The sequence below is a fragment of the Carassius carassius genome, chromosome 3 (assembly GCF_963082965.1).
Source record: "Carassius carassius chromosome 3, fCarCar2.1, whole genome shotgun sequence".
In the NCBI taxonomy this organism is placed as follows: domain Eukaryota; kingdom Metazoa; phylum Chordata; class Actinopteri; order Cypriniformes; family Cyprinidae; genus Carassius; species Carassius carassius.
Genome location: NC_081757.1, coordinates 1,470,154 through 1,758,511, shown reverse-complemented (window position 1 = coordinate 1,758,511; position 288,358 = coordinate 1,470,154). Strand labels below are relative to the sequence as shown.

Below are 288,358 nucleotides of genomic sequence, written 5' to 3'. Positions count from 1 at the left end.
CTTCGGCTGACCAATCAGCAGAAAGGGGTGTTTTATTTAATATTGAATATTTAAGCTGTTTATTTACTTTTCTACCCTTGAATGAAAATTTAAGCTGAATTCAGTTTTTTTTACGCCCCCCCCCCCTTCAAAATTCTTGCAAAGAATAAAGCTTCTTGCTCTATAAGTACAGATGTTGCTGCTAAATAAAAATATAATAAAATAAATATAATAAATGAAATGTAAGAAAAATGTTGAGTCCCAAATATTGATGTTAAATGATGATTAAACAGATGTGAATCTGAACCCTCACCTGATACAGTCAGTGTAACAGCAGCACTGATGTGTGATTTCTGTGAGTCTGATCTCTCTCCTCTACAGCTGTATTCAGCACTATCAGACACAGATGTGATGCTGTAGAGTCTCTCAGTGATGCGTCTGATGACTGAACCATCTTTAAACCATCTGTATGTCCACTGAAAGTGTCCTGCTCCCTGGATGTCACATGTGAGATTGACTGTCTCTCCGCTGAACACACGCTCAGCTGGAGTCACCTTCACTACAGCTTTTGGTCTCTCTGTATTAATACACATATGAGTAGGTATTGATTGATAGGATCACAATTTCATGGTAACTGTTATGAATTTAAAAACTTTGTGGAGGGGAAAAAACACTGCATTCATTAAAAGATGCAGTTTTGTGTACATCAGGATTATAGTTTAAAATTGTTTTTTGTTTGTTTTAAAAGTTAAGAAAAAGACAAATTAAAATTGAAATATATTTAAAACTTTTTTTTCGCTCTATATCATTCAGGGACTGCATTTCCGTATGGCAGTTTCCATACCCTAGCCCAGTCAGGTGTACAGTGAAAAAATATCCAAACTTCATATCTCTATTATATTTCATATCTCTATTATATATATTTTTTTTAATTAAGAGGGTGTTAAAAAAACTGTTAAGAAAAACATCCTGCCTACATTCAGATTGCTGCGCCACGCACAGCCTGGAGACAGATCGTTCCCGGTTAGTTAACTGTAACCTTGTTCCCTGAGAAAGCGGAACGAGATGCTGCGCTGCTCAGCGCATTGGGAAACATCTTATTCATGACCAGCTGTGAATAATGTGTGTAACACGTCGATAGAATTGACCCGGTGGTAATATAACCTCGGTTGATGATGTCATCGGGGCGCGCGCCTGCCCACAACACTAGACTATAAATAGATACGCCACAGGTGCATCAACAGGAATTTTTGTCTGAAGAGCAGTCCTGGGTTCGGTTAATACGGATATTCAGTATAGCAATGCGGCGCAGCATCTCGTTCCACTTTCTCAGGGAACAAGGTTAGAGTTAAATAACCGGGAACATTCCCTTTCGAAAGCTTCAGTCGATGCTGCGCTGCTCAGCGCATTGGGAACGAGAATACCCACGCCGCCGTGCTTGAAAAATTTCTGGACCCCTAAGGTTGTGCAGGTGTGCTGTTAAACCACAAGAAGGCCTCAGACTTTAGCTTGTGATGTTGACTCAAGGACATGAGAGACCAGAGTAGCATGGACATCCAAACTATAAAATCTTTTGAATGTGTGCGGAGAGGACCAACCTGCCGCATCACAAACCTGTTGTAAGGGGGCACCCCTTATTGCCATAAGAAAAACCATTGTAGAGTCAGAAGTCTTATCAGACGCGGATTCTAAAGTTTCAAAGGGGTGTTTCAACCAGACCCTCGAGAACTCTGTCTGGTGGAGGAAGCCCTAGCACTAAGAATGGTATTAATAACATCCGGCGAAAGCCCTGTGTTCCTCAGTTGGTACCCTTCAGGGGCCAAACATGAAGATTTCACAGGTCGGGCCTGGGATGGAATTTCGTGCCCCCTGCCTGAGACAGAAGGTCCCTCCTCTCTGGAATCGCCTGGGGCTAGGTGACTCAGTGAGAAGTAGAGGGAACATTGCGCTGTCTGATGGGAGGTGAAGAGGTCTACCTCTGCTTCGTAAAATATTTCCAAATCTGTTTCATTACCTCTGGATGGAGTTTCCATTCCCCCATCAGTAGTGTATGTTCAAATGCCCTGGAATGTAACCTGGTGTTGTCCACCCGTACTAGGACATGACAGCCCCTCAAATGATGGAGGAGCCAGAAATATGGCCAATCAGCTCGAGGCAATTGATGTGCCAATCGAGCTGATGACCCCCCCATTCCCCTTGAGCTGGGTGGCCATCCAAGACCGCTCCCCAGCCCATCAGAGAGGCATCTGTCATTAGCAGTCTGCGACGACACGGTGCCCCTCGATGTAGAATTTGCGAAACGACAGTCTTGACGGTTAACATATTTCACTTGAACACTTTGACTGTACGGTTTAAGCCTCAAAGACCCAAGATTGGGCGCACTCCCCTTCCCTTTTTGGGAACCAGGAAGTATCGGCTGTAATAGCCCGACTCTCTCCTTGGACGAGGAACATGTTCTATGGCCTCTTTGCCCAGAAGAGTCTGTAGCTCTCGAGACAGTAGCTGCATCAGCTCCGGTTTCATGGAAGTGGAGACCACGCCGTTGAAATTTGAAGGGTGACGAATAAACTGGATCCTGTATCCTATCCATACTGTGCTCAATACCAACGCAGAAATGCCCTCCAGAAGTTCCACACTGCCAGACTCTCTGAGAGTGGTACCGATTTAAACACTTCCTTTTAAGGGGATGTTAGATGTTCCGTGTCCTGAACAACGGCAGGAAACACTGGAACATCTAACATCTTGCTGGAAAACCACCGCCCCCCGAAGCACAAGAAGTGGCGGGGATGGAGGGGTTTTGTGAGGGTAACGGAAAGGGGCGAACGCTCCCTTGTGCGCCTAGAGCCACTAGCTCGGTGCCCTGAATCGTCGGAGCGGCAGGGGAAGAACGTACTAGCTGCTCTAGAGACCTCCGTAGAGGTAGTGAGCCTCTTAGCACCGCTAGTTTCCAGGCGGTAACTGAGAGAAGCGCTCGCTGGAGATCGTTGCGCCCTGAAACACCGGCAGAGTTGGCAGAATGATCTCCTGAGGGCACTGAGGAGAGACGGGCACCGTGTAATATGGTGTCAATGGCCCCTCCTCTTGAGACAAATCCATGTTTCGATGAAGCTCAGCGACTGCTTCCTTGTGTGCCTAGAGCCACTAGCTCAGTGCCCTGAAGTGGCGGACCGGCAGGGAACAACTGTACTAGCTGCTCTATAGACCTCCTTAGAGGTAGCAAGCCTCTTAACACTACTAGTTTCCAGGCGGTAACTGAGGGAATTGCTTGCCGGAGATTGCTGTGCCCTGAAACACCGACAGGGTTGGCAGAACGATCTCCTGAAGACACTGAGAAGAGACGGGCACCATGTTATGCGGTGCCGATGGCCCCTCCCCTTGAGTGCGGCGAGGGAGGAAATGACGAATGCCTCTTAAATGCCCGTCAAATTAAGCCACAGATGCTTCCCCGTGCTGACTAAGGCTGACATAGAACAGCCGAAGGCACGGGCCGTTTGCCTATTCGCACAGGGAGACAATCTGTGGCTCGACGAAGCTCAGTGCACCTAGAGTCACTAGTTCGGTGCCCTGAAGTGGCGGACCGGCAGGGGAAGAACATACTAGCTGCTCTAGAGACCTCCGTAGAGGTAGCGAGTCTCTTAGCACTGCTAGTTTCCAGGCGGTAACTGAGAGAAGCGCTCGCTGGAGATTGCTGCGCCCTGAAACACTGGCAGGGTTGGCAGAACGGTCTCCTGAGGGCACTGAGGAGAGACGGGCACCATGTAACACGGTGCCAATGGCCCCTCCACATGAGACAAATTCACGCCTCGACGAAGCTCAGCAACCGCTTCCTTGTGTGCCCAGAGCCACTAGCTCAGTGCCCTGAAGCGGCGGACCGGCAGGGAATGACTGTACTAGCTGCTTAATAGACCTCCGTAGAGTTAGCGAGCCTCTTAGCACTACTAGTTTCCAGGCGGTAACTGAGAAAATCACTTGCCGGAGATTGCTGCGCCCTGAAACACAGACAGGGTTGGCAGAACAATCTCCTGTTTTTATCTAATACTTGCTGGAAACCACCTCCCCCCGAATCACACAAAGTGGCGGGATGGAGGAGTTTTGGGAGGGTAATGGGGCGGGGCGAAAAGCTCTCGAGTGTGCCCCATCCCGTGACGGACTACCCCCACCAGCAAGGGCACCAGAGCGTCAGGACTTCCACTTCTTATCAAGGACAGTCCTGATGTCTGGCCTGGGAGGTTGCTGAGCACGACGAACCTGTACCCAATCCCTACGAGGGGGAGCACGGTTTGCCACGCTCTGCTTCTTAACCTCCCTGGCTTTTGAAGGACCGGGGCGAGGCTGGGTGGCTGACGGCCCCTGCCTTTAAGTGCGGCGAGGAAGGAACTGAACAAACGCTTCTTCATGTTTCTTCACCTCCCTAAACCTGTAGACAACAGTATAAACCAAATCGCCAAACAGGCCCGATAGAGAAATAGGAGAGTCTAAAAGAAACGAACGTTCCCTCTCCTTAATGCCCGTCAAATTAAGCCACAGATGCCTCTCTGTGCTGACTAAAGCTGACATCGATTGGCCAATGGCACGAGCTGTCTGCTTGGTCGCACAGAGGGACAAATCTGTGGCCCGACGAAGCTCAGCGAAGTCCTTCAACAGGTCAGCCTGGTACGCCTGTAACACTGCCATAGTGTGCAGTGCAGCACCAGCCTGACCTGCAGCTTGGTAAGCTTTACCGACTAGCGATGATGTTATTTTACAGGACTTAGTGGGGAGAATAGGTTTCGTAACCGAGGATGCAGACTCGGTGAGAGATAGCTTGCAAGCGTCTCTTCAACCCGCGGCATCTCCAAATACCCCCGTATTTGTCACGCAAAACCAAACAAACAAAACAGTAAACGTATATCCAGCTCATTCATAGGACGAGAGCATGGAGGAACACAACACTTACCATTTCGTTGACTCATCCTACGAAGATTTGTAGCCGATGAGAAGAATCTTTCTGACCCACAAATGCACAGAATGATCTGAAGACAAAAGACCTGTTGATGCACCTGTGGCATATCTATTTATAGCCCCTTGTTGCGGACGCGAGCCCCGATGACGTCATCAACCGAGGCTATATTACCACTGGGTCAATTCTATCGACGTGTTACACACATTATTCACAGCTGGTCATGAATAAGACGTTTCCCAATGCGCTGAGCAGCGCAGCATTGACTGAAGCTTTCTAAAGGGAACACCCCTTTTTCACAATGCAAGGGTAAATAAATAAATGATGTTTGAAAAATACAGCGTTTTCTTTACTCAAACACCGTCTGTAAAGGCTAATGTTTTTTGTGTGATTGAAGAGCAGCGATGAACTAGGCTATTTGCCGTCTAGTTGCAGCCAATATATACTTTTGTATGTTTTAAAAATCCTGTGCATATAGCACTTCATTATTTATATCATGAGGTTTTGGCCAAGTGTATTAAACAACAAGAAAAGTGTCCATATAACTAAAATAAAGGTTAAATAACCTAAAAAACTTGATGAAAGCATGTAACCCTCTGCAATTGCTGCCTCAGAAACAGCCATTCTATTGACAAACAAAACACACATCTCCATCATTTGTTGGTCCAAAACCTTGTTAACTCCATTTGAGCTTGATTTTTATATAATGTTAAGTAGATAATGTTAAGTGAAAGTGTCTGATACAATATCACTGATGATGCAGTGTTTAATTGAAAATGTGGTCCTTTCTATTTCCTCCCCACCCCCAAACTTCATATCCTATGGTTTTGTGAAACCCTGCCACTGATATCATTGTTTTGTCAAGGCTACCGAGTCTGCTGCTAACAAAGTTTAAATTAACAGAAAGTGTTGATTGTGGCATTAGAATTAAGATCTGCTCATGTTGCACCATATTTCAAGTTAGGCGTTTTTAAAGTTTTGCGCACTATTACCAATGACACATGATTTTACTGAGTTTAGGAATGCAATGGCCAATCAGAGGCGCTCAGATGAGTCGTCACTGAAACTCATGTTGAGTGCGCACACGTTTGCTTACTGAAATCCAGACTCTTGGGATTTCTCTTATCATAAACAGCAAAACACAGATGTACGTACAATGTAAGTAAGAGATTAATTTCGCAGTGTAGACCGCTTCAGTGATTATAACAATATATATATTTTTAAGTTAGTGATAATGTAACTTAGACTACTGTATAGAATTTATTTGCCGTCTGAATAACCGTGGAAAGGTAACTACATTTTGAATTATCAATTTATGTTGTTTTAATTAAATTGTAATCACATTAAATGCAAATTCAGTCCCATTAAACATATTTTATTATACAATATAAATGTAGTGAGTCAGTATCGATAAACACAGTGGCACAGTGGTTAACCAGAAAAATTTAAAATGGCACGTCATGCCGAAAAGATTGTCAACCCCTGATCTAGGGGCTAATCTATTGGACTGTGGATGTAAAATGTGGCTTTACTGAGCTCAACGGCTCTGCCCCGAGCAGTTATAAACAATATGCTATTGGCTATTTTCCTAATTAATTTCAAAAGGGCACATGGCTGCTCTATATGTCCCGTCTTGTCTTCCTGTTTCAGTTGAAATTACATCACCACATAGAATAATGCTGCATGTTTCAAGGCACTTCAGGGGACCTTTAAGAGTGTGATCAGGACAGGCAGGGTCAAACACATGAGGAAACAGTGAAATCCAAGGCACAGGCAAAAGAATAATCCACAGAACAGTCAATGGTCAGGGCAGACAAGGGTAAACAACAGATAAACTGTCCAAGATCAAACAATAAAAATAAAAAACACCAAGGCAAGGCATAGGAAAAAAAGGAAACATAGGCAGGAACACAGACACTAGAAAACATTACAGGCTATCAGTCATCAGCGTTGAGAGTGAGTGTTTGTGCATTGAAGTGCTGTATGTAAGATTTTGACTCTACTAAGGCATAATAACACCATAATACGTTTGCAGATACTTAAGTAACATGTTAAGTTAACATACTTGTTTATCCTACAGTCAGTTATTCTCTTCTGAAAATGTGTGTTCTAGCCCAGAATGTCGTCTTTCTTTTGGTTTGTGACACTGGCGGTGGGTTGAAAAAAAAAAAAAACCGCAACAATCACTGTGTGAACAAAAGCCAGAACTAATGCCGTGTCATAGTGATTACGCACATTATCGCGCGACTCTTTTACCAGGCGTCTTGAAGGAAGATCAATGTTCGCGATGAAAAAATATGTGCAAACTGTAATGAAGCAGAGTTCAGTTCCTCACTTTCCGCGCTGACGCTGAGATAGTTCGCCAGCTTCAGTGAAAGTTAACATACCTAGCGTTTTCGACTTGTACATTACACGTCACGCCCTGATGTCACGTGTCATTACAGGATCTTTACGGGTTGTGTGTGAAAGCACTCAGATCTTCCGGGTAATCACTGGCAGTGTGAAAGTGCAAAATCTAGCGACCCGGGAACAATTGCCGGAACACTTTACCCGTGTATTTGCCAGAATCGCAGTGTGAAAGGGGCTTAACTGTATTACAGCACCCCGGGTTGCCATTTAGCGGAAAACACAGCATATTTCATTCATCGTCAAGTAAAAAAAAAACATATTCTGCTTTATATAATAGCCTACTTTAAGATACAGAATATATTGAGCTGCATTCAGGAATAAGAAAGTGTTCCAGTTTCTTGACTGGATTTGTATTCATACAGTACAGTACATGCAGTAGAAAGTTTAGAAGCATAATGATATTTAACTCACCCATCACATAGAGATAAACAGATGTATTCGTTGATCTTGATGGTTCTCCATCTCTCTGTCCTCTACACCAGTACTGACCCTGATCAGACTCATTCACTCCTCTGATAGTGAGAGTGTCTCTGTTTACAGTGTAACGATCAGATGTGTTTAACATTACACTGTATTTGCCTTTATTCCACTCATATCTCAAGTTATTTGTCCACTCTGTCCAGTTACTGTGATTAGACTTTATCCCACACGTCAGATTGACTGTCTCTCCAGTGAACACAGGACTGTCTGGCATCATGGTTAGAACAGTTCTGTGTAAATCTGTTAATTAAGACAAACTGACATGACTTTCAGCAAATCAAGAATACAATTTAATCTAATCATGTGATTTCCTGTATTTTTTTAACACTGATGTTAAAGAGGAGAGATGCAGTGAGGAGAGTGATGGTCTATACAGATTTAATGTCGTTCAAAATTAGATCATAATAATGTCAGTTAGTTTAACAACTTATACGATCAGTTCATATTTAGCTACACAATTTGAACTTATCTTTACTTAAATATATTGTTAATTAAACCGAACTGAAATTAGTATAATTATTCAAATGAGGGAGAGAGAAAAAAAACATATTGCAAATGCAAACTTTTGAATGCATCCATTTTCCCTCAAATGGCACAAAAACTATTTTCTCTGCCACACACTCAGTCATAAGACACAATTGGTCTACTAAAAAAGTGCATTGAGAGTACAGTACATAAACATGTTCTCCTGAAAATTACTTGGAAACACTGTTTAGGAGGACAATGATATTCATCTTACCTATCACAGTGAGATTAACAGCGGAACTGAAATGTGATGAGTTTGGTCTCTGACCTCTCTGTCCTCTACACCAGTACTGATCCTGATCAGATTCATTCGCTCCTCTGATAGTGAGAGTGTCTCTGTTTACAGTGTAACGATCAGACGTCTGTAACATTACACTGTATTTGCTGCCTTTATACCACTCATATCTCCACTCATATGTCCAGTAATTTCTCCATTCATATCTCCAGTCATATATCTGGTAATTTCTCTGTCTCCAGTCACTATAAGTCTCAATCACACATGTCAGATTGAGTGTCTCTTCAGTGAATACTGTATTGTCTGGAGTCACAGTCAGTGTAGGTATGGGTGAATCTAAAGAACAATGTAGACATTCAGAGTACAATTGTTGATTAAAATATAATGGTGTTTTGTTTATATTGCTTACCAATGAACAAGTCAGTCTGAGTAATGTAATACTGTATTCTACATGCAAACCGCATCCAATATTGCATTCTCTCTAAGCACTTCTTTTGGAAAATTACTTTGTGACTGTGTGAGAACGAATTTAATCTGGATGTACTACACTGGCCATGCTGTCATTGCCATGTGATCTACAGAGTCAGCTGCATCACTTCTCCCTGTGGCATCATGGGAGTGTGAAGTGTCCAATGGATGCGCACTTCAGAATATTGCCAGAATTAGTAGGTCATCTGGGAACTTTTCTCCTACAGTTTTGTGAATATTGTGAATTCAGGATACTCTTTTCACTTACTGCTTTTCACCTGCTACTGTATAACCCTATGTTACAGAGAAACAAGTGTTCAACCATCTCTAGAATCTTATCTTTGAACTTCTGCTACCCATGATTGCCAATGAAAGCCAGTAAGGGTCACTATACCGGATGCTGCGTGCATGTAAAGCTGAAACTTATCAGCCGCAAAACATGCCTTGAAAGCAGAGTACATCACACATATTCTTTTCATACTTTGTTTGTCACTGCATGTGAAACAGATACAAGCCTGGACAGATAGCTGGCAACGTAGATTATTCTCCATTTGTTTTTCTCCTCTAGTCATGTTTGCTCTTGCGAGTCTCCTGAGATCACGTGTCACTGTGAAATCGCTCCTACATTCGCCGTGTGTGGTCTCGCTGTCAGGTCAAACCATCTAGTGTGTGTGTTCAGAGGATTTTAATGCTAAAAACCTAACTATCTTCATGTCTGTGGTCTCTCATGCTTTTAAAATCATTTTAGATTTGAAAATCATCTAGTGTGCAGCCAGCCTAAGGTCTAGGGTGGGGAACGTTGATTCTGGAGGGCCAGTGTCCCTCAAAATTTAGCCCCAACATTAATCAACCACACGTGAACAAGCTAATCAAGGTCTTCAGGATACGGGTAGAATTACATTTACATTTAGTAATACAGCAGACGCTTTTATCCAAAGCGACTTACAAATGAGAACAATGGATGCAATTAAAATCAACAAAAGAGCAATGATATACAAGTGCTATAATAAGTCTCAGTTAGCTTAAACGCAGTACATGTAGCAAGGGCTTTTAAATAATGTAATAAATAAAAAGAAAACGGATAGAACAGAAAAAGAATAGAGCAAGCTAGTGTCAGAGATCTTTTTTTGCTTTTGTTAATTGTATAATAAATGAATAGAAAACAGATAGAATACAAAAAGATTAGAAAGCTAGTGTATCTTCAGGGTTGGAGCTAAACTCCAAGATCAACATTTCCCATTCCTGGTGTATGTATTTAGAAAGTATGCGGTTTTAGAGGCAGTCAGTGACACGGTTGAGCATCATTATTTAGTGACATCGCTAAAATACACAACATAATTTAGCCACATATCAAACTTCCTGTAACAACTTCCTCTTGATATCAGTTGGAAGCACTGTATAGAAGGATAATGATATTATACCTGTCACAGTGAGATAAACTGAGCTTGATTGTGATGAGTTTGGTCTCTGATCTCTCTGTCCTCTACACCAGTACTGATCCTGATCAGATGTAATTACTCCTCTGATAGTGAGAGTGTCTCTGTTTACAGTGTAACGATCAGACGTCTGTAACATTACACTGTCTGTGTCTTTATACCACTCATATCTCCAGTTACTGTGAGACTCAATCACACACTTCAGATTGACTGTCTCTCCAGTGAATACAGGACTGTCTGGAGTCACAGTCAGTGAAGATCTGGGGGAATCTGTGAAGAAAGAAGACCGAGCTCTTTCAGTGAACTAGTCAGAAGTTCACTTCAGGTTAAATGTGATTCAACATCAGATCATGAGACTTTCTGTGAACATGTAGCCTATTATTTTCTGTTCTCTTTAACTTAACGATTTTCGATTTATAGAGTGATTGCATGAAGAAATATAAATTTTTAATATTACAGACTACATATAATTTATTCGTTTACATCCCAACTTTACATTAATGCTGTGTTTTCGTGGATATTTGGTACTTTTTTTAACCTATTCACTGCACAATTACTCAACTTACGCCATCAACTTTTTAAAAAATTAAAAAACACTTTAATGATGATCTAAATTTAAATTTATATTGTTTTTGGACATGGCTTTGTGTGTTAAGGATAGAATACAGCCATCTGGATGAATTACAGTTAAGAGAAAGTGCAATGACCACATACATACAGTAGAGGTCCATAAGGACTCATTTTATTTTCAATTTTTCTTGATGCTTCAACTTCTTACAACTTTATGATATATATTTTGTGAATATATATTTATACATTCTAAAATAAATAAATAAAAAAAATATTTTTGGGGTGGTGTTGTGTGGGATTTGTCATGTGTGGTGTGTGTGTGTGTGTGTGGTGTATGTTATGTCATGTCTACCTACCTGTGTGTGTGTCTGTCTATTTCTGTGTGTGTGTGTGTGTGTGTGTGTGAGCATTCTTGTTCCATGTTGCATTTGTGTTCTAGTACCACTCCTTTATTTATATATGAAAATTTTAAGATTTATTACAAATTTGTTAATTTTATATGCCAATTTCTATAAAAATGCTCTCTGTTGCAGTGTGTGTGTGTGTGTGTGTGTATGAGAGTTTGTTTCACTTTGAATTTATGCTCTAGGACCAGGCCTTTATTTAAATGTACTTTTTTTAGATTTAAACTGGATTTACTACTTTATTTGACAAAAGTGCAAAATAATAATAATAATAATAATAATAATAATAATGAGTATCAAGGATGCAAAATTGTCACACCTTTAGAACAACCAAATCAAGCAAGGATATTGTGTGTGTGTGTGTTTGGACAGAATATTTAGGAAAAGTCACAGAATCTCATTCCACTGAGATGAAAGGAACACTTAAAAACTAAGAAAATTCTAATGGAGTCAGCTGGACCCCAAGGAGACTTCGAGGGTTAAAGCAACTCAATGTGACTTAAAAATGCATGCATCTTATCACATACTGTGCCTTTCAGCTATACACCATTTATGCCCCAGAGCAGCCAATGATAATTTTCTCTGTGAACTTCAGGAGGTTTCAGTGTGATTGTCTCATCTGAATAAATTATGCTTTTCGTCATGGTAACTTTCAAACGATGAATACAAAAACTCACCCTTCACTGAGAGAGAAACAGCAGAGCTTGATTGTGATAAGTTTGGTCTCTCATCTCTCTGTCCTCTACACCAGTACTGACCCTGATCAGATGTAATTACTCCTCTGATAGTGAGAGTGTCTCTGTTTACAGTGTAACGATCAGACGTCTGTAACATTACACTGTCTGTGTCTTTATACCACTCATATCTCCAGTTACTGTGAGACTCAATCACACACTTCAGATTGACTGTCTCTCCAGTGAATACAGGACTGTCTGGAGTCACAGTCAGTGTAGATCTGGGTAAACCTGTGAAGAAAACAAGAAAAAAGAATATCATTACTGTCTAAAAACATCAATGAAAACCTCTCCATAGAGAGTTCTTTCAAACTAGATATAGCTGCCAGTCATTTCATTATTTAAAATAACAATTATTTTACAGGTTTCAGGTGACAAAGTGTTTATAAAGGGCCTTTAAACTGAATTGCATCAGTCCTCTTAGATGAACAAATTTGGCTGATACAGAAGAGTGTAGTAAAAGAGTTTTGAGGCAAAAATATTATTTTGATGATCATTAAACAGATGTGAATCTGAACACTCACCTGATACAGTCAGTGTAACAGCAGCACTGATGTGTGATTTCTTTGCTTCACAGCTGTATTGACCACTATCAGACACATTAAATGTGATGTTGTAGACTCTCTCAGTGCTGTTCGGGATGATTGAACCATCTTTAAACCAGCTGTATGTCCACTGCGTGTCATTTCCTGCTCCCTGTATTTCACATGTGAGAGTGACTGTCTCTCCACTGAACACACGTTCATCTGGAGTCACTTTCACTACAGCTTTTGCTTCCACTGAGTTAATACAAATACAAACAAATATTGATAGATTAAAAGTCAAGCAAAAAAAGACAAGACAAAACAGAATGGTCTTGAAATGCAAGAACATCTGCTGCATGAAGTATACATCAAAAAGACTGATGAATTTTATTGTTGGGTAATGGATAGCTGATATTTAATTATACAGAATACAACAAACGTTTTCTCAACAAAAATGATCTGTTATTGGACAAATAAATAAATTATTGTCTGCCCTAATCATGAGTACAGGCTTTATGACGTCAATAACAGTCAAGGTTGCCAGAGACAGCAAGATTGTGGTTTGTATGACTATTCATATGCTTCCTTCTTATGCTTAAAACTTATGATTATTTTAACGAAAGGAAAAAAATAAATAAAATACAGCATTATTTACCTTGACTGCCTCCATAGGGGGTGAATAATGGCATCAGTACTAAACATTGAAAGAAAAACATATAAATAAATAAAAATAACAAAATACAATAAAACTGCACAGTTGTTCATATCAATGCTTATAATAATCTGTGTTGACATCGCACAAGATTTTTGTCAACACAGAAGACATTTAATCACTGGATAGTTTTTGTTCCTTTAAAGTGTGGTTTATGTCAGCTGAAGGTGCGGAACGCTTTTAAGAGAAGATAAGGCAACATTATTTCAACATTATTAAGTCACACCCAGAGGTAATTCAGGGAAAAAAAATCTCTGAATGCTTCTGTGAAACTTCGGTCTCCCGACCTATCATCATGTCAATTCTCAGGTGATTTTGATGGTAATATCACATTTTTTTAAATTGATATTGATTACATCTATCGCAATACATATCGTTATCATTTTATCGCCCAGTCCTAGACGAGGGGAAGATCGAGGCAGTCACTTCCTGGCCATTACCTTCCACCATAAAGGAAATCCAGCGCTTGATGGGCTTCGCCAATTTCTACCGCCGGTTCATTAAAAATACAGTACCATCACCAGTCCCATCACCAACCTCCTACGTAACAAACCCAAGTCTCTGTCCTGCACCCCAGCTGCCACTGAAGCCTTCGCCACCCTCAAGCAAGCCTTCACAAGCACTCCCCTCTTAGTTCACCCAGACCCGGAGCTCCCTTTCTTGTGTTGAAGTGGATGCCTCAACCACTGGAGTGGGAGTAGTCCTATCTCAGCGGCAGGGGTCCCCCCTTCGACTCTATCCATGTGCCTTCTCTCGGAAGCACAGCCTGGCGGAGAAAAATTACGACATTGGAAACTGCTGCAGATTAAACTGGCCTCGGAAGAATGGCCATACTGGCTAGAGGGAGGGGCTTATTCATTCACTGTTCTGACTGATCACAAAAACCTACAATACCTCAGAGAAGCAAAATGCCTATAGAGCCGGTCCCCAAAACTTCAAGGCTGACGCCCTATCCCGAATCTTTGCATCCGAGGAAAACACGGATAAGCCAGAAACCATCATACACACTCAACTCATTTCCAGTCCGATCCAGTGGACCTCCCCGTCAGTCGCCACTGAAGCCCTTCCTGCTGCTCCGCCGGGCTGCCCCCTGGGACGTCAGTATGTCCCCCGGACACAACACACTCCTCTCATTCACACCACCCATATATCATTAAGCAATGGCCACCCCAGGCCCAGGGCTGATGCAACTCTCTCGCTGCTTAAAGACCACTTCTGGTGGCCCAACATGGCAAGAGGCATCAGGAGGTTCATCAAAGGTTGCCCCGAAAGTGCCATTTCGAAGAGTCCCCATCATCTTCCAGCTGGCAAGGTACATCCATTACCCATTCCTAACTGTCCCTGGTCACACCTAGGTGTAGACTTTATAACGGACCTCCCTCCCTATGATGGTAACACCTGTATCCCGGTAAAAGTCGATAGATTCTCTAAATTCTGCCGCCTCATTCCCCTCAAGGGTCTACCCACCACCCTAGAAACAGCAGAGCTGCTATTCAATTGGGTCTTTCATCAATTTGGCAAAACGTACACCCAGAATTCCCTCCGCCAGCCATCCACGGGCCTTACCCTGTTCTGTACTTGGTTACCAGCCCCCTCTCTTCCCCTGGTCAGGAAACCCTTCTGACATTCCATTTGGTCGATTACTAGCTCCAGGAGAGCGAGAGAGTCTGGGACAAGGCTCACCATCACCTTCAACGGGCAGTGCACAGGCAGAAGATGACAGACGACCTTTGCCTAGCACCTACTCCCACCTACCAACCTGGGCAATAGGTCTGGCTGTCCACCCGAGACCTCAGGCTGTGCCTGCCCTTTAGGAAACTTTGTCCCAGATTTGTCGGCCAATTCTCCATCCAAGAACAGATCAATCCCGTCACCTACAAACTCCAACTCCCTTCACAATACAGAATAGTATAGATAGAATAATAGATCACCGGCACCTGTTCACAATTCATTCACCAATTCACCACCACATTTTAGCACACACCTCAGTCTGCACTATGTCCGATCTCGTGGTTACACAGCGGATTGTGTCACCCCCATTCTCTGTAAGAAGATTACTTTCATCAATCTATCTCTCCAATACCCATATCCAGCGCATCAGTGGATTCACTCAACTGCATCTCTCCTACTGCAATGCTCATTACCAGTTTTAATATTTTGTGGTTGTTGTTGTTGCTATAAAAACAGACCTAAGCCATCAATAGCCTTTAAAATGAATGAAATGCATTATATAAAAGACAATGAGGTAATAATGATTGATTAATAATAACACTGTTAAAATACATAATATAGGCTAATACAAAATAAACAATTTATGTACATAACATCAAAATGTTTACTTTTTTTTTTTTTTTTTTTTTAAATATAACAGATTTTTTTATATTAATGCTTAGAGTATTAAAACATCATTATTGCAATTTTTTTTTACATTTGAATTTTTAATTTAGTGCAATATTTTGTCACTGAAACATTTTATTGTCATTTTCACTAGCAACTGCAATTGGATTAATATTGTATATTTAAGTTCTTTGATATCCCACTGGTCACTATTGTGACCATCAGCATATTTACTCATTCTATGACCACATTCAACAAAACTAAATATATGTGAATGCATATATTAATACTAGACACCCTAAAGATCATGTGTACCAAAAATCTTTGTCATATATTTATGTTAAGACACTTTACTAGCCTTTAGTTTTGGAGCTTTGATGCAGCCATCATCTTCTCAAGGTACAAACAGGAAGTAAACTGCTCTGGTCATGTGACAATTTGCACTAATCACGTGAAACTGCACATATTTAATTGAGACCCATTGTTTTTTCCATATTTGCAGGAAGTACACTAAAACAGCAGTCTGTAAGGTTTTTAGAGCTTTATAAATGAAATCCTTTTTTACGGTCTACGGTTTTACTATTGTGACCGGTGGGATTAATTAATGACCCTGAAGGCATGCTCAGTGGCCCATTTCAGAAAGGAATTTAAAGCACAAGTCCTGCAAAAATGCTTTTAAATTTCTAGTAAAAAATACATAAAATAATAATAATAATAATATTAATAATAATAATAATATGGATATCTATATAAGAAAATTATATCAAATATTTAGTTTTGTTTGTGGGGGGGGGGGGGGGGTATACACTGAACAAAATTATATTATTATTGCCCACATTTTTCATGAGCTGAACTCAAAGATCTAAGACTTTTTCTATGTACTGTACACAAAAGGCCCATTTCTCTCAAATATTGTACACAAATCTGTCTAAATCTGTAATAGTGAGCACTTCTCCTTTTCCAAGATAATCCATTCACCTCACAGGTGTGGCATATCAAGATGCTGATTAGATAGCATGATTATTGCACAGGTGCGCCTTAGGCTGGCCACAATATATATATTATATGTGTCCCAGGCTGTTGCCCCATTTCATTCAGGCATGCACATACACACTTTATGTAGTCTGTACTTTCGTATGTTCAAATTTTACTTTCTTCTTTCCATTTTTAGTATTATGTTAGATTGTTTAATTTTGTATAGTCTTTTGCACAGTACAATGTGAGTTTTGTAGTTAATGTTGTCTTGTGTAGCACCATGGTCCTTCAGAAACGCTGTTTCGTTTCACTGTGTACAAACTGTATAGAGCTGAAATGATAATAAAGCCTCTCCGACTTGCAGTCTTTGAACTCAGAGTTCAAGTTTTAACTTAGAGTTGATTGAACCTCCTAATTGAAACAGGCACCAGGTCTGTTTGATTAAAGGTCCCGTTCTTCGTGATCCCATGTTTTAAACTTTAGTTAGTGTGTAATGTTGTTGTTAGAGTATAAATAATATCTGTAAAATTCTAAACCTCCGCCCACATGAATACACAAATAGGGGGCGTGGTCTTGTTGCGCTCCGACGGAGAAGTGGAAGAGTTGTGTTTGTGTTTGTCGCCTCGTCGTCGAAACGCTGTTATTATAATCTCGGAGTCCAATCATCTTTGTTTGGCCTTCCCAGGGACGCTGTACTTAGAGATCAATGATTACAATTTATGTTTAACTTGGTTCCCGAAAATTATAATGCACATGTAAAACTATGTGAAGCACATTTTGCTGAGGACAGCTTCCTCAATCTCAATCAGTTTAATGCCGGATTCACACAAAGATTATTCTTGAAAGATGGAGCAGTTCCCTCTTTGTCTGGAGAAGGCGTTGTTTATGGACCACAACCGGTAAGTGTATTTTATTATTTAAGTTGGTGCGTTTAACAGTTTCTGTAACTTATTACACAAAGGGCAACGCTGTTTAGCTTTGTTAACTAGATGTTAGGGCTGTGCAAAAAAATTTAATGCAATTTTCATGCGCATCTCGTCAGTAAAAACGCTCCTGTGATTATAAGTACATCTCCAGCACGTGCATTCAAATCAGGATTGCCAGGTTTTCAAAACAAATCCTGCCCACTTGCTTCTCAAAACTAGTCAAATCACGTTTGCAGGATGGCCGTGTGCGCTCAGCTGCTGTCGAATCACAACACAGGAACCGCTGGCACAATCAGAACTTGTTACGTATTTCTGAAGGAGGGGCTTTACAGAACAAGGAAGACATTAGCCCGATAGGTGAATTGTGTGAAAAATACTGTGTTGTTTTTTTTTTTACGCGAAACATGAACACATGTTATATTGCACACTGTAAACACAATCAAAGCTTCAAAAAAAAAACCACGAAAAATGTGACCTTTAAGGTTAGAACTAAACTCTGCAGGAAAGTGGATCTTGTGAGCCAGATTTGAGGATCCCTAGCCTATATGAAACAACAGGTTCAGAAAAGGTTTCTTTTGGATTGATCCGTTCCTGTTCAGTTGAGTGACTAAAGCATGGCCAGTCAATGTTTGTATTCTCCTAGATTATTTTATTATTATTTTCTTTTATGTAAAGCACTTTGAATTAAATTGTGTATGAAATGTGTTATGTGTTATGCATTACAGGGCTGCCTACACAAAACCTGCATGGACCCAAAGGTCAAGTATTTTTTTGAGGAGTACATAAAGCCCATTTCTGAGAAGTACATAAAAAGTAAACTAAAACTATTATTTGCTATATTAGCATACTTAGTTTAAAATAAGTATACTAATAGCACACTTGAATAAACTTCTTTTTCGTAAGGGTAGGCCCGTAAAGGGCCAGTACAGGCTTGTGTGCAGGGACATCACTAACTTCAAATTATAGTAAATATAGCAGAAAAATATCTGTTCATGATGTTAGAACTTGATTCATTTGTCCTACCATAAAGCAGTGAAACAGTTAGCGGAAGTAAAGACTAGTCACACACAATCAGGAAGCCTGTATGTCGAAGTCTGTCAGGGGGCGGTAAAGACAAATGAAGAAAGAACAGGGTCTGGGCCCAAATGCAGGTTAGAGAACTCCTTTTAATAAACAAAAAGCCAACAAGGCAAAAACAAAACAGAAATAGATCCAACAAGGACGAGACCGGGACACAATCAGGCAACAAAAGGTGCTGGCATCCACCCTACAAACATGAAATCACTCTAGCAATGCAAGAAACAAACGAAATGCAAAACATTGTCTGTGACAATGGGCAACAGGTGTGTGTCTGTGTGTGAGAGTGGGTGGGTTAACAGGTGTGAAGAGTTTGTGACCAGGTGTGTGGAGTAGAGGTAAATGAATCCGGGACAATGGGAAATGGCGCCCTCTGGTGGTGAGAGGGAGGAACACCGGGTCCGGACTCATGACAGTGTCATGCATGCATTTCAAGTGGCCGAAAAAGTCATCTGAATGAAATACTCCGTAAGTCCACCATCAGCGATATTACTTTTATTGAAATCACTGTATACATGCTTGTTTAGTAAAGGGCATAGGATGCCAGTGACTGCTAAATTGTCTTTAGTAATTATTATTTGTGCACATAATCAAAATTGTGTAAGAAAATACTAAGATTAAAACAAAAAGCAAGCAAGCAAACAAACAAACAAAGTATAAATTATACTGGGTGGGAGTTTGTAACCTGTTATGTCCCTACCAATATCAAAATCAATTATACTCCTTTGTGTTTAGCACGTCAAAGTCCAGCATTGCATATTCAAGATTTAAAGAGGATCTGACCTTTTTATATATATATATATTATATATATATATATATATATATATATATATATCTTTTTTTTATTTGTAAGTTGCTCCCTTTTTACTACTGTTAAAGAGGTAGTTCACCCAAAAATTAAAATTGTCATAATTTATTCAAGATTTTCCAAATTCAGTCCTTGATTCAAATTTCTCATAAGCTTAATTGATTTGGTCTAAATAGAGAATAATTAATTATTATTTTAATTTGAAAACACATATAAAATACCTACCCAAATAAAAGCAGTGACTAAAAGTTGACAAAAATGCAATGGCTTTTCGGCGACTAAAACTATGAAAGACTCAAATGACTAAAATCTGACTAAAACTATTAAGCATTTTCTTCTCAAGCCTAAAACTAAATCAAAAATGCCTGGCAAAATTAACACTGCATTCATCATTCATTGCTGGTGGAATGATCCTCCTTATCCTATACCTGGACAGATACATCCTTGTCAGTGCTGAAGAAACTGAACTCACCTTTTCCATGAGCACAGCATTCAATGAATCACTTTGTTGTATTTCCTGAATTTTTAAGTCACTTTGGATGAAAGTGTCTGCTAAATTACTAAAGGTAACTTAGAATCAAATACTCACAGAGGACGAGGAACAGTACACTGGACCCCATACTGTCACAATGTGTAGCACTGTTAGTGCTAACAACCATTCACACATGTACTTTTAACTATGTGTTTCAAAAGTGTAGTTAGTAGCTGTCAACCCTCCCGTTTTTACCGAGGTTCTCACATATTTGAGCTCTTTTACCGTTGTCTTCCCGTTTTAGTATTTTCCTGTAAAATATCTCGTTAGCCCTTCCATCGGACCTATCAGTCTCTGTAACGTTACTGTTGTTCTGTTGCTACCCCCTTGCCCTTGCAGCGGCAACAGATGTTTTCAAAGCATCGTTTTGCTGACTTGAAAGCAACCTTAGCATGGTTTTGGGCTTTTTAAGATAGCGTGGTTGTTGGGAGAGTAGATTTCACGCCAATCTGCCAATCTAAAGTCACGTTAGACCTAGCTTCACAAATCACTTAACGTTAGTTAATGCAGCAGTCTTGTAGTATGAATTGAATGATGTCAGCAGAGGGATAGCAACAGAAAGATGAATGTTTACATTTTCCCGTATTTTGGATGAGTAACCCGGGAAATTGCCCTTATGTTAAAGGTTGACTTAAGCTATATAAAGTAAAAATTCAGATGTTATGGTCTCCGTGGTCGCGCCTCCAAGCAGGAAAGCGGTGGAAAGTTAATCCATTCTAACCCCCCCCCCCCCATGGCGATTATGTGTTGCGCTATTACACCCCACAATACAGCAACGGTTTACCATGGTTGAAATAGATTTTTAATTAATCAAATTAAGACACACGGCTGAGAGGGAGTACGTCTAAACACTGCGCAGTAGTCCGAGTAGTTTTAAAGGAGGCCATCAACGTGGCGGCCACACCAATAATGACGTCACGACGCCCAAGCCCTATTGGTCTTGTGCCCTTGTCTTGTCTAGTCCTTTGTAGTTTTGTGTTTTTGACTTGCTCCTTGTTTTAGATATCGGTTTACTTTTACTTTTTATCAGTTCTGTTTTATTTATTCCCTTGTCTTGGGAGTAATTTGTGGAGCCTTGTTTTCTCTCTTGCTGTCTCTGTCCTGACCTGTTCCTGTCCACTGGTTCCCTTGCCTGACATCTGGGGTGCTGCAGAGTTAATGGTCAACAAGTATCTGACCTCTGCTCTTTGGTGCCTCAGCCTGGTCCTAGTATTAGTAGTATTCTGCCAGTTGATGTTTGAGGCTGTTGCAGTGCCCTTCCCTAGCTGTATCTATTTAATTTGTTCCTGTTGTGATATCACTTGTCACCGCACAACTCTTTTGTATCTTTTGTCTGTTTTGTCAATAAACCCTTGTTACTCACACTGCAGTTGTGTCCTCCTTCTAGATTCATGACAACTGCCTGCTAAATGATTCAATGTTAATGTAAAATATGTTTCTGCTCTTCATCTCCGGTCACTGCTGGTTCTCATGCATTTCACTGCTTTAAGGCTGCAAGATGAATTTAACACTTTTATTTCTTTCTTCGAGATGTTTGACATCTTTGACAGTCTCCGCTATTTTCAGAAGATTTCTAAGTACTGTGACGCTGTTGCTGCCACATGACGTGGTTCTACACATTCGAGGTGTTATCACAGTTCTGCTTTTTTTATTTTCAGGATGACTTTAAAGAAAGCTGTAACTTACAGGATCAGGGTTTTGCACTCTTATACTGGGCACATTTTTATTTAAGTAAATTTAGTGCAACAAGATCACATTTATTTGAATTTATTTTATTAATTATTTTAATTAGCCTAATTATCAAGTGTCACAGCTGAAATGTGCATGCGCGACTTGACTCAAATATCACACTTCGTTTGCACTTGTGGTCTTGATGTGGGAATGGCTGTCATGTGCGTAGCTGTGATGTGCAGCAGAATTTTACCCGGCAGTCAAAGTGGCATTACGTCATGAAATCGTACACTGGAGAAAGAACGCAAGGGTTTAAGGAGCAATTTGGGACTGGGCCATGGGGCTATCAAGTCAAGTCAAGTCACCTTTATTTACATAGCGCTTTAAACAAAATACATTGCGTCAAAGAAACTGAACAACATTCATTAGGAAAACAGTGTCAATAATGCAAAATGATAGTTAAAGGCAGTTCATCATTGAATTCAGTGATGTCATCTCTGTTCAGTTTAAATAGTGTCTGTGCATTTATTTGCAATCAAGTCAACGATATCGCTGTAGATGAAGTGTCCCCAACTAAGCAAGCCAGAGGTGACGGCGAGGAACTGAAACTCCATTGGTGACAGCTATGACTATAGCAAACCCAAGGGCCCACCTTAATATCCTATCTTGGTGCCACAGTGTTTTCTGCCACAGGAACAACTAAACACAGTGATACAATGAAATCAGCCGGTTGTTATCTCAGAATAAACCCTGACAGGGTGATCAAGTTTTTACCACAAGTAAACGAGTACCTTTTGCAGAGAAATAGTGCAGACACTAGACAAGGAACCCAGTTAGCAATTTGATCTCACAGTGCTTTCACCATGAGGTCCAATAACACTCAGTGCGAGGTCCCAGTGAGCTAGAAGTATAACCTCACATTGTAGCGTGGACTACCCACTGTGTGCTCATACTATGGTCAATATCATGTTAATCTCATTCTGTTAGTTTTGTGTGAGTTCACTGTGATCTAATATTGGTCAGCTATATCTCAAACATTATGTAGAATTTAATATTTTATTTTCTTCAACATACATAAAAGAATAAAATAAAAATAAATAAATAAAAAACAGTTGCCTTGTTCTTTTCAGCCTGGTGTTAGCATTTGAAACTAATATTTCTATTTGATGGAGTTGTTTTGGTGAGCCAACACTGAATTGGTTTTTTGGTTTAGTACCTGTATTTTATTTATTTAGCTGAATAAAATGTATCTATTTCCCCCAGTGTTTAATGTCAAAGTGACACTTCTGCAGGCCCTTCTCTTAGATGATGTGGTTTGCAAGCAGATGTAGGTTGAAGTGGAAGTCACATCATTTTGTGGGTTGTTTTAAAAAGTAGCCATAGTATTTCCATCTGTCTGTGTTCAGGAAGGACTGAATGAAGCACCACTTCTCCATGGGCGTCAGTTTGGTTTGAAATGTGGTGGGGACAGAGACACATTCAGAAGTGCATTTTCAGAAGTGCTGGGTACAATGATGCATTTTTTTTCTCTTTCGCGCAGGTCATGTTTTGAAAGACGTCCTGTATCTTATTAATGTAAATGTCCGACTCGTTTTATGAAGAAGAAAGCCGTACAAAGCAATAGACATATGATATATGACCCACTAATCTGCTTCATATCATCATATAAGTACCGTGTTGACAATATGACATGGCCATGACATGGTTTAATGTACCTAAACAATGATTACCAAATTTCTCTTTCATGTTGCTTTGTTATAACCACTGAAAACGGGGAAAAAAATCTAGACCAAAATCGGGCCTCGCTCTACATTATCCCGCTTATTACATGGCTACCCACCAAATTTAAAAAATTTAAAAAAGAGTTTATTGATTTAAACACGATTGTATTGCTTCCGCTAAAGAAAATAGTTCCGTCTCTACGATTAGAATCCTGCCGTGTCCATAGCAACGCTCTGTTTTTCATGGCAACGGTATTATTATCAAGAAATAACAGACTTCATTCTACAGTGGAATTCAACCAAGCCATGTAATAATTTTATTTAATTCCCAGTACAATTTACCATATCTACACACAACACAACTTAAGCACTACAAATTTTATCAAGATTGAAAAAGCAAAAATACGTGTAGCACAGATCCATCCAATCTACATCAGGCATTTTGACTAAAACTTGTTCCATTCCTCATCATCATCATCATCACAACTATTCCAGAATTCAGCAATAGATTCAAGCAATAATTAAACAAGATACTGACTACTCAACAATCATCTCCCCCAACACTTGCTGTATGAACGCAAACCGTAACTAGCTAATTAAGTTGGTGGCTAAGGAAGTCTAACGTAACATTAATAGCAAGAGAAGAATTAAAACAGCCGATCCCTTGTGTGCAAATGCACAAGACCTAGCCATAATACCAGCAAATCTTAATAAACATAAGTTATCGCGTCTTACCTTTGTGTCAATGGTCTGCAGACCCATGCTGTGTGTACAACAACATCCATTTGTTCTACAGGTTATCACTTTGATATGTTATAGTCCATGGCACTAGGATGCAACCTTGTGATATTGTATGAAGGCTAAATGACTTGCTCGTCTATGATACATTCACCAGAAATTCTGGCCAATCCCAGCAAAGACTAGGTAGCCTCGTCTTACTTTTGTTTTTTTATATATGGGTACAATTCAGTCATGTGTTCTGCCCACCTGCCCACAAAGTACAAACAGTGTCTGATCTGCCTACAAACACTTCCGCTATTAGTAGTTTACATCATGTTGAGATATGCTGTGTTCAAGGATAACACAGAAATACAATTCATACTCTTTGTTGTTTTTGTGTATATGTTGTATGTCATTTTATCAAGGACTGTTTCTCTAATTTTGCCTGTTATTTTTGTTAGCTTCTAATCTTTTTAATTTGGACTAACAAGCTCTCTGAACCACAACCTGTAAGTATGATTGATACGTTATGTGTATATTTTCAATTGAGTGCTCAAAATATCAAGTCTTACTGAAATAGTTCTGATGATTCGCTGTGAACCCAATATTTCCTAAGAATGTGTCAATTTTGTAGACTGATGTTGTCCTAATTTAATAATAAATAATGTAGTGTATCACACAGACTACATAATCATTGTGAAATGGTTGTTTATTTTGCTGCACCGGTAATTACTTTAGCTCGACTGTAGTGCTCTGAGCATTAGAGACAGGTATGGGGGGCCATGGAGGATTTTGCCTTCTCGCCCCACAAAGGAACCTGATGATCGATTCTGGCTAACCTTTTGACAAACAGGTTCCACTTCAAGTCATAAGCATGTTTCATATATGGTGCTCTTACCGAAGTTCCCAGAGGTCTGGATGTGGGTGCAACAGAGTGCCCTGTCTCGGAGTCAGTAGATCTTTCCACAGAGGTATCTGCCACTGAGGGGCTGTCACAAGAAGCATCAGTTTTGGGAACCAAGTCTGAGTGGGCCTATATTGGTTGCCTGTTTGTTTTAGAGTGGATTTAAAAATGTTGCTCCTTGTTTATAAATCTCTGAATGGTTTGTCCCACCCTTATCTCAGTGAGTTACTCACCGAGTATCAACCCACTAGATCCCTTCGGTCTTCCAAACAGGATCTATTGTTTACCCCTAAGTCGAGCCTTAAGTGCATTGGAGATCGTGCTTTCTATATTGATGCCCCCAGGCTTTAGAACGCCTTGCCACTGTCCATTAGACAAGCCTCCTCTCTTAATATTTTTTTAAGTCCAGGCTAAAGACATTTTTATCTTCAAAAGCGTATGGCTGATGGGATATTTGTATGATTTGTATAATTTTTTTTTAGTTTGTTTGTTGTGTGTTTTTCTGTTTTATATGACATAATGGAAAGCACATTGGTCGACAGAAGTTGTAATTGTCCCTAGTATAATAATTGTGCTATATAAATAAATTGTCATTGTCATCAGTAAGGCACCATGAGCAGGACCTGATTCTCGACCTCTGCTCATTGGGGGAAATGCATACTTGCGAAGGCCCCACGGCCAGCTGTGTGCCAGTGTGCCGAGTGTTCCCTCGGTCAGGGAGTACAACTGGCAGTGAGAGGTTTCTGGAGAGGCAAACAGGGCTACCTGAGTGGCTCTGAAACGACTCCAAATCAGCTGGAGCCTCTGGGGACGGAGTCAGCTCGTGTCAGCTTGTCGGCTGCTGAGCTTGTGCAGATCAGGGATGTGAATGGCATGAAGTGACCTCAGACGCTTCTGACTCCAGAGGAGGAGGTGGGGGGCGAGTTGCAACACGTGACGGGAGCGTAGATCACCTTGTTGGTTGATGAATGCAACGTTCACAGTGTTATCCATGTGGACCAGCACGTGCTTGACTCATAAGCGCCTCTTGTGCAACACAAGGCCAGGCGCACTGCCAACAACTAGACAACTGGTGTACTAGTTCAGTTCCAGTTCCAAACCCCTGAAACTGCAAGCCCATTGAACATGGCCCCCTAGCTGGTGGTGGAGGTGTAAGGGAAACAGGTCAATTTAGCTCAAAGTGAATCATTTAAGATTTTAAAGGGAATTTGAACAGAATCACTGTTTCACGGCTGATCACTGAGACGCCCTGCGATTTACAGAACGAGCTGTTTAACATCAAATCTGCACTGGATATTAATATCCAAACTATAGTGAAAACACTATTAATTAGCACAGTAACAAGATCGGCAGTTTAAGACATTAACTTGTAAGCACAAAACACAAGATACTCTTTTCAATATGAACAAGGCTTTATTAGATAAATCTAAGACATAAACTAATCTAACACATAAGCGCACACACTCACACATTCACACATTCACACAAGTTGCAGGAAGATAGAAAGTAAGGAAAGGATGAGTTTAAGAGAATGAAAATGTGGAATCCCAAGTTTACAGCAATACGTGAAATTGCATAGACATGAACAGCAGTGTGTAAAGGGGTTCCCTTTGTTGTCGTTGAAAGGGGGTTTCCCGAGGTTGCTGATTGGCTGGAAGTTCAGTAGTCGCTGAAGTGATGTCTTGGGACGCCCGTGGTTGGGCGTTGAGTTAAAACTTAACTCAGAACATGAAACTCTCAACGGAAAAGAAAAGAAACTAAAGTAAAAGAATAGAAGTAAAGTTTTACGAGTCTAGGTTGTTTCTTCTCATCGTGGCTAAGTAGCAGCAGGCGTGCAGGCCGAAAGCACGCTGGAACCGTGCTCAAAGAACGCTAACAGTGATGACTAAAAGCATGGCTAAAAAGCAAACGCTAAAAGCTAAAATTTGAAGTTTGTGTCCTGAGCATATAAACTGGCCTTTTGGCCACACCTCAAATGTTGTCTTGACCAATAAGATATTGTCTTTGCTCAGGGTATCATAAATCATATGTTATCTGATCAAGCATGTGGTCCGAATTTTCCCGCTCTTGCAGGGTATAATTTTGGACATGATTCCTATAACTACAATGTTATACATTTGACAAATAACTGATGGTCAGAAACATTTCAAGCAAGCAGATTGAAAAACATACATACTTAAAGTGGTCTCATCTAAACCAGCCCCAGCAGTGTGACTGCTGCTGCATCTGCCATATCCCCCAGGAGCCTCTGAAACATATTTTTAGTTTCAGTTGAACATATTCAGGCATTTAAACACCGACTGAACACGTTCTTGAATGAGGCATGCTTGACTGAATCCAACTCCATATTGAGAAAACAGATCCTGTGCGCCATGGACAGTTTACTAATTTCCCAAAGGCCCAACCAGCTGAGGTGCTTTTTCAGTCCCTGTGTGAACACAACTGATCCTGAGACTGAGCTAGTACGAGTCAGTCAGTTGAGAATGCGAATGCCCTGTTCTCTCAGGGGAACAAGGGCTGTCTCCGCAACTTCCATGAAGACACAGGGTGATAGGGACAGCTCGGAGGGCAGGATCTCGTACTGATATGCTCTACCTTCTAACACGAACTGCAGCAATGGTCTGTGGGGCAGAATGATCGACACATGAAAGTACACGTCCTTCATGTCGATCACTGCAAACCTATCTCGGAATTGATGCACCCAAAGATGCCTTCCAAGATCGGACATAAGCCAACACCTCTCTTTGGAACAACAAAGAAGGGGCTGTAAAACCCCATCTTCAATATCAATTGGAGATTGATATATTGAAATCCAAAATCAATATTATTTTCTAATACTCTTTAATATAACTCTCAAAGGATTTTTAAGATGCATTAATTAGGACATCCGGAACTGGGAAAAACTTCCATTAACACACAATATACTTGCTACATCTTTAGAGGAATGTTATTCCAAGGTCACAATAGCCACCAGATCCAATCTGTATACAGATCAGATGGTCACTGCAGTCACCCGGATCCATGAATGTCAGAGGAGACCAGGACAACTAGATGAGACACAGAGACATATCCACAGTAAAATCCTTGTCTCCTGGATGTCCACTGGCCACTTGAGACTGGCTGCAAAAGGGAGTCAGTAGATTGGTCTCTCTAAGTGACAGTGGTGGAGCCAGAGGGGTGTCCAGGGTGCCACCCTAATAATTACTATACTACTATTTAATTTTCTTTGTTTAATCGTACTGAAAGAAGAATTTATCAATGAATGTTTTTTACGATACCAGTGCCATTTTGATACTTTTAAAATGGTACAGTGCCTAAACGTTGCCTGAACCAATACTTAAAAAAAAACATTACAGAACATAATAAAATATTTAAAATAAATCCATAGTTTTCACACACTTGTTGCATGCATTTATAAAACATTTTTTAAAGCCAAATGATTCCTTTCTGAAGTGAAAGCAGGTTGAATCGTTTATGTTGACTTCAGGCTGTGGGGCAGTCTTTCTGTGTACATTTAGATCCTTCAAATGAAATGAATACATCATTAGTATCATAGTAAGAAAAATCATGACTCTATAGTACTGTTTTTTCAGAAATCATGACCCGGTTAACACTGGACAGAAGCAACAGCTCAGCAAAGTAAACTAGAATACTATCTGTCTCTAAACAGAGAATATAAATTGACAGACCCTAAACTAAGAAACGTCCTGAGCATGTCCAGACTCATGACCATAACCTCACTATAGAGACAGACAGACACAGACAGACCTGGACACAGAAGAAGACAGATTGTGTCCACACTGCACACAACATCAAGTGGAAACACAACTGCACTTTTTAACAACATGCCCAAAGTATACACAGATTAGAGGAACATTCTTCCCCCAATTCACAAACCAGCACAAAGACTTCAAGCAGATACAACAAAAGGACAAACTGCTGTACATTCTGAAGAAACCTCAACAAGGTCAAACCTGCTGCAAGGTGCGTCAAGTCCTGCCATGATAAAAGAACAAGCAGCAGAACAGAAGAAGCACAAGAAAACACTGTACAGCACACACAGACTGACATGACAGGATCCAGTCCTTCTGTCTCTTTATTAGCATTATTAGTAGTACTTTAGTTTTACTGTACACAGATATATAGACTGTATATGCTGTACACATCTATACTTATGTATATTTGTATTAAATGTTCATTTAAATGTGTCTATGCTTTGGCAAATATTTTTTTTTTTAACCATGTCAATAAAGCGCCTTGAATCTTAGCTCCATCACACGGTTTTTATTCACTGCTCTATGATAATTTCCAAAGAGAAAACGCCGGTCTGTGATTGGTGTCTCCATTTACCAACCCACAGAATGATTTCATTGGCCACATCAAAGCCAATCAGAGGCATTAAAATGTTAATCCCGCCCACCATCTCATGTGTTACATCAATCTTCGCCCATCCGGTAGCTTTTGTGTTTGACTTCTCAATCTAAAATTATTATTTTTTTCCTGAACGAGATGAGTGAAATATTGTGACCAATTTTTGGTAACCTAAATAAAATACAAAAAGTATAAGCTAATTATTCGATTTTATTTCCGCGTTTAATTTACATAAGAAAAAAACAATTATATCTCAAATATTCATTGCTTATTTCTCAAAACGTTGGATAAATACATTACGTTTGAACAATTATGACCACCAACGCTAAACACTACATTTATTAAAACAATCCTCCTTTCCCTCTTCCAGACATGTCCACACTCTCCTCTCAACTCACACACACGAAAATAATCTCATTTGAGTAAATCAAAGGAGAGGGGGTTGGGAGTTATCTTCGCTAAAGGACCTAGGTGAAACCACGAGCATGGGGTGGGTCTACTCCTAGTTCAGAGTTCTGACGTCACACAGCACACGAAACAGCAAATGGCAGCCCCTACGAATAATATTGCCTACGAATGCAATGTTTATGCAAGTGGTACACGTTGAAAAAACGATTTTAGCACAATGTAACGTTGTAATTAAATTAATAATCAAGCTACAATTCCTTGCGCTCAGGAAGTTTGGCGTGACTTGCCTGGAACGGTACAAAAAGTCGTTAGTCGTGGTTAAAAATCGTGACTTACGAGCTCAAAAACCTGCCTGGAACGCAGAATTAATAACATTTTAATATTATTATTAGGGGTTCAAGCACGAAGTGCTGAAACCCTATTGTAATTGTACTGATTTTTATTATAAAATTTTTTCTTCTCCCCTAAAACGCGTTGTGCAGCCCAAACCGTAATGCTGTGTTCACACCAAACGCGAATAGAGCGTCTGGCGCGAATGATTTCAATGTTAAGTCAATGCAAAGGCGTGTTTACGCGCGTCTGGGGGTCTCGCGGCGCGAATGAGGCGTTTAGCGCGGCGCGGAAGACGCGAATTCGCCTCATTCGCGCGTCTAGTTCGTGCGAATGACGCGAATTGACGCGAGAATTGAGCGTTTCGCGCGATAATAATAATAATAATTCATTACATTTATATAGCGCTTTTCTAGGCACTCAAAGCGCTTTACATAGACAGGGGTATCTCCTCATCCACCACTACACTACACCAACCACTACGATACACGCGTTAGGCGCGAATGTATGGGATTTAAATCCTGCCATTATTCAAAACTGAAAATACAGGTCTGAAAGGTTGAAACTAAGTGTTCGAAAACTTAAAATTTTACAAAAAAAAGTTTTGCAAGATCGAAAAATAAGATTTGCAAGCTTGCAAAATGTAAAAAAAATAAAAATATCTCTGCAAACATTATGTTGTTTTTGAGATTTCCTCCTTCAGAACTGCAACATTTTTTTTACGATGTTGCGCAAATAATTTTTCAGAGTTTCAAATTTGTCAGTGTTCTCCCACTGTATTAGATTGTTTTCTGAAAACAGGTTTGCGAATGTGTGAATTTTTTTTTTGAAACTCTGAAAACAGAGCTTTGCAGGCTTGCTCTTCAAACGTAATTTTGTTTTTGAGTTTTGCCTCTTCAGAAGTGCAACACTCTTTTTTATGGTGTTGTGCAATCATTTTTTTCAGAGTTTCGAATTTGTCACTGTTCTCCCAGTGTATATTTTGCTTTCAAGATTTGAAACCTTGTAAATAGTGATCTGAAAACTTGTGTGCGAATAGGTGAAAAAAAGTTTTGAAACTCTTTGAAACATTTGCACTCCTAATGCAGACTATTTTTTCAGAGCTGAGTTTACAACACCCACTTTGCGGAGATACGCACACACAGTTGCGAGCTTGCGTCTCACGTGATTTGTGGCAGTGTTGTCACGCAGCTCTGCTCTGAAACTCCGAAACTCAGACTGAGTGAAAATGAAGCTTCGCAACCTCGCAAATAAAAAAAAGCCTGGAGGGAGGGCCTGCTGCTCTTGGCCAATGCTTTGCTGTCTTCTGACGTACAGTCCAATCACAATTCGTATTTACTGGAGAGTTGGGATTGACCGACTGCTCCGCCAATGACAAAAGCGCACAGGATACGCAAACAGAGGATGCACAGATTTCTGTCCACAAGGCGGTCCGTCAGCTCTATCCTCTCTCAATCCGTCACAAACAGCGTATGAGGACAATGGAAGCAATAAAAAACAACAAATATACAAGTGCTATAACAAGTCTCAGTTAGCTTACACGTAACAAAGGCTTTTAAATGATATAATAAAGAAATACTGATAACAGATAGAATAGAAAAAGAATAGAGCAAGCTAGAGTTAGAGGTCTTTTTTGCCTTTGTTAATTGTATAATAAAAGAAAACCGATAGAATACAAAATAATAGAAAGCTTAATATTATTCTTTTTTTAAGAATAGTGAGTGTTAAAGTTAGAAGGTCAAATACATTTGGAAGAGATGTGTTTTAAGCCGATTCTTGAAGATAAGGATTGGGTACAGACAATCCAGTAAAGATTTATATATATATATATATATATATATATATATATATATATATATATATATGAAGATATATATATATATATACAGTGTTGGGAAGGTTACTTTGGAAATGTAATAGGTTACAGATTACAAGTTACCCTATTTAAAATGTAATAGTAGTGTAACTTTTTTAATTACTTTAATAAAGTAATGTAACTAATTACTTTTGAGTACATTTTGATTACTTTTATAAATTTCTAATGAATGTTAATTTGCAACTGTTAATCATCTTCAACCATTTTACACCATGCAGGTTTAACCTTAAAGTAGAGCTCAATACTGTCAGACTTTCACCATCCTTCATCACTTAAATTAAGATGATCACATTTGAACACATCCACCACACAATCAGACTTTACTTAGAGATTGATCTGAAGTTCAAAGCAGATTTAAAATCAAAAGAAATAGTTTATAGATACTGTTTTTGAAACCAAATCTTTGCATAACTACAGGCATCTAACTGCATCTAACAATGGTTTGGGGAAAAATAGTTAATAAAAAAATAAAAGCATATACATCAACTCAAATACGGTTATCTAATAAGCATGTGTCCTATTCTGTGTACTAAACTCCTGAAACATTGGTGTCTTTTTGAAACACTGCTGTCTCTTTGTATATGATATGATGATAGTTTCTCAAAATAAGTAAAAAATGCTCATGAAGTGACTGTTCTAGAGATTAATTTCCATGAGGGGCGGACTGGGGAAAAAAATAGGCTGGGAAATCTCACACTCATACACCCACAACCCATTCTGAAACATGGACAACCCTATTTTTTTTTTTGGACCTGACATGAAAAAGATTTGAATCCTTAGGTTGGGGACATGCAACGTAATTAAGAGTTCTCTCCTGAACTGCACCTTCACTTCCATTATCCATCCATCTCTCTCATGACTTTAATAGGCCTACTGAAGATTTTTATTTGACTTAACCATGTTTTGTAAGTGCAATTTTGTTTTTTTGGCAAATGAATTACCACTTGTACTTATTTTTACTACAAATTCCATAGTTAAACCACGGTTAGTGCCATACCATAGGCTATATTAATTTTCCTAAGGGTTGTGTTTTTGTCTGCACTAGCTGCCCCTAAACCTATGATAAAATATGATGATTTGTCTGCTAACTTACTACTGTAACATTACAATAGATAATAATGACGTGGTTTATACAGTATTTTGAGTGTTTGCGAGCAATGTGCTGCTGCTGCTTGACCAAGTAAACAAAGACAAAACTACATTAGCATATTTACAGATGAAACTGACCTGCACCTGAAACCCTGAACAGAAGAGTCGCTTCTCTGCTCCAGCTGTGCGCTTACACAGTTCACTCCGGTCTCTCTCTCTCGCATTGATTACTCGGAGTCTGATCCAAACCGTTCGGCGGAGGCGCGGAGAGCGCGCGAGCCCAACCATTGCCAGTCACGACTAACCGATTCATGATTTATTAGAGATTTAATTATCGAATGGCGGATTCGGAAATAATCGCTTTAGTATATTCGGCCTGCAATTATACAATAACAATATTAAAGTAGAAGGCCAAATCGTCTGCCAGGCCACCGGGAATAGTCCCGGTTCTCCCGATGTCCAGTCAGCGCCTGACTTCCACAGACACGCAGAACGTGCAGGATTTATATTCAGTCTTTTTGCGGCTTAATATTCACAGTCATCAGTCCATATCGGGTTTTGATTCAAGTGTACTGACCTACTTTTGATTTATTCGTCCAAAATGTGGCATATTGCGTCCGCGTTATAGGCTGAATTCCATTTTTATGACTGGATTCTACGAATGTCTTTCCCACGTCTCGGAGATTATGGGCCATATGTCTTAGTGCAATTTGGGAAAGAAATAAGCTGTATGTGGATGTGTGTAATTATTCAAATGTAATCCTCTTTGTAATCGTTACAATTTTCATAAGTAACTGTAATTTAATTACTCATTTTTTCTTAGTAACTGTAACTAATTACTGTTACATTTATTTTGTAATTAAATTACGTAACGCCGTTACATGTAACTAGTTACTCCCCAACACTGTATATATATATATATATATATATATATATATATATATATATATATATATATATATATATATATATGAAAATCAAATATATGAAAATACAGATGTTTAGATTGTAATTCAGGTTTATTTTTACAAAATATAGATTTTAAAACGTCTCAATACATATAGCCTATAGTGATTGCAGAAAAAAGTTAACCATGCATTCATAAATTTGTAATAGGCAATTATTTATAATTTTACTGAAATATTTTAATAAAAGTAAAAAATACACTGTACACCTTTCTGAATATTTCAATATAATATCTAAATATTCTTTTGGATGCACTATTGAAGTCACTTTAATTGTAATATTCGGTCTCTACATGAAGAGAGAGTCAGGCCGGTGACACACTGGCTGCGTGGCGTCTCTGCTGCGTACCAGAAGCGTCCCAGAAGCGTCCCAGAAGCGTGGCGGATTCTGTGTCTTTACACACCAGAAGCGTGCCTGGCGTGGCGCTGGCGCGCTGCTGCTGTGGAGAGAGACAGTTGACAGACCAGGCTCTTGTCTTCATGACAACAATATCAACTTTTTTTTACACACCTACGCCTACTGTTAAAGGACACCGTCAAAAGTATTGACGGCTAAATAAATTATGTTTGACAGGTGCAATATTTGAAAATCGATATTTATTTATTTATTTTTTTAAATTACATTTATATCTGTCAACCATTATATGTCATTATATTTATGTCAACCTATAGACTTTCAAATATCAAAATATCAAGAATTCATATGTATTTGTGTACAAAATGACATAAAAACACATTTTCCTATTATATTTTGCCTGGAAACGCTTCCAACACGCGCCCGTGTCGCGGTAAAAATAGGCGTCGGTTCTATTTCTAGCATGCACACGTTTTCCGCGCGTCTCACGCAGGCAGTCTGCAAGCTCTAACCTGTTAACATGGGAGCCGAATTAAAAACCGACACGCCACGCGGCTGATACGCTTGCGCCACGCATCCAGTGTGTCGCCGGCCTCAGTGGTCCACTGCGTGAGGAAAGTGAGTCGTGAGGAAAGTGAGGTGAGTGTGTATACTGATGCACCGCCGGTCTATCAGTGGTAAACTCAGTGGCTACTGGCAATTGTATGGTGAATTTCAGCGACAAGTGGGTAAACCTTTATTTTAGAACTGGACCGCGACGGGACCGCCTTGTGGACAGAAATCTGTGCATCCTCTGTTTGCGTATCCTGTGCGCTTTTGTCATTGGCGGAGCAGTCGGTCAATCCCACCTTTCCAGTAAATACGACTTGTGATTGGACTGTACGTCAGCAGACAGCAAAGCATTGGCCAAGAGCAGCAGGCCCTCCCTCCAGGCTTTTTTTTATTTGCGAGGTTGCGAAGCTTCATTTTCGCTCAGTCTGAGTTTCAGAGTTTCAGAGCAGAGCTGCGTGACAACACTGCCACAAATCACGTGAGACGCAAGCTCGCAACTGTGTGTGCGTATCTCCGCAAAGTGGGTGTTGTAAACTCAGCTCTGAAAAAATAGTCTGCAATAGGAGTGCAAATGTAATGTAATGTAATAAGTTTCGCCTTTCGAACCTCAGTTTTCAGAGTTTCAAAACTTTTTTTCACCTATTCGCACACCAGTTTTCAGATCACTATATACAAGGTTTCAAATCTTGAAAGCAAAATATACACTGGGAGAACAGTGACAAATTCGAAACTCCGAAAAAATGATTGCACAACACCATAAAAAAGTGTTGCACTTCTGAAGAGGGAAAACTCAAAAACAAAATTACGTTTGAGGAGATGTAATTTTTTTTTACCACTTTGCAAGCCTGCAAAGCTCTGTTTGCAGAGTTTCAAAAAAAAAATTTCACACATTCGCACACCAGTTTTCAGAAAACAATCTAATACAGTGGGAGAACACTGACAAATTTGAAACTCTGAAAATTAATTTGCGCAACATCGTAAAAAAATGTTGCAGTTCTGAAGAAGGAAATCTCAAAAACAACATAATGTTTGCAGTGCTATTTTTATTTTTTTTACATTTTGCAAGCTTGCAAATCTTATTTTTCGATCTTGCAAAACCTTTTTTTGTAAGATTTTGAGTTTTCGAACACTTAGATTCAACCTTTTAGACCTGTATTTTCAGTTTTGAATCATGGCAGGATTTAAATCCCATACGAATGGTTCTTTTGTGCATTTAAGCGTTTGACGCGAATTCGCGTCTGCCGCCCGAGCTGAAAAATTTGAACTTTGGCGTCAATTCGCGCTGCGTTAACCAATCAGGAGCTTGCTAGGAGTCACTCAATCAATAGTATGTTCCTGCAGCCTCCGGTTGTGCAGGAATACCCTTCTCCACTCATTCAACACAGTGTTGCCAACTTAGCGACTTTGTCGCTAGATTTAGCGATTTTCCAGACCCTCAATGCGACTTTTTTCCAAAAAAGCGACTAGCGACAAATCTAGCGACTTTTTTTGACAGACCTTATTTAGTCTCTGAGACTCTCCGGTAGTGCCACACGAGCATGATCTCTCTCTCTCTCTCCCAGGGCAGGCACACGCCTCTCTCTCTCTGCATCTGCTCTATTCAGCAAGCAGAGAGGAGCAGCACTTTCAGTTAAAAAAAGATATTCTGTTGCTTCTAACTCTATTTTACATGCAAGTATAGCCGAAATCACAGTACAACCATTGTCTTAATCTTATGTGTATGTGATTTCATTAGACAATGTTGTGAATAGGATTTTAGTGCAGAGATTAACATCTGGAGCTGGTTATGCAGTCTTAATGGACCGCGTTTCAGTCATTATAATATTAATTCCGTTGTTGGACAACAGAAACATTACAATATAATAATAAAAAACGTTTTATTGAGAATTTTGGCTGCATTAAAATGCAGTACATGAGCACAGAAAGGTCAAGATAATATGACGAACTTATGTCATTAATATGCTAATTAGCATATGACGTCACCTAGCGGCATTTAGCGACTTTTCAGGCAGGGTTTAGCTACTTTCCATTGAAAGAAGTTGGCAACACTGATTCAACAAGGAGGAACGACTGATGTTGTCAGTGAGCAGTCAACCAGAGCTATATTACAAAAGTTCATTTTTCTATAGAGACAGGAATAAAAAGGACCTATATATATATATATATATAAAACATATTAATAGATTAATTGAATAAAGGCCAAAGATAAGAAACGTTTCGTTTGACCCCAAACAAATTATATTTTATCTTGAACCACTAAAGAGACATCAGAGCCAGCGGTAAATGTCAGAGGGTCTAGCCGAGGTGAGGCTGCTCTCGGCGGATACTTGAGCTGTGAGCTCCCGCTGATCACATGGAGCTCATCTCCGAAATCGGCGAAACACATTTTTTAAAATAGACACTGTCTTTCTAAATAAATCGCATATTTGAGTTTAAAACAACTACATTCTCGCCTGAAATACTTTTTAAAACTACATTTCATGACACGATAACAGTAATATTTTGAAAATTATCCGAATAAAAGGGCGGTTGAAAATGCTGAGTGAACTCAGCTGGCAGAAGCCCCCCCATTACGCAAATTCGCGTCTGTTGTGAAGTTAATTTCATGCGAGAATGAAGTGAATGATCTCAAAATGTTTAAGCGGCAAACTAGAAGTGGTAGACGCGAATTTGATGCTCTATTCGCGTTTGGTGTGGAACCTTGAAACTTTGCCAGATGGTAGTGCAAAATTCGAGGAGAGGTTCAGAGAGTATGACCTCGATTGGCCCATAGGTGGTGCTACAGCGCAAAAACAAAATTTTCAGACATTTTTGTCCATAGATCGTAAACAGCTTGATGTAGACTCAAAAACTATACATCGTTGTTATCCTTGGGTTAGTACGAACAAAATTGCTCTGTGCCTTTTTTTTACTCTACGACGCACCGTTTTTCCGTAAAATTGACCTAACTCTCAAACCTACTTTTGCGAACTAGTCCTAAGATTTTCAACCAATCGGAACCAAACTACTGCAGAAATATTCCCTGGACACTCAATATCAATAATTATCAAAAAAAAGTTTAAATTTCGATTCTTACGCGAAACAGTATGCCCAAAAGCATCTATGCTAACGTTAGCCAAATGTTATTTTAACTATTACTCTTGAACGGAATGAGATATCTTCACCAAACTTGATACACATATGTATGAGCTCAATCTTTGGTCAAATGAAAAAAATTGCGCATCTCTGCCACTTGGGGGCGCACTAAGATAGAAAAAATACATAAATTGCTATAACTAGGCAACCGTTGGCTCGATCGACTTGAAAATTGCTATGCAGTGTCTTTGTCAGAAGGGGCACAAGTACCTATGAGGAAATTTGCATATCTCAAAAAACATGGCCGCCATTGGCCAAACAATTTTAAGCACCTATTTGAAAGGGTTAACAGAAGTTGATCGGAACGAAACTTGCTGTGTACGTTCGACTCATGAACCTTAAGGTCTGTACGAATTTTGAAAGAAATCAGCCACTAGTAAGCGCTAACGAGTTTTATGGCTCTGTAATCACGTGGTGTTTCACATATCAACACAATATGCATATCATTTGATAGATCTCCTCATAATGCACAACTTTGTCTCAAGAACCATTGCTGTCAAAAAATCGTTCAATTGTTATTCACAAATATGTTAAAAAGCTACTTTTGCGAACTAGTCCTAGGTTTTTTGCCCGATCGGAACCAAACCACTGCAGTAATATTCTGTGGACTCTCTAGATCAATAATTATCAAAAAAGTTTTTTTTCTACTTTGGTAAGCTTTAAAGGGGTAATTTAGAAATGGGGTGTGGCCAAACATACCACAAAGCCTATAAAATCAAAACAAAAAGTCTTAATATTCTGAAACTTGGAATAAACATGTGACCTATGCAAAATTTTATGTAGATCGGTCCATAGGTGGCGCTATAACAGTTGAAAAAGCCTCAAAAACACACGTTTTCAATAGAAAATGATCACAATTTGTAGAACATGTTCATACATTCACACAAACAATAGATCTTAATATCATATGATAGATCTCCTCTTTGTGAACCACTTTGCCTCGGGAGCGAAGATGTCAATCAAATCGTTCATTAATTATTCAAGAATATGTTAAAAATCTACTTTTGCAAACTAGTCCTAGGTTTTTAGCCCGATTGGAATCAAACCACTGCAGTAATATTCTCTGGACTCTCCAGATCAATAATTATCAAGAAAAAATATAAATTTATCTTTCAGTTATCTTTGACAGGGTAATTTAGAAAAGGGGTGTGGCCAAAATACCCAAAAGCCTATAAAATCTAGACGAAAACTGAAAACTTCACAAAACTTGGTGAACACATGTGACAGGTTACTCTGAACAAGCACGCAAAGTTTCATGGAGATCGGACCATAGGTGGCGCTATAACAGTAGAAAAGGTCTCAAAAACACAATTTATATGGTAAATGGCCTCAAATTCTTTGAAAATGCTCATATATTCACACAAACACTAGATCTTCATATCATATGATAGATCTCCTCATTCTGAACAACTTTGCCTCTGGGACCAATGTTGTTAATAAAATTGTTAATTAAATATTCAAGATAATTTTAAAAAGTTACTTTTGCAAACTATTACAAAGGTTTTAGCTGAAAATCAATAAAACCACTGAAGTACAATTCTCTAGACTCTGAAGGTCAATAATTATCAAAAAATTGTTGAACAATCGCATTTGGACAACTATAAACCAGTCATTTTATTATATGTTCTTTACATAGAGTACACAAAGGCCTATTAATACAAACAGAAAGCCTACAAATTATCAAAACTGTGTAAAATAATGCATAATTTCATTCTTAACAAGCATGCAAAATTTAGGAGAGAAAGGTCAACAGTTATAAAGGTTTAACACAGTGATGTATGAGAAATTGTCATTTATAACCACTAGATGGAAGCGGAAAACCACTAATGGGCTCATTCAGTTAACTTAAACAGTAATGTTGAAAAGTTTTATGAATTCATGCCAAAACAATAAAAAACCACTGTTACAATATTTTAAATCTCATTGAGTCAACGTTTTCTATTTTGTTCATACAGACACATCAGTTTTTACAATTTTGCCACATTATGATTACAGTGAAACCTGAAAATGACATCTAAACTCTTAAAAACTAGTTTAATCATTTAATTTCAGTGTGTGTGTCTGTCTTTTGGATGTGTTTAAATGTCATCCATACATCCTGGTTGGCCGAGACCACCCCAGAGGCCCTAAACTGCTTGAACCTCGGTAAATGCTGCTTGCAGCTTTAATTATTATTAGGGCCCGAGCACCGAGGTGCGAGGACCCTCTTGTATCTGCTTTGTTTATTATTATTATTATTATTATTATTATTCTCCCAAATGAATCGCATTTTTGAGGGCTTAAACATGCTCAAAAAGTCATGAAACTTTGCACATGCGTCAAACCTGGTGAAAATTTTCGTCTAAAATAGGATTCAGAAGAGGGTGTGGCAAAATGGCTCGACAGCACCACCTATACTAAGAAAATCAACAGCCTTCCAGCTATGTTTCACGTACATGCATGAAAATTGGCACACATATGTAACACACCAATACCTACAAAAAAGACTCTTGGAGCAAAATTCTAAACCCAACAGGAAGTCGGTTATTTTTAATATTATGAGCAAATTTTGTGTAATTTTGGTCTTTCCATGTGTTGTATTTTAACGAACTCCTCCTAGAGATTTCTTCAAATTAACACCAAATTTGGTATGCCTAATCTAAAGCAGGGTGTCCGCGGATCCTTAAAAAGTCTTAAATTCCATAATGTAAAAATAAGGCCTTAATTAACATTAAAATGTCTTAAATCCGTGTTTCAAAGGTCTTAAAAATACAATCGACACCATAAAGATTTTATTTTCATTTTAAAATCATTTTAAAGTCTCTTTTTCACGCAGAAAAAAATAGGCGGAACCATCTAATAAATTACAAGTTCGCGGGGAAATTTGATATGTGCGTGACTGGATATTAATGTTAGCAAATGGTGAAAAATTCTTGCTTTAACCATGGGGAAGTGCAAATATAATGAAAACTGGTTACATAACCCTAAATTTGCGTCGTGGTTAAGACCAGTTTGTGGCAATGCTTTCGAGGTCCGGTGTATATTGTGCAAGAAAGTTTTAAAACTCGGAACAATGGGGATCAAAGCTTTGGAGACCCACATGCAGTGTGAAAAACACAAAGCAGCTGCAGAAACCTGTCGAAAAACACCAGGTATTTCTCAGTTCTGTTCCGTTGCGCCCACCTCAGTACCACAGAGCACAGCTCCATGCCTTACTACGGCATCTGCATCCGCTTCAAGCACCGCGGTTTCTACACCACAAGACATCCGAACAACGTTTGGCTCCACCGCAACGCTCAGAGCTGAGGTACTCTGGTGTCTGCGTACTATAACAAAGCACCAGTCCTATAACGCTAACGATGCTGTCGGGGACATTTTTAGAACCATGTTTCCCGACTCAGAAATCGCTCGTACATTTGCGTGCGGTAAAGACAAAACTGCATACATTGCCAGATTTGGACTGGCTCCTTACATAACCAGACTCCTCGTTGCAGATGTGAACAAGGAAATGTTTGTATTAATGTTTGACGAGAGCCTTAATGAAACGTCCAAAAATAAGCAATTGGACTTGCATGTCCGATATTGGGGACAAGATCACGTCCAGTCAAGATACCTAGGTTCACAATTCATGGGACATGGGACAGCTCAGGATTTGCTTCACCATTTCAAAGTAAGTACCAACCCATCACTAATCATTTTTATGCATTCTAGCTAGCAGTAATTATTCTTTTTTGATATGTAGTGTATATGTATATATTAGACACATTAATATTTGTAATGTTTTTGAAAGAAGTTTCTTAGGCTCATCGAGGCTGCATTTATTTGATCAAAAATACAAAAAAATAAATAATAATAATTTATTAAATATGTATAGCCCAATTAATATTATTCCTGTAATGCTAAAACTGAATTTTCAGCATCATTAGTCCAGTCTTCAGGATCACATGATCCTTCAGAAATCATTTTAATTTGCTGATTTATTATTAATGTTGGAAAACTTTTGTGCTGCAATATATTTTATAACCTGTGATACTTTCAGGATTCGGATTAATACAAAGTTATAAAGGAAGAATGTTTATTTAAAATAAAGCTTTTGACTGACACCATCAGAAAAGGAATGCATAACTTTTAATATTTTGATCAAACAAATGCAGCCTTGGAATATTGGCATACCAATATGCCAAACTTTGATTTCACTATTTTATTTATCTTGTGTTCGTAGGAATGTGCACAGCAGCTAGACTTGCAAAAGCTTCTATCTGTTTCTATGGATGGTCCAAATGTAAATTGGAAGTTTTTAGAACTGCTGCAACAAGAGCATTGTGAGCAGTTTGGTGGCACACAGCTAATTGTGGTGGGGAGCTGTGGCCTCCACACCCTACATAACGCCTGCAAACATGGTTTCTCCATTTGGAAGCTAGAGAAGGTTCTGAGGGCCTTGCACATACTCTTCCACAATGCGCCAGCTAGGAGGGAGGATTTCACTGCTCTGACCAAATGCACAAAATTTCCACTTCCGTTCTGTGGACACAGGTGGCTCGAAAATCTACCAGTCGTGGAGAGAGCTTTGGAATTCTGGCCATCAGTGACCATGTACATGGATGCAGTCAGGAAAAAGAAGCTACCAAATCCGGGAACAGCATCGTATGACACTCTTGAAGTTGCTGAAAAAGACTCTCTTATTCTGGCGAAGCTACATTTCTACATGGCTATCACAAGGACCTTCAGTCCTTTTCTTACCTTCTATCAAACGGATGTACCAGTGATTCCGTTCCTTGCCAAAGACTTGGCTGAGCTGATGAAGGTAATTCTATTACTGCACTCTCCTTTGATAATGCTAATAATTAATCTGATCATTTTAATTGTAATATTATGGAAGTTTGCATAGCTTAGCGGACCATGGTATTAAGCAAACAAAAAGAACAATACTTGTTACAATAGTATATTACAATAGTCGTTTTATGTTGAATTTCAATTAATTAAATTGAAATAAATTAAATGAAATATTTGGGTAACATTCTTTGTGTGTCTTTTGGCAGAGTATGCTGAGGCGTTTTGTCAAGAAAGAGGTACTCAAGGATATCAGATCACTGCAGCTGGTCAGGCTGGATGTCAGTGACAAACAGAGCTGGGTCAACCTTAAGGAAGTAAACATGGGATTGGGTGCAGAATCACTCCTTAAGGTATTCTTCCACCTATAAAATTGTAATTTTGATGGATTCAGCTGAAAGCTTGATTTTTATAATAGGTAATAATAGGTTATAATAGGCTGTTTACATCCTCCCACCAGGAACTACAGAAACAGAAAAAGATAGGTGAACTCACAGCCCTGGAGTTTAGGAAAGACTGTGTCAAGGTGGTGTGTACCATCACCCAGAAAGTACAGGAAAAGAGCCCATTAAAGTATCCTGTAGTGAGGCAGGTGGCCTGTTTGGACCCCAGCATGATGATGTCTGACCCTGACTGGTGCAAGAGCAATATGACAAAACTGGTGCAGAGGTTTTTGCAAGCCCAACAGTTGTCAGGAGGTGTCTCTGCTGGTAGGAAAGATTAGTTTAGTTCTATCAGAGTGTATTAAATCAAGTTATGAAATATGCTTTTAAATGTAAAAAAGACTTGTGTAAATATTATGTATTAATTTATATGCATACATTTTTATAATTAAATTAATATTATTTTGTTGTTTTCTTCAGGTGATGTTATAATCCAGCAATTCAACGATTTTTTATCTGTTGAAAATGAGAGCTTATTCTCATACAAACCAACAGAAACCAGGCTAGACATATTCCTGCATGGAGTTCTTGGGCAGTGCGATGAGTTATGGAGCTTTTGCAAGAAACTGCTTCTCCTGTCCCATGGGCAGGCAACAGTGGAGAGAGGATTCTCCATTAATAAAGAAGTGGAGACCTGCAATATGCAGGAGGAGACAATGGTCAGTCATCGACTAATATGTGATTACAGAATGCACCTTGATCAGCAGAAAAAAATCCAAATCACTGATGTCCAGGCACAGAAGCGCAAAGCTTTGGAAGACTACATCGAGGACCTGAAAAAAAAGAAGAGAATTCTGGTCCAGGTATCTTCGAGCCTGCAGAAGGATGCTGACCAGCTTGCAGAAGAAGCTGAGGGAAAAGCTGGCACCTTGATGGCACAGCTCATTACAAAATCCAACACACTGTGGAAGCGATATAAAGAAAAAACAAATGAATTACAGCAAATTGAGACAGAGTTGGATACAAAGGGCAAAGAACTGAGATCTATACAGTAAAAACCCAATGTTCAGATTATTGGCATGCAGTGTACATGCCTCATGTTACTGCTGTGCAGTTTGTTTGAAATCTTTGTAGGCTGTCGATGTTCTGCCTAATGTTTAGTCAGTCTTTGCACTATGTTTTGCAATTTATTGTTCTTTCACGCCTTCAATATGTCAATAAACAATGTGTGTTAAGGATTAACTGGTCGTAATTGGTGGTATTGTTTCCTGTTTGCAAATTTGTTGATATGAAATTGGTCTTAAATTGGTCTGCATGGTATTAAAAAGGTCTTAAAAAGTCTTAAATCTAACTTTCAGAAACCTGCAGATACCCTGTAAAGGCCTTTGCGACGTTAAATTGCGAAGATCTTGAGTTTTCATTGAAGGGCATGTCCGTGGCGGCCTGGCGAATTTTGATGATTCGCCATGAAAAATAAAGTTGCTATAACTCAGACATACAATGTCCAATCTGCCCCAATTCTTCACATGTTTGATGAGACTCTGAACCTGAACAGATTGACATGCCCATATTCAGTTATAGTCATAGCGCCACCTATTGGCAACAGGAAGTGACATATTTTACACTGCGACTAACTACTGCTAGAAATTTTATGACATCAATGTCTTTTTTGTGGTCAGTCTAATCTAAAGGCCTGTGCGATGTTAAGTTGTGAAGATCTTGAGTTTTCGTTAAGGGGCGTGTCCATGGCGCAGTGACAAAATTCAAAGTCTCGCCATGGGAATAAAAGATGTTATAACTGAACAGATCAGTTCAGTTATAGATAAGACTTCTGCCCTTAACAGATCTACATGCCCATATTCAATTATAGTCATAGCGCCACCTGCTGGCAACAGGAAGTGACATATTTTACGCTGAGACAAACTACTACTAGAGATTTTTTGACATTAATGTATTTTTGTGGTCAGTCTAATCTAAAGGCCTGTGTAATGTTAAATTGTGGCAATCTTGAGTTTTTGTTAAAGAGCGTGTCCATGGCAAAAATGACAAAATTTGATGTCTCGCCACAGCAAGAGAAGTTGTTGTAACTCAGGCATAAAATGTTTGATCTTCCCCAAACTTCACATGTTCGATAAGAGTGCAGCCCTTAACACCTCTGAAGGCCAATATTCCATTATAATGATAGCGCCACCTGCTGGCAACAGGAAGATTGGCACAGATATAGAATAAACATTGATATATTCTACTTATATTTATGAGTTTAAACGCATATTTCTCACCGTTCACATATTTACTAAATCCACTCGCTGCCGGTGAGCCCGGGTGCGAGGGCCCGTTCATCGCTGCTTGCAGCTTTAATTATTATGATTTTAACATTTATTATTAAATATTTAATGGAATAACAATTAAAAAGTGAAGCACCTTCTTTACATCGAGCACTTTCTTCAGTGCAGCGAGAGATACACCGCTGCTCTCCCTGACGATGAGCTCGATGACGTCTGTGCTCCTGCATGAGCAGCTCGTGCTATTTTTTTCTCCTCTTATATTTGGAGTAAAATAAAACAACATTATCTGTAGTCAAAGGTCATGACCACTATTATAATGTATTTTATTATTTTTTTATTATATATTTTGGCCTTTACAGTCTAAGTACAGCTGTGGGGCGAATGAACAAATATGTTGACAGTCAAAGTGAGTTCTGCAGATGTTTCTGTCAGTGGTGTGGTTTGTAGATGTACCTTGTGCGGCCGGATAAGTGATTTGGCCTGCCGATTGGTCCTTGTTGAGTGGGGCTTTGATACTCCAATAAGGGGGAAGCGGCCTTAATATTTAAGGACCCTTATTTTGACGGGTTTACAGGTCCTCGTAGGTCTGGGTTTCCCACTTCCTGGCATTTTGTTTCGGTTCTCGGTTCCCTTAAGCGGGGCTGGTGGCGACGGCATTGTAACCGGTTTCTGGCGGAGTTGCTTTCAGTAAAGACGCGCTGGCAGATGCGGGTAAAAGCTGGCCAGTAAACAGAGCTGCAGCACTGGTTGTGAGTAACCATACAATGCTGCGTTCGATCGTGATTCTACCTAAACTGTGAAAGGAGAATGGATCATCACTGTCTCTAATCCATAGTGGAGAACGCTGCACGCGACGCCGCTGCTGTTTTGCTTCCCTGCAACGTTTTCTCAGTTCAATTTGTTTCAGTGTGTGCTGCTGGATTAATGCCTTGTGATTACCTGGCAGATATGGTGGAAGGCTAGTTTTCTAACATTGCGTCTGCCCGGCTGCCTACCAGGGTTATTTAGTTTTGTTAAGTAACTTTATTTATTTTTTTGTTTTGCCAGGTTGTTTTCTGTGTTTATGTAAAATTTTGGTTTTGTCTAACAGTGGGTTTACGTTGTGGTAAACTCTGTTTGTGAGATTACTTGTACACACTTCCCCTGTTTATTACCATAATATAAGTTTGTGTTTTGTTTCTTTTTCATCCCCGGTTCTGTTATTTTTGGGCCACTAGTCGCTGATTGGACTGGACTATTAAAGCTGCCATATCGGGTGTCTTTACTCTAATTTCTTTTCATTATTTTGCGTATGTTATTTTGATTGTTACTACGAGTCCTTCTTTTTTTCTCTCTCTCTCCAGGAGCCACTGAGGATTTGGGGTGGAACGGGGAAGGCTAGCTGCTTCATTCGAGTGGTGTGCTACACCGTGTGCTACCCCGTGTGCTGTGTGTGCTGACAAAACGTTCTTAGGGTGTGGGTGTGCTGGTTTGATTTGCGGTGACTTGATGTGGGTTTGGACACCCTTTTGGATTGCAGCCGGCCTGCCCTGTTCCCGCCAAGATGGGCTCGGAGGAGGTATCTGTTGCGTGTAAGAGTCTTGAGAGTGAGTTTTTATTGGTGGTGATCATTTTATAATAAAGTGTTTTTGTATTGTCCCTCACGTCTCCTGTCATCTGCCTGTCCAAATAGTAACACTTACCTGTGTGTCTTTCTTGGGAGTTATTTCCCTGGTGCCCCCCAGGGTGGCGTAGTTGGATTAAAAGTAGAGATTAACTAACTTGACCAAGCGCCACATTTTGGCGTAGTCGGCAGGGTTACGGGTCAGGCAGAGATTTGAGACGAGGGGGTAATTTGGTGTTTAATGTGATATTGGTGTTTTTTTTTCAGAAGCAAAGCAGCAGCATGCGTCCCGACCCTTTGGGCAAGCGGTATTTCTTTATCGGTGGCCCCTTTCCCATCTTTGGGGTGAGTGTAGCTATGACCAGTATGGAGGATGAGATGCAGGGGTTGCAAGAAATAGTGGCGCAGGTGAGAGCAGATAATGACCGTTTGCATCGTGAAAGGGAGCAAGGGCTAGGTGAGTTATCTGGTCCTGGCACCGTTCCCGGGGTTGCCTCTGCAGTAGGGCCTGACCCTCCTCTGCCAGTAGAAACTAATTTTGTTGTGCCGGAGCGGTTTGTTTGTGTGCCCAGGGACAGACGATGCCCGAAATTTAGTGGCAAATCCGGCACCGGTGTTGACGAGTGGGTGGAGCAGGCTGAGGCATGCATGCAGATTCGGTATTTGTTTAAAACAGATAAAGCGTTTTTTCTCTTTGACCATCTGGAAGGTGAAGCACGGGAGGAGATTAGGCATCGTCCCAGTGAAGAACGGGGAGACCCGGATAGGGTTATTACGATGTTGCGGGAGTTGTATGGTTGCTCTCAATCCTATGTAGCACTTCAAGAAGTTTTTTTTTCCAGGGGGCAGAAAGACGGGGAATCTCTGTTAGAGTTCTCCCTGGGCTTGATGCCTCTCCTGGAGAGGGTTAAACAACAATCACCCAATGCCATCCCTAACGCTGACGTGGTGTTGCGCGATCAGTTTGTAGAGTACGTAGCCGATAGCGCCCTCCGCCGGGAACTGAAGCAGTTCGTTCGCCGCCAGCCCGACTCCAGCCTTTTGGTAGTGCGTGGGGAAGCTATTAGGTGGGGAGCGGGAGGGAATGCCAGGAGGTGCAAGGGGTAGGAGCCATTCTGTTCCAATGGCCTACGGTATCCAGTATGGAGTACAAGGGCATTCGCAGTCGGAGTTGAGTGAGCTGGGGGAGATATTAAAATCACAGCAGAAACAGCTAGATCAACTCACTCAGAGTGTTGCGGGCATGCGGTTTCCCCCGAGTGTTCGTCAACATTCCCGGACCACGGCGTTGCTCTGTCGTCGGTGTCAACAACCAGGCCATTTTGCCCGTGATTGTGATAGAGAACGTGTTCCCCCTCCTTCTTTAGTGCGGCGAGAGTCACCTCCTAGGACGAGGGCTGGTCACACTTTTTCCCGACGTGGCGTCGTGTCCGCACCTTGTCGTTTGTATAGGGGGGGTGCGGGTGCCCTGTTTGATCGATACTGGCTCCATGGTGTCTACAATTACGGAAAGTTGTTTTCTAGAACAGTTTGCACCATGTGATTATCATCCTTAAAGCTTCCGGTTTCGGAGAGGACGTTGGCGCACGTCTGGCTGCCACTTCTCCTGCCGTATTTTTAGTTGTTTATTATTTTAATTAATTTTAAACTCTTCTGAATAATTTTAAACTCTTCTGAGTCTTAACCTGCTGCTGGATTTCCATATATTTACCTTTACTGAGCCAGCGTTTTAAAGTGTTTCCCCCTGGTCTATCTGCTGCTGCTCACATCTGGTTGCCGTGATTCACCTGCACTGTCTCTGCCTGTTGCTGCTGTCTCCGTGTGAGATCAAACGAGTCACTGGAGTTGCGTCAAGTTCTCCGTGTGCAATGGCTGTGTAACAACTCTTGGATGTTATCATGCGACTTCATATGATCACCTGGATTATTTGCGATCTGATTTTATCAGGAACCAGCGTAAAGCAGTGGACCGTACTTCTGGACTTCACCATGCTGAGGTACTCTCTCTCTGATCTTTTGTCCCTGGGACACCATTACCGTCCAGATATCAGCGTCATACAAACTTTGCGTTCCATGCAGCTCCTCCGCCGGCCTAGTTATAATCATAGAGGGTCTCGTCAGAGTCGCTCTACTGCCGGTGCTGGAGTCACTGCACTTTGGTCTAACCGCAGGCGCTCGCTGCGTCGTACTTCGGGTTCCCGTGGAATCGGCCATAGTAACCTACGCTATCCAGAGGTTCTCTCTCAAAAACCTGCGGCGAATGTGTGCTGTAGCACTATGCGACTCGCTCACTTCAACACGAGGTCAATAAACAATAAAACGGCACTTATCACTGACACTATCCTTGACAGGAAAATTGATATTCTCTGTCTCAGTGAAACTTGGCATAAAGACAATGACTATCTTAATTTGAACATGTGTGCCCCATCTGGATATAAATATATTGACGTGCCTCGAGCTTCGGGTAAGGGTGGTGGCTTGGCTGCAATATTTGTATCTAATATATCAATTGATGTTATTGATGCTCCTACTGTTTCATCATTTGAATGTCTGGTTTTTAAAGTCAATGGTGCTTCACCTGTTCTTGTGCTGCTAATTTATCGTCCACCAAAACCTAATCCTTTATTTTTTTCTGAGTTTACTGAGTTGCTGACACTTCTTAGTCCACTCTGTCCGTCTATGGTCTTGACTGGCGATGTCAATTTCCATATTGATAATCCAAACTGTGTCAAAACTGCTACCTTTTTGGACATTTTGGATGGTTTTGACTTTAAACAGCATGTTACTTTTCCGACCCATAGGCTGGGCCATATATTGGATGTGGTATGTTCTGCTGGTGTTGGTATCCAATCTCTGGATAGTATCGACATGAGTATAAGTGATCATAGACTTATTACTTTTGACATAAATGTTATGTCTTCACGATCTATTTCTGAGCGCACTATCAAATTCCGTAACATCAAGCACATGGACTTCACTCTTTTTTCGACTTTTGTCTCTGGGCTTCCCACTACTAACTCCGTGGAGCACTATAATTCCATGCTTTCCTCACTTTTGGATGAGTTCGCACCTGTGCGAGAACGGCTTGTTACTTTTAGGAAACCCTGTCCATGGTTTACCCAGGATTTACGTTTAATGAAAGCTGCCGGAAGACAATTAGAACGGCAGTACAAAAAATCTGGCCTGACGGTGCACAGGCTTCTTTACACTGAACAACAGTCTGCTTACCATTCTGCTTTGAATACTGCACGTAAGAGCTACTATTCAAGCATTATTGGTAACGCTGCAACAAATACTAAATCGCTGTTTAAGACTGTTGACAATCTTCTCAAACCGACTAAGGCCGTTGTTCATTCCTCTGTTGAACAGTGCAATAAGTTTCTTCATTATTTCACTGGTAAGGTTGAGGATATATATAGCACTTTAAATACCATCACTCCTCTTGAGCTAGTTAATATCCAGCCTTCAAACTTCCCAACTACTACCTTTTCAAACTTTGAAATGGTCGGAGATGATTTTATTATAAGTACAGTGAAGTCCATGAACTCTACAACCAGTATTTTAGATCCGGTTCCCTGCTCGGTCATCATGAACTGCCTTGCATCAATCTGCCCTTTTATGACTTCAATTGTGAACTTGTCATTGACCTCTGGAATTGTTCCTCCAGAACTAAAAATAGCTGCCATTACACCAGTCCCTAAGAAGAATGGTTGTGATGTATCTGATTTATCCAATTACAGGCCGATTTCTAACCTCCCATTCTTGGCTAAAGTTCTTGAGCGTGTTGTGGCTGTTCAGTTAAATAATCACCTAGCTCTTAACAGTCTCTTTGAACCTTTTCAATCTGGGTTCAGAAGAGGGCATAGTACTGAAACCGCTTTAATTAGGGTCATAAATGATCTTCTTATCACAGCGGATTCAGGTGCATACAGTATTTTGGTCTTGTTAGACCTCAGTGCTGCTTTTGACACTATATGTCACTCTCTTCTGCTTGACAGGCTGGAAAATTGGTTGGGTCTTTCTGGAGCTGTCCTCAATTGGTTTCGGTCTTATTTAACTAAACGTGCCCAGTTTGTTGGCTTGGGTAACTATAAATCAGATACCGTGCCTGTTCGACAGGGAGTTCCTCAGGGTTCAGTACTGGGTCCAATATTATTTAATATTTATATGCTTCCACTTGGGCAGATCATTAGGAAACATGGTCTTGGGTATCACTGCTATGCGGATGATACGCAGATTTACATCACCACTAGTCCTGATGTCCATTGCTCATTAATAGCTTTACGTGGTTGTTTAGCAGAGATCAGTAACTGGATGCATAACAACTTCCTGAAGCTGAATGGCTCCAAAACTGAACTGATGCGGATTGGTACAGTGGCAGCCACACGTAAGGCCGAGCAGATCAGTTTGATTGTTGATTCCTGCACGGTAATCCCCACTTCACAGGTGCGAAATCTTGGTGTCATTTTTGATTCACAATTATCATTTGAAGCACACATAAAACACATCTCTAAAACTGCATTTTTCCACCTGAGAAACATAGCTCGACTTAGACCTTTTCTCTCTTTTGCAGACACAGAAAGGCTTATACATGCCTTCATAAAAACTAGGTTAGATTATTGTAATGCCTTGTTCTCTGGCCTTCCAGCTAAATCGTTGAGCAAGCTTCAGTATATACAAAATTCTGCCGCTCGTGTGCTCACTTGTACTTCTCCTCGTGAACACATTACACCGGTTCTTTCACAATTACACTGGCTTCCCGTAAATGCGAGAATTGATTTTAAAATTCTTACTTTAACATACAAGGCACTTCATGGGACTGCACCTGAGTATCTTTGTGAACTCATCAGCCCTTATATTCCATCACGCTCTCTTCGCTCTACTAACTCTCTTTCACTTAACCAGCCATCATGCAAGCTAAAGACCATGGGGGAAAGAGCCTTTTCATATAAAGCCCCTAAGCTATGGAATGTACTTCCTCTGCACGTCAGAAATGCACCAACGTTGGATGATTTTAAAAAGTTGATTAAGTCACATTTATTCAAGACTGTCTTTCTATAATGAATTGTTGTATTGCTTTTGGTGTTTTGTTTTACTTTATTTATTACTTTATTACTGTAGCGCTTTGGGTCTAAGAAAAGCGCATTACAAATAAAATGTATTATTATTATTATTATTATGTGGCCAGGATCATCTCAGGGCATGTCAGTGGTTGCAGCTCCAAGCGGCCAATGGGTCGTTGATACCGTATGTGGGTTATCTTGAGTTGGACGTGGAGCTGTGTGGTCAGGTAATTCCAGGGTGTGGCGTGCTGGTTGTCAGAGATCCTCCTGGTGGCACCGGGGCCCAAGTCCCTGGTATTTTGGGGATGAATGTGTTGAGCCGGTGCTATCAGGAACTCTTCGGGCAGCACGGCCCGGCCCTTTTTGATGCCCCGTTAGTGTCCGAGGCCTCCAGGCCGGTGTTTCAAGCATTGCAAGATGGCCAGATAGGCAAGGTCCATTTGCGGGATCGTAGGGCATGTCGTATTCCGGGCGGCACCATGAAAGTCGTGGCCGCCACTTGTTCCGGACACTTTGCTGGGGACTCGGTGCTTTTTGAACCTCCAGAAATAGGTTTGCCTGCGGGTCTTTTGGCGTCATCTGCAATAATGCGGGTAACCCGAGGCACTGTGTATGTACCAGTCGTCAATGTAGGTAAAACCGATATAATGCTTTTTCGTAACTCCGTTTTGGGCACTTTGCACCGGGTATTTATTGTGAGCCTGCCCCAGGGTGTCTCGGAAGTTAAATCTGTTTCGGTGTCAGTGAATCCTCAGATTCCCACAGTTCTTCCTTCAGTGCAGGAACAAATCAAGCATTTTGATTTGTCTGTGTTGACAGTGACTGAACAAGAACAGGTGAGGTCTCTGCTGTTAAGGTTTCATACGGTTTTCTCTGCGTACGACGGCGAGTTGGGATGTACCCAACTCCTCTCTCATGACATCCTCTTGACCGATTCGGTTCAGAATCAGAATGAGCTTTATTGCCAGGTATGTTCACACATACGAGGAATTTGTTTTCGTGACAGAGCTCCGCAGTGCAACATAACAGCGACAGAACAAAAAACACAATAAGGAATAAAAAATACAAAAAAATACAAATAGGTGGGTAAGTATTGACAATATACAAATTGACAATGTATGGCAGGTATATTAAAAAGAGCATTTATGTATGTACATGTATATTATGTGGAAAAATTGTAACTGTACGCTAAGTATGTGTGTTTGGATAAATAAGAGTATGTGTATATAAATATAAATATAAGTAGTATAGTGTGTTCCATGTATGTACATGTATATTATGTGCAAAAGATTTACGTGTACGCTAAGTATGTGTGTTGGATAAAAAGTGTAGTGTATATAAATATAAATAGTGTAGTGTGTCCCACAGTTATTATCAGCTGTTCATTAGATGGATTGCCTGAGGGAAGAAACTGTTCCTGTGTCTGGTCGTTCTGGTGCTCAGTGCTCTGTAGCGTCGACCAGATGGCAACAGTTCAAAGAGGGAGTGTGCTGAATGTGAGGGGTCCAGAGTGATTTTAACAGCCCTTTTGCTCACTCTGGATAAGTACAGTTCTTGAATAGATGGGAGGGTTGTACCGATAATTCGCTCAGCAGTTCGGACTACCCTCTGTAGTCTTCTGAGGTCCGATTTAGAAGCTGAGCTGAACCAGACAGTTACTGAAGTGCAGAGGATGGATTCGATGATGGTGGAGTAGAACTGTTTTAGCAGATCCTGTGGCAGGTTAAACTTCCTCAGCTGGCGAAGGAAGTACAACCTCTGCTGGGCCTTTTTCACAATGGAGTCAATGTGAATGTCCCACTTCAGGTCCTGAGAGATAGTGGTGCCCAGAAACCTGAATGACTCCACTGCAGTCACAGTGCTGTTCATGATGGTGAGTGGGGGGAGTGCAGGGGGGTTTCTCCTGAAGTCCACGATCATCTCCACTGTTTTGAGCGTGTTAAGCTCCAGGTTGTTGAGACTGCACCAGACAGCCAGCTCTTTAACCTCCTGTCTGTAAGCAGACTCGTCACCGTCCTGAATGAGGCCGATGAGTGTGGTGTCATCTGCAAACTTCAGGAGCTTGACAGAGGGGTCCTTAGATGTGCAGTCATTAGTGTACAGGGAGAAGAGCAGTGGGGAGAGAACACAGCCCTGGGGAGCTCCGGTGCTGATTGTACGGGTGCTGGATGTGTATTTTCCCAGCCTCACTAGCTGCTGCCTGTCTGTCAGGAAGCTGTTGATCCACTGACAGACAGAGGTGGGCACGGAGAGCTGAGTTAGTTTGGGCAGGAGGAGGTTTGGGATGATCGTGTTGAAGGCAGAGCTGAAGTCCACAAACAGGATCCTCACATAGGTCCCCGGTCTGTCTAGGTGTTGCAGAACATAATGCAGTCTGATGTTTACTGCATCGTCCACAGACCTGTTCGCTCTGTAGGCAAACTGAAGAGGATCCAGCAAGGGTCCAGTGATGTCCTTCAGGTGGGCCAGCACCAGTTTTTCAAATGACTTCATGACTACAGACGTTAGAGCCACAGGCCTGTAGTCATTTAGTCCTGTAATTTTGGATTTCTTTGGGATGGGGATGATGGTGGAGCGTTTGAAGCATGAAGGGACTTCGCACAGCTCCAGCGATCTGTTGAAGATCTTTGTGAAGATGGGGGCCAGCTGGTCAGCACAGGATTTCAGACAGGCTGGTGTAACACAATCTGGGCCTGGTGCTTTTTTCCTTTTCTGCTTCCTGAAGACCTGGCGCACCGCATCCTCGCTGATCTGTATTGCAGGTGTGGGGGAGAGGGGGGATGCAGGAGGTGTGAATGGTGAGAGCGCTTGATTGGAGAGGTGTTCAGGGTGGGTTGCAGGAGTTGTGAGTGGTGTGAACAGTTGTTTGGAGAGGCATTCAGGGTTGGTTGCAGGAGTTGTGAATGGTGAGAGCGGTTGATTGGAGAGGTGATCAGGATGGGTTGCAGGAGCTGTTAATGGTGTGAACGGTTGTGTGGAGAGGCATTCAGGGTTGGTTGCAGGAGCTGTGAATGGTGTGAACGTTTGTTTGGAGAGGCATTCAGGGTTGGTTGCAGGAGTTGTTAATGGTGTGAATGGTTGTGTGGAGAGGTGTTCAGGGCAGGTGATGGGTGTTCTTTCAAACCTGCAGTAAAACTCGTTCAGATCGTCTGCCAGTCCACAGTGCTGGGGGGTGGTGTCTTGTAATTGGTGATCTTCTTTAGGCTTTTCCACACTGATGCGGAGTCGTTTGAAGTGAACTGAGTCCTTATTTTTTCAGAATAATTCCTCTTTGCCACTTTGATCTCCTTTTCCAGTGTGTATTTAGCCTGTTTATACAAGACATTGTCCCCCTTCACGTAAGCATCTTCTTTGGCCTGACGGAGCTGTCTGAGTTTTGCAGTGAACCACGGTTTGTCATTGTTGTAATTTAGTTGAGTCTTGGTAGGAATACACATATCCTCACAGAAACTGATATATGATCTTACGGTCTCTGTGAGTTCATCCAGATCGGTGGCAGCAGCTTCAAAAACACTCCAATCAGTGAGGTCAAAACAAGATTGTAAATCCTGCTCTGCTTCATTAGTCCATCTTTTTACAGTCCTTAATACAGGTTTAGCTGATTTTAGTTTCTGCCTGTAGGTCGGTATAAGATGAACCAGAAGGTGATCAGAACGTCCCAAAGCTGCTCGTGGAACAGAGTGAAATGCATCCTTTATTGTTGTGTAACAGTGATCCAATATATTACTGTCTCTTGTGGGACAAGTAACATGCTGTCTGTATTTTGGCAGTTCACGGGAGAGATTGGCTTTATTAAAGTCCCCAAGAATGATTAAAACAGAGTCCGGGTGTTGTTGTTCTGTTTCTGTGATCTGCTCAGCGAGTTTCTGTAAAGCTGAGCTCACGTGCGCTTGAGGAGGGATGTAAGCACTAACCAGAATGAACGAATGAAACTCCCGCGGCGAATAGAACGGCTTGCAGTTAATGAAGAGCGTTTCGAGATTTGAGCAGCACGTCTTCTTTAACACAGTTACATCTGTACACCACCGTTCATTGATGTAAAAGCATGTCCCGCCGCCGCGCGATTTCCCCGTTGATTCTGCGTCGCGATCCGCTCTAAACAGCTGAAAGTCCGGCAGATGGAGCGCGCTGTCCGGTATGGTGTCATTCAGCCAAGTTTCCGTGAAACACAGAGCAGCAGAGTGGGAGAAATCTTTATTTGTCCGAGAGAGCAGAAGCAGTTCGTCCGTTTTGTTGGGTAGAGAGCGGAGATTTGCCAGATGGATGCTAGGCAACGGCGTTCGAAATCCGCGTTTTCTGAGTCTCACGAGCGCTCCCGCTCGCTTTCCCCGTCTGCGCGTCCTCTTGAAGCGTGTGATTAGCGCAGCCGCTCCGCCGACAAGAATGTCCAGCAAAACATCAGAATAGTCGAAAACCGGTGAAATATCGGGAGATGTGTGTTGCCGAATATCCAGCAATTCGTCCCTGGTGAAACTGATTGCAGGAATATAACTAAAGACAGGACAAACTAACAAAAACACAAAAACAACTGCAGAGCACGTCACGGAGGCAGCCATCCTGTATCGGCGCCACTCAGAGTCTATTCCAGTCCGACAACGGTACCGGCGGATACCTCCGTCAGAGTACGATGTGGTAAAAACGCATATAAACCAGTTGTTGGATACAAGCATTATTAGAGAGAGTTGCAGTCCTTACGCCTCCTCCATTGTGTTGGCCAAAAAGAAGGATGGTACGTTACGTATGTGCGTAGACTATCGCCAGCTGAACGCAAAAACCCGAAAAGATGCTTTTCCTCTGCCGCGAATAGAGGAAACCTTGGACTCACGGACGGGGGCCCGGTGGTTTTTCACCATGGACCTCACCAGTGGGTATAACCAGGTTCCGGTCACGGAGGGTGATAAACACAAGACCGCCTTTTGCACCCCTTTCGGTCTTTTCAAATGGAACCGTATGCCATTCGGGCTCTGCAACGCCCCGAGCACCTTCCAGAGGTTGATGGAAAGGTTGTTTGGGGACCAGCAGTGTCAGTCCCTTCTTTTGTACTTGAAAGTGAAAAAAAAAAGTGAAAGTGAAGTGACATTCAGCCAAGTATGGTGACCCATACTCAGAATTTGTGCTCTGCATTTAACCCATCCGAAATGCACACACACAGAGCAGTGAACACACACACACACTGTGAGCACACACCCGGAGCAGTGGGCAGCCATTTATGCTGCGGCGCCCGGGGAGCAGTTGGGGGTTCGATGCCTTGCTCAAGGACACCTAAGTCGTGGTATTGAAGGTGGAGAGAGAACTGTACATGCACTCCCCCCACCCACAATTCCTGCCGGCCCGGGGCTCGAACTCACAACATTGTTGTCATTCACAACATTGTTGTCATTGTTATCATTCACATTGGATGATATAGTGGTGTTTTCATCCTCGGTGGAACAACATCTAGAGCGGTTAGAGTTGGTTTTGAGTCGGTTAGAGCGAGACGGGTTGAAGGCTAAATTATCTAAATGTACATTTTTTCAACAGGAGGTAAGTTACCTGGGACACGTAATTTCGGCCAAAGGAGTATCGACCGATCCAAGCAAGATAGAGGCAGTGAAGCAATGGCCATGCCCTAAAGGGGTGTCCGAGCTCCGTTCGTTCCTGGGTTTCGCCAGTTATTATAGGCGGTTTGTAGAAGGTTTCGCCAAGTTGGCGGCTCCTCTGCACCGGCTGGTAGCGGAGTTTGCTGGTCGTAAGCCCAGGGCCCGAGCGGATTTAAGTTTTGGTGCGGCATGGATAGAGCAGGGTCAGGTGAGCTTCAAAGAATTGAAGAGTAGGTTCACCTCTGCTCCGGTATTGGCCTATGCTGACTTCTCCCTTCCCTTTCTCTTGGAAGTAGATGCTAGCCATGGAGGTTTGGGAGCGGTGCTGTCCCAGGAACAGGGAGGGAAGGTGCGGCCCATAGCTTATGCTAGCCGCAGTCTTAGGCCCACGGAGAGAAATATGTCAAATTACAGATCCATGAAGTTGGAGTTTTTGGCACTTAAGTGGGCCATGACTGAGAAGTTCAGAGAATACCTGCTGGGGCAGAGGTGTGTCGTATTCACCGATAACAACCCCCTCAGCCACCTTACTACCGCCAAGCTCGGAGCCACGGAGCAGCGGTGGGCTGCGCAATTAGCGGCCTTTGATTTCGAACTAAGGTATCCTTCTCTGGAAGGAGCAACCGGAACGCGGATGCCCTCTCCCGGCAGGGTCCCTCCATTCAGAGTGAATTGGAGGGGTTACTTCCCGGTACCGCTCTCCCAGCCATCGTAAGGCAGGCGGAGAAGACCGAGGTGGGTTCTCAAGCAGCCGTTACGGCTCTCCCCGGTCTTGCCGTGGACATGCAGTCATTGCAGGAGGAGGACCCCGTTATAAGTGAGGTAGTGAGGTTTTGGAGGCGTGGGGTTCCTCCGAGTGCTGAGGAGCGTCAACAGCTGCCTAAAGCTGTGGTGAACCTGTTGCGCCAGTGGAGTCGGTTGTGTGAGCAGGACGGAGTACTGCATCGCCGAATTTTCCGCTCGGATGGGGGAGAAGAGTCCCTGCAGGTGGTGTTACCAGCGCTATTGCATCACAAAGTGCTTATGCTGTTACATCAGGAGCATGGGCACCAGGGGATGGAACGCACCACTGAGTTGGTGCGGCAGCGATGCTATTGGCCGGGCCTGGCAGCTGATGTAGCACTATGGTGTCAAGAGTGTGAACGGTGCCAGGCCGCTAAAGACACCCAACCCCATCCTAATAGCTTCATGGGCCATCTTTTGGCTTTTAGACCTAATGAAATAGTGGCCATAGACTTCACCGTGTTAGAGCAGTCTCGGTCAGGGCTGGAGAACATGTTGGTTATGACCGATGTCTTCACGGAGTACACTTTGGCTGTCCCTACACGAGATCAACGGGCGGAAACAGTGGCCCAAGTCCTGGTGGCGGAATGGTTTTATAGATTTGGTGTCCCCAGTCGAATACACTCCGACCAGGGCCGAAAGTTTGAGTCCTCCCTAGTACAGCAGCTTTGCGTATTGTATGATGTGGAAAAGTCTCGTACTACCCCTTATCACCCGGCGGGGAATGGGCAGTGTGAGCTCTTTAATAGGACCTTGCACAATCTTCTCCGTGCTCTGCCTTTGTCCAGGAAAACCGACTGGGCTTTATGCATCCCGCAAGTGCGGTTCTGTTACAACACTACCCCTCATCAGTCGACGGGTGAATCCCCATACCTTTTAATGTTTGGGCAAGAACCAAGGCTCCCCGTGGACTTCCTCTTGGGTAGAGTACAGGAGGTTAGGGTGGGTAGCGTGCACGAGTGGATGAGGGAGCATCAGGTTAGGCTTCAGGTGGCTTTTGAGGGGGCACGGGGAAGACCGTCCGTGAGGCACCACTGGGGGAGGGCCAGTTAGTATACCTACGTGAGTATGGCGCTAGAGGTCGTCATAAGATTCAGGACCTGTGGAGCCCGGTGGTGTATCAGGTCATGAGGGCACCTACAAAGGGTGGGGCGGTATATACTATTGCACCAGTGGGAGACTTGGGTAAGGTTAAATGCGTTCATCGCTCAGCCTTGAAGGCTCGGATCCGGAGGGATGGTCCGGTCCCAGTTTCCCTAGATCCCCCAGTGGTGGAGGAAGAGGAGCTTCCCCTAGAGGTGTCCTCTGAAGATGCTGATCTGGTGATGTTGGTGTCAGAGACTCCTCGGGTAAGTCAGGGCCTGGTGCCTCAGGTTCTGGTGTCTCTGGTGCCCTCTACATCACAGGGTAGACCAGTAGATGCGGAGGAAGGGGCACCGGTATGGGGGGGCTCTGGGGCTCCTAATTTGGCGTTCGGGGTAATACCAGCGCCTGATAGGCTGTCGGAGAGTCTTCCGTGCACAGAGAACATCCCATTGCGGAGAACTGGTCATACTACTGCAGGTCACCACTCAAATCCGCACCGGTTACCCCGTGCCATCGAGGAGGGGGGCTTGGGTGTTGCTGCAATACCAGCTCCTACGTCTAACAGGATCTCTATTCTGTTTAGGCCGTGGGACATGGGCCAAGAATAGGGTATTAGTATGCCACGACAGAGGAGAGGGTCTTGGGGTCATCGTCGGGGCGCCGAAAAAAAAAAAAATGGGGGTAGAATGTGGCCGGATAAGTGATTTGGCCTGCTGATTGGTCCTTGTTGAGTGGGGCTTTGATACTCCAATAAGGGGGACACGGCCTTAATATTTAAGGACCCTTATTTTGACGGATTTACAGGTCCTCGTAGGTCTGGGTTTCCCACTTCCTGGCATTTTGTTTCGGTTCTCGGTTCCCTTAAGCGGGGCTGGTGGCGACGGCATTGTAACCGGTTTCTGGCGGAGTTGCTTTCAGTAAAGACACTCTGGCAGATGCGGGTAAACGCTGGCCAGTAAACAGAGCTGCAGCACTGGTTGTGAGTAACCATACAATGCTGCGTTCGATAGTGATTCTACCTAAACTGTGAATGGAGAATGGATCATCACTGTCTCTAATCCATAGTGGAGAACGCTGCACGCGACGCCGCTGCTGTTTTGCTTCCCTGCAACGTTTTCTCAGTTCAATTTGTTTCAGTGTGTGCTGCTGGATTAACGCCAGGTGATTACCTGGCAGATATGGTGGAAGGCTAGTTTTCTAACATTGCGTCTGCCCGGCTGCCTACCAGGGTTATTTAGTTTTGTTATGTAACTTTATTTATTTTTTTGTTTTGCCAGGTTGTTTTCTGTGTTTATGTAAAATTTTGGTTTTGTCTAACAGTGGGTTTACGTTGTGGTAAACTCTGTTTGTGAGATTACTTGTAGACACTTCCCCTGTTTATTACCATAATATAAGTTTGTGTTTTGTTTCTTTTTCATCCCCGGTTCTGTTATTTTTGGGCCACTAGTCGCTGATTGGACTGGAGTATTAAAGCTGCCATATCGGGTGTCTTTACTTTAATTTCTTTTCATTATTTTGCGTATGTTATTTTGATTGTTACTATGAGTCCTTCTTTTTTTCTCTCTCTCCAGGAGCCACTGAGGATTTGGCGCGGAACGGGGAAGGCTAGCTGCTTCACTCGAGTGGTGTGCTACACCGTGTGCTACACCGTGTGCTACCCCGTGTGCTGTGTGTGCTGACAAGGTTCTTAGGGTGTGGGTGTGCTGGTTTGATTTGCGGTGACTTGAGGTGGGTTTGGACACCCTTTTGGATTGCAGCCGGCCTGCCCTGTTCCCGCCAAGCTGGGCTCAGAGGAGGTATCTGTTGCGTGTAAGAGTCTTGAGAGCGAGTTTTTATTGGTGGTGATCATTTTATAATAAAGTGTTTTTGTATTGTCCCTCACGTCTCCTGTCATCTGCCTGTCCAAATGGTAACACTTACCTGTGTGTCCTTCTTGGGAGTTATTTCCCTGGTGCCCCCCAGGGTGGCGTAGTCGGATTAAAAGTAGAGATTAACTAACTTGACCAAGCGCCACACTTGTAATGGAAGTCACAACATTTTGTTGGTTGTTTCTACTTGATATAGTGGGCCTCATTTTAGGAAGGTAGGCTAGTAAAACAACAACAACAACAACAACAAAAAACATGAAGACACATTGTTATTTGTTTATTGGTAACTTTAGAAACTGCGTGTAGAGAGAAAATGACAGAAGTGTTAAGAGGCCTAATAAAGGTTGAGCTGATGATTGTGGTTTGACGTCAGCTCTATTTCTACTCTATTAGTTTTAATCAGAATGGGGAAGATAGTTATTCTTATTCTGCATCTTTAGTTTAAAATAGCAGCCGGTGAAGCAACATTTCTAGTGAGAGGCTTCAGCCAGTTCTTGTTCTGCACCTGAGACGATCACCTTTTGTCTGTGAGGACTTTTGGTGGTCCTGCTCCAGTCTGAACAGTTGTGGCAAGCATCAAATTGCTGCCTTAGATGCTTTAAAGTTAAAAAAGTTTTTGTCTTGACCTGTAATACCTGCTCTCTAAACTGTATATTAAACTGAATATGACTGAAAGACTGAATGACTGCATCGTCAAACATCATGTTCTCAATAAAGAATCCAGCTGAAGATGTGTCACTTTTGTGTAATTTATACATGTGTTGATGTTTATATTATGTCTCTGATTGTGTGACCATTCCAAAATAAATGTGAAATATCTTACAATCAATCTCTTTTTCTTCCTGTTTTGTGTTTCTGTGTAGAGTTGTGTCTCCTCCCTCATCTCTTTTTGAACTGTGAAATGCAGGAAGTGTCTGATTTAGAGACGCATCTCTGTTAAAACAGTCTGTTAATGTGTCAGTATGGGCTCCAGTGCACTGCCTCTCATGATCTGTGAGTATTTCACTATATTCTACTCTATCTTCAGTTTTTCTGTTATTAACAGTGTTCAGATGAAGATAAATTAATGATTGTGTGTAGGAGGCTCTATGAATTCTTTATTGTTCAGATTAATGTGATGATGTGTTGCATGTGGATCAGATACAGAGTTTCAGAGAACATGTATTTATCTGAGCTGCTTGTGAAAGATGGAGGCTCTGTGGACATGTGCTCTTGCTGTTTATGAAGTTCACACTAATTATTTTCAGCAGTTCAGTTGAATCAGATGTATTTGTGTTAATATGAGTTTGGTGTGTATGGTATTTTATCTTAAAATAGTTTCTCTGTTAGAGATTCAGAAAGATTCCAGAACTAAATGTACAACACTAAAGTACTCTGACGATTTTGCACAACCTATTTCCAGTACCATTTAAAGCATTGCATTCACACAGACAGTGTGTTCTAGTAAGCAGAGCTGGGTAGTAGCGGATTACATGTAATCTGGATTACGTAATCAGATTCCAAAACTCAAGTACTTGTAATTAGAGTAAACTACTTTTTAAAATACTCGTAATCAGACTACAGTTACTTTTTTATGGATTACATGATTACATATTATTTACACAATGGTAATAAGTCATTCACAATTCATTGATTCTCCTAAATTTTTTTTTTACGTTTATATTTTTTCCTAATAAACCTGTTGCTTAAATATATTCATGATTCTTCTATTTTTTTCCGGCGGAGAGGGGGAGGGGAGTCAGAATCACGCTCAGAATAAATCAGCAAGAAGATAATGGAAAATGGAGGGGAACGCAGCCTTTAATCACTGGATGTTCAGACATCATTTAATTTTTAAAGAAAGACGAGGGAAAAATTTCACTATTCAGTGTAAACTCTGCCTACCATAGATTCATTTGCTGACAATGGATTTTTTTGACCTATCAAAGTTATTGCTGGGAATTTCATGTCCTTTAATATATTTTTGTAATGTTGATTTTTCTTCATTGTTACTAACGTTACCTTATGCACCTCAAGTGTTTTGAGATCGAATATTTGACCTGGAAATGGTCTCTATATATTAGCCAGGGCTCGACATTAATGCTTGTCCGGGACAAGTGGATTTAGTGAAAGGGCAAATGAAAGAGAATTGTACTTGCCAGAACGGACAAGTAACCTGATCAAAATTTTTATAACAAACAATAACTAGGGCAATACCGAAACTTTGAAGAGAATGATTTAGATTGTATTACTTTCGGTGCAAACGGTGACTAATAACAGATAGCCTAATGTATTGAGCATCAAGGTCGCGTCAGAGGCTCGTGCAGTCTTTCCGACTCGCGGAGAAAACAAAACTATAAGAACAGCACACACAAAGAAACACTGCGGTTGAAAAAAATATAAATATTCTGTATAAAATGTGCAACATCACACGACCAGGAGTTATGTTTTTCCGACTTTCAGCTTGATTGCAAATGTGATATTGATTTTATACATCTTCAGTTAAATAAACAAGTAATATTAACTGACTTACATTTAAGACACATTATGGGTCGTTTTTGTTCCATTTAAAACAAAAAATATTTCTGAGCAAAGCCAAGGCAGAACAGTCGGACATCTGCGAACAAGAGTCTTTTGTTACTAAATGATTCATTTTTAAATGAGTCAATGATTCAGTGAGCCATTCATAAAAACGTTTACTTGCTTCATTTATTGAATGAATCAGCCGTTTGACCGAATTGGTTGAATCAGTGATTCACTCATTAAGGCAGTGACTTGTCACCACCTACTGGATTAATATCATATTTAAAAGTATCAGTGTATTTTTCCAACATTTCAAATTTTGTATGTCAAAAAAGTAAAACATTAATCTAAAAACATAATTTATTCATTTGGAAAGATGGAGTTTGTTGATACTGATTTCATTTAATAATAATAACAACCATGATGTCTTATTATTCTAATTTAATTTAAGGATAACATGTAAGAATTCAACGTAAATGTAGACATCTACATTTAACTTTTAAAAGTTAGAAAGTTTAATCATTTTAAGATAAAGTGTAACAGCAATCAATTTAAGGCAAATACAAAAAAAATACTGATTAAAGTAATACCTGATAGAGCACTGATTAGACTGCTTCTGAATAAATTACATTTGTGCAAAAAAAAAAAAAAAACTTTTTTTCCCCGGACAAGTAACTTTTTTACTCTGACAAGTGAATGATTGATTTACTTGTCCGAAGGACAAGCTCATGTAAAAGCTTAATGTCGAGTCCTATATTAGCAATGTTATTGCTATGAGTTTAATCCTCTTTAATATTCAATTTTTGTTATGATGGTATTGTTTGACTTTTCCTCATTGATACTTTGCACTTAAAATGGTTTGAGATGGATAGAAATGTCATCACTGTGTAAGTTTAGTATTTTTCAAAATTCATGATCGCAATGTAGAATCAGAATCAGAATCAGAATCAGAATGAGCTTTATTGCCAGGTATGTTCACACATACGAGGAATTTGTTTTCGTGACAGAGCTCCGAAGTGCAACATAACAGCGACAGAACAAAAAACACAATAAGGAATAAAAAATACAAAAAAATACAAATAGGTGGGTAAGGATTGACAATATACAAATTGACAATGTATGGCAGGTATATTAAAAAGAGCATTTATGTATGTACATGTATATTATGTGGAAAAATTGTAACTGTACGCTAAGTATGTGTGTTGGATAAATAAGTGTATGTGTATATAAATATAAATATAAGTAGTATAGTGTGTTCCATGTATGTACATGTATATTATGTGCAAAAGATTTACGTGTACGCTAAGTATGTGTGTTGGATAAAAAGTGTAGTGTATATAAATATAAATAGTGTAGTGTGTCCCACAGTTATTATCAGCTGTTCATAAGATGGATTGCCTGAGGGAAGAAACTGTTCCTGTGTCTGGTCGTTCTGGCGCTCAGTGCTCTGTAGCGTCGACCAGATGGCAACAGTTCAAAGAGGGAGTGTGCTGGATGTGAGGGGTCCAGAGGGATTTTAACAGCCCTTTTGCTCACTCTGGATAAGTACAGTTCTTGAATAGATGGGAGGGTTGTACCGATAATTCGCTCAGCAGTCCGGACTACCCTCTGTAGTCTTCTGAGGTCCGATTTAGAAGCTGAGCTGAACCAGACAGTTACTGAAGTGCAGAGGATGGATTCGATGATGGTGGAGTAGAACTGTTTCAGCAGCTCCTGTGGCAGGTTAAACTTCCTCAGCTGGCGAAGGAAGTACAACCTCTGCTGGGCCTTTTTCACAATGGAGTCAATGTGAATGTCCCACTTCAGGTCCTGAGAGATAGTGGTGCCCAGGAACCTGAATGACTCCACTGCAGTCACAGTGCTGTTCATGATGGTGAGTGGGGGGAGTGCAGGGGGGTTTCTCCTGAAGTCCACGATCATCTCCACTGTTTTGAGCGTGTTAAGCTCCAGGTTGTTGAGACTGCACCAGACAGCCAGCTCTTTAACCTCCTGTCTGTAAGCAGACTCGTCACCGTCCTGAATGAGGCCGATGAGTGTGGTGTCATCTGCAAACTTCAGGAGCTTGACATAGGGGTCCTTAGATGTGCAGTCATTAGTGTACAGGGAGAAGAGCAGTGGGGAGAGAACACAGCCCTGGGGAGCTCCGGTGCTGATTGTACGGGTGCTGGATGTGTATTTTCCCAGCCTCACTAGCTGCTGCCTGTCTGTCAGGAAGCTGTTGATCCACTGACAGACGGAGGTGGGCACGGAGAGCTGAGTTAGTTTGGGCAGGAGGAGGTTTGGGATGATCGTGTTGAAGGCAGAGCTGAAGTCCACAAACAGGATCCTCACATAGGTCCCCGGTCTGTCTAGGTGTTGCAGAACATAATGCAGTCCAATGTTTACTGCATCGTCCACAGACCTGTTTGCTCTGTAGGCAAACTGAAGAGGATCCAGCAAGGGTCCAGTGATGTCCTTCAGGTGGGCCAGCACCAGTTTTTCAAATGACTTCATGACTACAGACGTTAGAGCCACAGGCCTGTAGTCATTTAGTCCTGTAATTTTGGATTTCTTTGGGATGGGGATGATGGTGGAGCGTTTGAAGCATGAAGGGACTTCGCACAGCTCCAGCGATCTGTTGAAGATCTTTGTGAAGATGGGGGCCAGCTGGACAGCACAGGATTTCAGACAGGCTGGTGTAACACAATCTGGGCCTGGTGCTTTTTTCCTTTTCTGCTTCCTGAAGACCTGGCGCACCGCATCCTCGCTGATCTGTATTGCAGGTGTGGGGGAGAGGGGGGATGCAGGAGGTGTGAATGGTGAGAGCGCTTGATTGGAGAGGTGTTCAGGGTTGGTTGCAGGAGTTGTGAATGGTGAGAGCGGTTGATTGGAGAGGTGATCAGGGTTGGTTGCAGGAGTTGTGAATGGTGAGAGCGGTTGATTGGAGAGGTGATCAGGATGGGTTGCAGGAGCTGTGAATGGTGTGAACGTTTGTTTGGAGAGGCATTCAGGGTTGGTTGCAGGAGCTGTGAATGGTGTGAACGTTTGTTTTGAGAGGCATTCAGGGTTGGTTGCAGGAGTTGTTATTGGTGTGAGCGGTTGTGTGGAGAGGTGTTCAGGGCAGGTGATGGGTGTTCTTTCAAACCTGCAGTAAAACTCGTTCAGATCGTCTGCCAGTCGTTGATTTTCCACAGTGCTGGGGGGGTGGTGTCTTGTAATTGGTGATCTTCTTTAGGCTTTTCCACACTGATGCTGAGTCGTTCGAAGTGAACTGAGTCCTTATTTTGTCAGAAAAATTCCTCTTTGCCACTTTGATCTCCTTTTCCAGTGTGTATTTAGCCTGTTTATACAAGACATTGTCCCCCTTCCTGTAAGCATCTTCTTAGTTTTGCAGTGAACCACGGTTTGTCATTGTTGTAATTTAGTTGAGTCTTGGTAGGAATACACATATCCTCACAGAAACTGATATATGATGTTACGGTCTCTGTGAGTTCGTCCAGATCGGTGGCAGCAGCTTCAAAAACACTCCAATCAGTGAGGTCAAAACAAGATTGTAAATCCTGCTCTGCTTCATTAGTCCATCTTTTTACAGTCCTTAATACAGGTTTAGCTGATTTTATTTTCTGCCTGTAGGTCGGTATAAGATGAACCAGAAGGTGATCAGAATGTCCTAAAGCTGCTCGTGGAACAGAGTGAAATGCATCCTTTATTGTTGTGTAACAGTGATCCAATATATTACTGTCTCTTGTGGGACAGGTAACATGCTGTCTGTATTTTGGCAGTTCACGGGAGAGATTGGCTTTATTAAAGTCCCCAAGAATGATTAAAACAGAGTCTGGGTGTTGTTGTTCGGTCTCTGTGATCTGCTCAGCGAGTTTCTGTAAAGCTGAGCTCACGTGCGCTTGAGGAGGGATGTAAACACTAACCAGAATGAACGAATGAATCTCCCGCGGCGAATAGAACGGCTTGCAGTTAATGAAGAGCGTTTCGAGATTTGAGCAGCACGTCTTCTTTAACACAGTTACATCTGTACACCACCGTTCATTGATGTAAAAGCATGTCCCGCCGCCGCGCGATTTCCCCGTTGATTCTGCGTCGCGATCCGCTCTAAACAGCTGAAAGTCCGGCAGATGGAGCGCGCTGTCCGGTATGGCGTCATTCAGCCAAGTTTCCGTGAAACACAGAGCAGCAGAGTGGGAGAAATCTTTATTTGTCCGAGAGAGCAGAAGCAGTTCGTCCGTTTTGTTGGGTAGAGAGCGGAGATTTGCCAGATGGATGCTAGGCAACGGCGTTCGAAATCCGCGTTTTCTGAGTCTCACGAGCGCTCCCGCTCGCTTTCCCCGTCTGCGCGTCCTCTTGAAGCGTGTGATCAGGGCAGCCGCTCCGCCGACAAGAATGTCCAGCAAAACATCAGAATAGTCGAAAACCGGTGAAATATCGGGAGATGTGTGTTGCCGAATATCCAGCAATTCGTCCCTGGTGAAACTGATTGCAGGAATATAACTAAAGACAGGACAAACTAACAAAAACACAAAAACAACTGCAGAGCACGTCACGGAGACAGCCATCCTGTATCGGCGCCACTCAGAGTTTATGTTACTATGTAGCTATATTGTTTGATGTTTTTCATTGAAACAGTCTTATTTACTTCTAGTATTTTTCTTTTTTAGATTAAATATTTTACCTAGTAGTGATATTGCTGTAAATTTCATGTTTTCAGTATTGGTTTTCTAAATTTTCTTAATAATAAGTAAATATGCTTTAAAATCACAAGATGTGATTTTTTTTTTCAGTGTTTCTAGCAAACTCTAACAGCAAGGTAAATTAAAGAACGGAAAAAGGAATAATAATCTCCAACGACAACTAGCAGTGCTACAAGTGCCTACACTTCAGTGTCCGTACATTTATTGCTGTTCGTCATACTCGCGAAATAAGTTGACACAATGTTTACATTATGTTACATAGTGTTTTAAATCATGGTGGGTGAGGGCTTTTTCAAATGCATCTGGCCAATCAATTCAATTCAATTCAATTCAAGTTTATTTGTATAGCGCTTTTTACAAAGTAATCGTTACAAAGCAACTTTACAGAAAATTATGTTTCTACAATATAGAGTAATAGCTTATAAGTGGTGAGTGACCAGAGGTGGGTAGAGTACCCAAAAAAAAGTACTTCTAGAAATATTTACTCAAGTAAAAGTAAAAGTACTAGTCTTGAATAGTTACTTGAGTAAGAGTAAAAGAGTATCGGATAAAAAATCTACTCAAGTAGTTAGTTACTAGTTACTTTGGGTCATATATACTGAGCCTATTTTTATTTAGATATATAGATAAAATGAATGTAATATATGTGTGTGTGTATAAATGTATATATTTCATCAGCCTTTACTCCAATTTATGTAATTTGTTATAAAACTTTTTTTTTTTTTCACTAAAACCCTGTCTGTTTACTTAAGTAACAGATATAGGTGTCATGCCATAACATATTTTTAATACGACTGACTTTATATTAAATGTGAATTTAACATTGAAAGTTAATGTGATATAAATATTGCTACTAATCTTTCATTGTTCAGAAAGAGAGAAAATAACATTTACATTATTAAAGATAATTTTCACTGACAGTCTAGATTTCAATCACTCTCAGAAACTACCATTAAAATCACTGAACCTGTTAACACTGTGAAATCAATATCTTTATTATAGATTCGTACACACATCTGCACTTTGTTGTTTCTGACGAGAGAATTCGCCAGAAAGAGGTATTCAGTCAGTGAGCGAGGGAAGGAAGCACCGTCATTTTAGCGATGACTCATCTGAACGCCTCTGATTGGCCAATGCTTTAATACACTCAAAAGAATCATGTGTGATTGGTTATAATGCGCAGTGCTGTAAAAACACATCTATCTCTGTCTCAGCGCCAGCAAGCAATCACAGATCTGAATTTAGAAGCTGATGATGACTCGCTGAACGTACTCCCGCCGGTGTGATTGTATTAAAATTAATAAAATCTTAATCGGCTATTTTTTGTCTTTTGGAAGCTGCATTCAACTTGACTCCCCTCTGTTATAAGCCACACACGTACAACAAACTAATGTCACAGTGCTATCGTGTACTGTAATCGAATGTAGCCCAAATTATTACCTATTGAACAGTAGACAGCACACGCAGTTTTCATCTAATAAGGATCTCCATCGCAAGCAAATAATAGCCTTTGCAGATTTGCTTTCAATTCAGTGCAGTTCCATAGCCACGTTTTCAACGCTCTTTCTGTTCTTAAACGTTACAACTCCGAGTGAACCACAGACGCTCAGCGTGTGCGGCAGGGAGCTGAACGAATCATTCAAACTGATTCATGAACCAATTCACTCGTTTGCCAATTGGTTTGATCAAGCCTTTGAACAGAATTGACTCAAAAGAATGAATCATTCACGAATGGGCATCGCTCATTGCCCAGAGAAAAGTAGACGGCGCGTTTGGAATAAACTGAAGCATTTATAAAATTTATTGCATTAAGATAAAGTAACGAGAAGAGCGTCGCCCACAGTAACGAAGTAAAAGTACAGATTTTTACCCAAAAATTTACTCAAGTAAGAGTATAAAGTACCCATCTTTAAATATACTCCGAAAAGTATTAGTTACCCCAAAAAATTACTCAAGTAAATGTAACGAAGTAAATGTAACTTGTTACTACCTACCTCTGGTGGTGACTGTCAGTTTGTGCACGTATGACAGGATTTTTAGAAAAATTAATACAAGACGTAGTCAGCCAGACGATGAACATTATTAATATTATTAATAATTAATAATTATTATATGATGCAGTCACACTTGTAGCAATATTTGTTAGTTCTGTTTTTGATTCAGAAACTCTGTATCTGATCCACACGTAACATATCATCTCCTTAATCTGAACAATAAAGAATTAATAGAGCCTCCTACAAACTATCTTTAATTTATCTTCTGTTTTTTTATCAATGTCTACTTATGTCACGGTTAGTACCCGTTGTGCTGGTTAGACCCTGCACCAAAACTGGAGCCAATTTGGTTCTTGAAAAAGACAGTCCTGTACTAAAAACGCCCAAAAGTGGTAAGTTCCACAATTAGTTCTGGGAAAAGGTTCTGGCCCTATTAACATATGAACATATTCCACACTGTAAAAATGTTTTTTATTCATCTAATTAAAGTTAAGTTAATGATTCACATCTACAGTATATTTTATAATTTGAGCCAATGAAAAATAAATAACTTGGCCTAAACAAAAAATAAATAAATAAACACATCGTCAGTTAATCTATTACCAAGTTTCCTTCCAAGATGATTTTCACTCTACATGGGTTTAGGTGTGGACTTGCTTGATCAACGCTGAGGACTCTTACTGGAGTGTGTCTTGTCAGCTGCATCCTAACAGAGGAAAAACAGATCGATAAAGATATTATCAAATCAGATAATGCTGTTGTCAAATACTCTGTTCTACTTGGAGCTGTTCATGTCCTTGGAACGGGTACAGTCCATTTCTATGGCATCGCTATCGATGAATAAATTAATTTGCAGCAGTCAGATACAGTCACATGATACAAATAGAAGCTCTCAGAAAATTCTCAGATTACAGATGATAATTATGAGTTCTACAAGGACATGAATGCTTCTTCCAAGTTGGAATCTTGTAATTATGGCAAATAAAACATGGGATGAATGCACTTATACAAACCTGGTTTACTGTAAAAAGAGCTGGCTTTTGAAATACCATCTGGGTAATTTCAGGCTTGTCATTGACAACTTTTCTGTAAAGAGCAAACATTAAATTTACAGTTGTCATAAGTTGATTTAATTGTGCAGTGTGCCAGTCAATAAAGTGATTCTCCTCAGAACAGGTCTCAGTTAATCCACAGGACAGACAGCTGATCTGAGTTTTAGTGTGAAGGTGGAATAAGTGTATGTCTTTAGTGCATAAAGTGATTTAAATGTATTTACATGCCTGATTTGAATAAGAAAATTGTTCCGTTCTTGTATAACTTTTAATGTTTGAACAAAGAGACAGGGTTTCACAGACAGCGCTTAGCTTAAGTCAGGACCAGACCTTAGTTAAATCAGGATACTAACTTTCATAAAAATGCCTTAAGAACTTTACTGGTGTACATCTTGAGACAAGACAATGGCACTGACATATTTTAAGATTTACATTTACATAACATTTACATTTATTCATTTAGCAGACGCTTTTATCCAAAGCGACTTACAGATGTAGACAGTGGAAGCAATCAAAAACAACAAAAAGAGCAATGATATATAAGTGCTATAACAAGTCTCAGTTAGGTTAACACAGTACTGTTACATATCTGGACTCAGTTTGTGTGTTTTTGCCCCTGTGACCCAGTTTCTGTCTTCCGTGTTTGGATCGATTAGTTTCCAGGTGTGTCTCTTCATTTCCCCATGTGTTCCATGTCCCTGTTAATTTAGTCATGCCATCCACCTGTGTTTTCCCAATTATCCCTCGTACTTAAACCTTGTCCTTTGAGTTCTGTGTTGTCGGGTCTACTTACTTACTATTTAATAACCAGTGACTACCAACTTACGTGTGTCTACCTCTGTGCTCCATGTGTTGGATTTAATAAAAACCTTATTTCGTGTATCTTCGGCTCCGTGTTCCTTCCGGCAGCGTAAACGGTAACAGAAGACCCGACCTTAAAAAGTTTGAAAATTGCGTGTTTTCCCCTCCATTTTGTTTTCCGTTTTCTCCACAGTTTTTTCTTTCCGTAGTGTGTCCATGGATCCCCTCTATAGCCCCGAATTCCTGCTCCTCATGCTGGAGCAGGAAGAACTTTCTCTCGAGGACCATACCAAACGGTTTCTCTTGCTAGCTAATGCCACCAGCTACCCGGACCACGCGCTCTGCTCCTTTTATCACGCCAGCTTGAACTCCAAGTGCAGAGCGTTGTCGCCCGAAGATGGTCCTCGGGAGGATTTCGCCACATTTATAGAGTGGACTCTGGTGAGAAATGGGTCACCTCTCACTGTCAGCCCAATGGAGGATCTCGCCAGGTCCACTCTGGACCCAGAGCCCAGCCTACAATCTCCCCACGGTACGGGGCATAAGCCCGAGCCCACCGATGACAGAGAGCCAGAGGGCAACCCGTCAGACCAGGTGCGAGAGCCGGCGACACTGCCCACCACGAGGGAGCAAAATGTGGAGCGCCAATTGGGTCAAAATGAGGTGGAGGGTCGTACAGACTGTGATCCCCAGTCCCTGATCCCCAGTTAAGCCCAGGACGGGCTCCTGATCCCCAGTTAAGCCCAGGACGGGCTCCTGATCCTCCGTTAAGCCCAGGACGGGCTCCTGATCCCCCGTTAAGCCCAGGACGGGCTCCTGATCCTCTGTTAAGCCCAGGACGGGCTCCTGATCCTCCGTTAAGCCCAGGACGGGCTCCTGATCCCTCGTTAAGCCCAGGACGGGCTCCTGATCCTCCGTTAAGCCCAGGACGGGCTCCTGATTCTCCGTTAAGCCCAGGACGGGCTCCTGATCCTCCGTTAAGCCCAGGACGGGCTCCTGATCCCCCGTTAAGCCCAGGACGGGCTCCTGATCCTCCGTTAAGCCCAGGTTGGGCTCCTGATCCCCCGTTAAGCCCAGGACGGGCTCCTGATCCCCCGTTAAGCCCAGGATGGGCTCCTGATCCTCCGTTAAGCCCAGGACGGGCTCCTGATCCTCCGTTAAGCCCAGGACGGGCTCCTGATCCCCCGTTAAGCCCAGGACGGGCTCCTGATCCCCAGTTAAGCCCAGGAAGGGCTCCAGCCCCAGAGTTCACTCCAGTGCCTGCTCCTCCGAAATTCCCACTCTCCCACCCACTCCTGCCTCCTCCTCCGCTGTCGTCTGGCAGCCCCTCTGCTCGCCCTCAGCCTACCATCATTGTGGTGCGAGCTCAGCGGGACTGCCATCCTCCCGCGCCGCCTTGGTCGGCGTCTCCCTCACCTCCGCCTCCAGCCTCTGAGGCCTGGACTCCGGCTCGGCCCGTTGACCCATCGGCTCCACCATGGCTCCTAGCTTCTTCCTCTCCGCCGTGGCCCGGCAGTCCACATGCTCTGCCTGGCTCCCTCGTCCCTCCGGCTCCGCCTTGGTCTGGCGTCGTCCATCCTATGCCTCGGGACTCCACTCCTCCGGCTTCGCCTCATCCCTCCGTCCCTCCGGCTCCGTCAGGCTCCTTCATCCCCTCGGCTACTACTTACTAACCAGTGACTACCAACTTACGCGTGTCTACCTCTGTGCTCCATGTGTTGGATTTAATAAAAACCTTATTTCGTGTATCTTCGGCTCCGTGTTCCTTCCGGCAGCGTAAACGGCAACAAGTACACGTAGCATGGGATTTTAAATAATATAATAAATAAAAAGAAAACAGAATAAAAAAAAAAAAAGATTAGAGCAAGCTAGTTAGAGGTCTTTACACATACACACACACACACACACACACACACACACACACACACACACACACACACACACACAAACACACACACACACACACATATACAATTGCATAATAAATGAAAAGAGAATAGAATACAAAAAGATTAGAAAGGTAGTTAGATTTTTTTAAGAATATAGAATTGGAATAGTGAGTGTTAAAGTTAGAGGGTCAAATAAAGATGGAAGAGATGTGTTTTAAGCCGATTCTTGAAGATGGCTAAGGACTCAGCTGCTCGGATTGAGTTGGGGAGTTCATTCCACCAGATGGGAACATTTAATTTAAAAGTCCGTAAAAGTTCGTAAAAGTTTCATTACAAAAAAATGAAAGATGTTTCATTACAAGATATTTTACAAGATATCATTACGAGACAGCTTGAACATGCATTTTAGTCTGGGCCTTGTCTGTGAAACAGCGGATAATGTTTATATAGCTGTGCTCTCTTTTCACAGTTTTGAGGGTCATACTTACAAAGCATCTCTTTCATTTCTTCTTCCTTCCAAAACTAGACAGCCATTAAGAGGGCTCTGAACCTATAAAAGAGAAAGTATATTCATCTGTTTTTTTGTATTTGAACTGTCCTGAGCTGACGGTATAGTTGGTCCTCTTTTCTCCTCGATGGAGCATCTGCTTCAATATCTGGTTAAAACGCTAGACCAGCCCATCAGTTTAAGGGTGGTAGCCTGTGGTCCTTAGCTGTTTTACCTTCAGGAGGTTTTACATTCAAGTACTTAGCTTCAGTCCAGCCCGCCATAGCTCTATTAGCACCCTCCTCAATCGCTCTAAGTGTTCCTCCCACCTCTCTGAGTGAATGACGGCATCATCCAAGTAGGCGGCCGCGTATGTTTGGTGGGGCCATCATCCGCTGAAAGGTTGCTGGGGCCCCGTGCAGGCTGTAGCAAGTACACCCGGCTGCAGCCTGCAGATCGAGGCTGCACGTGCAACCCCGCCCCACACCTACTCTGATTGGTTCGATCGTCTTTCTTAGACTTACATGATAGGAAATGTGTGCGTAGTTGGTGTAGGACGGAGAATGCTGTTTAAAAAGCTAAAAACGCTGTACAGTTTTAACAAAGCCTTTACGATAATGCAGTTTTTTATTGTTAACTTGACTCACTATATCTGATTTACTGAATCAAGAGATGTTAGCTGCTGCAAGTTTACTTTTCTTGACCAGATTAATTCACAAATGAATAATTGGGATGTTCTAAAAGCACACTTAACGTGAAAGTGCGTGGCTTTATGCATTAAAACAGTGTTTTAAAAAGACCAAACTCAGTAAACAAATTATTAATAAAGCATTCTATTCACAAGCAGACAAGCAGATATAATACGAAAAAAAAAGCGTTCAATTTCCACCCATAACCTGCTTCTGTAAATAAAATGTGTTATTAAAAATGTTTACTGAGTTTGGTCTTTTAAAAACACTGTTTTAATGCATTAAGCCACATTAAACGTAGAATGTCCCGAATCATTCCAGCTGATTGAAAAGAATCGGCTCACTGGTAACAAAATGGATATCGGAGAAGAAACCAATTTAATATGAATAGATGATACTTTATAAAGTTTATCTCAATATTTGACAGTGGCTGTGAGACTGCACTAAAATAAGAGCATAATTATCATGAAATTGTGTTCGTTACTATAGCAACGGTTTACAGGTATGTCCTTTCAGAATCATCACTGGCCGATAGAAATAAAAATTTATCGATTTCTTCACTTTCAAATAACGAGGAGCAGCATATTTTCCTGAAATAAAGGGGATGTTTTGCAATGTAGTAAAGAAAATGTAAAGTTTCATAAAAATTTAATTGGCAGACACATTAGACTATTGCAGTGTCATTTATCAACTGCATGGCGGATAATTATATGTAACAATAATTGTCTTGTCATGCTATATAAATTAAAAAAGTAATGATACACTCCTTTCATTTTCCTTTCTCATACTCTGATGATATGAAATAATACAATTTTCTAAAATTATTTAATTCATAATTCATTCTTCTATCTGAAGACCTGATCATCTTAATCAACCCAATTAATTTACTATATTCGTATGTTAGCCTAAAGATCAGCTTAATTTAACAAAACAATAATTTCAGGGACATGGCGAGTTACAGCCTAATGTTTTTTTCTTCTTTTGTGCATTATGAAGGCTTTATAAAACTGTACAGCGTTTTTAGCTTTTTAAACAGCATTCTCCGTCCTACACCAACTATACACACATTTCCTATCATGTAAGTCTATGAAAGACGATTGAACCAATCAGAGTAGGTGCCTCGATCTGCAGGCTGCAGCCGGGTGCTTCTCGGCTGTAGGGGAGAACCCGGTACTGCCAGTGGCCACTCGGGGTCAAGAACGCGATTTTTGGCTTGGCCTCGGCCCTTGACCTTTGTCAACAGCACTTGCCAGTATCCCTTAGTGAGGTCTAGGTTGGAGATGAACCGGGCTCTCCCTAGGCGATCCACCCACGGCATCGGGTAGCCGTTAAACTCGGAGACCTCATTGAGGCGTCAGAAGTCGTTGCAAAAGCGGAGGGTGCAATCTGGCTTCAGGACATGACAATGGGACTGGACCACGGGCTGCGTGATAGTTCTATTACCCCTAACTTCAGCATGTCCTGTACCTCCTCCTTGATAGCGTGTCGCAGAGCCTCTGGGACATGGTAGGGCCTCTGCCTGATGATCGCTCTTGGTGGTGTGCTGACGTCATGCTGGAGCACACAACGGAGAATTGACCAATCAGGTGTTGCAACTGCCGACAGATGGGGGTTGACATCCACAACCACGGGTTCAGTGGTGGCCATAGTGGACAGTTGGGCCCTAGTCCCGACCCATCGCTTAAGGAGGCTGACATGGTATAGTTGGTCCTCTTTTCTCCTTCGATGGAGCATCTGCTTCAATATCTGGTTAAAACGCTAGACCAGCCCATCAGTTTGGGGGTGGTAGACTGTGGTCCTTAGCTGTTTTAACTTCAGGAGGCAACAAAGGTCAGCCATTAGCCGGGACAAGAACAAGGTGGCCTGATCTGAAAATATCTCTGTGGGGAAGTTGACTCGACTACAGAGGAGGAAGAGCTCCTGGGCAATGGCTTTTAACGTGGCCTTGCGAAGGGGGACAGCTTTCTGGGTAGCGAATGGCTTAGTCCACTATCACTAGGATGTGTTTGTGGCAACAGGCAGACTTCAGCAGTGGCCCAACCAAATCCATCCCGATATGTTCGAAGGGCAGCTCGATGATGGGCAGTGGAATCAGCGGGCTGGGGGGGAAATGTCCATGGTGACGACCATTGGCAGGTTGGACAGGCTTGAAAGAATAGCTTCACGTCAGCATCCAGGCCAGACCAGTGAGAATGGTCACGGATCCGTTGGGTGGAGTTTTTTGCCCCTAGGTGGCCCACCATTGGATGGGAATGTGCCAACTCCATCACGGTCTCTGTCTTCCACCTCTTTTCCTCCCCCCTTTGCTGTGCGACACAGTAAAGTAGGCCATTCTGAATGACAAAGTTAGGAGCTGAATGTGGCGGCGGCTGTGTCTCCTTTCCCTCGATCACCCTCAATTGTGACCAGCAATGTTTTAACAAATCATCCCCGTGTTGCTCCTTTGAAAATATTCTCCCTCCCGACACCTGCTGGAAGACATAATAAAAGAGATTAGAGTTTTGGGAGGGGGCCTCACTGTCTCTGGCACTGTCTGAGGTTAGCAAGACGGGCCGTCGCTGGGGACCCCGGGTCATCTTTCGTTTTTGCCGGTTCCCGGTGAGGGCTGGCAGGCTGAGTTGAGGCGTCGAGCAGTTGGCCGAAAAAAGGCCAGTCTCTTCCGAGCAGCACAGGGATGGGCAGATCCTTCACGATCCCCACCTTGATGGGCCACGTGCCTGGGGTGGCCGAGATGGTGAGAAGTGTCACCATGTACACAGGTGATGGTTAGGAGGGCCTTGGACTTCACACGCTGGGGTAACACTATGGGCTGCGCGAGGCTGACTATACTGCCTGAATCCAGCATGGCTTGGTATAACCGTCCATTAATTTTTTTCTTCACTCATGGCACTCCTGCTGGCGGTTAATTGTGGACAGTACAGCCTGCCATCCAGGCCGATTTGGCGAGCTGGGTGGTTCCGTGGGCATGTACTATGGCATGTGTCTCTCCTGGTTCACCCTCTGGGGAAAAGGCGGCACTGGCTCCCCAGCCTCGAGATGTGGGTCTGTCTCCGCCAATTTATTGGGCATCATGAGCTCACCAATGGTGTGAGGGTTCCGCATTCCTGCTGCCTGCTGCCTGCCGCCTGCCGAAGACTACAGGGAAGGGCCTGAAGCAGATGGTCAACCAACACCTGCTCGGCTACCTGAGCAGTGGTGGGTTCCCCGGCGATGAGCCAGTGTATTGCCAGGTGGGTGAATCTGGCCATTTGGGCCCAGGCTGGTAATCGGTAACCCTATATTTCCAGTCGTGCAACTACTGCGCTGCATAAATGGGTGACAGCCCCACACAGGCTAGGATCTCCTTCTGCAGCTTTTCGTAGGAACCGCTCAGAGTCTGTGTCATCGAAAAATAGGCATGTTGTGAGAATGGAAATGCTTCATATCTGTGTTTCTTCTGTTTTTAGTGCTGATGTCAATCATCCGCGCTGGACACACTCAAGGTACTGTGCTGTACTGGACTACATCTGATTTATTAAACTAATGTGAATTGTGTTGTAGTACTTTATTTGTCTACATGGATCATATGGGGATCCTACATTTGTCTCTTTGCTGATGATTTATGTCTATATTTAACTGTTATTCATCTTCTCTCAGAATCATTTGTCTGTGCACTGACAAAAAATAAAAAGTTTAAAATGTTACTTTGTTGTAAAAATGTAGACTGTAATTAATGACTGTGTAATTAAGGCTAATGTGCAGTTCAGGGTCATTTTAGATGCCAAATAATGGGTGGAAAAATAAATAAATAAATGAATTTCCCCTCTGTCACAGTCTCAAGATTACAAAACAAGTTTTGTTTTGTGTTGTTGTTGTTGTTTTTTTAAAGGGTACATAATTAAAACTTGATAGCCCCACCATCCAGTTAAAAGTAGAAAACTTTCACAATGTAAACAAAATAAAACAATAAAAAAATAAAACCAAGTCCACAAGGAAACCTTGACTAAATATCCATGACTTTGGTGAACAACGAAGTGAAGGAGTGATATTATAACACATCCACAATAGAGTAATATTGTGACGTAATTGCAAAAATTGTACTTTGGTACAATTAAAATAAAAACATGAATAAAAACTAACTTTGACAAAGATTGATTTTGTTATTCTTATTATAAAAAATATTTTTAATAATGTCTCAACAAAAAGCTAAATGACTCATTGAGTCGTCATGTAGTCATCTAGTGGCTATAGCTGAAATATCATGTTATTTTATTTTATGGCAGCAATCTACCACTAAACCAACACAGACTCATTGTCCATGTTATCTCCATGAATGAAAGTTAGAATATACATAAAAAGATAAATATAATAAAATAAATAAACCTATTCAAAAATGTATTATATTTATGCAAAATTTTATATATATATATATATATATATATATATATATATATAATATCAATAAATTAGAATGTCGTGGGAAAGTTCATTTATTTCAGTAATTCAACTCAAATTGTGAAACTTGTGTATTAAATAAATTTAGTCCCACCTACCGACCAGAACAAGAACTGTTCAATAATGTTTTAAAGGGTTAGTTAGCCAAAAATGAAAATTCTGTAATTAATGACTCACCCTAATATCGTTCCAAACCCGTAAGACCTCTGTTCATCTTCGGAACACAGTTTAAGATATTTTAGATGTAGTCCGAGAGCTCTCAGTCCCTCCATTGAAACTGTGTGCACGGTCTACTGTCCATGTCCAGAAAGGTAAGAAAAACATCATCAAAGTAGTCCATGTGACATCAGAGGGTCAGTTAGAATTTGTTGAAGCATAGAAAATACATTTTGGTACAAAAATAAAAAAAACATCCGGCTTTATTCAGCATTGTCTTTTCTTCCGGGTTTGTTGTGTCATAAATTACATCATTTTCATTTTTGGCTGAACTAACCCTAAATAACTTTCTCATTTCAAAATCCAATTGACAAAAAAAAGATATTAATAAAATAACTTTTATCATAACATGTCTATTTTTAATCATAATGGCATCACTATCAGCTACATTAATTCAGAAGTTCAGTTCAGAGTCTGTTTTCTTGTGTTAACAGATTCACCCAGATCTTCACTGACTGTGACTCCAGACAGTCCTGTATTCACTGGAGAGACAGTCAATCTGAAGTGTGTGATTGAGACTTACAGTGACTGGAGATATGTGTGGTATAAAGGCTGTCGATGCAGTGTAATGTTAAAGACGTCTGATCGTTACACTGTAAACGGAGACACTCTCACTATCAGAGGAGTAATTACATCTGATCAGGATCGGTACAGGTGCAGAGGACGGAGAGATGGAGAAACAAACTCATCACAATGGAGCTCTGTTTCTCTCTCTGTGAAGGGTGAGTTGAATATCATTATCCTCCTGAACTCTCTCTAGGTAACACTACAATAAAAGGTACATGAATAATAATGTACTAACACTTGAATTAATACTTACTTCAACATGAACTCATGATGAAGACACGAACAAATTATTAAACAATCAAGAGCATCTTAACTATGACTGAAATCATATGGTTTCATGAAGAACACAGTCTTAACTACATGTTAGTACATGTTTGATCGTTAATGCATCAACCTTTAGGGGTTAACTAAAAGGAATAGGAAATATTTTGTCTAAAATGTGAACAAATTAATATTGTCATAATTTAAATGACTGACATCTGCAGATTCATCATAAACATTACTGGACGACACAGGATTAGTTTGTCATTATTTTCACTGATCCTCCGTATCAAATGTAGAAAATACTAAATACACTAATGACTGATCTTAAACGATCATAATCTGTTTTGTGTTATTCTCTTTCTCTGTTGGACTATACATGTGTATTTGAGAGTAAGTTTATAATAAATCATGAGCTAAGTTTAGTAAGTAGTTAACAGTGAACTGATGATAGAATGTGAGTCATATTTGATGCGATCGACCGGGGGTTCGAACATTTTTTCTCCCTTTTCAAATTTCAAGTCACATCAGAAAAGTGTATTAATATATTACAATGCCAAGGTGCAGATGATTGCTACTATTTGCAATAAGTAATTAGCAGTAATCCTGCTTTTTTAACATGCTGAGTGTAAATAGCATCTCTCTCAAAAAAAAAATAAAAAAATAAAATAAAATAAAGTCACTTACTATAAATGCATGAGTTCATTCAGTTATACTGTTTTCTTTTTGAAAATTTAAATGATTGAAAAAACGATGCCATGATGCTAAACACCCTCACATAAGAAGAAAGCCATATTTTCTTTACGACCCTCAGATGAAGATTTGGAATTCATGGCTGCTTTCATTGAGGGGTGGGGGGCGGGATCATATGACCATATATTTGTTAAAGTGTACGTTTTAGGGTTGCAATTATTAAACATACCCTTGATTACTAAAGATACATCATTAAAACTGAAGAGAAAACAACATAATCCAGAAAAATGATATATAAGTTCAAACATCTGAGAGTATCATGAATAACAAGTGTGTATTGTTCATAGATTAACAAACATTTAAATAGATTTAGTTTGGCACCAAATATGATGCATAAACTGTAATGACAGAAGGTCGCACATTGGTCACACTTACATGTTTGTTAGTGTATTATTAATCAATTAAATTGAATACAATATTTAAAAAAATGCAACATTTAAAATGCAGTCAGAGTGAAAGAATGTTTCTAATATAATATTGTTTTTATAAGAATAGTTTTGTCAAAATATTATCAAATATGATGAAATATGAGTTAAAACGATAAACTATATTTTTGTAAAACATTTACATAATTATTTTCCCTGAAACAAATTCAATGATGCCCCTTTATTCATTCATTAAAAACACAAAATTGGTTGTGATCTGGATGAAACTGTTTGTGTTGTTCAAAACTTTTTTAATAAGATTAGGTTAACTTTTAATCTATTGAAAATTTATCTATTGAAACTTTCAATTAGCCTATATAGCACTCTGAACAACTGAACACACGGTAAATTACATTTACCTTTACATTTATTCATTAAGCAGATGCTTTTATCCAAAGCGACTTACAGATGAGGACAGTGGAAGCAATCAAAAATAACAAAAAGAGCAATGATATATAAGTGCTACAACAAGTCTCAGTTAGGTTAACACAGTACATGTAGCATGGGATTTTAAATAATATAAAGAAAACAGATAGAATAAAAAAGAATAGAGCAAGCTAGTGTTAGAGGTACACATACACACACAGACACATATACAATTGCATAATTATGGAAAAGAAAATAGAATACAAAAGATTAGAAAGGTAGTTAGATTTTTTAAGAATATAGAATTAGAATAGTGAGTGATAAAGTTCGAGGGTCAAATAAAGATGGAAGAGATGTGTTTTAAGCCGATTCTTGAAGATGGCTAAGGACTCAGCTGCTCGGATTGAGTTGGGGAGGTCATTCCATCAGGAGGGAACATTTAATTTAAAAGTCCGTAAAAGTGACTTTGTGCTTCTTTGGGATGGCACAATCAAGCGACGTTCACTTACAGAACACAAGCTTCTAGAGGCACATAAGTCTGAAGTAATAAATTTAGGTAAAAGGGTGCAGAGCCAGTGGTAGTTTTGTAGGCAAACATCAATGCCTTGAATTTTATGCGAGCAGCTATTGGAAGCCAGTGCAAATTGATAAACAGAGGTGTGACGTATTCTTTTTGGCTCATTAAAAATTAATCTTACTACCGCGTTCTCAATTAATTGTAAAGGTTTGATAGGACTGGCTGGAAGATCTGCAAAGAGGGCATTGCAATAGTCCATCCTGAACAGAACAAGAGCTTGAACAAGGAGTTGTGCAGCATGTTCCCAAAGAAAGGGCTTGATCTACTTGATGTTGAATAAAGCAAATCTGCAGGATCGGACAGTTTTAGCAATGTGGTCTGAGAAAGTCAGCTGATCATCAATCATAACTTCAAGGCTTCTAGCTGTTTTTGAAGGAGTTATGGTTGATCTGCCTAACTTGATGGTGAAATTGTGATGAAACGATGGGTTTGCTGGAATCACAAGCAGTTCTGTCTTGGCAAGGTTGAGTTGAAGGTGATGGTCCATCATCCAGGAAGAAATGTCTGTTAGACAAGCTGAGATGCGAATAGCTACCGTTGGATCATCAGGATGGAATGAGAGGTAGAGTTGAGTGTCATCAGCTTAGCAGTGGTATGAAAAGCCATGTTTCTGAATGACAGAACCTAATGATGCCATGTAGACAGAGAAGAGAAGTTGTAGACAGAGAAGAGAAGTGGTCCAAGAACTGAGCCCTGAGGCACCCCAGTAGTTAGATGTTGTGACTTGGACACCTCACCTCTCCAAGATACTTTGAAGGACCTATCTGATAGGTAAGACTCAAACCATTGAAGTGTGGTTTCTGAGATGCCTTTTGCAAGTAGGGTAGATAGGAGGATCTGGTGGTTAACCGTGTCAAAAGCAGCGGACAGATCAAGCAGGATAAGTACTGAAGATTTGGATTCTGCTCTTGCCAGTCTTAGAGCTTCAACAACTGAGAGCAAGGCCGTCTCAGTTGAATGTCCACTTCTGAAGCCAGATTGGTTGCTGTCAAGGAGGTTGTTGTGTGTGAGAAATGTAGAGACTTGTTTGAACACAGCTCGTTCAAGTGTTTTTGCAATGAAAGGAAGAAGGGAAACTAGTCTGTAGTTCTCTAAAAGAGATGGGTTGAGGTTGGGTTTCTTAAGTAGAAATTTCTTAATTTATTTATAAATTAAGTTTATGATACTTAAAAAAAAGAAGAATTTGCAATAATTTACTGTGAAACAGCTATTGCACTTAACTTTCATTAAGAAAATCATTGTGTGAACAGATACTAAATGTTAAGATGTTAATGTTTTTGTAATTTTATAAAGTTATTGTTTGTTTGTTTTGATCATGAGGAAGATCTGTTAGTGTTTAATGCAGGGATTGAATAGAGTTTCTGTTGAGTTTCGTCGTTACAGTTGTGCTGTGTGGAATAAAGTCTGTGTTTAGGTTGAGGACGGACTAAAACATAATGATGGTGAACTAAAATGGAAAATGTTCACAATATTAATGCAATGTAAATTATAATGTAAATATTAGTTTAAACTTAAAAGCTTTAAAGCAATTTAGAGTGTTAGAGTTTTTTATGGACAATACTTAATTCATTGATTAATTAATATTGGAGTAACCAATAAAGTGAACTCAAGACTGCATCACTGTACACTCACAGATAAACCGAAGCCGACTCTGACTGTAAAACCGCAGAGTTCAGTGTTCACTGGAGACACAGTTACTCTGAGCTGTGATGTGGGACAGTTAACTGGATGGACAATTCACTGGAGGAAAGACTCAGACCCTGAATCCACGACTGATGCAACTAAAACAATCAAGTCTGTGAGAGCCTCTGATGAAGGAGAATACAGGTGCAGAGCACGACGAGGAAACTACTACAGCGAGTTCAGTAATACAGTTAAGATTACAGTAACAAGTCAGTGCTATTTTACTTTCTATACTTTCTATATTTTAAAAAAAATGTAAAACAACTTGATGTGATTCGATAATTACTGACATACATTAATAATGTGTCGTCAGTTACTCTTAATGTCAAATAATAACAATAATAATAATAATTTATGCTTGTTTCACAGTGAGACCCAAACCTGTAGTTGGTGTTGATCCTGATAGACGTGTGTTCAGAGGAGAGACGGTCACTCTCACATGTGACATACAGCAGACAGGAGTCTGGCAGTACAGCTGGTATAAAGACAACAAACAAGATTATATCATAGGACGAGACCAGAACTATAAAATCCCATCTGTGGATCCGTCTCATCGTGGTGTGTACAGGTGTAGAGGAACTCAGATACAAGCACCAACACACACACAGATGAGTGACGGAGTTACACTGACAGTATCAGGTGAGACGGTTCATTTCTCATTACATCATCTCAAAACAAACAGATTGAGTCCATAACCAGGTAAATCTGATCTTAGTTTGACTCTCCTTTCATGATCACAGTCAGATATTGTAACAGATATTGGACCAGTCAGCTGTGAGCAAATAATAATAAAAAAAAAAAATAATAAAAAGATTCTTACTGATCCCAAACGTTTGAACAGCAGTCTATGTTTGTAGCTCAGATCTTTCCTCACACTCCTCTGTATGAGCCACATCTGTCTGTTTTTATAAGAGGACTGAATCAATTCACTTTCAGTTGTGATTCTGTTCAGATGCAGAACTGTGTCAGATGTTTCTTTACAGGACAGATGATGTGATCAGTGATCAGTGATTGTTTTAGAGCTGAATGCAGTTATTATTACACACAGATCATTTACTCGGCCTCATGTGCTTCCAATCCAGAAGACTTTGTTTAGTCTTGAAACACAAATTAAGAAACCTAAATAAAACCTGAGAGGTTTCTGTTCCTCCATTAAAAGTCCAGGAAAATAAAAATTTTTGAAGATCCAAAAAGCATGTGAAGATGTGAATAAAAGCCTAAATTAAAATCTGTTTATCATATAAAGTAATCATATCTTTTCTCAAGACTTGGATTAAACTGCTAGATTCATATGGATTTATTTTATAACATCTTTATGACATTTTGTCATATGATTGTCACTCTGCACTGCAAACCTCACGTCTTTTATGTTTTGTGTCATTTTGTTTTCTTCCCAGATTCCCCCAGATCTTCACTGACTGTGACTCCAGACAGTCCTGTATTCACTGGAGAGACAGTCAATCTGAAGTGTGTGATTGAGTCTCACAGTAACTGGAGATATGAGTGGTATAAAGACACAGACAGTATAATGTTACAGACGTCTGATCGTTACACTGTAAACAGAGACACTCTCACTATCAGAGGAGTAATTACATCTGATCAGGGTCAGTACTGGTGTAGAGGACAGATAAGATCAGTCTCATCTCAATCAAACTCTGTTTCTCTCTCAGTGAAGGGTGAGTTGAATATTACTGTCCTCATAAACTGAATGTCACACTATCTTTTGAGCATTTAATTCATTTAATCTCTCTTTTAACTTGTAGTAGCCTAAATCTCATGACAAAGAGACTAATGATAAAATTCAGAAACAAAATATAAGAGCTACTGGTAAAAAAAAAAACAAAAAAACAAAAAGCCAGTTATGGATGCTAGATCTGATATGACAATGTTTGTGTTTTTTTTTATTTACTTATTTTTTTTCACTGTCACCTTTCATAAGATTTAAATTGTAAAGAAAAACGTGAAAGACTGGGTGGATGCATCGGAGGTTGGAAGGTATCTTTAATTTAACCGTGACAGGACTGAGCACTTCGAGAATCCAAAATGGCCCGATGAATCTAGAAGCCAATTTGCAAGACGTGGACTGGAGGGGAAGGTTGAGGGTGGAAAGCCAGACCCTCTGACCGATGACATAACGAGGGCTCTTAATACGACGGCTGTCAGCCGCCTGTCGAGTACGAGAACGAGCCTTGCATAAGGCGGCCCTAACCCCTCTCCTGGTACGTTTGGCACGCTGAATAAATGCGCTGACGGAGGGGACATTGGACTCGGAATCCTGCGAGGAAAAGAGCTGAGGATGGGGCGGAATTATGGGCATATTCGGCCCAGGGGAACTGTTCGGACCAAGAGGTGGGATTGCGAAACGCGAGACTATGAAGGATGCGACCAATACTTTGGTTGGTACGCTCGGCCTGGCCATTGGTCTGAGGGTGAAAGCTGAAGGAAAGGCTGGCAGAGGCTCTGATAAGGCCACAAAATACTCTCCAACATAAGGATGAGAACTGAGGATCTCGGTCGGAGAGAATGTGTGACAGAAGACCATGGATCTTAAAAATCTTATCGATGGCGTTCTGGGCTGTCTCATATCATATGACCATATATTTGTTAAAGTGTATGTTTTAGGATTGCAATTATTAAACATACTCTTGATTACTACACTGTAAAAAAATATTACATGCTATATCTGCTTAAAAAAATTATGGTAACAATATTACACGTATTATATTTGAGTAGATTTTAAGGTTGTTTTTTTTAGTGAAATTTACCCAAATAAATGAAGTAAAAATTCCTAAATTATTTAGTCTATGGCACAATAAATCTAATATAATTAGGGAAATGTGCTCATTTATTTTAAGTTTATTCTCAAAAGTCTGTGATTTTAAATGAGATCTGTTTGTATTTTGTTATTTTATACATTTACAAGACTGTATACAGCCAATCAGCTCAAATAGGAAAATACTTGAGAAATACTGGAAAGTACTGCACTAGCACTAGCAAGGCTACTGCTCATTAAACAAGGTTTAATGCCTTAGAGTAGTATCCATAACTACAAGCTCTACTCTTCTGCACAGTGGTAACGATTGCACTGTGCAATGGAAACTTCGATGTTACAGAAACTCTTACAAATGTCAAATGTAACTGAACATTAAACATTAATAGATGCCTCCCTTCACTCAAAAACATAAAGTAGCATTTAATTTCAAAATTTACTCTCCATATCCAGCCATATGCAAAGCATGCTGGGAACTAACAATCACCTCTAAAATAAAACTGCAAAATTTAGCTAATTCACTTAAATTAAATAGGCAGCTTTCTTTCCTTAATTATTTTAGTTTAATCAGTTCCCCAATTCAAGCACCAAAACTGCTTAAGTCTCCTAAAACAAAATGAGGAAAATGCATCTCTTGGTTTTATTAGTAAAAAGTCCTCATTATTTTCTAAACAACACTGAATAACAATTTCTTTAATGAAATCCACACATATTTTTTAATTATCACCTTAATTTTTTTGATGAAAATTACAAGACCCATGATTCATTTTTTACAGTGTAAAGATACATCATTAAAACTGAAGAGAAAACAACATAATCCAGAACAATTAAATAGAAGTTCAAACATCTGAGAGTATCATCAACCGTGTGTATTGTTCATAGATTAACAAACATTTAAATAGATTTAGTTTAGCACCAAATATGATGCATAAACTGTAATGACAGAAGGTCACACATTGGTCACACTTGTTTGTTAGTGAATTATTAATCAATTAAATTGAATACAATATTTAAAAAAATGCAATATTTAAAAGATTTAAAATGTGGTCAGAGTGAAAGAATGTTTCTAATATGTTGTTTTTATAAGAATAGTTTTGTCAAAATATTATCAAATATGATGAAATATGAGTTAAAACTATAAACTATAGTTTTGTAAAACATTTACATAATTATTTTCCCTGAAACAAATTCAATGATACCCCTTTATTCATTCATTAAAAACACAAAATTGGTTGTGATCTGGATGAAACTGTTTGTGTTGTTCAAAACTTTTTTAGTAAGTTTAGGTTAACTTAAAAAAAAAAAAAACACGGAATATGATTCAGCTGTAGGATGGATTTCAGGGGGAAAATTTATCTATTGAAACTTTAAATTAGCCTATATAGCACACTGAGCAACTGAACACAATGTAAATTAAGTTTATGATACTTAAAAAAAAAGTAAAATCCAGAATTTGCAATAATTTACTGTGAAACAGCTATTGCACTTAACTTTCATTAAGAAAATCGTTGTGTGAACAGATAATAAATGTTAAGATGTTAATGTTTTTGTAATTTTAAAAAGTTATTGTTTGTTTGTTTTGATTATGAGGAAGATCAGGGGTGTATTCCAGAAAGCAGGGTTAACTTACCGTGAACTAAAACCTGAACTCTCGGTTGATTAACCCCAAACCTTGCTTACTCGAGGTATGTGGTTCCAAAAACTCGTCCGGGAGTAAGTTAATTCAACTCAGAGTATGTTCCTGGTTAAGACTCAAGACATTCTCAACAGTGCGACGAATCGACGAGTCACTATAGAAACGGACGCTAAGAAAAAGCGCGCCATGCTGTTTCTTTCTTCTTCTTTTGTTAATTAGTTGTTTACATGCTTAGAGCATATCGCCACCTTATTGATGGCTGTGCAATCATTTTTATTTTTTTCCATTTAATCTTTAATACTTGAGAATGTGAATTATATTGTTTGTTTTATGCTAATTATACATTAAGTCATATCAGATATGTATTTTGATTTAGAATTTAGACATTATAGAAAAATGCCACTCCATGTAGTGAGATATAACATATAATAAATAAAATATATAAATATATATAAGTTAAACATTACCTTGTCATAGTGTTTTATAATTTATACAACTTCTTAATACATAATTTACAGATAACGCTTATATATGCCAATAAAAGAAATAATCATTTTAGAATAATATATTACCTTATTAATTACTTATATTAGCGCTTCCTCATTAACATACACATATATATATATATATATATATATATATATATATATATATATATATAATAGGCTATATTACATATTCTAATATTATATAATGTTGTGCGGTATCTGTCACGCCCACTGAAGGCTCGCTGAAGTGAAGTGTTCAGAGAGTGAGTTGCTATGACAACTAACATAACCTGAAAGTTACCTCCGTTTTTGGAACCGAAAGTTGAGGTTATCCATTTACTTACTCTTAAACATACCCGGGTATGTCACATAACCCGCTTTCTGGAATACCCCCCTGTTAGTGTTTAATGCAGGGATTGAATAGAGTTTCTGTTGAGTTTCGTGGTTACAGTTGTGCTGTGTGGAATAAAGTCTGTGTTTAGGTTGAGGACGGACTAAAACATAATGATGGTGAACTAAAATGGAAAATGTTCACAATATTAATGCAATGTAAATATTAATGTAAATATTAGTTTAAACTTAAATGCTTTAAAGCAATTTACAGTACTAGAGTTTTTTTATGGACAATACTTAATTAATTGATTAATATCGGAGTAACCAATAAAGTGAACTCAAGACTGCATCACTGTACACTCACAGATAAACCGAAGCTGACTCTGACTGTAAAACCCCAGAGTTCAGTGTTCACTGGAGACACAGTTACTCTGAGCTGTGATGTGGGACAGTTTTGTATTTCTGTACAGCGAGTTCAGTAATACAGTTAAGATTACAGTAACAAGTCAGTGCTATTTTACTTTCTATACTATCTATCTTTTTTTAAAAAAATGTAAAACAACTAGATGTGATGCGATAATTACTGACATACATTAACAATGTGTCGCCAGTTACTCTTAATGTCAAATAATAATAATAATAATAATAATTTATGCTGCTCAGATCATCTGAAATGTTTTCAGGCGTGTGAAATGTGTTTTTTGCTCGTTTCACAGTGAGACCCAAACCTGTAGTTGGTGTTGATCCTGATAGACGTGTGTTCAGAGGAGAGACGGTCACTCTCACATGTGACATACAGCAGACAGGAGTCTGGCAGTACAGCTGGTATAAAGACTACAAACAAGATTATATCATAGGACGAGACCAGAACTATAAAATCCCATCTGTGGATCCGTCTCATCGTGGTGTGTACAGCTGTAGAGGAACTCAGACACAAGCACCAACACACACACAGATGAGTGACGGAGTTACACTGATAGTATCAGGTGAGACGGTTCATTTCTCATTACATCATCTCAAAACAAACAGATTGAGTCCATAACCAGGTAAATGTGATCTTTGTTTGACTCTCATTTATGCTCACAGTAACATTATGTTATTATGATCTAGTTAAGAGTTTGTTACAGATATTGGACCAGTCAGCTGTGAGCAAATAAAAAAATAAAATAAAATAATAATAAAAAGATTCTTACTGATCCCAAACGTTTGAACAGCAATCTATGTTTGTAGCTCAGATCTTTTCTCACACTCCTCTGTATGAGTCACATCTGTCTGTTTTTATAAGAGGACTGAATCAATTCACTTTTAGTCTTGATTCTGTTCAGATGCAGAACTGTGTCAGATGTTTCTTTACAGGACAGATGATGTGATCAGTGATCAGTGATTGTTTTAGAGCTGAATGCAGTTATTATTACACACAGATCATTTACTCGAACTCATGTGCTTCCAACCCAGAATACTTTGTTTAGTCTTTGAAACACAAATTAAGAAACCTAAATAAAACCTGAGAGGTTTCTGTTCCTCCATTAAAAGTCCAGGAAAATAAAAATTTTTGAAGATCCAAAAAGCATGTGAAGATGTGAATAAAAGCCTAAATTAAAATCTGTATATCATATAAAGTGATCATATCTTTTCTCAAGACTTGGATTAAACTGTTAGATTCATATGGATTTATTTTATAACATCTTTATGACATTTTGTCATATGATTGTCACTCTGCACTGCAAACCTCACGTCTTTTGTGTTTTGTGTCATTTTGTTTTCTTCCCAGATTCCCCCAGATCTTCACTGACTGTGACTCCAGACAGTCCTGTATTCACTGGAGAGACAGTCAATCTGAAGTGTGTGATTGGGTCTCAAAGTTACAGAAGATGGAGAATTGACCAAACACATAAACTGAAATATGAGTGGTATAAAGACGGTGTAATGTTACAGACGTCTGATGGTTACACTGTAAACAGAGACACTCTCACTATCAGAGGAGTAATTACATCTGATCAGGGTCAGTACTGGTGTAGAGGACAGATAAGATCAGTCTCATCTCAATCAAACTCTGTTTCTCTCTCAGTGAAGGGTGAGTTGAATATTACTGTCCTCATAAACTGAATGTCACACTATCTTTTGAGCATTTAATTCATTTAATCTCTCTTTTAACTTGTAGTAGCCTAAATCTCATGACAAAGAGACTAATGATAAAATTCAGAAAAGAAACATAAGAGCTACTGGTAAAAAAAAAAAAAAAAAAAAAAGCCAGTTATGGATGCTAGATCTGATATGACAATGTTTGTGTTTTTTTTTAATTTACTTATTTTTTTCACTGTCACCCTTCATAAGATTTAAATTGTACACAGAACAACTCAAGCACTGCTGCAGTAAAATATTTTTCACTGCCAGAACATTATACGTTGTCACAATGCTGAAGGAGAGAGAGGACTCAATTGCGATGACAGACAATGTCTTTAATTAACTCAAATCTTCATGGGGTGAAATAACTCAGGCTGTCGCGAAGCGACGTTTCAACCAGAAATGTCGCTTAATTAAACAAAGGAGGTTCGTCAGTCTGCTGGTGATTGAGGCTCCCGGGAGAGCAGAGAACAGGTCCGGGTGAGGCTCGGCCTGGCCATTGGTCTGAGGGTGAAAGCCGTAGGAAAGGCTGGAAGAGGCTCTGATAAGGCGACAAAATTCTCTCCAACATAAGGATGAGAACTGAGGATCTCGGTCAGAGACAATGTGGGACAGAAGACCATGGATCTTAAAAATCTTATCGATGGCGTTCTGGACTGTCTCCCTCGCGGAGGGGCGCTTTGGGAGAGGAATAAAGTGAGTGGCCTTAGAAAAGCGATCGACGACGGTGAGAATTACAGTGTTTCCCTCGGAGGAAACCATGCGACCATGGCCGAGATGGTAAAGGGAGAGGTCAAAGGTGGCCGGCATGCGGCGAATTGCTGGCCTTGGTCTGAGCGCAAACAGTACAAGAAGCGAATCGATTTTTTTTTTATAATAGGCTACTTTTTAAAAACCATTTATTCGAAATACTACCAAATAAAGCAAAAAAAAAAAAAAAAAAAGTCCGGCTCTTCAATCTTCCCCCGCCCATCGAGTGCTTGAAGTGCGTCAGAAACAGAGCGCGCGCGATCAGTTGTTGGTAATTTGTTGTGTAGCGTGCCCGACGCCGCATCCAATGTAGACAGGACTGCTTTTGTTAACACACAGCTCGTAGAAACGGGCCTGGCAGCTCGCGCCAGTTCTAGACACGGTGAAAGTTTCCTGATTGTGACGGAAGGCCGAATTTACATGACACATTATAAATGAGCATAGTCTGCGATAGATACAGTGCCAAAAAGAAGAGAAGAGGATAAAGACAGAGGTAAAGAGATGTAGTGAATGAACAATTTATTGCATAGGAGTAAGATACTATAATTTCATGGCAGTTATTTTTACCTTAAACTTAATGTTAGCAGTTGTTCTGAGTTCTGAGTCCCCAGACTGTGATTTGTACAATCATGTCAGTTTTAAGACGCATTTTTATCACTTTTTTATTAATGTTTTACTCTACAGTTGTGCAGTTTTGGGGGGATACAGTACAGGCCAAAAAGTTTGGAAACATTACTATTTTTTATGTTTTTGAAAGACGTTTCTTCTGCTCATCAAGCCTGCATTTATTTGATCAAAGATACAGAAAAAAATTTAATATTGTTATATTATTACAATTTAAAATAATTTGTTTTCAATTTATTATACTTTAAATTATCATTCATTTCTGTGATGCAAAGCTGAATTTTCAGCATCATTACACGCCAGGTAAAATCTTGCCTAGGGCAGCAAATTGGTCAGGGCCGGCCCTGGTGTGTTCACTGCTCTGTGTGTGTACACGTTGGATGGGTTAAATGCAGAGCACGAATTCTGAGTATGGGTAACCATACTTGGCTGAATGTCACTTCACTTTTTTTAAAAAGTGCCCAATGTGCCTGACGAAAGTTAAGTCTCTTAGCACTGCGAATGTACTCCAAATTCCTGTGATCGGTCCAGACTAAGAATGGCACAGATGCATCCTCTAACCAGTGTTGCCATTCTCCGAGGGCCAACCTGATGGCCAATAACTCAGAGAGGATGGCTCCCACACCCACCTCCGAGGCATCGACCTCGACGATGAATTGCCGGCTAGGGTCAGGCATGATTAAGATAGGAGCCGAGGTAAATAAAGACTTGAGGCGATCGAACGCATTCTGAGCAGATTCGGACCAAGAGAATCGCATCTTAGCTGATGTGAGGGCAGTGAGAGGCTTGACTTGATTAAAGTTTCGGATAAACTGGCGTTAAAAATTAGCGAACCCCAGGAAACTCAGAAGAGCGAGACGCGAGTTGGGCGGAGAACACTCCGTAACGGCACTAACCTTGGTGAGATCCATACTGATGCTATCAGTAGGAAATAATAGAACCAAGGAACATGATGGATTGGGCATGAAAAGTACACTTCTCCGCCTTAACAAATAACCGGTTCTCCAGGAGGCGCTGGAGGACCTGGCGAACGTGCTGAGTGTGAATCTGGAGGGAGGGAGGGAGGGAGGGAGGGAGGGAGGGAGGGGGAAAAATGTAAATATCGTCGAGATAGACAAAACAAAAATGTTTAGCTTGTCCTTGAGGACGTCATTTACTAACGCTTAAAAAACGGCAGGTGTGTTGAATAACCCTAAGGGAAGGACACGATATTCGAAGTGCCCTAGGGGGGTATTAAATGCTGTCTTGCACTCGTGCCCCTCCTTTATCCGAACTAGGTGGTAAGCATTACGAAGGTCTAGCTTAGTGAAGACTTTAGCCCCCTGCAGGAACTCAAAGGTGAGAGGCAAAGGATAACGGTTTTTGACTGATGTCATTCAACCCTCGATTATTAATACAAGGGCGTAAAGTACCATCCTTCTTCTTTACAAAAAAGAACCCAGCACCGGCAGGAGAGGAGGAGGGAACAATGAGACCAGTGTCTAAAGACTCAGAAACATTCCTCTTGAGCGCCTCGCATTCGGGCATAGACAAGGAGTACAAGCGACCCCGAGGGGGTGTGGTTCACGGACGGAGGTCGAAGCTGCAGTCGTAAGAGCAGTGAGGAGGGAGAAAAGTGGCCTCTGAGTTGGCGGTAGGAGGTGATGGGGGAGGCGGGGCGTCCAGCAGAGATCTCTCGAGATTCTGGTCATGGCGGCATAATTCAAAGTGCTTCTCGACGCAGATAGCCATGTTGATGAGGGGATCAAGGCAAGCCGGGGTCTCGCAGGCTAAGATCTCATCCTTGATGACCGCATTCAATCCCTCGAGAAAGCACACTACCAAGGCGGGTTCGTTCCACTCACAGGAGGTCGTCAAGGTACGGAATTTGATGGAAAAGTCAGCCGCAGGCCTCTTTCCTTGACAGAGAGATGAAAGGAGTTGACAAGCCTCAGCCCCATGAATGGAGCGGTCGAAGACTCGCAGCATCCCCTCTTTGAAGAGTGCATACCGGACTAGACAGTCAGTGTTGGAGTTCCAGACAGCAGTGCCCCACTCCCGTGCCCGACCAGTGAGAAGGGAGACCACAAAGGCGATGTGGGAGCGATCTTGTGAATATGTCGAAGGCTGGAGAGAGAAAACCAACTCGCATTGTGTTAAAAAGAACGACACTCAGATGGCTCACCCGCATAGCAAGGAGGGTTGTTAACTCTCGGCTCAGGAGCGTCAGAATTCCTGGGAGAGGGAGATTCAGCACGAAGGTGGTGCAGACGCTGGGATAGATCTGAGCCGTGAGGGTCTCCAGGTTAGCGAGGGTTCAATGCGCAAGACACGATACGACACGACATGGTATGGGAGAAGAGCCAGGATCAGAAGCGTATGTGAGCATAAGGAAATACTCTGGCAGAGAACAAAGGGGAGAGAAGGCTAGGAATAGACGGTCTAATCAGAAAAAGCAGGTGCAGGTGTAGAGAGAAGAGAGAGGGGAGCAGGGAGATTTAGAGACAGCTGTTAGTGATAATGAGATGAGTGGAAGAGTGTGTGAAGGAGACTAACCAGAAGAGGGAGAAAGAGACAGGAGGATACCCGGTTCATGACAATACGTGACCAGAAACAGACGTTATACCTCAGTGTAAGGTGTTTCAGAGTAGAGGGACAGTAATAGGGTCATTTATTAACAACACATAATCAAAAGTAAATCCAGACAATAAAGGTGAAGGCAAAAACAGAATAAAGCCACACAAAGGGTAAAGAAGGCAAGACTACACTGAAAACAACACAGACAAGTCATCCATAAAGGACACCAGACAAAGAACAAGGCAAAATACTAGAGTCTAAATAACAAGAGGCCGATTAATCATTATCGAAACAGAAAAAAAGTAACTGTGGTAACAAACAAAGCACATAGCAAACAGGAACTAGACACATGAAGTGAAGAGCGGCAAGGAACAAATTATACTTTAAAAATAAAAGTCCTTAAACACAAAACAGAGCAACTCAAGACAGCACATAACAGTCTGTCACAGAATGTTTAGACTGTCCAGGTGTTTCACAGCAGATCATCTTTAGTGAGTATTATACAGAGAACAATAAAGCTGTAAAAAAGTGGAACATTATCATTCTGGCAGTTACACTCAAAGTTTTTTTTAGTTATTTCATTTCTTAATCATGTGTTCTGCATTCATGTAAGCAAAATAAACCATGTGGCGGGGGGGCGTGGTTTAGCGAAGTCTGCAGCGGGAGAGAGAATCAGGAGACGAGCGGTAAGTGAGTGGTTTGGGCAGAAATTATCATCACCTGTTTCTTGTTCCAGTAATTGGCGTGGAGAGAGTATAAAACGCCAGGGGAGACGGAAGCAAGTGAGAGAGAGACGGACTGCTGACGCGAAGCCGGAATCGGAAACTGGAAGGAGTAAATCGAAAGTGCTGTGACAAAGTGTCAGAATAGAAGTCACCATTTGGTGTTTGCAAAGTTTGAGTTATTTTCTGTTTAATAAATACGTCAGCAGTCCAGCCGACCCCTTTGTCCTCTTCCTTGCCCACACGAACTTACTACACTGGTGCCGAAACCCGGGAAGGAAGACGGACCGCCGCCGCCATGCAAAGCCCGTCCTCCACGCCGCTTGCGGACGTCATCGCTTCCCTCGCGGTCATGCACCGCAAACAACACCAGGCCCTGCTGGACCTGAGGACCGATCAGGAGAGACGATTCCAGGCCATCGTTCAGGCACAGCAGGAGGACTGCGAGAGGTTCTGGAGCTGGATTGATCGGGAGGTTCGCGCCGAGGCCGCCGGGCCGCCCGCCGCCCCTTCCACCTGCCACTGCACAAGATGGGGGCCCAGGATGATCCGGAGGCCTTCCTGGAACTGTTCGAGAAATCGGCGGAGGCCTGCGTGTGGCCCCGCGAGCAGTGGCCGGTGCGCCTCATTCCCCTGCTCTCCGGCGAGGCCCTCTCTCTCCCCCCTCTCTCTCTCACCCTGTCCCTCTCCCTAGGTCCCGTCCACCCGGCCCTCCTCGTGTCCCATCCCGGGGGCGGAGAGGGTTTGACCAAGGGTACTTCGTGAGTCCCAGGGCCTCACAGGGCTTGTGCCTGCCGGAGGGAACAGTGCTTCCATTTCTCCGCTCTCTCCGTGCCAATTCTCCAATCCACTCCCTGCCACTGGGGCGGCGGGTAGGTCTGGGCTGGCCTGTTGGCGTTGCGGGGACCCGGAGCATTTCGTGGACAGGTGTCCAGTGATGGAGGTGGGGACGATGATCCGGGTCCCGGACGTCCCACAGGTCACCCCGGTCAGGCTGGCGAGTACCAAATACCTGTTAGTATCAAGGGGGCTACATATCTGGCCTTGGTGGATTCAGGATGCAACCAAACCTCGATCCATCAAAGCCTGATTCAACCGGGGGCATTGGATACAAGCCGTGGGGTAAAGGTGCGGTTCGTACACGGGGATGTGGTGAAGTATCGGGTCGTCCCAATTATGATTCAATTCCGGGGACAAAAGCATAGTGTGGAGGTGGCGGTTCGTCCCCACCTCCGGCATCCGATAATTTTGGGAACGAATTGGCCCGCGTTTACGGTTTTATTGGGGTCGTTATGTGCGGATGCCTCTTGGGAAAATAAGGCGCGGAAGGAGACCGCGCGGGTACAGGTGGGGGAAGCTGAGCCAGGACCGCTGGGTTCTGCTTCAGGGGACCCCGAACAAAATTGAGAGACTGATTCTCTCGGAGTGAGATGACTTTCCTCTGGAGCAGTCTCAGGATGAGACACTAAAACATGCGTTTCAACAGGTCCGCGCCATCGATGGCCAGTCTCTCCAACCTGCCCTCCCGCTCTCCTATCCGTATTTTGCCATTTTAAAAGACCGGTTGTATAGAGTGACCCAAGACGCTCGGACAAAAGTGAATACAACCCAGTTGTTAATTCCAAATCCTATGGCGGGCCATTTGGGACAGGCCGCAACACTAAATCGCCTCAAGACCCGTTTCTTTTGGCCGGGCATTCACGACAACGTGCGCAGGTGGTGCGCGTCTTGTCCAGAATGTCAGTTGGTGAACCCACCGGCCGCCCCAAAGGGGCCTTTGCGCCCTCTTCCTTTAATGCAGGTCCCCTTCGAAAGAATTGGAATGGACCTCATCGGGCCATTAGAGCGATCGGCACGAGGACATCGCTTTGCATTAGTCATAGTTGATTATGCAACATGATTTCCTGAAGCGGTGGCCCTCCGCAACATTTCCGCTAAAAGTGTTGCGGATGCCCTGTTTCGTCTTATCTCCCGGGTGGGGGTTCCAAAAGAAATCCTCACCGATCAAGGCACGCCGTTTATGTCACGTACACTACGCGAACTGTACGGGTTGTTGGGCATTAAGTCGATTCGAACTAGCGTCTATCACCCACAAACCGACGGCCTGGTCGAACGATTTAATCGCACTCTTAAATCCATGATCCGTAAGTTCGTTCACGAAGACGCCAAAAATTGGGATAGGTGGCTAGAGCCCATGTTATTCGCTGTGTGAGAGGTCCCACAAGCCTCCACGGGGTTTTCCCCCTTCGAGCTTCACCGGGGGGTGCTCAACGTACTGAGAGAAACTTGGGAGGAGGGACCCTCTCAGGGAAAAAACGAAATTCAATACGTGCTGGACTTGAGAACAAAACTCCACACATTGGGGCGGCTATCAATATACAAGCCCAGGACCGCCAGAGCCAGCTGTATAACAGGGGAACTAGGTTACGCAAATTTGCACCGGGAGAGAAAGTACTTGAATTACTCCCAACGTCAAGCTCTAAATTAATGGCTAAGTGGCAGGGACCGTTTAAGGTCGCACGACAAGTCGGAGATCTCGATTATGAGGTAATACGGTCTGATAGGAACGGGGCCCCTCAAATTTACCACCTCAACCTCCTTAAAAAATGGAATGAGGCAGAATCAGTGATGTTGTCAACGGTGATTGGGGGGGAGGATGATCTCGGTCCAGAGGCGAATATCAAACCACAATCCCTCGCCCTGGCTCCAGGTGGAGATCACCTCTTGCCGTCCCAACTCACTGATTTAACGAAATTACAGGCAGAGTTTGCCGACGTTTTCTCGCCCCTACCAGGCTGTACTAACCTGATTCAGCACCATATCGAGACCGAGCAGGGCGTGGTAGTTCGCAGCCGGCCGTATCGATTACCTGAGCACAAGAAAAAAGTAGTTCAGGCTGAATTAGGCGCTATGCTTGACATGGGGGTAATAGAAGAATCCAACAGTAACTGGGCGAGCCCGATAGTTTTAGTTCCGAAAACGGACGGCTCCGTCCGGTTCTGTGTGGATTATGGCAAGGTGAATGCTGTGTCGAAATTCGACGCGTATCCAGTGCCACGGGTTGACGAGTTGCTTGATCGGCTAGGCACGGCTCACTTTTATTTGACATTGGACTTAACAAAGGGCTATTGGCAGATCCCCTTGTCTCCCTTATCCAAAGAAAAAACAGCTTTCGCAACGCTGTTTGGTTTACACCAATTTGTTACCCTTCCGTTTGGCTTGTTCGGGGCACCTGCTACCTTTCAGCGCCTCATGGATAAGATTCTGCGGCCCCATGCTGCATATGCGGCTGCCTACCTGGATGATATCATTATATTCAGTAATGATTGGCAGCGGCATATGCAGCATCTGAGGGCTGTCCTGAGGTCGCTGAGGGGAGCAGGGCTCACGGCCAACCCAAAGAAGTGTGCGATTGGGCGTGTGGAGGTAAGGTATCTGGTGGCCAGATACGGTCCAGTGGACGGAGCCGTGTCAGCAGGCCTTTACCCAGGTCAAGGCGGCTCTATGTGGCGGGCCGTTGTTACACTCTCCTGATTTTTCTCTCCCTTTTCTGTTGCAGACAGACGCGTCGGACAGGGGGCTGGGGGCAGTCCTGTCCCAGGAGATGATGGGGAGGAACGGCCGGTGCTGTACATTAGCCGAAAGCTCTCAAAGAGAGAGGCTAAGTACAGCACCATAGAGAAAGAGTGCCTTGCCATCAGGTGGGCCGTCCTCACCCTCCGCTATTATCTCCTGGGACGGGAGTTCACCCTCTGTTCGGACCACGCTCCGCTGCAGTGGCTCCACCGCATGAAGGATACCAACGCACGGATCACTCGTTGGTATCTAGCTCTTCAGCCTTTTAAGTTCAAGGTGGTCCACAGGCCGGGTGGCTCCCCGGCCTGAGTCGGGCGGTGGGGGTATGTGGCAGGGGGGGCGTGGTTTAGCGAAGTCTGCAGCGGGAGAGAGAATCAGGAGACGAGCGGTAAGTGAGTGGTTTGGGCAGAAATTATCATCACCTGTTTCATGTTCCAGTAATTAGCGTGGAGAGAGTATAAAACGCCAGGGGAGACGGAAGCAAGTGAGAGAGAGACGGACTGCTGATGCGAAGCCGGAAGCGGAAACCGGAAGGAGTAAATCGAAAGTGCTGTGACAACGTGTCAGAATAGAAGTCACCATTTGGTGTTTGCAAAGTTTGAGTTATTTTCTGTTTAATAAATACGTCAGCAGTCCAGCCGACCCCTTTGTCCTCTTCCTTGCCCACACAAACTTACTACAAACCATTAAATAAAAATCGAAGAAACAGTGTAAACGATTAATAATTTATTTACTAGTGGAATAAATATTCATATTTAAACACAGTTATCTGTGTAATGAAATGAATGAATAAATAAATAAATAAATAAATAAATAAATACACACACTATAAGACCATCACTCCTCACATCTCTCATCATTAACATCAGTGTCACACCAATACAGGAACTCAGGTGATCAGATCATGTTTCTGACTGAAAGAGCTCTGTCTTCTTTCTTCCTAGATTACCCGAGATCTTTACTGACTGTGACTCCAGACAGTCCTGTATTCACTGGAGAGACAGTCACTCTGAAGTGTTTGATTGAGTCTCACAGTGACTGGAGATATGAATGGTATAAAGACACAGACAGAGTAATGTTACAGACGTCTGATCGTTACACTGTAAACAGAGACACTCTCACTATCAGAGGAGTAATTACATCTGATCAGGGTCAGTACTGGTGTAGAGGACAGAGAGATGAGAGACCAAACTCATCACAGGACAGTAACCGAATACATCTGTCTCTTAATGGTGAGTAAATACTGTGATAAATACTTGCCTGATGTTAAGAATGACAATATACTCATAAAACTTCGGGATCGGCAAGAAACAATTATGAAAGTCTTAAGGAGTGTAATGTTGTTCAATAATGTGTTTGTGTCTCCGTCTGTCAGGTTCAGGTCAGATTTCTGTCTTCAGCATCCTCAGTTTTCTTCTGGCAGCTTGTCCGTATCTGCTTTCGACAGTTGTGCTGCTGTTCAAATGTTACAGAGTGAGAGGTAACACTTCTGTCTGATCCGTCTCTCTCCATCTCAGTCATCTCTCCAATGATTCACATTCACTGACAGACAGCCCTTTACTCTTCGTCTTCATATGTTATAAATCAATATTTACAACAGATGCTGCTCATCCGTAAGCAGTAGCTGCAGTGAAAGCAAAACAGAAAGTGTCAACTGAATTGTGAAAGTGAATGCTGTGTGTGTGTGTGTGTGTGTGTGTGTGTGTGTGTGTGTGTAACAGTTTCATCTACTGAAGACCAAAGCCAGTATGCTGTAACAGAGGAACAAACTTCAACCTGATTTCATCCATTCTTCAAACCGAGTGCAGAGTCTCAGGATGCTGGAGTTTCAGACTGAAGGAAACTCACAAGACTAACAGACACACATTCACACTCTCACACATGCAGACTATTAGCGTTTCTAATTCTCCTGGGGCCTCATGTATACAACTTTACAAAGAGTTCATCCTAATTGTAATCATTTATCATAAGATTTCATATGATAAATAATTGTTATATTATATTATAATATAATTGTTTTATTTTTATATTATATTTAATATTTTTTATATTATGTTATCATATGATTTCATTCTAGATATCATCCTAAATGAGGGAACAAACAAAACTGTTAATAAAATCAATCCATTTTCCTGCAGTTGATCAGTTCTTCTACAGACCCACGGATGAGAAATGTTCAAACTAATGGCATTTCAGCCCAGAGATGTTTTATTCAGATTTAACCTGATTGTCAATAAAAGCTGAGACAGAGACATCAATTATATCTGATATACGAACATTTTACTGAATGTGAGGAACATATTCATTATGACACTTTAAGTGAACAGACCTCTTCACTTCAAAAGTTACCTTTTTTTTCTTTCTAGAAAAACAGTTTTTGTTTAGACAAAATATTAATAATAGCATTAGCATTATTATTAGTACTTCAGTTTCTCCGTATAAAGATATAGATTCTGTATGCTGTATACTTCTTTTATGTATATTTGTGTTAAATGTTCATTTAAATATTGCAATGCTTTGGAAATTTTTTTCTCTTTTTTTTTTTTTCTTTTTTTACCATGACAATAAAGCTTCTTGAATCTTGTCTCCATCACTCGTATTTTTATTCACTGCTCTATGATAATTTTGTAAGAGAAAACGGCGGTCTGTGATTACGTGTCTCCATTGACCGATTTCATTGGCCGTGGGGCCCCATTAGTGGGGCGTGAACCTGAGACCTGCAGTGACGGGTTGATTGACAGCTGCTGTCAGAGTCGCTAAAATGGAGAGTGACTGTAGTGACACAAGTAGCTTTGCAACAGAGCGTTCATTTGAAGTAGAGGACTTTTCTCCCCCACCTTCACCTGAAGTGGAGGATGTCGAGGTGTCTGTGGCCAGAGCCATATCAATTCGAGCCGCTGGCTCAAACTGCGGTCTTAGCTCCCGCACCGCGTCACTTTTCAGCGTGAGCTGTGTGGAGAAGCCCATTTCCACCTCCATTGCGTTGGAGAAGCAATCCCGCGTAAAATGCAGTTTGCACACTCCAGCTCTAGGCGGGAACTCGCAGTCTTCCAGGCCAAGTGCATGCAACCACTGGCGCCTAATTTTAGAGTCTGCCGGAAAACAGTAGAGAGTCCAGCAGTGCTCTCGCTGTCACAGTGTCTGGGTTGTGTTCCCTGGGTTTCCACTAGGTGTCCTCAGTTCCCATGGTGTTTATCATATTATCACTTCCTGTCTCCTTATTTGGTCACCTTCCTCCTTGTTTAGTTAATTGATTGTTCCCCACCTGTCTCCTGTTTCCCCATTATCCTTTTGTGTATTTATACCTGGTCTGCCTGAGTCTTAGTCACGGAGTCCTTGTTTAATGTGATGTTAATTCATGTCCGTCATCTAGTCGTGCCCTTGCCTTGTGTTCATGTTTTGTTTATGTTTTGGATTTGGAGATTCTGGTTTTGACCCTGCCTGGACTGTTTACCCCTTCGGATTACCCTTTAATAAAGGACTTACTCGCAATTGGTTCTATCTCCGTGCCTCATTGGATCTTGGCCGTGACAGTCGCAACCAGCAACACCACACATACGTACCATCCTGACCACTGTGCTAAATACAGATAAATCTACGCTTGAAATCTAAACTTGAAGCTTTTCTAACTGATGCAATACTATGCTACTCACTTTCAATACACGCAATTCCAACTCCTGACTCAGTCACTACAGTGATTTTGACGGAACAAGATGGTTTTATACTGCCAGGGGCGTGGTAGCTCGTACCAAGGGGGCGTGGTGAGCTGGAAACTGCTTAAGTCACCTGCCACCGCTTACGTCACTTGCCACCTCAACATCCAATAGGAAAAATCAACTGCAGTAGCCACCGTTCAACCTGAAGAGGGCAGCACTCAGATGTTTTTACACCATATATTGTAGAGTTAAAACACTTTATACTCAAATGTCAAAAAAGTTACTCGAATCAATGAACAGCACTTATAAAGCCCCATTCTTATAGATCATTAACTAAAAAAAGTTGGTTTAGGGTTTAGTTGCTCTTTAAGGAACCAAGCTACTGTGTAAAGACTATAAATGGACATTACAAGCATTACAATAAAGGTATTTTATACCTAAACAAATACTCAACCATTTCCTGCATCTTGCTGTGCTTACCTGCAGTACTTAAATGAGAACTTAAAGAAAACTGTTTTAGGCTATTCTAAGTTAATTTTGAGTGTAATAATAACAAACAAATAATTATAAAAAAATGAAAGTGAATAAAATATAAGCATGCATGATCTTTTATTTTCAAGGACTAAAGAAAAATATGACTGAATCTTAATAAAATTAATAAATTCTTATCATTTAGGCCTAATCAGCTAAAGATGTAAATTCTTTAAACAGACCAAACTTTGTCATTAAGGTTCGTTTATTTTCATGTCTACCACATACAATCAATGATCCTAAACCAAATTATTGATCATTTGCATAAGATAACATGTAACACGCTCCTACATGTGTAGTTAACGCATTCCTATGGCGACCGGTGGATGTGCAAGTAACCGATCGTGTTCATAATGCATTGTTTAAGTGTGGAGACACGTTGTAACATATATTTTTTTTTTCCTTAATGTGGGAGCTCTTTTACTTCAGTTGTGTCCTCTTAAATAGTCACAATTGGATTTTTTCAATGGCTGCTTTAGAAATGAATGCAGTGTATTATTAAAGTTAAAGCAGCAGAATTATTTACAAAGCGGGCATGCTTTGATGGTTAATTATATATATGAAAGCAGGAGATATTCAATATATTTTTTCAGGATTCTTTGATGAATAAAAAGTTCAAAATAACAGCATTATTTTTTAAATATGATTTTTTTTTGTACTTTGAATTGTAATATAGGCCTAGTTATGGTTTCCACTTAAAAAATGAAGCACAACTGTTTCCTATATTGATTTTAAAAAGAAAAAATAATTAACTGGATAGTACAGCAATAGTCCAAACTGAACTGGAAATATTGTATGTCTATTATAATTTAAACTGATGTAAACAGAGTAAGAGGAGCCTAGACTAAAAACATTTCTTATTATATTTCCCCATCTAGTGGACAAAATTAAGTATTATATCCTACATTGCTCAGATAAGGTAAATCAATGGATTTTTTTTTTTGGAAATAATAAGTTCGACAAATTAGAAAAGAAATACCAACGTGAGTCAGACAAGTCTGAAGGTCTGTGCTGAGTTTGGTGAAGCTCTAGGCGGAATCAATTACTCTCATGATAAAATTATAATGTTTAAATATATTATAATTATATTTAAATATAATGTTTAAATATATGTTGGCTTTCTCAAGCTAACATAATAAAGAAGCCTCAGAGAAACATCAACAAATTTAGTATGTAATACAATTGTATTTTGAAATTTTACGGCATGCAATCTCCAACCAAAGGGACTTTAATTGTCCCAAACCCTGCAAATTTCCGTCGGTACATTCACTGATTCTAGATTCTCTTTATTTGAACAGAGTATGCTACATGCTTACATTCATTCATTTAAACTTAATTTACATAGGCTAATATTCACATTTGATATTTATTCAAGTGTTACACACCTACTTGCCTTTTGATATAAAAAAAAGACGAGAGTGAGAAATGTTAAATACATATTATCATGGTATTGTTCAGCCTATATTCTTGATTTTTATTTCCACTTCACTTTTATTCATAGAGACATATATGCAATGTTCTTATTAATGGGACAACATTCAATATTCATTGGTACAATTATCAATCCTATAATTTAGAAATAATCTCTCAGAATACTCTTAAAAATCATTAAACGGGTCATTTCAAAGTTGCTGCAGAACGAATTATGTGCCCAACAACATATTCCTGCTTCAAATATAATGAATTATATGTAAAATGTTATTTGTTCTGCCTCTCATAATTAAAAGGTCATAATGAAGGAGGAGCGATGTAACCAAACCGTTTGCTGAAATTTCCACAAAATAAAAAACAGCTTGTGGTTTTTCTGTCAATAGGATGTGTGTGAAGGTTGTGTTTATATTAAATTTAAATATTAAATTTATGTATTTAGCAGACGCTTTTAAAGCGACTTACAGTGCATTCAGGCTATCAATTTTTTACATATCATGTGTTCCCGGGGAATCAAACCCCCAACCTTGCGCTTCCTTGCTTGCTAGCGCAGTGCTCTACCAGTTGAGCTACAGGAATATTACTTAAAACAACTTAGAATAGCCTACAACAGTTTTCTTTAAGTACTCATTTAAGTACTGCAGGTAAGCACAGCAGGATGCAGGACATGGTTGAGTATTCGTTTATAAAAGACCTTTATTTTAATGCTTGTAATGTGCATTTATAGTCTTTACATAGTAGCTTAGCCCCTTAAATGTTTAAAAAAACAGCTAATTTCAAGACGCTGACGTCACGTCTGGTCGTCACGTGGGTCTCCCGCAGCATAAGATGCTCAAAGCTAGTGGAGGAAATTATGATTCTTTCTACAGATTCGTTCATTTTCAGATCGTTCACCAAAATGATTCGTTCAGAATCGTTCACTGATTCATTCAGTGATCATTTCTTCGTATTACACAAAATATGCCAGCAGGTGGCAAAAAAAGAGTGTATTATGTGTTATGTCTTTAGTCAACAAACGTATTTACTTGTTACAAAAACTGATCTGACTTTATTAAAATGTGTGTATAATCGCATTCAATATATAAAGTCAAATTAAGTCGTTTAGATGAACAAAGCACAATGTTTTCTTTCCTAATTACAATTTTAATTGTTTGGTCAGACAGTTTGTATATTATATATTCACATTCATAAATCGGGGATTAAACGTATGTGCACAGTACCTGTAACTGTGCTTTGCATTTTCCGAGATTGACATGCTAAATGGCAGACTAACCCGGTTTACACTCATTCATTTCGTTCACGAACAAGATAAGCTATGTACCAGTTCATGTCATTCACGAACGACATGTATCCGTTCATTCAGCTCGTTCACGAATGACATGTGTATCAGTTCAGTCATTTCATTCACGAATGAGATGTACTAAATCTAGATCTAGTTCAGACTCATATGAAACTCGTTCATTGAAGGGCGTATTCGTTTACTACATTCAAAAAATCACATACTCTGTCACATCTCATACTCGAAGGCTATTGGCTCGAGGTTGAGTAATTCTTTGACAGGATGAAATGGTTGTTACCCGGTTCACCGAGCTGCGCATGCGCTGCTTATAGCATCGAGCTGCTGTGAAGGGAGGAACTTCAGTGAACGAGAAATACGAGTCAGTGGATTACGTGAACGAGAACGATTCGTTCTCCTAAAAGATTCGTTCAAAAAGAACGATTCGTTCACGAACGACACATTACTACTCAAAGCTCAAGACGTTCGGACAGACGTTCGGTTTGACGTTCGATTTTGGCACGGTTGGCGCGCCATACGATCTAGGCACGGTTTGCGCGCCATACTTGGTGATAATATCCGGGGAGTCAAGCGTGTTTCTGGGCTGATCTACGAGGAGACACGCGGTGTGTTGAAGGTGTTTCTGGAGAACGTTATTCGTGATGCTGTGAGCTACACTGAGCTCGTTAAAAGGAACACCGTCACCGCCATGATGTTGTGTGTGCTCGAAACGACAGGGACGCGCTCTGTAAGAGACTCCTGAACAAAACTAAACCACAACGACTCTTTTTAGAGACACCCACCATTTCACACGAAGAACAAGTTTACGAATAATAATGCTATTTAATAAACCTTACAAAAAATAATAATTTGAGATTGAAAAATCAAACGACCGCTACTCTATGGGGGATGATTGATGTACGCATGAGATGGTGGGCGGGATTCACATTTTAAGGCCTCTGATTGGCTTTGATGTGACCAATGAAATCATTCTGTGGGTTGGTAAATGGAGACACCAATCACAGACCGGCGTTTTCTCTTTCGAAATTATCATAGAGCAGTGAATAAAAACCGTGTGATGGAGCCAAGATTTATTGACATGGTAAAGATGAAAGTATATTTACATTGCAAAGGCATGTAAACATTTAAATGAAGATTTAAAACAAATATACATAAGAATAGAAGTATATAGTATATATAATCTGAAACAGTAAAACGGAAGTAATAATTATACAGATGGACTGGATCCTGTCATGTCAGTCTGTGTGTGCTGTACAGTGTTTTCTTGTGCTTATTCTGTTCTGCTGCTTGTTCTTTTATCATGGCAGGACTTGACGCACCTTGCAGCAGGTTTGACCTTGTTGAGGTTTCTTCAGAATGTACAGCAGTTTGTCCTTTTGTTGTATCTGCTTGAAGTCTTCGTGCTGGTTTGTGAATTGGGGGAAGAATGTTCCTCTAATCTGTGTATACTTTGGGCATTTTGTTAAAAAGCACAGTTGTGTTTCCACTTGATGTTGTGTGCAGTGTGGACACAATCTGTCTTCTTCTGTGTCCAGGTCTGTCTCTGTCTGAGGTTATGGTCACTAAGTCTGGACATGATCAGGACTTTTCTTAGTTTAGGGTCTGACAATGTATATTCTCTGTTTAGAGACAGATAGTATTCTAGTTTACTTTGAGCTATTGCTTGTGTCCAGTGTTTCAGATATTTCTGTTTCTGTGTTTTAATAATTTGATTTAGTCTCGCTGGGTTTTGGATTTTAAAGTCAGTTCTAAGAGCAGCTGTCTGAGGGGCTTTAATATTAATAAAGTGAAGCCATTATAAATGGTGATGTGTTAAACCTTTATTAAAAGAAGAGTCTGCGCCCAGACAGCAAGCAGTTTCGGCCCAGAACCAGCCCGCATGAAATCCATGCCAAATGTGGGCCAGATCTGGGCTGAAACTGCTTGCTGTCTGGGTGAGTAATTAATCTGTGAGTAACATTCTTCTGGAACTGAACGGTCCTATTAATCTTCAAGAGGCTCGCCTCAGCTGAGCAGTCAGCTAGGCTTATGGTTTATATCTGCTAATGAGAATAAGGAATGTGTATTAGATAATATAATTAGATATATATTATAATTACAATTATACATGCGTCTCATCTTAATAAACACTATATATATATATATATATATATATATATATATAAAATTTTTAAAATTATAATTAATCCAAGGCCTAAACTGAGTAAAAATATGCAATTAGGTGCAATGCTGATAAATATCCAGTACCGCCGCTCCCTATACGCAGAGTACGCAGTCTGCGTAGGAAGGGGCGTCATGCATTCATGATTTTTAAAGGGGGGCACCTTTGGGGCGGGGGGGGGGGGGGGGGGGGTTATAAGTCATTCTATGAAAGCACTGTATAACTGATATAGGCTTATTTTTTTTATTTTTTTTTCCTTTTTATTCAAAACAATTCCAAACATGCTTAATATATCAGGAAATATCTTGTTTCTCAAATATGTGTAGGTAAACGCGTTTTGCACCTTTATAGATTGTTATTTTATCAATATATGGAAATGTAGTTTAATCTATTAACTACACATAAAAACCTGACTTTTTACTTAAGTGCCATATCATGCCATAAAATATTTTTAATACGACTGAATTTGCATTTAATGTAAATTTTTATAAAAATATTGTAAGTTACTTATTTTAACACTTTCATTTTACAGAGAGTAAAGAACATTTACATTATCAAAAAACATTTTCATTCAGTCTAGCCAGAGTTCAGGCACTCTGAAAAACTCCCATTCAAATCACTGAAGCACTTTACATTATGAAACGAATATCTTACTTACATTCGTACGCACATCTGCACTTTTTGTTGTTTCTGATGAGAGAATTGCATTGCACACTGCATTTCAGTGATGACTCTTCTGGACGTCTCTGATTGGCCATTGCATCCATAAGCGCAACAGAATAGTTTCTGATTGGTTATCATGAAGCGTTGTACGAACGCGTCTGTCTCTGGCTCAGCGCCAGCCAGCGAACGCAGATTTGAATTTAGCAGCTGATGCTGTGCACTGAACGATCTAATCTCACCGCTGTGATTGTATCAAATATATAAAAAAATAATATTTGGCAATTTTTTTTTGTTGTTGTCGTTTGGAAGCTGCATTTAAAATCCACTTGGCTCAGAAATCTGAGGGGGCACGTGCCCGTCATTCTCCCATCCGCGCTCGCGACCGCTCGCCCCCATAGACAACTCATGTTTGCGGCTGAATGTTCATAATTGATAGATGGACATCAACAATCCGGCGCAGAGAAAAGAAAACTAAAGAATGTAAAAAAAAAAAAAAAAAAAAAAAACGGCATAAAGTTGGCTTGACGTTGGACGTTCGAGAGTCTCAAATTTAGGGACCGTCTCTAAAGTTACATGCGATATTTACGTTTCTGACGACAGTAGCATTTGAGGAGAATGACTTACAGTCATAAAAACAACTGTAATTGTTCATCTAGGTGTCAGCTATAATGCACAATTGAATTGAATGTTTGATATTTATTGAAATAAACTGTAAATCATATGTAAATTATGCTACTTTTTCACATCGCTCAAAGCATATTTGAAGCTCAAAAGCATTTGAGGAGAAAGACTTGCAGTCCTAAAACAATTGTAATGTGTTAATTGTAGCTGACACCTAAATGCACACCTTATACATTTTTAATATATATTAAAATTAATTATAAATCATTTAGGTAAAAACAAGTTGTATATGTTGCCAGTGTATCACTTTCATGCACATTCCTGTGAAAGTTTTTTTTTTTTTCAGGTTCCCTCATGGAAATTACCCATGGTTTTAACAATAACACCATCATCGTTCTTGTAGCCATGGTAACTGCAATTTAACCATGGTTTTGTTACTTCAAATAATAATTTACAAAGAAATATTAATATAGGCCTACTGTAATATTTTTTGTTGTTGTTGTTGTTGTTGTTGTTGCTATAAAACAAACATAAGCCATCAATAGCCTTTAAAATGACTTAAAATGCATTATATAAAAAAAACAACAACGAGGCAATAATGATTGGTTAATAATAACACTGTTATAATACATAATGTAGGCAAATACAAAATAAACAATTTATGTACATGTTATTACAAATGCCTGCAAAGGGAGCCAAATGACATATAATTGCTGCTGTTACACTTACAGGACAATCAAATCCTTGTTTAGGCTACTGACCAAACATTTTATTCAAATATTCACTTAATCTTTCATTTTTGGCCACCTTTTTGCTATATATAGATGACACAGCCTTTATAATTTCTTCAACAAAAAACATGCATATCACAACCCTTACAAAAATAAACCATGGTTTTATAATAGTAAAACTGCTTAATTTTCTTTTGCATGATTTCTGAATGCTTGAGACTATAAAATAAATTAGAGTCATAATAAAGTTATAGCCATAGGTAAATGTCGAGAGCTACAATTGTAATTTGTAAATAATACAATTTATTAATTTACTTTTTTATTTGATTAAAGTTCTATTTTCACCCCTATAGTAGGTGTTTTTTTCCATCATCATATTTGAGGAAGGGGGGCACAACAATACAATCCTGCTTAGGGCACCCATTTGGCCAGCAAATATCAGTTGTCACTCTGTCACTCAATGTCTTAGTAAGATGATATTTAATAGTTTATATTACAGCTCTTTAGTTTCAAAACATGTAATGCAATACAATACAATAATTAATGAGAAAATAAAATACAATTATGTTTGGATAAACAGGTAAAATCGCTTCATTCCAGTAAAAGTATAAAGCCCTTTTATTTGTTAAAAACAGTATAATATCATTTAGATGACAGAAGACATAGACAAGGTTATTATTATTATTTTGTCTAAACAAAAAAAATATTCTAAAAAAAGAAACCAAATGCATCATAAAAAAAAAACATGTGAAGAAGTAATTTGACATCACATAACTGTTGTTAGTTTTATTTGAAACAAAGTCTGCTCCGTCTTATCTCTGGAGGTCTGTTCACTTAAAGTGTCATAATGAACCTGTTCCTCACATTCAGTAAAATATTCATATATCAGATATTATTGATGTCTCTGTCACAGCTTTTATTGACAATCAGGTTAAAACTGAATAAATCATCTCTGGGCTGAAATGCCATTAGTTTGAACATTTCTCATCCGTGGGTCTGTAGAAGAACTGATCGACTGTAGTAAAATGGATTGATATTTATTTAACAGTTGTGTTTGTTCCCTGAATGTCTTTAAAGAACATCTTTCAACAGTTTCTAGTGGAACTGACGGACACATTAAAAACTCTTTCTGGAGTAGAGGACGAGCAGGTCTTTCTGTGTGGAGTTTGTGTTCTCCGTGTGTTGCTTTGGTTTCTACAGTACAGAGGCCTGATGTATAAACACAATTCTCCACAAACATATCATGATTCATAAAAATAAACCAGGTGTAAATATGTGTGCACCGTACAGACACTAGACCATGTATACACACTCTTTTACTGGAGTGAGTGAAATAATGAAGCAAACAGAATGATTTTAAAGTCTGTTTAACATTTGACACACATTTAGATTAAATATGACAGTTTCAATAAGGAAGATACACACTGACATTTAATGAAATTATAACTTTTTATATAATTTAAACACAAATATTTGCAGTGGATGTGCTGCTTTCGAGCAGTTTTCCTGTGGCTTGTGATTTAATGATTTAATCAGAGCGAGGATTGCTTAGCGCATGACAATTCTGCTTAAATTGTGTCCTAAATAACAAAGCTCATTTTCTGAGATAATAGTTTAGTGCGAATAATGATGACTGATGTGAACTTGATTGGTCTGATGGCTCTGGAATAGAGACGTAACGACAGACACAAGGATGCAATCGTTGATCAAACAGTCTGTTGTCTGGTTTGAACAGGTTTGATGACAGTAATCTAGAAGCTCTATTCACAGCTGTCACACACAGACAGCAGACTAATGAGAACCGCTTTCATGATCTTCCCAATACTGTGACAAACACCATATTTAAAAGATAGAATTAGAAGAAACTGTAAGATATGAACGTATTATTTTTAATGTTTTGTTATTGACTCAGTTGTAAAATATATTTTTACTTTATAGGCAAAATTGCATGAATTTGAATAGCAATGTGATGTCTCAAAATGCATTTATAGTATGTATCTCATATTTTCTGTGTTTTACCCTTTACTCTTTACAATGTTAAACATGGTGCCATGTGGATGGAATATGAATGGAAATGATATGCAGATTATGTTATCCATAATAAAACTAGGAGTAATAAGCTCCATATCTTGCTATTTCAGGAGGAGACAGGGTGGAGGTTCATGTACGTACAATCTTCTGCTGACTGGGTATTACAAAGATAATTTTCACAGGTTCTGGTGTACGCAAGATTGATAAATCTAAAAACTTTTGTACATTCACAAAATCCTGCTTTTGTGTGTACACACACATTTATGATGAAATCTACATAACGTTGTATACGCGAGGCCCCAGGGGAATCAGAAACACTAAATTGTCTGCATGTGTGAGAGTGTGAATGTGTGTCTGTTAGTCTTGTGAGTTTCCTTCAGTCTGAGACTCCAGCATCCTGAGACTCTGCACTCGGTTTGAAGAATGGATGAAATCAGGTTGAAGTTTGTTCCTCTGTTACAGCGTACTGGCTTTGGTCTTCAGTAGATGAAACTGTCACACACACACACACACACACACACACACATGTTTGTTTTTGTGAAAAGTGTGGACATCCCATAGGTGTAATGGTTTTTATACTGTATAAACTGTATATTCTATCGCCCTTCACCAACCCTACACCTAACCCTAACCCTCACAGGAAACTTTGTGCATTTTTACTTTCTCAAAAAAAAAAAACTCAATCTGTATGATTTATAAGCGTTTTGAAAAATGGGGACATGGGTTATGTCCTCATGAGTCACCCTCTCCTTGTAATACCTGTGCCATACCCATGTCATTATACAGAGTTGTGTCCTGATATGTCACAAAAACAAGAGCACACACACACACACACACACACACACACACACACACACACACACACACACACACACACACACACACACACACATACACACACACACACACAGCATTCACTTTCACAATTCAGTTAACACTTTCTGTTTTGCTTCCACTGCAGCTACTGCTTATGAATGAGCAGCATCTGTTGTAAATACTGATTTATAACATACAAATATGAAGAGTAAAGGGCTGTCTGTCAGTGAATGTGAATCATTGGTAAAAGTGACTGAGATGGAGAGAGACGGATCAGACAGAAGTGTTACCTCTCGCTCTGTAACATTTGAACAGCAGCACGACTGTCGACAGCAGATACGGACAAGCTGCCAGAAGAAAACTGAGGATTTTGAAGACAGAAATCTGACCTGAACCTGACAAACAGAGTCACAAACACATTGAGCAACACTAGGCTTTCAGAAACTTTCTTGGGTTATTATTAATTATCACAGTAATTACTCACCATTAAGAGACAGATGTATTCGGTTACTGTCCTGTGATGAGTTTGGTCTCTGATCTCTCTGTCCTCTACACCAGTACTGACCCTGATCAGATGTAATTACTCCTCTGATAGTGAGAGTGTCTCTGTTTACAGTGTAACGATCAGACGTCTGTAACATTACACTGTCTGTGTCTTTATACCACTCATATCTCCAGTTACTGTGAGACTCAATCACACACTTCAGATTGACTGTCTCTCCAGTGAATACAGGACTGTCTGGAGTCACAGTCAGTGTAGATCTGGGGGAATCTGTGAGGAAAGACAAAAACATATTGACTCAAGAAACATGACTTTACAGTGCAGAGTGACAATAATATGATAAAATGTCATAAAAGTTAAAAAAAAAACCATATGAATCTAGCAGTTTAATCCAAGTCTTGAGAAGAAATATGATCACTTTATATGATAAACAGATTGTGATTTAGACTTGTATTCACATCTTCATATGGTTTTTGGATCTTCTGAGTTAATTTCAAAATTTGAAATTCACTATAGCATCTATAAAGACAGCCTTCATGCTTTTAATGTGAAACTAGCCACAGCTAGACAGAATTTCTTCTCAGACCTTATAAACAGTAAATTAAACAACACTCGTACTCTTTTTGCCACTGTTGAGAGACTGACAAGCCCCCCCAAGTAAGATTCCCAGTGAAATGCTATCAGACAGCAAATGCAATGAGTTTGTCTCCTTCAATACCAGTAAAGCGATTGGCACATCCTCAAGAAATGCAGAGGTCAGACAGATTTGGCCACAATATCAAAAAGATACTATGTCTACTTTTGAAGCAATTGATATCAAAATTTTGGAAGAAATAGTGCATCACCTAAAACGTCAACCCTCTATCTTGACACACTTCCCAAATCTTTTTTCAAAAGTGTGCTTAACTGCTTAGGAGCAGATCCTTTAGAAGTGGTGAATGCCTCACTTCTTTTTGGGACATTTCCAAACTCCCTGAAAACTGCAGTTGTTTAAGCCCCTCCTGAAAAAGAGCAATCTTGATAACACCATTTTGAGCAATTATAGACCAATATCTAATCTTCCTTTTGTAGGCAATATTATAGAAAAGGTTGTTTTTAGTCAGCTGAACAAATACTTAAACTCAAATGGATACCTGGACAATTTGGTTTCTGACCGCATCACAGCACAGAGACAGCACTCATTAAGATAATAAATGATATTCGCTTAAATTCTGACTCTGAAAAATATCAGTGCTGGTATTGCTAGGCCTCAGTGCTGTGTGTGACACTGTCGATCATAACATACTACTAGAGAGACTGGAAAACTGGGTCGGGCTTTCTGGGATGGTACTCAAATGGTTCAGGTCATACTTAGAAGGGAGAGGCTATTATGTGAGTCTAGGAGAGCATAAGTCTCTGTGGACGTCCATGGCATGCGGAGTCCCACAAGGCTCAATTCTTGCACCACTCTTTTTTAGCCTGTGTATGCTCCCACTAAGTCAAATAATGAGAAATAAACAAATTGCAAAAAAATCAGAGCTATGCTGATAATACCCAGATTTACCTAGCCATATCTCCAATTGACTACAGCCACATTGACTCCCTCTGCCAATGTATTGGTGAAATGGTAGTTGTTTGTGCCAGAACTTTCTTCATTTAAACAATGAAAAAACTGAAGTCATTGCATTTGGAAAAAAAGTTTAAGTTTTCAAGGTGAATGCATACCTTGACTCTAGGGGTCAAATAACAAAAGATCAAGTCAGGAATCTTGGTGTGATTCTGGAGACAGACCTTAGTTTCAGTAGTCATGTCAAAGCAGTAACTAAATCAGCATACTATCATCTAAAAAACATTGCAAGAATTAGATGTTTTGTTTCCAGTCAAGACTTGGAGAAACTTGTTCAAGCCTTTATCAACAGCAGGGTGGACTATTGTAATGGGCTCCTCACCGGCCTTCCCAAATAGACAACTAGACAGCTGCAGCTCATCCAGTGTCCTTACACTGGCTTACAGTTACATTTAGGATTGATTTTACAGTACTTTTACTCGTATATAAATCACTCAATGACCTAGGACCGAAATATATTGCAGATATGTTCACTGAATATAAACCGAAAAGAGCATTCAGATCATTAGGATCGAGTTGGGCATTTTAACATGGGGAATCTATGGGATTGACTCCCTTCTGCAGCCAGCTTCATGCGGCTGGTCAGTAAATCATGGAGGATGACGAATAAATTGAATCCTGTATCCTATCCGTACTGTGCTCACTACCCACGCAGAAATGCCTGGCAGAAGTTGCTGTCATGCCATGCTGTCAGACTCTCTGAGAGTGGTAAAAATTTGAACACTTCCTTTTGAGGGGATGTTAGATGTTCCGTGTCCTGAATGATGGCAGGAAACACTAGAGCATCTAATATCTCGCTGGAAACCACGGCCCCCCGAAGCACAGGAGGTGGCAGGGATGGAGGGGTTTTGTGAGGGTAACAGGGCGGGGCGAAAAGCTCCTGTAGCGAACAAAAGAATCTTCCTGACGCACACATGCACAGAATGATCTGAAGACAAAAGACCTGTTGATGCACCTGTGGCTTATCTATTTATAGCCCTGTGTTGCGGGCGCGCTCCGATGACGTCATCAACTGAGGCCATATTACCTCCGGGTCAATTCTATCGACATGTTACACACATTATTCACAGCTGGTCATGGATCAGCTTTCAAAAGGGAACTATTGTATAGCTTGGACAATTGTGCCAGTTGTTTTGGCTAGTTTTATTTTGTGTTTGGTGTGTCTAGATTTATTTTGAAGATTGAAATACAGCCTGAAACAGCAGAGAATCCCATTCATTTTATTCAAATTGAATTTCTATTGATTTTTCTTTTATTTATTTTTTCATGAAGCATAAAAACAAGACATCAAGTTAATATGTTCCTTTTTGTAACAAAGCTTAAGTATTTCAAAGTATTCTAAAGTATTTAGATAGGGTTACTAAACCTGAGTAATCTAACAAAATACATACTGATTACTTTTTAAAGCTTGTATTTTATAATCTGTAGTAAAATACATTTTAAAAGTAACCTACCCAGCCCCGATCATTAATGACGACAAAACATCTCTTTTCTATGTAGCACACATCTATCTCATTTACTACTAAAACTAGATCACTTTTTATGTTTCACTGTCTACATGTTTGTACTGTAGTCTATTTGAAAAACATATTCTGCACATTTAGAGTCAATGTTGAGACTGAAGCTCTCACCTGATACTGTCAGTGTAACTCCGTCACTCATCTGTGTGTGTGTTGGTGCTTGTGTCTGAGTTCCTCTACACCTGTACACACCACGATGAGACGGATCCACAGATGGGATTTTATAGTTCTGGTCTCGTCCTATGATATAATCTTGTTTGTAGTCTTTATACCAGCTGTACTGCCAGACTCCTGTCTGCTGTATGTCACATGTGAGAGTGACCGTCTCTCCTCTGAACACACGTCTATCAGGATCAACACCAACTACAGGTTTGGGTCTCACTGTGAAACGAGCAAAAAACACATTTCACACGTCTGAAAATATTTCAGATGATCTGTGATACCACAATTATTATTATTTTGTTTGACATGTAGTTTAACTGACAACACATTGTTAACGTATGCCACTATTTATCATGTTTTATAACAAACACATTAAGTTGCCTTCCACAGAAAAAATAAGTGAGCACTGACCTGTTACTGTAATCGTAACTGTATTACTGAACTCGCTGTAGTAGTTTCCTCGTCGTGCTCTGCACCTGTATTCTCCTTCATCAGAGTCTCTCACAGACTTGATTGTTTTAGTTGCATCAGTCGTGGATTCAGGGTCTGAGTCTTTTCTCCAGTGAATTGTCCATCCAGTTAACTGTCCCACATCACAGCTCAGAGTAACTGTGTCTCCAGTGAACACTGAACTCCGGGGTTTTACAGTCAGTACGGTTTATCTGTGAGTGTACAGTAATGCAGTCTTGAGTTCACTTTATTGGTTTCTCTATGTCCATAATAATAAAAAAAAAAAGATTACTAACAGTGTAAGTTGCTTTAACCCATTTAAATTTAATTGTCGATGTGCATGAAAATGTCTGGACCCCTAAGGTTGGTGTGCTACCAAACCACAAGAAGGCCTTAGATATTAGCTTGTGATGTTGATTCAAGGACACGAGAGCCCAGAGTAGCATGAACATCCATACTATAAAATCTTATGAATGTGTGCGGAGAGGACCAACCTGCCGCATCACAAACCTTGCTAAAGCACTAGAGGAGGCGACCCCCCTTGTGGAGTGAGCTCTAAGACCTATAGGAGCTTGACCGCGCGCCTCATAAGCCAAATTAATAGCATCCCTGACCCAATGAGACATGGTCTGCCTGGTGGCAACTGCTCCTGTTACCACCACCATAACAGGCAAACAGTTGCTCCGACTTACGCCACTGGCTAGTGCGGTGGACATAAGTCTGAAGAGCACGGACTGGACACAGTCTATAAGATTTTTCCTGCTCCGGCATTGTGAACGACGGAGGGCAGAAGGCCTCTAGAATGACCGGATATACAGCCAAAAACGGAACCTTAGGCAGGTAATCTGAATGAGGATGGCCCCATGAAGAAAGCGAGAGAGCAGAGGGTGTCTCCCGAGTAGCCTTAAGAGTAAACCTTAAGAGTAACAGGGCATGTGCCTGTTGATAATTTCTCTTGCATGAAGTCCAGAAATCTATTGCCTAAAGCAATATGGCAGTTGACTGGATCTACATTGTGTACCACACACCACCTCTCAAAGACACAACATTTACTGGCATAACTCTGTCTGGTGAAGGAAGCCCTAGCACTAAGAATGGTATCAATAACATCCGGCGAAAGCCCTGTGCTCCTCAGTTGGTACCGATCAGGGGCCAAACATGAAGATTCCATAGGTTGGGCCTGGGATTAAATATCGTGTCCCCTGCCTGAGACAGAAGGTCCCTCCTCTCCGGAATCGCCCAAGGTGAGCCGTCGAGGAGAGATATTATTTCCGAGAACCACACTCTATTCGGCTAACGTGGTGCTATCAGCAAGAGGCAAGACCTTTGTTGGCGAACTCTGGCTAGGACTCCCTGGAGCAGAGAAACTGGAGGAAATGCATACAGGCGGATTTTGGGCCATGTGTGCGCGATCGCATTCAGACCCAGGGAGGCTGGGTGACTCAGAGAGAAGTAGAGGGGACATTGCGCTGATGGGATGCGAAGAGGTCCACCTCTGTTTTGTAAAATTTTCTCCAAATCTGTTTCACTAACTCTGGGTGGAGTTTCCATTCCGCTGTCGGTAGTGTCTGGACAGTAAATCTATTCCCACATTCAAACGCCCTGGAATGTAAACTGCCCTGAGTGACAGGAACTTGTCCTGGGTCCAAAGAAAAATCTGCCTCTCTATTTTGTTCAGATTGCGTGAGCGTAGACCCCCCCCCCACCCCCGGTGATTTATATAAGAGACTGTTGCTGTGTTGTCCGCCCATACTAGGACATGACATGAATGATGGAGGAAATATTTCAGAGCCAGAAATACGGCCATCAGCTCGAGGCAATTGATGTGCCAATTGAGTGATGAACCTCCCATTCCCCTTGAGCTGGGTGGCCATCCAAGTCCGCTCCCCAGCCCATCAGGGAGGCATCTGTCGTTAGCAGTCTGCAATGACACAGTGCCCCTAGAATGGGACCCAAGGCAAGGAACCGGGGTCTGAGCCACAGAGTTAACGTATGAAGCCTGTGGCGCGTTACTTTTATTTGCCTTCGAGGATTGGCTCTTGGATGAAATCCTCTGGCTTTTAGCCACAACTGAAACGGTCTCGTGTGCAACAGCCCCAAAGGAATCACCGTGGACGCTGAAGCCATGAAACCTAACATCTTTTGATACTGACGAACAGTGCGATCTTGCTCATGTTCTGCCGAATGGTCTCGATTCGAGCGGGAGACAGTTGTGCCCGCATCGTGATCGAGTCCCAAACGATCTCGAGATAAGTCGTTCTCTGGGCTGGACAAAGAACACTTTTCTCTGTGTTGAGTCTCAACCCCAGAGAAACTATATGAGGTAACACGGTGTCTCTGTGTTGTAGTGCCATCTCTTGTGATTGTGCTAGTATCAGCCAATCGTTGATGTAATTCAAAATGCGAATGCCCTGGAGTCGTAATGGAGCCAGTGCTGCATCCATGCACTTGTGTACGTGCGGGGTGATAAGGCTAGCCCCTGAAAGCGAACCTCAGGAATTTCCTGTGTTGTGGCAATATGCGTCCTTCAGATCGATCTTGATGAACCAATTGCGATGCTGGATTTGCGACACGACCGTCTTGACGGTTAACATCTTAAACATGAGTGCTTTGACTGTACGGTTTAAGCCTCGAAGATTAAAGATTGGACGCACTTCCCCACCCTTTTTGGGAACCAGGAAGTATCTGCTGTAATAGCCCGACTCTATCCTTGGAAGAGGAACATGTTCTATGACCTCTTTGCCCAGAAGAGTTTGAAGCTCTTATGACAGTACCTGCATCAGCTCCGGTATCACGAAAGTGGAGACCACGCCATTGAAACATGGAGGATGACGAATAAATTGAATCCTGTATCCTATCCGTACTGTGCTCACTACCCACGCAGAAATGCCTGGCAGAAGTTGCTGTCATGCCATGCTGTCAGACTCTCTGAGAGTGGTACCAATTTTAACACTTCCTTTTGAGGGGATGTTAGATGTTCTGTGTCCTGAATGATGGCAGGAAACACTAGAGCATCTAATATCTCGCTGGAAACCACTGCACCCCGAAGCACAGGAAGTGGCAGGGACGGAGGGGTTCTGTGAGGGTAACAGGGCGGGGCGAAAAGCTCCTGTAGCGAACAAAAGAATCTTCCTGACGCACACATGCACAGAATGATCTGAAGACAAAAGACCTGTTGATGCACCTGTGGCTTATCTATTTATAGCCCTGTGTTGCCGGTGCGCTCCGATGACGTCATCAACCGAGGCTATATTACCTCCGGGTCAATTCTATCGAAATGTTACACACATTATTCACAGCTGGTCACGGATAAGACCATTCCCAATGTGCTGAGCAGCGCAGCATCGACTGTAGCTTTCAAAAGGAAACTATTGTATAGCTTGGACAATTGTGCCAGTTGTTTTGGCTACTTTTATTATGTGTTTGGTGTATCTAGATTCATTTTGAAGATTGGAATACAGCCTGAAACAGCAGAGAATCCCATTCATTTTATTCAAATTGAATTTCTATTGATTTTTTTAATGAAGAATAAAAACAAGACATCAAGTTAATATGTTTCTTTTTGTTACAAAGCTTAAGTATTTCAAAGTATTCTGAAGTATTTAGATAGGGTTACTAAAATGAGTAATCTAACAAAATACATTACTGCTTACTTTTTAAAGCTTGTATTTTGTAATATGTAGTGAAATACATTTTAAAAGTAACCTACCCAGCCCCGATCATTAATGACGACAAAACATCTCTTTTTTATGCAGCACACATCTATCTCATTTACTACTTAAACTAGATCACTTTTTATGTTTCACTGTCTGCATGTTTGTAATACTGTAGTCTATTTGAAAAAAACTTATACGGCACATTTAGAGTCAATGTTGAGACTAAAGCTCTCACCTGATACTGTCAGTGTAACTCCGTCACTCATCTGTGTGTGTCTTGGTGCTTGTGTCTGAGTTCCTCTACAGCTGTACACACCACTATGAGATGGATCCACAGATGGGATTTTATAGTTCCGAGAAAACTGTTATAGAAAACCGATGCAGCCGGTTCTTGACTCGAGAACGAGAATCAGCTCATCGGTTCCATGACACCTAATTTATTTACTTTATATCTTCAAGACTTAAATCCTCGTATGCACATTATTGCTGTTACTATATTTGGGTGTGTTGTTGTAAAACTTAATTGTAAACTTTTCATGATTATGAGGTTTTTAACTGACCAAAGTTATGATTACTGACTTTATATATTTGAATGTTTGATAGATTTGACGAGCGTAAAAGAACCGATGAACCGGCTTTTTCAACCGGTTTATTGAATCAAACCGTCCGAAACAAGGGTTCGCGGAAAATAATCGAACTTCCCCTCACTACTACTTTCTGTGAACAAATGACCAATTGCAGCTGCAGCTGCAGCTTCAGTGTATTTCTAGTCTAGGGGCGGGACACTTCAGATTCTAGAGAGTGTTTGATTGGAACGAGAATCAGCTCATCGGTTCTCAAATCGGACGCGTACGCCAGAAATGGTTCTCAGTTCAGTGTACTGGTGGTCTGAAAACCGATGCAACTGGTTCTAGACTCGATAACGAGAACTGCTCCAGCAGTGGGCGTGTTCGTTCGTCATCTTGTTCTGGTCGGTGTTCATCTTCAGTTTGGTCTACACAGCAGTTCAGTCAGTGTACTATTTGAGTACATGAATTACTCCGGGATATTGCTTTATTCTGACTCAGAGGGAGTGTCAGTCATGTTAAAAAAGTAAACAGCTTAAGTCATTTGTGGATTAATGCTTATTGGAGACGCGAACCGTTTCAAACGTTTCCGTTCGATTTGGTGAACTGGTTCAACTGGTTCACTAAACAGAACTGGTAAAATTGAACGATTCGTTCGCGAATCGGACATCACTAGAATTTAGTATTTTCTGTATGGTGAATGGCACGTAGTGCACTATATAGGGGATAGGAAACTATTTAGACAGTGTGAATATGCTTTCCATTGAGGTAAAAGAAGTCTGGTTTCATGCTGTGTCACATGAACCTCCACAGAACACAGTCTGCTCTGGTCAGACTCTGATTCCACTCAGAGGATAACAAACATGACTGATATTTTCAGCAGATTTAAGAACATCTTATTTTTATTTGTCAAGTGTCTCCTGTAAAAAAAATCAAATGAAACGAGAGCTTTATGTGCTTTACAATTTTACATGAAGTCTTTATTTAATCGAAATGTTCACAAACAGTTTATCTTTGGCTCGTAATGCAAGTTCATGATCCGATTCGTGAACAGATGGTTCTTTTGAGTCAATCTTTTAAAAGAATCATTTCTTTTGTTTAACGAAACCAGTGTGGAAACCATAGACTGTATAAAAACATGGACGTATTGTCTGTGACGTCACCTAAAGACACCTGAAGAGTGTTTTTGAACCTCAAAGTGTGCAGAGCGGGCCGTCGCCATCTTGGCAGCGCGTCACCCCGTGACTCTCCCAGACAATCGGAAATGGGCAAAAAGGTGGGAGCTGGTTGCTTAAGCCACGCCCACTTCGCTCAACAGAGGTGACAGCAGCGGCAATCCACCTGTCACTCAAGTGACCACGCCCTTTATTATGCTGACCTTTAAGGCTTAATATAATTTAAACGGATGAGTTATAAAAAAAATCTTCCCCTCCAAGTTGTCATGAAGGGCAAAATTAGCTATATAGACCAAACTCGTTTTTTGCACCCGGCTGTAAACATGTTTTTTTTCTGCTGTAAAGTTTTTAACATGGGGAGTCTATGGGCTTGACTCCCTTTTGCAGCCAGCCTCAAGCAGCTGGTCGATGAATTGCAGTTTTAGTCACTTCCTTGTTGGCTTCATGAGACAGAGTGGGAGGTTGCTGCTCGGTGGAAACCAATGGTACACAAACTGCATTATTATATTGGATCTTTAAATACCTTTAAAGCCTTTAAATACCTGCTGTTCCATTAGTGGCACCTGCTGCAGAGAGTGACATGTGTGTCTCATTCACAAAGGTAAAATTCTGCTCGTACTTCAAATTTTATAAATTTGAATCAGCACAGAATCCCATTCATTATATTCAAACTTGAATTTCTATTGTTATTTTTTTTTTTTTTGAGGTGTAAAGCATAAAAAACAAGACATCAAGTTAAGATGTCTTTGTGTTACAAACCTTAAGTATTTCAAGGTATTCTAAAGTATTTATATTAAGTTACTAAAAATTAGTAATCTAACAAAACACTTTACTGATTACTTTTTAAAGCTTGTATTTTGTAATCTGTAGTGAAATACATTTTAAAAGTAACCTTCCCAGCCCTGATCATTAACGATGACAAAACGTCTCTTTTCTACGTAGCACCCATCTCATTTACTACTTAAACTAGATCACTTTTTATGTTTCTCTGTCTGCATGTTTGTAACACTGTAGTATATTTGAAAAACATATTCTGCACATTTAGAGTCAATGTTGAGACTGAAGCTCTCACCTGATACTGTCAGTGTAACTCCGTCACTCATCTGTGTGTGTGTTGGTGCTTGTGTCTGAGTTCCTCTACAGCTGTACACACCACGATGAGACGGATCCACAGATGGGATTTTATAGTTCTGGTCTCGTCCTATGATATAATCTTGTTTGTAGTCTTTATACCAGCTGTACTGCCAGACTCCTGTCTGCTGTATGTCACATGTGAGAGTGACCGTCTCTCCTCTGAACACACGTCTATCAGGATCAACACCAACTACAGGTTTGGGTCTCACTGTGAAACGAGCAAAAAACACACTTCACACATCTGAAAACATTTCAGATGATCTGTGATACCACAATTATTATTATTTTATTTGACATGTAGTTTAACTGACAACACATTGTTAATATATGACAGTATTTATCATGTTTTATGACAAACACATCAAGTTGTCTTCCATTAAAAAAACTATAGAAAAGTAAGAGAGTGCTGACCTGTTACTGTAATCTTAACTGTATTACTGAACTCGCTGTAGTAGTTTCCTCGTTGTGCTCTGCACCTGTATTCTCCTTCATCAGAGATTCTCACAGACTTGATGGTTTTAGTTGCATCCGTCGTGGATTCAGGGTCTGAGTCTTTTCTCCAGTGAATTGTCCATCCAGTTAACTGTCCCACATCACAGCTCAGAGTAACTGTGTCTCCAGTGAACACTGAACTCTGGGGTTTTACAGTCAGAGTCGGCTTCGGTTTATCTGTGAGTGTACAGTGATGCAGTCTTGAGTTCACTTTATTGGTCTCTATATTTATGTATGTCCTTTACATACCCATTTAAGTTTAAGTTCTTAAACTAATATTCACATTCATATTTACATCACAATTAATACTGTGAACATTTTCCATTTTAGATCAAACAAATTATATTTATTAATATAAAATTCAACTAAACACTGCTCAAATACTTTGTGTATCTGGAACTGAACTAATTTAGACTATATAAAAAAGTTTGTCAAGACAAACTTTAAGTTGGCTTAAGTTTTTACAGAAAGTAAAAAAAGAAAAGTTAAAAAAGTTAAGAAGTGTAAACTGTTTTTCTGTACGGTGAATGGCACATAATGCACTATATAGGGGGCAGGAAACGATTCAGTCAGTGTGAATATGCTTTCCATTGAGGTAAAAGAAGTCTGGTTTCACGCTGTGTCACATGAACCTCCGCAGCACACTCAGTCGGAGGAGAAAAACATGACTGATACTTTCAGCAGATTTAAGAACATGTTATTTTTATTTGTCAGGTGTCTCCTGCAACAAAGCACATGTTTCCGTGTGAGTTGTGTAGAGTATGGCCAGTTTTCCTCTGTCACCATTTATAAAGTCAGTAAGTGTATGATCGTGTTTTAAATCTGTGTTCAGATTGAGGTGTTTGGTTCAGCACAACACACAACTGTACGAGCCTCACTGTGTGTGTAGTTTATAGTGTGTGAACTGTGAACAGAATACAGTTTCTCCTTAGAATGAATACATTTGCTAAAATATGCAATGTATAATTATCAACCACAACCACAGAGACCTTTTTTTTGAGTTTGATCAAACTTTCAGTTTTCACAGAATTAACCTTTCATTGCATTTTATTGTAGTAAAGTGAGTTTATGAGGACAGTGATATTAAACTCACCCTTCAAAGTGACATAAACAGCAGATCTTGATTGTGATGATTTTGGTCTCTGATCTCTCTGTCCTCTACACCAGTACTGACCCTGATCAGATGTAATTACTCCTCTGATAGTGAGAGTGTCTCTGTTCACAGTGTAACCATCAGACGTCTGTAACATTACACTGTCTGTGTCTTTATACCACTCATATCTCCAGTCATGTGTTTGGTCAATTATCCATCTCCATCCCCAGTCACTGTAACTGTAACTGTGAGTCTCAATCACACACTTCAGATTAACTGTCTCTCCAGTGAATACAGGACTGTCTGGAGTCACAGTCAGTGTAGATCTGGGGGAATCTGTTGAGAAGGACAAAAACAGCACTTAGTGAACATAATTACATTTTGTGTATGTGTTAAAAAGTATGTAGTTAAATTATTTTGTCATCTTTCATCACACTCGTTGTGTTGTGTTTTGTGGTGTGATTATGTTTCTGATCGGAGTGTCTTCTGGAGGCTCTGGCTCCGTCTCGTCCTCAGACAAACACCTCTGACTCGTCACAGAAAGCAGAATGAAGCTCCTTCTGAAGGAGAGCTGAAGACCTCCAACTACAACCTCATATGAGGAGCAACTGACTCTCAATCAGCTTCAGCAGACTATCTGAAGACTTTCACATCATTATCTGTACGTCACTTCATTCTCTCTGACTTCAGGACAAAACTCATCTGCACTGAACTCTATCACTCAAGTCTGTTTCTATTCTCGTGATAGACATGAATATCAGCTGTAACCATAGCAACATTAAACTACAGTAAATATGAATTAAATAATATTGCGTAATGATACACTCATGTCATGATTTGGTTTGAAACACGATTCTGATCTCACAATATGATACTCACATGATACTTCAAAATACAATAAAAATGGCAAGTTTTGTTTTTAAATAATACAACAAGGCTTAAGATTAACAGTCAACATAAAATAATGTTCAGTGAAATGTTAAATTTGGTGTGACTTCAGGAATGGATTTGAACAGGTTTTTCTCTCTCATGCAGAGGACAATAAAGTCTCCAGAACAGAAACATTCATGAATCTGCTCATAAAAATAGTTTTATATTAGAAACATATGCTTTCACTTTAACTGCATACACTGTAAAAAATAATTCTGTGGCTTAGTAAACATTACAGAAATTTTTAACTTTATTAACTTAATAAAATCTCTGAATATCGTGTACTTGATTGTTTGAGTTAAACATACCAAAATAATTGAGTAAAAATCCAACAGTTCATTTTATCTAAAATTTACAGATATATTTAAGTTGTTTTCAATAAAATGATTTAGTATTTGACTAACCAATTATTTCTTTATAATATACTTAATATATTTGTGGAATTTCTATAAAAATATTTGAGAATGTTGAATTAAACTGATCTGTTTCAAGAAACAAAAATATTACTTAATTCAAATCAATATTATTAATATATTTAACACACTCTTAAAATTTGAGTAAGTTTACTCAATTAAAACAATGCACCCCTCCCCCACCCTCTGACGTGACGACGACTCGACGGTTGGTTGAGTCAGTGAGCGCGGGCAGTTTGAACTCTCCAGTCTCCAGACAACAGCTCTCTTCTCAGCGTCGCAGGTTTGGTGCATTTCCTCTGTGAAATTCAGGTTTGTGTATGTTTTATTTTATCTATAAAATCTTTACTGTGCTTTAAATCATATTTAATGCAGAACAACATACAGAGGCGTAATTCGACACCTAAACGAGAGTCGCGCCTGTCTTTTTGCATGATTGAAACGCTTTGCATAAACACATGACTTCATTCCTAATGATAATAAATATAATTATTATCATTTGGATGATAAAATGTCCTCAGAACTGTCACTGTTTTTTTTGGCAGGTTATGTCAGTCACTCGCAGTATCTATCGGCTGTGAGTGAAACGCAGGATAGCGGTATGAAGTTCAAAGTTCACCCGCAGAGGCGAGTCGGTCTCCGGCACGAGGACCAGCGCTGATCCGGTGGATATTGGGACATTAACAAATAAAATTGAGTAGAAATAATTGAACATTTAAACATCTAAAAACAATATTTATGAGTAATATTAACTGTTTTTATTAATGAGTAATATTAACTTTTTATTTTCTCTAAACCTTTGTAAAATAGTACTCCACACAACCACCAGTATACATGACATTGGCCTTTATTGTCAATGAGTACAGTAATACAGCACATTTTACACTGTATACAATATTGCCTACATTTAAACTCATTTAACAAACATTTTATAAGTAAAAATTAAATATTTAAAAATTCAGATAGCCTAATTCAAGTGTAATCAAAATCAACCCAATATCCACCGGATCAGCGCTGGTCCTCGTGCCGGAGACGGACTCGCCTCTGCGGGTGAACTTTGAACTTCATACCGCTATCCTGCGTTTCACTCACAGCCGATAGATACTGCGAGTGACTGACATAACCTGCCAATAAACAAACAGTGACAGTTCTGAGGACATTTTGTCATCCAAATGATAATAATGATATTTATTATCATTAGGAATGAAGTCATGTATTTATGCAAAGCTTTTCAATCATGCAAAAAGACAGGCGCGACTCTCGTTTAGGTGTCGAATTACGCCTCTGTATGTTGTTCTGCATTAAATATGATTTAAAGCACAGTAAAGATTTTATAGATAAAATAAAACATACACAAACCTGAATTTCACAGAGGAAATGCACCAAACCTGCGACGCTGAGAAGAGAGCTGTTGTCTGGAGACTGGAGAGTTCAAACTGCCCGCGCTCACTGACTCAACCAACCGTCGAGTCGTCGTCACGTCAGAGGGTGGGGGAGGGGTGCATTGTTTTAATTGAGTAAACTTACTCAAATTTTAAGAGTGTGTTAAATATATTAATAATATTGATTTGAATTAAGTAATATTTTTGTTTCTTGAAACAGATCAGTTTAATTCAACATTCTCAAATATTTTTATAGAAATTTCACAAATATATTAAGTATATTATAAAGAAATAATTGGTTAGTCAAATACTAAATCATTTTATTGAAAACAACTTAAATATATCTGTAAATTTTAGATAAAATGAACTGTTGGATTTTTATTCAATTATTTTGGTATATTTAACTCAAACAATCAAGTACACGATATTCAGAGATTTTATTAAGTTAATAAAGTTAAAAATTTCTGTAATATTTACTAAGCCACATAATTATTTTTTACAGTGTACCTGAATTTTTTAATATTTAATTTTTAATTATAAAATGTTTGTTAAATGAGTTTAAATGTAGGCAATATTGTATACAGTGTAAAATGTGCTGTATTGCTGTACTCATTGACAATAAAGGCCAATGTCATGTATACTGGTGGTTGTGTGGAGTACTATTTTACAAAGGTTTAGAGAAAATAAAAAGTTGATATTAGTCATTAATAAAAACAGTTAATATTACTCATAAATATTGTTTTTAAATGTTTAAATGTTCAATTATTTCTACTCAATTTTATTTGTTAATGTACCAGATGCAGTTACTCAGATTTACTTAATTTTTTTACTTGCATTTACTCAATTCATACAGTATATTTCATTGATTTCACAGCTTTAAAATGTACTCAATTTTTTTGAGTGTAAAAATGTTTCACCAATAAAATTGAGTAAATAATAGTTAAACTTTTTACAGTGTACACATAAAAGTTGAAGTAATGATATATTATTTTTACTTGATTAATAATAAATTAAATCTATTTAAACATTTGGTTAATCTGTAAAAGACACATGTTGTTGTTATCATGATTCTGTCATGATTATAGTCTTCTGTTTAAGGACTTTTATGTTTAAGTATTTTTCTGTTTCCCATTTTTTTCTGTGTTCACTTCCTGTTTCTCTTGTTGCCTTGCCTACCTCATCTGTTTCCATAGTAACCCTCCTCTGTTACCATGGCTACTCATTGCCTACACCTGTCTCTTCTAGTCTGTATGATCTCCAGTGTTTCTCTTCTTTATTGTCTGCTCTTATACGGATGAATCGTGAGCATTTGTTTCAGTTCCTGTATTAGCTTGTCTTGGTCATTGCTGGATTTACTTTTGTTATCTTGTTTAAAGAAGCTTTAAACTGCACTTGGATCCAACCATCGAAGACTTGCTGGACGTTTCTGATCTAACTGACCTGCCTGACTTTGCTCTCATTGATTTCTTCTGTCATGGAATCAAAAACCGTTACAATCCACACTGATCTGTGATGATCCTCGAGGATCTCGGAGTGAGTTTCGACATTATTACACTCTTTACTTGAGGCATATTATCCTTAATTCACTGTTAACTACTTACTAAATCCAGCTCATGATTTATTATAAACTTACTCTCAAATACACATGCATAGTCCAACAGAGAAAGAGAATAACACAAAACAGATTCTGATCGTTTGAGATGTGTCATTAGTGTATTTCATATTTTTAATATTTGATACAGAGGATCAGTGAAAATAATGACAAACTAACCCTGTATCTTCCAGTAATGTTTATGATGAATCTGCAGATGTCAATCATTTAAATTATGACAATATTAAATCGTTTTAAACAAAATATTTCCTATTCCTTTTAGTTAACCCCTAAAGGTTGATGCATTAACTATTAAACATGTACTAACATGTAGTTAAGACTGTGTTCTTCATGAATCCGTATGACTTCAGTCAAAGATGCTCTTGATTGATTAATAATTTGCTCATGTCTTCACTAATCATGAGTTCATGTTGAAGTAATTATTAATTCAAGTGATAGTACATTATTGTTCGTGTACATTTACTGTAGTGTTACCTAGAGAGAGTTCAGGAGGACAATGATATTCAACTCACCCATCACATAGAGATAAACAGAGCTCCATTGTGAGACTGATCCTCCATATGTCCGTCCTCTACACCAGTACCAATCCTGATCATATCTAGTAGCTCCTCTGATAGTGAGAGTGTCTCTGTTTACAGTGTGATGATCAAACGTCTGTGACACTTGAATGCATGTGTTTCCTTTATACCACTCATATCTCCAGTCACTGTAATAAGACTGAATAACACACGTCAGAGTGACTGTCTCTCCAGTGAATACTGTAGTGTCTGGAGTCACAGTCAGTCTAGGTATGGCAAAATCTGTGAACAGAAGAAAACAAACTCTGAACTGAAAATCTTACTTAGCTGATAGTAATGTCATTATGATTAAAAACAGATATGTTTAGATAAATGTTAAAATGAATGTAAAATGTTTTATTCATTTATTGTTTGTCATTTGTATTTTGAAATGAGAAAGTAATTTAAACACTATTGAACAGTTCCTGTTCTGGCCGGTAGATGGGACTGTTTTCAGTCAGAGGTTTCAATAAAGCATCTGCCGTATTGACCCGAAAAAGGCTTTTAGAAAACCAAATCTCTCTCTCTCTCTCTCTCTCTGAGTTTTTTTAGGGTAGGTTTTTATTGTCATATCGCGTGGGGTGCGAGTGTTCTAAAAGAGTGTATCTTTTAGAAGACACGTTTACATGTTTTTGAGCTCTCCCGCTAAAAAGCTCAATTTGTCTTTCCGGGTATCTCATGGAGAGGGTGTCACGGATGGTAAACCGTGATCTCGGGGTGTTTGCACTTTGTGGTGAAGTCTGTGTGTTTCGCGTCTGCACTGATTAGCTTGTGGGCGTCTCTGTTAATTGTCATCAGCAACAGCTGTCACTCATTACTCATCCCCTATATATTGGCTTGTCTCACGTCTTGTGTTTGTGAGATAGTGGTTGAATGTTGTATACCTTGTTTGTTAGCTTAAGTGTTGTCTGCGTTGGATGTCTGTGTTTCCCCAGGACCTCATTCACTCTACGCACTTCCTCTCAGCTACAAGCACTTACCTTCGGCTCTGTTCCCCGCAGTTCCTGTGCCATCCTCTCCTGCTGCCTACACACCGCTATCATCCGGATTCCTCACCTTCTCACCACCATCATCCGGATTCCTCACCTCCTCACCACCACCTCGGAGTATCATCTTCTCAGCCTCATTGTTCCCTTGTGTATGTTTGTTCATTTAATTCCATTAAAACTGTTAACTCACAATTGTTTCCAGCCTTTCCTTCACCCCACCGTCACAGAACGATCTCACCAACATGGAAGCAGCGAGCACCAACACCCTCACGGACTTCATGCACCACAGCGTTAAACGAATGGATCAGCAGCAGGAGAGCATCTCGAACACCGGACGCGCTGTCCAAGCGCTGGTGGCACAGGTGTCCGAGCTCACCCAGCAGATCCATCAGCTAACATCTCCCACTGCGCCCATCGCACCGCCTGCGCCGGGAGAATCCCCAAGACCACTTCCGCCCAGAGCCGCGACTTCTGGCGCCTGAAAACTATTCTGATGAGCCAGCATTTTGCAGAACTTTCTTAACCAAGTGTTCAATGCATTTCGCTCTACAGCCCCGCACCTTCGCCACCGAAGAATCTAAGGTGGCATTCACCCTAACATTATTATCGGGCAAGGCTGCCCTATGGGGGACGGCGTTGTGGGAAAACCAACATCTGTGTTGTGCCTCGTTCCACGGCCTCTCAGAGGAGATGAAGAGGGTATTCGACCGGGCCGCGGCCAGCAGGGAAGCTGCTCATCAACTCTCTGAACTCCGTCAAGGCTCATCGTCAGTAACTGACTATTCCATCGAGTTCCGCACCCTGACGGCCAAGTGCCAGTGGAATGAGGTCGCGCAGTGGGATTGATTCCTGCATGGCTTATCCGACCATGTTCAGAAGGAAATCTACCTCCTCGAGCTGCCCCCCACACTCAACGGACTCATGGATTTGGCTCTACGAGTAGACGCACGGATTAACCGCCTGGGTTGCCAACCCAGTCCTACACGCCCTACCATCTCTCCTGCCAGGAGGCGCTTGAGTCGAGAGAACGCGGTCGGTCCCATCGACGACCACAAGCCCATGCAGGTGTGTAGAGCTCGGCTGTCCCGGAGGGAGAGGGAACAGCGGAGGTCCCAAGGACTGTGTTTATACTGTGGAGGCTCAGCTTATAACATCTACTCATGCCCGGTAAAAGAGCCAGCCTGATAGTAAACTTGAGGCTACTATCGGGTGGGATCTCCGCTGGGAAGTCCTCATCTACATCATCGACTCTCCTTCCGGTGAAACTGCGGTGGAGGAATCAATATCACGAATGTCACGCCCTTCTGGACTCCGGAGCCGAAGGTAATTTCATTGATTCTTCACTTGCACATCACTTGAACATTCCTGTCCTTCCTGTGTCTCTCCCCATCCATGTCACCGCACTCAACGGCCAGGAACTGCCTCACGTCACTCACCATACAGATCCCATCACACTGCTCACGTCTGGAAACCATCACGAAACCATATCCTTTTTCCTCATGGACTCCCCGGTTGCTCCCATTGCGTTAGGTCACCCCTGGTTAACCAAACATAATCCACGAGTGGAATGGGGTTCTAACACTGTCACATTGTGGAGTGAAAGTTGTCATGAGTCTTGTCTGGTTTCTGCTTGTCCTGTTGTCCCTGTTTCTGTCTTTCAGAAGGAGAAGATGGTTTTACCAAACGTGCCCGTTGAGTAACTGGACCTGAAGGAAGTGTTCAGTAAGTCCCGTGCTGCTTCTCGTCCTCCGCATCGTCCCTACGACTGTGCTATAGACTAAGTGTCAGGTAAGTCTCCGCCGGGGGGCAAGTTATACTCTCTGTCTATTCCTGAAAGGGAGGCCATGGAGAAATACATTTCTGATTCCTTAGCCTCTGGGTTCATCCGTCCTTCCTCTTCTCCAGCGGGGGCGGGATTCTTTTTTGTGGGTAAGAAGGATGGTTCTCTGCGACCTTGCATTGATTACCGAGAGCTGAACAACATCACGATAAAGAACATCTATCCTTTACCACTCATGTCTTCAGCTTTCGAGAGGTTGCAGGGAGCATCCATATTCACAAAACTGGATTTACGTAATGCTTATCATTTGGTCCGCATCAGGAAGGGGGATGAATGGAAAACTGCTTTTAATACCCCTAGAGGGCACTTTGAATACTTGGTGATGCCGTTCGAGCTCTCCAACTCGCCCGGAGTTTTCCAAGCACTCGTTAATGACGTGTTGAGAGATATGGTAGATCAGTTTATATATGTTTACCTGGATGACATACTGGTTTTTTCTTCATCTCTCCAGGAACGCGTTCAACATGTCAGACGAGTGCTCCAGAGGTTACTTGAGAATGGGCTTTTTGTCAAAGCGGAGAAATGCGTATTCCATGCACAGTCTGTTCCTTTCCTAGGGTATATCGTCTCGTCCGAGGGAATACGTATGGACCCTGACAAAGTTAAGGCTGTGATAGATTGGCCATCTCCAGATTCCGGTTTCTGGGGTTCGCCAATTTCTATCGGCGTTTCATTTGTAATTTCAGCCAACTAGCTTCACCTCTGACAGCCTTGACCTTCCCCAGTACTCCAATCAGGTGCTAACCTCAATAACCGCTTAGTTTCGGCTCCCATTCTTGTGGCCCCTGATCCCACACGGCAGTTCATGGTGGAGGTCGATGCGTCAGAGGTGGGGGTAGGAGCAGGGTTGTCCCAACGTGCTGCTTCGGACGATAAGGTACATCCTTGCGCGTTTTTCTCTCATCGACTATCTCCTGCCGAACTTAATTATGAATTAGCATTAGAAGAATGGCGTCACTGGTTGGAAGGTTCAGGGGTTCCTTTTATTGTTTGGACCGATCATAAGAATTTAGAGTACATTAATTCCATTAAAACTGTTAACTCGCAATTGTTTCCAGCCTTTCCTTCACCCCACCGTCACAGAGGGCTCATATATGGTGTATGCTAATACGGAGACTTTATGGTGCTTTGAATGTGGGGATTTCGGGCACAAACAGTTCACTTTTCCGCACAAAGCACATAATCATGAAGAGGAAGGCAAAATGCTTCTGATAATATTGTAAATGATGCTGAGATTCCAAATTGTAGTGATGTTGTTAGCAAGGGAGATGTTTGTGTTGATTCAGAAAAAAATGATCCAGGAAAATGAGACAAATGATGGGCAAAGTGAAGAATTTGATGATTTGTCAGAAACGACTGTAAAAAGCTGTAAAGATGATGATTCATGTGCTGACTTTGATGTGGCTAATTGCGGGAGTGATTTGTATTTGATTGAGCAGATTAATGCATTCTTGGATTTGACAAAGGATAAAATAGTTGAAATTGGTACGTTTTTTCAAAAAAAAATTTAAATTTGTGCTATCTGCTATGAAAGCAAGACAAAAATGTAGCCTAGAAGTGTTATCTCAGCAGAAAATGTTTCGGTAAAAAAAAATACTTAACAGCAATTAGGCAATGAGCAAAACCGGTCAGGGCGAAATGCCGGACAGTGAAGTGTAGACTAAAATAAGTGCACAATGGGTCTCAGTCTTTCCTTCGGTTTTCTTCTCATACTACTGTTTTATTTCTTTTTTTTATTTCCCTGTCCTATCTTATTATGGATGTAGAGTGGGGTCTCTTAACGTAAATGGGATTAAGGATAGAAATAAATGGTTATTACTAAAAGAAAGTATTCATTCTCTATGACTTCAGGACAAAACTCATCTGCACTGAACTCTATCACTCAAGTCTGTTTCTATTCTCATGATAGTCATGAATATCAGCTGTAACCATAGCAACATTAAACTACAGTAAATATGAGTTAATAATATTGTGTAATGATACACTCATGTCATGATTTGGTTTGAAACACGATTCTGATCTCACAATATGATACTCACATGATATTTTAAAATACAATAAAAATGGCAAGTTTTGTTTTTATTTAATACATCAAGGCTTAAAATTAACAGTAAACACAAAATAATGTTCAGTGAAATGTTAAATTTGGTGTGACTTCAGGAATGGATTTGAACAGGTTTTTCTCTCTCATGCAGAGGACAATAAAGTCACCAGAACAGAAACATTCATGAATCTGCTCATAAAAATACAGTTTTATATTAGAAACATATGCTTTCACTTTGACTGCATACACATAAAAGTTTAAATACTGTGTTTTATTAAATGATATATTATATTTACTTGATTAAAGTATAAATTTAAGATTTAATAAATTTTAAGATTTAATAAATTAAATCTATTTAAACATTTGGTTAATCTAGAAACGACACGTTGTTGTTATCATGATGCTGTCATGATTATATTCTTCTGTTTAAGGACTTTTATGATGAAGTATTTTTCTGTTTCCCATTTTTTCTGTGTTAACTTCCTGTTTCTCTTGTTGCCTTGCCTACCTCATCTGTTTCCATAGTAACCCTCCTCTGTTACCATGGCTACTCATTGCCTACACCTGTCTCTTCAAGTCTGTATGATCTCCAGTGTTTCTCTTCTTTATTGTCTGCTCTTATACGGATGAATCGTGAGCATTTGTTTCAGTTCCTGTATTAATTTGTCTTGTTCATTGCTGGATTTACTTTTGTTATCTTGTTTAAAGAAGCTTTAAACTGCACTTGGATCCAACACTGTGTTTCACTGAAACAGAACAAATGACACTCATAGATCCAGCAGTCACATTAATTCAGCTTCAACAAGAAACTCATTCACTCGAGGACCATCGAAGACTTGCTGGACGTTTCTGATCTAACTGACCTGCCTGACTTTGCTCTCATTGATTTCTTCTGTCATGGAATCAACAGCCGTTACAATCCACACTGATCTGTGATGATCCTCGAGGATCTCGGAGTGAGTTTCTACATTATTACACTCTTTACTTGAGGCATATTATCCTTAATTCACTGTTAACTACTTACTAAATCCAGCTCATGATTTATTATAAACTTACTCTCAAATACACATGTATAGTCCAACAGAGAAAGAGAATAAAACAAAACAGTCATTAGTGTATTTCATAATTTCTACATTTGATACGGAGGATCAATGAAAATAATGACAAACTAACTCTGTGTCGTCCAGTAATGTTTATGATGAATCTGCAGATGTCAATCATTTAAATTATGAAAATATTACATTGTTTTAAACAAAATATTTCCTATTCCTTTTAGTTAACCCCTAAAGGTTGATGCATTAACTATTAAACATGTACTAACATGTAGTTAAGACTGTGTTCTTCATGAATCCGTATGACTTCAGTCAAAGATGCTCTTGATTGATTAATAATTTGCTCATGTCTTCACTAATCATGAGTTCATGTTGAAGTAAGTATTAATTCAAGTGATAGTACATTATTGTTCACGTACCTTTACTGTAGTGTTACATAGAGAGAGTTCAGGAGGACAATGATATTCAACTCACCCATCACATAGAGATAAACAGAGCTCCATTGTGAGACTGATCCTCCATATGTCCGTCCTCTACACCAGTACCAATCCTGATGATATCTAGTAGCTCCTCTGATAGTGAGAGTGTCTCTGTTTACAGTGTGATGATCAAACGTCTGTGACACTTGAATGCATGTGTTTCCTTTATACCACTCATATCTCCAGGCACTGTAATAAGACTGAATAACACACGTCAGAGTGACTGTCTCTCCAGTGAATACTGTAGTGTCTGGAGTCACAGTCAGTCTAGGTATGGCAAAATCTGTGAACAGAAGAAAACAAACTCTGAACTGAAAATCTTACTTAGCTGATAGTAATGTCATTATGATTAAAAACAGATATGTTTAGATAAAAGTTAAAATAAAAGTAAAATGTTTTATTCATTTATTGTTTTGTCATTTGTATTTTGAAATGAGAAAGTAATTTAAACACTATTGAACAGTTCCTGTTCTGGCCGGTAGATGGGACTGTTTTCAGTCAGAGGTTTCAATAAAGCATCTGCCGTATTGACCCGAAAATGGCTTTTAGAAAACCAAATCTCTCTCTCTCTCTCTGAGTTTTTTAGGGTAGGTTTTTATTGTCATATCGCGGGGGGTGCGAGTGTGAGGCAACATAACATCCACCCTGTCGAGGGAGCATCGCCTCACACCCTCTGTAATGGTTTCAGGTGTACACCAGAGGCGAACACGTCTATTGAGGATGTTCTCCTTGCTGTCGGAGCCAAAGTTGGTCATGAAAATATTAGTTCGGCTTCAAGAATGAATAAGTTAGTAGCCGTTTAAAAAAAAAAAAAGAAAATCAGGTGAAAACCTTTTTTGAAAGTGGAATATGGATCAATGAAACTTACAGTACGTGCCTAATACACCATTGTCGGCACCGGGAACTAAAATTGTCATCTCTAATGTACCGAACTTTAATGTTGGTAATGAGAGTATCATTAAAGAGCTGACTAGATTTGGCAAAAGTAAGAGTGGGGTCTCTTAATGTAAATGGGATTAAGGATAGAAATAAATGGTTATTACTAAAATAAAATATAAAAATAAAAGAGATTAATGTGATGTTTCCACAAGAAACACACAGAAATATAAATAATGAGGTAGATTGGGGGTTTTGTCCTGATGGTAAATTTGTTCTTAGTCATGGAACAAATTTAAGTGCAGGTGTGGCAATATTGTTTTCTGCTGATTTAAATGTAATAATTTTATCTATTAATGAATTAGAAAATGGGTGGCTTCTTTTAATTAAAGCTAAAATACAATATATAAGTTTTGTCTTTATTATAATTTGTGCACAAATTTAATTTTTATTGGTGTTTTGATATCAAATTAATTCAAGATGTACATTTGTTTTGGAATTGTTGGGTTGAGGCAAAAGATTATGATAATCTTCAGTGGTGGGAAAAACTCAGATTAAGCTCTTCTGTCAACAATTTGTGGCAAACACTTCCTGTAAAATTAAATATGAAATAGAAAAATTTAAGAATTTGTCAGAGGAGACAAGAGTTAAGTAATATGTTAAACAAAAGGGTTAAAAGTGCTCGTTAGTTCACATTTTGTATCCTTACAGGATATGGATGCTCCTACAAAAACATTTTTTTTTAACTTGAATAAGAAGTGTAATCATACTAATTATATGCATGCATTACATACACCTGATGGAAAATTTGACCTCAGATCCCTTGGAAATGAGGAGACTAGCTTTTGATTTCTATGTGGACTTATATGCAAAGAGTGCACTGGAAACGTTGTTGCAGATGAACTCTTTAATAACTTAGCTGTGGTGGATGAAGGAAATGCAAAGAACTTAGACTCTGATCTGACTTTTGAGAAAGTTACAAAAGCAGTGAATCAACTCTCATCTGGTCATGCACCAAGATATGATGGAATTCCAGCAGAATTTTACAAAACTTTTTGGGGGATAATTGGAAGAGAGTTTTTACAAGTTTTACAAGAAAGTTACAAAGTAAAGGTTCTACCAAAAAGTTGTCTACGAGCAGTGCTCTCTCTGATTCCGAAGAAGGGAGATCATTGTCTGCTAAAAAACTGGAGACCAGTTGCTGTTTTATGTTCTGATGTTTATCAAAGTTTTTAGCAAACAGACTTAAATGTGTTCTTGATGTGTTAATACAGAAAGACCAAACATAGTGTATACCCAAAAGGTCTATTTGTGATAATTTTGTTTTTAATGAGAGATATTACTATATTATATTATTATGGATTATGCAAGAATATATAATATTGATTTTGGTCTGCTTTATCTAGATCAGGAGCAAGCTTTTGATCGTGTGGACCATAATTACATTTTCAAGGTTCTTGAGTGTTATGGGTTTGGAGAACATTTTTTATCATGGATTAGAATATTATATACTGACGCTGTAAACATGGTTAAAATTGAAGGGGGTTTAGTGTACCAATTCTAATGAAAAGATGGTGCCCTATGTCTGGTCAGTTATATGCTTTGGCAATAGAGCAATAGAGCCTCTACTTTGTTTATTAAGAACTTAATTTACAGGTATTTTAGTAAGTGAGAAGCCAGAAGCTGAAGCTATAAAGCTCTCAGCCTATGCAGATGATATAACTGTTATGGTCAGAAATAAATGTTATATTCAAGTATTAAAGGAAACTTTAAAGATTTATGAAGGGGCTTCATCAGCCAAACTTATTTGGGGAAAAAACAGAGGCTTTATGGTCTGGCTCTGAAAGAAGCTCTTTACCTGAACTCCCGGAAAATGTAAAGTGGGGGAAGGCAGGTATTAAATTCTTTGGAGTACATCTTGGAAAAGAGTAATATAGGATGAACAATTGGGAAGGATTAGTAGAGGGAGTGCTTGTTAAGTTGTCTAAATGGAAATGGCTGCTACCCCAGTTATTCTATAGCGGAAGAGTCCTGATAGCTAATAATCTTATTGCTTCCACCCTTTGGCATAAGTTGATGGTTTTGGATCCTCCAAGAAACATAATTGAAGACATTCAAAAGAATCTTGTTACGTTTTTCTGGTCAGGACAACACTGGTTAAAAGCTGTCGTCCTCTATCTTCCAATTTATGAGGGAGGGCAAGGACTAATTTACATTTTTTTCTAGGATTGCTGTTTTCCGTTTGCAAGTGGCACAGCGTCTTTTGTATTATCAGCATCAGCAGTGGATGGATGTTGCATGTGCTCTGCTGCAGAAAAACATAAGAATGGGTCTGGATAAGCAATTATTTGTCATGTCCCTTGAAGGAGTTGTGTTCTGTCACTGTTTGGTCAGCAATGTTGAAAGCAGGAGTCTCCAAAATATGCCATCTTTGAAGGGGACTGAACTGGATACCTGCAGAGGTTTTGACACATATGGTGGGATTCAGGTCTGAACGCATAATTAAGAAGTTGTTACATGATCTTGAGGAGGTCTTCCCTGTTCCAATAAGGGATTTTATGGAAGTTTCTCATATGGAGAATTGTAATGATGGAGGTAAAGCTTGGTTTCCTGAATTGCATGTTTCCATAAAAAAAAGAAGACTGGCAAGAAGATGACAGAAAATTACGGTCTTTGGACACACCGGAACTGAATCTTTTTAGAATTTTGAACAAACACTTTACAGAGCATGTGTAAAAACCATTAACTATCAACATCTCAAAAATGTAAGAGATATTAAATGGACAAAAGTGTTTGAATCAGACTCTTCCCCAAAAGGTAGCTGGCGGTCCCTGTACAAAAGACCCATTGAAAGGAGGGTGGGTGATCTTCAGTGGAGAGTTGTACATGGGATTTTAGCTACAAACAGACACAAAGCACTCCGTAATGTTTCAGATAATGAGGGTTGTCCATTTTGAGAGGTGTCTGAAACTGTTTTTCATATTTTTATTGAATGTCCATGTTTGGATCAAATTTTGGGATTAATGGAAAGCTGGAGTGTACAGTTTAATCAAGATTCTTTTTTATTTTTGGTCCTAAATAAAAAAAAAATAAAAAAATAAAAACATCTCGGTTACGTACGTAACCCTCGTTCCGTGATGGAGGGAACGGAGATGTTATGTCAAACGACATATGGGGTCTCACTTGGGAGGCCAATCATCTCTGAGTTTAAGAGAAAATGCCAATGAAAATTGGGTAGTGGATTTAATGTACCTAAGCCACTCCCCGTGCCAAGGGTATAAAGGGCAACAGGTGCATCCACTCATTAGATTTTATGCTGAGGAGCCAAGAACGTGTCCCGGCAACAGCGAACGGTTCAAGGTTGTTGCATGGGGACATAACGTCTCTGTTCCCTTGCATTTTCATTAAATTCCCTGTAGGGGAATAAGGTGGCAGAATTTAGAGAACCTATCGACTATTACCAGGATACAGGTGTTAACATCAGAGGTAGGTAGGTCTGTGATAAAGTCTACTCCTAGGTATTACCAGGGACGGTTGGGAATGGGTAGTGGGTGTACTTTGCCAACTGGAAGATGATGCGGATTCTTGGAAATGGCACAATCAGTGCACCCTCGGACAAATCTCCTGACGTCTCCTGCCATGTTGGGCCACCAGAAGCGGTCTTTAAGCAACAAGAGAGCTAAGTCAGCCCCTGGGGTGGTGAGTACCTAAGGACGTCCTGGGGGACACCCCGGTGGAGCAGCAGGAGGGACTTCAGGGTCGACTGGTGGGGAGGTCCACTGGATAGGGCTGGAGAAGAGCTGAGTGAGTATGATGGTCTCAGGCTCATCCATACTTTCTTCGGAGGCATGGATTCAGGACAAGGCATCAGCTTTGATGTTTTGAGGACTGGGTCGATAAGAGATTGTGAAGTGGAACCTCATGAAGAAGAGTGCCCATCTAGCTTGGCGGGGATTTCGGCATTTTGCTTCTCTAAGGTATTGCAGGTTTTTGTGATAAGTTAGTACTGTGAATGGATGAGCCACTCACTAAAGCCAGTGTCGCCATTCCTTTAACGCAGGTTTGATTGCCAGCAGTTCTCAGTTTCCAATTTCGTAGTTCTTTTCCGCCAGGCAGAGCTTCTGGGTGAAAGGCGACGCATGGATGGAGTCGAGGAGGGGACCCATGCAGCTGAGAAAGAACTTCTCGCACTCAAGTGGTAGAGGCATCCACTTCAACCATGAAAGGGAGTTCCTGGTCTGTGTGAACTGACAGAGACTTGGGTTTGTCACGTAGGAGGTTGGTGATGGGACTGGTGATGGTACTGTAATTCTCGATGAACCGGCGGTAGAAATTGGCAACTGCATGCATAAAATCTTGGAAGATCGAAGGGGCATTGACTAGGCCGTACGGCATTACCCGATATTCATAGTGGCCAGAAAGGGTCACAAATGCTGTCTTCCACTCATCTCCCTTATGGATACGGATGAGATTATATGCATTATGCAAATCTAGTTTGGAGAATATGGTGGCTCCTCGAAGTTGTTCAAGGGCAGCTGGGATGAGAGGAAGAGGATAATGGAACTTGACTGTAATCTGGTTTAATGCTCAAAAATCTATACAATCTTCTGTCCTTCTTTGGTGGGAAGAAAGAGCTTAAAGCAGCAGGGGAAGTGGATGGGACGATGTAGCCCTGTCTGAAAGCTTCCTCCACATACTCCTCCATGGCCTTCTGTTTGTGTAAGGAGAGGGAATAGATCTTACCACGAGGCACTGGCTCACCCAGAATCACACAATCCCATGGATGGTTAGGAGGTAGTTGTGAGGCTTTGTGAGGGCAGAAAACATCGTGGAAGTCTCTGTAGCAGGAGGGGATATCTATGGAATGTTTTTCCATGGGGAAAAAAGGTGGAGGTGGTGTTAAGGGGTAAGATCTCTGGAGGTCGCTTCAGTGGAGCTGGATGGTTGGGGAATCATGATGGGAAACACTGGTCACCCCACCGGAGGATTTCACCTGATGACCAAGAGACGATTAGATTGTGCTGCACCAGCCAGGGATGACCCAGAATGATATCCACCATAGAGCCTTCAAGGACTAGGAAGTTGATGGACTCAGTATGCAACAGGCAGAGAGTCAGTTGGACTGGACTGCACACTAAAACGGACATACCGCCGATCTAATGGTCTTCCCATAATAGTGACTACTCGGTAGACGGTTTCAGTGGTGGCGGTTTGGTGGGTGGAGCTGGTGGCAGAGGTCCCCTTAGACTAAGTTCCCTGCTGACCCAGAGTCGAGGAGATTGGTAACTGGAAGAGTGATGTGGGCAGCAGTAAGTTGGGCACTAGTTGTGAGTGAGTTCATCTCAATTGGAGATGGTTTTATATAAATCACCACTGGGCATGGAGGACGAAGGGGACAGACCAGGATGTGATGCCCACTCGCACCACAGTAGAGGCATAGACTAGGTCATCCTTCTCTGCCGCTCAGCAGGTGTCAGACGGTTGCTATCTGTTTGCATGAGTTCTGGGTCAGTCTCAAGAGGGCTCTGGATTTCCTTTCGGCGGTAGCATGGAGTTTGACTGGCTGGTGAGCATTCCTGTGTTTTTTTGAGCATCTGGTGGCATGCTGGATAAATCTTTCTACAACAAACTAACACTATACAGACAAATGATTCTGGGAGAAGGTGAATGACAGCAAAATATAGACATAAATCATCAGCAAAGAGACAAATGTGGGATCCTCATATGATCCATGTAGACAAATAAAGTACTAGAACACGATTCACATTTGTGTAATGAATCAGATGTAGTGCAGTAAAGCACAGCACCTTGGGTGAACCCAGCGTAGATGAAGGACATCAGCACTATAAACAGAAGAAACACAGATATGAAGCATTTCCATTCATTCAACACAATGCAGATAACGAAACATGTCTAGAGTTTGAACTGAAAACATTTTTCTGTGTTTTGAAGTTCATTATGAGAACTGATGCTGGAAATTCTCCATCATTTAACATCAACACACACAATGACGTCACAGGACTCATTAACCGATATGAGAGTCTTTTCTCATGGATTCACTTCAACCACTGAGATTCACAACATAAAACACATGAGTATATTCTCATCAACCAATGTGACGTCAGACAGGAAAGCTCTGTCTGTCTAAGTGTTTTTGCTTGTTTTGAGTTTTCATTATAAATGATACCTGAGCAATTTTCAATTTGGTTTCTAACCGCATCACAGCTCAGAGACAACGCTCATGAAGATAATCAGTGATATTTAATTAAATAGTGATCCTGCGAAAATATCAGAGCCGGGAAACTCAATCTCAGAGCTGTGTCTGCAGAGCGATTCTACATGTATGATGGCCCGCAGCTGTTTAATTTGGAACCTGCCAGACATGAGAGAGCAAATGAGGAATTGCCAAGAACTGATGGCCGTCAAAGCCAATTAAATGAATGGTCCGAGGAGAATGAGTGGAGAGTTGGTGAAGTGTCCTGGTGAGTTGTTATCATTTAGAACTGCAGCAATGAGCACTGGAGCTAGTCTACGAGCAGCAGTGCACAATAACGAGCCTTTTTTTTTACTGTCACTGAATAGCACCAAGTGAAAAATCAACGGTTTCTTTAACTTATGTGGCAGTGATCATTACGTTAGTTCAGATAAGTATCGGTAACTTTTGTCATAGCGTCATAGTACTGCTAAACTTTGTCTTTGTCATCTAGAAATATAAGGCATCATGCTAGCTATATGGGCGTTTCTAAGCGTTTCTCTTCTTCTGGTGATAATGTTGTTGCAAAAGTATGCCGCGAATCTGTTGCTGTGTTTGGCAGGTGCTTGTGTGGGCGGTGCCATCCCATGGAAACTGCTTTGGAAAGCTTGTGCTGTAGGGAAGTGAGTCCATTTTGGTTGCATTTGCTCTATCTATCTATCTATCTATCTATCTATCTATCTATCTATCTATCTATCTATCTATCTATCTATCTATCTATCAGAGGTGGGTAGAGTGCCCAAAAACTGTACTCAAGTAAAAGTAAAAGTGCTTCTTGAAATATTTAGTCAAGTAAAAGTAAAAGTACTAGTCTTGAATAGTTACTTGAGTAAGAGTAAAAGAGTATCGGATAAAAAATCTACTCAAGTAGCTAGTTACTAGTTTCTTTGGGTCATATATACTGAGCCTATTTTTATTTAGATATATAGATAAAATGTTTGTAATGTATGTGTGTGTGTATAAATGTATATATTTCATCAGCCTTTACTCCAATTTATGTAATTTATTATAAAACCCTGTCTGTTTACTTAAGTAACAGATATAGGTGTCATGCCATAACATATTTTTAATACGACTGACTTTATATTAAATGTGAATTTAACATTGAAAGTTAATGTGATATAAATATTGCTACTAATCTTTCATTGTTCAGAAAGAGAGCAAATAACATTTACATTATCAAAGATCATTTTCACTGACAGTCTAGATTTCAATCACTCTCAGAAACTCCCATTAAAATCACTGAAACTGTTAACACTGTGAAATCAATATCTTAATTAAAGATTCGTACACACATCTGCACTTTGTTGTTTCTGACGAGAGAATTCGCCAGAAAGAGGTATTCCGTCAGCGAGCGAGTGAAGGAAGCACCAGCATTTTAGCGATGACTCATCGGAAGGCCTCTGATTGGCCAATGCTTTAATAAGCTCAAAAGAATCATGTGTGATTGGTTATAATGCGCAGTGCTTTAAAAACGCGTCTGTCTCTGGCTCAGCGCCAGCAAACAATCACAGATTAGTGATGGGAAGTTCGATTCTTTTCCGCGAACCGGTTCTTTCGGACGGTTCGATTCAATAAACCGGTTGAAAAACCGGTTCACCAGTTCTTTTATGCTCGACGTAATGACGTCATTGGCGATGACGTAATGGCGTCACGTTTATCAAACATTCAATTATATAAAGAATTAAAAATCATAACTGTAGTCAGTTAAAAACCTCATAATCATGAAAAGTTTAGCCACAATTAAGTTTTGCAACAACGCACCCAAATACAGTAACAGCAATAATGTGCATATGAGGATTTAAGTCTTGAAGATATAAAGTAAATAAATTAGGTGTCATCAGCGCAGAAACCACTATACATAAACCATTGCGATGTATTTGTTATTAAATGAACTTACGCTTCGCCAGATTGTACCTTCATTCAAGCCCTCGGTTTACCCGCGCTCATAACATTAGCACAGAATCAGTTCAGATTCAAATACCAAAAGAATCAGTTCGGTTCAGACGCGCTGCGAGTCAGTCGGCTTCACGCTGAATCACGCATGCGCAGTATCATCAGCTCCTCTGTTCTCAAAATGGACACGTCCGAAAGAAACGGTTTTGGTTCAGTGTACTGATGATCCGAAAACCGATGCAACCGGTTCTTGACTCGAGAACGAGAATAACTCTAACCGGCACGTGCTGCAGTTCAGTAGCCTATAATCAGCTGCTCTACTCGTGTTCATGTTCTGTTTACTACAAACTCAATTTGTGAATGTGTCATCATCATTAACTATAAATACAGTACACATATTTCATAAATCATCCCTTATTCCTATTAAACATAGAGTCTTTAGAGTTCTTAATTATTGTCCAACTTCCCTGAAACCCCCTCTGGCCTATACATAATCTACAATATACAGATTAGAAACATTCATCTTAAAAAAAATAAAATAATAATAATAAAAATGTATATAGATCTTTTATCACACTTTCATAAATACTTTTACACGCATGCGCAGTAGCATCAGTTCATCGGTTCTCAAATCGGACGCGTCCGACAGAAACGATTCTCAGTTCAGTGTACTGGTGATCCGAAAACCGATTTAACCGGCTCTTGACTCGAGAACGAGAACTGCTCCAGAAGTGGGCGTGTTCATTCGTCATCTGGCTCGGCTCGGTGTTCATCTTCAGTTCGGTCTACACAGCAGTTCAGTCAGTGTACTGTTTGATTAAATGTATTACTCCGGGATATTGGTTTATTCTGACTCAGAGGGAGTGTCAGTCACATTAAAAAAGTTAACATCTTAAGTAATTTGTGCCACACACGTACAACAAACTAATGTCACAGTGGTATCGTGTACTGTAATCGAATGTAGCCCAAGTTATTACCTGTTAAACAGTAGACAGCACACGCGGTGTTCATCTAATAAGGATCTCCATCGCTAGCAAATAATAGCCTTTGCAGATTTGCTTTCAATTCAGTGCAGTTCCAGCCACATTTTCAATGCTGCTGATGTTCTTAAATGTTACAACTCCGAGTGAACCACTTCAGACGCTCAGCGTGTGCGGCAGGGAACTGAACGACTCATTCAAACTGATTCATGAACCAATTCACTCGTTTGCCAATTGGTTTGATCACGCCTTTGAACAGAATTGACTCAAAAGAATGAATCATTCGCGAATGGGCATGGACATTTTGGATGACTAAATCAAAAGTAGGTCAGTACACTTGAATCAAAACATGACATCGACTAGTGTCTGTTAATATAAAGCCCCAAAAATGCAATATATGACTCCTGCACGTTCTGTGTGTCTGTGGAAATCAGGCGCGGACTGGACACCGGGAGAACCAGGACAATTCCCGGTGGCCTGACAGCCGATTTTGCCCCACTATTTAATATCATTATTGTATAATTGCCTGCCGAATGTACTAAAGCGATCATTTGCGAATCCGCCATTTGATAATTAAATCTCTAATAAATCATGAATTGTTAGTCATGACGCGCGCGCTCTCCGCGCCTCCGCCAAACGGTTTGGATAAGACTCAGAGTAATCAATGAGAGAGAGAGAGAGAGAGAGAGAGAGAGAGAGAGAGAGAGAGAGGATTGCTGGAGCAGAGAAGCTGAACTACTGTTCAGGGTTTCAGGTCAGTTTCATCTGTAAAGATGCCTTTTTGTCTTTGTTTTTTTATTTATTTAATCAAGCAGCAGCACGTTGCTCATCAGTCATCACTCAAAATACTATATAAAGGACATCTTTATTATCTGTTGTAATGTTACAGTAGTAATTTAGCTGAAAAAAAAAAATCCGATTTTTTTTTATAGGTTTAGGGGGAGCTACGACAGACAACAACACAACCCTTACGAAAATTAACATTTTAATATTTAACTATAAATCCAGAGAAAATGGTTACTATTGTTTAACTGTGATAACCAAAAATGTAAAATTATTTTACAAATGTATTTATTTAAAAATAAATACAAATCCATTTGCAAAAAAACAAAAACAAAACAAGGTTATTTTACTTTTATATAGGCTAATAAAAGCATGGTAATTTTTTGTAAGGGAAAAACATGACTCGTGTACAGTATTAGGATTTTTCTATAAAGATATTGTAGTATTGTAGGGTATTGTATTGTAAAGTATAGTTTTGTTCAATCTTGAGTATTAAAGTCATGAGAGAGATGGATAACAGGGCAAAATAAAGAGACTGAAGAGAAAAATGGAAGTGAAGGTGCAGTTCAGGAGAGAACTTTTAATTATTTTGCATGTCCCCAAATTAAAGATTTAAACCTTTTTTATGTCAGGTCCATACAAAAAATAGTTTTGTCCATGAATTTGTTTGTATGAGTTTGAATTTTCCAGTCTGAATTTTTTTCACAGTCCGCCCCTCCTGTAAATTAATGGCAAAGACATGGTTTCATTTACTACACATAGGCCTACTGAAGCTCGCAGTGTTTTCAACCTCTGCCATCTCAATATAGGAGTACACGAGCACATAATTTCTAGAACTGCTCTGTGTCACTTCATGTGCATTTTACTTATTTTGAGAAAACTATCATCATATACCGAGACAGCAGTTTAAAAAAAACACCAATGTTTCAGGAGTTTATTATACAGAATACGTCACATGCTTATTAGATAACTGTATTTAAGTTGATGTATATGCTTTTATTTATTATTCTATAATTTTCACAAATTTAGAAAAGTAATCATAAAGTACTCAAAAGTAATTAGTTACATTACTTTAATAAAGTAATTGAAAAAGTTACACTACTATTACATTTTAAACAGGGTAACTTGTAATCTGTAACCTATTACATTTCCAAAGTAACCTTCCTAACACGGTGTATTTATCTATTTATCTATAATCTGCGCTATTTCAATACTCTTGTCTACTACTCGTCTCTCTAGTCACTCTCAACACAGCCTTTAACCTTTTCTTTCAGAGCAGATTTACTGTCAAAACAACAGTGAGATAAAACAATATCAATAAAAAACAAACAAACAAACAAACAAACAAACAAACAATAGGGCAAATACAACAGAAAAAAATAAATAAATAAATAATAAATTTGGCCGATAATAGCATGTTATAAAGACATTTATTAGAGGTCCCGTTCTTCGTGATCCCATGTTTTAAACTTTAGTTAGTGTGTAATGTTGTTGTTAGAGTATAAATATATCTGTAAAATTCTAAAGCTCAAAGTTCATTGCCAAGCGAGATATTTTATTTAACAGAATTCGCCTACAACGAACGACCCATATGGACTACATCCCTCTAGTTCCTGCAGTAATGACGTCACCAAAACAGTTTTTTTGACTAACCTCCGCCCACATGAAAACATAAGAAAGGGGGCGTGGTCTTGGTGCGCTCCGACGGAGAAGAGGAAGAGTTGCATTTGTGTTTGTCGCAATGTCATCGAAACGCTATTATTTTCATCTCGGAGTCCAATCACCTTTGTTTGGGCTTTCCAGGGACCCTGTACTTGGAGATCAATGGTTACAATTTATGTTTAATTCAATTCAAGTTTATTTGTATAGCGCTTTTTACAATACAAATCGTTACAAAGCAACTTTACAGAAAATTATGTTTCTACAATGTTTAGTAGTAGCTTATAAGTGGTGACTGTCAGTTTGTGCACGTTTGACAGGATTTTTAGAAAAATTAGTACAAGACGTAGTCAGCCAGATGATGAAAATTATTAATATTATTAATTAATAATTATTATATGATGCAGTCACACTTGTAGCAATATTTGTTAGCTCTGTGTGTTGATTCAGGGTTAGCATCATCTGAGGTCCTCTGATGGTCAGCATCATCTCTTCTCAGGTGTTCTGGATCCAGACTGGAGCTTGTGTAAATCCTAGTTACCTCGGGATGTAAATCCCGTGGCAAAACATAGAAACAAAATAGAGACATCATTAGCATAGCTGCTGATCCAACAAAGTAAAAATAGTTTAACCCAAGCTAGTGATTTAGAATGCACATTTGATCAGATGCAACTACACTCACAATTTTAAGAGATACATTATTCGAATGCTTGGTGAAAGAGATGCGTTTTTAATCTAGATTTAAACAGAGAGAGTGTGTCTGAACCCCGAACATTATCAGGAAGGCTATTCCAGAGTTTGGGAGCCAAATGTGAGAAAGCTCTACCTCCTTTAGTGGACTTTTCTATCCTAGGAACTACCAAAAGTCCAGCGTTGTGTGACATTAGGGAGCATGATGGATTGTTACGTGGTAGAAGGCTAGTTAGGTACGCAGGAGCTAAACCATTTAGGGCCTTATGGGTAAGTAATGATCATTTATAACTGATACGGAACTTAATAGGTAGCCAGCAGAGACTGTAAAATTGGGGTAATATGATCATATTTTCCTGACCTCGTAAGGACTCTAGCTGCTGCATTTTGGACTACCTGTAGCTTGTTTATTGAAGAAGCAGGACAACCACCTAGAAGTGCATTACAATAGTCCAGTCTAGAGGTCATAAATGCATGAACTAGCTTTTCTGCATCAGAAACAGATAACATGTTTCTTAGCTTGGCAATGTTTCTAAGATGGAAGAATGCAGTTTTTGTAACATGGGAAATATGATTTTCAAAAGACAAATTGCTATCTAATATTACACCCAGATTTCTGACTGTAGAGGAAGTAACAGTACATCCGTCTAGTTGCAAATTGTAATCTACAAGATTCTGTGTAGTGTTTTTTGGTCCAATAATTAATATCTCTGTCTTATCCGAATTTAATTGGAGAAAATTATTTGTCATCCAATCTTTTAAATTTTTACCATACTCTGTTAGCTTAGATAATTGAAAAGTTTCATCTGATCTCGTTGAGATATATAGCTGAGTATCATCAGCATAACAGTGGAAGCTAATTCCGTATTTTCTAATAATATTACCAAGGGGCAACATGTATATTGAAAATAGAAGGGGACCTAGGACGGATCCTTGTGGCCCTCCATATAAAAACAACTCTTTCAGTAATTTAGTGGGTACAGGATCTAATTAACATGTTGTTGATTTAGATACAGTGATAAGTTTATTTAGTTCTTCCTGTCCTATGGTTGTAAAGCACTGCAGTTTATCTTTGGGTGCGATGGATGAAACTGAAGTGTTAGACGCTGTAGAATCTACATTCGCTATTGTATTTCTAATGTTATCTATTTTATCAGTGAAGAAATTCATAAAGTCATTACTATTTAACGTTGGTGGAATATTTGAATAAGGTGGCGTCTGGTAATTTGTTAATTTAGCCACTGTACTAAATAAAAACCTTGGATTGTTTTGGTTATTTTCAATGAGTTTGTGTATATGCTCTGCCCTAGCAGTTTTTAGAGCCTGTCTATAGCTGGACATACTGTTTTTCCATGCAATTCTAAAAACTTCCAAGTTCGTTTTTCTCCATTTGCGTTTAAGACTAAGCGTTAGTTTCTTGTGAGAGTGAGTATTACTGTTATACCATGGCACAGTACGTTTTTCTCTAACCTTTTTCAATTTGATAGGGGCAACAGCTTCTAATGTATTAGAGAAAATAGTGCCCATGTTGTCAGTCATTTCGTCTAATTCATGTGCATTTTTGGGTACAAATAGCAGTTGAGATAGATCAGGCAGGTTATTTGCGAATCTGTCTTTTGTGGCTGGAACAATAGTTTTGCCCATACAGTAACGCTGAGACATATAGTTAATATCAGTGATATGCAACATGCACGATACAAGGAAATGGTCTGTAATATCATCACTTTGAGGTACAATATCTATAGCAGAAAGATCGATTCCATGAGATATAATTAAATCTAGTGTATGATTAAAACGATGAGTGGGTCCGGTGACATTTTGCTTGACTCCAAAAGAGTTTATTAGGTCAGTAAATGCAAGTCCTAATGCATCATTTGTATTATCAATGTGAATATTAAAATCTCCAATTATTAGCGCCTTATCAACTGTAACCAGAAGGTCTGAGAGGAAATCTGCAAATTCTTTTAGGAATTCTGTATACGGCCCTGGTGGTCTATACACAGTAGCCAGAGCAAGATATATATTAGATTTATTTTGCATGTCTGACAGTGTAACATTGAGCAGAAGTATTTCAAAAGAGTTAAACCTGTATCCTTTTTCTGGGTAACATTGAGAATATCACTATATATTGTTGCAACACCTCCGCCACGACCAGTCTGACGGTGTTCATGCTTATAACAGTAGTTTGGTGAAGTAGACTCATTTAGACCAAAATAATCATTTGGTTTTAGCCAGGTTTCAGTCAAGCAGAGTATATCAAAACTAGTATCTGTGATCATTTCATTTACAATAACTGCTTTGGGTGTGAGTGATCTAATATTTATGAGCCCAAACATTAAAAATTGTTTTTGTTCATTTACTTTACATGTTTCTGGTTTAATCACGATAAGATTTTTTCTAGATCCTACATTATATTTATATTTTGACCTCACTATTCGGGGAACAGACACAGTCTTAATAGATTTTACAGCGCAAGTACTTTTATCATTTAAGCGGGTGGAACAAAACTCATCATAATAGTTATTTGAGAATTGTCTTACTAGTCACATGGAGCGAAGTGTCCTGGAGATGTTGTCAGAGAGCAGCTCCGCTCCCAGAAAAGATTCCAGTTATTAACAAATAGCAGTTTCTGTTCTTTACACCATGACAACAACCATTCATTTAGAGCAAAAAAGCCTACTGAACCTTTCGTGTCCTCGTCGATACGTGGGCAGTGGTCCTGACGCGATGATCGTCACCGCGGGCGTCGTGCTGCGAACCGTTTTTGTTTAACTTGGTTCCCGAAAATTATAATCCACATGTAAAACTATATGCAGGGTATTTTGCTGAGGACTGCTTCCTCAATCTCAATCAGTTTAATGCCGGATTCGCACAAAGATTATTCTTGAAAGATGGAGCAGTTCCCTCTTTGTCTGGAGAAGGTGTTGTTTATGGACCACAACCCGTAAGTGTATTTTATTATTTAAGTTGGTGCGTTTAACAGTTTCTGTAACTTATTACACAAAGGGCAACGCTATTTAGCTTTGTTAACTAGATGTTAGGGCTGTGCAAAAAATTTGAATGCGATTTTCATGCGCATCTCGTCAGTAAAAACGCTCCTGTGATTATAAGTACATCTCCAGCAGTTTTCAAAACAAATCCTGCCCACTTGCTTCTCAAAACTAGCCCAATCGCGTTTCCAGGAGGGCAGCGTGCACTCAGCTGCTGTCGAATCACAACACAGTAACCGCTGGCCCAATCAGAACTTGTCACGTATTTCTGAAGGAGGAACTTTATAGAACAAGGAAGTCATCAGCCCGTTTTTATGACAGTGAAAACAGCGGTATACAGATAGGTGAATTGTGTTGAAAATACTGTGTTTTTTTACACGCAGAACATGAACACATGTTATATTGCACACTGTAAACACAATCAAATCTTCAAAAAAGAACGAAAACGGGAACTTTAAAGTAATCAAATGTACAAATACGTCACTGCATAGAGTTCATCATATAAATTAAACAAATTAATTCATAAAGTTATGAACAATATTAAGTGAAGAGCAGTGATTAATTCTCTCTTTTCTTTAGTTGTTTGATTAACAGATGATAACAGAGAGCGTCAGGTTAATACAGTAAGATGCTGTCACAGAATGAACAGATCTAATATACTGACTTGCATTCAATTACTTTTTAAAATGTTTATGTTTATTTAAGACATAACTGACTGTGATTAGTGGAAACTCACCAAGACAGACATTTTGACATAAACAGTTGTGGGCAAACGTTGTGTCAGTGATGTTTTGGCAGATTTTGTGATTTGCAAAGTTTGCTGCTTAAGCTGTTGTTGGGTTCATTCACATTGTTTCTAAATTATTGTATAGAGTGATCTACATAATTTTAAATAATTGCTAAAAGCTTGACACACACACACACACACACACACACACAATTCATAGTTTTTGGATCCTGACACAAAATGAGCATCTAACTTTAATGGCCTAATAATATCAGCAGTACTCAGGACGTCCCAGAGTGTCCAGCGAGCATCAGGAGAGCATCTGCACACACAGTGAGGACAAGACTTTTGGACAACGGCCTGGTGTCAAGAAGGGCAGCAAAGAAGCCACATCTCCAAGAAAAACATCATCAAAAGACTGAAATTCTGCAGGAAGTAAGCATAAAAAGTAAAGCCCAAAGGGTCTTCTTTCCAAAGACACCCAAATTATGTGTGTAACACACTGAAGTAAGGAACTGTTACAATTTTAAGTTAGGTAGGGCACTTTCAGCTGTGAGTCCCATAATGGGGGGTCAGACTAACAGGTTAAAGACTCTGTGATGCTTAAAAATTCAGAAGCAATGTTGCAGGCATCGTCTTCCACGTGAATATAGAAATCATCGACAATAATCACTCTGTTCAGCTTAATAGTGGATGATAAAAAGTCAGCAGATTCACTCAAAAAAGAGGTCGATGGCCAAGGTGGTCGGTAAACCAACTTTAGTCATAGTTAGTAGTTCAAATGAAGTGTACATACCTGCGCTCATCGACTGGCAAATAAAATGTTTTTTAAAAACCACAGCAGGTCCTCCACCATGGCCCACTACTCTTGGTGAGCTGATAAATGAACAATCCACAGGACAGACCTCAATCAGATGACAATAATCCATACTCTGTTGCCATGTCTCCATCAGTAACATAACATCGAGATTTTTGGAAGTAAATAAATCACTGAGAAAGAATGACTTGTTAGAAATTGATTGGGCATTTAGCAAAGCCATCTTGAACAGTATAGAAACAACACTCGATGCAGAGGGAGAGGCTTGCGGCAGCAACTTCAGGTGCACGGCACAAACACCACGCCCAATGGGAAGGTTTCTCCAAGGCAGAGGGACCAGAGTCCTAGGAACATCAGCACTGTAAAATCCGATTAGTTCAGCTTACTCACAAAAAAAGCTTGCAAACTGATTGTACTTAAAAAACTAAAAAGAGTGGAATAGGTATTGCGTGTTGTATTAACAATTCCTTGTTTAGTATGGTAAACTTATTCTTGAGGTTAGGTTACTAAAATAAATGTTTGCGGTGTACTTGACTCACATTTCACTGCTGGTTATATATGCTCTATATAATTGTGTATGTGACGAATAAAAATCTTGAATCTTGACAATTTACTTTAGATGTACTCCTGACTTAGTATAGACTACTCAGAATTACTGTACTATTTCAAACAACTAAGTAATTCAATGTGAACTTTACTTTGTGTGTACTCTATGTGTGTTTTTATTTGCCAACTGTATTTGCTGTCTTGTATCAGTAGTAGCAACTACAATGGTTATTGTTACAATGGTCATTGATGAACACAAGCACAAAAAAAATGCTTTGATTAAAAGTTAGGTCAACTTCTATAAGAAACCTATTTATTACTTTTCTTCCTTTGAAACCAATTACTTTGATTTCATATTGCATTGCCACTTTAACATGAAGAAAATTATAATAACTTTAAAGAAGTTCCCAACCAAACAGAACACTAATCTCTATAATGGTGAAAAAAACTTTTAGCAAAATCACATCAATTTATGAATTCAGCTTGTGATAATATCTCAAATGTTTCAGTTGTATTGAAAATTCAATGTTCAAGATGAATTTTTGAAACAAGTGCTACAGGTGCAGACGGACATATGAACGGTCCTGAAAATGCACTCTAGGTACAAACGCCACCGCATTTGTTTGCTGATCATACACCCATGCAGTGGACACAACATTTGTGGAAAAATTTAACAACAATATAGCACAGAAAATAAATAAAACTAGTTGAGACAAACATCCAGCCACAGTGCCGAAGCCAAACACAAGTGCCATGTGACAGGAACTGATATGATATTGTATAAATTGCTGTCCCCAAGGTAAGAATGGATCACCATCAGTCAGGAATGGGCCCAGAAGCTAATATTCAGCATGAAAGATAATTTTTTATCTCTTACAGTTAGAAACTGAAGTGTAGATTTAATTTGGAGAATTATATGAAAAATAGATGATAGATGAAATAATAGATAGAAATAAAATAGATGAAATAAATCATAAACCCTAAAGACTCCAACTTTTCTCTTTATAACCTCTTGTTCAGGTTTTATTCTCCGTACTGTAACATTATTGAAAAACATATATATATATATATATATATATATATATATATATATATATATATATATTTTTTTTTTTCAGAACAAAAATGACTAAACTTTTTTTATTGTTATAATTGTGATTTCAGAATATGTTGACTTGAGAACTTGAGAAAATATATCTTTTAGTTAGTCAAATAGCAAATATCATACAGTACGGCTTATTAAATTTGTTTTTATTTTTACTTTTCTTATGAATTATTTTGCTACAAAATTTAATTTTGTTGTCTGGGATGTCTAGAGACTCCAAAGACCATGAATGTACACCCCAAACGAAGAAGGCATAAGGGTTAAACAATCCAAACAACAATGAAAATGTACATTAACTTCTGTTCTTCAGCCCACCCAACATAATACACCCTCAGGAAAGGTAAAAATGAAAATAAAAGAACCACCCAAAATAAACCATAAGTCCCCAGCTCCTTCACTTAACAACACCAATGTAGAGCAAGACAAAGAAATGGTACACAACCAAATGATAATTTATATAGATCTTTTCCAAGCACTCAAAGTGCTCTACATCGTGATGGGGTCTCTCTTCATCCACCACCAGTGTGCAGCATCCACCTGGATGATGTGACGGAAGCCACACTGCACCAGAAGACCCACCACACACCAGCTTACTGGTGGAGAGACAGACAGAGCTAATCAGTAGATATGGGGATTGTTAGGAGGCCATGATGCTCAGAAGACAATGGGCCAATTGGTCACACATCCTGGGATTTTTTATGACCACAGAGAGTCAGGACCTCAGTTTAAAGTCTCATCCGAAGGACATTGCTTTTTGACTGTATAGTGTCCCCATCACTACACTGGGAAGTTAGGACCCATACAGACCACAGGGTGAGCACCCCCTGCTGGCCTCACTAACACCTCTTCCAGCAGAACCCTAGTTATCCAGGAGTCTCCCATACAGCTACTGACTAGCTCAACACTGCTTAGCTTCAGTGGGTGGCCAGTCTTGGGCTGCAGGGAGATATGGCTGCAAACCACCAGTGATCCGCGGGTCAATGTATTAATAATAAGACACCCGCAACTCGGACTGCAAAAAAAGAAAAAAATTGTACCAGACCCACTTCCTGACCCGAATTTTTTAAAAGTAGTAAATGCTAATTATAGAGTCATTGGGCCATAGACATAGGAACTAGGCAAAAAAAGGACAAAAAAAGAAAAAAACAAACAAACAAAAATAGTTTTTGTCAGGAATTATTAAAAAATCGTCAATAAACTCATAATTTGTACTAAAATAGTCTAGTCTGGCTATGTCTATTTTGATGTTTTGGCAAGTTCAGCAGACAGTGAGGTTCGGGTTTGTTCCGATCAGAGCTCGTGAGCGGAGAGTGCATTTCTGAATATTCCGCTCCACTCACTCATTCCGTGGGGTCTCGCTCAACCCAGAATGGCCTGCTGGTTCGAAAATATGCATGGAGACATTTAATTGTTTAGTAATAAACTGGTGTTTTCTGTGTCGCTGCAAAGATGAAGTTAACGATGCGGACTCGCCATCAATGCCAGAGAAATGCACATTTCATATGGATTACATATACATCAGACAGTAGCCTATTTATTTTGTTTTAAATATTTTCGTTTAAAAGTAGAGATTTCAAGCTTTTTGTAATATATAGCCTATATTTCTCAAATCTGTGAGGCACAAGCTGAGTTTCGGCACCGCCAGTTCATATGCAATGCAAGTGATCGTGCCGGCGCCTCATTACATTGTCTGCTATATATATGCTTCTTATTTATTGAATACGACAATTGATTGATAAAACATTGATCAAAATTAAGATACAATTTATACAAAACAAAAATCTTTTAAAAACAGTTTTCTATAAAACAAAAATTAATCAAGTTGTCAAAATCATGTTTTACCAAAAACAGTGCCGTTGCTCCCCAATCTCTTGCCGCCTCCATATCAAATGCAGACTGAGCTCATGCATCATCTTCACACCAGTTATTCAGCCAATAAAGTGTAGGCCTATGTGTTTAAAAATTGTGTCTAGTACTATATAAATTAAAAGTTTTAATTGGCATCCTTATTTCAAATGACCCGACCAACCGTGACCCGAATATCATAAAAAATATTTTTGGATGACTCGTAACCGCGGGTAACCGCAGGCACCCGCTCATTTTGGATCAACCCGCCCATCACTGCAAACCACCATAACCAACCCCAATAACAAACATTCAAACAAACACCTTAACCATATCGATTTACAGTGAAGCCAAAGTAAAAAATAAAATAAATAAAAATCTAGCTCAAATACACACGCACACAAGTTACCAAGATACAGACACAACAGACAGACAACAAAGATCAACCATGTAAATTTACAGTTACTCATTTAGCTGTAACGAGGAGGCTGAGGCAGTATTAGAATCCATTTGCAGAAGTTTATTAGGGAAATATAGGTTAGACAGAGTTGTTAAACCAGGCAGATAGTCAGTACCGTAAGGGCAGTCCGATCTTTCAAAATGCACTGGTTGCAATCATAAAAGGCAGTAAATCCAATGGGGCAATCCAAGAGGCAAGAACGTGAAAACAGGCAGAATCATACACAAACAGGCAGTCTGAATAATCAATGGAATAATGCTTGGTAAGGCAGGTGAACCGCCAATACTTTAGTGATGTGTCGTTCTTGAACGATTTGTTCAGTTTGAACGAATCTTTAATGTGACTCGGGAAGAACGAGTCGTCTCGGGGGATGATTCGTTCAGTCATGCATGCACAATATTCTATAGGTTCTGTTCCGCTAGTAGTCATTCACCTGTGTCAGTCAATGCAGTCTTGAGCTGGAAAGAGAATTGATTACTTCATAGTTCGGGTCTATCAGGTTTTTGACTCGTTCCTTAATCACGTGACAGACCCATACGCTAAACCCAATGCAGTCTGAGACGGAAAGAGATTTGATTATTTCATCTCATGAGTCTTCGGGTCGAATCGTTCCTTAATCACGTGACAGACCCATACGCTAAAACTAATTGAGTATTAAGCTGGAAAGAGATTTGATTAGTTCATCTTTTGGGTCTTCGGGTTGTTCGTTCTTTTGACACGTGAAGTGACAACATTGTCTAGAGTAATTAGTTAATTTACAATCTTCCTTACAAATGGGTGCATAGTACTTATTATTTTTTTATAATAATGATTGGTTATGCTTTAAATGTTGTCCATACAATGTTTTCTTTTTTTTTACAGTGGATTCTAATTTTCAAAAATGACCTTGTTGTATGATTCATGTCTTTTGAGTTCACCCTTCAGATTAGACTAATACTATAGAACTGTAGTGTTACTTGTTTAGGATTCAAAATGATATTTGGTTTTAATTTATGTCATTATGTTCTTTTTGAGCAATATTCTTGCACATATATTAGACCAAAATGTCAAGTTTATCTAGGAAAAACAAATTTTATACCAGCAAACTCAAAATTGGATTAAAAATGAACAAACTAGGTTATAAATACTTTGTATTGTAAGCTTGGATTATCATAATATTATATAGCCTAGTGTTTATTTACTGATAGACAGTCAAAAAGACAAATTCATCAATATTTTATTTATAACATGGTTTTATTTATTTATAAAATAATAACACACCACAGATCCTCAAGAAACAGTAACAAAAACACAGTGACAGAAATGTCAGAACTAGCGTATGGGTCTGTTACGTGATTAAGGAACGACTCGACCTGAAAAACTCATGAGATGGACTAATCAATTCTCTATTTTTTATTCTCAGGTAAAAAAATAATTAATCTTTTCTCTATCATATAGCATTTTAGTTTTGTATTGTTTGTAGTGTGATCAACGTTTGCGTAAGTACTAGATGTGTTGGGGAAGTAACACGTAACATTTAAATTACATTTTGCTAAAATGAACGAAATGACTCGAAAAAAGATTAGTTCATTTTGTTGAATGAGACTCAAAAGTCAGAGTCGGTAAAATGATCCGAACTTCCCATCACTACAATACTTCACAATGGGAAAACTCGTGTTAAATACATAGAAACAGGGGCCCGTTTCACTAAGGAGGTTTAACCAACTCTGAGTATAAACTTGAACTCTTGAATTGAAGTAACCTGAGATGGGAAACTCTGAGTTTTCGGTTACAGAACAGCTGAAATTAGTTGGTTTAATCAACTCTAAATTGACTGAGTTAAGCCCGTGCGCCACAATTTTAAAAGTCATTATCAATGGAGCGCCGATATTACGATTCACCATGGCAACAGCTCCCGCCAAAAAGCTGTCTACATACTTCAGACTCAATACCAATATAATTCTTCTCAGTGTTATAATATCACAGGTGAAAAGTGGCATAACGTTAGAATAATGAACTAATAGCTAATCATTTTATGGTATCTCATGGGCAAATATATATATATAAAATAATAATATTAATAATAAAAATTTAAGTGCATTTTTCTTTTTTTACGAATGATCTGTCAATAGAGTAAGAAAAATACGGCAGTGGCAAATTATACTAAGTGGAATTAACACTTTCTTAGGGATAGATCCTATTTACAGTAGGCTAAGTGCAAGTAGCTCTAGATTCTATTTACAGAAAAAATGTACAGTGAAAATAGTGATATATTCTATTTACCATGTAAAAGTAGCAGTTCTTTGCAACAGGGTAAGTGTAAATAATAATTAGATGCTAGTTATACTTTATACTGGCAGATACATTTGCACCTCAGTATTGTTATACATTAACAGGATGCAATAATAACAGATTGTAAATGATTATATTTATTACAATTATAAATAGTTGCATCATTATTAAACACTCGTTAGGCACTTTACTTCCACTTTTAGAACATTATTGTGACATGTGATGGAAAAAGTGAGAATAACGAGTTTGGCAAAAGCCGAGTTTTCCGTGCCCAAAACATTACTGCCTACACCATTGAAGCCATTATTCACATGTGTTGTATTTAACCTTATGTGTCGATGGAGGGCGGAGCTACAGTAGATTTGCACTTAGTAATAGACACTCAGAATAATCTTCTTTTGCATTTGCATTAAGATTATTTTATTACCACACTGGCATATAATTTCACTTAAGTAAAATGCACTTAATTTAGACCCCCCCCCCAGCCCCCCCCCCAGCCCCCCCCCCCCCCCCCCCCCCAGGAAAGAAGACTAAGAATATTATATAATTTCTTAAATAGAAAATTAATCTTTATTTTTGTTTTTTTTCATATTTGTACTTAGGAAAAAAAAAACACTTAGTAAGTTACCTCTCTTTAGAAACGGGCTTGACTTACCCTGCTTTCTCTGGTTTGACAAACCTCCCATTCTGAAACAGAAAGCCTAGAGTTTCCCTCATTTCTGGGTTAACATACTCAGAGTTTTCACTTAACCTCCTTTGTGAAACGGGCCCCAGGAAATGACTGTAGAAGCAGAGGGAGCAGTGAACAGTCAGTACTCAGGTGAAGGCCCCATCTGCTGGTGTGGCGTTACATTAGCAGACACCTTTATCCAAAGTGACATACACATGGGGACAATGTTTTGTCGCCCAAAAAATTTTTTTTTAAGAAAATAAGCAGCAAATGAATATAGTGCAAGTCTAAAAGGGACAAGTTTTTATATTTTTTAATTTTTTTAGAATAAAATTAGAATAGAGAATGCTAAAGTTAGTGGGATAAATAAAGATGGAAGTGATGTGTTTTTAGACGATTTGTGAAGATGGCTAAGGACTCGGATTTAAAAGTCCATAAAAGTGACTTTGTGCTTCTTTGGGATGACACAATCAAGCGACGTTCACTTGCAGAACGCAAGCTTCTAGAGGGAACATAAGTCTGAAATAATGAATTTAGGTAAATAGGTGCAGAGCCAGTGGTAGTTTTGTAGAGATACATCAATGCCTTGACCTTTATGCAAGCAGCTATTGGTAGCCAGTGCAAATTGATAAACAGAGGTGTGATGTGTATTATTTTTGGCTCATTTAAAATTAATCTTGCTGCCGCGTTCTGGATTAATTGTAAAGGTTTGATAGAACTGGCTGGAAGACCTGCCAAGAGAGCATTGCAATAGTCCAGTCTGGACAGAACAAGAGCTTGAACAAGGAGTTGTGCAGCATGTTCCCAAAGAAAGGGCTTGATCTTCTTGATGTTGAATAAAGCAAATCTGCAGGATCGGACAGTTTTAGCAATGTGGTCTGAGAAAGTCAGCTGATCATCACTCATAACTCCAAGGATTCTGGAAGTTTTTGAAGGAGTTATGGTTGATGTGCCTAACTTGATGGTGAAATTGTGATGAAACGATAGGTTTGCTGGAATCACAAGCAGTTCCGTCTTGGCAAGGTTTTTTGCAAATTAATCTGACAATAAATGTGGGAAACCCAATTTTTTTGAACAACCTGAGTCCTTTTTCTGTCTCCGTTAGAGGTGGCCATGAAAATTATTTGAACACTTAGAGTGTTTTCAAATGAAGTATATTTTAAATGAACCAAACCCAGTTCAGTTAAAGTGAACCAGAAAGGGAACCAGCGGCGAGGATGTATATTAAGAAACAAACAACCAAACACACTTTCTGACTGTCAAGCATTAGTGGAAAATATTCATATGTTTGATGAACTACAGCTGTTTTTTCTGCTGAGAACGGGAGGAGAACTGACTTCACACATCCACTAAAAATGACACAGATAATAATTGATAACCAGCAAGATTCATAGATCCACCTACACACAGCACAACTATTCTTTTATCTTCCGCTGAACACTGTATTAAAAACAGAAAAACTAAACTGAAGATAAGAGTAGAATATAGTGAAATACTCACAGATCATGAGAGGCAGTGCACTGGAGCCCATACTGACACATTAACAGACTGTTTTAACAGAGATGCGTCGCTAAATCAGACACTTCCTGCATTTCACAGTTCAAGAAGAGATGAGGGAGGAGACACGACTCTAGATAGAAACACATGAATAAATAGGAAGAAAACAGAATCCATTCTAAGATATTTACTCTTTTAGAGCACACAAGTTGTTAAAGATGTTTTTCTACTTGAAAAGTTTTCTCACACTGCATTGTTTTGTTCGTTCAGTGTCAAAGCCTCACAGATTCTGGACAGATCAGAGAATACCAAGTAAAATCATGAGCTAATGTAGGCCTGTTCATGAAAGGCTGCTGTTATCTGAGTTATTCTCTCATCAACAATTAAGCCAGCGGCAGACTTACTGATCTGTGGGCCCTAAACAAATTTCAGGACTAACTATGTGCTCTTTTACATCTAACCCTTATTTTGCTCCCTCTCTCTCTCTCTTTCTCTCTCTCTCTCTCTCTCTCTCTCTCATAGTTTAGAGTTTATTGACCCCTTAAAAACTTGTGGAAATAATTAGTATACCTGATGCTGTTCTAAAGCCATATTAAGCTACTTTCTGTTTTTTTTTTTTGACACCAAAACTGATTATAGACAGAGTGCTATTTGTATATTTATCGGCTGTATAATCCTGACTGTCTCAGAACGGATATATTAACCTCAGAGAAGAAAGTTTTGTGTTTTGTGTGTTTTACCTGTGTGTCCCGGAACAAACTGCTGCTCTCTCATACAAATGCATGAATGCGGTGACTGGTGATTTGTGCTTAAAAGGTTAAATCTGATATTAGACAGGGTTTCTAAGAAGGGGAAGTAAATGAGAATGACATGCACATGTTGCTGGGGATCTTTTGCTCTTGTGATAGTATTTTGAGGTTTATGAAACTAAAGATGAAGAATAAGAATAACTATCTTCCCCGTTCTGGTTAAAAATATAGAGCAGAAATAGAGAAGACGTCAAAGCACAATCATCACTCAACCTTTATTAGGTTGCCCATAATAACATATAATGCCCATAATAGAGGTGGTGTTTTTTCTCTTGGATTTTAAAACTTTTTCTTCTCCTTTTTCTCTATTTTTGTCTTTCTAAGAAGCATTACTATGTTTGTTTGAGTGCCAACGGATACCTGCTATAGAGAATCAAAACTATACAGAGAGCCATTTCACGAGGAATTTAATTTGAAGGTACAAAATGAAAATAGAAATCTCATTGTGCCACTTTTCACAGCAGTTTTGTAGCTGTTTTGTGCAATAACTTTGACTTAAGATCAAATTCATATAGCATTCTTTTCTTTTCTGATCAGGTTCTCCTGAAACCATTTAGTCAGGGTGCTTACCTCCTCTCTGTAGGCCATCTCATCGTTGTCGGTGATCAGGCCTATCACCGTTGTGTTGAAAGTTGTAACATTTGCCAAGTATGGTTACCCATACTCGGAATTGGTGCTCTGCATTTAACCCATCCAAGTGCACGCACACAGCAGTGAGAAGTGAACACACCTTGAACACACACCCAGAGCAGTGGGCAGCTATATATCCAGCACCCGGGGATCAACTGAGGGTTCAGTGGGCACTTCAGCCATGGGTATTGAGGTTTAAGAGAGTGCTGTTCATTCACTCCCTCCCACCTACAACTCCGGCCAGCACAGAGGCTCGAACCGGCGACCTTTCTGGTAACTAATCCGGCTCTCTAACCATTAGGCCACAGCTGCCCCTAATGCGTTAGAATGCACATGCTCGCAGCACACAGCCCGGGATGCCATCGGGACCCACAACCTTGCGGCTATTTACCTGTCGGAAGGATCGGGTTACATCCCCGACAGAGATGGAGAGTGCACTCACATCTTCTGCAGCAGCCGCGGGAGCGATCTCCGTGTGGGCGGTGCTGTGAGCCTCAAAACGAGCATAAAAGTTATTTAGCTTGCCCATGGTGTTGAATTGTTCTTCAACTTTGATTTTGTATTGTCTTTTTGTGGCTTTCATGGATTTCCTGAGATCGTAACTGGCTTGTTTGCGATCATCAGCATTCCCAGATTTAAAAGCTGATGTCTGCGTTGACATGGCTGCTCGAACATCGCTATTAATCCATGGTTTTTGGTTGGGGTAGATGCGGATTGTTTTTGTCGACACTACATCTTCTACACACTTCCTGATGAAACACTTTACAGTTGCTGAATACTCTTCTATGTCGTCATCAGACGCTGCCCAGAACATGTCCCAGTCCACGTGATCAAAACAGTTCTGCCAGCTGAGGGAGTTGCTTCCCGTTTCAGTTTCTCCCTATAAGCAGGCAGCAGCAGAATGGAAGAGTGATCCGATTTGCTGAAAGGTGGGTTGGGGAGGGATTTGTAGGCATGGGCGGGGGAGGGAGGGACGAGAGTCAATTTATCACCAATTCTGAGTGGGACCAAATACACTCGGGGGCGAGTGTTAAATTCAACTCTTATAGTTGATTTGACACTGAAAAACTTACTGTGCATATATATTGGATGACATGAGGGTAGGGATGTAAAATATCGATTCATTCCATAACTGATTGTCATTCAAATTAACGATTTATATTCACACTCACTCTTTTACTTTTAATACTTAAGTACGTTTAAGGTTTAAAAAATACTCTTCGTACTTAAGTACAATAAATATCACACACTTTAAGACTTTTACTCATCTAATATTCTAAACGGTGACTTTAGCTTATACCAAAGTCATTTTCTGGTGAGATATCTGTACTTTTACTTGAGTATGACTTTCAGGTACTTTATACACCACTGAGAGAGATCGATACCAATGCTTTGGGCACAAACGTCCAGACTCCAGACAAGGTAAAGCATCATGCGTCATATTTTGTTTTCCAAAAGAGCTTCTTGGCTTTCTGTAAGGTTACTGTTGTTAAAGCTACCATTGTCTCTGCCTGTTTTCACTAATGCTGCCTTCACATGCTACCAGAATGATCAACACAGAATGAATACAGTCTGGAGCCCTGCAGTGTTACTCTTATCTTTTCAAAAACTTTGTTTGTTAATTATACTCAGCTAATTTCACAAACCAGCAGCAGATCTATCTGCCTTTTCCTCTAAAGCGGACAATGCAACCAGGGGCGTCGGACTGGGGGGGTAAAGGGTACCGAGTACCCAGGGCCCGAGGCAGGGGGGGGGCCCTTAGAAGTCAGTTTTCTATACATACATATACATGCACTAACATTTGTATAGCATTTATGTACAACTAAAAAAGTTCCTGTGCAAAACTAAACTTGTAGTTAGGCGCTGGTTTGGTATAAAAAAGTCATTTTCATGCTGTGCAGGGCCCCACACCCCTCTCGAATCAATGCAAATGGTACGACCCGCAGGTCAGGTGCTTCTGCTGCGGACCCGCGGTGATTGAATCAGTTGATGAGACAGGAGCTGGAGTGAGCCGTGAAGAGTCATGTCTCTCCTTAAGAAAGGAAAACCAGGGGCTCAAAAACGAAAAGAGAAGCAGAATAAAGAGAGAAGGGCAAATGAGGGCAAGCAGTTGCTCACAATTTTTTTTGAAAAGAGAGGTGAGCTCCAAATGCATCATCAAGCATTGACATTGTTTTAACATAAATATCTACTCCCGGTAGAATAGCATACATTTATGTTTGCATTTATGAATAATATACCAATACTTTATAGTATTATAGTATAGTATAGTCACACCCTTCATAGCGAGCAAACAATGTTTCTGATTATTACATGGCTTGGCTGAATTCCAATGTAGAATGCGGTCTGTTATTTTTTGATAACAGACCGCTGCGAAGTATAACAGACCGTTGCCATGAAAAACGTTGCTATGGACGCGGAATGGACTATTTTCTTTGGCGGAAGCAATACAATCGTTTTTAAATCAATAAACTCCTTTTTAAATCAATAATTCGTGGCAAATTATTTATTTATTTTGTGGGTAGCCATGTAATAAGCGGGATAATGTATAGAGAGGCGGTCGTTATAGCGAATAACAACCCCGACAGGCTGAACAGGACCCCGACACGAAGCGGAGGATAATGTAATCTAATGTTATACATTATCCCTTACGTAAATAACGGAGTGAGAAGCAGACGGAGCTCAACACATTGCCACTCCAGGCAGCTGCCTAAACGCTTGTCTCCTCTTCTGCTGCAGTTCTCCCCACTCTCAGAGTCAGAAGTTTACATGAAAACACTGTATATTTCCCTCCATTGTCAAAATCTAACACCCGCGAAAACACAGATCGTTAGCGCCTATTTTACCGCATTGTTATGCAAATTAGCTCGCACACGCTCTTACATTAAGTACAGGATTGTTCTCAGTATAATAATGCACATCTTAATGATTGAAAAATGACTTATTTTAAAACATAATTCAAAGACTGAATGTCTAGTTTGGCGGTTAGTTTACCCTGTGATTCTATAGTCTAGTCTGCATTTATTTTAAACAGACAAATAATCATCAATTATCTTGTACTTAGCCTACACTTTAAAAAAAAGGTATTGTGACAATAAAGGATATTTTAGCAACCATTTGAAGCCATATATTTCAGTTTCAGAGTCAGACCCTGCAGCAGCAGGCCCCTCATCATGGCTAGGTGAAAGCAGTGACAGTGAGGTGGATGTGAGTGTGACAGTGAGACAAGGTGAGCTTTTTAACACTTAGTAATTAGTAATTAAGTGTTAAGAGGAAATAAGCAAAATTAGTACATTGTTATTGTACACATTTAAACTTTAAAGTGTAATTACTAATTACAGTTTAAAGTTTACAGTTTAAAGTTTAAATGTGTACAATAACAATGTACCCATTTTGCTTATTTCCTCTTGTAGCAGAGGCAGAAATAGAAGATGAGGTTGATATTCATATAAGTGATCAGAGGGAAAGTGAAGAATGTGATGAAGGTAGTCAGGAGCAGGAGGACAGAGCTGAAGAGGAAAGAGAAGAGAATGAGAGACTTAGGGATACTGGAGAGGGATTGTCAGAGGACCCAGGATTATGGCCAACAACTCTTACTGATAAGCACAGGAAAACTATTGTTCAAATGCTAGCAAAAAACTGGACTTTAAAGACCTGATCAGCAAATTTGCGCATGCAAAGACCCGTCAATGGGCATTTACCTGACATTATTTAGTTTGTGTTTCAGACCAAAGTTTTTCTCATTTGGTATGGTCATTTTCAGAACTGCTTTACAGTATATTTGATTTAGTCCAGGTTTGGACCTGCTAGACCTTTTGTCATCTCAGTAAGTAGTACTTTCGACAATAAAACAAAAATATATTAATCAGAGTGTGGCCTATTTTGTTTACATTTTAAGTGTTTTTATGATAAAAATGCAATACCTTACCCATTGGTATCACTATGGTATTGGGGGCCCAGCAAGATGGTTTGTACCCAGGGCCCAAAATTTGGTGCTACGCCCCTGAATGCAACACTGACTATTATGAAATGACCTGATCATTTTGTCAGTTTGGGAGCTTCAAGAGGAACTGAAACCTCTGAATGTAGTCACAGAATGGTAATTATTTCCCTGTAGGTCAGTGATACTCATCTGCATCAACACGTCACTAAATGCATCACTTCAGCTTCTCAGGAAGTGCTGTGCTGGTGATGAAACACTTCTGATCTTGTCCCAGTGTGATGAGTTTTATATCTCTCCTGTTACGCTGTCACAGACGCTTCAGTCTGTCATCTAAAATAAAATTAAGTTGTTCAAATAGCCCATGTGACATCAGTGGTTCAAACATAATTAAATATATAAGCTATGATTATACTTTCTGTGTGTGCAAAGAAAACAAAAATAATGGCATTACCCAACAATTCTTCTCTTCCGTGTCAGTTCTTGACTTGCATTACTTGCTCATAAACAAAAAGTGTTCTTGTAACTTCATAAAATGCCGGTGAAGTCACTTTTAATGATGTCCTTACTACATTTCTGAGCCTTGAACATTTCAGATTCCTTGGTGTCTTTGGAGGGTCAGAAAGCTCTCGGATTTCATCAAAAATATCTTAATTTGTGTACTGAAGATGAATGAAGGTCTTAATGGGTTTAGGATGTCATGAGGATGTAATTAGTGACAGAGTTTTCAAATTTGGGAGAAATGTCAGTTTAGTGAGGTCTTTAAGAAACTTAATAAAAGTGTAAAGCGAGTGTGGCGTTGAGCTAATAGTTGTTGGTTTTACTTCTGCTTTCTTCTCTGCAGCTCTTTTCCGCTCATCTTGACTGCAGCTGTCTGTCGTCTGTGTTGAAGACAAGACTTTTGGACGAAATACTGAGACCAGAGAGCTCCTCACAATCTCACCAGAATGAACCGCACTTCAGCTGCCGTGTACAGCTGAAAACAGAAGTCAAATGACATGAAAAGGCCTACAATCTTAATGTGTGAATCGACAAAATATGTCGTAAAAAAAATGACATCGCTGTATGTTGACATTGCTCACAAGACTATCAGTGTCATCTCCAAACTGTATTCTTTATTGTTCAGATTCAGTGTGATGACATGTTAAAGTGTGTGTTAAAGTGTTTGGACAGATAAGTTACACTTAAAGGGATAAGTCAGCCAGATATGAAAATTCTGTCATTAATTTCTCACCCTCATGTCGTTCCAAACCCAAAAGACCTTAGAAAAAGAAGAGAACAGACTCATATTAAGATATTTTTGATTAAATTTGAGAATTTTCATATCCTCAATAGACAGCAAGGGAACTGAAACCTTCGATGCCTAGAAATGTAGTAAGGGCATCATTAAAAGTGTCAATTGTAATTACATGAAGCTATGAGGATACATTTTTTGTGTAAAGAAAATGAAAAGAACTTTATTTAATCATTTCTTCTCTTCTGTGTCAGTCTTTAATGCACATTCATGAGAGTAGCACGACACATGCGTGTGATGCTGCTGAAGCAGGAGCCAGCGTTCTGATGGAGAACCTGCATGAGCTCCATAAATACTGCATAAATCAGTATTCATAAACATGTCTGAAGATGTCGACAGACAGGATAACTTGCTATTTTTTTTCCACAGCTTTATTTATTTCAACCATAATAAAGAGACAATGAACCGCACTCAGGTTCGGTTGACGTCAGAGTTCTATGATGTGAACGCTGTCCTCTGAACTGGGGTGTGCACCCGTGAACCGTACCTGAGTCCGCTTAACAACCGTGGTCTAGGGTACACTTCATGTGAACTCAGGTACGGTTCGCTGCTTATGTTAACGCAATCGTACCAAATCACAGAAGTGAACCGCTTTTAATGACAAATTATTTGATGTGTTTCACTCACTTTCCTGATGAGCATGACTGACGCTGCAAGCAGAGAGCTGTATTTATGTTCGCCTTCAACATTCATTAGAGCATTTTCAGTACATTCGCAAGACAGTCGCAAGTGCCGTTATGTACCGAAGCTTTATAAACAAAACGAACAGTTCAAAAACGTAATACATTAAAGTGCAGAGTAATGTTATGCATTTGCCGCCTTCTCCTGCGCTGTTCTGTTAACCTTCTGTGTTCTTCAGATCATTTTTACCTTCTTCAGATCTTTACCACCCATGTAAAAATCCTTTGTTGAATTACCGAATGTTTTTGACAAACACCAGGGTCGTGTTGTAGTTTAAATGCTGTCTGAATCCACATCTCTGAGGTTACAAGATGAAAAAGACTTAAAATTTTAAGTGTTTAAATCATTTCTGACCACTGAAAATCACAAAAATTCAAAATGGGTCTTTATAATGGCAGCAGCAGATGTGCAATACAGTTTCAAAATGTGTATTATATACAGTTATATACATTGCGTATTATTATATATTTAAAAAAATCAAATAATAAGATTATACACTGTATATATATAAATATTCTAAAATATGCTTTTGGTAAATGCATTTTATTTACAGAATACAATCATGTGACCAGCATCACGAGCAGCGTGTTCCACTTCTCATCTGTGAATAAATCACCACGGGGAAGTCGTGGCCTAATGGTTAGAGAGTTGGACTCCCAATCGAAAGGTTGTGAGTTCGAGTCCCGGGCTGGCAGGAATTGTGGGTGGGGGGAGTGCATGTACAGTTCTCTCTCCACCTTCAATACCACGACTTAGGTGCCCTTGAGCAAGGCATCGAACCCCCAACTGCTCCCCGGGCGCCGCAGCATAAATGGCTGCCCACTGCTCCGGGTGTGTGCTCACAGTGTGTGTGTGTGTTCACTGCTCTGTGTGTGTGCATTTCGGATGGGTTAAATGCAGAGCACAAATTCTGAGTATGGGTCACCATACTTGGCTGAATGTCATGTCACTTTCACTTTCACCATCTGAATCCATGAGTTTTACCACAAGGTGTTGTGTAAATTCATTTTTATAGATGTCCAGATGAGAAACATTTATTGTCTGAATCTCTCTAGTTACAGGAATGAAAATTGCATGATTCTACATTTTATATATACTGTATTTCAAAGCATCTTTCATGTTTTACAAAAAGTGAGAAAATAAACAGGTGAAGCAAACAGAGGAAACAATACAAAATTAATTTGGGTCATGTATAGTTATTCAAACAGAAAAACAAAAATATAAAGACAGCTAAAGAAATTATAAAAACACAACACACAATGAAAAGCTAAACAGACAGCGTTACAGAGACAGACGTCACACTGGTGGATGAGAATATGCTCATGTGTTGTATGTTGTGAATCTCAGAGGTTGAAAGTGCTTCTCTGGGCAGCAGTGAATCATCAGTGAATCGACTCTCGTATCGGTTCAGGAGTCCTGTGACGTCATTGTGTGTGTTGATGTTAAACAGAGGTGGGTAGTAACGAGTTACATTTACTTCGTTACATTTACTTGAGTAATTTTTTGGGGTAACTAATACTTTTCGGAGTATATTTAAAGATGGGTACTTTATACTCTTACTTGAGTAAATTTTTTGGGAAAAATCTGTACTTTTACTTCGTTACTGTGGGCGACGCTCCTCTCGTTACTTTATCTTAATGCAATAAATGTTATAAATGCTTCAGTTTATACCAAACGCGCCTTCTACTTTTCTCTGGACGATGAGAGATGCTCATTCGCAAATGATTTATTCTTTTGAGTCAATTCTGTTCAAAGGCTTGATCAAACCAATTGGCAAACGAGTGAATTGGTTCATGAATCAGTTTGAATGAGTCGTTCAGCTCCCTGCCGCACACGCTGAGCGTCTGAAGCAGTTCACTCGGAGTTGTAACGTTTAAGAACATCAGCAGCGTTGAAAACGTGGCTATGGAACTGCACTTAATCTGCAAAGGCTATTATTTGCTAGCGATGGAGATCTTTATTAGATGAACACCGCGTGTGCTGTCTACTGTTTAACAGGTAATAACTTGGGCTACATTCGATTACAGTACACGATACCACTGTGACATTAGTTTGTTGTATGTGTGTGGCTTATAACAGAGGGGAGTCAAGTTGAATGCAGCTTCCAAAAGACAAAAAATAGCCGATTAAGATTTGATTAATTTTAATACAATCACACCGGTGCCAGTACGTTCAGCAAGTCATATCATCAGCTGCTAAATTCAGATCTGTGATTGCTTGCTGGTGCTGAGCCAGAGCAAGATGTGTTTTTACAGCACTGCGCATTATAACCAATCACACATGATTCTTTTGAGCGTATTAAAGCATTGGCCAATCAGAGGCGTTCAGATGAGTCATCGCTAAAATGCCGGTGCTTCCTACACTCGCTCACTGACTGAATACCTCTTTCTTGCGAATTCTCTCGTCAGAAACAACAAAGTGCAGATGTGTGTACGAATCTTTAATTAAGATATTGATTTCACAGTGTTAACAGTTTCAGTGATTTTAATGGGAGTTTCTGAGAGTGATTGAAATCTAGACTGTCAGTGAAAATGATCTTTAATAATGCACCTCTGCACTGCAGTTTATAACAACGTGATGACTGTTCGGATGCAGTATATGCACACTTGAGCTTGTTTTTTAGCCAATTAGCCTATACAATTTATATTTTAGAAAACCGCCAAACTGACCCCAAACCAGCCCAAATTTTGTCCACCCGCCCAAGACAATTTTTACCCGCACAATCAAATTCAAAACCGCCCAATTGGGCGGGAAGCCGCCCAATCTGGCAACACTGGTGCCGGACTGGGGGTAAAACCAGTACTGATTACCAGGGCCCCAAAGGAAGAGAGGGCCCTTGAAAAGTCTGGAATATATATTTCGGGGGGTTGGGGGCATTAGGACTGCCTATGCATAGGGCCCGGGATCTTGTGCAGCGCCCCTGCTCACCGGAGCAAAGTGTGTGCGGTGCGGTGTTTAGTTAGACCAGAGACAATTTTATAAGAGACATGCCACTTCCTCAATACGCTATAGAGCATCACAGTCCCGCCCACAGCCCGAGAGAGCTTAGGTGCCGGAAGTAAATTTCCCATTCATTTCTCCCATTGACTTTTGGAAAAATACATATCTAAAGAGTTTTAGAGCATGTCTGAGGATAACCAGCTGCAGCACAATACTATGATATTTCTTCAAGAGCAGATCGTGGAGATTTTTTTATCGTCCATGATCAAAAATCGTCATATCGCATACCCCTAGTTTATAGTTTATCTATATAAAAGGTAGGCTATATTTGTGTATAAAGTTGGGGATCAAACTGTATTCCCGGTCCCGCCCACTCCCGCTGAAACTTTTTTCCCGTCCCAATCCCGTGATTCATAGTGATTTTGTTCAGTGATTGAATCCCGAATAAATGTTAGCCTCTATTGCAGATAAACTCATCTAATAAACATGAAACATCTGACTGATGTGTGTGTGTGTGTGTGATATTGTGTAGAATTCACTGTTGTCAACATTGTAAACAAATAAACTAAACATAAGTTATCTATTTTATTTATCAATTTGCAATATTGATAATATAAGGAACATTTGTGTTGGATAAAAAGTGAGTTACATCAGTAACTAACTCAACATGTAAATCTAGTATATCACAGATAAATCACAGAGGAGACTGACTCTGATCTGGATCTTACAGGGACAGATGAGACACACGGGGGTTGTTCCAGTGCTGAGTGACTGACTGTGTGTGTGTGTGTGTGTGTGTATTTTTGTAGGATATGAAATGTCTCCAGACTGGTGTGTGCACTGAGGATGGAGAAGTCCACTGCAGCATCCTGGAAATGGTCCAGTGACACAGATGAGATGCTCCATCACATCTAGCAACGAACAATCATAATTCCATAAAGCGGTAAATAAAAATGTCATGTGTTTACCATAGTATGAGATACTATACAAAAAAAAAGTGTAATGTAATAACTGTGGGACACACTACACTATTTATATTTATATACACTACACTTTTTATCCAACACACATACTTAGCGTACACTTAAATCTTTTGCACATAATATACATGTACATACATGGAACACAATACACTACTTATATTTATATTTATATACACATACACTTATTTATCCAACACACATACTTAGCGTACAGTTAAAACTTTTCCACATAATATACATGTACATACATAAATGCTCATTTTAATATACCTGCCATACATTGTCAATTTGTATATTGTCAATCCTTACCCACCTATTTGTATTTTTTTGTATTTTTTATTCCTTATTGTGTTTTTTGTTCTGTCGCTGTTATGTTGCACTGCGGAGCTCTGTCACGAAAACAAATTCCTCGTATGTGTGAACATACCTGGCAATAAAGCTCATTCATTCATTCATTCATACTGATGAGGACGTCGTGGCCGTACTTTTAGCCAATCACTAGTGATCTACAGACACACGTGATGATTCATGAGCAATAACGGATCTAATTTTAAATGTATGAACTGTATGTGATCATAATGCCTAAATATATGTTACATGGTAAAGAGTGGGAGAGTGTTTTAACACTCAAAACGTGAATTACACCTGTTGAGGGAAAGATGACACCAAGACTCTAATATTACTGCAACTCCTAAAATAGAGCACAGTTAAATTATTTAATTTATAATAGAGCACAGTTAAATTATTTATTTATAAATTTATTTAAAATGTATTAATAGAGCACAGTTAAATTATTTAATTTATTAAATTATTTAATTATATATTAATATCTAATCTATATCTAAACGATCTTGTCTTTTATCTTTTAAACAATACAGATTGGTATATCTTCTTAGTTTTGACTTCTCATGTGGACCGCTGTGAAAATAAATTTACATACCACCAGTGATAAACTCATGGATTCGGATGGCGATTATTATTGTTGTTGTTGTTGTTAATTTTCATACAGTATTTATAAATGAATGACAACACCGTTTTGACTGTTATATGTGTGCATAAACAAGTGTGAAATACCTAATTAGTTGCTTTTTCCTATCACTTATATTGGACACTTATGCATTTAAATTCTGACTGTTGACATTGACAATGATGCATGTGTTTTTTCGAGGGTATCGGTAAATCAATTGTAAATCAATCAAATGTTTTGACGGTGACTGCTTGCATAATTGTCTTTAATGTATTTGCCACCATTTGATCCATGGGAAATTTATCTAACGTTATTATTTATTATTTAGTTTTAAGGAGTTAAAATGGCTCTTAACGCCTTTGACTGACATGTTGTATCACATTATTTTGTTAGTTAAAGCTTTGGGCGGTTTTTTGTTGGAGTGGGCGGGTTTTTGTGAGCTTTTGGGCTGGAAATCGTCCATCCAATCTGGCAACACTGTCCGGCACCCCTGCCGGTGAGACATGAGAGCACGGAGCGGATCACGTGCGCGAGTCACCGCATACCACAAAACGTATAGAACCCACTGATCTATAAGACTGGATCAATCATCGCGTTCTAAACTGCCAACAGTCAGTGAAGCCACCGGAAGTGTTCACTGTACAACACACAGAGACTGACGTGACAAGATCCAGTCCTTCTGACTTTTTATTAGCATTATTAGTAGTACTTTACTTTTACTGTATACACATAGACTTTATATGCTATATACTTCTATTCTTATGTATACTGATGTTAAATGTTCATTTAAATGTTTGTATGCCTTTGCAATATAAAAATACTTTTTTTTTTTATCATGTCAGAAAATCTTCTTGAGGCTTGGCTTCATCACTCGTGTGTTTATTCACTGCTCGATGTTATTTTCGAAAGAGAAAACGGAGGTCTGTGATTGGTGTCTCCATTGACCAACCCACAGAATGATTTCATTGGCCACATTAAAGCCAGAGGCTTTAAAATGGGAATCCCACCCACCATCTCATGTGTTACAATCATCCTCCATCCCGTTAGTGTTTATTTTTTAATTCCTCAAATTATTATTTTTATAATGTATATTAACATTATTATTCGTAAACTTGTTCTTGGTTTGTAAGTGTGTATCTTATAGTCGTCGGGGTTTAGTTTTGTTCAGGAGTCTCTTACAGAACGCGTCCCTGTTGTTTCACATGGGTATATATCTATGGTTGTTTCAGAGCACACACAACATCATGGCGGTGACGGGGTTTCTTTTAACGAGCTCAGTGTAGTTCACAGTATCACGAATAACGTTCTCCAGAAACACCTTCAACACACCGCGCGTCTCCTCGTAAATCAGCCCAGAAACACGCTTGACGCGCCGCGGCGAACAAGACGACGAATAACGTGATTCCCCGGATATTATCAACAAGAACCTTTCGGTGACGCTGAACGCCTTTTCCTTTTCTAGACATGTCCACACTTTTCTCTCAGATCACACACACGAAAATAAGCCAAGAAAATTCAAAGGAGAGGCGGATCTTATTCCTCGCTAAAGGACCTAGGTGAAACCACAATCATGGGACTACTAAACGTCACTCGTTACGAATCAAGTTCAGTCTTGGAATGCTCATAAACGGGGTTTAAATAACTACATGTATTATTATTAATAATATTATTAAATATTTCATATTATAAGAATACAGATATTTCTGACTACAGTAATTATTTCCGTTAACAACAACTTAAATGATTTAAACAGCCTAGAACTCCGCCTCTATCACGTTATTTTAGCATGCCGTAGTAATATTTTGATAATATATCCTAACTGATAATAATCTACAGTTCAGATCTGTTACAGTAGTTTCTGAAGCAGCTGTGGATTGAAGCGCGCTCTCGGCAAACGCTGAAGGACAGTTTGTGAATCAGCAGTTCAGTGCACTTCTGATTAAGACGAATCTCTCTCAAAGCCACGCCACGGTACCGGGCCTGTAACGATGAGGCTTCTTTACACCTCCGGTGGCGAGTGAACTCTTAGCGGCTTCGGGTCTTTACCTCTGGTGAACTAACGCGGGGTCTGTTTGGCATACTTACCATTATTAAAAAAAAAAACTAACAAAACCCTTTCGATATAAAAAATAAATAAATAAAATAAAAAATAAAATAAAACACACTGGCGTTTCAGAAACGATCTCCGTTTACACCACCAAACCTAAAACGAATGTCACGTGACCATTTTTTTTTTTGATGCAGCCGTAGCCAGCCACACCATCATTTTCAAAAGTCTGTTTTTGGTCAGGTAAGACTGAAACGCAATGGAAGTTTAAAAAAAATGATTAAAAATTCTCAGTTATGGCAACATGCCTCACATTTTCAGGTGTTGCACCAGCTTCTTTCAGCTCATCGCTGAAGACACATTGTTATTTGTGCTTTGCTAACTTTAGGAGCTGCGTGTAGACAGAAAATGACAGAAGTGTTAAGAGGCCTAATAAAGGTTGAGCTGATGATTGTGGTTTGACGTCTGCTCTTTTTCTACTCTATAGTTTTAACCAGAGCGGGGAAGATAGTTATTCTTATTCTTTATCTTCAGTTTCATAAACCTCAAAATACTATCACAAGCGCAAAAGATTCCCAGCAACATATGCATGTCATTGTCATTTACTTACCCTTCTTAGAAACCCTGTCTAATATCAGATTTAACCCTTTAGGCGCCAGAGTTTTTTTTCTAAAACGTTCGTTTTTGACATCTTAATTTCAAAAGGCTATATCTTAAAAGTGTTAAAATATAGAGACTTTCTGTAAATTAAAGAAATATTAAGGATGAGTTATATATATATATAAGGATAAATTAATGTAGGGATTACATTTTCTCATATATTCTTGGATTATAGAATTTTCATGAAAAGTCACTTGTATAAATGATAAAATGCAGCACTTCTTTCCCCCCAAAATGTCCCTCACTTTCTGTATGCTATATTGCACAATACTGAATGTTCAGGGAAATAGTAAGTAGTAAACAAACTGAAATCATTACTAATAAATAGTAGAAACAAACCGAATGCATGTAGCAGTTGGCCTTTTGCTGTAGAGATTTTCCATTTACTACATACAGTAGGCACTCTGATTCCATGTATGGGGGCACATATATATTATTCATATGACACACAAACACAAGTAGACAAGACCTGTTTAGTTCAAAAGCTCACTTGCCACGACAAGGCACAGATCATGAGTGAGATGACGAGACAAGATGAGAGACAATGTTAGTGTTTTTTTGTTTGTTTTTTTTTGGTTGTTACTTTTTTTTTTAGCTGACAGACGCACATATAACAAGGACATGAACACACACAAAACAACACATTGTACACTACTAAATGGTCAGGAAAAATAGAAAATAAAAATGTAGCAGGCATTTTGCTGTAGAGATAATGACTCCCTATCCATCCAGGTGACATTTCTTCTTTCATTGCAAGGCACAACACAAAGAGCCACCCCAGACTGCCTGCACATGTATTTTGTCTGACGGCGGCCTTTAGGGCGGGTCTGATCAGAACAGCCTACACAATTTGTGTAAGCATCAGCCTGGCAGATAAAGTGGCATTTAGTGAGTCTTTGTGGCAAGTCTCCCAGTGAGGACGACTTTCGGCCTTTTTTTTGCTCTCTTTCCTGGAGAAGCCTTCCAGTAAAGCAGTGATGACATCCTGCACAAAGACTTTCAGGGGCTTGTGAGGAGCAGCAGTGCAGCGGTAGTAAATGATGTGGGCATTCACCATGCTTACACTGAGAATGGCATTGAAAATCCTGTTGTACCATTTCCTTGACCTATGGAGAAAGAGGTAGGTCTTCATTCTCTGGTCTGCTGTGTCGACACCCCCCATGAACGAATTGTAGTCATCAACACAACCAAGCCTATTTATCTCCCTATAGCCACTTATCAGTGTGCTTGGTTCTGATGCACTTTCTGACACATGTATTGGAATGCAGTGTATAGAGCATTGCAAGGCGCTTTGTATCATGCCACGCACAAGCGAGAATTTTCCCCTTCCTCATGAAGACTGGGTCATCTCCTTTGCTCAACGGTAACTGTTCACGGCTGAGGCCCTTTGGCATCCCCTTCCTCTTACTGCTAACAGTCCCACACACACCCGAATCATTGCTTGCCAGCTCATCTGCTATGGCTGGCGAGGTGTAATAGTTGTCCATGTACACCTCATGCCCTTTCCCTGTGTACGGGCCATCCGCTCACGGACAATAAGGTGTGTAGCACCGAAATCACTTGAATTAGGCCTACTTTGTCCAGTGTGCATGGACCACCGTAGCACATAGGCTGACTTGGCTTCACTCAGAACAAATACTTTGTAGCCATATTTGTCTGGTTTGTTTGGGTTGTACATTTTTTAGGGTTGATTTTTTTCCCTGCAACACTAACACGCCTGCTAACTTTGCGATGAATACTCCAACCCCAGGAAACATTATTCCCACCACTGACCTTGGGCAAAGGAGCATCTACATTGGGCAAAGGATTCACCGTTTGTGCTTGGTGTAGAGCCATACTTTAATTTTCAGAATCACCGTCATCTTCTGAAGGCAGTTATTCCCCTTCAGAATCAGGGTCCGCGAATAGAAGTCCCAACACTTCATTGCGGGTAAGCTTTATTGATGCCATTAGATAATAATAATAATAATAATAATAATAATAATAATAATAATCTAATGCAAATACTCTCTGACGTTGACAATATTGCTCTGATAAAATGGCTCACTCTCACACTAGCTCCGCTTTTGTTCGCACTGATTAAATGCGCTCTAGCACGAAGATTTTGTGTAGAAACAGGACGTCTCGGGGATGAAGTATGACGTCTAACATCTAGTGGAAGGGAGGTTGAACGAAATTTGACACCCTGTTTGACAAAATCGACCGTTTTATTCAGTGCCGTATCTTGTCGAGTAAACTCGACTGTGGCGCCTACAGGGTTAAGATTCTCTTGTTTTCTCAGAAGCACCATCTGATTTTGGTGAAACATATGTATCTGGCAAATGCTAAACTGTGTATTTGTATTCTGAAGAATGTCAGATGTTCAGTCATCACTCAAAACACAGAGTTTTGCTCCACTGACCGCTGCACTCTCATACAAATGCACGAATGTGGTGACAAGAGGTTTTGCTTAAAGGCTTAGTTCATCCCAAAATGAAAATTATGTGATTAATTACTAAACCTAATGTCTTTTTTTTTACCCGTAAGACCTTTGTTCATCTTCAGAACAAAAATAGTACTGAAGTACTTGTTTTTAAAAGCACTTGAGTATCAAAAGTACAAGAGTACATTTTCTAAATATTGCATTACTACTGCCACAGTGCTTACATTTATGTACAGAAACATCCTACATGGAGTTATGAAAAATGTTAATACATTGGAGAATGTAAAAGGAATTGAAAGTAAAATCAAGTCACTTTCATATTTCTACCATGTTGCTTTATTTAACATTTCTCACTTGCCCACAAGGCAATAGCACAATGGCAATGCTCTGACAAACCTCTGCTAGAGTTTTAATGGATTTTTGCACCCACATTTGAACCTGACAGTGTTAAACACACCGCATACTCAAAAACATCAAAGCAAATGCTCAGCTTACACTAATGTGTAATATCAGAAAAAACAATTCAGCTAACAATTGTGTGTACATGTGAATTTCTATGTTTTTTTCATCAATCAAATCAATAAACCTAAATCAACGAAGAAGGCAATATAGCAATGTTCTGACACACCTCTGAACCTGACCGTGTTATACACGCAGCATAGAAGATAAAATAATAATGATTAAAGAAGACATTTAGGTCAGCGTACAATGAAGGAAAAATTTAATTCATCTTATTTGAGTGACAGTATTAAGCCCCTTTCTCTCACATTGACATACAGGCAGGAGAAAATACTTTCAGCTGAATAAAACCAATCTCACACACACAATCTATGTGTGACAACTCTGTGTGTGTGCGTGTACTGTACTTCAATTCAATCAAATGTCCTGAAGTCGTCTTCTTTTCTTTTTTCCTTTTTTTTCGTCCACACGGAGACACGTTTCTGTGAATACGCACACATTTTTTATCGGATAGACGTTTCGTCCACACGGAATCCGGCGTTTTAAAAGAGTAAAACTGATGTTTTTTGAAACCGGGTCCCAGATTGGATAAATTTGAAAACGCTGCCTTTGCGTTTTCGTTCGAATACATTTTCTGAAACGATGACGTCATCAGCCCACATCTCGCCCCTAGTCAGACAACGCTATGTTTCTTTTACTGTCTATGGCTACGTCATGTAACAGCAACAAAAACATGAACAAACACTGAACGATTGTCTTTTTATTAACTAACATTAACACGGATTAATAAATGTATTGTTCTATGTTCGTTTGTGTACCACACGCAAGGTTTATAAGCAAGTCTGTGTCTTCTTCTCCGTTTTAAGTGTATCTGTGTGGCAGAATTACAGCGCCACATGCTGGTCTGGCATGTATACTACATCGTTTTTTGGGTTTTTGTAGATACGGATATTTCCTGAGATGAGGGAAAAAAAGATAGGAATGGGGTAAACTCCGTGTGGACGGGGCCGAAGAAGTAACGGGTACTTACGGTTATGGATAGAAATGTAGCGGAGTAAAGAGTACAATATTTGCCTCTCAAACATACTTGAGTAAAGTCATGAGTACTCCCCAAAAATGATACTCGAGTAAAGTTCAGATCCCTTAAAATTGTACTTAAGTACTGTACTTAAGTAAATGTACTCCGTTACTGTCCAGCTCTGGTTAAACAGTCCATGTGACATCAGTGGATCAACTTCAGTTTTGCAAAGCTACGAGAATACTTTTTTCAATGCAAAGAAAACAAAAATAACATTATTTATTGAATAGTCTTCCGCCATTTTATAGAGTACCCAAGAGTGTAATCTGTGTTGTTTATGCTTCGGGGAAAGTGTGTGTATACGTTGTGATTCTCTCTAAAATGGTGAAAATAATTTTAATTTTTGGGTGAACTAACCCTTTAGGCACAAATCTCCAGTCACCGCATTCATGCATTTGTATGAGAGGACAGCAGTTCACGTCGGTGCGCCCAGGAAAAACACACAAAACACAAAACTTTCTTCTCTGAGGTTAATATATCAGTTCTGAGACAGTCAGGATTATACAGCCTAGAAAATGTGCAAATAGAAATAAGACTCTAAAAGAGTAAATATCTTAGAATGGATTCTGTTTTCTTCCTATTTATTCATGTGTTTCTATCTAGAGTCGTGTCTCCTCCCTCATCTCTTCTTGAACTGTGAAATGCAGGAAGTGTCTGATTTAGCGACGCATCACTGTTAAAACAGTCTGTTAATGTGTCAGTATGGGCTCCAGTGCACTGCCTCTCATGCTATGTGAGTATTTCAGTATATTCTACTCTATCTTCAGAGTAGTTTTTCTGTTTTTAATACAGTGTTCAGCTGAAGATAAATGGTTGTGCTGTGTGTAGGTGGATCTGTGAATCTTGCTGGTTATCATATTCTTTATTGTTCAGATTAATGTGATGATGTGTTACGTGTGGATCAGATACAGAGTTTCAGATAAATTTTATCTGTGCTGCTTGTGAAAGATGGAGGACATGTGCTTTTGCTTGGTTTTGTTGAAATACTTGTTCTTATTTCATGTAGTTCAGTTAAATCAGATCAGATTTTTGCTAATTTGAAGTTGGTGTTTGGTATTGTATCTTTTAATAGACTCTGAAAATGATTTGTCCATTCTAACTAACTTCTGTTTTCTGAGAAACTTTTCTGTTATTTTTAACCAGTTTGTCTCCGTGTCATTTTTAGTGGATGTGTGAAGTTAGTTCTCCAGTTCTCAGCAGAAAAAAACATATGAACATGTTCCACTAACGCTTGACAGTCAGAAAGTGTGTTTGGTTTTCATTTTGAACAACATAGTTATTGTTTCTTAATATACTTAATATACATACTTGCTGCTGGTTCACTTTCTTGTTCATTGTAACTGAACTGGGTCTGGTTAATTTAAAATACTTCATTTGAAAACACTCTTAAGTGTTCAAAAAATACTTTTTTTATTATTATTATAATTTGGCTTCGTTGTAAGTTGATATGGTTTAGGTGTTTGTTTGAATGTTTGTTATTGGGGTTGGTTATGGTGGTTTGCAGCCATATCTCCCTGCAGCCCAAGACTGGCCACCCACTGAAGCTGAGCATGGTTGAGGTGGTCAGTAGCTTGGAGACTCCTGGAAAACTAGGTTGCTGCTGGTAGAGGTGCTAGTGAGGCCATAGGGTGCTCCTGTAACCCTGTGGTCTGTTTGGGTCCTAACTCCCCGGTGTAGTGATGGGGACACTATACAGTCAACAAGCACCGTCCTTCAGATGAGACATTAAACTGAGGACCTGACACTGTGATCATAAAAAAATCCCAGGATGTCGTTCTAAAAGAGTAGAGGTGTGACCTTGGCATCCTGGCCAAATTCACCCATTGACCATTGAGCATCATGGCCTCCTAACATATCTACTGATTGTCTCTGTCTGTCTCTCCACCAGTAAGCTGGTGTGTGTTGCACTATGGCTGCCCCCTCGTGATGTAGACCGTTTTGAGTGCTTAGAAAAGATTTATATAAATTATTATTTGGTTGTGTACCATTTCGTTGACTATCTCTACATTGCTACGTTGCTTAGTTAAGGAGCTGGGCACTTGTTTGAGCTGGGGTTTATTTTGGGTGGTTCTTTTATTAACTTATCTTTCCTTAGGGTGTATTATGTTGGGTGGGCTGAAGTAGTTAATGCACATTTTGTTAGTTGTCTGGTTGGTTTGGATTGTTTAACCCTTATGCGGTCTTCGTTTGGGGTGTACACTCATGGTCTTTGGGGTCTCTATCCTCTCAAACGTACTTGAGTAAAGTCATGAGTACTCCCCAAAAATGATACTCGAGTAAAGTACAGATCCCTCAAAATTGTACTTAAGTACTGTTCTCAAGTAAATGTACTCCGTTACTGTCCAGCTCTGGTTAAACAGTCCATGTGACATCAGTGGATCAACTTCAGTTTTGCAAAGCTACGAGAATACTTTTTGAGTCAGAGTCAGAGTCACCTTTATTTATATAGCGCTTTAAACAAAATACATTGCATCAAAGCAACTGAACAACATTCATTAGGAAAACAGTGTCAATAATGAAAAAAATGATAGTTAAAGGCAGTTCATCATTGAATTCAGTTATGTCATCTCTGTTCAATTAAATAGTGTCTGTGCATTTATTTGCAATCAAGTCAACAATATCGCTGTAGATGAAGTGTCCCCAACTAAGCAAGCCAGAGGCGACAGCGGCAAGGAACCGAAACTCCATTGGTGACAGAATGGAGAAAAAAACCTTGGGAGAAACCAGGCTCAGTTGGGGGGCCAGTTCTCCTCTGACCAGATGAAACCAGTAGTTCAATTCCAGGCTGCAGCACAGTCAGATTGTGCAGAAGAATCATCTGTATCCTGTGGTCTTGTTCTGTTGCTCCTCTGAGACAAGGTCTTTACAGGGGATCTGTATCTGGGGCTCTAGTTGTCCTGGTCTCCGCTGTCTTTCAGGGATGTAGAGGTCCTTTCTAGGTGCTGATCCAGTATCTGGTCTGGATACGTACTGGATCCGGGTGACTGCAGTGACCCTCTGATCTGGACACAGACTGGATCTGGTGGCCACGGTGACCTCGGAACAAAAGAGAAACAGAAAAATATTAGCGTAGATGCCATTCTTCTAATGATGTAGCAAGTACATAGGGTGTTATGGGAAGTGTTTCCGGTTCCGGTTTACCTAATTAATGCAGCCTAAAAATCCTTTAACGGATTTGGATAATAAAAGCATATTAGTATGTTATGTGTATGCCAGGTTAAAGAGATGGGTCTTTAATCTAGATTTAAACTGCAAGAGTGTGTCTGCCTCCCGAACAATGTTAGGTAGGTTATTCCAGAGTTTAGGCGCCAAATAGGAAAAGGATCTGCCGCCCGCAGTTGATTTTGATATTCTAGGTATTATCAAATTGCCTGAGTTTAGAGAACGTAGCGGATGTAGAGGATTATAATGTAAAAGGAGCTCATTCAAATACTGAGGTGCTAAACCATTCAGGGCTTTATAAGTAATAAGCAATATTTTAAAATCTATACGATGCTTGATAGGGAGCCAGTGCAGTGTTGACAGGACCGGGCTAATATGGTCATACTTCCTGGTTCTAGTAAGAACTCTTGCTGCTTCATTTTGGTCTAGCTGTAGTTTGCTTACTAAGCGTGCAGAACAACCACCCAATAAAGCATTACAATAATCTAACCTTGAGGTCATAAAAGCATGGATTAACATTTCTGCATTTGACATTGAGAGCATAGGCCGTAATTTAGATATATTTTTGAGATGGAAAAATGCAGTTTTACAAATGCTAGAAACATGGCTTTCTAAGGAAAGATTGCGATCAAATAGCACACCTAGGTTCCTAACTGATGACGAAGAATTGACAGAGCAACCATCAAGTCTTAGACAGTGTTCTAGATTATTACAAGCGGAGTTTTTAGGTCCTATAATTAACACCTCTGTTTTTTCAGAATTTAGCAGTAAGAAATTACTTGTCATCCAGTTTTTTATATCAACTAAGCAATCCATTCGTTTTTCAAATTGGTGTGTTTCACCGGGCTGCGAAGAAATATAGAGTTGAGTATCATCAGCATAACAGTGAAAGCTAACACAATGTTTCCTGATGATATCTCCCAAGGGTAACATATAAAGCGTGAAGAGTAGCGGCCCTAGTACTGAGCCTTGAGGTACTCCATACTGCACTTGTGATCGATAGGATACATCTTCATTCACTGCTACGAACTGATGGCGGTCATATAAGTACTTAAAGATTTAAACTTAAAGATTTAAACCATGCTAATGCACTTCCACTGATGCCAACAAAGTGTTCAAGTCTATGCAAAAGAATGTTGTGGTCAATTGTGTCAAACGCAGCACTAAGATCCAGTAAAACTAATAGAGAGATACACCCACGATCAGATGATAAGAGCAGATCATTTGTAACTCTAAGAAGAGCAGTCTCAGTACTATGATATGGTCTAAATCCTGACTGGAAATCCTCACATATACCATTTTTCTCTAAGAAGGAATATAATTGTGAGGATACCACCTTTTCTAGTATCTTGGACAGAAAAGGGAGATTCGAGATTGGTCTATAATTAATCAGTTCTTTGGGGTCAAGCTGTGGTTTTTTTGATGAGAGGCTTAATAACAGCCAGTTTGAAGGTTTTGGGGACATATCCTAATGACAATGAGGAATTAACAATAGTCAGAAGAGGATCTATGACTTCTGGAAGCATCTCTTTTAGGAGCTTAGATGGTATAGGGTCTAACCTACATGTTGTTGGTTTAGATGATTTAACAAGTTTATACAATTCTTCCTCTCCTATAGTGGAGAATGAGTGGAACTGTTCCTCAGGGGGTCTATAATGCACTGTCTGATGTGATACTGTATCTGACAACTGAATGGTTGCAATTTTATCTCTAATAGTATCGATTTTAGAAGTAAAGTAGTTCATAAAGTCATTACTGCTGTGATGTTGGGAAATGTCAACACTTGTTGAGGCTTTATTTTTCGTTAATTTAGCCACTGTATTGAATAAATACCTGGGGTTATGTTTGTTTTCTTCTAAAAGAGAAGAAAAGTAATCGGATCTAGCAGTTTTTAATGCTTTTCTGTAGGATATGTTACTTTCCCGCCAAGCAATACGAAATACCTCTAGTTTTGTTTTCCTCCAGCTGCGCTCCATTTTTCGGGCTGCTCTCTTTAGGGTGCGAGTATGCTCATTATACCATGGTGTCAAACTGTTTTCCTTAACCTTCCTTAACTGTAAAGGAGCAACTGTATTTAAAGTGCTAGAAAAGAGAGAGTCCATAGTTTCTGTTACATCATCAAGTTCTGAGGTTTTGGAAATGCTAAGGAATTTGGATACATCAGGAAGATAACTTAAAAAGCAGTCTTTTGTGTTAGAAGTGGGATTTACAATTTTGGCTATATGAAGTTTGCACAGAACTAAATAATGATCTGAGATATCATCACTTGGCTGAATAATTTCAACACCATCAACATCAATTCCATGTTACAGTATTAAATCTAGAGTATGAATTCAACAATGAGTAGGTCCTGAAACGTGTTGTCTAACCCTAATAGAGTTCAGAATGTCTATAAATGCTGATCCCAATGCATCTTTTTCATTATCAACATGGATATTAAAATCACCAACTATTAAGACTTTATCTGCAGCCAGAACTAACTCGGATGTAAAATCACCAAACTCTTTAATAAAGTCTGTATGGTGCCCTGGTGGCCTGTATACAGTAGCCAGTACAAACATAACAGGGGATTTATCATTAACATTGGTTTCTCTGGTTATATGAAGCACCATTACTTCAAACGAGTTATACTTGAAGCCTGCTCTCTGAGAGATCCTGAAAACGTTGTTATAAATTGAAGCAACACCTCCACCTTTGCCTTTTAGACGCGGATCATGTTTATAACAGTAATCTTGGGGCATGGACTCATTTAAAATAATGTAATCATCAGGTTTTAGCCAGGTTTCTGTCGAACAGAGTACATCTATATTATGATCAGTGATCATATTATTTACAAAAAGTGTTTTCGTAGAAAGGGATCTGATATTTAATAAACCAAGCTTTACCATCTGTTTATCTATATTGCTTCTGTTTTTTATTTGTTGAACTTCAATTAAATTGTTAATCTTAACTTTGTTTGGACGTTTTTTATTTTTTCTAGTTCGGGGAACAGACACAGTCTCTATAGTGTGTTATCTAGGTGAAAAAGTCTCTATGTGCTGAGAATTAACTGACCTCTGTGACGGGAGGCGGCTAGCAGACGGTCGGTTTAGCCAGTCTGTCTGCTTCCTGACCTGGGCCCCAGTTAGTCAAGTATAAACACAAAGACTATTTGCCAAATTTCTAGAGAGAAGAGTGGCGCCACCCCAGGAGGGATGAAGACCATCTCTTTTAAGCAGGTCAGGTCTGCCCCAAAAGCTTGTTCAATTATGAAACCTATGTTATTCTGTGGGCACCACTTAGACATCCAGCCATTGAGTGATGACAATCTGCTATGCATCTCATCACCACGGTAAGCAGGGAGGGGACCAGAGCATATTACAGTGTCTGACATCGTGCTTGCAAGTTCACACACCTCTTTAATGTTATTTTTAGTGATCTCCGACTGGCGAAGTCGAACATCATTAGCGCCGGCATGAATAACAATCTTACTGTATTTACGTTTAGCATTAGCCAGCACTTTTAAATTTGCCAAGATGTCAGGCGCTCTGGCTCCCGGTAAACATTTGACTATGGTGGCTGGTGTCTCTATATTCACGTTCCGTACAATAGAATCACCAATAACTAGAGCACTTTCATCAGGTTTCTCAGTGGGTGCATCACTGAGTGGGGAGAACCTGTTTAATGTTTTGATCGGAACAGAAGAGCGGTGTTTTGACCCATGACTACGCTGCCTCACCATCACCCAGTTGCCCTGCTGCAAGGGCTCTGTTTCCGGAACCGAAGAATGTACAGGAATCCCTGAGCTAGACGCATCCAAAGCCATATCTAGAGCCCTAACATTGTTACTGTCCTCAATTAAAGTTTGGATGCGTGTCTCTAATTCAGAAATCTTCTCTGTCAGCCTAACTATTTCCCTGCATTTATCACATGTGAATCCCTCATCAGCGACAGAGATAGATAAACTGTACATGTGGCAAGAGGTGCAAGAAACAATGATAGGACAAGCCATTACTCACCGTGCTTGATGAAACTTCTTACTGCGGTTGTTTGATGAACTTGTGAAAAACTGGAGCGAGAGGAGAAAAGAATACAGTGATAGGTTCGAATGAAAACGCTAATGACAAGCTAACGCTTTGCAGGTGTACTGCACTCAGGGAAATAAAATAAAAGTGAACGATTAAAGTTAATATGATAAGATTGATCGATAATATCAGAAATATGGTGGGAATTAAGTTATATTTTACCACTTTAAAAAACAGAGAGTGATAGTAAGATAAAGATTCTAGAGAAAAAATAAAATAAAAACAGCTACACGGAGCTACGATTTGCTACAGAAGGCCAACAGGAAGTAGAGAAAACACTGTCCAACACTGTCCAACATTTGAGTGCAAAGAAAACAAAACATGTTTTTTCCTGCTGTAAAGTTGGGCATTTTAACATGGGGAGTCTATGGGACTGACTCCCTTTTGCAGCCAGCCTCAAGCGGCCAGTCGACGAATTGCAGTTTTAGTCACTTCCTTATTGGCCTCACGTGAGAGAGCGGGAGGTTGGCACTCGGTGTATACGTTGTGATTCTCTCTAAAATGGTGAAAATAATTTTACTAAATAATTATTTAAAAAAACAATAATAATAAAATAATTGTTCTCAAGTTTTTTTTTCAGTTGGCTTCATATCTACATATTCTGAAATCACATTTATAACAATAAAAAATATTTTTGTCAGAGTTTAGCCATTTTTGCCCTGAAAAAAAAAAATGTTTCAATAATGTTACAGAATGATTATAGAATCAAACCTGAACAAGATGTTACAAAGAGCAAAGTTGGAGTATATATATATACTCCAACATATATATATATATATATATCCTCCAAAAACAGAGTAACAGAGTTTTGCAGAGTAAAAAAAATAAAGAGTAAAATTACATTTTTTTTGTTTTGTCTTTTATTGGGAAAAAATGTATTAGATATGTGTGTATGTGTGTGTGTGTATCCATATTACAGTGAGTCTATATTAAAGTGTTGACCCTTGTTCTCTCCTCTGCAGTTCGCTCTTTCATACTGATATTAGCCTCTTGGCCAAATCCTGACTGATGGGGATCCATTCTTTCTTATTAGTTCACAGTTGATCACAATTTGTGGGCTTCTGCTTGTCTTTTGAGGACTGACCACAGGTTCTCTATGGGACTGAGATCCGGGGAGTTGCTGGCCACATATGTAAAATGTAAATGTAATGATCTTCGAGCCACTTCTTTATCTCTCTTGCTTTGTGACATGGTGCTCCATCATGCTGTAAAATGCACGGATCATCACCAAATTGCTCATGGATCATTTGAAGAAGTTACTTTTGCAGCACTTTTTAATACCATTCTTTATTCAAAGCAGTGTTTTGTGGCAGAATTATGAGAGAGCACAACTCTCTTGGTTGAACAGCAACCCCACAGATGGATGGTCTCAGGATGCTTCACTGTTGGCACGTCACAGGACTTATGGTAGATTTCACCTTTTCTTCTCTGAAAAATCAATTTTCCAGATGTCAAACGGTCTGAAGGGAGCTTCATCAGAGAAGATAACTTTGCCCCAGTCCTATGCTGTCCAATCCTTGGAAGTTTTCACTTCCTGCTGCCCTTCTTGACACCAGGCTCTTGTCCAAAAGTATTGTCCTCACCGTGTGTGCAGATGCTCTCACACCAACCTGCTGCCGTTCCTGAGCGATCTCTGCAGTGCTGGAGACACAATTACAGCTGACTCCTCAGGAGGAGACGCTCCTGGAGCTTGCTGGACATTCTGGAACATCCTGAAGACTTCTTCACTGCAGCTGAGCCACTCTCCTTGAAGTTCTTGATGATCTGATAAATGGATTTTTCAGGTGAAATATTCTTTGTAATAATTTCCTTGCATGTGAGGCCATTTTGATGCAAATTGATGATGGCCCCACGTGTTTCTTTGGAAGTAACCATTGCTAACAAAAAAACAATGATTGAAGCGCTTATTCCCTCCTTTTATAGCAATCAGTCTGCTCTTACAATCTAATTAATAAAAAAGCGAATTAACATGACTAGTACTCATTAACACTTTCACAGCTGTGGACTAATGGTTCTGAGCAAGCAAGAGAGTGTGGAACTCAGCTCACATCCACCTCCAGTGCGTTATACAGAGACACAAGGCATTTGCCAGTTTACCATCCCAGGGACAAAGTCTGGCTATCAACAAGGGATCTGCGTCTCCGTCAGCAATGCAGGAAGCTGAGTCTCCACTACACTGGTCTGTTCACGGCCGAGAGGCGGATCAATGAGCTCACCTACAGGCAACACTTACTTCACAGGTACCGCATTCACCCATCATTCTACTTTTCACTCCTTAAACCCTTCTCTCCCTTCACTGCAGAATCCCCAGAACCTCAAGAAACCCCCTCCTCCAGAAATCCTTGAACATCCAACTACCAGGTGAAGGAAATCCTGAACTCGCGGCGATGGGGTGCATTGATGGAATACCTGGTGGACTGGGTGGGGTACGAACCAGAGGAACATCCCTGGGTGGCCTGGGACAACATTCTAGACCACATGCTTCTTGAAGAGTTCCATCGACAACATCCTTATTGTCCCGCACCCAGAGGCTGTGGTCAACCTCGTCGTCACGCCAGGAGCTCTCCTGACCTCTCACTACTAACCTGTCTTTCCAATGTCCTCAGATATCCCCACAACAATATCATGTGACACACTTATGCTGACTCTCCATGTGTTTATCTCCAGAGCTTTGGAAGTTATACTGTGAACAACTCTACAACACATAGTCATATTACCACTAAAATAAACTGTTCACTTGCACTAAACCCTCCGTCTCCATAGTGGTTTGTGACACTATTATAGTCTACATTTGTTTTTGTTTTTTTACCAGCACTGATAGTTTAGAATCAGTATTTAACTGAATATCATTGATTCTCTTCATGAGCGCTGTCTCTGAGCTTTGATGTCATCAGACACCGGATTGAAAATTGCTCAGGTTTCATTTATGAAGAGAACTCAAAACAAGCAGAAAAACTTAAAGAGACAGAGCTCGGCCATCTGACGTCACATTGGTTAATGAGAATATGCTCATGTGTTGTATGCTGTGAATCTCAGAGGTTGAAAGTGCTTCTCTGGGCAGCAGTGAATCATCAGTGAATCATCAGTGAATCATCAGTGAATCGACTCTCGTATCGGTTCATGATTCCTGTGACGTCATTGTGTGTGTTGATGTTAAATGATGGAGAATCTCCAGCATCAGTTCTCATGATGAGCTTCAAAACACAGAAAAACACTTTCAGTTCAAACTCTAGACATGTTTCAGTGATCTGCATTGTGTTGAATGAATGGAAATGCTTCATATCTGTGTTTCTTCTGTTTTTAGTGCTGATGTCCTTCATCCACGCTGGACTCACTCAAGGTACTGTGCTGTACTGCACTACATCTGATTTATTAAACTAATGTGAATTGCGTTGTACTACTTTATTTGTCTACATGGATCATATGAGGATCCCACATTTGTCTCTTTGCTGATGATTTGTCAGAATCATTCATCTGTGCAGCTGCTCATGCCGATAAAACACTGATAAATAATAATAAAAAAGGTTAAATAAAATGTTAGTTTGATGTAAAGATGTACAATAATTAATGACTGTGTAATTAAGGCTAATGTTCATTTCAGGGTAATTTTAGATGCCAAATGATGGAATGAATAAATAAATAAGATTGTATAAGTTCGCCTCTGTCACACAAGGTTTTTTTTAAGGGTATCCAAGTCCATGTAACCTTGTGCAATTTAACACGAACAACAGAAAATTAATTTTGAAAACAAAGGAACTGAAGTTTACACAGATAACAAAGTAAAAGGCAATCAGGTGTGATGATCATATTAATTGTCAGTGTAACTACGTAAAGAGAGCAGGAAACTAGAACAAAGACAACAGGAAATGAAACAAAACCAACTAAAAGTCAATTAAACTTGCCCAAAGGGAGTTTTTTACAACATAAAGCTAAATGAGTCATCAAGTGATTATTGCAGTCATCCAGTGTCTATAGTTGAACTGTCATGTTGTATTATTTACTGGCAGCAATCTACCACTAAACCAACATAGACTCATTGTCCATTTTATCTCCATGAAGAAATGTTTGAATGTATATCAAAGATAAATAGAAAAATAAAATAAAATTAGTAAACCTATTCAAAAATATATCCTATTCATGCAAATTAAAAAAAAGAAAAACACTGCACAGCTGTAGTGTATATATACCTGTTGAGGTATATATATATATATATATATATATATATATATATATATATATATATATATATGTGTGTGTGTGTGTGTGTGTGTGTGTGTGTGTGTAAAATAATTAAAAAAAGGCTAGTGTTGTTTTAAAAAAAAATGTATTCTGTCTTCTTTTCTAGGTGTTTTCTTGTCTAACTTGTTTGATTGCTTGCATTGTTTTCATTTGTAAGTGGCTTTGGACAAAAACTTCTGCTAAATAATTACATGTAAATGTAGATGCTTTATTGAAACCTCTGACTGAAAACAATCTTATCTACTGACCAGAACAAGAACTGTTCAATAATGTTTTAATAACTTTCTCATTTCAAAATACAACTACAAAAAAAAAAAGAATAAAACATTTAACATTTATTTTAACTTTTATCTTAACATAGTTATTTTTAAATATAATGGCATCAGTATCAGCTATATTAAGTAAGATTTTTTTTAGTTCAGAATTAAGAGTGTTTTCTTCTGTTCACAGATTTCTCCAGATCTACACTGATTGTGACTCCAGACGATACAGTGTTCACTGGAGAGACAGTCAATCTGACGTGTGTTATTCAGTCTTATTACAGTGACTGGAGATATGAGTGGTATAAAGGAAACACAAACATTCAAGTGTCACAGACGTCTGATCGTTACACTGTAAACGGAGACACTCTCACTATCAGAGGAGTAATTGCATCTGATCAGGATCAGTACACATGTGGAGGACGTAGAGATGGAAGACCAGACTCATCGCAATTAAGCTCAGTTTATCTCTCTGTGAAGGGTGAGTTGAATATCATTGTCCTCCTGAACTCTCTCTAGGTAACACTACAATAAAGATACATGGATAATAATGTACTAACACTTAAATTAATACTTCAACACAAACTCATGACTAGTGAAGACGTACAAACTATTAATCAATCAAGAGGATCTTAACTATCATGTGGATTTATGAAGAACGCAGTCTTAATTACATGTTAGTACATGTTTGATAGTTAATGCATCAACGTTTAGGGGTTCACTAAAAGGAATAGGAAATATTTTGTAAAAAACTATTTAATATTGTTATAATTTAAATGATTGACATCTGCAGAATCATCATATACATTACTGGACGACACATATACATGTGGGATTGTCCAGAAAAAGTGTAATCACCACACATGGAGGCACCTAGTCCCACACAGTGCTGACCGATAGGGCACGCAAGTGCTGGACACGCAAGTGCTGGACATCAACAGTGCTGAAGGAACCCAGGGTTCTGAACTGAGGAACTCACCTGAGGGGATTAGCGCACACATCCAGTACGTGGAGTGGAATGGTGCAGAAAGTGGATTGACACTGAGCAGGTCCTTACTGGCCAAAAGGGGAGAGTACCCCAGTAAGACACGGGCTCTACATGGAGATTATAAAATCTTGCAAATGTGTTAGGTGTCGCCCTGCCCGCAGCTCTACAGATGTCTGTTAGTGAGGTGCCATGTGCTAGTGCCCAGGAGTAGGCTACAGTCCTAGTTGAGTGAGCTTTCACCCCATCAGGTCTTGAGCCTGATAAGCCAGGACGATAGCATCCACTATCCAGTGGGAAAACATCTGCTTGGAGACAGCCTTTCCCTTTTGCTGGCCTCTGTAACAAACAAAGAGCTGGTCTGAGATTCTTGATGTCTGTGCAAGATGGCTCACTGGGGGAAACGCATACTTGTGCAGGCCCAGAAGCCAGCTGTGCATCAGAGCATCTGTGCCAAGGGTGCCCTCGCTCAGGGAGTAAAACAACTGGCAGTGGGAATTTTCTGGAGAGACAAACAGGTCTACCTGAGCATCTCCGAAGTGTTCCCAAATCAGCTGAACCAACTGGGGGTGGAGTCTCCATTCTGGGGTGAGACTGCGAGACATGAAAAGCTTGTCGGCTGCACCATTGAGCCTGCCCAGAATGTGAATGGCATGAAGCGATCTCAGATGGAGATGACGAGCGAGATGCGACGGGAGTCAAAATTGCGTCATCCATCTGACACAGTGACCATTGCAACAAACAAAAAAATCATGTAATCTGATCTGACACAGTGACTAGTAAATTATCAACAGATAAAAAATTGTCTAATCTGAACCAGACGTTAGACATCGTCGACGTCTGATGCCAAATTGTCAAACATCGCCCAACCCTATTTTATTCTGTTTATTATCATATATGCATTAGTCAATAATAGTTTTTTTTAAAGCTAACGTTAGCCAATGGAAAGCAATTGACTTACTTTTGTGAGTGCATCCGTGACAGGTGTCTGTTAAAGTTTGAAGTTGTCCCAGTGTTATCCACGATTGTGCAATTACACACAACATTTAGCGCTGCTTTTTCCAGCATTAGATGCAAACTTTTTGTAGGCGAAGTTCACGATCCAGGGCACATCTTTCTGCATTTTCCAAATGTGAACATTTAGCTCGCGAATCATGCACAAGCGTAAAGTGAGTAAAACACTGATAAATAATAATAAAAAAGGTTAAAATGTTAGTTTGTTGTAAAGATGTACAATAATTAATGACTCTGTGTAATTAAGGCTAATGTTCAGTTCATGGTCATTTTAGATGCCAAATGATGGAATGAATAAATAAATAAATAAATAAGATTGTATAAGTTCGCCTCTGTCGCACAAGTTTTTTTTTTTAGGGTATCCAAGTCCATGTAACCGTGTGCACTTTAACACAAACAACAGAAAATTATCTTTGAAAACAAAGCAAAGAGAGCGAGCAGTAGCTGTGTCTGTGAGGGGAAAAAAAATTGATCCCGGGCGGTCTTGGGCACGAAACAGGAAAAGTGTAACACCTTATATAATTTTTTTCTAACATATTTAGTCAAAAACAACGTGATGAATGCTCAAGTCCGATTTTATATATCCTCGAATCCGAGTCCGAGTCCAAGTATGAGTCATCAGTCCGCGAGAGGTAGTTGAGAATATGGACACCTCAAACCCTGAGAGGAGCCAGGGCTCCCTCTGCGACTTTTGGAAAGACGCAAAGAGAAAGGGAAAAATACATTTGAAAATGCGCTTTGGTGTTAACATCTTGAAAGGAAGTCTGTGAAGAACTCGGTTCAAAGCACCCAAGTCCAGGATTGTCCGTAAACCACCTGTTTTCCCAGCATACCCCTTGGCCACTACACCATCGAGAGCAGTGAAGGTGGAGGAAGCTCCAGAATGGTTTCGGGCAGTTAAAGGTGCCTTCCATGAACTGGTCAGTTCCTGGTGCACCTCCGGGAAGAAAGAAACCAGCGGGGGTGCTGGCTATTAGCATGAGCAGCCCCTAGGAACCAATGGTCCAGCCTCAAGTGCTACATTAGGTCTTCTTCTCAAGCCCCGAATGAGATGTAAGGAGCCTGAGAGGGTCCAGCAAACTCATCCGAAAACTCAACCGGCTGTGGCATTTGTAAGGGGGTGTGGCCCTGACTCGTCGGGGAAGCCCACACGGTAACCCTCAGATCACCGTGGCCAACAGCCAAAGTAGTTCTCTTACGAGAAGAGGAGTTAGAACAGGGTGTGGCAGGGGGGACTCTATACGTTTTAAGGTAATCAAGTTTCGATCTTAACACCGAGATGGTCATGTCCCCAAATTGAGAACATGAGTCATCAACGAAAGCAGTCTTAGCGTGTTGAAAGGCCAGACATGTGAGACAACAATCGTGGCCGTCACGAGGAGCCATATATCGACTGCACCCAGAAACACATGAGCGGTATGACATCTTTAACAAGATGAAAACACAACCCAAACTCTTTTTGAAGCTCTTTCAATGGTGCTGAAGTGCTCAGGGGAAGGCGGGAGCTAAAGGCAGGAAGCTCAGATGAACCGCTGAATCGCACCATCACACAAACACCAGCTGACTCACTTGTAAACACTCCGGTGAAGGCAGCAAGCTATGAGCTCAGCTCTGAAGCAAAAGCTTGAATGCGAGTTGCTTGTGCTGCTCCTTATATACCCACACAGCGGGGTAGAGCTCGTGATGCAAATCCCACAGAGCAAGGTACACTGTGTACCACTGGGACATTTTGTTACCACTGAAAGGTGATTGGGCTCTCGGGCGAGACCCCACTCATCAGTCTCTTTCTGACGTAACGTAGAGCGTGACCGACTGAAAGGGAACTAGACTTCTTTTACCTCAATGGAAATAATATTCACACTGTCTGAATTATTAACTGAAAGTGAAAGTCGTGCCATTTGTCAAGTATGGTAACCCATACTCGGAATTGGTGCTCTGCATTTAAGCCATCCAAGTGCACACACACAGCAGTGAGAAGTGAACATACACCTGGAGCAGTGGGCAGCCATATATCCAGCGCCCAGGGAGCAACTGGGGGTTTAGTGCCTTGCTCAAGGGCACTTCAGCCATGGGTATTGAGAGTGGAAGAGAGCGCAGTTCAATCACTCTCCCCTCCTACAACTCCCGCCAGCACCAAGATTCGAACCTGCAACCTTTAGGTAACTAGTCAAAGTATCTAAACATTAGGCCACAGCTGCCCTTGTCCCCTATATTGTTGTTAAGGCTAATCTTCCGACAGTTTATTTTAGTCCCTTGAGGTTAGTACGCACAGAGATGTGGTTTTAACAACAAATCCTGTGGTTTATTAATCACAATCTCAAGTTTACTCTCCAAACAAGATTACAACAACAACAAAAAAATTGTAACGTAAAAAACTGTTGCTCTCCACCCTCTAACTCTGTTTTCCCAAACAATGCTGCTTCCCTATTATCACCCTATTATGCCTATTATTATTCGCGCCCTAGTGACACGTAAGGGAGGAGGAGCAAATCAATTCACATGACAGGTAAGTCCAAAATATGAAAAAAAGTTTCCTAATATATTTAAATCATAGAGTTTGAAATACATAATAAATTAGAATTGATCAAGAATTGAAATTTGGCTCCTACAATAGTGCAATGCATGCCATTCACCGTACAGAAAATATTACTTTCTGTGGACAAATTACCAATTTGAGTCACAGCCATGGCCGTAGTCAGGCTTTGAAAATTAGTGAGGTCCATGGAGTTTCAATAATAACCCCCTTATAATAGAATTGTGCTATAATAACCCCTATAAATACAACTAATTATACACTCTAACACTTGAAAAGGGACAGAAATGTAGATGTTTTTGGGGGGATGTAAATTTTTAAATCATACCCTATTTATTGCATCAAAGTTTTTTAATACTATATTTATGGGGAGGATCATTTTATCAGTTGCTTATTATTCATGCAAACATACATGTTGCCCACCAAACGTGTTTACAAAACTACTAAAGACAATACCTGTTAGTCAGCTGCTGTGGTGCAGAATGTAAAACAAATGTCATACATATTTTGACGTGATCGATGCAGGTTCGAATCCACCTTCCTGTGAAAATTTTTTCCTCTCTTTTCAAATTTCAAATCAAATCTTCAATGTTGCCAGATATTGCTATTAGAATAAACAAAAACCTATAAATAAATGAAATTATTTAAGATATTTTTGAAATTAGGTAAGAAAGTCATCACTGACCATAAACCACAACTTCCTACTTTACTGACCTTCTAAATTGTCAAATTTAGTGGAAAAACAAGTTTAAAAAAACGCTTACTATAGCTGGATCTGGCAACACCTCGCGCTCTCGCTCACAACCCTCTGAAGACTCATTCATTTAATTTTAATTAATTAAAATTTTCATACCACGGACGCTAAACATTCTGAATTATATATGGAGATATTCATAAGAGGAATCTAGCAGCAAATTTGTCAATCAGAGAACATTTTTATTTTTTTTCGAAAATGAAACATTTACAGACGTCCGGACCTCTGTGACCTCATAGCTGGCTACGGCCATGGTCACAGCTTCAGTGTATTTCTAGTGTAGGGGCAGTATACTTCAAAATCTAGAGAGTGTTTGACTGGACAGAAAGTTTGATGAGCAGCTGAAGTGTAGTGATGTCATTAACATTGTTGATCCATGTTGACAAAAGTGAGAGACTTTTGAATGCTTATTTCTTCTAAATGTGTATTTGTCTTTGTTTTGGAGCACACTAGCTTATAGAAAATGTTAAGGCTAAAATATTCATACTAAAATCACAAACTTTAAGATGATGAACACAAAGACCAAGTACAAACTAAATTCAGTTCAGAATGCAGTTTTCAGTTCTGTAAATAAGCTTTGTGTGTAAACAGTGTTGAGCACTGAATTAAATTGATAGAAGCACAGTATAGTGATGCAGTGTACACTGTTTAAAAGCTTCATCTCAACAATGAATATCACTCTGATGATGACAGCTCTCTGAACAACTGGCCCAAGGCATTTCTACACAACACACTGTAAATTAAGTTTATGATACTGTAAGAGAAAAAAAGGAAAATCCAGAAAATGCTGTATTTTCTTTCAGTAATGCAGCTAAATTGACCAAATTAAATAAATTTTACTCAACTATTAATGAAAGTTCATTGCACTTAAAAGAAAATAGTTGTGTGAACAGAATACATGTTTAAATGTTTTGCTGTTTATGTATTTTTATGTATTGTTTGTTTTGATTATGAGGAAGATTTGTTCCTGCTTAATGCTCTGTGATGTTGGGACTGAACAGAGTTTCTGTTGAGCTTTGAGGTTATAGTTGTGCTGTGTGGAATAAAGCCTGTCAACATGCTAGTAACATCACAATTTAAACTTAATTTTGTTTTGCGCTGGTGAGCCTTCTTGACCAGGCTGGAGTTGTTTGTGGCCCAGGACAGTTCCTCCGAGATGGTGGTTCCCAGGAACTTGAAGCTGGAGACACGTTCAACAACCATCCCGTTAATGTGGATGGGGTCATGTGTGCTTCCTTTCTTCTTCCTGAAGTCCACAATGAGCTCCTTAGTCGTATTGATGTTAAGGAGCAGGTTATTGTCAGCGCACCATGTGGCCAGGTGCTGTACCTCTTTCCTGTAGGCAGTCTCATTGTTGTCTGTGATGAGGCCAATCACCGTGGTGTCGTCTGCAAACTTAATGATGGAGTCGGATCCATACACAGGCTTGCAGTCGTGGGGGTAAAGGGAGTAGAGGAATGGGCTCAGCACACAGCCCTATGGTATGCCAGTGTTAAATGTGATGGTGGTGGAGTGGGTGTGGCCTGACCGAACATGCTGAGGCCTGTTGGTCAGAAAGTTCATAATCCAGTTGCAGAGGGAGGTGTTAATGTCCAGGTCTCCAAGTTTTGTAGTCAGCTTGGAGGGAATGACGGTGTTAAATGCTGAACTGAAGTCAATAACAACATCCTAACATACATGTTGTTATGTTAATTATAGGACCTAAAAACTCAGCTTGTAATAACCTAGAACACTGTCTAAGACTTGACGGTTGCTCTGTCAATTCTTCTTCATCAGTTAGGAACCTAGGTGTGCTATTTGATCGCAATCTTTCCTTAGAAAGCCACGTTTATAGCATTTGTAAAACTGCACTTTTCCATCTCAAAAATATATCTAAATTACGGCCTATGCTCTCAATGTCAAATGCACAAATGTTAATCCATGCATTTATGACCTCAAGGTTAGATTATTGTAATGCTTTATTGGGTGGTTGTTCTGCACGCTTAGTAAACAAACTATAGCTAGTCCAAAATGCAGCAGCAAGAGTTCTTACTAGAACCAGGAAGTATGGCCATATTAGCCCTGTCCTGTCAAAACTGCACTGGCTCCCTCGAGTAGATTTTAAAATATTGCGTATTACTTATAAAGCCCTGAATGGTTTAGCACCTCAGTATTTGAATGAGCTCCTTTTACATTATAATCCTCTACGTCCACTACGTTCTCAAAACTCAGGCAATTTGAGTTCAGACTATCAAAATCAACTGCGGGCGGCAGATCCTTTTCCTACTTGGCGCCTAAACTCTGGAATAACCTACCTAACATTGTTCGGGAGGCAGACACACTCTTGCAGTTTAAATCTAGATTAAAGACCCATCTCTTTAACCTGGCATACACATAACATACTAATATGCTTTTAATATCCAAATCCGTTAAAGGATTTTTAGGCTGCATTAATTAGGTAAACCGGAACCGGAAACACTTCCCATAACACCCTATGTAGTTGCTACATTATTAGAAGAATGGCATCTACGCTAATATTTGTCTGTTTCTCTCTTGTTCTGAGGTCACCGCAGCCACCAGATCAAGTCTGTGTCCAGATCAGAGGGTTACTGCAGTCACCCGGATCCAGTACGTATCCAGACCAGATGGTGGATCAGCACCTAGAAAGGACCTCTACATCCCTGAAAGACAGCGGAGACAAGGACAACTAGAGCTCCAGATACAGATCCCCTGTAAAGACCTTGTATCAGAGGAGCACCAGGACAAGACCACAGGAAACAGATGATTCTTCTGCACAATCTGACTTTGCTGCAGCCTGGAATTGAACTACTGGTTTCATCTGGTCAGAGGAGAACTGGCCCCCCAACTGAGCATGGTTCTCAAGGTTTTTTTCTCCATTCTGTCCATGGAGTTTCGGTTCCTTGCCGCTGTCGCCTCTGGCTTGCTTAGTTGGGGTCACTTAATCTACAGCGATATCGTTGGCTTTGATTGCAAATAAATGCACAGACACAATTTAACTGAACAGAGATGAAATAACTGAATTCAATGATGAACTGCCTTCAACTATCATTTTGCATTATTGACACTGTTTTCCTAATGAATGTTGTTCAGTTGCTTTGACACAATGTATTTTGTTTAAAGCGCTATATAAATAAAGGTGACTTTGACTTATGGTCCAGGTGTGTGAGTGCAGAGTGCAGCACTGTGCATACTGCATCCTCTGTGCTCCTATTTCTGCAGTAGGCAAATTGGTGTGGGTCCAGTGTGGGTGGAAGGCAGTCTTTGAGGTGTGCTAGGACCAGTCGCTCGAAGCACTTCATAATGATGGGTGTGAGTGCTACGGGGCGATAGTCATTCAGGCACGTTGGGGAGGAGTGTTTCGGTACTGGCACAATGGATGTGGACTTAAAACATGTTGGCACATTTGCTTGGGTGAGGGACAGGTTGAAAATGTCTGTGAAGACCCCTGCAAGCTGCTCTGCACATGCCCTAAGCACACGTCCAGGAACGCAATCAGGGCCAGCAGCCTTGCATGCGTTGATCCGGCTCATTGCAGTGTGGACATCTGTGGAGGTGAGTTTGAGATGTTGGTGGTCTGCTGACTGTGTAATTTTGGTGGCCATCTCCTTGCTGTCGCTGTTGAAGCGAGCATAAAATCATTTAGCTCGTTAAGGAAGGAGACGTCCTTCAAGTTGCTTGACTTGTAGGCACTGATGATCTGGATGCCCTGCCACATGCTTCGGGGGTCAGAGTTGGAAAAGTGTTCCTCTACCTTCAGCTTGTAGCAGTACTTGGCCTTTTTGATGCCCCTTTTCAGGTTAGCCCTGGATTTACTGCAGGCCTGAGCGTCATCTGACCTGAAGGCAGTGTTGCGAGCTTTCAGCAGAAGTCGCACCTCCTTGTTCATCCATGGCTTCTGATTAGGGTATGTTGTTATCTGTTTTTCTGTTGTAACACTGTCAATGGTGGAGTTGATGTGATCCAGTACAGAGGAGGTGTAGATATCAATGTCCGTGTGAGAGCACAGGCAGCCTGAGAAGCAAACATACTCCAGTCAGTGTGTTGAAACCTGTCTTGAAGTAAAGAGTCTGCTCCAGTTGGCCACACTTTGATGGTCCTCACTGATGGCTTCACACGGTTGATGAGGGGTGAATACTTAGGGGTGAGAAACAAAGAAAGGTGATCAGACTGTCCAAGGTGGGGGAGGGGGGTCCCGATGTAAGCTCCATTAATGTTTGTGTATACATGATCCAAAGTTTTGTCTCCTCTGGTGTGGCAGGAAACATGCTGGTGAAATTTGGGGAGCACTGTTTTTAATTTGCAGTGATTAAAATCACCCGCGACAATAAAAGCAGCCTCCGGGTGAGCAGTCTGTTGTTTACTAATGGCTGCATGAATACAATACAATACAATACAATTTTATTTGTTAAGCACATTTAAAACAACCGAGGTTAGCCAAAGTGCTGGACACTGACATAAATGCAACAGATTTTAAAAACACATAACATGAGCACAATACACAGTTTAAACAAGTGACAAACTAAAATAATAAAATGCAAAGATGAACTCTCAGGCTGGTTTAAAGGCCAATGAATAAAAGTGAGTTTTAAGTCGTGATTTAAAACTGTCAAGGCTGGGAGCCACTCTGACACGCATAGGCAGATCATTCCACAGCCTAGGGGCCACGACTGAAAAAGCTCGATCTCCCCTATTTTTAAGTCTTGTTTTAGGAACGGATAAGAGTAGTTGGTCAGCAGACCTCAATGACCTTAGAGGAGCATGCATCTTCAGTAGATCATCTATGTAAGCTGGGGCTTGACCAAGAAGAGATTTAAAAACAAACAATAAAATCTTAAACTGTATTCTAAAACAAACAGGTAGCCAATGAAGAGAGGCAAGAACAGGCATAATGTGCTCTCGTTTACGGGTACCTGTAAGGAGTCGAGCGGCAGCATTCTGAACTATTTGCAATCTAGAGAGAGAGACCTGGTTAACTCTTATATATAAAGCATTACAATAATCCAGACGAGTGGTGATAAAAGCATGTATAACCCTCTCCAAATCTTTGAAAGATAAAAATGGCTTCAATTTGGTAAGTAGTCTAAGTTGAAAAAAACTAGCTTTTACTACAGAGTTTATCTGTTTCTCTAGGTGAAGATCAATATCCATCTTTACCCCAAGGTTCGTTACCATAGACTTTACATAGGGCGTCAGGGGTCCCAAGTCCAATTTGGAGGTGCTAGTAAAATTGCTAGGTCTGAAAATCATAATTTCAGTTTTACTTTCATTAAAATGAAAAAAAATTTAAAGCCATCCATGCTTTAATATCATAAAAACACTCTAACAGCCTATTTATCGAATCCTCACCCTTACGTTTTATAGGCAGGTAGATTTGTAAATCATCTGCATACAGATGGAAACTAATGTTATGCTTTTTTAACATGGAACCTAAAGGAAGCAAGTAAAGGGAGAAGAGAATCGGCCCCAAAATAGAGCCCTGCGGTACTCCACATGTCACTGGTGCTGCTGGTGAAGTAGAGCCCCAATACCCAACTTTAAACACTCTCGCTGAGAGATATGATCTAAACCATTTTAATACAGTGCCTTTAATACCCACGTTGTGCTCGAGACGCGAGATAAGAACACTGCTGTAAGATCTAAAAGCATCAAGATTGAAGAATCTCCAGAATCTGTTGAAATCAAAAGATCGTTAAAAACTTTTATAAGTGCAGTCTCTGTACTATGAAATGCTTTAAAACCAGACTGGAACACCTCAAGAATACCATGCAGATCTAAATAGGCTTGTAACTGCACTAGGACTGCCTTCTCTAAAATCTTGGACACAAAAGGAAGTTTTGAAATTGGACGATAATTTGAAAGAACTGAAGTGTCCAGATTTTGTTTTTTGATAAGGGGCTGCACCACAGCCTCTTTAAAACAAAGTGGCACACAACCAGAAGTCAGACTACTGTTTATGATTGCTTGAATGTTTGGTCCAATAGTGTTCCATACCTCTTTAAAAATACGTGATGGGATGATATCAGTGGGACAAGTTGAAGGTTTTAAATGTGTAACAATGTCATTAAGGGCCAAGATGGAAACAGGCTCAAACTCAGTGAGGACTGCAGCACACTCTATGGAAATGGAAGAATCAAAGGCTGGAGGTAAAATGCTAGCTCTAATAGTGGTAATCTTTTCCACAAAAAAGTGGAGGAATTTTTCACAGGCCACAGTAGATTCTTCCAACATTATAGATTGGGGGTATGAAGAACAGAATTAATTGTTCTAAAAAGAACATGAGGTTTATGGCCATTTTTATCAATAACATCAGAGAGGTATTTAGCCTTTTCAGTTCGAACAATTCTCTGATAATTATTCCAACAATCCTTTAGAATATCATAAAAAACCTGCAATTTATGTTTTTTCCATTTTCGCTCAGCTTTCCTACACTTTTGCCTAGCCGCTCGAGTTAAATCATTAATCCACGGTTCAGAATTTGGTTTGGAGCGCCTGGGCTTTAGTGGTGCAATTTTATCAAGAATATTTATACAAGTGGATGAAAAACAGGAAACAAGCTCATCTGTACATTGGAAAGCAGACGGCTCTATAGTGTCTATAACATTACTAAATGCTTCAGAAAATTGTGCAGCAGTGGCCGGTTTAATCATCCTGCGGATATGAGGTGGAGCACATTGCTTAACAGTATTGTATGGAAGGGAAACATCAAATAAAATTGGTGCATGGTCAGAAAAAACAGCCTTTTGTATCTCAATATTTAAAATAGGCAAACTGCATGACAAGACAAGATCTAATGTGTGGCCATGAATCTGTGTAGGACCACTTACAAACTGTATAAGGTTAAATGAATCAATAAGTTCGTTCAAAGCAAGCTTGGCATTAGCATCAGGTGCAATATAGACTGCGGTTATTATGGTGGAAGTGAACTCCCGTGGCAGATAAAAAGGTCTACATTTAACCATGAGAAACTCTAGGTTAGCTGAGCAGTGTCTTCCAACAATGACAGTGTTCGTACACCAAGCTTTGTTGACATAAATGCACAATCCACCCCCTCTTGTCTTGCCGGAGTCATCTACCGTTCTATCTGCCCGGAACGTGTAGCATCCGGCTAGCTCAATAGCATTATTGGGTACGTCGCTGTGTAGCCGTGTTTCTGTGAAAACCATGACTTTGCAGTCCAAAAGTCTCTTACTGTGGGTAAGTAACTCATCCATATTGTTCACCAGTGACCGCACATTAGCGAGGAAAATACTGGGTAAAGAGAGCCGGAGCGGGGTTAGCTTTAGCTTGACTCTTAGACCTCCGCGCTTTCCCTGCCTTTGTTTACGATCTCGACGCCGCCTGCGAGTAGTGTGCGTTGCCTCGGGTGTTCTAGCGATCTCAGGGATGAGTCGAAGATTGGTGATAAAACTGTTGGAAAAGTCCTCACCGATATCCAAAAGCTCCTGTCGGGTGTATGATGTTAAAGCAAAACTGTTCTGTACGAACAGACCCGAGATGAGCAGGAATAAAACTGCAAAATTGCAAAAACTGGAGAGACGCTGAGCCTCACGATGTGTTCGCGCCGCCATCTTGGTCTTGGTATATTTGAGCAGAGTTTAGTTAAATTTTATATTAAGAAATATAATTTGGTGAACTAAATATTAGTGTGAATATTAGTTTTAGAACTTAAACTTAAATAGGTTAGGTTTTTATTTTATGGTAATACATAGACTGACCGATAAAGTGAACTCAAGACTGCATTACTTTACACTCACAGATAAACCGAAGCCGACTCTGACTGTAAAACCCCAGAGTTCAGTGTTCACTGGAGACACAGTTACTCTGAGCTGTGATGTGGGACAGTTATCTGGATGGACAATTCACTGGGGAAAAGACTCAAACCCTGAATCCACGACTGATGCAACTAAAACCATCAAGTTTGTAAGAGTCTCTGATGAAGGAGAATATTGGTGCAGAGCACAACGTGGAAACTACTACAGCGAGTTCAGTAATACAGTTAAGATTACATTAACAGGTCAGTGCTATTTTACTCTCTATAAATTTTTAATGGAAGACAACTTGAGGTGTTATAAAACATAATTACTGTCATATATTAACAATGTGTTGTCAGTTAAACTAAATATCAAATAAAATAATAATAATTGTGGTATCACAGATCATCTGAAATGTTTTCAGACGTGTGAAATGTGTTTTTTGCTCGTTTCACAGTGAGACCCAAACCTGTAGTTGGTGTTGATCCTGATAGACGTGTGTTCAGAGGAGAGACGGTCACTCTCACATGTGACATACAGCAGACAGGAGTCTGGCAGTACAGCTGGTATAAAGACTACAAACAAGATTATATCATAGGACGAGACCAGAACTATAAAATCCCATCTGTGGATCCGTCTCATCGTGGTGTGTACAGGTGTAGAGGAACTCAGACACAAGCACCAACACACACACAGATGAGTGACGGAGTTACACTGACAGTATCAGGTGAGACTGTTCATTTCTCATTACATCATCTCAAAACAAACAGATTGAGTCGATAGCCAGGTAAATCTGATTTTAGTTTGACTCCCCTCATGCTAACAGCCAGATTATGTTATTATCATCTAGTTAAGAGTTTGTAACAGATATTGGATCAATCAGCTGTGAGTGCAGTGATAATGACAGAGAATAGCAGCTTTTATTCAAAATATAAAGCTTTTCTAACAATAAAAATCTTTACTAGGCAAGGCAAGGCAAGTTTATATAGCACATTTCGTACACAATGGTAATTCAAAGTGCTTTACATAAAATAAATTAAAATAAGAATGAAGAAAAATAATAACAAGAATAAAATAAGAAATTTTAAAACTTTTAAAATTATTAAAAAATTTACTTAATTTAAAACAGTTAGAAAATGATTTTACATAAAATAAAATAAAAAAAAACAGTGAAAATCTAGTGAAATCAGTTCGGACATTGCACAGTGCTCATTCAATAAATGCACAGCTAAACAGATGAGTTTTAAGTCTAGATTTAAATGTGACTAGTGTTTTAGCACATCTGATCTCTTCTGGAAGCTGATTCCAACTGCGAGCAGCATAGTTACTAAAGGAGGACTCCCCCTGTTTTGTGTGAATCCTTGGTATTTCTGACTCGATCCTAATGATCTGAGTGGTTTGTTAGGCTTATATTCAGTGAGCATATCTGAAATATATTTTGGTCCTAGGTCATTTAGTGACTTATATACGAGTAAAAGTACTTTAAAATCAATCCTAAGTGTAACTGGAGGCCAGTGTAAGGACCTGAGGACTGGGGTGATATGCTCAGATTTTCTGGTTCTAGTCAGAATCCTGGCAGCAGCATTCTGGATGAGCTGCAGCTGTCTAATGGTCTTTTTGGGAAGGCCGGCGAGGAGCCCATTACAATAGTCCACCCTGCTGGTGATGAAGGCATGAACTAGTTTCTCCAAGTCTTGACTTGAAACAAAACATCTAATTCTTGCAATGTTTTTTAAATGATAGTATGCTGATTTAGTTACTGCTTTGACATGACTACTGAAACTAAGGTCTGTCTCCAGAATCACACCAAGATTCCTGACTTGATTTTTAGTTGTTTGACCCCTCAAGGTATGCATTCACCTTGAACACTTCATCTTTGTTTCCAAATGCAATGACTTCAGTTTTTTCCTTGTTTAACTGAAGAAAGTTTTGGCACATCCAACTATTAATTTCATCAATGCATTGGCAGAGGGAGTCAATGGGGCTGTAGTCATTTGGAGATAAGGCTAGGTAAATCTGGGTATCACCAGCATAGCTGTGATAGGCAATTTGGTTCTTTCTCATCATTTGACTTAGTGGGAGCATATACAGGCTAAACAAGAGCGGTGCAAGAATTGAGCCTTGTGGGACTCCGCATGTCATGGACGTCCACTTAGACTTATGCTCTCCTAGACTCACATAATAGCCTCTCCCTTCTAAGTATGACCTGAACCATTTGAGTACCATCCCAGAATGCCCGACCCAGTTTTCCAGTCTCTCTAGTAGTATGTTATGATCGAAAGTGTCAAACGCAGCACTGAGATCTAGCAATATCAGCACCGATATTTTGCCAGAGTAACAATTTACATTTACATTTACATTTAATCATTTAGCAGACGCTTTTATTCAAAGCGACTTACAAATGAGAACAATAGAAGCAGTCAGGTCTACAAGAGAACAACAACAGTATACAAGTGCCATGACAAGTCTCAGTTAGTCTAGTATAGAACGCATATTGTTTTTTTTTTTTTTTTTATTAAAAGACAAGAAAAGGAAAAGTGCTAGTGTTAGTTGGTTAAGTGCAGGCAAAAAAGATGAGTCTTTAGCCATTTCTTGAAAATGAGTAAAGACATTCCACCAGCTGGGCACAGTCCATGAAAAGGTCCGTGAGAGTGATTTTGAACTTCTTTGGGATGGTACCACAAGGCGTCGATCACTTGCAGAGCGCAAACTTCTGGAGGGCACATAAGATTTAACCAATGAGTTTAGGTAAGTTGGTGCCGTGCCAGTGGTCGTCTTGTAGGCTAGCATCAGTACCTTGAATTTGATGCGAGCAGCTACTGGTAGCCAGTGTAACCTGATGAGGAGAGGAGTAACGTGAGCTTTTTTTGGCTCATTGAAGATAACCCTCGCTGCTGCATTCTGGATCAATTGCAGAGGCTTGACAGTACATGCAGGAAGGCCCGCCAGGAGAGCATTACAATAGTCCAGTCTGGAGAGAACAAGCGCTTGGACAAGAAGTTGGGTTGCTTGCTCTGACAGGAAGGGTCTAATCTTCCTAATGTTGTATAAGGCAAACCTGCAGGCCTGGGTAGTTGTAGCAATGTGGTCTGTGAAGCTTAACTGATGATCCATCATAACTCCTAGGTTTCTAGCTGTCCTCGAAGGAGTAATGGTTGATGAGCCCAGCTGTATAGAGAAGTTGTGATGAAGCAATGGGTTAGCTGGAATCACCAGGAGATCTGTCTTCGTAAGGTTAAGCTGAAGGTGATGGTCATTCATCCAGCTAGAGATGTCACTCAGACAGGCTGAAATGCGAGCAGCTACCGTCGGGTCATCTGGTTGGAATGAGAGGTAGAGTTGGGTGTCATCAGCGTAGCAGTGATAAGAAAAGCCATGCTTCTGAATGACAGATCCTAATGATGTCATGTAGATTGAGAAGAGAAGTGGTCCAAGTACTGAGCCTTGAGGAACCCCAGTAGCAAGGTGGTGTGATTTTGAAACATCACCCCTCCAAGACACACTGAAGGATCTGTCAGAGAGGTAGGACTTAACCCACAGGAGTGCGGTTCCAGAGATGCCCATCTTTCTGAGGGTGGACAGGAGAATCTGGTGATTAACAGTGTCAAAAGCAGCAGAAAGGTCCAGTAAGATGAGTACCGAAGATTTTGAAGCTGCTCTTGCTAGTCGCAGGGCTTCAGTAACCGAGAGCAGAGCAGTCTCAGTTGAGTGGCCACTTTTGAAGCCAGATTGGTTGCTGTCCAGGAGGTTGTTCTGTACAAGGAACATAGAAAACTGGTTGAACACAGCTCGCTCAAGTGTCTTTGCAATGAATGGAAGAAGGGATACCGGTCTGTAGTTTTCAAGAAGCGCTGGATTCAGAGATGGGTTCTTGAGCAGTGGGCTTACCCGAGCCTGCTTGAATGCTGAGGGAAATGTTCCAGAGTGAAGAGAGGAGTTGATAACGTGAGTAAGCGAAGGCATGACTGAAGAAGAGATCGCTTGAAGGAGGTGAGTGGGGATCGGATCAAGTGGACAAGTAGTAGGATGATTGGACAGGAGAAGTTTGGAGACGTCCATCTCTGAGAGTGGGGAGAAGGAAGAGAAAGAGTGTGCGTCGGTTATTGTGAAGTTGTCCTCAGTCTGCGGTGTGGAGAATTGGCCGCTGATGGATCTTGTCTTATTTGTGAAGAAAACTGCAAAGTCGTCCGCTGTAAGAGTCGATGGAGGAGGTGGTGGAGGCGGATTAAGAAGAGAAGAGAAAGTCTTGAAGAGTGTCCGAGCTTCACAACAGCTGTTAATTTTGTTGTGGTAGTAGGATGTTTTAGCCGTGAAGACATTTGCAGAGAAGGAAGAGAGGAGAGACTGATACACACTGAGGTCTGTAGAGTTTCTTGATTTCTGCCATTTCCTCTCAGCAGCCCTGAGTTTAGAGCGATGTTCACGAAGAACCTCAGACAGCCAGGGGGCAGATGGGGCAGTGCGTGCTGGTCTAGACAACAGTGGGCAAAAGTTGTCCAAGCAAGATGTTAAAGTGGAGCAAAGAGTGTCCGTAGCGCTGTTCGTGTCCAGAGCAGAGAACTGAGAGAGTGCAGGAAGCGAGGATGAAACCACAGAAGATAGGCGAGATGGAGAGAGTGAGCGTAGGTTCCGTCGAAAGGTGACCTGCGTTGGAGTGTGAGGCACTTCAGGAGTAAGTGCTAGGTTAGCAGTAATGAGGAAGTGGTCTGAGGTGTGCAGTGGAGCAACTGAGGAATTGTCCACAGAGCAACAGCGCGTGTAGATGAGGTCCAGTTGGTTGCCTGATTTGTGAGTCGCTGTAGTAGACACTAGCTTGAGATCAAATGAGGAGAGCAGAGTTTTGAAGTCAGCAGCCTGGGGTTTATCTAGGTGGATGTTGAAGTCACCAAGCAGTACCAGAGGAGTACCATCTTCAGGAAAGTTTGATAGCAGCACATCCAACTCCTCCAAGAAGTTTCCTAATTGACCTGGGGGACGATAAATGACCACAAAGTGGATTTTAACAGGGTGGGTTACAGTAATGGCATGTGATTCAAATGAACCAGTACCTGTAGGTGATGGCTGAAGATCAAATTTCCATTCTTTTGATATAAGGAGACCTGTCCCTCCACCCCTCCCAGTGGTACGAGGAGTGTGGGAACAAGTGAAATTAGTGGAGAGGGCTGCAGGGGTGGCAGTATCTTCAGGTTTGATCCAAGTCTCTGTCAGTGCCATGAGGTTGAGACCGGAATGAGTAGCAAGAGAAGAAATGAAGTCTGCTTTGTTAACTGCAGACTGGCAGTTCCAGAGACCAACTGGAATAGAGAGTGTAGTAGTAGAAGTCAGAGGGACAGGCCGTAGGTTTGTCAGACAGGCCTTCCTGCGACGTACATAGCGTGCTCTCCGAGTTTTAGTAGTGATAGTAGAGATCTGAAAGCACATAGTGACTAAAAGTGTAAGATATTTGAGAACAAGGTATACAAAAAGTGAAGAAAGAGGAGAAAAGCAATACTCAAGTGCCCTGTCGGTGTCCTTGCTCAGTGGAGTCGCGCAGGTAGAGTCGATTGTCTTTACACTCGTCCGTCTTCACATGAGGAGGGCTCACACGAGGGCTGCCGCGACCGCTGCCGCGGTGAAACTTAGCGCTTTTGTATTAGCCTGATTACCTGTGATTGAAGTCAGCTGGCCACGCCTCACTATTTAGCAGATCGAAACCAGGCAGTCCCGCGATAGGCAAACGCAAAACCAAGCGCCACTTTCAGCACGTATTAACCAGGGTAAGACACACACAATTTAAACCAAAAACTTTCCTAGCAATGACGATCACACACTAGTCTGATGAGAAAACAAGGCAAAACACTCACAAGCTGCTGTCCTTCTCTGTAGCTCGACTGTTTCTTCTATAAATGATATTTAAGCGAATATCATTTATTATCTTAATGAGTGCTGTCTCTGTGCTGTGATGCGGTCGAAAACCAGATTGAAAATTGTCCAGGTATCCATTTGAGTTTAAGTATTTGTTCAGCTGATTAAAAACTACCTTTTCTATAATTTTGCCTATAAAAGGAAGATTAGATATTGGTATAAAATTGCTCAAAATGGTGTTATCAAGATTGCTCTTTTTCAGGAGGGGCTTAACAACTGCAGTTTTTAAGGAGTTTGGAAATGTCCCAGAAAGAAGTGAGGTGTTCACCACTTCTAAAGGATCTGCTCCTAAGCAGTTAAGCACACTTTTGAAAAAGATGTGGGCAGTGTGTCAAGATAGCAGGTTGACGATTTTAGGTGCTGCACTATGTCTTCCAGAATTTAGCTATCAATTGCTTCAAAAATAGACATAGTATCTTTTTGATATTGTGGCCAAATTTGTCTGACCTCTGCATTACTTGAGGATGTGCCAATTGCCTTCCTGATATTGATGATCTTCTCAGAAAAGAAGGATGCAAACTCATTGCATTTGCTGTCTGAGAGCATTTCACTGGGAATCTGACTTGGGGGGTTTGTCAGTCTCTCAACAGTGGCAAAAAGAGTACAAGTGTTACTTAAGTTACTGTTTATAAGGTTTGAGAAAAAAATTCTGTCTAGCTGTGGCTAGTTTCACATTATAAGCATGAAGGCTGTCTTTATAGACGCTATAGTGAATTTCAAGTTTTGTCTTCCGCCACATCCGCTCTGCTTTTCTGCATTGTCTTTTCATAGTCTGAATTGCTGTTGATCTTCTCCAAACTGATTTCTGTCTGTTTGTTTTCTTACTGACTATGATTGGAGCAATATCATCAATAACATTCTTAACTTTGGAGTTAAAGGAATCAAGGAGAGTATCAACAGAGTCTGCAGAAATGCTTGGTGTTAAAGATATAGCCTCCATAAATAGTACACTTGTGTTCTCGTTAATGCATCTCCTTCTGACTGAGACAGATCTAGATTCAGTTGTAGCAGACATCACAATATATCAGAGAAAATACAGAAGTGATCAGATAGTGCTATGTCCTTAATAACAATGGATGAAATGTTTAGACCCCTACTGATGATTAAGTCTAGAGTGTGTCCACCTTTGTGTGTGGGTCCATGCACATGCTGAGTCAAGTCAAAAGTGTTTAGAACCGTTATCATTTCTTTTGTAATTTTGTTTTCTGCATTATCTATGTGAATATTAAAATCCCCTGCAATAGCAAAACAGTCAAACTCTGAGGAAATCATTGATAACATTTCTGTGACCTTTTCAACAAAGGCTGGAGAGTATTTTGGAGGCCTGTAAATAATAATAAACAGAATGCGGAGCGCCTTTCAGCACAATCTCTAGATATTCAAAAGACAAGTACTGACCAAATGACACTTGCTTGCATTGATAGACATCTTTAAATAGAGCAGCTACACCCCCACCTCTCCTAACAGTCCTGCAGACACTCATGTAAGTGAAGTTAGGAGGGGCTGTTTCATTAAGGACTGTTGCATTGCAGCTGTCGTGAAGCCATGTTTCGTTTAGAAACATAAAATCCAGATTGTTTGTGGTTATAAAGTCATTGATTAGAAATGATTAATTTTTTATTGAGCGAATGTTTAAAGATGCTAACTTGATGGCTGTGCTTTGTGTCTTTACATCAATCTTAGTTTGATGCATAATAGGCCGCAGATTAGATGAGTTTTCCCTTTGGCTTGAGATGGCCTTAAACTTTCTATCACGTGATAAAACTGAAATAGAGAAAGCTACAGGCACACTGGGTTCCCGCTTGTTCTGTAGGTATTTGTGAATGTTGCTGTTATTATAGCGGGGACCCGATAGTTATTGTCTGATAAACATTAAAAATTGTCTGCGGAGGTTAAGTCGTCCTGCAACCAGCCCCCGCTGGCTGCTCATTGGCTGCAGCATCTTTTTTCTAAGTTCTAAAAAAATACCGTAGGCGGCTAGGCACGAATTTAGATATTCACTTATCTAATTAATCTATATGTACAAAGACAATACGACCTTTTTGTCCCCTGTTTGTTCTAAGTGATTGACAATTCACGGCACTGTGTACAAAAAATACGTTTAAGCTCATTAGCGTTAGCGTTACAGAAAGGTCTGATTTACGCAATGTTACAACAGTCATTTTTTTTTTTTTTTTTACAATGACATTTGAGTTCATGATTTTAATGTTGTTGTTTCTTGTGGCAGACTAAAGAGTAATGACAGACGGTTGATCTTTGAATAAAAATGTGTTTAGTTAAGGTTTGAAATTCATTATCTTTTATTATAAGCTACGAAGTCTCATAAGCCCCCCATCAATATCATAAGCCCCCCATCCCGTCACCCAAGACCGCAGACACCCCCAACCCGCGGTCCCGAATTTAAGCCAATGTCATCTGGTCACCCTATTCTAAGGGTATTTATTCAAAATCCGTTTGCACGTTTTATTTGTTCAGTAGCTCTTTCTAGCTCAAGCAAATCCACAAACTGATAAAAGGATTTATTATTTTTTATAAGGTCGTCTGTTGACTGCTGTATTTAAAACCCCTTCAGTATAGTTGTTGTTACCTCAAAAAAAAAAACTTACTATATATATATATATATATATATATATATATATATATAGGCTATAATAGAGTACTGGCACCTCTTTTGGGCCACTTAAAGCACTATATATATATAACGTTTGAACAGCAGTGTATGTTTGTAGCTCAGATTTTTCCTCGCACTCCTCTACACTAAAAAATCTGGGGTTATTTTTTTAACCCAAATGCTGGATTGAGCCTTTTGGATCATTTTTTGGGGTTATTTTTTCAGTGTTTGGGTAGTTTTTGTGTTACCCAGCTCCAGGGTCAAATGTAACAACCCAATGTTTGGGTAGTTTTTGTATTCCTCAGATCCTGGGTCAGAGTTATTTATCGTGGGGATTTGCTTCTCTTCTGGAGAGAGCAGTTCTTAGCGTCATCAAATTGATGCATTTGTCGGTAGAATACAGGTGTGTATACATTTTATTTTATCTATAAAATCATTACTCTGCTGAATCTGGTTCAATTTTATGCAGAGCAACATACAGGCACGTGGTATGAATCACCTTTGAAGGGATAGTTCACTTTCAAATTAAATTTTGGTATGTTTTAGCTTACCTCAAGGGCATCCAAGATGTAGCTGTCTTTGTTTCCACAGTAGTTTCCAATTTGATATTTTTAGGTCAAACCGTTCTTGTCTGTGACTGATATAATGGAGGTCTATGGTCACCACTTCAAAGAGCATGTACAGAGAAGTCCAAATTAAACAATTCCCCAATGTAAGTACACATTGATGACCTAAGACACGAAATGAGCGGTTTGTGTGAGAAAACGAACAGTATTTATATTGTTTTTACCTCTTGTACACTGTAAAAAAAACGGTTATTTTACGGAATTTTACATTTTTTTCACGTAATTTTGAAATACAGTTTAAAATTGTAAAATTACAGAAATAGACTGTAAATTTACATATCCTATGTACAATCACATGAAAAACATGTCAATGTGCATAACGCCACAAAAATATTTTTGAAGATTTATTTCACATAACACACCAAAAACAGTGCGCTATATGTATGTTTATGTGCAGTATGTGTGTGTGTGTGTGGCATTAATAATATAATGGCATATTTTTTAATACATTAAAAATATAAATAACAACTGTACAAAAGTTAACGTTCATTATTATTATTATTATTATTATTATTTTTATTATTATTATTGATATAATATGTATATGTTGCCCACATTGCGTGTTTGCATAAAAGAGCAGGTGAATCAGTTTTTGAACCGGTTTGTTGAAACATCCTTCCCTAAAGAATCAATTCGAGCAAAAGAATCGTAATTCCATAGTACTGTCAACTGATATCTTCATCTTCTTCCGCTTGTCAAAATAGTTCTGCTCAGTTTGGTATTTTATTACGCATTTATTCTCATAGTACCGTTTCATAATGTGATATAATACTATTATAATATGCTGATATTTAAATTACAAAAAAACATGTTAAATATTCGAACTGAAGGAATTCCCGCCCTAGCGCAAGGATACATTCTCCTCCAAGCACGCAGTGGGGCTGCTGCGCGCGCAGACGGAATCACTCGACCTTCAGTTTCACGGTCGATCTTCGATTTGAGGCGAAAATAAGCAGGTAAAGTTCACTTTTTCTAATTCTGGTCATTACTATATGTTATTTCTACTATATTTGAGTTCCAGCATTTAGAATGTTTACCTTTTTGAATCGTTAAACCAGTGTTTCAAACTTCAGCGCTGACCAGTGCCGTTAGTCGTTAAGTGTGGCTAACTTCTAACGTTATTTTGTCCCTGAGGGAAAAACAGGCTGACTTTAAGGAAAGTTGTTAGCTGGTTGTCTACGATACTGTTATTAAATATTATTATCATTTGTGGTTTAAGAACTCATGAATTTAACAGTTAGCACAGGTAACGTTAAGTTAACGTTAAGTTCGAATATGTAGATATGTTGCCAACTTTACCGAACTTCGAAGCATAATGCAGTGTTTTTAATCGGTTTTGATATACATAATCGTAGGCATCGTCTAAAAGCTAAAAAAAAAATCATATTTTTCGAGGCGAGATTGGATGAAAATTCTGAATTTAGATAAAGATTCATTAGAACCAGCGCTTAAAGTGACGCGCGATTTGAAACGTTATGTTCGTCTGGCACTTATCCCTCTTCAAGCACTGGTTATTACGCTTGTATAATGAAATTCACTTAACTAACGTTACTTTAGTTTGTCTGCATGTTTTACTCTTTTAATTCCAGATATAGTCTCACTGATGGTCTGAAATATCGTTACAGTCAGTATTTAATCACTTTTTAATACAACCCGAATTCCGGAAAAGTTGGGACGTTTTTTAAATTTTAATAAAATGAAAACTAAAGGAATTTCAAATCACATGAGCCAATATTTTATTCACAATAGAACATAGATAAAGTAGCAAATGTTTAAACTGAGAAATTTTACACTTTTATCCACTTAATTAGCTCATTTAAAATTTAATGCCTTCTACAGGTCTCCAAAAAGTTGGCACGGGGGCAACAAATGGCTAAAAAAGCAAGCAGTTTTGAAAAGATTCAGCTGGGAGAACATCTAGTGATTAATTCAGTTAATTGATATCAGGTCTGTAACATGATTAGCTATAAAAGCTTTGTCTTAGAGAAGCAGAGTCTCTCAGAAGTAAAGATGGGCAGAGGCTCTCCAATCTGTGAAAGACTGCGTAAAAAAATTGTGGAAAACTTTAAAAACAATGTTCCTCAATGTCAAATTGCAAAGGCATTGCAAGTCTCATCATCTACAGTGCATAACATCATCAAAAGATTCAGAGAAACTGGAGAAATCTCTGTGCGTAAGGGACAAGGCCGGAGACCTTTATTGGATGCCCGTGGTCTTCGGGCTCTCAGACGACACTGCATCACTCATCGGCATGATTGTGTCAATGACATTACTAAATGGGCCCAGGAATACTTTCAGAAACCACTGTCGGTAAACACAATCCACCGTGCCATCAGCAGATGCCAACTAAAGCTCTATCATGCAAAAAGGAAGCCATATGTGAACATGGTCCAGAAGCGCCGTCGTGTCCTGTGGGCCAAGGCTCATTTAAAATGGACTATTTCAAAGTGGAATAGTGTTTTATGGTCAGACGAGTCCAAATTTGACATTCTTGTTGGAAATCATGGACGCCATGTCCTCCGGGCTAAAGAGGAGGGAGACCTTCCAGCATGTTATCAGCGTTCAGTTCAAAAGCCAGCATCTCTGATGGTATGGGGGTGCATAAGTGCATAAGGTATGGGCAGCTTGCATGTTTTGGAAGGCTCTGTGAATGCTGAAAGGTATATAAAGGTTTTAGAGCAACATATGCTTCCCTCCAAACAACGTCTATTTCAGGGAAGGCCTTGTTTATTTCAGCAGGACAATGCAAAACCACATACTGCAGCTATAACAACAGCATGGCTTCATCGTAGAAGAGTCCGGGTGCTAACCTGGCCTGCCTGCAGTCCAGATCTTTCACCTATAGAGAACATTTGGCGCATCATTAAACGAAAAATACGTCAAAGACGACCACGAACTCTTCAGCAGCTGGAAATCTATATAAGGCAAGAATGGGATCAAATTCCAACAGCAAAACTCCAGCAACTCATAGCCTCAATGCCCAGACGTCTTCAAACTGTTTTGAAAAGAAAAGGAGATGCTACACCATGGTAAACATGCCCCGTCCCAACTATTTTGAGACCTGTAGCAGAAATCAAAATTGAAATGAGCTCATTTTGTGCATAAAATTGTAAACTTTCTCAGTTTAAACATTTGCTATGTTATCTATGTTCTATTGTGAATAAAATATTGGCTCATGTGATTTGAAAGTCTTTTAGTTTTCATTTTATTAAAATTTAAAAAATGTCCCAACTTTTCCGGAATTCGGGTTGTAAATTATTTATGTTGGTTACCCTTTATATCTGTCTATTGGTTAAGCAAATATTAAAAATATTGAAAGTATTTCAGAAAGCTGGTGACTAAAACCACTGACCAGTTAAAATTGTGAATGAAAAAACAATGTCTACAGTGTGTCATCTGAGAATTCATATAACATTAACCTTGTAATCTTGTAATATACGCCTAGGGAAAACGTTTCACAACTTCTGTTTCATGACAGTTTTAATCACCCTTCTATAATTATAGACTGTTATTGAAGCTTATAGGGATTATTGATACTCACTGATGGGGTGAACAGGTGACACAGATAAGGTTCAGAACTACAGATATAATACATTTATCAATATATTTCTTTGTATTTTTGTAGATTTCCTAAAATTTCACATTTACATGCTTTTTTTTTCTCCTTACAGATAAGTTCTGTGAGCGGCTAAAACCAAGGTCAAAATGAAAGGGTGAGTTGCACAATGCAAAGATGTTCACAGATTACACTTGTAATAGTTATGGTGTTTCTTTAAAAACTCACAATTCACAATATCAAGGGCTACACAGAAATGAGGCACACTACCTATTAGCTTGTTGCTAGCAGCTTGCACTTACGGTTCAGAAATTACGATGCATTTAAAAGTCATGTTTACCATCACCATCGGCAGTTATCTTCTGTGTCACAGGCAGGGACCTTTTCATGTCAATGTACTAGCTGTCAGAAAAATAATTGTGTGTGGTATGTTTGAATATATTTAAAGGAAAACAATTTAATATTTGCAGTAAGTTTATCACAGTGTAACTGATCTCTTCTTTTTCTTATGCATGACAACAGCAAGTTCCCCCTTTGACTGCAGAGAACTTTATGTTTTCTGTTGACCAAGTCATAGTTAACGGCCACATCACCATCTTCTACGATGCTCTGAAGCTGATGTTTTCTTCATACTACTGCTTGAACATTTCATACCCAGGAAACCAAGGAGAAACGCAAGAGATTGTGCAAAGGTAAAAACACACACTCATAAACTCACTCTCACACGTATCACACTCACACGCGTGTCCTCACACACAGTCACTCACTTTTTTAACACACACTGACTTACGCATCCTTACATACACTCACTCTAACACACACTCTCACACACAGACACTCACATACATGCAGTCACACACACATCCTCACACTCACATACACAGACTCACAAAAGTATCCTCAAACTCACACACTATCACATACACATTTTCTCACATGCATTCTCACACACACACTCACAGTCACACATGCATCCTCACACTCTCACATATACACACTGTCACACACACATCCTCAAACTCACACACTCACATACACATACTCAGAAATGCATCCTCACACACACACACACATACACAGTTACACACTTTCACATATTTTTACAAATGCATCCTTACACTCACACACTCTCACATACATATTTTCACACAAGCATCCTCACACACACACACACACACACACACACATCTTCACACACAGTTACACACTTTCACATACTCTTACAAATGAATTCTTACACTCTCACATACACATTCTCACACAGGCATCCTCACACACACACACACACACACACACACATTCTAATACAAACATCCACATACTCTAACATAGACAGTTACACATGCATCCACACACACACACACACACACTCTCTCACATGCATCTTCACACACCCAGTTACACACTTTCACATACTCTTACAAATGCATCCTTACACTCACACACTCTCACATACACATTCTCTCTCACACACACACACACACACACACACACACACACACACACACACACACACACACACACATGCATCCTCACACACACTAACACACTCTCACGCGCATCCTCACACACGCTTCTAAGGCTGCATGATTAATCACATGCGTTTTTCAGGCGTGTCTCATCAGAAAAGCCGGTCCTGTGATTAGTAGTAAATATCCATCACCTGTTTTCAAATCGAGCAACATTTAATACACAGAGCTGTAGTTCACTGACAAGCTACACAATATCCTGTTCATAATCGAATGCGATTCATCTGCAAACGCATCTGACAACCGCATGTGATTAATCGTGCAGCCCTACATGCATCCTCACACTCTCATCCTCACACAACACCTCACATATAACAACCTCTCACATACTTCCTTATAGCAAACATCCACCACAAGCATGCCCTTTACAAGTTCTTATTGTTCTGCTTTTATTTTAAATATATTCACAGCATATGTTACAGCCCATGTTTTATTACTAAGGATTTTTTTTTCATTCAACAGATGCCTTTTTAAGATGAACCCCGAGAAGGGACCGGAAGTGGATAAGACCACATCGAGAAAGAAATCGTCAGTCAGTCCAAAGGTTCTTTCACTGATTGACAAGATTGCGGACTATGAAAGGATGGAGTAAAACTTTGAGTGTCAGATCTTCCTACATTGCCTGGCAGAAATTCTTGACAGTGTCACAGACTTAAAATACTTGCTGATTATTTGCTTTCATGGTTGAATTATTTTTTTTCATGCATCATCTGTTGTCAAGATAAATTAATCTGTTCACAGGTGGTTCAGTTTTAAGGACAATTTAATTAATATTTTTTTTTGCTTACCAAACTGCTATATTGTTGCAGTTTTGAACAATTCTTTTATTGTGGTTGTTGCCATTTAAGATATTTATATATATATATATATATATACTTTTTTTATATACTGTTGCAGTTATGAACAAACTGAATTGGTATGTTGTTGCAGTTGTGATCTACAGTAATTTTCTTACTGGAATGTTGCTGTTATGATCGTTTGTAATATTATTTTCTATACTATTGCAGTTATGGACAAATTACTGGTATATTGTTGCAGTTTTGAACAAAGAATATTAGTAAATTGCAGTCCTGAACAAACTTTTGGTATATTCTTGCAGCTAGGTCAATAAATTATTAAAACACATTTTCGCACTCATGGCTAATTATTTGAAGTTAAAGTGATCAAACATTATGATAATTTTATGTTTTTTTTTCTCAACTTAACCACAATATTTATGTAAAACATCTTATTAAACATTAAAAGCTGAAGAAAATACAGAAAATCTCATGTAAAATTACAGCAAAAACTGTATTTTTGAATTACAGAAAATTACCGTTACTTAATGTGCCCGTTATTTAACGGTATTTTTCCGGCAGCTGGGGTGCCGGAAAAATACCGTTAAATAACGGGCACATTAAGTAACGGTAATTTTCTGTAATTCAAAAATTGTATCGTAAAATCCCGTAAAAAAATTGTACCGTTTTTTTACGGGATTTTTTTTTACAGTGTACACAACCACATCCAAGTGATCTGAGGGCGCACATGCTTCCTGGTATGTGACGTGTGCGCGCGTTCTGGCTTAGTCTACGCAATCGCAGGAAAGCACTGGAAGTGATCTCTCGCATGTGTACATCACTCATTGTTTACACAGATTTCAGAAGTGTTACCTTTTACTGTGAAGATCTAAACATATTTAATCGTACAGGAAATCACAATGGAAGACCATTTCGATATATCAACAGACAACGTGGAATACACAGAACAAGTACTCAGAGCGATGGAGGAAGCATCCGCTCCAGCAGCACTTCTTCAAGCCTCAGAGAGACAGAGATCTCTTCAAAATTATTGGTGTTTTAGTAGGAAATGTTGTGAGATGCCAACAGAAGTGGAGAGCATATGTTGTCACGAATGGAACATAGCAATGCCACAACTACAAGACGAGGAGGAGGACATTCACAGTATCGCATCACACACCTGCCTGACTGAAGATCCTGAGTTTTCTCCGCTGTTGAGCCGCAGCGTTTTGCACATTAAGTTTAGTTTGCCACGTATAAACTGGAGGCGATGTCCAATGCCAGAGGGACCCAATGGCACGCTGTCAATAGAGTGAGTAATGTGTTGTATTTTTATTATTATCGCAACAATTTTAGGGTGCATTATAAACCAATTAATTAATTACAATTACTACATTAAATTTCAGACAGTGCAGATTGGTGTATCTTGTGGTAAACAGTAAACAATGAGTGACATACTGTAAGGACACGGAGGCAGCGTTAGAATCCATGTGCAGTGCTTTAATTAAATCCACAGCAGACAAATCCAAAACAGGAGGCAGAGAGTCATAAACGTTAGGCAGGCAGAGGTACGTAAACAGATAGGCAGTCCAATCCAAACAACAAGACAGTGGGCAATTCAAAAGGTAGAAACAGGGTAACCAGGCAAAGATCATACACAAGAAGGCAAACTATGGCAATGGGACCAACGCTCGGGAAGGCAGACAGGCTGGCAATACTTCGCATAGTACTTGTGGCTAAGGCCACGCTTAAATTTCCACCAAACAGGAAATGACAGGTGAAGCAGAGGGTGCGGCACACAGTCAGTACTCGGGCGAGGGCCCCCTCTGCTGGCGTGGCGTTACACGTACACGCGAGCAGATCACGTCCTGTGCTTTCCGGCGCTTGCGCAGACTAAGCCAGAACACGCGCACGTCAAACACATACACACCGGTCTTTCCAAGTGACGGAAAAGCCTGATGCTTTGCATAAAATAAACAATTTTATTCATAAAGATACAGAATACAAATATTCTCTCAGAGCTGTTTACTGTTTGTTTTTGGGCAGGTTATAAAGGCAATCGCAGTATACTCTGGATATGAGTGAAACGCAGGAGAGCGGTCTCAGCCGTGAGCAGTTCCCCGCCGAACACAACTCCTGCTCGGGCTCGGGAACCAGCGCGACGCATCACAGTTACAGTGAAAACAGAATATCAGAGACTGGTTAATAACATGTAAATTTTTAGTTTTATTGCTTGTTAAATGAGTTTAAATATGGGCAATATATATAGCCTATTAAAAAAGATATAAACAATGCTGTAAATGATAATTAAAGTAAAATAAAAGGAAGTTAACATGCAAACCAGTGTTGTGTGGATTATTTTAGAAAAGTGTAGAGGATTTAAGTTAATCTGTAAACATTATTTAATGTATGAAGTAAAAAATAAGATAGTAATATTGTAAAAATTCATAAACTTTATCTGGGTTAAATCAACCCAAATGGGGTTGTTTTTAACCCAGTATTTTTTAAAGTCAATATGAGTCACATCTGTCTGTTTTTATAAGATGACTGAATCAGTTCACTTTCAGTTGTGATTCTGTTCAGATGCAGATTTGTGTCAGATGTTTCTTTACAGGACAGATGATGTGATCAGTGATCAGGGATTGTTTTAGAGCTGAATGCAGTTATTATTACACACAGATCATTTACTCGGCCTCATGTGCTTCCAAACCCAGAATACTTTGGTTAGTCTTTGAAACACAAATTAAGAAACCTAAATTAAACCTGAGAGGTTTCTGTTCCTCCATTAAAAGTCCAGGAAACTACAACTTAGAAGATCCAAAGAGCATGTGAAGATGTGAATAAAAGCCTAAATTAAAATCTGTTTATCATATAAAGTGATTCTATCTCTTCTCAAGACTTGGATTAAATTGTTAGATTCATATGTATTTGTATTATAACATCTTTATGACATCTTGTCATATGATTGTCACTCTGCACTGCAAACTCACGTTCCCTTTCGAGAGTACTCTCGTACTGCGTAAGCTAGCTTACGCTATGGGAAAAGGTCCCCTTTTCTCGAGAATATGAAGCCAAAAATTATCCTTAATTTTTAATAATGTAAAACGCAGTGCTGCAGCACAGCAGACCTAAGCGAAGCGGCTCGCGCGCTTATTGGCTGTGCTGTGGCAACTGCAGCAACCTATGGTGAGGCGGCGGAGAGGAACGAACCAATGGGGGCGCTTCGCGCCCATTGGACGTCAGAGCGCGCCAAAATAGGCGTGGCTGGAACTATATAAGCCGCCGCTTTGCCATAGGGATCAGATTTCATCTCCTTCAGCGATCTCACCTGCACTTCGCTGTCTTCTCCGGAGAAGCCTCTACACGCCGTCGAAAAGCCTCTCAGCGGGATAGCACTGCAACGCAGATCTGAGGACGTCGGCTCGTGCTTCATCCCGACGCCGCCTTCAGCATTCGCTTCCTGCTGCGCCATCCGGTGTGACTATATCCTTTAAAAAGCTAAGTGTGTTTGCCGCTGCATCACACTTTTTCGCAAAAGAGCAAATTTTGAGGCGTTGTTTCAAATGCCTCGGGCCTGCGCTTCCTGCGGAGGCCCTCTGCCCAGCAAGGACCGCCACATCCTCTGTGTCTCCTGCCTGGGCCGCTAGCATGCTGAGAATGCACTCTCCAAGGGCGGCTGCCCTGAGTGCGACAACATGGCTATATCGACCCTGCGGGCTCGATTAGCTCAAACCAGCCACGACGCCCCACCCGCTCCGCCTCTTCTCTCTCAAGTGCCGCGTAAGAAACGCCGCGATCAGAGAATGCCTGAGCACACTGCTACACGCGAGCTCACGCCGGAACACTCCCCGCGTGCCTCGCCCGCTCTCTCTCCTTCGCCTGTCCTCTTCGTGGACGAGCAGCGCCAGTCTCTGCTCACCAGCGCCCCGTCAGCGACCTTCAGCTCGACTGGTCTCCTCCAGACGAGCCCGCTAAAAGCAGGCTGGACGAATGGTTCTTGCAGGGGCGCCCTTCGGCCCCTCCGCAAAGAAACGCCCCCTTCTTCCCGGAAGTTCACGATGAACTCACGAAGTCGTGGAAAGCCCCATTCTCCGCACGTTTGAAAACTTCTGTCTCGTCAGCGCTCTCCTCTGTCGACGGCGCCCGAGACTACGGTTACGAGAGCCTCCCCCCTCTCGAGGAGGCAATTGCTGCACACCTCTGCCCGCCCTCAGCCGCAGGATGGCGGTCGAAGCCCGTGCATCCATCCAAACCTTGCCGCACCACCTCAGCTCTCGCTGGCCGAGCATACACCTCCGCTGGTCAAGCTGCTTCGGCTCTACACACCATGGCTGTGCTTCAGGTTTTTCAGGCCTGACTTCTCCGTAACCTGGACGAGTCTGCCCCAGATACCGTTGATTTTAAAGATCTCCGCAGCGCTACTGATCTAGCCCTGCGTGCGACAAAGACCACAGCACAAGCGATCGCCGAAGCATGGCAAGCCTCGCTGTTTTAGAGCGACACCTCTGGCTCACGCTCACGGAGATGAAAGACGCCGACAAATCCGCCTTTCTTGACTCTCCTATCTCTCCTTCCGGCCTCTTTGGCCAGTCGGTTAAGGGTTTCGCTGAACGCTTCACTGAGGCTCAGAAGACGTCACAAGCAATGAGACACTTCCTGCCGAAACGCTTTAGCTCTGCTGCAGGACGCCGTAGAAATGTGCCGCCCCCTCAGACCTCGAAGCCATCGCAGCCAGACTTACAGTCTCGCCCAGCGACCAAAACCCAGCACCGCTCTCGCTCTACGAGCCGCAAACCGCCAGAGAGACGGGGACCTCGGCCCAGGATTGTGCTGAACCCCGAGCCTCCGAAGCCCTCCTGACCTTCGTGCTGAAAAGACCGTGGTTAAGTCCCGCTGCGGCCGGACCACCACACAAGAAACCTCACATACTTCCTCCAATCCCCTCACTAAAGGCGGTTGGAGATGTCTATACTGCAGTAAACGAGCCTGTTACAATGCACGCATGCCTGCACACAAACGCCGCTTTCACGGCGACCTCAATAAAGCACAAAAAGAGCTTTTTCTATGTAGGCAGTGTGCCCACTACACAGTACGCACCCCTACATGTATACACACTCCCCCAAGTGTCACAAAAACACACTCGGGTCCCCTTTCATGCCCACCTTCCCGCTCGCGCCGGAGGTGCTCTAAATGTAGCGCGCGTGCCCACTTCTCAGTGCGCAACCCTACAAATAAGCGCTGTCACCACAGTGTCCCAAGCACAGCATACTCGAGCTACTGGTCCCCTCATAACAGGCGGCCAGTGCCCGAAGCACATTCAACCCATAGCCGCACGAGCCGCTGCATGGCAGGCCATCCCCGGCATATCAAATTGGGTTTTGAATATAATGCCTCGCCCGCTCTCTCTCCTTCGCCTGTCCTCTTCGTGGACGAGCAGCGCCAGTCTCTGCTCACCAGCGCCCCGTCAGCGACCTTCAGCTCGACTGGTCTCCTCCAGACGAGCCCGCTAAAAGCAGGCTGGACGAATGGTTCTTGCAGGGGCGCCCTTCGGCCCCTCCGCAAAGAAACGCCCCCTTCTTCCCGGAAGTTCACGATGAACTCACGAAGTCGTGGAAAGCCCCATTCTCCGCACGTTTGAAAACTTCTGTCTCGTCAGCGCTCTCCTCTGTCGACGGCGCCCGAGACTACGGTTACGAGAGCCTCCCCCCTCTCGAGGAGGCAATTGCTGCACACCTCTGCCCGCCCTCAGCCGCAGGATGGCGGTCGAAGCCCGTGCATCCATCCAAACCTTGCCGCACCACCTCAGCTCTCGCTGGCCGAGCATACACCTCCGCTGGTCAAGCTGCTTCGGCTCTACACACCATGGCTGTGCTTCAGGTTTTTCAGGCCTGACTTCTCCGTAACCTGGACGAGTCTGCCCCAGATACCGTTGATTTTAAAGATCTCCGCAGCGCTACTGATCTAGCCCTGCGTGCGACAAAGACCACAGCACAAGCGATCGCCGAAGCATGGCAAGCCTCGCTGTTTTAGAGCGACACCTCTGGCTCACGCTCACGGAGATGAAAGACGCCGACAAATCCGCCTTTCTTGACTCTCCTATCTCTCCTTCCGGCCTCTTTGGCCAGTCGGTTAAGGGTTTCGCTGAACGCTTCACTGAGGCTCAGAAGACGTCACAAGCAATGAGACACTTCCTGCCGAAACGCTTTAGCTCTGCTGCAGGACGCCGTAGAAATGTGCCGCCCCCTCAGACCTCGAAGCCATCGCAGCCAGACTTACAGTCTCGCCCAGCGACCAAAACCCAGCACCGCTCTCGCTCTACGAGCCGCAAACCGCCAGAGAGACGGGGACCTCGGCCCAGGATTGTGCTGAACCCCGAGCCTCCGAAGCCCTCCTGACCTTCGTGCTGAAAAGACCGTGGTTAAGTCCCGCTGCGGCCGGACCACCACACAAGAAACCTCACATACTTCCTCCAATCCCCTCACTAAAGGCGGTTGGAGATGTCTATACTGCAGTAAACGAGCCTGTTACAATGCACGCATGCCTGCACACAAACGCCGCTTTCACGGCGACCTCAATAAAGCACAAAAAGAGCTTTTTCTATGTAGGCAGTGTGCCCACTACACAGTACGCACCCCTACATGTATACACACTCCCCCAAGTGTCACAAAAACACACTCGGGTCCCCTTTCATGCCCACCTTCCCGCTCGCGCCGGAGGTGCTCTAAATGTAGCGCGCGTGCCCACTTCTCAGTGCGCAACCCTACAAATAAGCGCTGTCACCACAGTGTCCCAAGCACAGCATACTCGAGCTACTGGTCCCCTCATAACAGGCGGCCAGTGCCCGAAGCACATTCAACCCATAGCCGCACGAGCCGCTGCATGGCAGGCCATCCCCGGCATATCAAATTGGGTTTTGAATATAATAAAACGAGGTTACTCGCTCCAGTTCGCTCGCAGACCGCCGCGCTTTCGCGCCGTGGTCGAAACGAAAGTGAAAAACGAAATGACACACGTCCTTCGCGACGAACTGATAAACCTTCTTGCAAAAGGGGCGATAGAAACTGTCCCCCCTGCGCAGCGCGAGTCAGGCTTTTACAGCCGCTACTTCCTCGTACCAAAAAAGGATGGCGGTCTCAGACCCATCCTAGATCTCAGACGTTTGAACAAAGCGCTTATGACGCGATCGTTCAAAATGTTAACTACCAAACAAATACTCACGCAAATTCGCCCGAGGGATTGGTTTTTCTCAGTGGATCTGAAAGACGCTTACTTTCACATTCAAATAGCACCTCATCACAGGCCATTCTTGAGATTCGCCTTCGAGGGGCAGACTTATCAGTACATGGTTCTTCCATTCGGCCTCTCCGTAGCGCCCCGTACGTTTACACAGTGCATGGATGCCGCTCTCGCACCCCTGAGAATGCGGGGAGTGCGAGTATTGAACTACCTCAACGACTGGCAAGTTTTAGCCCATTCCGAGGAACTACTGACGACACACAGATCCTGGATCATCAGCCATTTAGAATGCCTGGGTCTCACGATCAACACTGTCAAGAGCGCTCTGTCTCCCAGCCAGAGGATTTCCTTTTTGGGGATAGACATAGACTCTGTGACATGTACAGCGCGTCTGACGTCACAGCGCGCTCTCACTATTCAGCATCTAGCCGTGTCGTTCAAAGCCGGGTCTCTTTACCCGCTCAAACGATTTCAAGAAATGCTAGGTCTGATGGCATCAGCCTCTGCGGTTGTCAAACTGGGCCTGCTGCGCATGCACCCACTACAACGCTGGCTGAGAGACCGTGTTCCAGCGCGCGCCTGGATTTCTGGCCGCGCGCGCATCAAGGTGACCCACGGCTGCATCACAGCTCTGGCCCCTTGGAAAATAGCCAACTGGTATCAGTTAGGCGTAAGCACGGGCGCTGTCTCGAAATGGAAAGTAGTCTCGACAGATGCATCCAACCTCGGTTGGGGCGCCCTGTACGAGGGCAGGTCTGCCTCCGGCCTCTGGTCGAGCCCGGAGCGACTGTTACACATAAACTGTCTGGAGATGATAGCGGTCGAACTATCCCTGAAAGCTTTCCTCCCATTTTTAAAGGGCCACCACGTTCTGGTCAGATCAGACAACATGTCAGTGGTGGCCTACATAAATCGCCAGGGTGGTGTCAGGTCAAAAACCTTGCACACCCTGACCGAACGTCTTCTGACATGGGCACATTACAACCTGCGCTCGCTAAAGGCAGCGCATGTACCTGGAATCCTGAACCGGGGCCCGGACATGCTTTCCAGGGCGAATGTTCCCCCTGGGGAGTGGTCTCTTCACCCACAAACGGTTCAGTTGATGTGGAGCATCTTCGGCAGGGCAGAGGTCGACCTCTTCGCCTCAGAAGACAACGCTCATTGCCCAATATATTTTTCAAAGAGCAGGGACGCGCTGGCCCTCGATTGGCCCAGACGCCCGCTTTATGCCTTCCCACCGGTCGCGATGCTACCGCAGGTCATCGATCGGGTGAGGAAGAACAGATGTGCTATGCTGCTAGTAGCCCCACTCTGGACGACCCAACCTTGGTTCTCCGAGCTGATGCAGCTGTCCAGTACAGCCCCATGGCCAATACCGCTGCGGAAAGATCTCCTCACGCAGCTGAAGGGGCGCGCTCTGGCATCCCCACCCCGAACTTTGGGCCCTTCATGTATGGCCCCTCAACGGGTACCCGGGAACCTCCCTGAGGGAGTGTTAAAGACCATTACGGAAGCCAGAGCGCCCTCAACCAGGCGCCTTTACGCGCAGAAATGGTCAGTGTTCTCCACCTGGTGCGGGACACGGAACCTAGACCCTCACTTATGTGACGTGACGGAGATACTCTCCTTCCTACAGGAGCGTTTAGATGCGGGCAGATCCCCGTCTACGCTCAAAGTGTATGTGGCAGCCATTGCAGCTTCTCATGCTCCGGTGGCCGGCCTATCACTGGGAAAAAACGAACTGGTCATTCGTTTCCTTAAGGGAGCTCGTCGGATGAACCCTCCCCGGCCCCCTTCAATCCCTTCCTGGGACCTGTCTACGGTCCTAGAGGCCTTAAAGGGCCCCCCTTTTGAACCGCTTCAGTCTGTCGACATGAAGCTTCTTTCGTTCAAAACCGCTTTTCTACTGGCTCTGGCCTCAGTCAAGCGAGTGGGAGATTTACATGCGCTATCTGTAAGCGCTGACTGTCTCGAATTTGGGCCTAATGACTCCAGAGTCATTCTCAGACCAAGACACGGCTATGTCCCCAAGGTGCTCTCAACACCGTTCAGAGCACAGGTCATCTCGCTGTCAGCCCTTTCCTCGCAAAGCGACGAAAGCAACACGAGCTTCATCTGCCCCGTCAGGGCTCTCAAAACCTATATTGCGAGCTCCGCCTCATTCAGGAGGTCGGACCAGCTCTTCATATGCTTTGGTGGGCGCACCCGAGGTCTCGCCACCACGAAGCAAAGCCTATCGCGATGGATAGTAGACACTATCTCGCTGGCTTACAAATCTAAGGGCCTTCGCTGCCCGTTCGGCATCAGAGCCCATTCCACCTGAGGTAGGGCCTCATCATGGGCGTGGTCCTGCGGGATACCACTGGATGATATCTGTGCGGCGGCAGGCTGGGCCTCTCCGTCCACATTTATTAGATTCTATAATCTGCAAGTTCCTGCCCTGCAGGCCAGGGTACTTTCTATATAGACGTGCTAAGCCTTATCACGTCCCCCTTTTTTCGTTCCCTATATAAAGCTCACTAAGGTTGGCTGTTGGGACTGGGATTTCTCCTGCTATAAAGCCCCGGGCTCTCGCCTCGGGCTGTGACAGGTCGAAGTTCCCGAGCACGCACAGCGTTTTACATTGTGTTCCCTCCGCGAAGCGCCCCCATTGGTTCGTTCCTCTCCGCCGCCTCACCATAGGTTGCTGCAGTTGCCACAGCACAGCCAATAAGCGCGCGAGCCGCTTCGCTTAGGTCTGCTGTGCTGCAGCACTGCGTTTTACATTATTAAAAATTAAGGATAATTTTTGGCTTCATATTCTCGAGAAAAGGGGACCTTTTCCCATAGCGTAAGCTAGCTTACGCAGTACTCGTTCCCTCATCTCAGGGAACCGAGGTTACGTTAGTAACCGAGTACGTTTTTTGTAGTGTGTTTTGAGTCACTATGATTTTGTCTTTCTTCACAGATTCCCCCAGATCTTCACTGACTGTGACTCCAGACAGTCCTGTATTCACTGGAGAGACAGTCAATCTGAAGTGTGTGATTGAGTCTCACAGTAACTGGACATATGAGTGGTATAAAGACACAGACAGTGTATTGTTACAGACGTCTGATCGTTACACTGTAAACAGAGACACTCTCACTATCAGAGGAGTAATTACATCTGATCAGGGTCAGTACTGGTGTAGAGGACAGATAAGATCAGTCTCATCTCAATCAAACTCTGTTTCTCTCTCAGTGAAAGGTGAGTTGAATATCACTGTCCTCATAAACTCACTTCACTACATGAACACACACCATGTCCAACATTTCAGCTCAACAACAAAAACGGTTATATTGCAAATTTAATTCAAACTGAAATTTTGATCGAACTTTGGAGAAAGGTCTCTGTGGTTGTGGTTGATAATTATACATTGCATATTTTATCAAATGTAGTCAGTCTATGGAGAAACTGTATTCTGTTCTCAGTTCACACACTATAAACTACACACACAGTGAGGCTCGTACAGTTGTGTGTTGTGCTGAACTGTCTGTGACAGTGGAGTATTTGTAGAGAATAGCCAAACATGTGCTTCAGTAAATTTAAAAGTCAAAAGTTTCAAACTTGTAGATTTGTCCTCTCCTACAAACAACACAATAGTTAAACCTTCTTGAATCCTTCACTGCAGGTGCACAAATCCTATTCTACGAATCACAAATAAAGAAACTCGTACGCTTACATGTTGTCCTTCTATTGCTGCAGTGAATATGGTGCAAAACACATTCACACACCTTCAACAAACATGAAGTCACGGACAAATGTTGTAAATCTGCAAATCAGCATGTGAATTCTTGCAATGAGATTTGCACACTTGTAGAATGTTTTCTTACATATTTTTGTGTGCATGGCCTGTGGCCTAGCTGACATGGGGGTCGCAGTCATTTATTTATTTATTTATTTATTTTTTCTCGGAAGCCGTCTTGTGACCATCATGTACTCCTACATTGACATATTAAGCAAAATTATTTCTGATAGTTAACATAATTTTAGAACTGACAGAATCATCATCAAACTGATTCAAATAATGTTAGAATAAAATAAAATTGACATCAATGAAGACGATTTGTCAACATGTCATGTTGGACTAATTCAAACACTTTCTGGTCATGACATAATTATAATGCATAATGCATTAATTATGCATGGCGCATGAAGTTAAAATAGTTTTGCCATTTAAGTGCTTTTAAAGTATCATTTCTAAAAACAAATGAATGAAAAAAAGAAAATTATCAGAGGCACAAAGCAAGAAGCAACACAGAAGATGAGCAGAAAAAAATATCAGTATAGAGATAAAAATCCCTCATTAACAGGCTGTGTATTAGTCTGTGATGTTTATGTAGTATTCTGAAATAGTCTTTTAGAACATCTTAACTGGGAACACTGACACTGTGGAATGTTTTTGATTGAGTTAACTGCTTATTTAATTTTACTTTATTTCTTTAAAATTATTGAAGCTTCTGTAATGCTGTTTTAATCAGTAACATTACTGCTTGCTTTTAATTCACCAAAAAGTGTCTATAAATGTCTTTTGGAAAAGACTAAACTTAAATGGCTAATCTAGCATTCATAAAAAGAACTAACTTTAAGTATGTCATTTTCACTGTATGCACAATATTTAAATGAAAGGTATGGGTATGCTAATTAGACTAGCTAGCTAGCCGGTGTGACATTTCATATGAAACATGATGCAATAATTAAAACAAAAGCAATAATAAACACAAAAAAAAAATATATATATATATATATAAACATACCTGAAAAGTTAAATAAAATATCCTCACAGTGTTGTTTTGCTGCAGACATTACACATCTAAATAAAATATAAAATAAAATTAACAACCTCTCGGCCTTGCTAACGAGAGCACTGTCAGACGGAAGATCACAAAAGGCCATGACTAATCAAAAATATGTTACTCGGATTAAATGGTTTAAATATTAGCTAAACCAAATCACAAAATACTTGCAAATGCTAATCATTTCGCGCCATAATCAGATCACACAAATATTGCCAACGAATTTACGTAGCAACAGCACGCATTCCCCGTAGCAAACTAGCAACTGCTATATTCCGTCAAACCAGGCATTTTTGTCTGCAGCTCCCTAACAAACCACATGAGGGCACTATTTTAACATGAAATGAATAACGACTGCTGAATTCGGGAGGATTCACAATACAACTAAATACAATTCTAACTGTGTTACACTGGCTCACGTCTACAAAATGTAGCCTAATCTTTATTTTGTTGCCTTTGCTGTCTGTTAGACTATTTTAGGAATTTCATATTGCTCATATTTCTCTTTGTTGTAATAAATACTTGTCACTAGGCATAGTTCTGGGAGTAGATCATGGTCTCTTCAATAGGCTTTCAACAGATTCACTCATAAAATACCTACAAGACGCTACAACATCTCCATTTAATTATGAGTTTGGCGTCTATTAGCAGGAGAAAAAGAAGGAAAAAAAAACTTTTGCGAGTTGCGAGCATCTTCCAAATTGGACATCACTCACCGTTATACTGTACATTTGTTTATAATGTTAATATTAAACGAGTTAAGCTCCAACCCTGATAAAACTCACCTGAGGCATGCTAGTAATCCTATCCTGCTTCAACTCACAAAGAGACTTTATAAAAGATTTTTAACCCTTTCATTAAAAAGATTATTATGAGAGTGCCATATACAAAATGATTAGATATATTTAATATATTAACAAAAGTACAGAATAACAGTGAGTGATTTCAGAAAAAGAAAGAAAATGTATCTTTATTGGTTTTTACCTGTATAAAATGATCCAAATGCAATACAGCACTGTAAACCATTTTTTAAAACCCCAACCAAATAAAAATCACAATAAGTCATTAGCATTTGTCCTGATGATATTATTTTTAATTGTTGAACATTTTATTTAAAAAAATACAAATGACAATTCTTGACCTCTAGAATGCACTAACTGCAAAATGACATCATCACAGACCCCCAAAACAGGCTTTACAGAAAAAAGGAAAAATTAGTTTGTGTTTTGTTAAATTTCCGTAATTTTGACAAAGCTGACGAGCTCTCTGATGAACACAACGAGGGGATTCAGGCTGATGCTTTTTCTATTCTGAATCACATCTGATCTGTGACTGATGCATGTATGTGTTGTGTTGTGTAGATGGTGATGTGATTCTGGAGAGTTCTTTTGATCCTGTGATTGAGGGAGATACTCTGACTCTACACTGTTTACATCGATCTACAAACTCCTCGATCCTCAGAGCTGATTTCAGAGGTGAGAGTCTGGAGTCTCCTAAAGATTCTGTTTTATTCATGAGCAATCAGTTATTGACAGATGTTTAATCTTTCACAAAACTTACATGAACTAAAATATAACTAACAAATCACATACACTGAAACATCAACATCCCACAATTCAATGAAATGAAGAGGGCATTAAGTATTAGAATAAAATTGTCATCATTTACTTGCTCTTGTGTTATTCCAAACCTGTATGACTTTCTTCTGTGTAAGACAATATATATATATATATATATATATATTGTGAACAGAAATTATAATTTAAACGGAATTTAGCTATTTAATACAGAGCTAAATTATACAATAATAATTCTAATAATTCAGTGCTTTTCCATTTTCACACAAAACATTGGGTTCCCTGAGAAAGTTTCTGAAAGTCTTTAGGAGTGTAATGTGTCTCAATAATGTGTTTGTGTCTCTGTTTGTCAGGTTCAGGTCAGATTTCTGTTTTCAGCATCCTCAGTTTTCTTCTGGCAGCTTGTCCGTATCTGCTGTCGACAGTCGTGCTGCTGTTCAAATGTTACAGAGCGAGAGGTAACACTTCTGTCTGATCCGTCTCTCTCCAGCTCAGTCACTTTTACCAATGATTCACATTCACTGACAGACAGCCCTTTACTCTTCGTCTTTATATGTTATATAGATCCATATTTACAACAGATGGTGCTTGTTCATAATCAATAAGTGACACTGAATAGTGAAAATAAATGTTTAGTGTGTGTGTGTGTGTGTGTGTGTGTGTGTATTTCACAGTTACATGGACTGAAGACCGAAGCCAGTCCGCTGTAACAGAGGAATAATCTTCATCTCTTCTCCAAACCGCACACAGAGTCACAGGATGCTGGAGTCTCAGACTGAAGACTGAAACACACTGGACACGAGCAGTCCATCACAAGACTAACAGACAATGCTCTTCATGTGTGTCACATTCACAGTAAACTACTGAAAGACACCCTTTAAATACTAACAACAACAATTAGGATATCAAATCACATCTGAACAACATCTTTTTATGCTTTCTGTGTATGAATAAAAGGAGTTTTAGTTTAATTCTAAAAATGTCTATTTGCCGTTAAAGCTTTCCTGAATTTTAAAAGTAATAACGGTAACACTTTAGAATAATGGTCCGTTGTTAACAAGTAACTATGGAGGAAGTAATAGATAGTACTAATTTAACACTTAATATTAACTAATAGAGAAGCAAGACTAACAAAGCAGTAAGTAGTAGTGAAGTACAAAGGTAGTTTTTTATTAGATATTTGATAATTACTAAAAATAAATATCCTCACTGAGAAATGTTTGCTAACTATAACCAGTTAATAAAAAATAACCAATTACTAATTACAACGGTAACCTGTTAAAAGTGAACAATTGGGTTATTGGTGGAAACTAATTTATGAATATGATATCCCCCAAATAAGTCGGCTACAAGTTGAAATTGTGACTACTAGTCTTACCGAAGGAGAGATGTTCTCTGTTTATTTCAAACAAAACTGTAGGATAATAATAATCATGTTCTCTTGAAAAAAAACAATTCACATCCTTAATGAAGGCATCGACTGCATTTATACTGTGCTAAGCACCAAACCGCATATTCCAGATTACGGTGTCTGGTAAAATATCACTAGTGCCTCACACAAATGTATGTGCAAGATATAAAATATGTAAAAGAATTTATTAAATTACTTAGTAATTACTGAGTGGTTAAGGTGTTTTTCACTTTAAAATAATGGTCCAGATCACTAGTAGTTCCTGCAGGCTGACAAGGTAACGCTTGAGTAATTAGTGAGGGGCTAATCTATTTTTCACTTTAAAGCTAAAGTGCTACTAAGGAACTACTAGTGATCTGGACCATTATTTTAAAGTGAAAAATACCTTAACCACTTAGTAATTACCAAGTAATTTAAAACATATTTTATATCTGACACATACTGTACAGTCCTACATTTGTGTGAAGCACTAGTGATATTTTACCAGTAGGTCTTTTGGAGTGGGATACATATTGAACTGACATGAAGCAGAGATCATACTTGTGAACTATTTCAATCATGAGCTTGTCAGCGTCACTTCTTAATTACTCATATTTTTAAGTGAATTTTATTGTATTATTTTATGTTTAAGTTTGAAATAAACAGAGAACATCCATTCTTTGGTAAGAGTAGTTGTCACAATTTTAAAATGAAGCCGAATTATTTGGGGGGATATCAAATTCATAAATTAGTTTCCACGAAGAACCCAGTTGTTCACTTTTAAGACATTACTGTTGTGATCAGAGATGTATAAAGTACTAGAGACCCAGACTTGAGTAAAAGTACAAGTGCTCTATCAAAAAAATGACTTGAGTAGAAGTTGAAGTGCTCTTTAAGCACCACACTTAAGTAGAAGTACTAAAGTATTCAACATTTTTTGTACTTAAGTATTGCAAGTAGTCTATTTGAAAATTTACTACTCAAGTACTGAAAGTAAAAGTACAAGTATTGTGTTATGTAGTTAAGATATTTTAGATTTAGTCCGAGAGCTCTCAGTCCCTCCATTGAAGCTGTGTGTACGGTATACTGTCCATGTCCAGAAAGGTAAGAAAAACATCATCAAAGTAGTCCATGTGACATCAGAGGGTCAGTTAGAATTTTTTGAAGCATCAAAAATACATTTTGTTCCAAAAATAGCAAAAACTACTACTTTATTCAGCATTGTCTTCTCTTCCGTGTCTGTTGTAAAACAATTCAAAACAAAGCAGTTTATGATATCTGGTTTGCGAACGAATCATTCGATGTAACCGGATCTTTTTGAAACAGTTCACCAAATCGAACTGAATCGTTTAAAACGGTTCGCGTCTCCAATACGCATTAATCCACAAATGACTTAAGCTGTTAACTTTTTTAATGTGGCTGACACTCCCTCTGAGTTCAAACAAACCAATATCCCGGAGTAATTCATTTACTCAAACAGTACACTGACTGAACTGATGTGAAGAGAGAACTGAAGATGAACACCGAGCCGAGCCAGATAACGAACAACAGACTGACTCGTTCACGAGTCAAGAACACTGATCTATATATATAACTTATATTATAGATCAGTGGTCAAGAACCGTTTCTGTCAGACGAGTCCGATTCGAGAACCGAGGAGCTGATGATACTGCGCATGTGTGATTCAGCGTGAAAGCAAACCGACACACAGAGCGTCTGAACCGAACTGATTCTTTTGGTGATTGATTCTGAACTGATTCTGTGCTAATGTTATGAGCCCAGGTAAACCGAAGGTTTGCACTCAACGCCAATGACGCCATTACGTCGAGTGCAAAAGAACCGGTGAACTGTTTTCTTCAACTGGTTTATTGAATCGAACTGTCAGAAAGAACTACTGGTGATTCGAAAACCGATGCAACTGGTTCTTGACTCGTGAACGAGTCATTATCTGGCTCGGCTCGGTGTTCATCTCTCTCTTCACAGCAGTTCAGTCAGCACGCGCAGTCTTCTTAATCGCTTGATTCGCTCAATGATGTGCCAGCTTCATCAAACCTGCCATCTACAGTTCTGTTTGTAATGGAATGATTCGTAACATTTTTATAATTGTAACGAGTAACGATGCAGCACATAAAAAAATGTCGGAGTAAAAGTATTAAACTCATCGAAAATATGTACTGAAGTAAAAGTGGAAGTAGGAGAAAAAAATAATACTCTAGTAAAGTACAGATACCGCCTTTTAGTACTCAAGTACAGTAGTGGAGTAGTTCTACTTCGTTACTATACATCTCTGGTTGTGATTAGTAATTAATTGATTATTCTTTATTAACTGGTTATAGTTCACAAATAGTTCTCAATGAGGATATTTTTTTTTAGTAATTATCAAATATCTAATAAGGAACTACCTTTGTCCTAAATTTGCTACTACTTACTGCTTAGTTAATCTTGCTTCTCTATTAGTTAATTGTATTAAGTTGAGTGTTAATGTAGTACTACCTATTTATTCCTGCATAGTTACTTGTTAACAACGGACCATTATTCTAAAGTGTTACCGTAATAACTTTTATATTTTTTAGTAATATTTCAAGTCAAACATTTACTCGACTGAAGCAACTTATGTTTATCCAAACATAATTATATCTGTTCTTCTGTCAGTTATTATTGTATTGCATTGTATTATGTTTTCATCAAACTAAGTATTTAAATATAATTTATGTAAGTAGTCCGTTATAAAGATCTCCTTGATTTACATTATAAGCTTTCAGAATTCTGTCCATATAAATATTAGTATCTGCACCAAATTGCATAATTTTTGCCTGTTTGGGCCTCAAAATAAAATGTTTTTTTTGTTCACTTTGAATTTGAGCTCCTTATTCTCACAAATATGAACAATAAAAGCATGGTGTATTAAAAATGGAAAAATATCAAGACAACAACATGAACAATTTATTTGTTTGTTTTTAGGTTGTCAAAATATTAAATAAAATATTGTATTATATATATTTTGGGCATAACCGGGTTAAAAGTGCTGCCTTTTACAAATAAATGATACTTATAAATAAATAACTTGTCATGACCACAAATGTACATGATCTGGAGAAAATATATAGAAAATATTACATTCTGAACATATATATTATGAATCAACAGTTATGTAAATGTGATATGTGTCAGTATGAAACGATAACAGCAGCATCTTGACATTATGTTTGTCTCAGAGTCAGATGAGGGTTTCTGCTGTAAAACAGAGAGAGGAGAGACACTCACAGCTGGATTGAGCAGAAGAGAAAACTGTATTCAGAATAAACTGTTAAACAAGAAGAGAGAGAAAGCTCTTTTGAAGATAACATGGAATTAAAATGTATTTTTTTAAGCTTTTAGTATTAATATGTTAGCCTCAAGGTTATGAATAAGATCAGATTAGATGAGCTTTACTTTGAGCACTAGAACAGTCCCAGCACTCGGTCTTACTCTACTAGACACTGAAGTTAAATGTCTTCTGTTTGAGGATGATCTAGTGCTGCTGTCAGCCACAAAAGAGGGTCTACAGCAGCACCTGGACGTCCTGCACACCTTCTGTCAGACATGGGCCTCATCACTTAACCTTAAAAAGTCCCAACGTATGAGATTACAAAAAAAGAGCAAGTCACCAGAGGTGGAAAGAGTACTGAAAATGTGTACTTAAGTACAAGTACTGTTACATAGCTGAAATAATACTCAATTACAAGTAAAAGTACTGGTGTGAAAAAAGTACTTAAAGGGATAGTTCACTTTCAAATTAAATTTTGGTATGTTTTAGCTTACCTCGAGGGCATCCAAGATGTAGGTGTCTTGTTTCCGCGGTAGTTCCCATTTTGATATTTTTAGGTCAAACCGTTCTTGTCTGTGACTCATACAATGGAGGTCTATGGTCACCACCTCAAAGAGCATGCACAGAGAAGTCCAAATTAAACAATTCCCCATCGTAAGTACACATTGATGGTCTAAGACACGAAACGAGCGGTTTGTGTGAGAAAACAAACAGTATTTATATAGTTTTTACCTTATACCTTATACACAACCACGCCCAAGTGATCTGAGGGCACGCGTGCTTTCTGTTGTCATGTGACGTGCGCGCACGCTCTGGCTTAGTCTGAGCAAGCGCTGAAAGCGTCGGAAGTGATCTCTCGCGCGAGTACGTCACTCATTGATTACACTTACTGTCTATGGTTTACACAGAGATTTCGGAAGTGTTACCTTCCACTGTGAAGATCTAAACATATTTAGACGAACAGGAAATTGTAATGGAAGATGATTTCAATAAATCAACAGACAACATTAGATTTTTTTCACAACCATATTTATTTGAACCAGAATACACAGATCAAGTACTCAGAGCGATGGAGGAAGCATCCGATGCAGCAGCATGTCTTCAAGCTTCAGAGAGACAGAGATCTCTTCAAAATTGGTGGTGTTTTAATAGCAAGTGTTGTGAGATGCCAACAGAAGTGGAGAGCATATGTTGTCACGAATGGAACATAGTGATGCCACAACTACAAGACGACGATGAGGACATTCACAGTATCGCATCACACACCTGCCTGACTGAAGATCCTGAGTTTTCTCCGCTGTTGAGCAGCAGTGTTTTGCACATTGTGTTTAGTTTGCCACGTATAAACTGGAGGCGACGTCCAATGCCAGAGGGACCCAATGGCACGCTGTCAATAGAGTGAGTAATTTGTTGTATTTTTATTATAATCGCAACGATTATAGGGTGCATTATAAACCAATTAATTAATTACAATTACTGCATTATATTTCACATAGTGCAGATTGGTGGTGTATCGTGTGGTAAACAGTAAACGATGAGTGACGTACTCGCGCGAGAGATCACTTCCGACGCTTTCAGCGCTTGCGCAGACTAAGCCAGAGTGCGCGCAAACGTCACACGACAACAGAAAGCACGCGCACCCTCAGATCACTTGGGCGTGGTTGTGTATAAGGTATAAGGTAAAAACGATATAAATACTGTTCGTTTTCTCAAACAAACCGCTCGTTTCGTGTCTTAGACCATCAATGTGTACTTACTATGGGGAATTGTTTAATTTGGACTCCTCTGTGCATGCTCTTTGAGGTGGTGACCATAGACCTCCATTGTATGAGTCACAGACAAGAACAGTTTGACCTAAAAATATCAAAATGGAAACAACTGCGGAAACAAAGACACCTACATCTCAGATGCCCTGGAGGTAAGCTAAAACATGCCAGACATATTAGAGTGGTAACATTATTTTTGTTGTTTTTTTGGCTAAATCACGTTTTATACAGGATGTCAAAAACTGCTTAAAAACAACTGGATTTACTATCTACAGATAAGTGCAATGGTAATTTGTATTACATTGCAGAAATGGCATTCAACTTATACTTTGAAACGCTAATAACAGACACAACAACAACAACAAAAGCAACAGGGGCCCGTTTCACAAAATAGGTTAAGTGAAAACTCTGAGTATGTGAACCCTGAAATGAGGGAAACTCTAGGTTTTCTGTTTCAGAATGGGAGGTTTGTCAAACCCGAGAAAACAGGGTAAGTCAAGCCCATTTCTGAAATGGAGGTAACTTATACTCAGAGTCAGTTACCATAGTAACTTACTCTATGAACCTAACCTGGTCAGGAGCGGGTTTTCTTTGGTAAACCCAGAGTTTCTTTCGGTCTCCTCCCCCTTTTTAAACACTTCATTAATGAACGCTGGAAAAATGCTCGTATTAAGTTTTAAATTATATGCCAGTGTGGTAATAAAAATAATGTTAATGCAAATGGAAAACAAGATTATTCTGAGTGTCTATTACTAAGTGCAAATCTACTGTAGCTCTGCCCTCCATCAACGCATAAGGTTAAATACAACACATGGGAATAACGGCTTCAATGGTGTAGGCAGTAATGTTTTGGGCACGGAAAACTAGCTTGTAACGCGATTGATTGGGTTAGTGTCCGGCTTTTGTACAATACCTGCATGTTATTGGTCAAGCTGCTCTGGATGTTTTAGGCATTATTAAAATCCTGGCTTGGACGTGTCCCGTATGAACGGCGCATATGGTCACCCTAACCAGTACAGTATTTTAAGAGCAAGTGAGAGCACTGGGGCCTCCATCTGTCCTGCTGTGAGCGCTGCTGTTCAGTTTCCACACACACTTCAACAGCACACATTTCTGTAGCTTAACATTAGATTGAGCGGCCATGTAAAGTTATTACTACATACATCTTTTAGATGAAAAGCTATATTTGAGGTCTATGAATGAAAGCTGTGCTTTTGGATGCCCTGCCCTTATTTATCAAAAGTCTTACTATAAAAATACAACAAAATATTTTCTTACGACCTTACGTGAATTATTGTGACAGAAATGCATTATGAAGAAGAAATGCAGCTGCTATTAATAGCAGGCGAAGGAGAAGGACCAATCAGAGTCTGTCTGACACACAGAATGAGCACTGATGACAATAATATGTTCCTGCACAACCGGAAGCTGCAGATTCAGGACCGCAGTTCTAGGACCCTAGTTTTTTGTGAAAGCACCACCTACCGTACAGGACGATATAGCGATGGCAGGACGATATAGCGATGGCTGCAGTTTCAGGACCGCAGTTCTATATATATTGTATATTGATTAACCTCCTTGAGGTGAATTAGCTCATTATCAGGTAAGTTAAAGTTGGAATCAGCGTATGGAGTCACTAAATTACAGCCGATATTTTAAAAGTTGTTGAGAGGCAAGACAAGACACAAGTGCAAACATATTAAGTGGCGGAAGTCTCCGCGTTCAGCGCAAATCCCGCCCTGCAGCTGATTCTAACCCCTCATTTACACTGAACACGTGTGCGGCGCATTACGGCTTTTTTCCGCGTGGAGGTTTTATTCCGTCCTCCACGCGGTGCCAACTCACACCGGGAGCATATCAAAAGCGGAGCGAATGGATGCGTGAGACCACGTGATTTGCCTGTCCGACGTGTTTTTCAGATTTTGGGGTTTCAAGTACCATGGGTAAGTTGGCTAAATGTTTATGTTTTGGCCGGTGTAATTGTGTTTATTGTTATGTTTTTAGCTATGTCCTACTTTGTTAAGCTGTTGCCGGCATAGTTAATACACTTAAATGTCCACCATAGTGTAAAAAAAAAAACTAATTTGATGTAGGCCTATTGGAAATATTTTTGTGTGTGTGCGTGCGCTAAGTATCCTAAAAATAAATTTAAATATTTATGTGCTTAATAAAAAATACCCTGCAATTTTACTTTTTTTATACTAAACTATATTTTACTAAAAGTCTAAACTGGGAAAACTAATTTTGTACTTAATTCACTTTAATTGTGGGGAAGTAGTGCTGAGGTCCAACTAAAGATATACTACGTTATACGTATATTTTATTGTGCTAAAGTATTGCAAGTATACTTTAGGTACATTTTAAATATTTTGCATTTAATACTGCACAATCCTTATTAATAGAGATATTAAATTAAATAATATATTTTTGAAATGAAATATTAAAATATTGATTTGGTTTAAGATGTAATATTAAGAAATGTGCATTTTGCAATAAAGAAATGCTCCAAATAAAGGTTAATTATTATTTTAAGTGATATGTCAATAAATATGGATTTGAAGTATACAATGAAGTTAATGTATTTTAAATAGATTTTGGTATAGTTTTTTTTACTAGGGTAGTAAGGAACGACAAGGATAAAATATTTGTTGCTGTGTTTTCATCCTTTAAAATGCATCCTCAATTATCTCACATCTATTTTTCACATACAGTGCCTGTGAGCAGGAGGAGGACACTGATATTTGTTCTCCTACTTGAAAGAATACAGAGGGGCAGAAGGAGAAGGAAACGGTGTTGGGTGCATCCTCTCAACCAGCGAAGGAGACAACAAGGTGATTTTTATCATCTTGTGGCTGAACTGAGGCTGGACAGCCAATGCCATTGTCACAGGTCGGAGCGGACCACAGATGTCGTGAGTCACGCCCCTTCCTAGTTTCCACCTCGAGGAGGTCCCAAGAACACCCCAATGACCAGACACACGAGAGATGGTAAGTAAGTATTAAAACAGCTTTATTAAATTACTAAAAAAAGGTATAGGGAAGGGAGGGGGAGGGAGGCTAAAATCCAACTCTCCAATTGGGGGAGTATCAGTCTCGAGTCTCTTAGACTCCGTCACGGGAGATCTCCGGTAAGTCCTTCACTCCTCTTTCCTTCTGCCCATGTGACGACAATCAGCTTATTCACAAGTGCCCCTTTGTTCTAGCTTGCAGGACAGCTGCCCAGGGCCCTCTCCTTTTCCTGGATGTATCAGATACAAGTGGTAAGTATTTAGAGTTTGAATGCACGATGGATACCTGTTGCTTCGTGGCGAACTCAGAGGCGGCCCAGGGGGTTGGACTCCCGGTCGTCCAGATGCTGGTGGAGCTGCACAATGGCTGTCGGGACCCGACTGAAACCGTGCTGGTAAGTGTACGGGAGGTGTTCGCGGTTTCTGTATCCTGAGTAACGGGTCGACGTGCAGGTAGACACTTCAAAGGGACCTGCTAGATCTGCACAAGAACATACAAGTAAGTATGACAGGACTGGACATGGATGGTGGACAGAGGGGCCACTGGCTCTTCGCTCGGGGCACAGGTAAATCTATAGGAAAGACTGAGGCTTCACTTGGGCATACAAGCGAACGTAAAACACAATATGCTGGCTTTAGCTTTGGGCATAGGGTAAGTACATCAAAGGCTGCTGGGACTTCACTCTGGGCATACAGGCGAATGTACAACACAATATGCTGGCTTTAGCTTTGGGCATTAAGTAAGTACGTCAATGTAACTAGGACTTCACTGGGGCATACAGGCGAGTGTACAACACAATATGCTGGCTTTAGCTTTGGGCATAAGGTAAGTACATCAAAGGTAACTGGGACTTCACTCTGGGCATTCAGGCAAATGTACAACACAATATGCTGGCTTTAGCTTTGGGCATAAGGTAAGTACATCAAAGGTAACTGGGACTTCATTCTGGACATTCAGGCAAATGTACAACACAATATGCTGGCTTTAGCTTTGGGCATAAGGCAAGTACATCAAAGGTAACTGGGACTTCACTCTGGGCATTCAGGCGAATGTACAACATGATATGCTGGCTTTAGCGTTGGGCAATAGCTTACGGTGAATATACAGTGAAGCAGAAAGGGATGTTACTCACACCTTTTGGGGAAATAGACGTCAGGCGTTCCTTTTCTGAGGTTTACCAACTGCTGATAGAGATGCGGGTCGAAAGCTGCTGCTGCGTTGGGCCGAACACGGCCTCCGCTGATGTCACACACAGGTAAGTTGTTTCACCCAGGGTGTGCTACACTGGGTGGGTCGGACGCTTCCCTCTCCTTTCTGCCAACCAACAGGGTGAGTCTTCTAGACAGGGGCGAACCTTTGAAGAACTCCACAGCAGGTAATAATACACGCACAGCTGATTTCCTCCTCCAGCAGCAATCTCCTCACCATTAATACTTCCCACTATATCCACACTGTTCTTACTTGAATTTGTTTCCCACCTCCGTTACGTGGGGTAGAAGGGTCAGGATGTCATCGACGGCATCTAATTGTTGTTTCATTCGCCCGCCTCAGTACTCACTTCCTCCACAGGATTTCGTCGGACCTGAAAGGTGGTTTTTGACGACACAAATACAGCACAACACTGCAATTCTCAAGTGTATACACTCACAGCAAAGGACAAAGGCTCACCCACTGCACTCCACACACTCTTGGTGAATTTAGGGTCAAACCCCCCGTCTGACCAAAGACTCGTCCTGGAAATCGTGAGAACACCGATGCAAAGAATGTTCAGATTTAAACGTCGCTGCCACGACACCCCAACGTCTTCTCGCACTCCTGGTCCCGGCTCACCCACAATCCTCCTCCACGGTGGGGCCGCTCACTTACTATGCCAAACTCACAAAAAGGCTCACAGATAGTTCACTCCAGATAATTATGCTGCTGTACGATGGTTTGGAGTACTCACACCGTTACTAACAGAAGGTCTCTTTTCCCTCTTCTTTCTAGCTCCTGAATAGTTCTTCTGCTGCCACGTGACCTGTCCAAAAAGGGCCTCCTTCAGCGATATTTCCGGTGAGTCTTCCTGTTCTCAACCACTCAGAATTCGTTACACATGTCCATAGAGCATTTCACAGTTAGATAGACATCCCGATATACTCAGCCCGGTTTCTGTTTCTGCCAAACCCTTGTCTCCGTCTTCGCCAACAATATTCATCCACCTTCTTTCCGCTGCCCTCGCCCAAACACTCCAACTCACTCGCCGTATCGGCTGGAATAAACAACTTCCCCTCTGCAGTTTCTGAGGCCCTCTTTATACTCCTCCCTCTCTTCACACTGCCCAATCCGCGATCGCCCCTTTCATCTATCCACCTGCGATAAATGAAACCCTGATTTCTTTCCCCGGAGTTCCCAGAAGTAACCGGTGTTTGAGGAATTATGGTCCGGGTGGAACCAATCTCCGTCCTTTTTGTTCCGCCCTTACAAAGTCACTCCGTGACACCATCATCTGTACTTTAGGATGAGGCCGAGCAGCTGGGGAGACACATGGCACCAGTAAGAAACATGGGAGGAAACAGGGCGTCAACAGAAGCCTGTAATGTGAGGGAGGTCTTCTGCACCTAGTTTACCTCTCCTGAAGGCAGTGTGTCATGGCAGAACAGGATGGTGTGATCAAAAAGCATGACTTCAAAGCTTATTGAAGTATCATGCTAGGACTGTAAAAAGCTGAAAAGTGATTATGATCCCAAACGACAAGTATGCTGTATTGGTAAAAAGCTGTTTTGGCCAAGAAATAAAAAAATAAAGTTTTTGTTTGAGAACTTTGGTGTGTTAAACTATCAATTCCATTGAAAAGAGGTAATGTCACTCCAAGCAAATTTACATTAGCATTTGAAAAGCTCGAGAGTGCAAGTCCAAGCACCTTCCCAACAGTACTGTATCTGAACAGCACAGGGCAGTAGGCTACGTATATAGGCTCCTGTAATAACATTAGTGAAGTTCTTCTATAGTAACATAATTTTAAAACATACAGGTAAGTAACAAAATGTTAAAATCAGATTTGTTTTAACATTAAACTAGGCCTACCTGAAAAACCTCATAGCCTACATAGGTCTATGTACTTCTATGTACTTGTACTAATATCTCATAGTGTCCTGTGTAATGCAAAGTTACTAGACATTTTAATTGGTTTTCAAGATGCATAACTACTGGTTATATAAATAACCAGATATATAAATAATGGTTACATAGGCTACTTTTCAAAATCATGTAGTAGGAAGATAATTAGGAGGTTATTGTATTCACCTTCCACTCCTAAAACTTGTGCAATCAAACTCCATGCCTTGTCCTTTTTGGAATTGTCCTTGTAAAAAGGATTTGTGGTGTCATATAACACTGTGTGTTTTTCAACTTCCAGAATGAATCTCTCGTCGTCCATTTCTTGTCTCCTACCAAGGATATATTGCCAATATACATGCAATACGTTTGGGAGTCTGCACAGGGTGTTTATTTTGAAATTGACAGGGATTTTCGACTTTTATTTTGTAATTCTGGTGCGACTTGGACGCGCGTCCGTCAAAAATAGACTAGGCGCCTATATTTAGCGAAGCGGCGCGGAGAGCCTCTTTTGGGAAGCTTCTGTTACGCGCCGCGTCGCGGCTGGTGTAAACACAAGCACTGACTAGAATGGGCACGATCAGCTCCGGTAGCCGTGTCGCAGCCGTAATGCGCCGCACACGTGTTCAGTGTAAATGAGGGGTGAGGCCGGTGACACACTGGATGCGTATGGCAAGCCAAAGTAGTCACTAACGCCTACTCTGGCGTCTGATTGCATCTTGGCACGTCAAAAGCGCGCGATTTAACAGCAAAGCGCGCGTCCTTGACGCGCGATTTGCCATAACAACGCGCGTTCTTAGCGTGCGCTTTGGGATTGTGGACAACGCGCGCCAGAAACGCGCGTTTTGGTGTATCCAAAGGATTTACTGTAAAAACGCACGTTCTTAGCGTGCGCTTTGGAGTCACCAAAGACGTGCGTTTTTTTGACGTGCGTTTATCATAATAGAAACGGGCGTCCAAGACGTGCGTTTTGAGTCGGACAAAACACGCGTTTTGAACGTGTAAACAGGTCTACCAAACTGGCGGTGCAAACGTCTTTTGAAGTATCCAAACAGGCGAAAGAAACGTGCGCTCTCATAGTGTTTTCAAAATGGCACGTCGGAAGCATGTGCTCACTTCATAGGGCACGAGTCTGTAATGCTTTGTCCTCTATATATGGGCTATTACGGTAGCCTGAGGCATGGCTGCCGCATACATATATATATATATATATATATATATATTTTCCACTCAGTCATAATTTGGGATGTTATGTTGTTTAAACGACACATTTTAATTGTATGTTGTTAAGCTTCATTAAAGAAATGTGTCTGATACACTCTCTATTATAGATCAGTGGTGTGGTACAGTTTAGCCTACATGATGTCAGTTGTTGTTAATTTTAGCTGCTATCTAACGTTACCTGTAGCACCATGTAATGATATTATGCCATGGCTACGAGTTTCATGCGTAAACAAACCTGCGAGACCATAACAACAAGGTATTGTCAGAGTTGGATTCATTAATGTTTTATTTTGAATTAAGACTATTATATTAATATATAATTTTTTTAAATTATTAAATTATTATAATGACCATAGGCCTTGTCTACCGGCTGTATGCGATCGTCAGCATTCAAATTAAGTTTATCATGAATAAATGTTATATAAAGTGCATAATATAAAATAGACTTAAAGTAAAATATTTGATCATTGTCCTGTGAGTCCATTAACTAACTGATCATCTTTCCCCCGTATTATTTCTATATTATTATTATTACACTATTATTATTGGTTATATTTTTTATATATTTTTTTCACCTTCATTTCGATCTCCTTAACGTTCAGAATACTTTTGTAAATAATAACCTACTGTAAATGCTAGACACACCAATCATGCTTTGATTATGCTGACTGGATTTTTTGCTGGAATTGATTATGCTGACTGGATTTTTTGCTGGAATTGATTATGCTGACTGAATTTTTTGCTGGAATTGATTATGCTGACTGAATTTTTTTGCTGGAATTGATTATGCTGACTGAATTTTTTGCTGGAATGCAGTCAAAGTCATACGGGTATTCTATAGTCTTTGGTTTAAATGTAACATATATTTCATCTCATTTCATCTAAATAATGAGACTGTCCTCCTAAAAACTACCACATATGTTTTTGTGCAAGCAACAGGCGCCCTCTAGCGGCCTTATGACAGTCTCGTTTGTCGGGTGTGTCGTCATGAACTTTGACTGTCGTTACCATCGTTACCACTCACAAAAAGGAGCAGTGACCCAGAGCCATATAGAGGGAATTACAGACCAATAGCGCTTACATCAAATTTATGTAAGGTGATGGAAAAAATAATTGTAAACAGGCTTAATTATGTACTTAAGAGCAAGGGAGCCTTGACATCTCAATATGGTTTTAGGAAAGTACGATCAACATTAGATGCATTAGTAAAACGGGAAACAGATGTAAAAAAGCTATAGCGGTTAAAGAGGGATTAGTGGCAGTTTACTTTGATATTGAAAAAGCATATGATATGTTGTGGAAGGAGGGATTACTTATTAAAATGAAGAGCATAGGAATAGAAGGAATAATGTATAATTGGGTTTTAAGTTTTTTATTTGACAGAAAAATTCAAGTTAAAGTGGGTGGTGAAGTATCTCAAATTCTAAGTGTGGAAAACGGAACTCCTCAGGGAAGTGTGTATTAGTATTCCTATATTATTTAATATAATGATATATTTGGAAAATTGGCTCCGGGAATCAGCACTGGGTTATACGCAGATGATGGTATAATGTGGAAAAGAGGAAGGAATATGTCTTTTAATATGAATAAAATTCAAGAAGCTATAGAAGTAGTTGAAAAATGGTCTTTAAAATGGGGATTTAAATTCTCAATATCTAAAACATGTTACCAAATATTTACAAGGATGAAAATGAAAGAGAATCAACTACTTAAATTATATGGGTCTTCTTTAGAGAAAGTTTCAAAATTTAAGTAGGAGTATGGTTTGATGACAAATTATCATTGAAGGACCATGTAGATTTTATATTAAAGAAATGTGGAAAATCTTTTAAATGTAATGAGAGCAGTAGCAGGTCAAGATTGGGGTGCTGATAAACAGTCATTAAAGAGCATTTATGTTGGGCTTATGCTATCAACCCTAGACTATGGATGTATTGTTTATGAGTCGGCATCATCCACGTTGTTAAATAAATTAGATGTCATGCAAGCTAAAGCATTAAGACTAATTTTAGGAGCAGTTAAAGCCACACCCATTGCAGCATTACAAGTAGAGACATCAGAAATGTCATAAGAAGACAGAAACTAGCAATGGCATACTGGGTAAACCTGCTAGGACAAAAAGATAGTCATCCTGTAAGGGAAGTTATGAATGATTGCTGGGAAATTTTAAATGCAACTGGTAAAGGATTTGCATTGAAAATAAAGAAGTGGGTTAATGAAGCTGGGCTAGAGTCAATATCATTTGCTCCAATAGTGGTAGTATCCCCAATTCCACCCTGGATAATAGATCAACCGGAAATAGACATAAAATTACATGAAAACAGAAGGGAAATGAATGACTCAGGTTAAATACATATGTATATGAGTATATTAAAAAAATCATACTACACACATTTCTTCAAATTTATACAGATGGGTCAAAGAGTAAAGAGACTGGAAGGACAGGGGCTGCATACTATGTTCCAGAGTTTGAGGTGAGGAAGGCTGGAAGGATAACAGATGGTGCATCAGTATATACAGCAGAGAGGATAGCTATTTTAATGGCACTAGAGTGGGTGTATGAAGTTAGACCGGATAAAGTAATAATATGTTCTGATTCAATGGCAGACCTTTTGAGCTTACAATCATTGGAAACAAATAGGACATGTTAACTGAAATCATGATAAGGTTATACGGTTTAAGACAGATAAGAATAATAATTAAATTTATGTGGGTACCAGCACACATGGGAATTCAAGGTAACAAGGAAGCAGACAAGATTGCCAAAGAATCAATTAAAAATAAAGATTGCACTCAGTAGATCAGAAGGAAAACATTTAATTTCAGAAGCATGCGTCAGAAAAATGGTAGACAGTTTGGGACTCATGTCATACAGGTCGACACTATTACAAGGTTCCAAAAACCATAAAGAAAAGCAAAATACTTCACAACTTAAGTAGAAAAGAGCAAGTTATTTTCAAACATTTACAAACAGGACATTCAAATCTAAATCACACTTTACACGTTATAGGGAAACATGACACAGATCTATGTGATGTCTGTTCAGTAGAGGAAACAGAGAATGTTATGCAGATATGCAAGACTTACAAAATACAAAGGAGGATTCTTAAGGAAGAATTACAAGCAGGAGGATGCCAAGAATTTAATATAACTAGCTTATTAAATGATGCTCTAAATTCAAGGAAACAAATGCATGCAGTCATGAGATTTATTAAGAATAGTGGTAGTGGTAGTAGGTGGCGGTATGCACCTTGGAAGTTGGTTCGCAACCCGGCATTAAAATCAAAGAAGAAGAAGAGCCATGTAGAGAGAGACTTGGACCGGAAAAGGAAGTTAGACTAACTTGTGTTTGCAACCGTCGTGAGTGTTTGAAATAAATTATACTGAATTGCTTTAAGTATAAAAGTTGCTGAAATAAGAAGAATACGATGGGGAAATCGAGGAAAAAGAAAAAAGAGGAGGTTGGATCAGAAACAAGAGCTAGAATTGATGAATCAGAGATTGAAGATGAAAGTGATGAGATGGGTTGGACACAAGTGGACGGAGGGAGAATAAAAAGTGTTGAAAAAGCAAATAATAAGAGGAAGAAAGATAATGAAGGTGATTCAGTAGGTACAGATGAGGATAGTGAAAGGGAAGTAATAAGTGAAAGGAGAGAGGAAATAAAAATGATTGTAAGATTTAAAGAGGGACAAGGAGTAAAAGGGGTAAACCCAATTGAGTTAACAAAGGAGTTGAGGAAACAATCAGGAGAGATTAGGGGTGCAAGAGTACTTCAGGATGGAGCATTATTGGTGATTTGTGATAATGAGGAGCAGAGGGATAAGGTGATGAAAATGAAGGTTGTGTGTAAACAAGTGATTTCAAGTTGTAATCAAACAGGTGGAAAATCATGGGTATGTGGAGTAATTACAGGGGTAGCATTGGATGTCACTATGGTAGAGTTGATGATAAATATTAAAGGAGGAAATGTAATTGAAGCAAAACGATTGCAAAGGAATAGGGAAGGGAATAAGGAAGAAAGTCTTTCTGTAATGTTGCGTTTTGAAAATGGAGGAATGCTACCAAGTAAAGTGATGATTGGATATGTTAGCTTTCGGGTGAGAGAATATGTGCGTGCTCCGCTGAGATGCTATAACTGCCAGAGATATGGTCATATTGCAAATGTATGCAGAGCCAAAAAGAGAGGTGCACACTGTGGGGAAGAACATGAGTACGGAAAATGTGGAAGAGGTGTGGAGGCAAAATGTTGTAATTGTGGAGGAGCCCATAATGTGGCATATGGAGGATGTGAAGTGAGAAAGAGAGCAGTAGAAATTCAGAAGGAAAGAGATGGAAATAAGCTGTCATATGCGGAAGCAGTTAAAAAAGTAGACTCAAGGAAAAAGAAAGAGAGTGAGGAGAAGGAGATGTGGAAAGATCAAATCAGAAATAAAGAAAAGGAAAGGGAAAAATCGGATGACACAATGATAGTAAGTAAAAAGAGTTTTGTGTTATTCATGGCAGAGGTCATAAATTGTTCAGCGCAGACTGAAAGAAGAACAGAAAAGATACAGATAATAGTGAGAGCAGCAGAGCGGTTCCTGGATATCAAAGGGCTAACATGGGAAATGGTTAGAGATGGTCTAACTTTAGAAATACAGCCTAGTCAAGAATCATGGGATGGACAATAATTTTGATGTTAGTAATTTTACAATGGAATGCTAGGAGTTTGGTGGCTAATGGAATGGAATTTAAGGGTTATCTAAATAAGATGGATGAAAAGCCAGATGTGATATGTGTACAAGAGTCTTGGCTGAAACCTAAATTTGATTTTGTAATTAAAGGGTATGTTTCTGTGAGAAGAGATCGAGAAGAGGGAAATGGTGGTGGGTGTGTTACTTTCATTAAATCTGAAATACAGTATAGAATGGTGGGGAAAGGAAGAGAAATGGAATATGTGGTGGTGGAGGTATGGAAGGATGATAAGAGTGTTGTAATAATAATTTTTTATAATCCATGTAGACAAATGACATTGGAAGATATGCTGGAGATAGAAGGGCAAAGTAGAGAGAGGGTGATATGGTGTGGGGATTTCAATGCCCATAGTAGTATGTGGGGAGGAAGTGTAACTGACAGAAATGGGAAGGTGGTTGAAGAATTGATGGATGAGATGAATTTGATCTGTATGAATGGTAGGGGAGGTACACGAGTAGACATGAGAACAGGTCAAGAAGCGGTGTTGGATTTAACTCTTGTAAAAAGTAGGTTAGGGGGAATAATTAACTGGAGGGTATTAAGGAAATGTACTATAGGTAGTGACCACTTTCCTATTTTGATTGAAATGTGTACCAATATGAATAATTGTGTAGAAAGAAGTGAGAGAAGAGAAGGGAGATGGAAGTATGAAAAAGCTAACTGGACTGAATATGTGAAAAGGGTGGAGGAGGGTTTAGACATAAATGAAATAAGAAGGGTAGATGATATAGAAGCTATAAATGAGAAAATTATAGGAGTTATGAAAAACGCAGCAGTAAGTAATATTCCTAAGGGTAAAGGAAGAAGAAAGACAAAAATGGTACCATGGTGGAATAAGGAGTGTGATGAAGCCATTAGAAGGAAAAGGAGAGCATACAAGAAGGCAAGAAGAATGCATAATTATACAGATTTAATCGAATATAAGAGAGAACAGGCAAAGGTTAAAGAGGTGGTAAGAAGGGCAAAAAGACAACATTGGAGAAATTTCTGTGATAGAATAGGGAGAATTACACCAATAGGATAAGTATGGAGTATGATCAGAAGGATGAATGGAATAAGGAAAGATATGGAATATCCTGTTTTAAATGAAGGGGAAGTTACAGCAATAGAAAACTGTGAAAAAGCAGAAATGTTTTGTAATACATTTATAAAAGTAAACAGTACAGAAAATCTGACTGAAGAGTTTAAGAGGGAGAGGGAGGAAGTATTACGAGAGCATCCTCATCTATTGGGAAAAAGACAGAAAAGAGATGATATGATGGATGTCCTGTTTGAAATGTCGGAACTAAAGCGAGCGCTGAGGAGAATGAGAGAAACTACTCCAGGGCAAGATGAAATCAGATATTATATGATCAAGCAGTTAAGTGAGGAATCGTTGAGAGTAATGTTAGAATTCTATAATAAAGTGTGGGAAATGGGGGTGCTACCGCAAAGTTGGAAAGAAGCATTGATATTGCCAATAAAGAAACCAGGGAAGGATTCAAGTAAGCCGGCTAGCTATAGGCCAATAGCCCTTACTTCTCATGTAGGTAAAGTGATGGAGAGAATGATAACGGATAGGTTAGTATATTTTTTGGAAAAAGAAGGAAAATTAACACCTTTTCAAAGTGGATTCAGGGTAGGAAGAGGAACTATGGATCCGGTTATGTGTTTGGAAGCGGAAATAAAGAAAGCTCTGTCAAATAAAGAATCAGTAATTGCTGTGTTTCTTGATATTGAAAAAGCCTATGATATGTTATGGAGGGAGGGTCTGATGATTAAGTTGGAAGAGATGGGGGTAGGGGGAAGAATGTTTAATTGGGTTAATGACTTTCTTAAGCAAAGAGTAATAAGGGTGAGAGTAGGAGATACTATATCATCTCAAGGAATAATAGAAAATGGTACTCCTCAGGGAAGTGTGATAAGTCCAGTACTTTTTATAATATTGATAAATGATATATTTAGTAAGGTGGATAGGAGTGTTGGTAGATCACTGTTTGCAGATGATGGGCTTTGTGGTTCAAAGGGAGAAACAATAAGTTCATTATGGGGAAAATGCAGAAGGCTGTGGATGAGGTAGTTAAATGGTCATATAAGTGGGGATTTAAGTTATCGGTGGAGAAGTCACAAGTTATAATATTTTCCAACAAGAAAGTAGGTAATGAATGGAAGTTAAGGATATATAACAGGAATATGGCACGAGTAACATCAGTTAGATTCTTGGGAATGTGGCTAGATACTAGACTTACATGGAAAGAACATATTGATAAGATAGTGAATAGGTGTAAAAGAGTGTTAAATATAATGAAATGTATGGCAGGACAAGAGTGGGGAGCAGATAGAGGGGCACTTCAAACAGTATATATAGCAATGATAAGATCTGTACTAGATTATGGAAGTATAGCAAATGGGCTGGCAGCAAAGTCACAGTTAGAGAAATTGGATAGAATTCAAGCACAGGCATTGAGAATTTGCTGTGGAGCATATCCAACAACACCTATAGCAGCAATGCAAATAGAGATAAATGAAATGCCACTTAATATTAGAAGACAACAGTTAATGGCTGTGTATTGGACAAATCTTAATAGTCAGAATGAGGTACATCCAACAAGGAAAATATTAGGAAAATGTATGGATTTAAAATGGACAATTATAGATGTGTACCAATAGTAATACATATGCGTACTCCTATATGGATTATTCCTCAGCCGGTAGTAGATTTAACATTACTGAAGATAAGACAGAATGAAGGAAATAATGTGATGGAAGTAATGAGAGCAAATGAGTATTTAAGAATAACGTATGGAGATAATATACAGATATACACAGATGCTTCTAAAAAAGGAAGTAGAATAGGAGTGGCAGTCAATGTGCCAAAGTTAATGGTGAAGAAAAAAGCTAGAATTAGTGATCATTTGTCGGTGTATACAGGTGAGTTGATGGCTATTCTGCTAGGAGTACAAATAATTAAGGAAAGGAAAATTCAAAATGCAGTCATATGTTCAGATTCTTATTCAGCTATAATTAGTATTGATAATCAAAAGTCAGAATCAAGACCAGATTTAATCATGGAAATTCTTCAAAATCTCTTTGAATTGAACCAAATTAAAATAGAGGTACAGTTTATGTGGGTCCCAGCGCATGTGGGAATTAAAGACAATGAGGAAGCAGATAAATTAGCTAAACAAGCAGTAGATGAAGAGATGGTAGAAATTGAGTTACAACATAGTTTAAAAGAAATTAAATCAGTAATAAAAGAGAAAATGAGTAAAAAGTGGCAACAATATTGGGATAATGAGAGTAAAGGGAGACATTTATATGCAATTCAAAAGAAAGTGGGAAAAGGTAGAAAAAGAGGGAGAAATAGAAGGGAGGAAAGTATAATTACAAGACTAAGGGTGGGACATACCGGTTTGAATAAAACATTACACTTAATATCTAAGCATCCAACGGGTTTGTGTGAGAAATGTGGACAGAGTGAAACTGTAGAACATGTGATTATTAATTGTAATGGGTATGATGAGGAAAGAGAAGTGCTAAGAGAAGAATTATGGAAGAATGAAGGGAAAGAGTTAACATTAAAGAATATATTAGACTCAGATATAGGAAATAGTATGGTTAATGTGTTGTTTCAGTTTTTGAATAATACTGGTTTAATGAAGAGAATATAGGATTAATATGTATTTAGGCTTGTAGAGAAAGGTAGAAGATGTGGATGAGTATAGTGTGAGACAGGGTAAGTAGATTTGGCGGTAAATAAGGTTACGGATTGGAAGCGGTAGTTAAAGGGAAGTGGGGTGGAAGCTGGAGGAGCTGAACACGCAGCGCTGATGGCAGTAATGCACTTTTAAATGCGGTTGCCAATAAAACAAAAAAAAAAGAAGAAGAAGAAGAAAAGCCATGTAGAGATGTGGCTCTGGCGTGACCCACCATTTTACCGAGCGTCGTTGTCCAGGTGTGTAAACTATTTTATTTTATGTTTTGTTTTTTAATGTACTGTTCTGATTCTCTGCAATTAATGTCAAAGTAAGTGCAGTTTGACGTTTTCTTTTCAAATCTGTTGCGAATGGCAGTGAACGAATGTGTGTCAATCGCAACGAATGTGACCACAACACTTACCATATTATTTACCATGATAACTGTTTTACTTTTTTCCGACTGAGGACCATGGCCTCGGATTTGGAGGTGCTGATTCTCATCCCAGCCGCTTCACACTCGGCTGCAAACCGTCCCAGTGCATGCTGAAGGTCCTGGCTTGATGAAGCCAACACGACAACATCATCCGCAAAGAGCAGAGACGAAATCGTGTTGTCACCAAACCTGACCCCCTCCGGCCCCTGGCTGCGCCTAGAAATTCTGTCCATAAAAAACATAACATGAGTCCTGTTCTGTATTATAATGAAGATGATCATGCACATTACTGATGTCTAGCACCTGAGCAGGACAAAGATGAGACATTCTTTACAGAGATTTATGAATTAGGTCTTTTATATTATGATTCTTTGCATTGCATGAATTTTATGACATTTGCACCATAAACTGCACACTGTCACACATTGTCTTACTGAATGACACATTGGCCTTGTATGATAGTACAATAAGTGTCACAATATGTATTTGTTGTCTTTGTTTACTGTCAGCAATGTATTATTGCCCTTAATCTAATGAAATAAATTGAGCCTTTTCCAAATGGGCACTTATGTAGATTTTCTGATGTCTTAATACTAAGATAAGTATGACGTCCAACTTACATAATGGTATGTTTTAGCTAAGACAATCTAAAAATGTGTCTCAACAGTTTGTTGCCAATGATGAGAATAGAGAATCATTTTTCACAATATAGCAATACATCATTGTTAACTGAAGGTATTAATGACGTAATAATAACAGCAAAAATTTCTTTGCAACATTAAACGAATGTTTTTTATTTGGGTTAAAAGAAAGTCCAATCACAGAGAGTCCTGTGAGTGCTAAGTGTACTTCAAAGCCAATGGCAACCCAGTTGAGCAGAAGCTTCACACTTACTTGTCCATATATGGTCATCCATGACAGGCTCTTCCAGGTTCTTGTGGTGAATGGAAAGGTTCAGTTTATTTCCCCCCACTAAATATAAAACTAAAACGACAGATTTGCATTGTGGGGTAAACCTGATTCAGCAATAGATTTTTTGATTACAGTTATTTATTTTCAAACAAGGGCCTAATATTTCCCATTGTACACATTCTTTACACTATTAATAATTAATGTACAATATTTAAGCTCAACATTTTTTTTACATATAATGTATAAAAAATATTTTTAGTGTATTGAATGTATACATTTAATCACTTCTGTGTTTATTGGAGATGTATGTCCGATCTTGCCATTCTTAGCCCTACCAGTTGAACTATAGGAATAAATAGTAAAATAATAATAAAAAAAAAGAAAAATAAATCAAATTAAAAAAACACAGGCATAAAAATTACACACATTTGTATTAATTTCCATATTAGTGTTTATTTATATGTCAAACTTTTCAGACAAACATAATGCCCATAACACCATTCTCTCTCTCTAGTTTTTGTGTCACTATGAAGAAATAAAAACAAAAAAAGTAGTTATTATAAAAATTATATTATAGTGGATAAACAACTTTTAAAAAGTACTGATTGATAAAGTAACTGATAGGTACAGACAGGAATATGTAACAGAAAAACCTCTTTAAAACAAAATGGGTTAATATTGAAAATAAATAAATAAAAATTTTCAATTTGTTTGCAGAGAATGTAAGATCATAAGATGCCAAATAATATTTTTACAAACCCGATTCAAAGGTTATTTGGTGACGACATACCCGACAAACGAGACTGTCATAAGGCCGCTAGAGGGCGCTTGTTGCTTGCACAAAAACATATGTGGTCGTTTTTAGAAGGACAGTCTCATTATTTAGATGAAATGAGATGAAATATATGTTACATTTAAACCAAAGACTATAGAATACCCGTATGACTTTGACTGCATTCCAGCAAAAAATCCAGTCAGCATAATCAAAGCATGATTGGTGTGTCGAGCATTTACAGTAGGCTATTTACAAAAGTATTCAGAACGTTAAGGAGATCGAAATGAAGGTGAAAAAAAATATATAAAAAATATAACCAATAATAATAGTGTAATAATAATAATATAGAAATAATATGGGGGAAAGACGATCAGTTAGTTAATGGACTCACAATACAATGATCAAAGTCATGGGCCGGGGAAGTCGTGGCCTAATGGTTAGAGAGTCGGACTCCCAATCGAAAGGTTGTGAGTTCGAGTCCCGTGCCGGTAGGAATTGTGGGTGGGGGGAGTGCATGTACAGTTCTCTCTCCACCCTCAATACCACGACTTAGGTGCCCTTGAGCAAGGCATTGAACCCCCAACTGCTCCCCGGGCGCCGCAGCATAAATGGCTGCCCACTGCTCCGGGTGTGTGCTCACAGTGTGTGTGTGTGTGTGTGTGTGTGTGTGTGTGTGTGTGTGTGTGTGTGTGTGTGTGTGTGTGTGTGTGTGTTCACTGCTCTGTGTGTGTGCATTTTGGATGGGTTAAATGCAGAGCACAAATTCTGAGTATGGGTCACCACACTTGGCTGAATGTCACTTCACTTAACTTCAAATATTTTACTTTAAGTCTATTTTATATTATGCACTTTATATAACATTTATTCATGATAAACTTAATTTGAATGCTGACGATCGCATACAGCCGGTAGACAAGGCCTATGGTCATTATAATAATTTAATAATTAAAAAAAATTATATATTAATATAATAGTCTTAATTCAAAATAAAACATTAATGAATCCAACTCTGACAATACCTTGTTGTTATGGTCTCGCAGGTTTGTTTACGCATGAAACTCGTGGCCATGACATAATATCATTACATGGTGCTACAGGTAACGTTAGATAGCAGCTAAAATTAACAACAACTGACATCATGTAGGCTAAACTGTACCACACCACTGATCTATAATAGAGAGTGTATCAGACACATTTCTTAAATGAAGCTTAACAACATACAATTAAAATGTGTCGTTTAAACAACATAACATCCCTCATTATGACTGAGTGGAAAAAATATATATATATATATATATATATATATATATATATATATATATATATATATACAGTGTTGGGGAGTAACTAGTTACATGTAACGGCGTTACGTAATTTAATTACAAAATAAATGTAACAGTAATCAGTTACAGTTACTAAGAAAAAATGAGTAATTAAATTACAGTTACTTATGAAAATTGTAACGATTACAAAGAGGATTACATTTGAATATTTACACACATCCACATACAGCTTATACTTTCCCAAATTGCACATAAGACATATGGCCCATAATCTCCGAGACGCGGAAAACACATTCGTAGAATCCAGTCATAAAAATGGAATTCAGCCTATAATGACGCAATATGCCACATTTTGGACGAATAAATCAAAAGTAGGTCAGTACACTTGAATCAAAACCCGATATGGACTGATGTCTGTGAATATTAAACCGCAAAAAGACTGAATATGAATCCTGCACGTTCTGCGTGTCTGTGGAAATCAGGCGCTGACTGGACATTGGGAGAACTGGGACTATTCCCGGTGGCCTGGCAGACGATTTGGCCTTCTACTTTAATATTGTTATCGTATAATTGCAGGCCGAATATACTAAAGCGATTATTTCCGAATCCGCCATTCGATAATTAAATCTCTAATAAATCATGAATCGGTTAGTCGTGACTGGCAATGGTTGGGCTCGCGCGCTCTCCGCGCCTCCGCCGAACGGTTTGGATCAGACTCCGAGTAATCAATGCGAGAGAGAGACCGGAGTGAACTGTGTAAGCGCACAGCTGGAGCAGAGAAGCGACACTTCTGTTCAGGGTTTCAGGTGCAGGTCAGTTTCATCTGTAAATATGCTAATGTAGTTTTGTCTTTGTTTACTTAGTCAAGCAGCAGCACACTGCTCGCAATCACACAAAATACTGTATAAACGACGTCATTATTATCTTTTGTAATGTTACAGTAGTAAGTTAGCAGACAAATCATCATATTTTATCATTGGTTTAGGGGGAGCTAGTGGATACAAAAACACAACCCTTAGGAAAATTAATATAGTCTATGGTATGGCACTAACCGTGGTTTAACTATGGAATTTGTAGTAAAAATAAGTACAAGTGGTAATTCATTTGCCAAAAAAACAAAATTGCACTTACAAAACATGGTAAAAGTCAAATAAAAATCTTCAGTATTAAAGTCATGAGAGGATGGATGGATAATGGAAGTGAAGGTGCAGTTCAAGGAGAGAACTCTTAACTACGTTGCAAGTCCCCCAACCTAAGGATTCAAATCTTTTTGATGTCAGGTCCAAAAAAAAAAAAAGGGTTGTCCATGTTTCAGAATGGGTTGTGGGTGTATGAGTGTGAGATTTCCCAGCCTATTTTTTTCCCCAGTCCGCCCCTCATGGAAATTAATCTCTAGAACAGTCACTTCATGAGCATTTTTTACTTATTTTGAGAAACTATCATCATATCATATACAAAGAGACAGCAGTGTTTCAAAAAGACACCAATGTTTCAGGAGTTTAGTACACAAAATAGTACACATGCTTATTAGATAACCGTATTTGAGTTGATGTATATGCTTTTATTTTTTTATTAACTATTTTTCTCCAAACCATTGTTAGATGCAGTTAGATGCCTGTAGTTATGCAAAGATTTGGTTTCAAAAACAGTATCTATAAACTATTTATTTTGATTTTAAATCTGCTTTGAACTTCAGATCAATCTCTAAGTAAAGTCTGATTGTGTGGTGGATGTGTTCAAATGTGATCATCTTAATTTAAGTGATGAAGGATGGTGAAAGTCTGACAGTATTGAGCACTACTGTAAGGTTAAACCTGCATGGTGTAAAATGGTTGAAGATGATTAACAGTTGCAAATAAACATTCATTAGAAATTTATAAAAGTAATCAAAATGTACTCAAAAGTAATTAGTTACATTACTTTATTAAAGTAATTAAAAAAGTTACACTACTATTACATTTTAAATAGGGTAACTTGTAATCTGTAACCTATTACATTTCCAAAGTAACCTTCCCAACACTGTATATGTATATATATATATATATATATATATATATATGTATGCGGCAGCCATGCCTCAGGGTACCGTAATAGCCCATATATAGCGGACAAAGCATTACAGACTCCTGCCCTATGAAGTGAGCACATGCTTCCGACGTGCCATTTTGAAAACACTATGAGAGCGCACGTTTCTTTCGCCTGTTTGGAAACTTCAAAAGACGTTTGCACCGCCAGTTTGGTAGACCTGTTTACACGTTCAAAACGCGTGTTTTGTCCGACTCAAAACGCACGTCTTGGACGCCCGTTTCTATTATGATAAACGCACGTCAAAAACGCGCGTCTTTGGTGACTCCAAAGCACACGCTAAGAACGTGCGTTTTTACAGTAAATCACACATCAAGGACGCGCGTTTGGGTACACCAAAACGCGCGTTTCTGACGCTCGTTGTCCACAATCCCAAAGCGCACGCTAAGAACGCGCGTTGTTATGGCAGCGCGCTTTTGACGTTCCAAGATGCAATCAGACGCCCGAGCAGGCGTTAGTAACTACTTTGGCTTTCCATAGATGCGTGGTGCAAGCGTCTCAGCTGCGTAGCGTGTCCGTTTTTAATTCGGCTCCCATGTTAACAGGTTAGAGCTTGCAGACTGCCTGCGTGAGACGCGCATCTCAGGCGCGCCTTGAGCCGCGCGGAAAACGCGTGCGTGCTAGAAATAGAACCGACGCCTATTTTTCACGTGACAGGCAAGCGTGTTGGAAGCGTTTCCAGGCAAAATAGAATAGGAAAATATGTTTATATGTCATTTTGTACACAAATACATATTAATTAATTACACTTTGATGTTTGAAAGTCTATAGGTTGACATAAATTCAGATATAAATGTAATTTAAAAAATAAATTAATAATTATCAATTTTCAAATATTGCACCTGTCAAACATAGTCTATTTTGTCGTCAATACTGTTGACGGTGTCCTTTATCAGTAGGCTTTATATTTATGCTCAACATGAAGTATAGATATCGTTGTCATGAAGACAAGAGCCTGGTCTGTCGGTGGTCTCCCTGTCACCTACAACAGCAGGCACGGCACGGTTCTGGTGAAGCAGGCCTACAAGCTTGGATTGGTAATGCTGCACTGTAATCATAGTTATTTATTTATATTTTTAATTATATTTTATTATATGATATTGATTTGAGACTGAGAGTATTTTATTTAGTGGAGAACTTTGCAGCAGTATTTTATTTCTTATTCTTTTTTTTTATTTTATATATATTTTATTAAAAAGTATAAAAAAAGTGTATAGTAATAAACAACCTGCAGTTTAATGTTTGCATTTCTTTCCCTTACTGTACCGAAAATGAACCGAACCGTGACTTTAAAACCGTGATTTTTGCGTACTTTTACACCCTTAATATATATATATATATATGTCATTTTTGTGACAACATCACAACAGCACCAAAGTAAACCCCTTTTCCATCAGTTGCTGCATGGATAGAATGGCTGTAGGCTTCAACTCTAGTGAAAGAGAGCGCAAGAGACAGAGAGATAAATAAGAAACATTTGTTTAACATATTCAACTGGATATATATGAGGGCTTCAGACGAAGAACCATATAAGTCCATATTTTCAATTTTTGAATAATACATTTTTTTTTAATTTGGACTCTGAATATTATATTACTTTTTTTTTTTTAATTGAAGATAGACAACAAAAGCTTCCCAATTCTAATGAGATAGGATTTTTTAGTATCAATCTTAAAAATAAAAAGTTAGAGTAATTTACATTTCTGGAATGTGGAAGAACAGTATATGTCCAGTTAATGTGGAATAACAGTATAAGTCCAATTAATCATATCAATTTAAACCACTGGAGATTTAATTCTTTTATCTTAGTTTTAATACAGTAACAGAACCTTAAAGAAAATATTAAGCATTTATTTCTTTCAATTTCTTTTATTTTTTGCCAACGTAAATCACAGAACAAAAACGCGGACAATACGGTACGAACAATGAACAATACATAGGCCTACTTATAGTACAGAAAATAAACGTCAGTACAAACAAACCGTACATACTTACAATAAACAATACATACAAACAATAAACAGTAATAACGGTAAACAATACATATTTACAATACAGACATACATCATCTTCATTCCATGCTGGTTCCATATGCTAGTTTACCATATATGTCTTCCTTTTTTTGGTTCTAAATAAAATAAAATAAATACCTATATATTACTATTATACAACATAAGATAAGGCATACAAGATAAGCTACAGCTACTTTTATGATTCATTTCACACAATATACACAATATATCCCACCTTTCCCTGCACATGACCTACACATACCAGGCTACTCTTCACATTCTAGTGTCCCATAAAATGCTTGGGCCTCCGCTGGCATGTAGGCTAGCATTTTCATAAGGTCACGGTGCTTCTCCTTCTTGATGGGCAGAGGGTCCTCGTTAGCACGAGCATACGTGGTGGAAAACAAGGGAGCTGGAGGTGGTTGATTCTTCCTCTGTTTGGTGATCAGCCAATGCTTCCATCCCTCGTAGAGGCTGTGGCTCCCTTTTGTGTGGACACACCATGGATCAGTAGCTGAAATCATGATTCAACAAGAAATTCAATAAAGATTCTTCCTTCACGCACATATCCCCAACACTGTTAATCTCAGAAAACCAGTTTAGTTTTTGTCTAGTTCTTTAGTTCTTTAGTTTTTTACCTGTCACTTTCAACCACATCATGGATGTGATTAGGAAGCCAGGTGGATGCTTTAATGTTGCATCAGGGAGCTGCCTGAAGTCCGCACATTTCATCTCAATTACTTTAAATGGATGCAGCTGCCTGGCTCCACGGATCATCTCGGCGACATCGCTGGGGGTGTGGAGTGTGGACACCTTACGCCTCTTGTCCAGCGTGGCAAATGAACGGTCACAGGGAAGGAAGGAGTGACCAGACACCATGAACTTCTGCTCTATCTGACTGAAGTACCCTCTAGATACGAGTAGGGCCATGAGGTTTAGGACTCGCCAGTTGTTGTTCTGCCCACAGCATCGGTCACTATAGATGATGAGCTTCCGTTCCTTTGCCTGGACTAGGGGAGCGAAAGATGTTTCTGCCCACTTTAAAAGACAGCTTGCCACCTCGATGGAACCTCTGCGAGCGATGCCCTCATGCCAGAGGCACATTGTAGGAGGTTTGTCAATGCCCATCTCCTGGATACAGAGGTTGTAGTTGGCCAGCTGCCGTTGATAGTACACGTTGGAGTGTGTCAGGTTTGGCGTGAACACTACCCCCTGCATGTCGATGCAAATGACATGGCAGTCATCATTGGTTTTGGCCCACTCTGTGTCAGCCTGCAACTGGGTGTACGCTTTTTCGGCTTTCCGGTGGTGAAGCTCACTCTCGGCTGCGATCTTCAACCTTTCTCCATCTGTTGTAGCAGCTACTAATTTTGAGAACAGGGCGTCACATTTTGCACAAGTATCACTTCTTGGCTGCCCAAAACTGAGGTTTTGCTGCTTGAAGATGTCCCTATAGAGCCAGAACTTTGCAGTGGATGCTGGATTGTTTTCCTTGTATAGGCGGAACATGCGGAGCAGGTTTAAATCAGGGCTCAGGTACTCCCTCTCCACATCTCCCTTCATCCGTGAGTAGTGGTTCAGTTGGCGTGGGAAGCTCAGGATGTGCTCTCTTATCCCCTCTCTCACTGCAGGATGAATGCTATGAGGCCTAAAAAATAAACAACACAACTCATGAACAAGGGAAATATAATAAACTGGTCTGTTTTGCACAATTGCATCGTTTCTGTGACAATAAAATTTAATATAATTGTAAACTTTTCTCTAAACTATAGGATTTTGTTTTTCACAAACAATCATTAAAGGGATACTTCAGGATTTAGCATTTAGCTTTGTATTAGTAGAAAACCAGTAGTATTTTCGAATTACCATGCTTTCTTCCCTCATATCCCCCTGAGATGAGAGATTTATGTATTTTTTGTCTGGAAAAAATCCTCAGATGATGCAAAAATTGTCATTGTTTACATGCACACCTTTTGTTTCAATCTAACTGAATTCATTCTGATTGGTGAATCTAAATGTTATGTTTACATGAACGCTAAACATGTGATTGATTGATGTGTGCGTTTTAGCATTGCTAAGAAAATTCCCGCTCCTCCGTGAGAGACACGAGACCGGTGCGTCTCACAGGTGTTGCTCACCAGTAATCACGCCACCGGCCTCGCGCCGTTCTGCCGCGGCCCTCAGTCTCGTCCTGCTCGCCACAGTAAACACAGTGAATGGCAACTGTAGAACGCAAAAGTGAATCCCGGACATTTTGGCCGATCTCGAAATCCTGGGATCATACATTACATTTGCATAGCACTTTACCTCTGATATCGATCTCAAAGTGCAAGAATATGTTTCCTGACTGGGCAGCAACAGTGAGCTGAATCCTAACCATTACAGTTTGTGCATGCTGGCGTTATAGGGTGGCAAGGCACCCGACGCCCTATAATGCCAGCGTCCAGTGCACCATTAGATCAGGCAATGTTGTAGGGCAACTGATGCTGACATTGGTGCAGCTTTAAAAACTAACAGGACGAGAGCATGAGGTCCTTCAAGATTTTTTTTTTTTTTTACCTGTTCTTATGTTTTCCTCTGAAGTCCTCTAATGGAGACCTGACTACCTGCTCTGTTCCCTCAGACTGACTGCCTAACTTTTCTTGAATAACCTTTTCAAAGATAAGTAACTTTAAATAAATATGTTATGGACAATGTATCTAATTAAAATCATGCATGTAATAAAAAGTTAACAAATGGAAAAAGCTGTATAAAACTTGCCTGTAGGCGACTGTTGGTCAGTTGAAAGACTGACATAAATGTGAGCTTACAAACAGCAAGTCTTTGGCCTCCTTGTTGCACATGGTACTTGAAGGTGTACTTCCTCTTTGTATTCTCAGTGTCGGGCCCACGTGGTCGTCTGCGACTCACCTTGTGCTAGAAGTAAAAAGACATATTGGGATGATCAGTGATCAGGCACATATGCAGTCTTAGTGAATTAAAGGCATACAGTAGTATTCAATTCACTGGTTATTTCATGGGCCTACATTGTAATGCATTGCATACTGTTGACATGATATGGTCATGAATTGCTTAAGTTAGCATACCTGCTCTAAACCAGAGAGAATGATAGCCTGCTGCCTCTCATAAGAGACAGCATAAAACTCTGTGAAGAGCTGGAGTTTTCTTTGGTCTGTTAGGCTTGAACACTGCCTGGGACATGTCTCCTTGCACGCCTTTGCCTTAACAGAAACAAAGTCACATTAGCGTTTTTTTGTTTTTTTTTTGAGCTATAAAACACTAGAGCTATTAGCAGCTATTAAGGTTACTAGCTAGAATATATAACAGCTTACACAATCAATGCATTTTTTTTTATTACCTTTTTTTATTTATTTTTATTATTTATTAAATAACAAGTAACAAACATAGCATAGCATACAATATTACAAAAACAAAGTGTTGCATTCAATGGTAACAGGGATCCAAAAATTATATCAAAATATTTTAAACACGTCAATGACTTTTTTTTTTTTTTTTTTTACCAATTTCAGTGAAGACATAAAGCAATCAAATTCTACTCTAAACATCTTAAAGATTGGGGATGAATTTACATATGTTTGTTTATGTATATAAAATTCTGCCAGCAGTCCTTATAACACACAATCAATGAATGGTAAAAAAAAAAAAAAAAAAAAAAACATTCAAGCCTAACATTAGACGCAGCTGGGCTGCACCTAAAGCGTTTCGATTAATTTCTCCGTGGTTATAAGGAGTAACTTAGAGACATGTTTAAAACGTCCCCTGAATCCTAATTTTCTCAGCTTTCATATCGACCCATTCATGACTTGAGCCTTAAACAGAGTGAGCTATATGAATGAACTGTAGTAGACGACGCCCAGTAGCCTACACGCCCCTCTGACTGTAACCGCTAACTTTATGTAGATACTTTGTATACGGTTTTTCACTCACCTCTTTTGGTGGACATTTTCCTCGTTTTTGCTCTCCTCTCCGGTTCACATATGGTTTCCCAGCATCCCTCAAAGACTTCCTTGCTCTGTCCTTCCATTCATTCATGTTCGCTCTCCTTTTTTTACGTTTCGTCTATTAATGTCCGCAGCGGACATGAAAGCAACCGGCGTCTCCATTTTTCGTTAGTGGACATAAACGGTTTTTCCGCGTGAGACTATTTTAAAATTTTAAATTCAGAGTTTTGGTCGCGCGAACAGCCCCCAAAGTGATTCTGTATACAAAGTGGCACACATACATTGAAGTCACATGGTTATCTCAATTTTTGTTTTTTTTGGACTTCTACGGTTGTTCGTCGCATGTACTCATATATATATATATATATATATACAGTACAGACCAAAAGTTTGGACACACCTTCTCATTCAAAGAGTTTTCTTTATTTTCATGACTATGAAAATTGTAGAGTCACACTGAAGGCATCAAGGGCTATTTGAGCAAGAAGGAGAGTGATGGGGTGCTGCTCCAGATGACCTGGCCTCCACAGTCACCGGACCTGAACCCAATCGAGATGGTTTAGGGGTGAGCTGGACCGCAGACAGAAGGCAAAAGGGCCAACAAGTGCTAAGCATCTCTCGGGGAACTCCTTCAAGACTGTTGGAAGACCATTTCAGGTGACTATCTCTTGAAGCTCATCAAGAGAATGCCAAGAGTGTGCAAAGCAGTAATCAAAGCAAAAGGTGGCTACTTTGAAGAACCTAGAATATGACATATTTTCAGTTGTTTCACACTTTTTTGTTATGTATATAATTCCACATGTGTTAATTCATAGTTTTGATGCCTTCAGTGTGAATCTACAATTTCCATAGTAATGAAAATAAAGAAAACTCTTTGAATGAGAAGGTGTGTCCAAACTTTTGGTCTGTACTGTATATATACAGGTCCTTCTCAAAAAATAGCATATTGTGATAAAGTTCATTATTTTGCATAATGTAATGATAAAAATTAAACTTTCATATATTTTAGATTCATTGCACACCAACTGAAATATTTCAGGTCTTTTATTGTTTTAATACTGATGATTTTGGCATACAGCTCATGAAAACCCAAAATTCCTATCTCAAAAAATTAGCATATCATGAAAAGGTTCTCTAAACAAGCTATTAACCTAATCATCTGAATCAACTAATTAACTGTAAACACCTGCAAAAGATTCCTGAGGCTTTTAAAAACTCCCAGCCTGGTTCATTACTCAAAACCGCAATCATGGGTAAGATGGGTAAGTGGACTGAGTCTGGAGTAGAAACATCCAGAGCCACCGTGCACAGGCGTGTGCAGGAAATGGGCTACAGGTGCTGCATTCCCCAGGTCAAGCCACTTTTGAACCAGAAACAGCGGCAGAAGCGCCTGCCCTGGGCTACAGAGAAGCAGTACTGGACTTTTGGACAAATTTTGCATGTCATTCGGAAATCAAGGTGCCAGAGTCTGGAGGAAGACTGGGGAGAAGGAAAATGCCAAAATGTCTGAAGTCCAGTGTCAAGTACCCACAGTCAGTGATGGTCTGGGGTGCCATGTCAGCTGCTGGTGTTGGTCCACTGTGTTTTATCAAGGGCAGGGTCAATGCAGCTAGCTATCAGGAGATTTTGGAGCACTTCATGCTTCCATCTGCTGAAAGGCTTTATGGAGATGAAGACTTCATTTTTCAGCACGACCTGGCACCTGCTCACAGTGCCAAAACCACTGGTAAATGGTTTACTGACCATGGTATTACTGTGCTCAATTGGCCTGCCAACTCTCCTGACCTGAACCCCATAGAGAATCTGTGGGATATTGTGAAGAGGAAGTTGAGAGACGCAAGACCCAACACTCTGGATGAGCTTAAGGCCGCTATCGAAGCATCCTGGGCCTCCATAACACCTCAGCAGTGCCACAGGCTGATTGCCTCCATGCCACACCGCATTGAAGCAGTCATTTCTGCAAAATGATTCCCGACCAAGTATTGAGTGCATAACTGAACATAATTATTTGAAGGTTGACTTTCTTTGTATTAAAAACACTTTTCTTTTATTGGTCGGATGAAATATGCTAATTTTTTGAGATAGGAATTTTGGGTTTTCAAGAGCTGTATGCCAAAATCATCAGTATTAAAACAATAAAACACCTGAAATATTTCAGTTGGTGTGCAATGAATCTAAAATATATGAAAGTTTAATTTTTATCATTACATTATGGAAAATAATGAACTTTATCACAATATGCTAATTTTTTGAGAAGGACCTGTGTGTATATATATATATAAATGAAAAGTGAAAGTCCTTGCAGCATGTGGTGCATATCTTCAATTCGGGCAGGGATCTCCCTTTTTGGATTTTTATATGTATCTTGAAAAAGAGAGAGCCTACTTGATACAATATTTTGAGATCATGAAAATATCCCTAGTGCCTTTTTTAATCATCTGTCCTACAATGAGCCTAACCAAATCCATAAAATCACTTCATATTGGCCATGCAGAACATGACAGAAACTAACACATGATATCAATGGACTGTATGTGGAGTAGACCTGCAGATTAGGCCAAATTGTAACAAGCTATTAAAATTGCCAAACGCCTCATTCATTATTGCAAAACAATGCCAAAACAACAGGCTAACACATACTGCAACTAGGCAGTCAGTGCAGTTTAAATATGAAAGATATTTTATACATAAATATGGTAAAACAACGACTATTAAGCCAGTATTCACACTAATACATTAAGCTGCAGGTAAATCTTACAAACCTTACATCAACCATGCTCTTGTCATCTGATAAGTTTAATTAATGTGCAGGCTAGATTCACTTATAATACTTCCTCATTAAAACTCAGCAAGGATTTATGAAATCATGGCCACGAATTAACGTTGTAGTAATTAAAAAACTAGCTCACAAATTCTTAATTTGGTGGGAATTAATTATGAATTCATAGTTAGCAGTTCTCACTATGTAATCTTCGCACCGTTTAAATGTTATAAAATAAAACTTAATTAAACATCGGTACTCACTGTCCACGTCGTCCATCTTTGATTAGTGCTGATCCAGTACGGTAGGTGGCACTGTCACAAAAAAACTAGGGTCCTAAAGCTGCGGTCCAAGAGTTGCGGTCCTGAAACTGCAGCCTCGGGTTTGCAGGAATACCCTTCTCACTGAGGAGCAAACACTCAGAGACAGTGGTGGGAGAGGCTGTTTATCATCAGATCACGTAAATCAGTGGAAAATGAATAGAAATGACGATTCTGTCTGAAGAAATATGAAGTAAACATTAGTAAATATATCCATATATCTCAGCGGATATGCATCTTTGGTCGATAAATCCTTATTGGCGCTATTCAGTGAGTCTATGTGAACACAAATAAACCACTGCAGACGTGACTGAATATGAGTGAGTGGTGAATTTCTATTCAAAATGTGGCATAATACGGATTTATTATTTTGCACTCCTGACATAAATTACTAAATAACTGTCACTGAAACAATGTTTTATCAAAACATTGGTCAAATATCGAAGCTAGAGTCTTTAAACTTTCAATTGATGCACAGTTTGTCCAGATCAAGTAAGAGAGTGATGTTTAACGTGCTCTGAAAGTGAAACAATAATAAACTGGGGCCATCAGCGATGCTTGCAAGCAAAGGGGTTTTAATAGTGATTTTTGGGATTCCCCAGTGATCACAGTTAAAGTGAGTTCTGCAGGTGTTTCTGTCAGTGGAGTGGTTTGTAGACATAAGTTGTAGTGGAAGCCACAGCATTTTGTGGGCCTCATTTTTCTCACGCCATAGGTAGAAAAAAAAAAACAGCAATACGTCTCACACTCACTACAGCTGCTTGTAGTGAGAAAATGACAGAAGTGTTAAGAGGCCTAAAGAGTTGGTTTTGGTTTGACGTCTGCTCTATTTCTGCTCTATAGTTTTAACCAGGGAAAATAGTTATTCTTATTCTTCATCTTTAGTTTTATAAACCTCAAAATACTATCACAAGAGCAAAAGATCCCCAGCAAAATTTGCATGTCATTTTCATTTACACATTTAAGAGTCTGTGTTTTCTTATAATTTATCTGACAGTAAAGCAAACTTGAAGCATAACTTCTAGTGAGAGGCTTTTGTTAGTTCCTGTTCTCTATATTGATAGTTAAATAAGCACATTACCTGAGACAATCAACTTTTAATGGCTTTTAGTGGCCCTGCTCCAGTCTGGGAAGTTGTGGCAAGTGTTTATTACTAAACTTCTGATGTGAAATACTTTTTAACTGTATCTGCATGGTACAGTTATTCTGTTTGGATTGGGGAACATAAAATTGGTCAGGCTCCTAATAACAACAGTTTAAATCCTTTGCATACGTTGTTTAAAGTTACTTTTTTCTCGACCTGTAAGGTCTGCTTTCTAAAATGTATATCAAAACTGTATCCATCACGTGTGTGTGACAGTATATGTAATTCACATTAAGTCACTTATACATGTGTTGATGCTCACATTTTGTCACTGATAGTGTGACCATACCAAAAGAGATGTGAAATATCTTAAACTTAATTTATTTGTGTAGTTTCTTCATATATTTCTATAGCAACATTCTGGGTTATTGTTTCTGCAAAATCTTTAGGCTATATATGAAATATGGTGATGTATGCAAAAATAATTTCATGAACACAAAGTGGTTGCATATTTTTGTCTGATCATATTACAGAAATCATGTTTTCATAAGCTAAAAATGGAATGTAAATATGTAGATATTGCCAGAAGTTAATACTAGATACATTGGAATATTGCTGATTATCTCAATCATTGTGTAAAAGTAGATTAGTTGTCATTAACCGGGCCGCTGCTATTGTTGACGTGAGGATAACTCAAATAAGAGCAGGACTTACATGAACAGACCTACATTATTCATCTCATGGTTTTACTTTATTCACTGGTCTGTCTGTAATGTGTGCAGCTCTGACTGTGAACAACAAAATAATGCAGTGTGAGAACAATTACTGGAGACATTCTCTGTGAAACAGTCTTTTCAAGTACAAAACAGCTTTAACAACTTGCTTGCACTGAAAGAGCAGCTAAATATCTTAGAATGGATCTCTTTTTCTTCCTGTTTTTTGTTTCTGTGTTGAGTCGTGTCTCCTCCCTCATCTCTTCTTGAACTGTGAAATGCAGGAAGTGCACTTTTTTAACAACATGCCCTAATTATACACAGATTATGGAAACATTCTTCCCCCAATTTACAAACCAGTACAAAGACTTCAAGCAGATACAACAAAAGGACATTCTGAGAGAAACACTGGATGCTGCACACTGGTTTAGGAGAGACCCCTCACATGATTGTAAAGCGCTTTGGGTGTACAACAATACACAATAAAGTGCTACAGTACATCAATGTCATCCACTATGTTCACAACTCCATCTAAGCATTCTAGTCTTTGTCCAATATACTTTTGAATCTCTTCTGGAGCTGACACTATGCCCAATGGTAGTCTCAAAAACTGGTGTCTTCCAAATGGAGTGTTGAATGTATAGTTTGGAGCTCTCTTCATACAGTTGTATTTGCCAAAACCCATTATTGACATCAAGCACTGACAATACTTTGGCATTTGGCATCTCAGCCACTATTTCTTCGACTGTGTGTAATGGGTAATGTTCTGTCTTTATGGCTTTGTTAAGTTCTTGTGGACAGATGCAGATCCTGAGTTTTTCTGGCTTCACTACTGTTACCATAATAATAACCCAATCAGCGGGATCCTTTTGCATCACAATAACTCCAAGATCTTCCATTTTTATTTCAATTCCATTTGGACCTTGTCCTGTAGTTCTATGGGTACTTTCCGTGGTGCATGAATGTCTGGAGTGACATCTGGATTGAGCTGTATATGGTGCAGTCCTGGTACACATCCTAAATCAGTAAACGCATCTTGGTATTCACTCACAATGTCAGTTTGGTCTTTGTATGGACAGCTGGATGTCTTTGGGCTTGACGGTGACCCTCTTGGTGCACAACTTGGTGTCCTCACACAGAGCGACCAATTAAGCCTTCCTAGCCTCCTGCAGGATCATGACAGCGGAGCTCTGGAAGCGCGGATCCGTCTCTAAATCTTGAGTTATTTCTATCAGCAGACGCTGAAAGGGCAGTTTATGAATCAGCAGTTCAGTGGACTTCTGACAACGATAAATCTATTTTAAAGCCACTGTCAGGGTTGCCAACTTCTCTCAATGGAAAGTAGCTAAAACCAGTTTGAAAATTCGTGAAATGTCGCTAGATGACACGCTAAATATCATATTAATGACGTCATCAAGTCGTATTGCCTTTTACATTTGTCTGTTTTTTCTGTGCTCACATACTGTATTATAATTTAGCCAAATACTCAATAAATCTGTTTTAATTTTTATATTTTACTGTTTCTGATTTCAGACAACAGGATAAATATGAAATAGTGACTGAAAGGCGGCCCTTTAAGACTACATATTAATCAGCTCTCTATTCCATGATGTTACTCTGCACAAAAAAAAATCAATTTAAAGATAAAACAAGACAAAGACAATTCATGAGCTATGATTTCGGCTATATTTGCATGCAGAATTAGAGAAGCAACATATTATCTGAAACAACTGAAAGCGCTGCTCTTCAGCCTCTAACTGAACAGAGCAGACACAGATGCCTTGTCCAAATTAACCACACTTGCAGTATTTGCACTTGATCACTTGACTACATTTACTGGTCTGTAAGTCTGTATGTGTGAAAGTGGCAATAAATCTGATAAAGAAGCTTTCATGTACCTTCTCTCAGTGAGAGATGCCTGTATGCTAATATTCTGTGTTTGTATTGTCTATATCTTGGGAGTTCAAAGTGTCTGATGTTCTTCCAGCCTCATAGCTTGCATATTTATAAATATGTAATCTTGTCCCAATTATTAGAATTTGCTTATGTTTGCAGTGATAACCATACAAATTGAAACATCTCTAATATAATTGTATCATTCATAGTCGATGTGAGTTCTGTAGACATTTCTGTCAGTGGTTTGTAGACATAAGTTGTGGAAGCCACAGCATTTTGTGGGTTGTTTCTGTAGAGTGGGCATCATTTTTCTCACGCCATGGGTAGTAAAAAAAAAAAAAAGAAAATACAGAGTAACAGCAATATGATTCACATTTTTTCACTGGTTTCTTTAGCTCATCATTGAAGACACATTGTTGTTTGTTAACTTTAGAAGCTGTTTGTGATGAGAAAATGACAGAAGTGTTAAGAGGCCTAATAAAGGTTGAGCTAATTGTTGTGCTTTGACATCTCCCCGATTTCTGCTCTATAGTTTTAACCAGAGCAGGGAAGATAGTTATTCTTATTATTCATCTTTAGTTTTATAAACCTCAAAATACTATCATAAGAGCAAAAGAGTCACAGCAACATGCATGTCATTTTCATTTACACATTCAAGAGTCTGTTTTCTTATAATTTATCTGACGGTAAAGCAACAGTAATCCAGCCAAACTGAAACAAAAACTTCTAGTGAAAAGCTTCTGCTAGTTCTTTTTCTCTATATTGATAGTTAAACAAGCACATTACCTGAGGCAATCAACTTTTAATGGCTTTTTGTGGCCCTGCTCCAGTCTGTGATGTTGTGGCAAGTGTTTATTACTAAACTTGTATGATGTGAATTACTTTTTAACTGTATCTGCATGGTACAGTTATGCTGTATGGATTGGGGAACATAAAACCGGTCAGGCTCCTAATACTAACAGTTTATATTCTTTTCATAAAGTTGTTTTGCCTCAAACTGTAAGGTCTGCTTTCTTAAATGTATATCAAAACTGTATCTATCACGTGTGTGTGACAGTATATGTAATTCACACAAAGTCACTTATACATGTGTTGATGCTGTTGGGAACTCAGAAACGAAGACCAGGAGACTCTTGGGTAATCTTCAGCAGAATTCTTTATTTAGAACACTCTGCATGGCGCTGTAGTCATCAAAAGTCTGACTAGTCATTAATGCACTGTAGTATATATACATTTCTAGGAGGAGGGGTACATGGAGGTGGAGACCATTTAAACAAAGCATGCAAATGGAATCAGGAAAGTGCCCGACACTGGCATTTTCCCAGCCTTGATCTAATCAGCATAACAGTGATCAATGATCAATGCTCTTCTGAATTCAGTAAAATTTTTGCGTGCTGAAGGTAAGCTCTGGGATAGTCTCTCTATATCTTTAGGTCTTAACGCTTTGGCAACAGTTTGTGTTTGAACAACAGAAGAGTTGGGAGGAACACTTTCAGTTCCCTCAATTCCCTGAGATCTCCTCCTAGCACCACATACCTTAACATAATCTACTGGCACATTAGTTACTGACTGGATGGCTACATCTGTTTCAAAGAAAGTTTGTAAATCAGGATAAATGCTATCAGTCTGACTAACTTCTTCCACATCAGTTTTTGCTGCAGCTTTGTTGCGATTCAATTTCTTAGTCAGAATAGGATACTCTAGCTCTGAGCTCTTTGTTCTGTTCCTCTAGTTCTGAGTTACGCTGAGACTGTTGCGTAGCTAGCGCTAAGGCAAATTCTCTGTGGCAGCAGATAATGCCTTTCAAATTGTTCTTGCGAATACATGCTCCTAGTACCTTTTTACACTCATCTACAGACCAAGTCTTGTCTGGATGGATATCATATATCTGAGTTAGTTCTTGTCCAACTTTCTCAGTGACAATTAGGTTCATTTGCACTCGTAACAGTGATTTGAATTTGCTATCTGACCACAAAGGAGTCGCGAGACCAACTTTTTCAGTTGTGGGGATCAATCTAGCATTCTTTCTAAACATTTTGTGAGTTTCTTTTTTACCACACAATCAAAACACTAAAACTTCTCTGATCAACAGAGGGTACCAAATATTAACAATTCTTCTCTGCCGATACAGAGGATAACACAAACTTCTAGCACTTTACGCTAAACTTCCCTGCCGAGACAGAGGGTAACACAATATTAGCATGTGATGCTAATCTTCCCTGCCTGAACAGAGGATATCTTTAATCTCTAAAATATAATTTTTAGAGGGTAACTTAGTTAACCAATCCCTACAGCTGTCTGTTAACTCTTCTCTGACGGCGCAGAGGGTAACAAATTTGTTCTGGTCTTAAAGGTTCTTTTGGATAGAGGTACACTCACCAACCATTGGTTGTACGGAAACATTCAGTATGGAATGAAGTCAGATCTTTGTTGAGTTTAAATCTGGATTCAGGTGAGAAGCTCTATCCGGGTCACGGCACCAAAAACTGTTGGGAACTCAGAAACGAAGACCAGGAGACTCTTGGGTAATCTTCAGCAGAATTTGGGCCCAAGCCCATTTAAACAAAGCATGCAAATGGAATCAGGAAAGTGCCTGACACTGGCATTTTCCCAGCCTTGATCTAATCAGCATAACAGTGTCATTTAAATACAGAGGTGCCTGATAGTATCGCTGATACTTTTACATTATCATAGAGACAAAGGCACAGCTGTGCCTTGAGTTTAGCAGGCACCTTTATGTTGGGACCTTGCCCTATATTCAGGATGGGCATGATGACAAAAGGTTAATGTCTCAGAAACCTGGTCTGCTTGACTTGATCATCTCAGAATGTCAGTTTTATTACCTCAAAGTGTCTACTATTATACTGGAGATTTAACATTTTATAAATTTATAATCCCACAATGCTCACATTTTGTTGCTGATAGTGTGACCATACTAAAAGAAATGTGAAACATCTTAAACTTAATCTATTAGTTTAGTTTCTTCATATATTTCTATAGCAACATTCTGGGTGATTGTTGTCTGTTCATAATACAGAAATCATGTTTTAATAAACTACAAATTGTTTGTGGAAAATATGTAGATATTGCCAGAATTTAATACCAGATGCATTTGGGTTATTGTTAATTATATCAATTATTGCGTAAAAGTAGATTAATTGGAAGATCGATTTGGAAGTCGTGGCCTAATGGTTAGAGAGTCAGACTTGCAATCGAAAGGTTGTGAGTTCGAGTCTCGGGCCGGCAGGAATTGTAGGTGGGGGGAGTACATATACAGCGCTCTCTCCACCCTCAATACAACGACTTAGGTGCCCTTGAGCAAGGCATCGAACCACCAACTGCTCCCTGGGTGCCGCAGCATAAATGGCTGCAGTGGCGGCTCCAGAGATTTTCTGTTGCAGGTGCTATGGGGGTGCTCAACACTTAAAAGAAGGTGCTTTAAATTTTGCGGCGTCTCATTATAGAGGTCGCATCGGACCCCCTTTGGTATGCGTACACGCCCGCATTAACTATATTCATTCCTATATATATATATATATATATATATGTATATATATATTCAACGCAAGGGCTATAGATACATACATAAGCCTTTCAATGTAAACCTCTGAAAATATTATTTCACACAATTATGTCACACTTGAGCCCTGAATACAACGGAGCAGCAAACAGCAACAACAGAAGGCAACAGACACACGCTTCGGCCTAAAATGCTCAGATCACGAAATCACACAGCCAGTAACTTACCAACACTAGTCTAATGATGAATCAGCAGTGTTCCTATTGTTGGAGCATTATGCAACTATGAAGAGCCAAGATTTGTGCTTCAACCACCGAATTAATTAAATTTGTAACAGCCAACAGAGGGGGAAATCAAGCACTTACCATAGATGTCTTCACAACAAAACAATACGTCTGTTGCTGTGATTGAGTGCGAAGGCATCAATGATGTTATCGCAGTCAAGGGTCCTCGTTCTCTCCGCGTTTATAGCCAAAAGTGCCAGATTACTGGTCCTAGCGTCTCCACTGCTGTTCCTCAGGTAGTTTTTTACACGGCCCAAGCAAGAAAAACTGCGTTCACAGCTCACTGATGTGACAGGAAGTGTCAGGGCTATGCATATTAACGTGTACAGGTCCATAAATGCATCTTTATATGGCCGCATTAAGGATAGGAACTCCTGTGTGCTGTGGATGGCATGTCCCTGTTCTTCCTTCCTTTGTAGAAGCCGCCGCACCTGGTAGAGCTCTGCTGACAGGTTTTCCTCACTGACACCATAGTGCCGGGCCATGGGCAGCAGAAGTTGTTTGTCCAAAAATGATGTGTGTTTTGGGCTGAGAGTTGGCACACCTCTCAGTACATCATTTGCCTCTGTTGAAAAGCGCCGATTCATTTCCGCTATCAACCTGTCTATAACTGGATAAAAAGAGTGTGTTTTCATGTCATCAGTATTGTCTGTCTGTGTTCTCTCTATCGGGGCCTCCACAATAAAATCCTCCAGGTGTCGAGTTTTCTGTGTCTGCCTTTTCTCACGTGAAGTATGTGTTGTGCCTGTGTTTGCACACAGAGTCTCTGCTTGTTGTTGGATTTCTTTCCACTTAGCGTCTGTGCGCTTTTCTATTAGAGCATTAAGTACAGACTGGGCCAAATCCTCTGCCGCAATGAGGTCAAAATTGGAGGCCTGTAGCTGATCTGACATGAACTTTGTTGTTCTAAATAAATCCTCAAACATGATGAGATGCAAAACAAACTTCTCATCGATGATGGCACTGATGGCTCTTGCCTCTGCCCTCCGATGTGGGTGTGACTGAGTGATGACATCACACAGGGTGGCTCGGATAGCGGGGAGAGTTTTCTTGACGGCGCTGATCGCATTATAATGGCAAGCCCAGCGAGTATCGCACAGTCTCTTGAGTTCCACTGGTTGTGCTGTGGGGTCGAGCTCTTTTTGTTTTCTCATGAATAGACCATGCACCACGGATCCAGAAAAAAACTTGTAGAGCATTTGTAGTGTCCCAAAAAACTCTGCTGCAGCGCTGACATTATGCACACAGTCCACTAACACTAAATTCAGCTTGTGTGCATGACAATGTATATAGATGGCTTGCGGCACCTCCTTCCTGAATTTTTCCAGCACACCATTATTACATCCTGACATCACAGATGCTCCGTCGTAGCATTGACCGACACAGTGATGTATATCAATATTACACTGACTGAGTGTGTGTTTGATGCTGGCTAGCAGAGAGTCTGCATCCAATCCATCTGCGGCAGTGAAATGCAAAAACTCCTCATGCACTTCCCCTGACTCTGGCTGCAAATACCGCACGATAACAGAAATCTGCTCTATTTTACTTATATCTTTACTCTCATCCACCAAAACAGCAAAGCACTCGGCATCTCTTACCTCATCACTTATCTTCTTTCTTATCATTTCTGATATTACAGCAAATATCTCATTTTGAATATCATGGTGAGTGTATTTAGCGTTTGATGGGTTGGTAGCTAACTTCTTGTCCACTGTTGGATCAAACTTAGCAATAACATGCAGCAACTCACGAAAGTTTCCCAAGTTGTGTGACGACTCGCCCTCTCTGTGACCTCTCTGTGCGATCCCTTGACAGGCTGTGAACCGCAGGCTCTCCACCACAGCCTTCATGTATTTTCTGTTCTCCATAACTAACGCAGAATGTCCTTTATCAAGCAGGTTTGCTATTTTAGATCCGCTTGTCTCTTTTTGCTTGAACTCATTCCATCCTTCCATAGCAAATTTGTGTCCCATACTTTCATGATGGCTCTTCAGAGATGCTGATGCTTTTCGCCAGTTGTTAAATCCGTTGCTGCTGCTTGTAAATGTTGGCTCTACATGAAATCCGTGCCCTCGTTTCAGAAAATGCCTACACGCAAAACAAAATGCGGCATCCTTGATCACGCTGTATTCTAGCCATGAATACTGATCCTCGATTTCTCGTTTCTTGTTTCAGGGTGTGACTCAGAACGTGGACGTTTAGGGAGCAAAAAACGATCCATGGTGTATTTTACTTGGCTAAAACTCGCTATCAAAAACAAGCTGAAATGCGTTAAGGTCAAAGGTTCGCGGGGGGCTGCGCCCATTGGACAAAGAAGATCACCTGTTTCGGCCTCATGTTATTAAAGACTAAAAAATATATATATTAAAGTATTATTTGATTCCTATTTTAAAAACATGAAAAAGAATATTCAAACATGACATTAAAATATAAATATAAAAAAATACAGACATTTCTTGGGGGTGCTGGGCAGGTGCTATGACTATAATAGGGGGAGCTGCAGCACCACCTAGCTCCCCCCTGGCACCGCCACTGAATGGCTGCCCACTGCTCTGGGTGTGTGTTCACAGTGTGTGTGTGTGTGTGTTCACTGCTCTGTGTGTGTGCACTTCGGATGGGTTAAATCGAATTCTGGCAGAGCACGAATTCTGAGTATGGGTCACCATACTTGGCTGAATGTCATGTCATGTCACTTTCACTTTCATTAGTTGTCATTAACCGAGCCGCTGCTATTGTTGACGTGAGGATAACTCAAATAAGAGCAGGACTTACATGAACAGGCCTCCATTATTCACCTCATGGTTTTACTTTATTTACCAGTCTGTCTGTAATGTGTGCAGCTCTGACTGTGTGAACAACAAAATAATGGAGAGTGAGAACAATTACTGGAGACATTCTCTGTGAAACAATCCTTTCAAGCACAAAACAGCTTTAACAACTTGCTTGCACTGAAAGAGCAGCTAAATATCTTAGAATTGTCACGGTTCATGAATGCATTGTTTCCTGCTCGTCTCATGTGACGTCACGGATTGTTTGATGTGGGATGTCATCAGTGATCAGCGGCAGCTGCACCTAATAACAACTGCCTATTTAATGCCCTGTCTTTCGTCTCTTCTTTGTCAGATCATTGTTTGAAGTCCTCCGTGCTACATGTTTTCCCCCTGCTCTGCATTCATTCTCATGGTTTTGTTCCAGTTCTGTGTTTTGTGGATTATGTCGACATTACCTGAACCTTTCATCATACCTCACCAGCGCACTCAATTCACCATCTCACCCGTCCTGTGCTGCCCGCAGTCAACTGAAGCCTTTCTCATTGTTACTCCTAATAAATCATTACTTGCATTTTTTCTGTCTTCTATCCCCACAGAATGATCTGACCAAACATGGAAGCAGGGAGTAACCCCTCATCGCCGTTGGAGGAATTCCACAGCGCCAGTGTTCAAAGGATGGATTCCCAGAAGAAGAATCTTAACTACACAGGTCGCTCTGTTCAGGAATTGGCGCGGAGGTGTCTGAGCTCACCCAGCAGTTACAACTCCCACGAGCTCCCACTGCGCCTCCCATACCTCCAGAAATCATACTCTGGTGAGCTGAATTACTGCAGAGCTTTTCTAACATGATGCTCAATGCACTTTTCTCTTCAACCCAGGACATTCCATAATTAACGAGCCAATGTTGCATTCATGTTGACATTGCTGACTGGGAGAGCGGCATTATGGGGGATGGCGGTGTGGGAGAACCAAGATCCATGCTGGGCCTCATTCCAGACGCTGGCGGCTAAAGTGAAACGAGTGTTCGATCAAGCCGTCGCCGGGAGGGAAGCGGCCAGAATGCTTGCAGACCTGCGACAAGGAGAGAAATCGGTGTTACATTTACATTTACATTTAATCATTTAGCAGACACTTTAATCCAAAGTGACTTACGAATGAGAATAATAGAAGCAGTCAGGTCAACAAGAGAACAACAACAGTATACAAGTGCCATGACAAGTCTCAGTTAGTCTAGTATAGAACGCATAGCTAGGTTGAGTTGGCACTAAGAGTTGATGCACGGCCAAGCCCGATAGTAAGTTTGAGGCTACTATTGGGTGGGATCTCCACCGAGAAGTCCTCCTCATCATCTACGCTCCTTCCGGTAAAACTGAGATGGTCAGCACACCCACGACTGTCAAGCACTTCAGAACTCCGGGGCTGAAGGTAATTTCATGAACCATGCACTTGCACACAAACTTCAGATTCCCCTCAAACCACTCACTCACAAGATCACTGTTTACGCCCTCAATGGCCAAGAACTTCCTGTCATTTCACTCACCACTGGAGAAATTAACCTCATCACGTAAGGCAACCACCCGGAAATCATGTTCTTTCATATACTGGACTCTCCTCTTGCACCAATAGTCCTTGGATACCCCTGGCTCATCCGTCACAACCTAAAGTAGACTGGCAACTGCGATCTGTCTTGGCCTGGAGCAATAAGTGTCATGAGTCTTGTCTTGTGTCTGCCTGTCCGTCTGTTTCCATGTCTGTGTCTCAGGAGGAAGCAGTGGATTTGTCTAACGTGCCTGCGGAGTACCTCAACCTGAAGGAAGTGTTCAGTAAGTCTTGTGCTGCTTCTCTTCCTCCGCATCGTCCCTATGACTGTGCCATAGATTTACTGTCAGGTAAGTCACTTTCTATTCCGCAAAGGGAGGCTATGGAGAAATATATTTCTGATTCTCTAGCTTCAGGGTTCATCCACCCTTCCTCTTCTCCAGGGTGGGGTTCTTTTTTGTGGGGAAGAAGGATGGGTCTCTGCAACCTTGTATCGATTACCGGTGACTGAACAGCATCACGGTAAAGAATACTTATCCTTTGCCGTTGATGACTTCAGCCTTCGAGAGGTTGCAGGGAGCATTAATCTTCACGAAAATGGACTTACATAATGCTTATCTTTTGGTCCGTATTAGGGAGGGGGATGAATGGAAGACTGCTTTTAACACCCCCAGGGGGCACTTTCAATACTTGGTCATGCCCTCGGTTTGTCCAACTCCCCAGCAGTCTTCCAGGCATTCGTCAACGACGTGCTGCGGGATATGGTCGACCAGCTCCTATATATCTACCTGGATGACATATTGATTTTTTCCTCTTCGCTCCAGGAAAACGTGCATCACGTCCGATGAGTGCTTCAGAGGTTGCTAGAGAATGGGCTTTTTGTCAAGGCGGAGAAATTCACTTTTCATGCACAGTCTGTTCTGGGGTACATTGTGTCGACTGAGTGAATGCGTATGGATCCTGAGAAGGTTAAGGCTGTAGTAGATTGGCCAAGTCCAGATGCCCGGGTTCGCCAACTTCTACCAGTGTTTTATTTGCAACTTCAGCCAACTAGCCACACCTCTGACCACCTTGACCTCCCCCAGACCCAAGTCACAGCTGAGGCTGTGTTTGCCAAACAGAAGGGTTGCTTCGTTTCAGCCCCCATTGTAACCCTCTAAGCGCCAAAGTCACAAAATTGCGACAAGGCGTCATACATAATAAAATAGACTATAGTTCATTATATGGTGTAATATCTCATTTGTATTCCCTTCCACTAGACATTATGCAATGTTTCTGTTCAAAGTGTTCGAGGAAAAAGCAGAGGAAGTGAGCTCTCATGTCATTGATGCGGAAGCAATTCATTTCATAGCGTGAGTGTAAATGGTGAGATTTATGAGAGAAAATCGCCAGATGACTAATACAAAGTTGTACCGCGAGGATGTGTTGCAAATGTTGTTCGCCGATTCTGACTCTGAAGGGGAATATTTGCCTTTTGGAAATGACAATCGGCCGTCTAATGAACGCGCTTCTCGCGATACATCTTTGCAGCGCAATGGTGCCGCCGTGCAAGGCGAAAGTGTTCACGAAGCACAAACAAGCGATCATTTCGACCCTTTGCTCAACGGGGATGTGGAAGGCAGAGGTGAATGTGGTCATAGTGTCCATAGGAGAGCTGTTGCTGATCACACACGCTCTAATGCGCGGCCGGCAGACAGTCCAGGTGCAGTCTGTGTGGAGAAGGTGCGCTCTATGCTGTGTCATGCAATGAATTAGAGGAACCATACTCTCAAGAACTACGAACTGTGTCACATAGATACCTGATTGGGCAGATAGCTGGTCAACTGATCAAAAAATAGGCACATGTAATTTAGTAATATAGTAATAATGTACTACTTTTCCCGTTTGTTTGTTTGTTTCTGATCATTTGGAATGAGAATAAAAAGACAAAGAAAACAACAACAACAACAACAACAACACGAAAACAACAATAAAAAAATAAAAATTACTTGCAAATAAGTTCAAACATCCATTCAATATCTATTATTTCCTGAATATTACTGATGTACTGATCAAAAAGTAGGCTACTGTTCACTTGTGTTTTACTACTATATAGTGTAGTAATATAGTAATAATTTAGTACTTTCTCCTGTTTTATTGTTGGCTACCTGTTTTCTGATAATTTGGAATGAAGATAAAAAAAAAATAAAAACACACACAAAAACATGCAAATAAGTTCTAACATCAATTCAATATCTAATATTTCCTGAATGATATGAAATTCATATCGTGACGTCATATTATGCAAATCGGATGAGTATATTTACACCCCAAATAAACTTTCGATCATGCCAAACATTTTTCTAATTGACAGTAGATCTCTATCTTTAAGTCCTTTCAAGCCACAAGCTTTTGAAATCTTGATGTCAAAATACAACATTTCTTTCCAAAAAAACCTGGCGCCTTAAGGGTTAATTACCCCAATCCATCACGTCAGTTTGTGGTGGAGGTCGATGCGTCGGATGTGGGGGTAGGTGCAGTGCTATCCAAACGTTCTCCCATAGACGGTAAGATGCACCCATGCGCGTTTTTTTTCCATCGGTTATCCCTTGCTGAACGTAATTATGATATTGGTAACCTAGAGTTATTGGCAGTCAAGATGGCACTGGAGAAATGGTGCCACTGGTTAGAAGGCTCGGGGGTACCTTTTATATTATGGACCAACCATAAGAATCTAGAATACATTAGAACCACCAAAAGGTTGAGATACAGGCAGGTTAGGTGGGCACTTTTTTTTCGTACCACCCGGGTTCCAAGAACATCAAACCCGATTCTTTGTCGAGAATTTTTGACCGTTCTGAACGTCCGTCTACTCCCGAGTGTATTTTACCCAAGACATTAGTGGTCTCCACACTCACATGGGAGGTTGAATCGAAGGTCAAGACGGCCTTAGAAGGGGTAACGTCTCTGCCCTGGTACCCACGGAATCAGTTATTTGTGCCGGAGGGATTACGTCCGTCGTTATTCAGTGGGGGCATTGTTCCAATGTGGCTTGTCATCCAGTAGTTAACCATACTAAGTTTTTGGTCAAGCAACGATTCTGGTGGCCACTTATGGCTCGCGAGGTTCACAGTTTTGTTTTGGCTTGCTCAGTTCGCACCACTGGTAAGACTTACAATCGACACCCAGATGGGTTACGTTGCCGGTCCCTTCGAGACCCTGGTCCCATATTGTGCTAGATTTTATTACCGCATATTACCGAATGCATTGTTTCCTCCTCGTCTC

General features: G+C 40.0%; 2 protein-coding genes and 2 long non-coding RNA genes across 4 annotated transcripts in view; 3 read left to right on the top strand and 1 right to left on the bottom strand.

Annotated features, from left to right (window-relative positions):
* The window catches only part of LOC132128408 (titin-like), a 34,229-nt gene extending 14,064 nt beyond the window's left edge, over positions 1 to 20,165 (bottom strand). Inside the window, exons 1-7 of the mRNA XM_059540175.1 lie at positions 20,129 to 20,165; positions 13,359 to 13,397; positions 12,704 to 12,958; positions 10,457 to 10,741; positions 8,547 to 9,044; positions 7,739 to 8,047; positions 293 to 556 (exon numbers count right to left, since the gene is read on the bottom strand). Of these exons, the coding sequence (XP_059396158.1) occupies positions 293 to 556; positions 7,739 to 8,047; positions 8,547 to 9,044; positions 10,457 to 10,741; positions 12,704 to 12,958; positions 13,359 to 13,397; positions 20,129 to 20,159 (1,681 nt within the window). The 5' untranslated portion in view covers positions 20,160 to 20,165. The remainder of the gene's footprint in view (positions 1 to 292; positions 557 to 7,738; positions 8,048 to 8,546; positions 9,045 to 10,456; positions 10,742 to 12,703; positions 12,959 to 13,358; positions 13,398 to 20,128) is intronic.
* Positions 20,166 to 78,687: 58,522 nt separating this feature from the next.
* On the top strand, positions 78,688 to 233,558 carry LOC132128392 (basement membrane-specific heparan sulfate proteoglycan core protein-like). Its single transcript, XM_059540174.1, has 9 exons — positions 78,688 to 78,760; positions 79,169 to 79,204; positions 80,807 to 81,094; positions 84,956 to 85,213; positions 85,374 to 85,643; positions 86,402 to 86,680; positions 90,948 to 91,265; positions 92,003 to 92,305; positions 233,095 to 233,558. The coding sequence occupies exons 1-9, from the start codon at positions 78,688 to 78,690 to the stop codon at positions 233,475 to 233,477; spliced, it is 2,208 nt and encodes a 735-aa protein (XP_059396157.1). The 3' UTR covers positions 233,478 to 233,558.
* Positions 101,599 to 102,909, top strand: LOC132115842 (uncharacterized). The gene is made up of 3 exons (XR_009425572.1): positions 101,599 to 101,815; positions 101,959 to 102,063; positions 102,305 to 102,909. It is a non-coding gene; the product is annotated as an uncharacterized LOC132115842 (long non-coding RNA).
* Positions 233,559 to 236,324: 2,766 nt separating the features above from the next.
* Positions 236,325 to 237,549, top strand: LOC132115855 (uncharacterized). The gene is made up of 3 exons (XR_009425575.1): positions 236,325 to 236,437; positions 236,893 to 236,997; positions 237,214 to 237,549. It is a non-coding gene; the product is annotated as an uncharacterized LOC132115855 (long non-coding RNA).
* The last annotated feature ends 50,809 nt before the right edge of the window (positions 237,550 to 288,358 follow it).

Excerpts from the sequence above, each read along its gene's own strand:
- LOC132128392 (XM_059540174.1), top strand. The coding sequence starts at position 78,688 with ATGTACTATGGCATGTGTCTCTCCTGGTTCACCCTCTGGGGAAAAGGC. Across the intron at positions 79,205-80,806 it reads CCGCGCTGGACACACTCAAG|ATTCACCCAGATCTTCACTG; the intron begins GTACTGTGCTGT and ends TTGTGTTAACAG. Across the intron at positions 85,644-86,401 it reads AGTTACACTGACAGTATCAG|ATTCCCCCAGATCTTCACTG; the intron begins GTGAGACGGTTC and ends TTTTCTTCCCAG.